We start from the raw sequence: 242,860 nt of genomic DNA, 5'->3' as shown, positions 1-242,860 counted from the left end.
GAAGGTCCTTTCATGGATTGAGAACTGGTTAAAAGACAGGGAACAAAGGGTAGGAATTAATGGTAAATTCTCAGAATGGAGAGGGGTAACTAGTGGTGTTCCCCAAGGGTCAGTCCTAGGACCAATCCTATTCAACTTATTCATAAATGATCTGGAGAAAAGGGTAAACAGTGAGGTGGCAAAGTTTGCAGATGATACTAAACTGCTCAAGATAGTTAAGACCAAAGCAGATTGTGAAGAACTTCAAAAAGATCTCACAAAACTAAGTGATTGGGCAACAAAATGGCAAATGAAATTTAATGTGGATAAATGTAAAGTAATGCACATTGGAAAAAATAACCCCAACTATACATACAATATGATGGGGGCTAATTTAGCTACAACGAGTCAGGAAAAAGATCTTGGAGTCATCATGGATAGTTCTCTGAAGATGTCCACGCAGTGTGCAGAGGCGGTCAAAAAAGCAAACAGGATGTTAGGAATCATTAAAAAGGGGATAGAGAATAAGACTGAGAATATATTATTGCCCTTATATAAATCCATGGTATGCCCACATCTCGAATACTGTGTACAGATGTGATCTCCTCACCTCAAAAAAGATATTCTAGCACTAGAAAAGGTTCAGAAAAGGGCAACTAAAATGATTAGGGGTTTGGAGAGGGTCCCATATGAGGAAAGATTAAAGAGGCTAGAACTCTTCAGCTTGGAAAAGAGAAGATTAAGGGGGGATATGATAGAGGTATATAAAATCATGAGTGATGTTGAGAAAGTGGATAAGGAAAAGTTATTTACTTATTCCCATAATACAAGAACTAGGGGTCACCAAATGAAATTAATAGGCAGCAGGTTTAAAACAAATAAAAGGAAGTTCTTCTTCACACAGCGCACAGTCAACTTGTGGAACTCCTTACCTGAGGAGGTTGTGAAGGCTAGGACTATAACAATGTTTAAAAGGGGACTGGATAAATTCATGGTGGCTAAGTCCATAAATGGCTATTAGCCAGGATGGGTAAGGAATGGTGTCCCTAGCCTCTGTTCGTCAGAGGATGGAGATGGATGGCAGGAGAGAGATCACTTGATCATTGCCTGTTAGGGTCACTCCCTCAGGGGCACCTGGCATTGGCCACTGTCGGTAGACAGATACTGGGCTAGATGGACCTTTGGTCTGACCTGGTACGGCCGTTCTTATGTTCTTATGATGCCATTTCTTATACTGACATGTGCCAACTTTTCATAAAATCAAGGTTGGATCTGTGGGAAGAACGTCTCCCTACAGAAGAGACTAACACAATAGGAACAGGGATTCTTTGTTCAATCTGCAACTCTGAATAAGACACAATTATTTAGTTCTTAGCTCCAACACCTGGCAATTTGCTGACTAGTCTTATTTTAGCAAAACAAGATGATCTGTTTCCCCCCAGCTTTCTCGTAGCTGATCACTATTTGCTAGGCCTCTGGTTTCTTGACCAAACTCTAGACTTTGGGTCTGGAAAAGAGCTGGCACAATCCATACACCAGGTTGTTATATAAAATGCACATGGATTTTACTCCTTCAGGGGGTATGCACTAGACAAAATCAAAGCCACTCTCTCTGATATAGAACACAGTAAATCACCCTCTGCAACCCATAACACTTGGAAAGATTTAGTTTCTCCTCCATACTGTTGCCAGATAAGGTCTGGAAAGCCCCGCACTTAAGAACATAAGAACAGCCATAGTGGGTCAGACCAAAGGTCCATCTTGCCCAATATCCTATCTTCCGACAGTGCCCAGTGCCAGGTGCCCCAGAGGGAATGAACAGAACAGGGATCCATCCCCTGTTGCCCATTCCCAGCTTCTGGCAAACAGAGGCTGGGGACACCATCCCTGCCCATCCTGGCTAATCGCCATTGATGGACCTGTCCTCCATGAACTTATCTAGTTCTTTTTTGAACCCAGTTATATAGTCTTGGCCTTCACAACATCCTCTGGCAACGAGTTCCACACGTTGACTGTGCGTTGTGTGAAGAAATACTGCCTTTTGTTTGTTTTAAACATGCTGCCTATTCATTTCATTTGCTGACCCCTAGTTCTTGTGTTATGAGAAGGAGTAAATAACTTTTCCTTATTTACTTTCTCCACAGCAGCCATGATTTTATAGACTTGTCCCGTTGGCCACCTGGGGGACACCGACAGGTGCAGGTAAAATGTCCTGCAGACAGTTGCAGACATGTGGGTTCGATCTCCAAACCGCCCAGTGCGGCTGAGAGGCTGGGGAAGTGGGGAAAGGCAAACCGCCTATTGTGGGACTGGTAAATAGAGGGGAGTGGCTGGAAGTAGCCACTTTCGGTGCAGAGCCAAAGTTGGTTATTCTGACTGGCCGATGTCACTGCCATTCACTGCACTGATAGGTGGAAAGATCTTACATCCCAGACACATTTGTCATAATGGAACTGAATTACAGGCTGAATTCAGATTACAGGAGGACACTTTAAAAGCACTGGGCATCCTATTCCTCAACCTGTGGAACTCCTTGCCAGAGGATGTTGTGAAGGCCAAGACTATAACAGGATTCAAAAAAGAACTAGATACGTTCATAGAGGACAGGTCCATCAATGGCTATTAGCCAGGATGGGCAGGGATGGTGTCCCTAGCCTCTGTTTGCCAGAAGCTGGGAATGAGCGACAGGGGATGGATCACTGGATGATTCCCTGTTCTGTTCATTCCCTCTGGGGCACCTGGCATTGGCCACTGTCAGCAGACAGGATACTGGGCTGGATGGACCTTTGGTCTGACCCAGTCTGGCCATTCTTATGTTCTTATTCCTCCCTTGAACTTGGCTCGTAAAAGCTTAATAGGCAGGAACAGGGAATTTAGTAGTTAACTAGCCCTTCCTGGTGGGAACAAGTGTACAAAGTGAGACTACATCCACGGTGAAGATTTCAATCAAAGCTTCAGTAGTTAGCAAGGTGATTGTGGTAAATGTTCTTCTGACTTCGTATTGTCGAGTTTATTGGTTGTACAAAATGTTGCAAAATCAAAACCAGAAGTATGTTTGAAATGCTTAATGTAATAAAGTCCGTATGGTATGTAGGGTTTTAAGGAGGGAAACGTAGGGATAATTACTTAAGGTTAGCTTAAGTTTGGTTAAGAAAATAATATCTGCTTTATGGTTTGTGGCTAGTATGGAAAAGGCCCCAATCAACACGTAAGAGAAGATCCTGAGAATAATAAGTAATATTGCTTATACTGTGGGGAAATGATTGGGCCAAAGAGGAACTGCTCAAGTGAAAAGCTGCAGTAATAAGACAAAGGAAAAAAACTATCTTAAAAGAAACAAGCGTAAACCTTCCCACGGCTCTCCTGGTAAGCACGGGGGGGTGGGGGGAGGAGATAAGAAGGGAAGGCCTTGGCAGAAGGGAAGGAGCCAGGCTGAACTGCTTCAAACCGGGATTTGCTAAAGCTAGCGAGTTAGCTGGGGTGTCTAAAGAGAGCAGTGACTGTGAAGGTGCTTTGTCAGACCCGACCTGATCACGCCGGGGCACAGCAGGCTGAGACAGTCATCCCCAGGTCTGGCCCGTTTGTAAGTGTGCTGAACACATGCTTGTGAACACTTTGTTACTGTGCTGGGTGTGGTGACTGCTGGGTTTTAGACAGTCAGACGCGTGTGGAGCAATTGTATAAATACCATTTGGCCTTTGGTTTAATCAAAGACTTTCTGGTTAAATTAGTGTTGCGGTGAGACTCTGCCTGAATAATAACAATCCCAGCCCTGCCTGTAGCACACAACAGTTTCGTTTTGTGGGGACTGAAACGCTTTAGTTTAGCTGACGTCACAGGGCTCAGCGGAGGGGGATTCGGGTGGAATGTCGCGGCCTGTGCTAGACAGACAGTCAGAAGAGCTGATCTCTTGGTCTTAGACTTTATGAAACGCGCCAGGCACTGGTTGACAGCCCTGGATCCTCCGCCCCCTGACCAGGCCCAGCCTGGGAAGCGGCAGTAAGAGCTTCCCTGACACGATGCCCCCCACCAGCATGCCTCACCTCCTTAAGGCAGTTCAGTCTCCAGAGCCCATTCACTCCTTGCTCATGGCAGCTTTGATCTGTGGGGACCCCACAGGCTGAGCGAGCCCAGGTTAAAAAAACTTGCAATCTTTAGCCTTCCTTAAATACTCCTCCTTTTGTTTTATGCCCAGTGCTCACAAGTGTGGCGTTGTTTACAGGAGTGGCAGGTTAAGGTAAAACTGGTAAACTGAGGCACAGGGCTCCTTTTAGGGCAGAGGATCTGGGATTCCTGTCAGGAGCCAGTGTCAGGCTGGAGATCTCAGGGGAACAATTCAAAGGGGCTCAGGGCCTGGGGTGCCCCTATCTTTAGCCTGCCTGGCGAGGACAGGGCTGGCATACCCAGGGGAGAGTGCATGCAGATGGGTCAAGGAGCTGACGGCCAGGCAAGACGCTCTCATGTGGGTGGCAGGAGGGTAACAAGGACACTCAAAATCCTGGTTGCCCCGAGAACCGTCACATGGGTTCCCTGCTAGAAGGCTGTTCCCGAGATAAAGGTGCCTGTTTAGGACAGTGAAAGGCATCCTAGAAATCCTGCTACTGGAGCTGGTTGAGCAACGGGAATTTTCTAGTAGGAATTAAAAAAAATAAATCCAGCAAACTGTTTCGGTTAAATAAACAAATGGGTTCTCCAAAACTGGGTTTTGGTTTAAAAAAAATAAGTTTGGCTTTAGAAAATAAAAAAAAACTGAATATTTTTATCCCAAACTAAACATTTTTACTCAAATATTTATTTATTTTTATTGGGAAAAATGGAAGAACTTTGACAAAAGTGAAAAATTTCTGCAAAAATGTTACCTTGGCCAAAACCCATTTTCCATCCGACAAGCAAAGTGCTTTAGCTCCGGCTCCTGCTGCGGGTAAGTGTGGGCCCAGTGTCTCCCCAGCACCTGGGAGGGGCTTGAGCCAGTGCCGAGCATGGGAGCTCCCTTGGACGGCTGCCACCAGAGCTGTCACTCTGAGCTGCCTGGAGCTCCCGTGATTGGGGGAGACGGAATTAATTGCACTACAGTCGGCTGACTGGGAGCTATTCAGCAGAACAAAAAGCAGACAGGAATTGGGAATATTTCCTTGTAGCCCTGCAGACCCTGGCTGCCAGCCAAACCCGAATGCTAGGGAGGCGTTGCTGGAGATACCGTAGACTTGGTCTTCAAAGGGTTGTTAATATCCAGGTGGAGAGCAGGCCATTTCCCATGTCCATGTCCTCTTTGCTTCAGGCGTTATCAGCCCTACCCTGACACCAAGGCTAGGAACGGCCACGGGCAGCACATGCACCCCCGTTTGGGGAGGCTAGCTCCCTGCCCCACCTCTTCCACCCAAGGCCCCGCCCCCACCCCTTCTGAATGAGGCCCTACCCTCACCCCACCCCTTCCAGCCAGCCATCCCACCAGCCCACGATGCCCAGAGCAGCCCAGAGCTGGCCAGAGCCAAGTCCTGAGCCTGGCAGCCCAGAGAGGAGCTCTGAGCCCCGCCTCCAACAGCCTCCCTTACCTGCCGCCCATGAGTCCAGCCAGCGAACGGGTTGTGGGGGCAGATTGGGACTTACTCTAGTTAAGGTTACTGGCCACTTCTGATGTTACGATCCGCTTTACAGCTGCTTATCACTTTGCCAAATGTAAACCTCCGGAGGCCTTGGCTTTCTAATACAGTAAGTAATAATACAACTGATTGATCTGAGGGCAAAACTCTTGGGCCAGAGCAATATCAGCAGTTGCTCCTCCGCAGTGAAACTCCACACCAGAGATCACAAATTGCCCACGCTGGGTGTCTGCCTCGGGCTGATGTGCTCTGGGAAATTTCAGCTAGAACGGCTCAGCCATTGTGAGAACGAGGTCAGGGGAAAATACCGTGTTTTTCCCATGTTTTTTTTAAAAACCCACCTTCTCTCAACCATTTTGCTGAGAAGTTTTAGTGACTCCATGCTCTGGAGACGGGGGCCTGAAATGTGCAGGGTTGTCACCTTGGCATCAGGAAGGTGCCTTTTGACATTCCCATGAAAACCCACCCAACTGGGGCCAAGTCAGGAGCCTCTGAAAAATGTCAGTTTGCACAAGCTCAGCAGAGACTTGCTAGAGTCTAGCAGTTCGAGTCACTGGAGATGCCCGATGCCCTGTGAGCATGGCCCGGTCCCGGCTCTCACACGCGTCCACACTGAGCATGTGCTGTCTCAGGGATGCAGAGCCTGAGCAGGACTTTCCTGGCAATTGCACCTCGCGGGTGCCAGGGGCCAAGAACTGGGAGCTGGGAGCCTCACGTCTCATGTGCTGCTCTGCTAGGGGCTAGGCCGGGGGAACAGTCGGAGTGAAATGCGGAGGGCTGAGGGCCCTGGCCGGGGGGGATTCTGGAGGGCAGAATGGAACATGGGAATGGGGGCGGGCGCTGGGATGAGAAGCCAGAGGAGACAGGGACTAGGAGGACTGGGTAGGGGACTGGGACGCTGAGCTGGGGGGAGGGGGAGGCTGGGACATGGAGGTGATGGGGGGTGGATAGGGACTGGGGTGAGGAGCCAAGGGTGCATGCAGGTGGGACGACTTGGGGAGGGAGCTGGGGAAGAGGCAGGGGTCCTATGGAAAACATAGGGCTCTGGCTCTGAATTCTTTGCATCCGCATACAACCTGCGAAAGGGAAGGCTGGCCTGGTGGTGAAAGCACCGCACTGGGTCTCGGGGGAGCGAGGGAGTCTCCCTGCTCTGCCACCACAGCCTGCCCATGTGACCCAGGGCCATCCCTTAATAGCGCTGTGCCTCCGTTTCCCAGCTGCGCAGTGACACTTCCTTTCTGTAGACTAAAACTTGATCCTACCCTAGGAAAAGTGGCTGGGTTTAGCGAGCTTGTGTTCACTAAGCCCAGCCTGACCCGAGTGTATGGTCAGCATCGAGCACAACCTGTCTAGTAGAGGGCTCTAGCCCGCTGCCCATCACCGGGTTATCTGGGCACCGTCTGCAATGTTGCACTCTATGGAAATATGTTAATAAGTGTGAATATAATGTAACTGGAATATGCTTCATGCAAAAGGTCTCTTGTAAGGTATCATTACAATGCTTATGATCTACTGAGTGTGGTCATCCTATATGTTTGCATGTTTTATTTCCATGTCTGAAGTTAGGAGAATAAGATATAAACTTGTATTACTAATGTAAACATGTAAACCATTAAGGGTGCTTCAGAATCAATGAACTGTGAATGGGTTTGTTTACCTGCAGGCCTTCCTGTGTACGGATCTTCCAGCTACTAAGTAATGAAGAAGGAGGTCTTACAGAGACAGGTAATCATGTCACCTGAACAGGAATCGATCTGGGGGCTTTTCCATTTAGAAGACGGGTGGGAACCCAGAGAGAGACAAAGGATTCCCGCCTTGTGCCAAAGTTATAAAAGGGAGTGGAACAGAGCAGAGGAGGCTGCCAGTCATGAGAGATCCCCTAGTTACCACCTGAGCTGGAACTAACAAGGATTGTACCGGGGGAAAGGATTGGACCCAGACTAGGGAGGAGTCTAGTCTGTGAAAGAAGCTTATTGGAACATCTCTAAGGGTGAGATTTACCTGTACTTAGTTTCTTAATGTATTAGGCTTAGACTTGCATGTTTTGTTTTATTTTGCTTGGTAACTTACTTTGTTCTGTCTGATATTACTTGAAACCACTTAAATCCTACTTTTTATACTTAATAAAATCACTTTTATTTATTAATTAACCCAGAGTAAGTGATTAATAGCTGGGGGAGCAAACAGCTGTGCATATCTCTGTATCAGTGTTATAAAGGGTGGACAATTTATGAGTTTACCCTGTATAAGCTTTATACAGGGTAAAACAGATGTATTTGGGGTTTGGATCCCATTGGAAGCTGGGTGTCTGGGTGCTGGAGACAGGAGCACTTGCTGAGCTGTTTTCAGTTAAGTCTGCAGCTTTGGGGGTGTGGGTCAGACCCTGGGTCTGTGTTGCAGCAGGCTGGCGTATCTGGCTCAACAAGGCAGGGTTCTGAAGTCCCAAACTGGCAGGGAAAATGGGCTTAGAGGTAGTCTCAGCACATCAGGTGACAGTCCCAAGTGAACCTGTCACAGCGTCCATGTAAAATCGGCAGCCAGGGCTATGGATTCCCCAGCTCGGCTGGCACCTCTGCGTGCTGCCGCAGCGTAGGGACTAACAAAATGGGTGCTGAGGACAGAGGAGCCAGATAGTCAAGGGTGGCTGGCAGCAGCTGAGGCTACGTCTACACTGTGTGCTAAGCCTGGACCTGGACTTGTAGACTCTGTGGGTACGTCTACACTGCGATGAAAGACCCGCTACCCACTTTGGCTGGCCCGGGTCAGCTGACTTGTGCTCATTGGGCTGGTCCACAGGGCTATAACATCGCAGTGTCGACACTGGGGCTTGGGCCGGAGCCTGGCTCTGCACCCCTCCCCCTTCACAGGGTCTCAGAGCCCCGGTCCAGCCTGAGCCCAAATGTCAACACTGCAGTTTTTAGCCCAGCAGCCCAAGCCCAAGTCAGCTGACCCGGGCTCTGCCAATGGGTGCAGCGGGTTTTTTATCGGCGTGTAGATATACCCTGCGTTTCCAGGCCCGTGATTCAGCGTCTACACTGTCTTGTAAACCTGGGCTCACAGTTGCTGCACCAGGTCTCGCTAATGCCGCCCTGCTGTACTACACGGCCCTTCTGACTTGGGGCTCTGTCTTGAGCTGCGTCCACACTGCAAACGACAGGGGTTGGACCCTAGTCACAGCAGGACTAGCAGCCAGAGGCACTGACTTCCCCAGTTCCCGGGGGTGCTCGACCCCCGCTCCACTCCAGGCCCCACTCCCATTCCCCCCCCACCCCTTCCCACCCCTGGCCTGTTCTGCCCCCTCCCCCCACTTCTTCCTGCCCCCCGCTCCGCCCCTCCCCCTCAAAGCGCCCCCTGAACAGCGCTGAACAGCTGAGTGCCGCAAGCAGGAGGCACTGGGAGGGAGGGGAAGAAGCTGATTGGCGGAACCACTGATGAGCAGGAGGGCTGGGGGGCAGGGGGAGGAGCTGATTGGCGGAGTCGCCGATGAGCAGGCGGGCTGGGGGAGGAGACCTGGGGGAGGAGACCTGGAGCACCCATGGAGTCAGCGCCTATGCTAGCAGGGGCCTAGGACCCGGGTCCTGAGCGCTTGCTGACCCAAGTCCGATTTGTGTGTGGATGGAAGCGGGGCTGGGTCTCAATCCAGAGTCAGACCCTGGGCTTAGTGTGCAGTGTAGACATACCCTGAGTGGACCCAGGAGCAGGAGAGCGAATAACACAATAAGACCCCTCAGTAGCTCCGTGGTGCTTTTCTTCTTCCAAGCTCTCAGCAAAGATGAATTAATCCAGGCAGGCGACTTGGAAAACGGGGCCTGCAGAAATAAAGGCAATGAGGAGCAATCACCCTCCCCCTTCGCTGGGACTGGCAGTTTCGAAGGCTGTCAGCCTCGTCTGGAAGGGTTCAGGGCCCCGCAAGCGGGAGATCTTTGATGTCTCCACGGCTTTGCTGCGGCGGGAGCGTGATTGACGGGCCCGTCTCTCCAGCCTGCGGTCTGGCCGGCGGGAACACAGCGAAAGAATTGCCAGGGGTGCATGGGGAACGGAGCCAGCCCCGGCCTAGCTCTGGGAGCTTGTCTCCTGCCAGATTAAGAGTGGAATCTGAAGGGGGGGCCGGGCGCCGTGTTCCCCACCCCCCAGAGGATTCCAGAGCAGGCGCCTGCCCATGTGATTCAGCAGCAGGCTGGGCCCTAGGACAGGGAACTGACCCTCCATGTCTCCTTGGTAGGGCTGACGGGATCGGAGAAAGACTCACTAGCCCCTTCCGGGGAGGGGGGTGTTTGGAATTGTTCCCCACGCTCTGTTCTTCAGGGTTTTGTCCCATTCGGTCCGACATGAGCAAGGGTGTGACCCAGCGCCCGCGCCGCGGACTACCCCGGTCTTCGGCTCAGACGCTGTCGTGCGGTTCTCACCGTAAATCAGCCCTGCCGTCGCCTGGCGCTTTAGTGTGGCTCTTCTCTGAAGTCCCCCCAGTTTGCCAGTATACGTCTGCGGGGGGCAGAGCCGAGTGCAGGATCCCTGGGAGGGTGGGGGGCTCCTCCCCAGAACTGGGCCGAGAGGGGCTGTCCTCTCCCTGGTCCGGGGTGGGCAGCCTCTGCAATGCCAGCTCAGACCCCACCCTCCAGGCTCTCCGCTCATCCTGTTTTGCACGGTACAGTGCCCCCACCTTGCGCCTTTAACAGCCGGGATTCCCGTGCTTGCTGGGCCGGAGCACTTACCGTCCAGCCCAGTGTATGTACGTTTGTGGTGTGAATTCCTGCTCAGTCTGGGGAGGGGGGTGGATTATATCCCCCCAGGTGGGTCCTGCCTGAATCTCACTGGGCTATCCCCTGCCCCCACCCATGTTACGCAACCCCAAAGGGCCCCCTCCCAGAATACTCCGGAAGAGGCAAGGTCTGAGGACGGCTCAGAGGGGCTGCTGGGGCATGTCAGTACACGGCGATGATCATCACTCCTCCCTTGTGGCCCTTACGCTAGTTTCCAGCCCAGGTGGCAGGACTCTGCTCCAGTTTGCATGAACTGTAGACGGGCAGTGAACCATCCTGTGCACCCAGCCCGTCTCCGTGAAATCAGGCTGGGTTGTGGGTCCCTCATTCATTCTCCCACTCCTTTGCGTCGCATCCGCCGGTTGCAACTTGTCATTCTCCTAGACCAGGGGCTCGCAACCTTTCCAGACGACTGTTCCCCTTTCAGGAGGCTGATTTGTCTTGCGTATCCTCAAACTGCACCTCACTTATAAACTACTTGCTGACAAAATCAGACATAAAAATATAAAAGTGTCCTGGCACACTACTACGGAAATATTGCTGACTTTTTACCATATAATCATAAAATAAATCAGTTGGAATGTAAATATTGTACTTACTTTTCAGTGTTTAGTAGACAGAGCAGTATAAACAAGTCATTGTCTGGATGAAATTTTAGTTGGTACTAACTTGGCTAGTGCTTTTTATGTAGCCTGCTGTAAAACTAGGCAAATCTCTAGCTGAGTTGATGTAACCCCTGGAAGAGCTCTGTGTACCCCTGGTTGAGAACCACTGACCTAGACGGTGTGCGTACTGCATGTGTTCACACCACCTCACACAGCAGGGTCTTGAGCGCTAGCTGCGGCATCCCAGCACTGCCATCGGACAAACAAATATCTCAGGAGAAACTGTCCCAAACTCGTCATTAAATTCCAGATTCAGGCCAGATTCCCATCTGGTATAAATCGTTGTGTGTCAGTTCATTCCAGCTGAAGGCCTGTTACACTTACTGGCATCTTTCCATGCACGGAGCTTGTAATTTGATTTCAAAGACGCACCCGTCACGTTGGCCAAGCAGAACTTGCTTTTTTTCTTATCTCAGCCCATTGCCGTATTATCTGAGCACCTGCCACGTACAATCGATAGCAACAGCGAAATCCCTAATGGACTTCGGGAAGTCTCTGCGCTTCACTCTGTTTGCAGTGGGCCTTGATGGGGTCTTTTTAAGCTTTAATTAATTTCTATTATTTATGTGTTGCTTGGCTGCCCGGCAGAAGAGGGCGTCACCCTTGTGAGTGACAAAAGGCATCAATTACTGCTCTTTATTTCTCATGGATCCTTTGTCCTCCAGCTGTTAAACTTTTCCTCTTACTATTGGCGGCACCTTTTTCACCGGGCAGTGGAGCTGGATTTATTGAGCAATAACCGCTAGGCTTTGCCCCACGTCTCTTTATGAACATTAGCGCAACGTTTGCCTTCTTCCAGGACTTTTCCTTGATCAGAGTCAGTCTCACAGGGTCACTGGCCCTTTACGGGTCTCTGCTTCCCGTGTGACACTAATAACTCTCCTTCTCCGGTGGGGCAAATGGAGGGGCAGTCGCCTGATTCAGTCAGGCCCCTCAGACAAATAAGGGACAGGCCTGAGTGGATGGAGAGGAACTTCCGCAAGGCCTGGGGAAGGCTCCCGGGGGCTGCAAAGTTCCCGCAGAGCCGCTGAGATGCCAGGCCAGGGCCAGGAGAGCAGCCGGGGGTTCCCTGTGGCCGTCTCTAACCCAGGGAGAGTTTTGGTTCCTTCCCTGGGGGGGAAGGAAAGACTCCAGGGAGGAAGACCTGGAAGCAGCTGCTGGATGAAGATTGGACTGGGACTGAGAGGGGCCTCAGTACCGGAAGAAGATGCCAGAGCTGAGTATAAGCTTTTGTGCTGGGGGGATAGACTCTATCTGGGGTCTCTGAGAGGTGCTTTGAACTGATTTGGTTATTAAACCTGCCCCAGGAAGGGGGATATTAGACACAAGAAAGCCTTTGTGGATTATTTCTGGGAGCCCTGGAGGGAAACTGAGGCAGGGCTGCTGCGAGCCCCTCCCCCCACCCCCGGCCACGAGGGGGTGTTCAGGAATCAGCAACCCTTTTACAGTCAGAAAATGTCGTGACTCATCATTCCCTTTATACTCCAGGGTGCCGATAAACCTGTATTCAGTGTTTCCCTATCGACTTGGCTCTGAAAGGTGCGACACATTTCGGGGTTACCTGAGGTGCCTGGGGCGAATCACCCCCTGCTTACAGCACGAGCGCCCTGCCTGTGCCCAGCCCCTTGTCTTCTGGACACCCCCGTGGGCTCCCATCCGCTGCCTCCACAGAAGCCACCCCCAGAGTAGTGGCATCACCTCCGTTGCACCAGGCCCTTAGACGTGTCACCAGTAAAACCCAGCGGCAGTGTTTTGAACAGAGCTTGAGCGAGCGATTCAAAGCCGAGCAAGGAGAAGGGTTTGGAAATAGGTCACAAATCAAAGGAAAGCGTAAGACCCCAGCTATAGCCTGCACGGCTTAACGAGGTCCTCTCCGCTGTAGCCTGGAGCAACGAAAGGGGGCTTCCCTCACTGGGATCCACCCCTGGGAGGCAGTGGTAAGTCAAGGAATAAATTCTCGCCCCAGGCGCTGGTGGGCTGACGGACACCGCACAGGGCATGGTGTTTTTCACTGTGCTATCGTTGTAGGGTAGATCAGCCCTTAGCCCCAAGCGGGTCCCCCTCTTCCAAGACTTTTCTTGGGGCTCTTTCGTCTTTGTCAAGGCTCCAGCCTGCACCTGGGCCAGCCAGTAAACACGGGACGGGCCCCACGGACGGGCCTGGGTCTCGGTGTCAATTCTCAGACTCCCCCGCCTCAGGTGAGGGGGTCTCACGTCCGGCGGTTTTAGAACCCACCACCCTGCTCGTGACATCGCGCGGGGGCTGTTTCCTGTACAAACATCTCACACTAACCGTGACGCCCAGCCTTGGGCAGAGACCCCACACGCCCCCCCCAGTGTGAAATACTGAGAAGGCGGATGGGGCGCGGGGGGAGACTAGGGCTGTGTCACAAAAGGTCTTAACAGTTTTACCCCTTTCTCCTCATTTGACCTGTCACACCCGGTTGGAAAGAAGTCCAGCTCCTCAGCCATTTCAGAGGCCTCTTGATTTCCACCCTCCTAGTTATTTATCGCTCTGTCTCCAGCGTTTTGTCTGCCCCTTGAGCAGCCGGGCTTCTCCAGCAGGGACTCCTCCCCAGGCAGCGTGGAGGTGAGACCCAGCTCCACCTGAGCTGACACATCCCAAAGCAAGAGGCTTGCTGGGTAAACCCAAGGAAGTGCTGGCTGGCTCTTCCCCCGAGGCGCACCGCTGCAGGCACACGGGATCCTTCCCTTGGCTCGACCACTCGCCCCAGCAGGACGGTAACTCGCTACCAGCACTTTCACATGCCAGCATCTGTGAGCAGCCTCAGGTGTCTGCACGCCACTGCCCTCTCCTGGCTGGAATCCATGCTGCTCCTCTGTGTGTCATTGGCCCTACACTGCTAGCAGGTCATGGCGATTCCCCTTTAATTCAGCAGCGGGAGGCTGTGCTCTTGGAGCAGATGGATCCAAGCTCTAGCCCTGCTGTTGCTGGGAGGTCTAAGTAGTCGCAGCCCAGTGACGGGGGGAAAGTTCTAGCTGGATTTGGATTTCTTACCTTGGCTACCAAAGGCGGCGCTCCCTTCCCGCTCAGTGAGGGCCCCGTCTTCGCCCTTTGCCACCATTTGTCTCCATTGGCGCCCCCCGGCCTTCTCGTGCACTGGGGCACCTTTGATACTCCCTCCCACTGCGCCTTACTCACGAGATTTCTAAAGTCCCTCCATGTTTGCTTTCCCGAGGCCTGGCCCCCTTGCACGGCTCCGTTCTGGACTCCGCGCCCCACACACGCTCCTTCCTAGGGAGCCTTCACGGCAAGATCTCCTGGCTTCCCCACTGTTTGCAGGGGCTGGTTGGCTCTTTAGCTGCCCGCTGCTCCCGTGTGCGGCTCTGTTACTTTGGATGTCTGAGCGTTGGCGTCTCTTGGGCCCGGCCCCTTCGTCCCTCCAGCGTGGCTCAAAGCAAAAGGACTAAAGACCAACACAGACTTTGGCCTGCTGCTAGACTCACCCCCACCGCGTGCCCCCTATCAACCCCCGCGGCAGGCTCACGACCATCCCTTGGCCTCCGGTGTTCACAGCCCAGGGGCTGAGTCTCTCCTGCGCAGCGCCTGGACTCATCGTGAACACCTGTGCAAAGTGAGGGTGCAACACCAGCTGGTTGGCATGGCCCCACGCTACCTTGCACCAGCGTAAATGACAAGCCAAGGTCCCGGGCCCGGCAGAATCAGGCCCAGGGACCCCCCAAGACACTTTGCACAAGTGACTGGCTCAGCCCCCCTACACTCCTTGGGATCAGGATCACGATCCTAGTACTGCTAGAGGGAAACTGAGGCAGTGCATGGCGAAGTGGGCTGCCCCAGCTCAGCAGCAAAGCCAGGAACAGAACCCAGCTACCCTCACACCCAGGCCTGGGCCTTAATCACAAAACCACCGGGCCCCCGACAAGGCTTCCAATGGGCTGTCTGTGCTCTGAGCTAGCCCGGCCTTGCCCTGCCCTGTTAGCTGAGAGCAGCTGCGGGAGCGGGTTTCTTGATCACCAGGGTGTATCGATTACCTGAGTCAATAGAGTGATGTTGGGCTGACAAACAGCGCAGAAGAGCCCCCTCCCCGAACTCCCTCCCTGCGAGCTGGGGCGTAACCTCTGCTCTGCCCATTGCCAACCTCCGCGCTTCCACCGGCCCGGCCGGAAACCGTGGCTGTTCTGTGTGAGTTGCGCCCGCCCCAGAAGGCAAATCCAGGCATGGCTGCACCCTCGTGCCGGAGAGGGAAGCGACCCTCAGCGCCTGCCACCAGAGGCTGGTCTTTGCCCCGGGTGGTCCCTCCTGTGGGCTGCTGCCCCGTGTATGAGCAGCGGCTCTGGGCCAGTGCAGCCACCCCATTGCACAAGTCCCTCTCGCTGCGCAGAGCCGCTAGCAGGGCCGAGGGGGAGGCTTGCTAGGAGTGCAGTTTTCAACCGGAACACCGGCTCGAAAAGGGACCCTGGTGGCTCCGGTCAGCACCACCGACTGGGCCGTTGAAAGTCCGGTCGGTGGCACAGCGGGGCTAAGGCAGGCTCCCTGCCTGCCCTGGCTCCGCTCAGCTCCCAGAAGCAGCAACATGTCCCTGCAGCCCCTACGTGCAGGAGCCAGGGATGCTTCACGCGCTGGCCCCGCCCCGAGCACCAGCTCCGCAGCTCCCATTGGCCATGGTTCCCGGCCAATGGGAGCTGCAGGGCAGCACCTGAAGGCGTGGGCAGCACGTGGAGCCCCCTCCCGCACCCTGAACCCCTCATTTCTGGCCCCATCCCGCAGGCCACACACCCAGCTGGAGCCCTCACCCCCTCCCGCACCCCAACCCCTTGCCCAGCCCAGTGAAAGTGAATGAGGGTGGGGGAGAGTGAGCGACGGAGGGAGGGGGGGCTGGAGGGAGGGGGCAGGGCCTCAGAGAAGGGGCGGGGTCAGATGGGGCTTCGGGGAAGGGGTGTTCGATTTTGTGCAACTAGAAAGTTGACAACCCTCCAGGGAGGTCCCATCTCAATGGGCTGCAGCCGGGCTCTGGCAGGGGTGGGCATCCGGCTGCCGAGCTCCCGGGGGCGGGGGGAGAATCGCTCATGGGCGGCGTGAGCCCCCTAGATTTGCTTCCTGTGGCCTGGGCCTCTGTGCTCACAGCCAGGGGAGTCCCCGGGGTCTGTCCTGCAGCCTCGCTCCTGCTGAGGGGAGTCCAGCAATCTCCCTCCTCCCCTGGCAGGGGCCCTGGGCAGCTCCGGCTTGGCGCACACGGGTGGGCCCAGCCAGGGCCCCCGCGCCCACACACGGTCCCTCCGTTGGGGTCCAGGGCCTCTTTCCAGGGCCCCCTGCAGCCATGGGCTTGGCTGACCTGGCTCTGCTGGGAGGGAGATCCCAGCCCTACGTCCTGCGAGGGAGGGGGGACCCCAGGGGCCGGGTGAGAAGCAAAGTACGTTCCCCGCCTGGCCCACCGCAGAGGGACCAGGGCCAGGCAGATTCCCTGGGCTGGGGGGGGGCCGAGCCGTGTGGGCCGGGAGCAGAGAGGTCGCAGGGCAGGGTGAGGTGCAGACGGCCGGAGAGAGGGGGCCATGCAGGGCTTTAACCACGGCGCTCTTGTTATGAACTCAGACCAAGTGAGTGGTGTTTCCCACCGTGTTTAATAATCAGAGCCTCACAGTTCTCTCAAGGAGCCGCTGGGCAGGTGAGCCGCCCGGCAGGGGCCAGCCGATAGCAGACAGGGCTGTGCCCTCTGCGGGGCTGCGCACGCGGGGTAGTGACGCTGCCTCTGGGCGGTTCCCTCGCCCGTAAAGTGCTTCAAACTCAACCTACTTCCAGTGCTGGCTGTGGACTGACCTGCGAGGCCCCTGACACCCCCCACCACCCTCGACACCCAGATCCCCCACCCTGGGCAGCTGCCCCCAGGCCCAGTGAAAATTGGGTGGAGGGAGGACCTATGTCCTAACTGGGCTTCTGTCGCCCAGCACCCTCTGATCCAATGTGAGAGCGATCCCACCCCTTTGCGCGTTGTCCGAGGTCGGGGAGGGGGCCTTTGCCTCCTGTCCTATACCCACGCGTGCCGTCGTTAAGCCGACCTAAGCCCCAGTGTAGACGTGGCTGGGGTGCTGGCAGAATTCTTCCGTCAACCTGGCTACCGCCTCTGCGGGGTGGATTAACTACAGAGCTGGAAAAACCTCTTCCACCACTGTAGGGTGTGTCTGCACTACGGACACTGCAGCTGCAGCCCCATGGCAGTGCCGCAGCAGCCTCTGGGGTGCAGACTAGTCATAGGCTGCCTGGCGCAGGAAATGCAGTGCTGTTATCTAGACCCCTGCTCTGGGTTCCACCTCCTCAATAATAGGGCAGAGAAGAAATGGGAAGGGTCCAGAGAAGGGCCAATGAAAGTAGGAAGAGGCACACGGGGGTTGGTCTGTGCGGGGAGAGGAGAGAGGGGCTACGGGGTTTGAAAAGGAGGAGAGAGGTGAGCAGAGCCTGATGCAGAGAAGGCTGGTCAGGCTGCCTGCCCCAGCAGGTATGAGCAACAAATGTAACATGGTAGAGAAAATGCCCGTAGCGGAGTATGAGTCACCCGTGGAACTCGCTGGTGCAGGAGATGGAGCAGATAGCACCAACAGTCGCCCCTGTGACCTGTCTACAGTGAAACCAGCTGGAGTGGAAATTCCATGGGCCCTCGGTCCACCTGGAGCTCAGGTTCTGAGCAGATCCCAGCTGGGAGCAGGAGAAATTCTGCCCGTTTGTGCCCTAGGATTGCAGACCCAAGCAGGTTGCCTGCCTTCCTCTGCAGCAGCCGTCGCTGGAGGCGGGGTAGGGGGCTCTCGCAGGGGATGCTGAGCCCAGAGACCAGCTGAGAGCACCTCCACGGGGCTCTGAGCAGCTCGCCAGGGGAGCTGTCAGTTCCAGACAGGTTCGGGGCAGCTCCCCTCAGCTCACCCAGGGCAAGGCTCCCTCCCAGGCCAGCGGGCCCAGTGAGGCTCTCAGTTGGATTTGTCTCTGGTCCCCAGCAGCCAGGAGATGCCCCATGGCAGGGTGGGCTGGCAGCTGACCCAGGGGAAGGACCCTGAAGCAAGGCAGGGCTGGGAGCGTGGAAGGGGAGTCCAGGGGAGACAGGGCCAGGGCGGGCGATGGCGTGACAGGCCGAGTGACAAAGCAAGAGGAAAAGCAAACGAAGCAGCAGCGACTAGGGGCCGTGTTGCCCGGGCCCAGCTCCCCGTGTTTGCAAAGCAATTCTGCACTGGCCTGTAATCCGTGGTGTGTCCAGGGCTAATCCCCAAGGAGAGCCCTGGCTCCCAGGAGAGGCAGCGGAGCTTTGTCCTAGGAGGACACCCGCCTGTCTCGAGTCAGCGCCATCCGTGCCCCAGAAACACCCGCCACTGCAAGGCCGGCGCCGGCGGCCCATGGCCACGGGCTGAGGGAGACTGCGTCAGGCTGCGCAATGCGGGGCACGGGGGGGAGGTGGCGCTCAGCCCCTGCCCCGGCCAGCAGCACCCACCGTCCTGCTCCAAGCGGCCTGCCCTGCTCCCCGGGGCCCCCACGCCCACTGGGGGCTGGCGGGGTTCGGGGAGACGCCTCCTGGTGCTGGGGCGCAGGGCCTGGGGTGCTGCTGGCCGCGGGAGCCGGGGAAGGGTCATTGTAAGCCTGGACGGGGGGTACCACGGGCCCTGATGCAGCGGCGCGGGGGACTGGGGACCCAGCAGGGCGGCCCCAGGTCCTTGCCCTCGCCTGTTGTGCAGGGAAGCTGCTGACTCAGAGGCTGAGCACGGGCAGGGGCTCGGCCCTGCGCTGTCTGCTCTGCTGAGCACTTGCACAAGTCCCCACTGCTGCTTCAGTCAGCAGGACGAGTCACGGCCCGGGTGCCCCTTGGACCCAGGGTCGCCGTCCTGCTCTCTGCTCGGGGGACCAGGCCCCAGCCGGTGCCACTGCCCACCAGCACTGGCCATGGACCTGCCAGGGGCACGTCCTCTCCACCCATCCCGAGCCCCCAGCCCCTTGGGGTCAGGCTGGGGCTTGGGGACCCCCCTCCCTGGATCCCCCACCCACAGCAGTGATTCCCTCCTGGGGGCTGCTGCTTATTCTGTAGCCCTAGATATGCCAGGGGCCTGGGGAACCTATGGCAGCTCTGCCCCCGGGCACCCCTTGTGCCCACGGTGGCACCCACCACGGCGCTGCACCAGGACCACAAGCCCCACCCAAGCTCCTGACTCTTAGGAGGGGTTGGGGCACCCCAGAGTTCACCCCACTGCAGGCCAGGGGCCTCTCTGGCTAGTGCTGCCCCCTGGAGGTGACTCTAGGCACCTGGCGCCAGCTGTGCCCCAGTCCTTTCCCATGGCCGCTCGTTCTCGGTCTCTCTCTGGCCTGTGGAGGAACTGGCCCAGCCCCCAGCCCCTGCTCTGCTCTGACCTGGGCTCAGGGCCTCCCCCGGGGCCTGGGAGCGGGACGCGGCAGGCGCTAGTTACCCATTAGCGGGAGGTGGCTGCGCTCTGGCAGCCAGCCTGGCCTCGTGATGGGTCCCGGCAGGCCAGTGAAGCAGGCCACACGGCGGGGGGCATCTGGCAAGGCACAGCTGGGACCCTGCCGCCTGCATTCTCCTGCCTGCCGACCCGAGGGATCCCAAAGCACTTCATGCACTGCAGGCTAAGTGCTGCCCTGGGTTACGCCACCGGGTCCACAGAGACCTCTCCACCCAGCACTGACGTGCAGCCACCTCTGAGGTGGAGCACAGCAGCTGCCTGACAGCGTCCAGCAATGCGACAGCAGAGTTTAGGAGCGGCCGTGAAGGGGGAAGCACAGATCCAATCGACAGAAGGGAATTTGGGGAGGTGGAAAGTAATTCCCAGAGCCGGCACGTGCCCAGGACGCCCGGGAGCATTGTGAAAAGGGTATCGGGGAATCTTCCTTCGCCAGGGCGTCAGGCCTTCAGCTTCACCCCGCTCCGTTTGGGAAACGTTTGGCTGTTGGGCCCTGGGAAATAGCCCACCCCAAATACCCTGCTAGCCACATAGCCTCCCCCATCCAGATTTGGGGGGGGGGGGCATATGGGCAGAGACAGCCAACATCTCCTTCCTCTCCTACATCCTCATTGCCCTTCTTCTGCTCCGCAGTGGGGCAGGGTCTGCTCCTCCCCACTGGCCCCACTGCTCCCCTCTTCCCTCAGGACTCGGCATCGCTACCCTCTTGACACCTGCCAGACCGGCTGTGCCCTGCCCCACAACCCCGTGCCCTTCCCTTAGGGCCCAGCCACCGGCATCCTCTGTGCATGTCTGGCGGGCTGGAAAGCCACTGCCCCTCCCCGCGTCTATGCACTGGGCTAGGCCACCCCTGCAGCCATGGGGGCTGCAATCAATGCTCTGGGGGGCAGCTGCCCCCTTGTGCTGGGAGCCCGAGGTCCCAGCCGGCGCTGCCTGGGACCAGAAGACACAGCAAATGGGGGGTTGGCTCTGGAAGCGCTTTAGTAACGGCTCCTACACAATGTACAGGGGGAGGTGGCCACCCCCGGCAGCACATGGGGCGAGGTCTCCGCCCGAAGCAATCCAGTCCCACGTGCTCGTGCCCCACGATTGCCCCCTCCTTCATCCGTAGCTGTGGGGGCTGTTGGGGTTCATGGGTGATGAGTCCTGGCGGCCCGACTGGCCCATCAGCTGCCAGAGGCGGTGCCCGAGGTTCTGTACCTGGCAGGTGCCCAGGACGCAGCCCACGCGCATCAGGTGGGGGTGGTGGCGGCGTGGGGCCGCGTGGCGCTTGGCACGCCAGGGGCCAGTCAGTGAGCGTTGTGCTCTGCCTTTGGGGCCGGCCAGGGGCTGCAGCAGGGAGGCTGGGGTCCCCCCGGGCTGCTCCCAGTCCAGCTGAGCTCTCGCAGTGCCAACCCAGAGCAGCTCCACCGTCCTCCTCTTCAGGGGCCGATTCCCCAGCAGCACGACGGCTCTCCTGTCCGGGGGCTCCCTGCGCCAGAAAAGCACAAAGGTCAGGATGACGGCCTGGCTCGGCCCACCTATATCCCCTCAGGTGTGCATGGGCCCCGCGCTGGCCCCTCGCTCCCTGCAGCGCCTGGCGCCTTCAGGGCTCAGCCTCCGTGTGAAACAGGCAGCATTGGCCTTCGGCAGCCCCTGGGAACCCCCCTTCCCCACCTCCCAGGCCTGCTGCCAGTCTGTGAATGTACCCCTGGGTGAGCGGGTTCCCGGCTGGTGATAACAGCCTGAAAACCCGGCCAGGGTGGAGAGGCCGAGGGAGCCCGGGAGCGGAGCCATGGCATGGAGTTAATAGGCTGAGGCCCAGGGACCGAGCCCCTGATCCGGAAGCCCCGTTGCTTGGTGCAGTTTGGATGAGACGGGACCGAACCCTGAAGACTAGACAGGAGGGGCCGTGGCTGGGACCTCGTTCTCAGCTGGGCCCAGCGGCACGGCCCGTGTCCCAGGGCTCTGCCTGTCTCGCAGTGGCTCCGGGAGACACGGCCAGCGGCGCACTGCCTGGCCATAGGGCGAATGCCCTGCCCAGCCGCAATGAGAGATGTTCTGCCTTTGCCCAGGCCGCAGATGCCGCCCAGATACTCCCTCCCGCAGCAGAACCCGACTGAGGTCTGGCAGTGGCACAACAAGCCCTTTGAGCTAGATCCCACAGTGGACAGTGGCTGCTGGAACCAGCCCCCAGCTTTCCAAGGAGCAGATGAGCCAGCCTGGCCTACAGCGCTCCCCAGCCTACGCAAGGACGTCCTTCAGGGGGGTGGGAGGGGACGGAGGTGGGATTCCAGGCAAAAGGGAGAGAAATCTGCTACATCGAGAAAATGCAGGCTGTGAAATTATAGAGCAAACTGCCAGGGCACTGCTGCAAAGAAGCTCACAGCACCAGCAACAGGCACAGAAGCGGCAGGGCACTGCTGCCAGGAAGCTCGTGGCGCTTGGACCAGAACTAGCAGGGCACTGCTGCAGAGAAGCTCCCAGCGCCGGGACCAGAACTAGCTGGGCACTGCTGCAGGGAAGCTCCCAGCGCCGGGACCAGAACTAGCTGGGCACTGCTGCCGGGAAGCTCGCGGCGCTGGGACCAGAACTAGCAGGGCACTGCTGCCGGAAAGCTCGCGGCGCTGGGACCAGAACTAGCTGGGCACTGCTGCCGGGAAGCTCGCGGCGCCGGGACCAGAACTAGCAGGGCACTGCTGCCGGGAAGCTCGCAGCACTGGGACCTGAACTAGCAGGGCACTGCTGCTGGGAAGCTCCCAGCGCCGGGACCAGAGCTAGGCACTGCTGGAAGGAAGGCAGCTGAGAGGAGGAGGAGGGGAGGGAGGGGAGGAATCCGGAGCAGGAGGGAGCGGAGCGAATGGGCTGGAGGGGTAGGCACGTGAGGCCGCAGCAGTGTGGGAGCCGGGCCGAGGAGCAGCTACCTGCTGCGGCACACGTACTCTCCGGAGTCACTTAGGGCCGGCAGGGAGGTGCACGCGCTGCATCAAAGGCCCTTATCCCACAGACATGCCAGTTCTGGCTCCTCCAAACAAGCCACGCCAGAGCCTCGCCTCCGAAGCGTCACGATCCCACCGGCGGTTGGGAGCCGCAGGGGAAAGGGCGCCCGCTCTCTGCCTCTGCAAACACCGGCCCGCAGCTGGCGACTCAGGGTGCTGCCTGCCTCTGCCAGGGCCGCCCTGCCACGTACCTGCCCGCCGGGCCCCCGCTCCCCTGAGAGCCCCATGCTACGTGCCACACGCAGCATGGAGCCGTGCAGCGCTAGCTGGGCTCGTCCCAGCCTTTACCTCCAGAAAACCTCTCCCAGGCGTCCCCCTCTCCCGGGCTCCGGGCCTCCTGAAAACCACAGGCCACAACACGGGGCTCTCCAGCTTCCCCAATGCACACGGAGCTCCTGAATGCTCCCCCAGCTCCCGCCAAACCCTAATCCCCCCCAACGGCCCTAAAACCCACCCCCTCACCCCAAATCCCCAGCCTGCCCCACACGGGAGAGTGTTCCAAAGTGGGGGGCTCCCTCCTGTATGGCCCTGGGGGCCCCAGCGACCACAGCTGCAGCAGGAGATGGCTCTTAGCTAGGGGGGTCCTCAGCCCCGATTGCTGTATTGGGCTGAACCAGCCCTGAGCCTTATGGAAAGGGTCTGGGGATCTCCAGTGCCCACCGAGGTCAGGCCCTCGCCCCGGCACTGGCTTAGCTTGGGGAAGCTACGAGTGCGGGCGTGAGCGGGCAGACCTGGGGATTCAGGGGCAGAGCTCACCCCAAACCCTATGATCACAGGCCAGGGGGACTGGAGACGGGCTCAGGGGAGACGGTGGCAGATCTGCGAACAGAGCCTGGCTCAGCTGCCTCCCAGGCCAGGGCCTTAACCCCAAGGCCAGGCTGTCTGGGCTGGGCCCTGCCCTGATGGCCCTCCTCATCCCCCCAGCACACGGCCCACAGCCAGTTTCAGGGTCACTTCTCCAGAGGAACCTCCCAGCGGGTGCTGACTCAGGGGGCCTGCCAATGGTTCTGCCTTTCCCACAAGGGTGTAGGGCTCCATGTGCATCCACACCTACATGCACACACCCACGTGCACTCACACCCACGTGCACACACCCACGTGCACTCACACCCACGTGCACCCACATCTACATGCACACACCATGTGCACCCTCTCGTGCACCCACGCTTGCATGCACATACATGCCTGCATTCACACACCCACATGCACCCACGCCTGCATGCACACACCCATGTGCACCCATCCCTGCATACACACACCTACATGCATCCACGCCTGCATGCACATACCACATGCACTCGCACCTACATGCACACACCCATGTGCACCTACACCTACATGTACACACCCATGTGCACCCACACCTACATGCACCCACGCCTGCATGCACACACCCATGTGCACCCATCCCTGCACACACACAGCCACGTGCCCCCACACCTACATGCACACACCATGTGCACCTCTCGTGCACCCACATCTGCATACACACACCTACGTGTACCCTCTCAGGCCCCCACCCATGTCTGCATGCACAATCCCTCATGCCAACCTCCCTGGGCCCACCTGCCCACCCACATACACCCACACCTACATTCACATCCCCACACTCCAACCTGCCCTGGCCTCATCTGTTCATCCCCACCACCACCACCTCCATGTGTGCCAACACACCCCATAACACATGCACACACCCGCCTGTGCACCCCCGCCCCCTCGCATATGTGCCTCTGCAGCTCCCTCTAACTCCTCTGTACGCACACTGGCGCCTCGCCTGATTCTGTGCGTCTGGGGCGGAGCATTTCGGAAGGGGGGAGATGACTCGCACCTCCGGGCGTGGTGCGGAGTTGGGCACGGCACACCCCCAGCTCCATCACAGCGTGTCGGGTCGGGGCTGTGCACACCATGCGGACAGGACCACCCGGAAGAGACCCCGCCCAGGAACTGCCATGAGCCCCCTGCCGCTGCCGCAGCCCAGAGGGCCCTTTGGCCGAGGGTAGGAGGGGTCAGTCCCGAGGCAGAGGCTGTGATATGAGGTGGGGCAGGCGGGGGAGCAGAGCCCTGGCTATGGAATGCCAGTCGCGGGACACTGACAGCGTCCAGATGAGTGTCAGACAGGCCTTCCCTGTTAGGCTTCCCCCAGCAATGGCCCCCGGGGGCAAGGAGCAACCGGACAAATTCCTACAGCCCCGGAGACAGAAACTCTCGCCCTGGGCCAGATCCTCAGCATTGCTCTTCGGCTTCTCCCAGATGCTGCCTGGGGCTTAGATGGCAGCACCTGGCCCCCGCCGATGTACGGACAACTCGGGGCACTGGACCATGTCCTCAGGCCACAGGCTCTGTCAGGCACAGCGCCCCCTGCTGGCAGCACCGTGGCTGCATATGCCACTGTCTGATTAACATAAAAATGAAAAACACCCTGGGCTGGATTTCCATAAGATTCATACTGACTGTGCGGTTCCCCTTCTGCCCCTGGGCTGGCTTCTCTTCTGCCCTCTCCACGCCTGGCTCTCCGGGCACTTTGTGAATGTCTCGCCTGGCGGATTAGCTTGATTAGACTCAAGGGCAAGGGAGCCCGCGCTGTGTGTGGCTGAGTCTCTCGTTCCTAGTGCTGTTAGGTGCGCGCCGGCTGCGTCAGCACCCACAGCCAGCCTAGGGAAAGCAGGTTTACTGCGGTCTGTCATTGCTGATGGCTTAGCAGGCTGAATGCACGCAGCACCCTAAGCCTCGGTGTGACGCTCACTGCAACCAGAGATGTTGTAACCAGGGCAGGGCCCGGTCTCCCTGCCCAGACCACCTACTCCTCTGCAAAGGGCCTGGCTTGCTTTGCCACAGAGAAAGGACTTGTACTGCAACTGCACCAGAGCGGGCACTGCCCACAGGCAGGCTGAGAACTTGTGGTGCCTCGTGTGTGTAGGCTGCAGCGCTCCTGGATCATGGCACATGCGGGAGCTGGAGCTACCAGTCCACCTGTAACCCTGAAAGTCTGCACTGCCTGGGGTTCCAGGGCAGCTTGGACCGTCCATCCCCCCTTGCAGCCCCGCCTTGCTCCTACGCTGGGCTGGGAGCAGCAGATACAGGGCAGCACCTGGCAGCAGGGCCACCTGAGGGGCTCTGGGTGAGGCGTCAGTGCGACACTTGCAGGAGAAGCTGGCGGGCAGAGGACGCTGTGCCACGGCCTGGCGCTCCCTCCCTGTGCAGGATGCACAGCGTTGTCTGCTCCACTGCAGCAGGGCAGGGCAGCCTTTCACCGTCATGCTCCAAACATTTCCACTATGTTCAGGGCCGCCTCCTCCTTGAGAAACTTCCCTAGGCCACGGCCCCTTGTCTCGTTCCTCCTCGCGTGGAGCTCCCAGACTGCGCCTGTCCCAGCACCCCCTGTGCTCACACGAGACAGCGTCACACCCCTGCTGGCCCCTTCCGTGGGTCACCTGCCCGACACACACACACACACACACACACCCCGCAGAACACACGCGGCTGGCTCAGCCTTCGCCCCCAACAGGTGCTCTGTCCCGCCCCATCAGAAACAGACACACGCTGAGCCAACTGCAGATGAATCAAGCCAAGGAGCCCAGCCAAGCCCCTCTGCACTGCAGCCCCCACCCTCTCCCAGCAGCTCCCCCAGCCCCGCTAGCCATTGTGACCCTAGTACAGGGGTGCAGCCACAGAGGAATGGGGGGGTTCACGGAGTGGGGGGAGCAAAAGTGCATTGCTGGGAGCACGTGTGCACACGCGTGTGAACACAGGGGATGGGGCTGGGGCAGTTGCTCGCCCTCGGGCTGCGTCCACTGGGGTCTGGCGAGCCGGGACAAGGGGGGACAATCTGGAGGGAGGGTTTTAGGTAGGGGGAAGCGGGGGGAGCTAGAGCAGGCCCCAGAGGCAAGGGGAGGAGGTATAAATATACCGCACCACGGGGACGGGTCACTCGATAATTGCCCTGGTCTTTTCCTCTGACGCGCCTGGCGCCGGCCACTGTCTGAGACAGGTTCTGGGGCTAAAGGGACCATTGGTCTGGCCCTTCTCATGCCCACACACAGGCTACAATGCACTCCCAGCAACCACGCCACCTTGTGGCCAGTTCCATTAATGCAAGCTGAATATTCCCCCGGGGTCCGAGAGAGGCGCCAACCCCACCTCTCCTGCCCCACAGTGGGGTCACCCAAAGGAGAGCCCTGGCGGCCCCTCCCCCAATGTCCCTCCCATGAGAGACCAATTCAAACTATTCATACAAAGCCTGGGTGGAGCAGAGCAGAGTCTGAGTGTGAAGCTAGGGGCCGGGGGGCCGCTCACCTGCTGATCTGAACGGGACAGGCCCATGCTGCCCAGGGAGCTGCACGGATCCTGGTTTGAATCCCAGAGGGCAAATATTGCAAGTGAGCCCAGCACAGATGCCCCCCCAGCACACCAGGCTGGGCTGCTGTCCTCTGTGACCAGCACACCCTGAATCTCCCAGGGGCTGGCACACACCAGCTCTTCGCCCAGCTCATCATCACTAGCAGCTTCTGTTCAGAAAGTGCTTTGAGATCTACTGATGAGCAGCACGGTCTGAGAGCTCGCTGTGCTTACATGAGCGCTCCCAGCTCCTTCATAAACATTCCTGATTTGACCTCTCAACACCTGGGGGAGTTTACTAAGCACCTTTGTCCTATGTCGTGCCTGGGAAAACTGCAGGATGGAGGCATAACAACTTGCTTCAGGTCACACAGCCAAGGTGTGGCAGAGTCCAGAATAGAACCAAGGAGTCCCAGTCCCAGGATCTAACCACTAGACCATTCTCCCTCCCTAGCCGCCCAGCAGGGCTGGGCACACTCAGAGAACCTGCCAGTCCCCATAAGCGCTGTTGCACCCAACCAGGTAATGAGAACTGCCCATCTTGTCTCTAATTTCCTGGGACTCCCACAGCTACAACCACACAGCCATGGTGTAATGGCAGCCTGCATCCAGGACACAGGCACACGCTGGTCCCCACCACCAAGCCCCCACCAGCACACTCTCTCCCCCCCCAGAACACTGACTCCGCAGCAGAGCTGCATGACAAGGCCGCAGTGTCTCTGAGACTCCCTGGCCAGGAGACCATGTAGCCAACCTGCTGTGAACACAAAGGCCCTTCTGTTCCAGGGAAGGGGAATCCCTCCTCACCCCATCCCATGCACCAGTGCTCAGGGCAATCAGGACACGCTGGCTGCAGGTTGCAGAGCATGTCCTGGGCTCGCCTGGTGACAGTGGGTTTGCTAAGTTAGCCAAGGCTCTGCTCCAAACGGGATGCCCCCCGGGCCATGCCCAGGCCTTACGAAGGGAGGTCTCCAAGGAGCCAGCCAAAGGGAGAGAGACCCCAGAATGAGCCTGATGACGTTGGTGGGCATCTTGGTAACATCTCCTTGGCTTCTCAGTAACCCCGAGGGCCCTATGCAAAGGCCCCGCTTGCTACAGCCCCCAGCTTCGTGTGGCAGCCGCCTGAGAGGGAGACAGGGCAGCAGCGCCTTGTGGCCCCACCTATGCTGCTCCTTCTCTCCTCTCCCGCCTCCCCCAACACAGGCTTGGCTAATCTAGTGTCAGAGCCAAACGAGAAGGATCTGAACCTCCCCTGATTAAATCCAGGCAGCCAGCACAGCGGCCAGAACTTTCCCGGACAAAGAGGCACCCATTTTGGGGGCCCAGCTTGGGAGCCCTGGCCCAGACTGTCACACCCACAGCTCCAAGGGGAGACAGCCCCATGGCAGCCAGGAGCGCAGCCCAGCTCAGCCTCTCTCCCCCGGGAGGCTCCCACAGAGCCTTGATCTGCAGGGCCGCTGGATTTGGAGGCTGGCCCCGGCTCCCTTGCAGCAGGTGGCGGTGGGATGGGGACGGTCGGGGCGGTGTGAGGCGTGGCCGAGGCCGGGGGAGCAGGAGACGGGCAGCAGCGGTCGGTGCTCACCTGTGTTTAGGCAGCAGCAGGGTGCGCCCCGCGGGCAGGGGCAGGGAGCCCGGCAGCTGCAGCAGACACAGCGTCAAGCTGATGCAACCCAGCGCAACCGAAGGCAGAGATTTCATGCCGGGCCGGACAGGGAGATCCTGGGAGCGGGCGGGGAACCCCGGGTGCCCGGGGACTGCAGGTGACGCGGCTCCGGAGGCTGGAAAAGGAGAGCGAGAAGCACTCAGCGCGCTGCACAGAGGGGCCCGGGGCGGGGCGGGGCGGGGGGCACCAGTGGGGAGCCAGTCCCATGGGGGTTCGCTGGATCCCCCGGGCAGCCGGCTCCCTGGAGCCAGACCCGGGAGAGCGCCCGGCTCCCGGAAACTTCCCTTCGCTCGACAGCGAGCGCGCCTGCCCGCCGCCCCTGGAGCGCTCCGAGCTCCCCTGTCCCGGAGCGCACCGGGCTCCCCGCGCCCCCCGTCCTGGAGCGCTCCGAGCTCCCCTGTCCCGGAGCGCTCCGAGCTCCCCGCGCCCCCTTCCCCTGGAGCGCGCCGGGCTCCCCGCGCCCCCCGTCCCTCGAGCGCTCCGGGCTTCCGCCCCTTGAGCGCGCCGGTCTCCCCGCGCCCCCCCGTCCTGGAGCGCGCCGGGCTCCCAGCGCCCCCTTCCCCTGGAGCGCTCCGGGCTCCCCGCGCCCCCCTCCCCTGGAGCGCTCCGGGCTCCCCGCGCCCCCCCGTCCTGGAGCGCTCCGGGCTCCCCGCGCCCCCTTCCCCTGGAGCGCTCCGGGCTCCCCGAACCCCCTGTCCTGGAGCGCTCCGGGCTCCCCGAACTCCCTTCCCCTGGAGCGCGCCGGGCTCCCCGCGCCCCCTGTCCCTCGAGCGCTCCGGGCTCCCGCCCCTTGAGCGCGCCGGTCTCCCCGCGCCCCCTGTCCTGGAGCGCTCCGGGCTCCCCGCGCCCCCTGTCCTGGAGCGCTCCGGTCTCCCCGCGCCCCCTGTCCTGGAGCGCTCCGGGCTCCCCGCGCTCCCGCGCCCCCCTGCCCCTCGAGCGCTCTGAGATCCCGTTTTCCTGGAGCGCTCCGGGCTCCTCTGCCCCGGAGCCTCTTTCCCTAACTCAGCAGAGAACCGGGCTGCCGAGAAGTTTCCGACGCCCCTGGGATCCCGGTTCTGGAGCCCCGGTCGGTCCAGCCCCGGATTCTCTGCCAGCTGGCGGATACCCGACGCCTTTCCCAATTCCAGTCCTTATTTCATGCCCGGGGCGGGCGGTTCTGTACCTGAGCTCTGGAGTCCTGGTCCCGGTCCCGGTCCCGGCAAGGTGCCTGGGGCTGGCGCCCGAGGCGGGTCGGTTCTGTGCCCGGTCAGCTGCAAGCGTTCAGCCGCCTCCCTAAGTCTGTGCGTGGCCTCGGTTCGGTTTTACCGGTGGATTCTCTCTGGTACCTGCCTGGTCCTGTCCCTGATGCCTTGTCCGGACGGTTCCGGGAGGGGCTGTGTTCCGCCCTGGGTCTCCTTCTGGAGAGATTCGGGTTTGCCCCAGTATTCGGGGTCGGGCTGGTCCTATCCCGGGTGTGGTTCGGATCTGCCCCGGCTTTCTCGTCCTGGTCCCGGTAAGGTTCGGATCTGCCCCGGCTTTCTCGTCCTGGCCCCGGTGAGGTTCTGCGCCTGGATTCTGGCCCGAACCGCTGGGGACGGGAGCGGCTGAGGACCCCTGTGGCTGGGCTCAATCTGGCTCGGTCTGTCGGAGTCTGTGTCGCTCGGCCAGGCTCCCAGGTTAAATATTCCCTTGGCGTCCTGTTAGCCGGGAGGAGCTGGGCTGGGCTTCCAGGTCCAGCCCAGCCTCTGCGCCGGGGGAGGGACAGCAGCCCAGCCGGCCCGGCCCCTGCCTGGAATTCCTGCGGCCCAGCCCCTGCCCCGGCCCGGCCTGGCCCCGGCCCAGAACACCTGCCCCGGACCAGCCACAGACCGGCACTGCAACGCCCGGCCCGGCCCGGCCCCCCCAGGAATCCCCTGCCCCAGACACAGCCCGGCTGCTCCACACCGCGAGAGCAGCCCAGAGACCCCAGCCTTCCTCCTCCGACAGCTCCTCCGCAGGGGCATTGGGGGGGTACACGGAGAGGGAGAGATGGGGTGTGTGGAGATTAGATAGATAGATAGATGGGGTGGGTAGGGATAGATAGATAGAGGGCGTGGCTGGGGGTAGATAGATAGATAGATAGATAGAGGGCGTGGCTGGGGGTAGATAGATAGATAGATAGATAGATAGATAGATAGATAGATAGATAGAGGGCGTGGCTGGGGGTAGATAGATAGATAGATAGATAGATAGATAGATAGAGGGCGTGGCTGGGGGTAGATAGATAGATAGATAGATAGATAGATAGATAGATAGAGGGCGTGGCTGGGGGTAGATAGATAGATAGATAGATAGATAGAGGGCGTGGCTGGGGGTAGATAGATAGATAGATAGATAGATAGATAGAGGGCGTGGCTGGGGGTAGATAGATAGATAGATAGATAGATAGATAGATAGATAGAGGGCGTGGCTGGGGGTAGATAGATAGATAGATAGAGGGCGTGGCTGGGGGTAGATAGATAGATAGATAGATAGATAGATGGGGTGGGTGGGGATAGATAGATAGATAGATAGAGGGGGTGGATGGGGATAGATAGATAGATGGGGTGGCTGGGGGTAGATAGATAGAGGGGGTGGCTGGGGGTAGATAGATAGATAGAGGGGGTGGATGGGGATAGATAGATAGATGTGTGGACAGAGAGAGAGAGAGAGAGAGATTCCTCTCTTCCACACTCCTCCTCCTCCTCCTCCATTCTCATACCCTTCTCTCATCTTACTGGCCTGCCTGCCTTGCAGTACCTCTACCGTCCAGGTGAGGGCAGCTCCACCCTGGGACTCTTGCCTCTGGCCTTCCTCCCTGGTCTCCTGTTCTTCCTGCACTCCCCCCCAATACCTGATCCAAGCTCATCCTCCTCCTCACTGCCTGCACGCCTCTGTCCTTCACCCCAGAGGTACCCACTCTCCTCCCTTGCCTGCCTCGGCCTGCGTGCCCTCGTCAGACAGTGCAAACGGGGGGGCTCGCGCTCGCCCCCGGGGAGCCCATGATAACGGAGCTGGAAGGGCTGGCGAATGTCACACCCGCAGCCCCAACTTTCTGCCCTCTATTGTGCCCGTTTTTTTAAAAGCTAAATCCAGGTGGTTGGGCTGGCGGGGGGCAGGGAGCTTGGTTTGTGGAGCCATTCACCTGTAGGTCACCTGTCCTTGTTCAGCCCTCGGTCTGTTACGGGGAGAGCTGTTCCCCTCCGGGTGGCTGACATACTGTGTCTTAAAATGAGCGGATGAACTAATTTTCCCCCGGCCGGGTAGGCTCAGCAGAGATGCCACTCACTGAGCGGGCCAGGGCGACTGAGCTCCCGGCCCTTCCAGTCGGGGCTGACACGTTTGTCAGAGGGCGGGCTGGCGGGGTTTGTGTAGCTGGCATCGCTGTACCAGCTGTGGGTATAAACAGACCGGTGCGTCCCAGAACCTTGTACCAGAGCTAATTTAGTTTAATGTTTTTAAACATCAGCGTCTGGCCTTTGAGAACAATTGAAAACCTAAATCCCATGAAGATCAGGTCAGGACAAAAGTTCACCCTCACCGAGTCGTCCTATTTTAGTTTCATAGTGAGGCTGCCAATAAAATTAGGTGAACAGAGGCTCAATTCATGCAAATATTGTTCCTATTTACGTATATTAAAAGACGCCTCCCTCCCCCGGGGCTGAGAACTCCAGCCACCAACTAGCACACACAGCACAGTGTGATCCCATTCATTGCTCTACAGCGTCCTTCACACCCAGGGTCACAAAACACTGCAGAGAGTGATAGGAAGAGAGTGGGACCCATCAACTAAAGAGAAAAGGAAAGGACAGATACTGGGAGCACTCCAGACAGAATGAAAACAGACCCAAAGTGTCACCTAGAACCCCGCCCTGCCCAAGCAGGAATCACCAGACCTCGAGGGTAAGGCTGCGCTCTGTTTGCAAACTCTAGAGGTCAGGGAAACGTTCAGACTTTGGGGACCTTCTTGGGGTGACCAGACAGCAAATGTGAAAAATCGGGATGGGGGAGGGGGGTAATAGGAGCCTATATAAGAAAAAGACCCAAAAATCGGGACTGTCCCTATAAAATTGGGACATCTGGTCACCCTAGACCTTCTCCAAGCCCAGCAGAGCACTGGGACCTTTGTGAGGATCGCTATCACTAGGCGACAGGTAGAGTGACTCCGTGGTCTGGAGCAGGAAGGAAGAGAGATCTCCTGAGAAGGGGATGCCCCAGAGTCAGAGCAGCTGTCAGCCCTGGAGATGCAAGAGCAGGCCAGGGCTGGAGGAGTGCGGGAGGTTGCTGGGTAGAGCAGTGCAAACAGAACTGCATTCAGATACGGCTGGGAAGCTGGTGCACGGGAGATAGGACGGGAGTGGGGAATGATTCAGAAGCAGCAGTGCTGACTTTGTACTAGGACTCACCCGGATACAGTACCCACCCGGAGCAGATCTGAGACCCCAGAGCACCAGCACAGCAACCAGAGCTGTGATGGTCAGTCTCTGGGTGCAGCCACCCTCCCTCTGCCACCTTAGCTATGGTGCCTGCATGTGGGCCGAGACCTGCTCCCCGTCTTGAGCCTCACTCACTGGGGGCTGCCTGTTTGCGCACCAGGGTCCTCTCTAACAAGGAGGTTACTGAGGGGAAAGAGCCCAGAGGGAAGGGGGCAGGCGGCCCAGACAGCGGGAGGAAGACATGGAGGACACCCCCCAACCTAGGACAGATTGGAGGGTGGGGGAAGTGGAGTGCAGCCCAACGTCCCCCTGACCTGGCGAGAGATGCAGCTAGCAGCATGGGAGCCTGAGAGGGACAATGGCCCAGGGATGGAGATAGGCAGCCCCCAAAGAGGCAGGGGAGGGTTGGGGGACAGAGGGGTGGGGCTGGCCCAAGGAGGAAAATGAAGTTCTGAGAACCTCTAGCTCTGGGGTACCTGAGTCCCCTCCTCAGAGCTCCCCTAGGCCCGGGGTACCCGAGCCCCCTCCTCAGAGCTCCCCTAGGCCTGGGGTACCCGAGCCCCCTCCTCAGAGCTCCCCTAGGCCCCGTGTACCCGAGCCCCCTCCTCAGAGCTCCCCTAGGCCCAGTGTACCCGAGCCCCCTCCTCAGAGCTCCCCTAGGCCCGGGGTACCTGAGCCCCCTCCTCAGAGCTCCCCTAGCCCTGGGGTACCCGAGCCCCTTCCTCAGAGCTCCCCTAGGCCCGGGGGTACCCGAGCCCCCTCCTCAGAGCTCCCCTAGGCCTGGGGTACCCAAGCCCCCTCCTCAGAGCTCCCCTAGGCCCAGTGTACCCGAGCCCCCTCCTCAGAGCTCCCCTAGCCCTGGGGTACCCGAGCCCCTTCCTCAGAGCTCCCCTAGGCCCGGGGGTACCCGAGCCCCCTCCTCAGAGCTCCCCTAGCCCTGGGGTACCCAAGCCCCCTCCTCAGAGCTCCCCTAGGCCCAGTGTACCCGAGCCCCCTCCTCAGAGCTCCCCTAGGCCTGGGGTACCCAAACCCCCTCCTCAGAGCTCCCCTAGCTCTGGGGTACCTGAGCCCCCTCCTCAGAGCTCCCCTAGGCCCAGTATACCCGAGCCCCCTCCTCAGAGCTCCCCTAGGCCTGGGGTACCTGAGCCCCCTCCTCAGAGCTCCCCTAGGCCCAGTGTACCCAAGCCCTCTCCTCAGAGCTCCCCTAGGCCTGGGGTACCCGAGCCCCCTCCTCAGAGTTCCCCTAGGCCCGGGGTACCCGAGCCCCCTCCTCAAAGCTCCCCTAGTCCTGGGGTACCCGAGTCCCCTCCTCAGAGCTCCCCTAGCCCTGGGGTACCCGAGCCCCCTCCTCAGAGCTCCCCTAGGCCTGGGGTACCCGAGCCCCCTCCTCAGAGCTCCCCTAGGCCCAGTGTACCTGAGCCCCCTCCTCAGAGCTCCCCTGGGCCTGGGGTACCCGAGCCCCCTCCTCAGAGTTCCCCTGGGCCTGGGGTACCCGAGCCCCCCCCCCTCAGAGCTCCCCTAGGCCCGGGGTACCCGAGCCCTCTCCTCAGAGCTCCCCTGGGCCTGGGGTACCCGAGCCCCCTCCTCAGAGCTCCCCTGGGCCTGGGGTACCCGAGCCCCCCCCTCAGAGCTCCCCTAGGCCCGGGGTACCCGAGCCCTCTCCTCAGAGCTCCCCTGGGCCTGGGTACCTGAGCCCCCTCCTCTGAGCTCCCTTGGGCCCGAGGTACCTGAGCCCCCTCCTCAGAGCTCCCCAGGGTACCTGTGCCCCCCCAGCTCTCTGAGACCCCGAGTATCTGGGGCCCCCCACCCAGCCCAAGTGCCCCCCTCGCTGTGGTTTTCCATTCTCAGGCCCCCCTTGCACGGAGAGGCCAGCGGGCTCCACATGCTCGGAATCGCTCAGATTCTTCTGCATTGTGAAGACACAAAGGCTTCAAACACTTCACATTTCCCCGCGTAGGGAGGATTTAGAGCAGCACCTGATCCTGTGTCAGCGGCAATGCCCGGGACCGGCCAGGGAGGGCTTCTGGGGCCCAGCGCCACTGGGGAAAGAGGCTTTGAAGTGGCTGCACTGGAGGAAGAGGCTGCTGGGTAAAGCATGAGGCATCTTTGCTGGGAAAGGAGGTGAGAGCGACTCAGGGTCACAGCAGAGCACCAGATCCGCGGGTCACAGTGGGTTTGTTTTCAGTCTTAACTGAAACGGAGCAGCAATCGCCCAGGGCCTCTGCCCTGCGCCCTGGTCTCTCACTGGCTCTGAATTGTCTCCCTCCGGGGGAATGTTTGTGGTATGCCACATTCTTTCATTTGTTTGTGGCTGGATTAGCTCAGGGACATTGACACAGGCAGACGGGGACTCTGAAAAACACGCACACACTTGAGAAAGTATTCGAGCGCCAGGAACCCTGCTCTGCCTTTCTGATCCTGAAGCCCGGGGGGCACTGCCAGCCCCGGCCCTGCGTTCTCTGCTACCTCCAAAGTCCCCGGGGCATCCTCCCAGGCCCGGTGCTGCATTAGAAGCAGAGGCCTGTCTAGTTTCAATGGTTTCCCACACTGAGCGAAAGGCTGAACGTCCCAGCTGCAAAGTGCATTCGTGTTCCAAACCCCATCGTGCTGGGTCCTGCCCCAGAGAGCTTCCAGGCTAGAAACCGGGACATAGGAGGTGGGAGAGGCGAGCGGGTCAGGGCGGGGCTGGGAGAGACAGGGTAACAGGAGTACTAGGGTGAGCGCAACCCTCAGCCAGCCTGCGGGAGTGATCACAACCCCCTGGAGAACCAGGAGCAAGCTGCACTCGTGCAAACAGAGGCTTTGCCTGTTTGCACTAGGGATTGTGCCAGTGCAGCTACACGAATGACCGCAATTGGGCCAAGCTTCCCATGCGGCCAAGGCCTCAGAGAGGATAAGGGGCGTCGCTCGGACTCAGCGCTCGGTGTATGATCTGATCATGTTCCTCTCTGGCCCAGGCACGCCAGCTTTCCTCTGCATCGCCGCAAGCTCCCCCTAGCGGCCACACACCAAACGCTGGGACAGATTAAAACCCCTTCATTCGCAATAGCGCAGGGCCCCGGTGTTGGACACACTGGCATCCTTCGCAGCCTCTCAGGGAGGGGAGGTTGGGCCAGAGGCAGATCAGCTGCTGCTACATCTCAGACTCTGTTTCCTGCTTCCAGCCCAGAACTAAGGTGTCTCGGAGAACCCGGAGCCAGTGCCCTATCAGAACCAGCCGCCCAGGAGAGACAGCCTCAGTTCCCCCCCATGTCCCGTGGATAAATCCAGATCACTCGGGAATTATCAGTGTTATTAGTTAGCTCTGGGAGCACAGGAGCCTGGGCTGGATTATGGAGCTTTGGTTAATTAATGTTAGGCTAATTCAGGTTGTTCTGTTAGGGAGGGGGTGACCAGTCCTAGATGGGGAGAGGGCCCTCCACTCCCCACCCCGTAGAATTGGGCTGCCACGGGGGATCAGAGACGTAGGGCGGGTGCTGGGCAGAATGGAATGCTTATAACAATACTTTACCCCTCTCATCCTAGGATCTCAAAGTGCTTTACAAATGCTTGTAAATTAGGCCTCTCAACGAACCTGTCAGAAAGCTGAGTAATTTCCCCATTTTACAGATGGGGAAATTGAGGCACAGACAGGGAAGGAACTTGCAACAGTCACATAGTGAGTCAATAGCAGAACTAGTAAGAGAACCCAGGGATCCTACTGCCCACTCCCTTGCTCTATCCACTAGACCACACTCCCCTTCCAGAGCTGGAAGAGAACCCAAGAGTCCTGACTTCCAACCACCATGTAATACCGCTTCCCTAGCTACTCTACGTGACACCTTTCACAACTAAACACAGCTGTTTCCTCAATAATCAGAGAGTGAGCAGAGTTAATTGGTCCTGTATTGTTTTATAACCTTGGGTTTAACTGCAATCATCCCTTGTGCAGGAAGGTGAGTCCTGGAGGAGATAACATGAGGTGGAGACGGTGGCTGCATTCCACTTCTGTTCCATCACTTCTGTCAGCCGCATGTCCAGGCAGGCCGGCTTTAGGCCGATTCACCCGATTCCACGGAATTGGGCCCCGCGCTTTAGGCGCCTTTTTAATATTTTTATTACTCACCCGGCGGCAGGGGGGGTCCGCTCCGGGGTCTTGGGCAGCATTGCGGCGGCGGGGGGGGTCCGCTCCGGGGTCTTCGGCAGCATTGCGGCGGCGGGGGGGGGTCCGCTCCGGGGTCTTCGGCAGCAATGCGGCGGCGGGGGGGTCCACTCCGGGGTCTTCGGCAGCATTGCGGCGGCGGGGGGGTCCACTCCGGGGTCTTCGGCAGCATTGCGGCGGCGGGGGGATCCGCTCCGGGGTCTTCGGCAGCACTGCGGCGGCGGGGGGGGTCCGCTCCGGGGTCTTCGGCAGCACTGCGGCGGCGGGGGGGTCCGCTCCGGGGTCTTAGGCAGCACTGAGGCGGCGGGGGGGGGTCTGCTCCGGGGTCTTCGGCAGCATTGCGGCGGCGGGGGGGGGTCCGCTCCGGGGTCTTCGGCAGCACTGTGGCGGCGGGGGGGGTCTGCTCCGGGGTCTTCAGGCAGCATTGTGGCGGCGGGGGGGGTCCGCTCCGGGGTCTTCGGCAGCACTGTGGCGGCGGGGGGGGTCTGCTCCGGGGTCTTCGGCAGCATTGCGGCAGCGGGGGGGGTCCGCTCCGGGGTCTTGGGCAGCATTGCGGCGGCGGGGGGGTCTGCTCCGGGGTCTTCGGCAGCATTGCGGCAGCAGGGGGGGTCCGCTCCGGGGTCTTGGGCAGCATTGCGGCGGCGGGGGGGTCCTTCGGTGCCGCGGAAGACCCGGAGCGGACCCCCGCCGCCGAAGTGCTGCCAAAGCCCCGGACTGCCACCGCGTATTCGAATTGGGCCCCGCAGTTAATAAAACCGGCCCTGTGTCCAGGGGACATGCAGCCAAACAGTGGGTGGTACACAGAGACCATTGGAGACTTCTCCAGATCTGCAGTACAAGCTGCTGCCTGCTGATCAGCAGCGTCGCTCTCTTTCCCGACCAGCATTGTGCTGCTTAAGGGGGAAAAGGCCTGGCTTGAAGCCATGAGAATTTCAATTAACTTAATTACCTCACGGCTAACCTGCGGGGGTGGGCGGGGAGCAAAGAGCTGTTCAAATACATTGGGACTCCAGGACTCAACAATATGTGCTTAAAGTCAGGCTCCTAAATCCTTCCTTAGACACCTAAATAAGTGGCCCGATTCTCAAGTGTGCGGAGCACTCAGCGGTTTATGCCAAAGTCCATGGGCACGGCTGGCCGCTCAGCACTTCTGAAATCAGTTCACTTATTTGGGTGCCTAAGTATGGGTTTAGGAGCCTGACATTAGGCCACAACTCCTGGAAATCCAGGCTCCTGCGTTTATAAAAAGCACCATCAATGTGTGTGGTGATCCCCACCTGTGGCTGATCCACGGAGGCCATGGGTCTGTTACAGAGCTCTCAGCGTACAAGCCTGGCTTGTCAGCTTGTGCTTTTAGCTCCGTTCAATCCTGGGTGTCAGCCACTTGTCACGTATGCAAAATGCCTAGAGCACCCCAAAGGGACGGTCACAAAAAAGGATTGAAATAGGCCAGGCTGGCTCCCAATAGCCAGCCCAGGACAGCCATCTGCACCCTGAACATGCACAGTCCCGGGCTTTGCTGTCTAATCTGATGAAAGAGACTGGCCCGTTAGCTGTGCCATGAAGTCTAGCTCATGTATGGAACGAGAGAACCAGCCCGTTGTGCGCTAAGCTACACCGACATCGTCTTAGGGTGACCAGACAGCAAATGTGAAAAATCAGGACAGGGGATGTGGGTAATAGGAGCCTATATAAGAAAAAGACCCCAAAAATCTAGACTGTCTCTATAAAATTGGGACATCTGGTCACCCTACCTCATCTGCTGTCCCTGAACTGAAGGAGCCTGACTGATTTACATGGAGGGAAAACCAGACACAAACCTTCAATCCTCATTCATGTCCAGTGTGGGGTTCCCTGTTCTTGGATCCAAAACCCCTTCTCTCCAGAGCCTGGCCTGCCTCCCCCTAGTGCCCTTGCCAATTTCATTGCCAATAAGCAAGAAGGCTGAGGTGCTCAGATACCATGGTGAGAAAGAAAGATTTTTCCTGTGCAACTGTCTTGCCACCTCCTAAGGGCAAATCCACTTCATGGATCCCAGTCTCAGGGGGTGAGGTTTCCTATCCTCTTTCAGAGCTGGAAGGGACCCTGAAAAGTCATTGAGTCCAGCATCCTGCCTTCACTAGCAGGACCAAGTACTGATTTTGCCCTAGATCCCTAAGTAGCCTCCTCAAGGATTGAGCTCATAACCCTGGGTTTAAGCAGGCCAATACACAAACCACTGAGCTATCCCTCCCCCCACAGAGCAACCTACCTGAGAAAGCTAGGAGCCTCTGAGACAGATAATCTGTTGTCTAATGACGTCTCAGAGAATGCATTAAAGGCAGATTCATCCCTCTGACTTGATGGCGCCAGATGATGAAAAGAGAGCAATATTTAAGGAGATGCCCAAATTGGTCTATCTGAGTGGAATCCCGTACCCAGCACACAGCCTGAGGAGCTGAGCTGGGCTGTGCACTGAGATCTGCGTGGGAACCCTCCTCCACCGGTCTGCACTGGTGATGTTCTACCCTTATGGCTCTCCCTCTGTCTCTGTGCACCCCCGTGGGAAGAGAAGGAGAAATCACTGGTGAGCCACACAGTTGTGGATCTCCTGGCCCCAGACCCACTTCTGCCCTGCCACATCTCCATCCTGCCCCAACAACCTGTCTGGGCTGCATAGGCACAGTGGGTCATCATGGAAGTGTCCTCGGCAAAGGCAGGAGATGCACAACCCAAGTGGGCTCCCCAGATCTGGCTCCCCGTGAGCAGCAGAACCACACCAATGATGCTGTATCTGCACCCACCAACCTTCCCATGCTGCTGAAGGAGCAGGATTCACCCCTAAGAGAGCAACAGCGGCTCCTGCCTGACTCACGCCTCTCTGGGAATCCCCAGGGTTTGCTCCCGAGGGTGATTTTCCTTTTGTGGATGTTGGGACAGTCCCTGGCTCTGGAGCTGATGCAGAAAGTTGGGTTATGTGTGAGTGTCTGGCTGCTCCTTGTTGTCCGTCATGGGTCATCTCCATTGCCACTCTACCTCTGTTGACTTGAGAGAAGAACAGAACCTGCCTGTACCTATCTCTGTTCCACCCAGTTAGGCAGAGGTGACCAAGGCCATCTCAGCGCTGGGCGGAGGCCTTGGTCGGTGCTCTGGGATTCATTCTTTCCTTCTAAATTAGCTCGTGCTGTTTTCTTGTTGACTTAGGCTTTGTGCCTATTGTGTGGTAACTACAGGTGTGTTTGGACTCGTTGGCTTTGACTAAGTCATGACGTAATTAAGCAAATTAACACTGTACAAGTGATCTTCTGTGGCCCTGGGCCAGATTTTTTTCCATTTAAGCAGGACAAGGTCTGCTGGGAAGAGATGGGGTCCATCTGACCAAGAAGATGCAGCACCTCTTCTCGCACCAACTCGCCGGTCTAGTGCAGAGGGCTTTACACGAGGTTCAAAGAGGGCCGGTGACAAAAGCCAGTCCATAAGCTAAATGATGACAATTGGCATCACAGAGACTTGGTGGGATAAGTCTCATGACTGAAGTACTGGTTTAGAGGGGTCTGGCTTGTTCAGGAAGGACAGGGAAGGGGGAAAAGGGAGCAGGTGTCGCATTATACACCAAGAATATATCCACTTCTTGTGAGCTCTGGAAGATGGTGAGAGCAGACCAGTTGAAAGTGTCTGGGTACAGATAAAAGGGGTAAAAAAAAGCAGTGATGTAATAGTCGGTGTCTACTGTAGACCACCGCATCCAGAAGCAGAGATAGATGAGGTATTTCTAGAACAAATAACAGAAATATCCAAAACACAAGACCTAGTTGTAAGGGGGGGACTTCGACTTCCCAGATGTCTCTTGGAAAAGTCATACAGCAAAACACAAAATGCCCAAGAAATCTTGGGCTGTACTGGGGACAACCTTTTGTTGCAGAAAGCAGAGGAAGTAACCAGGGGAACAGCCATTTTAGACTCAACCAACAGTAAGGAATTGGTGGCACGTCTGAAGATGGAAGGCAATTTGGGTGAAAAAAATCATGAAACTACAAAATGGGGACTAAATGGCTAAGTGGTGGTACTGCTGGAAAGGAGCTGGGGGTTCCAGTGGATCACAAATTCAACGTGAGTCAACAATGTGATGCAGTTGCAAAAAAGGCTGGTATCATTCTGGGGGGTGTTAACAGGAGTGTCGTATGTAAGACCCAGGAGGTAACTGTCCCACTCTGCTCAGCACTGGTGAGGCCTCCGCTGGATACTGTGTCCAGTTCTGGGTGTCGCACTTTAGGAAAGATGTGGACAAATTGGAGAGAGTCCAGAGGAGAGCAACAAAAATGATCAAAGATTTAGAAAACCTGAGCTGTGAGGAAAGGTTAAAAACACTGGGCATGTTGAGTTTTCAAATATGTTACACAGAGAACTGTGATCGATTGTTCTCTACAGATCCGATGAAGGCAGGAAAAGAACTAATGGGCTTAATCTGCAGCAGGGAGATTTAGGTTAAATATTAGGAAAAACTTTCTAACTCTAAGGATAGTTAAGCCCTGGAACGAGCGTCCAAGGCTGGCTGTGCATTCCCCACCGCGGGGGGACAAACACCTGCCAGGAAGGGTCATGCCGCCACCAGGGGCTTTTCCTGCGGCCGCGGCCTCCTGGGCTGTGATGGGGGGAGGGCAAAGTAGAACCCCCTCCCCCTCTGTGTTGCTCCTGGATGCTGGGGCCAGTAGCAGGGGTTGGGCCCTGCCCCGCTCTGGAGATACCTGGGGCACAAGGCTGGAGTAGCAGGCAGCCAGTGAGTTCCCCACCTTCCCGGGGTGGTGGGGAGGCTCAGGCTTTGGGGAGCAGGGCAGCAGGCTCTGGTCATGGGTCTTCGGGCTCCAGCCCTGGGCTCTGGCTGCACAGTGGCAGGACCCAGGCTCTGGCTCCATGGCTTCAGGCTCCATCCCTGGATCCTGGCCTCGGCGCTTCAGGCTCCAGCCCCCCACCCTCATCTCCCCTGGCCCCCACTGCCTCTCCCAACCCTCCATCCAGGGCTTAATTTGTCCCCAGGCTTGCCAGGGCTGAATAAATCTGCTGTGAAAAGTGATACTTTGTATGTTTGTTAATATCACTTTTCACAACAGACCTGCTAGCGAGCAATAAATCAGTTACAATGATTTGGCTGTGTCTATGGGCATATTTATTTGGTTTTCCTAAAGCTAATCAAGGATCTTAGGGAAAAGTGTGAGAGCAGGAGTTGGTGGCCGCACTCTGAGGCCACCAAAAAATGTGTCCCGTGAACCCCTGGTCTAGGTTTTCTTAGTCCTGCCTCAGCGCAGGGGGCTGGACCTGATGATTTCTTGAGGGCCCTTCCAGCCCAACATTTCCATGATTCTAGGCCAAGGAAGGGAAGGATCCGTTTATCTAACTACGTATTGAAATGGTTCCCGGCGACACAGGAGCTGAGCATCTGGAGCTGGCTTTGCCAAAATGGGTGCGTTCATCTTTGCTAAGATTTTGTACTGTTTATTTGGTACAGTTTACCAAGAGACATGTTGGAGTCTCCATCCCTTGAAGTCTTTCAAACAGGACTGAATATCTCATTCTAAAGACGCCCATGCTCTGGCTCAACCACAAATATGGGCTGAGGGCAGGAATTTGTGGGCAAGACTCTGGCCTGTGTTATGCAAGAGGTCAAACTAGATCATCATAATGGTCCCTTATGGCCTTAAAATCTATGACTAGATGTCTCTTTTATTGCATTAAATGTTCTGAAAACATTTCTCATGTACCGGAACCCCTCTGGGGTGGGTGAGGTTACCCAGAGTGAGACCAAGAAAAGAAATAATCAGTGACTGTGAGCTGAGAGACACCGGCCTGGGTGAATGGGAGGGGGCTGCAAGACAGAACGTCTGTCTGTCTGTCTGTCTGTCTATTACAGTGTTTCTCAATCTTTCTTTTACCAGGAACCAGCTTGCTGCCTTCCTAAACCGTGTAAGGGAGCTACCCGGGACTGGCACCAGTCCATAGACTGGTCATTGAGAAATACTGATCTATTAGATTCACAAATTCCAAGGTCAGAATCCTGTATTATACAGACCAGAGAACTTCCTCGAAACAATACCTGTTTGAACTAGAGCAGATCTTTTAGAAAAAATCCAGTTTTGATTTTAAAACATCCAGTGATGGAGACTCCCAAATGTAGCACAGCCTCAGGGTCCAGGCAAGGATCAGGGCCCCATTGTGCCAGATACCAAATAAACAAGTAACAAAAAAAGTTTCTACCCTAGATAACTTACAGGCTACTTGGAACTCCCATGCAGCCATTGTCCAGAGCTTTTCTTGAGTGTGTCGTAAGGACAACTGCTTTGCTAACCAGCGCAGACTAACGCAAATCATCCTGCCAGTGGAGGAGTCCAGCAATAGCTCTCAGGAGGGTCCACTGGCTCCACCCAGCCGCTGACACTTGTGGGTAAAGTGAGGGCTGGCCATGATGCCGGGTAGCGCACCAGCTGCTTACTGAGCAGTCCTAGCGGCTACACGGAGCATCCTGAGAAACGGACCTCCCTGAGGGATGCCGGGACAGCACATAATGGGCTCCCTGTTTTCATGATGGGGAGACGCGACTTCCCTGTGATGCGTATGAGACAGGAAAGTTCCAGGGGAGACAGCACCTATCATAGGGCCCGACTTGGAACCCAGCCAGCAGCTGGGACACACCCATGGAGGCTGGTTCGTTCACATCAGTATTACAACACTGGAACTCCACTGACTTCAGCTGAGTTGCTCCTGATCTACACCAGGATCAGTGAGAGGAGCGTGCGGCTCCGGTTGTTGACTGAGCCCCGCTCTCACCAGCTGGAGTGGAGAAATATGCGGCTGTGTTGTAAAGGGGTTGGGAAGTTGCCGGGAGGCCCCGTGGGGAAGCACTTGTCCCATTCTGTGGAAATGTCCAAATTCTGCAAAATCTTTAGAAATTCTCCAGGAAAATCAATCTGTGGAAAATGTTAAAGAGCGTCCCTCTGAGCCATGGGGGAACCAGTGATAAACTCTTCCACAATGGAATGTCTTTACTGAGTCACTTTAAACAAAATGGTGTTCTGATTTCACCCTTCCTGCTGTGCTTATATTTTCCAGGATTCCTCATAGCCCTGAGAATGCTCATCCACCCTCCTCACTGCTAAGATCTCCCCTACTTCTCCCGCCGGAAACCTTCCAGTCCCCTGCCTAGAATGATCTGTCCCTCCTTCTCTCCCAGGCCCCCGGCCCCTTTGCCAGAAAAGCTTGGACACAGCCCAACTACGATGAGCTGAACCTCAGTTATCCCAAACACTCTTCTCACTGACATCCCCTAGTGTCAGAGAGTTACACTGAAAATGCTCTGGATTATTGGAAACCTCAGTTATCTGGGTGGATCCAGTGTGCCTCCTTACACTGAGGTAACTCAGATCATTCAGTATTCCCCAGGGAAGTCCATCGCTTGCATCTTTATGGTGGACATCCCTCATCCCCGTGAAACAGGCTTCCCCAGGGAGCCAGCCACGCTGCAGAAATAAAGCCCAGGAGCTGTATGTTTCTGCTGAGACGACCAGCAGTGACAGAGTCAACAGATCTGCCATTATGGCTCAGTTATGCACATAGGAATGGAGGAATTGCTATATTGCTCATGGTCCATCTAGGCCAGTATCCTCTCTGACAGTGGCCGGCACCAGCCACTTCAGGTGCAGGAAACCTTGGAGAAGGCACTTCTAGAATAAGCTGTCCCTTGGGGAAGTTTTTTTTCCCCTAATTCCATTAGTTGGAAGTTGTGTTAAGGTCTGAAACAAGAGGGTTTATATCCCTTCCAAAGCTCTTTCTTATTTTTAATCCTCACTATTTGAACTCCAGAGATCCTTGTTAGCCATACAAATGTCTAAGTCTTTTTAGAATCCTCCTAAACTCTCATCCTCAATGATATAATGTGGCAAGGAGTTCCACAGGCTAATCGATGTGGAGAAAGCATTTCCTTTGATCTTACTTAAATTTGCCACCTTCTAATTTAATTGAATGACCCCAGTTTTTGTATTATGAGACTTCTCTATCCCTGCAATATTTTATGTCCTTTTCTCGATTCCCCCCTTTTCCGTCTCCTCTCTAAGGTAACCAGTCCCAACCTTTTCAATCTCTCTTCCCAGGAGAGTATTTCCAGGCCTGCAATCATTCTCATTGCCTGTCTCTGAACCCCCCTCCAGTTCTGCAATGTCCTTTTTGAGATGAGAGTGACCAGGATGGACCCCACTATTCCAGGCCTGGCTGTCCCATTCGTGGATATAATGGCATTAGACAATTGGCGTGGCATGGGGTCCCACTCCACAGATGGAGCCCGGTCTGCCAGGGGATGAGAAAACAGGAGAAGCCGCACACCCCCATCCCCTTCACAGAGTTCTGCTTAGCCAGAGAACTAGCAGGAAATCTCACCCCTCCATCCTGCTGCCACTCACCTCCAACTGGAGAGAGGGATGGGCGGGCAGCCAGAGAGGGCTCGTCAGAGTCTGAGCTCTGGGCTGTGGGACAAATTTAAGGACCAGCCAGAGCGTGCGGCTTCCATGAGCCAGCACCACACCCAGACTCAGCCGCTGCCCAAAAGGAAGGAGGCCCCTTGTCACAGGGTGGACTGGGCCCTTTAAGTTCCCCATAAAGAGCCAGAGGGGAACAGGCAACATGTGGCAGAGGAGGAAGGAGCAGGAGGCTCTGTCCGGCCGGAGAGCCGGCCAGGGGCTTGGAACATAGGCGGCGAGTTATATGGGCCCGTGGTGCCTGTGCTCCACCAATATTCAGGAAGGTGGGCCCGGCTCCACCAATGTTTGGGCTGATATTTTCAGAGCTGTCCCCCCCAGCCCCGTGCTTTGTGGGGCCCAGTGCTTCAGGGGGACATGGGGTCCAGGGCAGCCTGGGGGATTAGCAGGGGGCCTGGTCCCAGCCCACCCCAGTCTGACCCACCCGGTTGGCTCCCGCCCCTGCTCCACCCCTTCCCCCAAGCCCTCACCCCTGCCCCGCCACTTTCCGGCTCCCCTCCCCTGAGTGATAACGGGAGCCAGCGGGGCAGGGCAGGCTGGGGCCAGGTTGCTCCCTGCTGCCGGCGCCAGGCTCCGTGCTAACCCCCCAGGCCGCCCTGGACCCTGCGTCCCCCTGATGCATGGGGCCCCCCAAAGCACTGGCCCAGGGCGGTTGCCCTGGTCCTTCCTATGGATGGGACGGCTCTGCTTGGACCCGTTCTGGGCACCACCACAAATTATATAAACCTGGCACCCACGGCTTGGAAACCAGAGCCAGACGGCAGCTCCAGGAAGCCCTGGGAGTGTCAGCTTCGGGAGCAGCCTGAGACAGAAGAGAAGTTCCAGGCACGACGGATGCCAGCGCTGTGTCTAAGCTTTCGTGCCGTGGTGATGGACTTTATTCTGGGACCTGGGGGTTGCATCTGAACCATTTCTTCTATGGAACAAGCCCCGGCAGGGGTGAAGTTAGCCATGGGGGGGGCTGCATGGAGTTCTTAAGGGCCCTGAGAAGGGGAAAGAGAGGCAATGCCCTGCAGAGCCACCCCTAGCCAGGAGAGCGTCCTCAGGAGGCAGCTGACCTTGTTACACCCCTTATCGGTGACTGAGGGATGGAGGCTGGCGGGCACCAGGGCTGTGCGTCTGCTGATCAAGGTGACGGTGGCTGATTGTTTGTTCCTGGTAAAGGTGTTGGGGTGATTGCTGGGTGAATTCCTACCTCCCCAAAGGCTGCAGGAGGATTCACCAGCAGAAGGCAAGGAGGGCTGAACACCAGCCAGGGGAACCCTCAGTGCACATGGAAACAGTTCTCACTCACTCGTCACTGGCTTTCACTGAGGGACCTGATGCAGCTTTCGAGGCGCTTGCTGAAAAGGGCTTCAGAACAGGGAGAGTTTTCGAGTGTGGACACGTGTCATCAACAGGTTTCTCAGCGGATGCCCTGTTGAGATCCCTGGGGCCATTCTCACCTCTTTGAGCCTTTGTTGCATGACCTCTGTCTGCAGACTCGCGTCATCCCGTGAAATGGCAGCTCCCATTCTGGAGAAAATCCTGGAAATACCAGCACGCTGCAGAGGAACCTCACAGCCACCCTGCTGCATGGAATTCCCATGGGCCAGGCACAAAGGAACATGGAGCCTGCCACCCATGCAGCCAGGAATGGGACTGTAACCTGGAGAAGTGGGCGAAAGCAGCAACCTTCCTAGCCATGGAGTTATCTGAGCAAGACAAGGAACCTGCAGAACGGGGCACTCTCCCCTCTTGTGCTTGGCACCCAAGGGACTGAATGGCAGTGACAGAAGGGCCCCATGTTACATGGGATCTTGCGAGAGACTGCAGGTGCTACGTCTCTCCCAGGCCTGGATGCGGCACTGAGGAGATCACGCCAGTGCGTGGCTACGTGTACAGTACAGCCACTGCGGGCGGCAGACCAGCAACAGTGCCGCAGCTTTGCCACTGGGCACCTAGTGTCGGCACTTCCCACCTCGCCGCAAGGGGCTTTCCCATTAATGTGCCTCTCCAAGAGGTGGTAGAATTCTTCCATCGACCTCCACCGGAAGTTACGTCGACCTCGCTATACATTTTCACAGCCCTGAGCAACGTAAGTAGGTTGATCTAATTTTTAATGGCAGACTTGGCCTGTGTGTTTAACTCCCTTTTCGGCGTCAGAGTCCTGCCTTGCAGAAACGGTATTTAAGAAAGGCGCTGGCTGACGGAGGCCTCAGGCCATGTTGTGCCATTCCAAGAACCCTAGCAGTTCCAAGCGTCTTTCTCTCTCTCTCTGCATAAGGTATTTGTAGGGCGCAGATCTCTGTAGGATCTAGGCACTGTTATGGTACAGCCTGGATCTTTTAATGGGGGCCTGGTCCGCACCACAGCAATGTAGCCTCCTTCGAATTCTTATATGCCAGGGCTGGAATTTAACTCTGCAAGACCAATTCTCCTCTCAGTTACTCCAGATTTATTCTACTGAAATCAGTGACGTGACTGGATTTGCATGATTGTAACTGAGAGCAAATCTGCTTCTGTTTGCCCAAGCCTAGATAGTCCCATGGTGACAGACGCTCAGATACCAGGATGACAGGTGCTTAGATAACCACGGTGACAGGCGTTCAGCTCCATGGTGATGGGCACCTTCAAACAAAACTAAGGCAGACAGACAGGTAGATAAAGGAGGACTAACAGGTCTACCCATAGTGGATACATTATAGTATCGTGCCTTCGGCAGGGAGCCGCCAAAGGAGGTTACAGGTATAGCGGGTATTTACATTGTTCCTAAGAAGTGAGTTACACAGTGAACACGTTCCAGAGAGGCACTTACGGAGATTTACAGTCAGTCCCTTTCAGGTCTCATCTCATCTCTCCCCTCTTAACAGAAGGGGTCTGGGGGCCTCTGCAGTCCATGGGAGCAGGAGAGAACAAGGTTTTCGCTATTCAAACCTTTTGGGCTCATGCCCTCTCCGCTCAGGAGGAAATATCTGGCTGCACCTCCCATAGGTGGGGCTTAGTATTACCTCACTCATTTAGCATAGTGAGCTCCTCCCATGATGGGCAGGTGCATCTTCTTAACGAGTTCCCTCCTTTGACCCTGCACTGCCCAGTCCTGATGGTGCTTGCCTTGTAATGACTACCCACTCTCTCCTTCTGTCGGCTTGAATGTGCAGTCACCTACCTGTTGTGTCTATGGACATCCAGGACTGAACCTGAATCACAGCCTCCCTGGGTGCCCATTTCAAAGGCAGATCTGTGGGAGGGACCACGCGGAACCCAACGTCTGTTGAAACTCCATCAGTGTGATGGCAGCACTGGATCCACCCCAGGGAACGGGTTAATTGTGGCTAAGACTTTATCCGGGATCTGGGATGAGACACTCAGGGCTCATCTACACTAGAAAGTTTTAATCAGAAAAGTTTCTGCTGACAAGTGCCAGTGCCCATGCACTATTGGCGGAGTGTGTTCACAGCTGACTCTCTGCCAGGGGTGCTGCACGGTGGGTCAGCGTCCCACTGTCCTCTGTGCTGTCTTCAGACATACTTACCTGGCAGGAAATTTTCCCTGTGTAGGTACCTACACTCCTTCTCAGGGCATTATGGGAATTTGGGGTCAACAACTCCCTCTGTTCCATTCAGGCCCCAGGCTGGCAAGGAGAGGGGTTGACAAAGGCCAACGGGCCCTGCTCCGCTACTCCTGCAGCACATGTCAGGTGTGGAGCGGGGAGTTCGAAGGAGAAGGCCCAGGCCAGTTTGGGGCAGGCCAGGAAGGAAAGCAGGACCTGGTGAGGGAAGCCTGCTCTTAGCCAGGAGTCTGAGACCGCTTGCTGCCTGGACAAGACTCCTGGTGGATGGGATGAGCCGGGCCCCCGGGAAAAGGACTGGCTCCTGGAAGACAGGCCCTGAGCAGACATGCGGGGTCCTATGAACCCTGTTTTGGGTTCATGGCATTCCTTTATGTTGGGACTTGAATACTCCAGAAGGGGTTGGACCCCACCCTAGCCGGAGGGCTAAGGCACCACTGCTCAGATCCAGTGAGAGGTGTCAAACCTCCATCAGGACAGGGTGAGTAGTGCCTTGTTCGGTCAGCCGGGGGCACCCCAGCGGCCGGTCCCACCCTACACTGAAACAGGTGAGCAAACTGGAAAGAGGATTTTGCTGAGATGAAACCTCAAACATGCTCTCCAGCAGCTAACCGGCCAAAAGCCGGCCCCAATGAATATGACTGTTACACTCCCCTGCATTAACCTGCGCTCACGCCGGCTTCTACAGTTGCCAAGATCTCCAAGGCTTTGGACTCAGCTGGCACAAGCCTTTGGATGCACAGGATGGGGTGCAGCTGAACAAACCAGCGCCACAAAGGAAACCACCTGCATTGCTGGGTCATTCCACTGACTGACTCGTTATGCCCGTATAACAAAGTCCCAGCAGAACCATGAGGAACACCCCAGATATTCACTGGCAGGACTGAAGGATCCCAGAGGACTCTCACGGACCGTCTTTTTGTCCTGTGTTTGTAGAGGACCTAGCACAATGGGGTGGTGCTCCACGGCTGGGCTCCCAGGTGCTACGGGAATACAAATAATTCATAATAACATGGGGCGAGTGTGGTCTGGGCAGAGCTGCCTGTGATTTCCACTTCACCCCTCAACTGCCATCTGCCGTGCTTTGTGTCAGAATGGTCTGCGCCTGATGGAAGCTGTAAGCTCCTGGGAGCAGACAGGGAGCTCGTCTCCACTGGGGTGAAACTCAGTCCGGTGCAGAGGGCCAGCACAAGGCCTGTGCCACCTTAAATCTCATTTAAGTTGGTTAAGTAGGTCTTAGCTGGCGCTTCGGCCTTGTCTTGATGCTCTGCAGAGGGACAAATCTCCCCCTGTGTTTGTACAAAGCCAAGTACATAGTGCTCAGGCGGTGATAATGATAATGAATTTCACTGGGTGGCACAGGTCTCTGGGGTATCAGCGTGCAGACTAAAGCAACCGCCACTGAGGAGACTCCAACACATGAAGTGCAGGGCGGGATCCCTCCTGGGCTGGTTTTCCAGACAGTGTCCGTCCTGCTTCTGCGCTTGTCAGCAGCGTATTAATTCGAACAGCTGTAATTCCTAGTCGCAGTGTGATTTGCATATTACTGCTCACTCCTTTAGTAAAGGCAGCATTGTCCCAGTGGTTAATGAAGCAGCATGTGTCTGCATGTGCGTGCGCGCGCACGCGCACACACACATACATTCCTGCTTACGTGGCTATGAGCTTTTTCCATCCTGTCCATTGTGGAGATGATTCCGCAACTTCATGTATATCACAGGCAGGACACTTTTTTATTCCAGATATTCAACCAGGTATTTTCCCCTTTTTCATTTTCCTGTCATTGCTCCTGGTCACACGCCTGTGGATCATACTGTACAATTCCTCTCTTGCACCGTGTTTCAATCCTTGAAATATTGGCAGAGTGTTACTACATCTTCTCCCACTAAGGCACAGGTTAGTCAGGCTGGACAGATGTATTGTCTGTGTGTTAGGTTCTGTACAGAACAGCAGGGAATGAATGGCCCCATCCCAATAGCATTTAGCTCTTTTCATCTTTCCTCCAGAGCCCTGATGATTTGTGTTGCTCTTCTCTGAGTCCCCTCCAGTTTGTCAATATATTTCTGGATGTGAGGACAATCCCGCAGGAGCAGTCATGCCAGACCATAGCAAGCCAGAGTGTCCCCTCCCTGGTCCATGGTGTGATTCCCTTGCAGATACAGCCCCAAGTTGCATTGGCCTGTTTTCACTGCAAAAGTACATTGCCAACTCATGTCTAGTTTGCTGCCCAGTCTTCCCACTGGGTATCTTTCAGCCAGTGTGATTCCCAGATTCCTCTCCCACAGGGTTATTTGCCTTTTAGGGTGTTTTTCCCCAGGTAGATTAACTGGATTGCTCCAAACTGAATATTTGTTGCTCATGTTCCTACTCTTTGTCTGTCCCTGTGCCTGCCTGTGTGTGAAGGGAGGTGCCGAGCCGTTCTGCTGATTCACTCTGATAGCCAGACCAGGTGGGTCTTTAGCTCCAGCTCAGGGATGGAAAGGGGCAGCTGGACCCAAAGGAAGACGTCCTAGATACAGAGCCAGCTCAGGAAGGAGCTCAGTCTAAAGCAATACATGGGTAAATACAGTCCCTATTTAGGGCTTTGGTATTTAAGTGAAGACCTACAGCCAACCCCAGAAAGAAGGAGAACTTTGGCCAGCACCCTATTCTGTTTGTTTTAGACAGGGAGTGGCAGAGGGACCCACCCATTCACAATTCCTTTATCTTATTTCCCTGTCCTAACCAGTGTTTGCATCTCCTCTATCTGCACCATTGCAAATCCTAGTGTAGATGTGGGGCATTGGTGAAAATTACCCCCATGACAAGCTGCAGTGGTGCAAGTCATGGTTTTCCCCAGAGCCGCACATTTCCTCTAGAGATTTACAGCAGTGCAGCTACACCCGGGCAGACAAGGCCTTTGCACCACCCACGAATCTCATGCATGTGCCCCCATTCCCTCTCCCAGCTCCATAAGAGATTATTATTAATTAATTGTAATAGCACCTCGTCATGGACCAGGACCCTACTGTGCTAGGTCCCTATCCCAAAGAGCTTTAATCTGTGCTGCCCCCTGCCAGTATCCGTGGGGACCTCCCTCGCTGAGTCAGTATGTGCCCTTTCGCATCACGCTTTGCTAACAGCCTTTGGTCAGTTTGTAGGCCAGGCCATGTCACATCCATACTTCCCTGGATTACGTTTTCATGGAAGATTTAATGAGAAGCTTTTATCAAACGCTGCCTGCTCTGCTGAACGCCCCCCGCGCTGCTCCTGGCCCGTGTTTCCATTTTCCTCGGGATGTTTACAGATATTTTCTCCTCTTACTCGTTCCATTATGTATGAGGGGTTGTGGCAACTGCAAGGGCACAGCTTGAGTCATCCAGCCCCCGAGTCACTGTCATGCTGTCCCCGGGTTGTGTGTTACACATTGTACAACGGTGCAACGCTGCAGCAAGGAAAATATGTTTTTATTAAAACCCCCTTGGAAGGAATCTTCCGTTCTCAGTCTGGATTCTTGGATGCAGATTGTTTACTTGAAAAACATAGGGGGGGAAAATACAGGGACAGGAGAGAAGCATGTAGGCCAGTTAGTCAGGCCCCACAATTCCCGTATAGATGGGGATCTAGGTGTTCACAGAATCACAGTGCTAGACCCACCACTGATGTGTATAAAGGAAAGTCCCACTGTGGTTGGGCAGCTCTACAGAGGAGACACCCTGCAAACCACGGAGTGGCCACAAATGGACAAAACTCAGCAGGAACGACTTGATTTACTCAGATTAGTGGCTATAATGCCTCTATGAGTTTGGATTGGCACAAGGAACCACAGAAGGCCCAGTGGAAACTCTCCGGACAAGCTTGTCCAGAGGAACCCACTGGCTAGCATGTGTCTGAACTTGCAGAAGAACAAATCTACAGGCCTGACCAACTCCAAAGAGACATTGTGTGGTGGACAGGGCCGGCTCCAGACCCCAGCGCGGCAAGCACGCGCGTGGGGCGGCCCTTTCCCGGGGGGGCGGCAGGCTGGGCCGGCGGACCTGCCACAGTCATGCCTGCGGGAGGTCCACCGGAGCCCCGGGACGACCGGACCTGCCGCAGGCATGACTGCGGAGGGGGCACTCGTCCCGCGGCTCCAGTGGACCTCCCGCAGGCATGACTGCGGCAGCTCAAGCGGAGCCGCCGGACCTGCGAACCGTCTGCAGCTGCGGGAGGTCCAGCCGAGCCGCGCCACCAGCGGCCCCTCCGCAGTCATGCCCGTGGGAGGTCCGCTGCTCCTGCGGCTCCGGGGCGCCTCCCGCGCATGACTGCTTGGGGCGGCCAAAAAGATAGAGCCGCCCCTGGTGGTGGAGTCCCCCATTCTCATTGTTTTTGGAGATTGCAACAGCCGTACTATTGACTCTCTGAGACACTGGTCAGAGACCCCATCTCTCTGTCAGCTAGGGTTTTCTCCCAGAAAATAGGCCACATCTTGAATACTGCGTGCAGATCTGGTCACCCCTGTCAGGGGTCCCTCCATACTCTGAACTCTGGGGTACAGATGTGGGGACCCGCATGAAAGACCCCCTACGCTTATTTCTACCAGCTTAGGTTGAACCTTCCCCAAGGCACAAATTCCTTTCCTTGTCCTTGGACGGTACTGCTGCCACCACCAAGTGATTTAGACAAAGATTCAGGAAAAGGACCACTTGGAGTTCCTATTTCCCAAAAATATCCCCCAAGTCCCTTCACCCCCTTTCCTGGGGAGGCCTGAGAATAATATACCAACCAATTTCCTTTAATAAAAGTACAGACCAGACCCTTTCTTTAGGACACTAAAATCAATCAGGTTCTTAAAAGAAGAACTTTATTATAAAGAAAAAGTAAAAGAAGCACTTCCGTAAAATCAAGATGGAAGGTAATTTTAGGGGGTAATAAAAAGATTTAAAACACAGAGGATTCCCCTCTAGGCTCAATTTTAAAGTTACAAAAACAGAAACAAACCTCCCTGTAACAGGGTCTGACTCACCCCTGCGGCGCCTCCTGCTGGTGACTCCGGGAAGTAGCTCTGTTCCAGCATTCGGAGCGCCCTCTGCAGGCTGGTGATCCGCCTGTCCTCTGGCCCCTGTGTCCCTCCCTGGACCCGGTGCCCTTTTACATGGGGTGCTGCCCCCTAGCAGTAACCCCTTTCTCTCTGGGTCTCCCCTTCTGTCTCAGGGAACCCCCACCCTCTATCCCTACCTTGCCTCAGTATTTGGCTACTGCCAGTCATTGTCTAGCCCCACACTCTGGGGCAGGCTGCAGTATCAGCCTACTCATCACAGGCAAAGGGGTTTGGACCTGCTGCCTTGGCCTACCCCTGGGCTGCCCTCTGCAACCCCCAGTACCTGTTGGCCCACTGCTAGGTTGCAGCCTGGGGCTTTCTAGGCTGGAGCTCCCCAGCTCCTCAGCCTTCCCCAGCCCTGCTTCACTCAGGTATCCAGTCTCAAGCTCCTAAGCAGCCAGGCCCATCTCTCTCTGAAGGCAGAGAGAGATTGTCTGGCTTCTGGCTTCCCTGACCTTTTTATAAGGCCTGTGGCTCAGTTTGGGGCATGGCCTCACCTGCAGCCACTTCCCCAATCAGCCCAGGCTAAAGGCTGTCTTCTCAAGCCCTGCCAGGCCACTTTTTAAACCCCTCTGGGCCGGAGCGGGGTCCACCCCGCTACACTCCCTCTTAGCATAGGGAAAATTCAAAGCTAAAACAAAAGATAATCTAACACATTTCCTTGCTATTACTTACAATTTCTATAATTTTAGATGTATCATTTCAGTAGGAGCTGGGTTACTGGCTTGATCTCTCTCTTTGTCCCGACAGGGAACAAAACAAAGAGCACAAACAAAACCTTTCTCCCCCACCCCCGATTTGAAAGTATCTTCTTTCCCCATTGGTCCTTCTGGTCTGGTGCCAACTAGGTTAATTGAACTGATCAACCCCTTACAGGTAAAGGAGGGATTTTATGCTACCCTTAGCTGTATGTTTATGACAGCCCCATCTCAAAAAAGACATAATGGAATTGGAAAAGGTTCAGAAAAGGGCAAAAAAGATTATTAGGGGTATGGAACAACTTCCGTATGAGGAGAGATTAATAAGACTGGGACTTTTCAGCTTGGGAAAGAGATGACTAAGTGGGGATATGATAAAGGTCTATAAAATCATGACTTGTGTGGAGAAAGTAAATAAGGAAGTGTTTTTTATTCCTTCTCATAACACAGGAACCAGGAACCAAACAATTTAATAGGCATCAGGTTTAAAACAAAGAAAAGGACGTGCAGTAACTCCCCACTTAATGTCATCCCAGTTAACGTTGTTTCATTGTTACGTTGCTGACAATTGGAGAACATGCTCATTTAAAGTTGTGCAATGCTCCCTTATAATGTTGTTTGGCAGCTGCCTGCTTTGTCCACTGCTTGCAGGAAGAACAGCCTGTTGGAGCTAGCTGGTGGGGGCTTGGAACCAGGGTGGACCGGCAGCCCCCCATCAGCTCCCCGCTTCCCTAAGTTCCCTGTGCAGCAGCCATCCAGCAGGCTATCAATTGCCGGCAGTTCAGCTGTTGTCCCCACACACACACTGCCATGTGCTGCTCCTGCCCTCTGCCTTGGAGTCGCTCCTGGGAGCCTCCTGCTTGCTGTACGGGGGGGGGGAAGAGGGAGGCTAATGTCAGGGTGTCTCCCTCCCCCCTGCTCCTGCACCCCGCTTACCCCTTCTCCATAGAGCGGGGGGGACACACGACAGGGTTCAGGATGTAGGGAGCTTGCTGGCAGCAGCTCCTGTCTCAACTTCCTACTTAAAAAGGCAGTGTACTTAGAGTGGTGTCCGCATACTTAAAGGGGCAATGCACGTCTCTCTCTCTCTCTCACACACACACGATGTGTGTCTCTGTCTCTCTCTGCCATGCTGTCTCCCCTCCCTCCATTCGTGCTGCCTTGTAGAGCGTGAGGCAACATTAACAACAATGTGTTAACCCTTGAGGGCTCATCCGAGTGCTAGTTCATCATTTAGCAGTAAGGCATTCCCTGGGAAATATCCCACCCTCTGACTCCACCACCTCAGCCAAGCTTCACAATCATCATTGCTGTGTACAGTATTAAATTGTTTAAAATGTATTTTTATAGATAGATAGATAGATAGATAGATAGATAGATAGATAGATAGATAGATAGATATTTGTCTGGTGAAAAAAAATTCCTGAACCTAACCCCCACCCCATTTACATTAATTCTTATGGGGAAATTGGATTTGCTTAACATCGTTTTGCTTAAAGTCGCATTTTTCAGGAACATAACTACAATGTTAAGTGAGGAGTTACTGTATTTCTTCACACAAAATACAGTCAACCTGTGGAACTCCTTGTCAGAAGGTGTTGTGAAGGACGAGACACTACCAGTGTTCAAAAAAGAACTAGTTTGCTGGAGAACTAGATAAGCTCATGAAGGATAGGTCCATCAACGGCTATTAGCCAGGATGGGCAGGAATGGTGTTTGCCAGAAGCTGGAAATGGGTGACAGGGGATGGATCACTTGGCATTTCCCTGTTCTGTTCATTCCCTCTGAAGCACCTGGAATTGGCCACTGTCAGAAGACAGGATACTGGGCTAGATGGACCATTGGTCTGACCCACCATGGCCGTCCTTATGTTCTTATGTAATCACAGGTTCCTGCCATGCTGTGAGTCAAGGCCGCCGGGGGGGAGGGGCAAGTGGGGCAATTTGCCCCAGGCCCTGCAGGGGCCCCCACGAGAGTTTTTCAGGGGCCCTGGAGTGGGGTCCTTCACTAGCTCTGGGGGCCCCAGAAAACTCTCATGGGGCCCGGGCCCCTGGAGCTTCTTCCGCTCGGGGTCTTCGGCGGTGGGGGTCCTTCTGCTCCAGGACCCGCTGCTGAAGTGCTGCAAAGACCCGTGGCGGGGGGTCCTTCCGCCCCGGGACCCGCCACTGAAGACCCCAGGCTCCCTGAATCCTCTGGGCGGCCCAGCTGTGAGTCACTCACTGGATCTTATCTTCAGTATGGACATTGATACTGATAATGCAAGAATAACACCTGTGTCATGCTCAGATCATTGTCTTCTGTGAGTAGATACCTGCGCCCTTCCTTTCTCATGACAAGAAGGCTAGACAGAATGATCTGGGCCCGAAGATTTATGGCCCCAGCAATCCTTAGAGAAACTGATACCCAGCCACATGGTCAGTGTGTAGAAGACTTTAGGGTATGTCTCCACTGCTGTGTGTACCTGTGTCCAGGCTCAGTCATGCAGGCATGTGCTAGCCCAGCCTACTGCCTAGCATCCACCGTGCAGGGCGCACACAGCCCATCCACAGCCACGCTGGCGCTGCAGTTACATAGGTGTGGCATTAGGCTTTCTGGGGGCAAATCCCAGGGTTCTTAGTGCCTCACTAACTGGAGCAGCTCCAAGAAATGTTTCACTGTGTTTGTAGCAGAACTTGCCTGTCCTTCCCAGGCCCCTGTGGAAAATGGTCTTAGCCCCCCAATGCACTTAGCTGAGGCACTTCCAGCTCTGCACAGGCTGTGCTTCTTTCCACTCCAGCTGGGACCAAGCCATAGATCCAGCACCACTTGAGCCGTTCCTGCTTGTGGCTGCACCGTGTTTGCAGCGGAATAGATATCCTGCTAGGGGGGATGACATTTCAACAGCTGTCTGTGAGCCAGGGAAGGTGGCGGAACTTGGACGGGGAGTCCATTCGCGGCAGACCAGCGACATCCGTCTCTTGGTGCGATCACTGCAGATTGCTCATATGCAGACCGGCATTTCTGATGCAGGACAGTCAGTGTGGTGGGATCACGTCGTCAGGCAGGCCTGTGAGGAAGCAGACCTTCATGAAGCCACATGAGGCACTTTTCCTGACTCTTCAGCACCGGGACCTGCCTAAAGGACAGGCCACACTAGTGCAGAAGCGGGTTGCGATCGCTATGTGGAAGCTGGCTAATCCTGACTGCTCCACGTTTGTGGCTAATCAGTTTGGTGTTGGCAAATCAACTGGTGGTGGAGATTAATGAGACAATTAACACTGTGGCTTACCCATGGGTGGGGGGCATAACGAGTGTGCCAGGAATCATAGCTGGCTTTCAGAGAACAGGCTCCCAAACTGTCCTGGGGCTGTCAATGGCCCATATTTGCCCTCCACAAGAAGCGAGTACGCCAGCTGCAGAGGGTACGTCCTCACTTCGCGGTCGAGCACAGAGGCAGGCTCCTGGACACCGGTGTGGGATTTAATGGCAAGGGGAATGATGCCATGGTGCTGAGGGGATCTGACGCCTTCTGGTCGGACAAGCAGGAAGCTTATAACATGGTTACCCACATGGTATCTGCGTCCACTCTTATTTTAGGAAACGCTGCTTACCCTCTGCATGTCACACCCATACAGCCAGCACTGGACACATGGGCATCCCGCTGGTTCTGTGGGCAGCATCACCTTGCTTTGAGCCTGCTGAATGTGCACTCCACCACCATCCTGCCACTGCTAAATGCGCGATTAAACCTTCTTCTGCAAGGCACGCTGTCTTTCCGCTGGCTGATGGGATTGTACGAGGGTGGAGTGCACTGGGGATGTCTGCCCTGTCCAGTTCAGGGACTCGTTCGTAACCTAGTTTTCCAAGGCTGCGTTGGCTGCAGGATGTGGTAGCATGGAGGGATATCAGCAGCTGCTGGTGCTGGCCGGTTGCTCATCAGAGTTGCTCAAACAGCCCCAGGTCCTGATCCCTGTTCCTCTGGTCATGCTCAAGGACCATTCTCTCTTCCCGCTTGCTGTCCCAGTTTTCCTTCCCTTGCTGGTACCCCAGGTGCCCGTCTGCCCTGTGTCATACAACAGGTCATCTCTGTCCCTCTTCCTTTTGCCACCATCAGGGCAACAGGCTGTAGCAAAACATGCACACCCACACTCAAGTAACACATTCACCCTCTCATAGACACTCACACGAAACCACTGCTATCAACATAGAGCCGAGACAAGAGAAGCTCTAACAAATCCCACCTGCCCATGCACATGGGGAAAGAAAGGGCACAACCGGCCTCTGGGCAGGCTCTGCCCTTCCGTTATTTACATTTTAAGTGGTGCTCAGATGCCATGGCCTGAGAACCCAGACAGAACAGGTTAGATGAGAAGAGGCACCTTCCCTTGAACTGGAGATTGGCCAGGAAATCTGGACATTTGAAAGGACAGGATTCCCTTGGCACAGCTGAGGAATCCTTCAGGAGCTGGATGTGGGTGGGAGGTGTGGAGCTGGGGTAACAAAAATGAACGTCGCTCAGAACCATCCCAAACCCAACCTGAAGTCCTCCCATCGGGGCCCTGATTGAACCACCTGACCTGCAGCGGAGGAAGTGATGAGTCACCAAGCATTTTCATGACATGACAGTTCTCTAGCGCTGAGCTGCACACACACACGTGCAATGCGTTCCCCAGCTGTTTCCTGCTGAGCCCAGAAATTTAACCTCAGAGTCTGGCTGGTTGGCGGTGTTCCTCAGCCATTTCTTACCACAGATACACATCGGAAAGAGTGCTTTGGGCCTGGTCATTAGATATCCTCCCAATCTACTCTAATGAGACTGGTTGACCCTTAAGGTGACTTGTGCAGCTCAAAGCTTTCTCATTGCTATGTACAAAAATGGGTCATAAAATCCTTCAGTGGGAGGAAGTGTGTGCAGCTCATTGGGAAAGCACACACCCTCAGGCCTGCAGCCACACCTCCCGGTGCTGGATCCTGTCTGATCTCGCAGGCTAAGCAGGGCTGGGTCAGGTTAGCACCTGGATGGGCGGGGGATGAGTGCTGCACGTAGAGCATTACTACAGGGGCAATCGTATTTCTGGAAGTGCCATTGTGCCAATTCCCGGCCCTTTGTGGTCACTCCATATTCTGTGGCACTTTCACAAGGGCAGAGAGCTTTACCCAGTGCCCTGGCTAAATTCAGCTTGGTTAATTATGTCCTGCTCCCCTGTTACTTACAGTCAACACTAAACTGGTGTGCAACATTGCACACCTGTCTCATTCCACCCCAGAAGTGGTAGCATTTCTGTGTTGGGTGAAGTGAACCCTTTATAGCCCTGTTTCAGGGGGCATGAGGTTTGCTTGATTCCTGTGTGTGGAGCACTTTGAGATCCTTCGGCTCAGAGGCATGAGGGGCTGCCAAAGGGGTCCCAGGGTTGTGAATACGCTGTTATCCTGGCAGCTTGGAGTCTTTGCTGAATCAGATGCTTTCAAACTGGAGCACCCTGCACTTCAGCCATATCGTTCTCACTTCCCCCCTTCAGCCCCAGGACTGCCATGTCCCAGACACCTTTCCAGCCTGAGTCAGAACTCGCAACTGCAAAGAGAGTTTGAAAGCTGCAGCTACAGACACGTTGGGTATGGGAGCTTGCTCAGTTCTAAGGAAAGTGGAAGAGGACGTGAATCTGGATTTGCCCCACCTGCATCAACCAACCCAGAGCGGCTGGGATTAGGCATAGAGTTTAAGGCTAGAAGGGACCATCAGATCATTTAGCCTGACCTCCTGTGTACTACAGGACACTAAACTCCACCATCCCCTGAGTTCAGTACATTCATTCCTCCAGAAGTTCTGAACACCCTAAAGGAATCTCAGCCCACGACCTGTTCCCCTTCCTGGCAGGTGACAGAGAGCCGTGAGCAGCTGGAGCCACTCCAGGCCAACACAGCCCAGACTTCTTCCTACTCCTTTCTCTCAGCCCTGAGAACGACAGACAACTCTCTCTCCCTGCAGCCCCCTTTCTGCTGTCCTCTCCCTGGCTTTCTACAAACCCAGACTCTCTCAGCTTCCGGTAGGGCCATGTGTCGAGCCAACACCCCACTCAGGTGCAGCCCATCCTGGCGGGTAGCCCCCTCTGAGCCATTTTAACCCCTTCAGGGGTGAACATAAGAACATAAGAATCGCTGTCCTGGGTCAGACCAAAGATCCATCTAGCCCAGTATCCTGTCCTCTGACAGTGGCCAATGCCAGGTGCCCCAGAGGGAGTGAACCTAACAGGTACAGGTCTGTCGCATCTTACGCGCATTTAACATGCGCGATTTCAGCTTTACACGGTTGGCAAAAACAAAAAAAAGAGAGAAAAATAACAATTTAAATACTGTTTCTGTAGTGCGGGCAATTCTGCCTGCCATTCAACTCAATGTCATTTTGATTATACGCGGTTTTCCCTTTATGCGCTAACCGTGGAACGGAACCCCCGCGTAAGACGAGACAGACCTGTAATGATCAAGTGATCTCTCTCCTGCCATCCATCTCCACCCTCTGACAAACAGAGGCTAGGGACACCATTCCTTACCCAGCCTGGCTAATAGCCATTAATGGACTTAACCACCATGAATTTATCCAGTTCTCTTTTAAACCCTGTTATAGTCCTAGCCTTCACAACCTCCTCAGGCAAGGAGTTCCACAAGTTGACTGTGCGCTGTGTGAAGAACTTCCTTGTATTTGTTTTAAACCTGCTGCCCATTAATTTCATTTGGTGGCCCCTAGTTCTTATATTATGAGAACAAGTAAATAACTTTTCCTTATTCACTTTCTCCACATCACTCATGATTTCATATACCTCTATCATATCCCCCCTTAGTCTCCTCTTTTCCAAGCTGAAAAGCGGTGAACACCCCAGCACACCATGAAGCCCAGCCCAAGGGTGAGGCTCCACCCCGAGATACGATAGGCAGAGTCCCAGAGTGGCTGCTTGTGCCATTGGCCTTACTTAAGCCAGCAGCAGGACCAGGAAGCTGTCTGAACAACTGAGCTCCACTCGTGCCTTCTGCTCCCATGGCTCGATTTCCTGACATCCCGACCCGCTGTAACTCCTGGCGTCTGACTCCTGGCTCTGACCTACAGTTTGTCTCTTGCCTCTGACCTCCCAGTAACCTGACCCAGCCAACTCTTGACTCCTGTCTCATGACTGTGGACTCTGGCTCTGACTTTCTAGGTCTAGCCACCAAGAGCCAGCCGTGACAGCTTGTTAGAACTACAGTATCCCTGCAGGGCCAAGCCTGGTGCGAGAAGGATGGACCCAGCAGCACTACTGTGCCCACCGGCAGCATCGGACTCTCCCGAACAGGCCTTCCTCCCCACGAGTGGATAACCAAGCCCTGCAGGCCCAAGTTGTGCAGCTGACTTCAGACAACCAGCAGCTGCAGGAGCAAGTGAGGGAGCTCAGTGCTGAGAAGTGATCAACGGCTCCATGTCTAGTTGGCAGCCGGTATCAAGCGGAGTGCCTCGGGGTCGGTCCTGGGGCCGGTTTTGTTCAGCATCTTTGTTAATGATCTGGATGACGGGATGGATTGCACCATCAGCAAGTTCACAGATGGCACTAAGATGGGGGGGAAGAGGTAGATTCGCTGGAGGGTAGGGATAGGGTCCAGCGTGACCTAGACAAATTGGAGGATTGGGCTAAAAGAAATCTGATGAGGTTCAACAAGGACAAGTGCAGAGTCCTGCACTTAGGATGGAAGAATCCCTTGCACTGCTACAGGCTGGGGACTGACTAGCTAAGCAGCAGTTCTGCAGAAAAGGATTACAGTGGATGAGAAGCTGGATATGAGTCGACAGTGTGCTCTTGTTGCCAAGAAGGCCAACGGCATATTGGGCTGTATTAGTAGGAGCATTGCCAGCAAATCGAAGGAAGTGATCATTCCCTTCTATTCGGCAGTGGTGAGGCCACATCTGGAGTATTGTGTCCAGTTTTGGTCCCCACACTACAGAAGGGATTCTGGCGGGGGCAAGGCACAGTGGCCTCCTACACAGCACACTTCCACCGCCTCATGGCAGATACAAAGTGGAACAAAGCAGCACAACTATACCAGTTCTGATGGAAATCAAAGACGAACTAGCCCAAGCAGAGATGCCTACAGACCTAGACAACCTTGTGGACCTTGCCATAGATAATTGGCTGTGAGAACATAAGGAGGTTCCCTGCAGCCCCCCTACTTGCATACCATGACCTCAGCCTTTTGGACCTGCTATGGCCATTTGGATTGTTTAGTTATGCCATTCAGACTGACTAATGCCCCAGCGATGTTCCAGCACTTCATTAATGATGAGCTATGAGTCCTACTGGACCAGTTTGTGGAGGTGCACTTAGATGATATAGTAAATCTTCTCAGACAATCTGGACCACTACACCACTCTCATCCACATAGTCCTGGAAAGATGATGACAACACAATCCCTATGCTAAACTAGAGAAGTGCACATTCCATCAGCTCTCAAGTGAGTTCCTGGGTTTCATCCTGTCTTTGGAAGGACTCAAGATGGAGCCACACAAGTCTAAGCTGGAACAGGCCAGAGAGGCTGCGCAGACCAGCAGCCAATCAGCAAAGTCCTGTGGAGAGCCAATCAGGGCAAAGAAAGAGGCAGCCAATCAGGGCCGGGCTGGGCCCTATATAAAGGCTGCCTAACAAAGGAGAGGGCAATCTCTCCCTGACTAGCAAGGAAGGAGGACTGGCTCCTGAGGTAAGGAGGTAGCACCTTGGACAGAGCAGTGCTGGGCAGGCTCAGGGGAGCAGAGGAGAGCTCCAGCCCATTACCTGCCAGGCTGCAGCCCCTGACTAGAAGGGTTGAGACGGTGCTCGCGGGCAAAGGGGAAGAGGCCCAGGGAAGATAGGCGGACAAGAGGGGAGAGAAGGAGGGTAGAGAGAGGCTGCCGCTAGAGGTCCCTGGGTCGGGACCCAGAGTAGCAGCTGGGCCTGGATCCCCCCTTTCCCTCCTTGCACTGCACCTGGCCATGCAGGAGTGTGGCCAAGGCTGACTGCAACATGCCCCTGAGGTGAGAGGCTAGACTCTGGTGTTGTGGTTGGCCACTGAGGCAGGTGCAAGCCAAAGGACTGTTGTTACCCCCCACGCACACACCGAAAAGGGGGGTGAGAGTGGAGCAGGGGGCAGTGCTGGAGGGCAGTGTCCTGAAGGGGATACCGCCGAGCAGGGAGCAACGCGGTTCCCAAACCAGCAGAGCAGACAACAGGCGAGACACCACGCGCAGAGGGTGCTCCACAGCTGACAAGAGCTAATTCCCAGCGGGCGAGACACCGCCAGCAGGAGGAGCCAGTAGTGGTGAGTCCTGTCTCCGTTACAGTGACCTACATTTGTTAAGCTTTGCAAGTTTCTACCGGAGGTTCATTTCCAATTTTTTAAAACAAGCCAAGCCCCTCACTGCCCTCCTCCTCCTGCTCCTGCCATCCTGGCTTGACGTCCTGGCATCCCAACCAACCCTGCGTGACTCCTGGCATCTGAGCTGTGTTTTCCCACCTCCAGTTTGTCTCCAGCCTCTGACCCCCTGGTATCCTGACCTGGCCTGACTCTGCTTCCCGACGTGTGGTTCTGATCTCCAGTCTGTCTCTTGCCTCGGACCCCCTGCTATCCTGACCTGGCCTGGTTCCTCACCCGTGATTCTAATCTGTAGTTTGTTTCCTGCTCTTCTACCCCAAACCAGCCGATTCTTGACTCATGTCTCGTGACTGTGGACTCTGGCTCTGACTTCTAGGTCTGTCCGCCCACGACCTGGCTGGCATATGTTCAAGATCAACATGCCGCCAGCAATATGCAGATGACACACAGCTCTACCTATCCTTCACTACATATGACCACGCCCAGTGCTTGGATAAGATCTGCTCTTGGATGAAGAACAGCTGGCTGATGCTGAACCTGAGCAAGTGATGCTGGTAGGCGGAGGAACATATTTTGAAGAGTTTGTGGCTACAATGGTTGAAGGCACAAAGCCACGATTGGTCAATTCAGTCCATACTTTCAGAAGCTCCTGGGTTTTTCACTGTTGCTGAGCTCTCAGATAGCAGCATCTGTAAGTAAGGCTTTCTATCATCTCTGGTTGGCTTAGGAGATATCTGTACACGAAAGCTTCAGCTCTTAGGAAACTCCCACCAATACAGAATGCTGCAGCGAGTCTTCTAAACAACGCAGGCTACTGTGAACACATCCAAACTTACACTGGCTTCCCACAGAACATAGAATCAGGTGCAAGGTCTTGGTCCTTATCTTCAAGGTGCTCAATGGCCTGGGTCCAGGATAGCTAAGAGATTGGCTAAAGCTCTGGGATGAAGACCATGGATGAAGACCAGCTTTGCTCATCTGGAACTCTCCACAATAAGAGTAACACTTGTCTGTGCAGGTGACAGACCTTTCTTGGGGGCCAGTCCAAGACTGGAATGAACTTCCCCAGGAACTAAGGACCATCACACACCTCACCACCTTCTGCTCTAAAGTAAGGTGCATTTCTCTGACCTTTTATAAGAACGGCCATGCTGGGTCAGACCAATGGTCCATCTAGCCCAGTATCCTGCCTTCTGACACTGGCCAATGCCACGTGCTTCAGAGGCAATGAACAGAACAGGCAAACAGTGAGTGATCCATCCCCTGTCGTCCACTCCCAGCTTCTGGCATTCGGAGGCTAGGGATGCCCAGAGCACAGAGTTGAGTCCTTGACCATCCTAGCTAATAGCTATTGATGGACCTGTCCTCCATGGCACATCCATCCTCTTCTAACATACACATACATTGTTCTCTCTCTCTCTCTCTCTCTCTCTCTCACTCTATGTATTGTTATTGGGCTTTTTTAAATCCCAAACAAAGCACTCTGCTGCGCACACGTCTCCCCTGGGGGAGAGGATGAGAGAACAAACACATGACAGTTGTTGGTAGTCATGTTGCTTGGTGCATGACTGGAAGGGCTCAGATGATAGTGAGCCGTGGGGTCAGATCCGATGTAGAACAGAATAGAAATCCTCTTTGCCATTTAAGGAATATCATGGGTGGGCCTCCTCCACTGCAGGGCTTCAAGAGCAGTGGGCTAAGCAGGGGAGCGTCCCTCCGCAGGTAAAACAAAAGGGCTGTTGCCTCTGAGAGGACCCAGCCTCTTCTTCCTGAACGCAGGAAGCCCTCTGTCCCCTGAGTACTCAGGCTGAGGAGTACCCAGAGGTGGTCTGCAGACCGGGGAGCAGCAGGTGCTGGCCAGAGAGCTTGCAGAGCGAGATCGGCCACCTCACAGCTGTGTGGAGGAGCTTGAGTGACAGCATGCAACTCCCCCAGCACTGCGTGCAGAGCAAGTGATGCTGTGAGACTGGAGACAGGCCAGGCCACTCAGCACACTCCCCACGTCCCGTATGGGAGAGGATGATTTATCCACACTGACTCTTAGCTCTGTTCCAAAGAACACAGTCATAGTGCTGATGCATCAGCATACTGGCCCCAAGCGCCAGGGAGCGTCATTCTGGCACTGGTGCCCTATGAGGCAGGGCAGGAGCAAGGCAGAGGGGTGCTGTCCTGAGCATCATTGCCCTCTGCTGGACAGAACAGGTTAAACCTACCTATCTATTTTCAAAGGCCTGGTCTAACCTAAAAAGTTGTACACCTCTAAGGATACTAGTATGGTTAAAGCGGCACAGCACTCCCCCAGTGTGGATGCAGTAATGCTGGTGCAGTATAAAAGTGTTTTATACTGGTATAGCTATTCCCGTAGGGGAAGGGAAATAAACGGTATAGCGTAAGGCACCTTGATATCTACACTAGGGGTTGTACTGGAATAACTATATCTGTAAAAAAAAAAAATTACTCATCCCCATAGCTGACATTGTTCTTCCAGTAGAAGACCTCTGTGTAGAGCAGACCAAAGGGAGTTATCTCACTTGCTCAAGCGCACCTCAGTCCTGTCTGGATAGTGCGAGGGTGCATGAGAGTCCAGGGGCTCCATGACCCATTCTGTCCTTGGCCTCTCTGATGGGACTACCAACCAGGCGGACAATTGGTGGTACTTTTGGTTGTGTTTTGTCAGGACATGGGTCCATTAGGAATTGCACTGGGAACCCCCAGTTTAGAAAAGAACTGGACATTTATATGGATAAGGAGAAGAGTTGGAATTATAATACCCCTCAAGGGTTTTGGAAGGGCTATAAACCCTCCTGCTTCAGGGCATAAACTAGCCTCTCACTCGGGGGCACAGGAAGGATATTCCATAACAACCTACTGCAGCAGCTGGAGTCAGCAAGCCCCCATGTATGGTTCAGCACTTCTCCGTATACAGCTGTGGCCGAAGTCAGCCCTTCTGGCCTATGGGACCTTATCTTCCCACGTGTTTGTTCCACAGCGGAGCCCTGTGTGATGTTATCTGATTAAAATATGACCATGTAGATCATTGTTGCTACCACTGTTATATAATTGCAACAAATCTTGTACAAAGTGTGGCATGGAAGATGTCTACAGAAAAGTTATGATTTGCTTAATATGATTATGCCATTTGTATGCATGTATCATTTTTGTATCTGAAGTTATGAATATTAACTATGTACCTGTATTTTGCAGCAAAGAATCCTGTGGCACCTTATAGACTAACAGGCGTTTTGCAGCATGAGCTTTCGTGGGTGAATACCCACTTCTTCGGATGCAAGGATGCAATAAATACCTGTATTTTGAATGTGTTTGCTCCTGTGGTAACACCCACAAGGTATTTAGCCAGCACATCCTGAAGGGACTATTCAAGTTAAATGACCCATCAAGAAACACTTAACTCACAATGGACCATGGAAGACGCCCATCCACACCTGATGGACTTTCATGTGAACGTTCTAACTAGAGTATGGGTAGTGGCCTCTGCTATGACTAAGCAAAGCATGCATAGACATGTGACTTGCCCATGTGATTCCAAACCCCATCTTGTTACCTGTAATTTTCCACAAAGTAGAACAATGGGTTTCCCTTCACTTGGCGGAAGTTATAACAGGACCTGGAAACATCTCCATTTTGCCTCTTTCCTGCTCAAACATCTGGACTATGGACTTACACTAATGGGAGCGTTCTAACCAAGGGACTGAGGACCTTCCAATGATTTGGAAACAACCAGAGATTTAACAATCCAGCAGTTTATTCCATCACTGCTTCAAGCCTGATCCAAGAACCTTGCAATTGTTGAATGTATTTGATTCCTTTAACCAATTTTAACTCTCACCTTCCTTCTTTTCTTTCTTATACATAAACCTTTAGATATTAGATACTATAGGATTGGTAACAGTGTGATTATTGGGTAAGATCTGAGTTGTATATTACCTGGTATGTGGCTGGTCCTCTGGGATTAGAATAATAGAATATCAGGGTTGGAAGGGACCTAAGGAGGTCATCTAGTCTAACCCCCTGGTCAAAGCAGGACCAATCCAGAAGAACCATTTAGTTTGATTAAATTGGTTTTAAATAACCACTCATCATTAAGTCTAGTGTCTGGGTGTTGAATTCAGTACTGGAATACCTAAGGAGGCTGCATTTCTGACTTCTTGTTAACCAGTGTGGTGAGACAGAAGTTTACTTTTGTTGCTGGTTTGGCATATCTCATGGAAGAATAACCACCAGTTTTGGGGTGTGTCCCTTTTTCCCAGCAGCTTGTCCTGAATTTGGTATTCTCGGTTGTGACCCACTGAGGCACGGTGACACCCTGATCCTGACTGAGGCCTCTGGCCACTACCATGAAACAGATATTCATCACGGCATGTGTACAGCCAGCCCCAAATACATCCGCTCTGTCATCGCAAAGAGGAGGAGGGGCTCCTGGTGCCGTTTCACCTACCTCATAGGAGTTGTGAGTCCTCCCCAGTGCCCTCAGCCTGTCTCCTCCTGTGAGTCACCCTTGCTGACTTCAGGCAGTAGCGGAGCAGCCTGTAGCACATGAATGGAAACAACCCAGCCCCTTGAAGCTGTGCTGGGGTCCTGGGCCCCCTGGACAGCCCATCTGGAGGTGGCAACACCAGGGCCGGTGCAACCTCTAGGCGAACTAGGCGGCCACCTTGGGTGCCTAGTGGTTGGGGGCGCCTAAAAGCCTGCTCAGGGGAGGAGGTGGAGTGGAGGTGAGCTGGGGCAGGGGGGGAGCGGGGAGGGGTGCCTGCAGTAACGTGGGGGGGGGCACACAAGGGAACCGCTCCCCGCCCAGATCACCTCCACTCTGCCTCCTCCGCTGAGCACACAGCCCAGCTCTCAGTCTCCTCCAATCGGCGCCGCGAGCCTGGGCGTGGAGGAGAATTAGAGCAACGCCAGCGTGCTCAGCGGAGGAGGTGGAGCCGAGGTGAGCTGGGGTGGGCTCCCCGGGCGGGGTTAGCTGCAGGGGGGCGGGTAGCTGCTGCGGGGAGGGGCCAGGCAGGGGGGGGCAGTGGGCTCCCCGGGTGGGGGGCAGGGTTAGCTGCCGTGGGGGGGCTCCTCTCGTGGGGGGCGGGGGGGCGTGGTTAGCTGCTGGTGGGGGGGTTAGCTGGGTGGCGAAGTGGCGCAAGGTGGAAGTTTCGCCTAGGGCGCGAAACTTCCTTGCACCGGCCCTGGGCAACACAGGAGGAAGGCCAATGGAATGGCAATGGGACGTGCCCGGCTGCTGGCCCCCTGGCCGTGCTGGACTCAGTACAGCAGGGGCAAGAGGGGAAAGGGGGGGGGTGTCTCTCTCTACCTAGAGGGGATGTCTGTGGAGAACCAGCAACTGGGACGGAAATGACTTCCCTGGCTCAGAAACCCTGCTGCCTCCTGGGGAAGCGGCTTGGACTTGTCAACCGGCCTTTGGGGCAGCAATGAATCAAGAGTAGAAGCGGTCAGACCAGATGGGTGGGGATGAGCTTGGCAGGTCACATGCTCCCACACTCACCACCTTGAACCTGACACTATAACAGCAACCTGGCAGTGACTAGGGAGCTGGAAGGTGGGGGGAACCTCTGACCTCAGGCACTGGCTGCGCGGTGCCTCTTTGCTTCCCCATGCTGCTAGCTAGCAGTGCGGGGGCCCAGGCCAGAGAAATGGGTGTGGGTAAAGCTGAAGACTCTGCGCCACCTCGGGTGACCAGGTGTCCGGTTTTGGACTGGAACAATTGGTCAAAAAGGGATCCTGGTGGCTCCAGTCTGGTTGGCAGCGCCACCACGCTGCGCAGCTCCCGGGCCGGCATGTCCAGCTCCTAGCGTTAGGGGTGGCCAGTGGGGTCCTGCCCCCCGCCAGCGCAGCTCCCATTGGCTGGGTCAGGGCAGGGGAGTGCTCAGCAGGCGGCTGTTGAGGGGTCACGTGGTGCGTCTCTCCCGCTGCTGCCCAGCCTCTTCTCCTCGCGCTCCTCGTGTGGCTGGGCTCAAGCTGCGGCGCGTGCCGTGGGGCGAACCACGGTCTGTCTGTCGCCCCATCGAAGGCACCAGGAGTTCGAGGGGTGTGTATCCCCATCTCCGAGTGCAGGGAACGGGGCTGCACCCCATCCCCCATACTGCATCCCCCCCCGTCCCAACCCCACAGCACCCTCATCCCTTGTCACTGCATCCCCCCCATCCCAACCCCCCCGCACCCCCATCCCCCATCACTACATCCCTCCCCGTCCCAACCCCCCTGCACCCTCATCCCCCATCACTGCATCCCCCCCGTCCCAACCCCACAGCACCCTCATCCCCCATACTGCATCCCCCCGTCCCAACCCCACAGCACCCTCATCCCCCATCACTGCATCCCCCCCGTCCCAACCCCACAGCACCCTCATCCCCCATACTGCATCCCACCGTCCCAACCCCACTGCACCCTCATCCCTTTTCACTGAATCCCCCCCATCCAAACCCCCCCGCTCCCCCATCCCCCATCTCTACATCCCTCCCCGTCCCAACCCCCCTGCACCCTCATCCCCCATCACTGCATCCCCCCCGTCCCAACCCCACAGCACCCTCATCCCCCATACTGCATCCCCCCGTCCCAACCCCACAGCACCCTCATCCCCCATCACTGCATCCCCCCCGTCCCAACCCCACAGCACCCTCATCCCCCATACTGCATCCCCCCGTCCCAACCCCACAGCACCCTCATCCCTTGTCACTGCATCCCCCCCCATCCCAACCCCACAGCACCCTCATCCCCCATCACTGCATCCCTCCCCGTCCAACCCCCCCGCACCCCCATCCCCCATCACTACATCCCTCCCCATCCAACCCCCCTGCACCCTCATCCCCCATCACTGCATCCCCCCCGTCCCAACCCCCCTGCACCCTCATCCCCCATCACTGCATCCCCCCCATCCCAACCCCACAGCACCCTCATCCCTTGTCACTGCATCCCCCCCATCCCTACCCCACAGCACCCTCATCCCCCTTCACTGCATCACTCCCCGTCCATGCCCCCCGCTCCCACAGCCCCCATCACTTCATCCCTCCCCTTCCAACCCCCCTGCACCCTCATCCCCCATCACTGCATCCCTCCCCGTCCAACCCCCCCGCACCCCCATCCCCCATCACTACATCCCTCCCCGTCCAACCCCCCTGCACCCTCATCCCCCATCACTGCATCCCTCCCCGTCCAACCCCCCTGCACCCTCATCCCCCATACTGCATCCCCCCGTCCCAACCCCACAGCACCCTCATCCCTTGTCACTGCATCCCCCCCATCCCAACCCCACAGCACCCTCATCCCCCATCACTGCATCCCTCCCCGTCCAACCCCCCCGCACCCCCATCCCCCATCACTTCATCCCTCCCCGTCCAACCCCCCTGCACCCTCATCCCCCATCACTGCATCCCTCCCCGTCCCAACCCCCCTGCACCCTCATCCCCCATCACTGCATCCCCCCCGTCCCAACCCCCCTGCACCCTCATCCCTTGTCACTGCATCCCTCCCCGTCCCAACCCCACAGCACCCTCATCCCCCATCACTGCATCCCCCCCGTCCCAACCCCCCCACACCCCCATCCCCCATCACTACATCCCTCCCCGTCCCAACCCCCCTGCACCCTCATCCCCCATCACTGCATCCCCCCGTCCCCACCCCACAGCACCCTCATCCCCCATACTGCATCCCCCCGTCCCAACCCACAGCACCCTCATCCCCCATACTGCATCCCCCGTCCCACCCCCACCGCACCCTCATCCCCCATCACTGCATCCCCCCCGTCCCAACCCCACAGCACCCTCATCCCCCATCACTGCATCCCCCCCGTCCCAACCCCACAGCACCCACATCCCCCATCACTGCATCCCCCCCGTCCCAACCCCACCGCACCCTCTTCCCCCTTCACTGCATCCCCCCGTCCCAACCCCACAGCACCCTCATCCCCCATCACTGCATCCCCCCCGTCCCAACCCCACAGCACCCTCATCCCCCATCACTACATCCCTCCCCGTCCCAACCCCCCTGCACCCTCATCCCCCATCACTGCATCCCTCACTGTACCACCGCCATGCACCCTCATCCCCCATACTGCATCCCCCCCGTCCCAACCCCACAGCACCCTCATCCCCCATCACTGCATCCCCCCCCGTCCCAACCCCACAGCACCCTCATCCCCCATCACTGCATCCCCCCCGTCCCAACCCCACAGCACCCTCATCCCCAATACTGAATCCCCCCGTCCCAACCCCACAGCACCCTCATCCCCCATCACTGCATCCCCCCGTCCCAACCCCACAGCACCCTCATCCCCCATACTGCATCCCCCCGTCCCAACCCCACAGCACCCTCATCCCTTGTCACTGCATCCCCCCCATCCCAACCCCACAGCACCCTCATCCCCCATCACTGCATCCCACCCCGACCACCCCCCCCGCCACCCCAGCCCACAACAGTTCTTCCCTCCCCTCCCAACCCCCCTGCACCCTCATCCCCCATCACTGCATCCCCCCCGTCCCAACCCCCCTGCACCCTCATCCCCCATCACTGCATCCCCCCCATCCCAACCCCACAGCACCCTCATCCCTTGTCACTGCATCCCCCCCATCCCAACCCCACAGCACCCTCATCCCCCATCACTGCATCCCTCCCCGTCCAACCCCCCCCGCACCCCCATCCCCCATCACTACATCCCTCCCCGTCCAACCCCCCTGCACCCTCATCCCGCATCACTGCATCCCTCCCCGTCCAACCCCCCCGCACCCCCATCCCCCATCACTACATCCCTCCCCGTCCAACCCCCCTGCACCCTCATCCCCCATCACTGCATCCCTCCCCGTCCAACCCCCATGCACCCTCATCCCCCATACTGCATCCCCCCGTCCCAACCCCACAGCACCCTCATCCCTTGTCACTGCATCCCCCCCATCCCAACCCCACAGCACCCTCATCCCCCATCACTGCATCCCTCCCCGTCCAACCCCCCCGCACCCCCATCCCCCATCACTACATCCCTCCCCGTCCAACCCCCCTGCACCCTCATCCCCCATCACTGCATCCCTCCCCGTCCAACCCCCCCGCACCCCCATCCCCCATCACTGCATCCCTCCCCGTCCAACCCCCCCGCACCCCCATCCCCCATCACGCCATCCCTCCCCGTCCAACCCCCATGCACCCTCATCCCCCATACTGCATCCCCCCGTCCCAACCCCACAGCACCCTCATCCCTTGTCACTGCATCCCCCCATCCCAACCCCACAGCACCCTCATCCCGCATCACTGCATCCCTCCCCGTCCAACCCCCCGCTCCCCCATCACCCCTCACTTCATCCCTCCCCGTCCAACCCCCCTGCACCCTCATCCCCCATCACTGCATCCCTCACTGTACCACCCCCATGCACCCTCATCCCCCATACTACATCCCCCGCCGTCCCAACCCCACAGCACCCTCATCCCTTGTCACTGCATCCCCCCGTCCCAACCCCACAGCACCCTCATCCCCCATCACTGCATCCCTCCCCGTCCAACCCCCCTGCACCCTCATCCCCCATACTGCATCCCCCCGTCCCAACCCCACAGCACCCTCATCCCTTGTCACTGCATCCCCCCCATCCCAACCCCACAGCACCCTCATCCCCCATCACTGCATCCCTCCCCGTCCAACCCCACAGCACCCTCATCCCCCATACTGCATCCCCCCGTCCCAACCCCACAGCACCCTCATCCCCCATCACTGCATCCCTCCCCGTCCAACCCCCCTGCACCCTCATCCCCCATACTGCATCCCCCCGTCCAACCCCACAGCACCCTCATCCCCCATCACTGCATCCCTCCCCGTCCAACCCCACAGCACCCTCATCCCTTGTCACTGCATCCCCCCCATCCCAACCCCACAGCACCCTCATCCCCCATCACTGCATCCCTCCCCGTCCAACCCCACAGCACCCTCATCCCCCATACTGCATCCCCCCGTCCCAACCCCACAGCACCCTCATCCCTTGTCACTGCATCCCCCCCATCCCAACCCCACAGCACCCTCATCCCCCATCACTGCATCCCTCCCCGTCCAACCCCACAGCACCCTCATCCCCCATCACTGCATCCCTCCCCGTCCAACCCCACAGCAGCCTCATCCCTTGTCACTGCATCCCCCCATCCCAACCCCACAGCACCCTCATCCCCCATCACTGCATCCCTCCCTGTCCAACCCCCCCGCACCCCCATCCCCCATCACTACATCCCTCCCCGTCCAACCCCCCTGCACCCTCATCCCCCATCACTGTATCCCTCCCTGTCCAACCCCCCCGCACCCCCATCCCCCATCACTACATCCCTCCCCGTCCAACCCCCCTGCACCCTCATCCCCCATCACTGCATCCCTCACTGTACCATCCCCATGCACCCCATCCCCCATCACTGCATCCCCCCCGTCCCAACCCCACAGCACCCTCATCCCCCATCACTGCATCCCCCCGTCCCAACCCCACAGCACCCTCATCCCTTGTCACTGCATCCCCCCATCCCAACCCTCCCGCACCCCCATCCCCCATCACTACATCCCTCCCCGTCCAACCCCCCTGCACCCTCATCCCCCATCACTGCATCCCTCCCTGTACCACCCCCATGCACCCCATCCCCCATCACTGCATCCCCCCCGTCCCAACCCCACAGCACCCTCATCCCCCATCACTGCATCCCCCCCGTCCCAACCCCACAGCACCCTCATCCCCCATCACTGCATCCCTCACTGTACCACCCCCATGCACCCCATCCCCCATCACTGCATCCCCCCCGTCCCAACCCCACAGCACCCTCATCCCCCATCACTGCATCCCCCCTGTCCCAACCCCACAGCACCCTCATCCCCCATCACTGCATCCCCCCCGTCCCAACCCCCCATGCACCCTCATCCCTTGTCACTGCATCCCTCCCTGTACCAACCCCCCCATGCACCCTCATCCCCCATCACTGCATCCCCCCGTCCCAACCCCCCTATGCACCCCATCTCCCATCACTGCATTTCTCCCCCCAACACCCCCGCACCCCCATCCCCCATCACTGCATCCCTCCCCGTCCCAACCCCCCCATCCCCCATCACTGCATCCCTCCCTGTACCAACCCCCCCATGCACCCTTATCCCCCATCACTGCATACCTCCCCGTCCCAACCCCCCCGCACCTCCATCCCCTCTCACTGCATCTCTCCCCGTCCCAACGCCCCCATCCCTCATCACTGCATCCCTTCCCATCCAAAGCACCCCGCACCCTCATCCCCCACACTGATTCCCTCCCCGTCTGAACCACCCCACACCCCATCCCCTGTCACTGCATACCTCTCCGTCCCAACCCCCCTGTACCCTCATCCCCCCATCATTGCATCCCTCCCTGTACCACCCCCCCATGCACCCCATCCCCCATCACTGCATTCCTCCCCCCAACACCCCCACACCCCCATCTCCCATCACTGCATCCCTCCCTGTACCAACCCCCCCGCACCTCCATCCCCTCTCGCTGCATCTCTCCCCGTCCCAAACCCCCCATCCCCCATCACTGCATCCCTTCCCATCCAAAGCACCCCGCACCCTCATCCCCCACACTGATTCCCTCCCCGTCTGAACCACCCCGCACCCCATCCCCTGTCACTGCATACCTCTCCGTCCCAACCCCCCGTACCCTCATCCCCCCATCATTGCATCCCTCCCTGTACCACCCCCCATGCACCCCATCCCCCATCACTGCATTCCTCCCCCCAACACCCCCACACCCCATCTCCCATCACTGCATTCCTCCCCCAACCCGCCCCCCCACACCCCTATCCCCCATCACTGCATCTCTCCCCGTTGCAACCCCCCACCCGATCCCTGCATCCCTCCCCATCTGAACCACCCCGCACCCCATCCCCTGTCACTGCATACCTCCCCATCCCAACCACCCTGTACCCTCATCCCCCCATCCCTGCATCCCTCCCTGTCCGATCCTGTCCTGCCCCCTACACCTACCCATCCCAGGCCTGTACTCCTTACAGCGCTCTCCCACCCATCCTCTCCACCTGCCAGAGCCGCCACCCCCCTGTCCCTCATCCCTGCACCCCATTCACCTCCATACCCCGCTGCACTCCCATTATGTCCCGATACACCCCTGTGCCCCCCACATCCTCATGCACCTGTAGCCTTCTGCCTCCCCCTGCATCCTCATCCACCCCACATACCCCCCACATCCTCTCCTCTGTCCTTCACTGCCCCCTTTCACTCCCACCCTGCTCTCCTCCTTTCCCTCCCCCCCTCCCCATCCTCTCTCCTCCGCCCCACCATCTTTTCCCCTCCAGTCCACCCTCCTCCTCCCTTCCTGGCTGGGTGATTTAGGCAGCCCCTGGAAAAGTGTCTGAAAAAGTATCTCTGTGCAGGCAAGTGTGTGCATGCAGCCATTGTATGTGTGTAAGAGACTGTGGCTTTGGCTACACTTGCATTTCAAAGCGCTGCCGCGGCAGCGCTGCCGCGGCAGCGCTTTGAAGCGCTAAGTGTAATCAAAGCACCAGCGCTGGGAGAAAACTCTCAGCGCTGTCCGTACTTCCCTGTGGGGAATAACGGACAGCGCTGGGAGCGCGGCTCCCAGCGCTGGGGCTTTGACTACACTGGCGCTTTGTAGCGCCGCAATTTGCAGCGCTGCAGAGGGTGTGTTTTCACACCCTGCTGCAGCGCTGCAAATTTGTAAGTGTAGCCAAGCCCTTAGTGTCTTCGTGTAGGGAGGTGTGTGTATTGCCGCAGGTGTATATACCTGTGTGAATAAAATTTGCAGCCTAACTCTTTGACTTTTATTCCTTTTGTTGGCTTGCACACTGTGACGTTGTGCAGTCTATATGGTTTTATAAAAATTTAATAATAAGTGAATATAATGTAACTGGAATATGCTTCATGCAAAAGGTCTCTTGTAAGGTATCATTACAAAGCTTATAATCTACTGAGTGTGATCATCCTGTTTGTATAAATGTACCACTCTTGTATCTGAAACTAGAAGTATGAAATATAACTCTGAGGGCCTATTGTAATTATGTAAAGTGTGGGCCATTAATGGTTGTTTGGAATCTTGATGACTCCCATTAACTAGGACCATTGTCTGCAGATGGGTGTGTTTTACCTGTAAGTCTTCCTGTATAGGTGTGTGTTGGCAAGTGGGCAATGAAGTCTTGCAGTGACATGTGATCATGTCACCTGAACTGGAATCCATCTTTAACCTGGTGCTTTTCCATTGAGAAGGAGGGGTGGGAACCCAGAGAGGGACAAAGGATTCCCGCCTTATGCAAAAGATGTATAAAGGGGTGGAAGAGAACAAAGGGGGAGAGGAGCCATCATGAAGAATCCCCTAGCGACCACCTGAGCTGGAACAAGAGCTGTTCCAGGGGAAAGAATTGTGCCCAGGCCTGGAAGGTCTCCAGTCCGAGGAAAAAAATTACTAAAGCATCTCTGAGGGTGCGATTATCTGTATTCAGTTTGATTAGACAGAGATTTGCGCATTTTATTTTATTTTGCTTGGTGACTTACTTTGTTCTGTCTGTTACTACTTGGAACCACTTAAATCCTACTTTCTGTATTTAATAAAATCACTTTTTACTTATTAATTAACCCAGAGTATGTATTAATGCCTGGGGGAGCAAACAACTGTGTATATCTCTCTATCAGTGTTATAGAGGGCGAACAATTTATGAGTTTACCCTGCATAAGCTTTATACAGGGTCAAACGGATTTATTTGAGTTTAAACCCCATTGGGAGTTGGGCATCTGAGTGATAAAGACAAGCACACTTCTGTGAGCTGCTTTCAGGTAAACCTGCAGCTTTGGGGCAAGTAATTCAGACCCTGGGTCTTTGTAGAAGCAGACGGGAGTGTCTGGCTCAGCAAGACAGGGTGCTGGAGTCCTGAGCTGGCAGGGAAAACAGGAGCAGAGGTAGTTTTGGCACATCAGTTGGCAGCTCCCAAGGGAGTTTCTGTGATCCAACCTATCACACACACACACAAAAATGGATGACATAAAATATGTGTGTATTCCTTTCATAATAAGTTTTTAAAAGAGAAAGGAACTCTAAAAGCAATGTATTATTTCTTAAAAAGTGAATGTTGTTGACTAGTAATTGCAGAAGAGCCGACGGATCGTACATTTCTCCCCACCTTTGTCTAGCTACGTTATAAACTCTTTATTGCAGACTCTCTCTTTTTATGTGTATGTCCAGCACCTACCACCCTGGAGCCCTGATCTTAGTTGGGGTCTCTAGGCACTAAACAACAATTGTAATATTAAATAATGTGGAAGTCTATGTGTTAGTGCATGCTAGGTGTGTACACATGAATACACATGCGTATCTGCATGTAGGGGTGGGAGTCAGTTTCTACAGATTTCAGAGTAGCAGCCGTGTTAGTCTGTATCCGCAAAAAGAACAGGAGTACTTGTGGCACCTTAAAGACTAACAAATTTATTTTAGCATGAGCTTTCGAGCTGCAGCTCACGAAAGCTCATGCTAAAATAAATTTGTTAGTCTTTAAGGTGCCACAAGAACTCCTGTTCTAGTTTCTACAGATTTATTTATATAGGTTTCTGGACAGGTGCATTTCTGTGGTTGTGCTCTATGGATTCGTATTTGGGGTTTGGGAGTGGGCCTTTAATGGACCCATTGCAGCTGTGATAATGTGTGATCCTAATTCCACACATAAAATTACAATAACTTTAGTGAACAAAAAACACGGAGCTGGTTACAAAAAATGAGAAGAGGGGAGGGAAAGAATTATGAAAACCTTTATGTAATTTAATTTTTTTTAATTACCCTTTTTGACTATTTTGTGGCCAGCTTTAGCGTCTTGTAACAAATAAAACCTGAACTCAGAGGTGAAAGTAAGCTAGTGTGGTCCGGTACCGCGGTATGGACTGTACCGGCTTCTCCGGTGGTGACTGACAGGGCCCAGGGCTCCAGCCGCTGCAGGGAGCCCCGGACGTGATTTAAAGGGACCGGGGTTCCCTACAGTGGCCCCATCGGGCCCTTTAAATCCCCGCCTCTTCCTCTTCCAGTTGAGGCCACGCCCTGCTCAGGACTCCGGCATACTGGTAAATCCTTTAAGTTACTTTCACCCCTGCCTGAACTTAGCATAATACATCTGTCAAAACAATAAAGATGCGTGTTTGGGCCTTGCAGTCACAGGCGCCGACTCCTCCTCCCTGCCCCACCTCCTCCTCCCCCCTGAGCGTGCCGCATCCCCACTTTCTGCCTATCTCCCAGCGTTTCCTGCCCGGCCGCTGCCAAACAGCTGGGGAGGAGCGGGAACGTGGTGCACTCAGGGGAGGCGGCAGGGCTGGGGCAGGGATTTGGGGAAGGAGTTGGAATATTGGCAGGGAGGGGGCAGATTTGGGGCGGGGACTTTGGTGAAGGGGTTGGAATGGGGGTGGGAAGAGGCGGGGCAGGGGTGAGGCCTCATGGAAGGGGTGGAGTAGGGGCGGGGCCAGGGGCAGAGGCGGGGTCAAGCACCCAGGGGAAAGAGGGGAAGTCGGCACCTATGCTTGCAGTGAAAGTGAGCAAGAGAGTGTGGGGGAGAGCAAGCGAGAGAGGGAGGGGCAATGGAGTAAGCAGGGGGCAGGGCCTCTGGAAGGGGCGTGGCAGGGCCTCAGGGAAGGGGCAGGGCAAGCGCATTCCATTTTCTGGAATTAGAAAGTTGCCAACCCTATCGCCACCTGGGCCTCTAGTACCCATAGGAGACGGAGGGCAAAAGTTTATCTTGTTTGATGAGAGGCAGGGGTTTAAGTTTCATGGGGCTAAGGACAGGAGTAGGAACCTGGAGGGTTTCTGTGTATGATCTTGGCAAGTCCCTTCTCTTCTCTCTGCAGTGAGGAGAATGACACTTTGCTGGCCCCCAGGAGCATCAGCAGGCACCCTTTTCAGGACAGAAATGCTTGGTCTTTTTCTCGTGATCGCTGGGATCCCAGGCGGAAAGGTCAATCAAAGTGCAGAGTAAAACACCAGCGCATTTCGGAACTGCAAGATGTGCCCAGCGAAGGGAGCTAAAGGCTTTGGGATGTCTCAGCTGAATCCCAGCCACAGCCAGCATCGCTGGGGCTGCTGTTCCTTCATATCAACCTCCACTTGATGTGAGGCCTCTGCTCCTGACCCTCACCTGTCTTTCACCGCCTCACCCACCCTGCAGAGGGCAGGTCTAGTCCCCCTCCACGAGAGCAGAAAAGGTGAGGAAAGGCCTAGAACTAAATCTGAAGCAGCACAGACCTTACTTGTTTCCCGGCAGTGTCTACTGGGTAGACGATTCCCTTCCTGCCTTGCACCCTATACTGCATTGCTGTGTCCCATTAAAACAGCTGCCACACGCCACCACAGAGCCAGCTGCATTTCAGTGGTGAAGCGATTCATGTACACAACCTGGAAAGAGTTCTGAGATATTACACACACACGGGCAATGCAATATCATTGTTGTTCTCCATAGTTTGTTCCTGGCTTGAGAGCAGAACTTTCTCTAGTAGAGATGCTTCATCCGGGGAAGAGAGACTCCAGTGCAAAAGAACCCTGAACCTGCTGCTCTACTGAGACCATGGGCTTTGGGATGGAGCATTAGCTCTCATCCCTTGGGCTCTCTTGAAGATATTCATCCCTCTTGCCCTCCCCGATCCCTGGAGATCTCTGGGGCTGGGCGAATCAGTCCATGGGGATGTGGCTTTGCACATGGTCTCTTAGGAAGCTGAAGAATTTCTACTGTGGTCCTAGCTGGGGAGTGGGGGAAATGGGAATCGGGTAAAAACTCCTCCCCAGAGCAGAGCCTGGCTGGGGGGGAGAGCGGGGATGTATGGGGTAATATCCTCCTCCCTTTGGCACTGCTTGTCTAGCTCTGGGGCATCTATGGTGACAACATGCCCCTCCTCTGCTTGGCTGTAGGGGTGGGGCTCTACCCAGGCAGGGATATGGCGCAATACCCCCTCCCAGGGGCACAGCCTGGCTGAGGGAGGGTCTATGGGGTGATACCCCCACCCTGTAGCACAGCCTGGCTAGGGGGATATATGGGGTAACACCACCACCCTATGGCACAGCCTGGCTGGGGGGGTGTATGTGGGGGGGTAACACCCCCTCCCTGTGGCACAGCCTGGTCGAGGGGGGATCTATGGGGTAAAACCCTGGCTTCGCCCCATGGCATAGCCTGGCTGGGGGGATCTGTGGGGTAAGGCCCCGCCCCTTGGCACAGCCGCCCGGGAGGTCTCTGTGGGGTAAGGCCCCGCCCCTTGGCACAGCCTGACGGGGGGTCTCTGTGGGGTAAGGCCCCGGCCCCGCCCCTTGGCACAGCCCGCCCGGGAGGTCTCTGTGGGGTAAGGCCCCGCCCCTTGGCACAGCCTGAGCGGGGGGGGGTCTCTGTGGGGTAAGGCCCCGCCTGAGCGGGGGGGGTCTCTGTGGGGTAAGGTCCCGCCCCTTGGCACAGCCTGAGCGGGGGGGGGGTCTCTGTGGGGTAAGGCCCCGCCTGAGCGGGGGGGGTCTCTGTGGGATAAGGCCCCGCCCCTTGGCACAGCCTGAGCGGGGGGGGTCTCTGTGGGGTAAGGCCCCGCCCCTTGGCACAGCCTGACTGGGGGGGGTCTCTGTGGGGTAAGACCCTGGCCCCGCCCCGGCCACGGGGACCTGTGGGGTAAGGCCCCGCCCCTTGGCACAGCCTGAGCGGGGGGGGTCTCTGTGGGGTAAGGCTCCGCCCCTTGGCACAGCCTGAGCGGGGGGGGTCTCTGTGGGGTAAGGCCCCGCCCCTTGGCACAGCCCGCCCGGGAGGTCTCTGTGGGATAAGGCCCCGCCCCTTGGCACAGCCTGAGCGGAGGGGGTCTCTGTGGGGTAAGGTCCCGCCCCTTGGCACAGCCTGAGCGGGGGGGGTCTCTGTGCGGTAAGATCCCGACCCCGCCCGGGAGGTCTCTGTGGGGTAAGACCCTGGCCCCGCCCCGGCCACGGGGACCTGTGGGGTAAGGCCCCGCCCCTTGGCACAGCCCGCCCGGGAGGTCTCTGTGGGTGGGGCAATAGTCCCCCCCCTTCCTGCAGCCCGCGGCCCGCATGGCCCCGCCCCCCGCCGCGTGGCGGCCAATGGCCATGTTGTCCACTCGAAACCCCGCCCCCGGAGTCTTCCCCGCGCATGCGCCCGGCGCCTTGCCCGGGCTGGGTCTGGCTGAGGGAAGATGGCGGCGGCTGGGGCTCGGCGCCGCCGGGTTGAGTCGGACGTGGGGGCGGCCGCTCTGGCCGGGGTATGAGCCGCCCGGCTCCGCCCCAGCGCCCGCGTCTCGCTGCTCCCGGCTCGGCCAGGCCTCGCCATGGCCCGGCTGGCGGATTACTTCGTGCTGGTGGGCTACGAGCTGGACAAGCGCGGTGAGTGCCGGGCGGGGGGGATGTGAGTGCCGGGCCGAGTGGGGGGAGCGCGGGGGGCGTGAGTGCCGGGCCGACGGGGGGGAGACCGGGGGGCGTGAGTGCCGGGCCGAGGGGGGGGGAGCGCGGGGGGGATGTGTGTGCCGGGCCGGGGGGAGCATGGGGGGGTGAGTGCCGGGCCGGGGGGGGAGCGCGGGGGGAGTGAGTGCCGGGCCGGGGGGGGATTTGAGGGCCGTGGAGGGGGGGTGAGCGCCGGCAAGGGGGGGAGGGGGGTGAGTGCCGGGCGGGGGGGGGGTAGCGCCGGCACGGGGGGGAGGGGGGTGAGTGCCGGGCCGGGGGGGTAGCGCTGGGGAGGGGGTGAGTGCCGGGCTGGGGGTAGCGCCGGCAAGGAGGAGAGGGGGGGGGTAGCGCCGGGCCGGGGGGGGAGCGCTGGGGAGGGGAGTGAGTGCCGTGCTGGGGGTAGCGCCGGCAAGGAGGAGAGGGGGGGGGTAGCGCCGGGCCGGGGGGGTAGCGCCGGCAAGCGGGGGAGGGGGGTGAGTGCCGGGCCGGGGGGGGGGAGCCCCGGCAAGCGGGGGAGGGGGGGTGAGTGCCGGGCCGGGGGGGGGAGCGCCGGCAAGGGGGGGAGGGTGTGAGTGCCGGGGGGGAGCGCCGGCAAGGGGGGGAGGGTGTGAGTGCCGGGCCGGGGGGCTCGCAGCACGAGGGGGGTGTGAGTGCCGGGCCGGGGGAGGGCAGCACGAGGGGGGTGTGAGGGCCGGGCCGGAGGGGGGGGCAGCACGAGGGGGGTGTGAGTGCCAGGCGGGGGTGGGGTGTGAGTGCTGGGCCGGGGAGGGGGAGCGCCGGCAAGGGGGGAGGAGGTGAGTGCTGGGCCGGGGGGGGGAGCGCCGGGCCGGGGGGGGGTAGCGCTGGTAAGGGGGGGGAGGGGGTAAGCGCTGGGCCGGGGGGGAGCGCCGGGCCGGGTGGGTAGCGCTGGTGATGGGGGGGAGTGCCGGGCCGGGGGGGGGAGCGCCGGCAAGGGGGGGAGGGGGTGAGTGCCGGGCCGGGAGGTAGCGCTGGGGAGGGGGGTGAGTGCCGGGCCGGGGGGTAGTGTTGGGGAGGGGGGTGAGTGCTGGGCCGAGCGCTGGCGCGGGGGGAGCGCCGGGGGAGGCATGAATACGGGGCGGGACGGGGGAACGCGAGGGGCCCGGGGGGGATGAGGGGGGGGACAGCGACGGGAGCTGGCGGTTTGGTTCAGTCCGTTGGCGTAGCCGGGTTTGGGAGGCAGCCCCGGCTGAGGTGGGGCTTGGTGAGCAGGTCTGGGTGAGTGCGGAGGGCGTTTTGGGGGGGGGGTGTTGGCCGGCTTGGGGGGTGGTCTGCCCGGGGGTTGGTGGGGGCTGGCTGTGGTGTGGGTGGCTGAGTGCTGGGGAGCAAGGCTCCTCACAGTTGGGCAGTGGATGCAGATAGGCCCAGGCCCTCAGGGGCCGGGTGGGGAAGAGGATTATCCTGTGGTTGAGCAGGGCCTGGTGGGAAGGGGTGGGCACTAGTGTTGGCATTCTAGGGAAGGAGAGAGGAGGCAATGGAGGGTGTGTGGTAACTATTGCAGGATTAGACAGTGGCAAAAGGAATCAAGTAAGTTTTGGACAAATTCAGAGGAATGTGCGGGTGTGGTGTTGAAGCAGAGGGTTGGGGACAAGGTCTGGAGAGGTCCAGATGGATGGAGAGAGAAATCAAAATAGTGTATTGCATGGCAGTTCTTCTACTGGAATGGTGGAAGGAGGGCATTGCCCTTGCTGACTTCTGCCCCCACTTGTCCCTATGAGTGGACTGGATCAGCTAGGAAAAGGAACATGTTAGGTTTGCTGGAAAGGTACTAGGGGCCATGTCCTGTGTGTCAGGTTACACAATTGCATGACTTTACTCTGGTTGACTCAATGATTTCTCTTTGTGCAGATGCACATAAAGGTCTTCCCACTGGCATTATGTCTCTAGGGCTTGGTCAAGACCAAATAGTCCTGTAGGGAAAGCCTTTCATCTGATTGTCTGGGGATGTTCTGGAAAGTTCTGCCTGGAGATAAGGAGCTCCAGGCCATGTTTGTGGTAGGTTGGCAAGAGACCATGAACTTTGAAGAGTGCTGCTGTACAGTGAATCCTGACAGTGCTTGGGACTGGTTTCCATTCTGAAATGCCAATATCCTGCTGGATGCTGACAGAATATTTATATCTGGGGCATCTCAGCAGGAGGTGGATTGAGTTAAATTGGGTATGATGGGAGTCTGGAGGCTCTTACTGTAAATTGACTTCCAATGTCTGCTCGTCCAGTACTAGTCTGCGCTCACTTTTTCTCATTGTTTGCTCTTCTGACTTTTCCTTTGTCTATCTAGCTACTGCAGAAGTCTTAGTTTTTTGACTGAAGGAAGTGGGCAGTAGGCAGGACCCGATGACTCCATTCTGGAGGAAGTGAAGTGTATCTATAAATCTGGCAATATATTTAGTGTAATCTTTGAAACTCATTATAGTATGTCCATGTCTGGCCAGCTCTGGTGTTTAGAGCTGAAAATTGTCTCATCAGCTTGTGCTACTGACAGCTTTGTTTGCGTTTGAGCTGGTCACTGAATTTACTTCTCAGACTGGCTCATTGAAGCCACCGTCTTCTATGAGGAGGAGAACTGGGAGCAGTTTTTTCAACAGACATGCTTAGAGTTTGACACTGCTCCTGGCTCTGCAGGGGCCATAGGAGGGGCTTTCTAAGAATTGGCCTGTATGTCACTATTATAAATTGGCTGACAGATAATATGTTCAGAAAACAGACTCCCGTCAAAGGGGTTATAGCACTTCCGGTAGTAGTACACAGATGTGCATCTGGGCAGACTCTGACTTGGGGCCCTGAATCCTCTGGTCTCTAAATACTGTATGGATAGACCTGGTTCTTAGTCTTGCTCTGAATGCTTAATTGTATTTTGTTGTCCTGTATTTTTACCTGCTCTGGAGGCCTGATGATGGCTATGTCTCCGTTACTCATTATGGTATCAGTGGCTTATGCTTCACTGGTTAGTGCCATTTTTGTGGCTTACCTAGGTAATAGGTAATAATTGGAGATATACCAATCTCCTAGAACTGGAAGGGACCTTGAAAGGTCATTGAGTCCAGCCCCCTGCCTTCACTAGCAGGACCAATTTTTGCCCCAGATCCCTAAGTTGCCCCCTCAAGGATTGAACTCACAACCCTGGGTTTAGCAGGCCAATGCTCAAACCACTGAGCTATCCCTCCCCCCTGTTTGGAAATTGAGTTTTATAACTGATTCTGAAATTGTGATCTGTGCTTCTGTTCTTTTTTTAAGTAGATGTAGGTTGTTTGGAGACAGGGTGGGGTTCTTTCATCAGAGAAAAGAGGGTTGGGTGTGGGTGGAGAGGTGGAAGGAGAATAAATAGCAGGTAATCAGCAGCTAGCTTTATAAGTGCTCATGAGGTTGACACTGAGGACCTGTCAGTGCTGACTAGTTGGATGCAATCCTGCAATTCCTGCTGCAGCCTCTCTTTGAAAACAGATGGGATTCTCAGTGTTAACTAGTCAGTGTGGGAGTCTGTATTTGCCTTGCCTGTGCTGAATGCCTAGGCCCTCAGCTGAGAGTTGATATGATGCATTCTGTTCTCCCTTAGGCTGCACCAGTTTGTGTTAATCTTGCCTAATTCCCTTCATGGCAGAATTCCTCTCCTCACCCCTACAGTCAGTAAGAAAACAGTGTCACAAGCTGCTTTTTCCTAAATAGCAGCAACCAGAGGGAAGGGAGAATCTGACCTGAGGTGGAAGGGAGAATCTGAAATCCCTGACCACTGCAGGCCTAACACATTCACATGTTCCACCATAGGGAGAAAGCGGCCTCTGTTCAATTACAGGGACAGTTTAAGCACTCATTGAAGACCTGCATTGTATCAATTTCTAGCTCATTCTGAAATTTAACAGGCCTCCAAGTTTGTATTGGCTCTTCCAAGTAGTGTCAGGGATAATAGGATTTAATTATGCAGAGTCTTTTGTGACATCACTGAAGAAGAGATAATGCGATCACAGGTAGATGCCTTCATGTGGGACTAAAGAGATGGAGCTGACAAGCTCAAAGGGACCGAGATTCTATTTTTGTGCAAGCTTCTCTAAAAGAAAATGAGAAGAAAAATCCAGAACCTAGGAGATATATGGGAAATGTTTTGTGAGATTCTCAGAAGGGAATCCAGGTATGCTGGTAAGGGGCTTGTAGACACAATGTTAAGAAACCTCACGGTTGGGAAAACACTGCAAAAAATTCTGGAACTGGAGCAGGTGTGAAGGGGTTACGTTAGGGACTTTACTGAGTTCTCCCATCCCTCCTCTCACTACCACTGTTTAGAAAAGAAGATGTAGTGACACTGTGTCCTATGTGAAGTGTGGGGGCAAGATGATGAGCTCTATCATCTAGACAATGAGGTGGGATTAACTTGAGATGGATCCATCAAACTGAGTGAGGAACAGTTTTTACAAAGTCCAAACTACCCATGGCTGAATCTCAGCAGGTGAAAAAGTGAGTAGTGCTGGCGCATTATTTTTATTTAATTCTTGCCAAATTAATTTGATTTTTATTTAAGTGGCTTCCTGGTAGGTAAGCCACTATATGTATGTAATATTTCCAAAGGGTTTTGTGCCTCTCTCATCGCATTGCTTTGCAATGGATCCATTCTGGGCCTGTGTATGTGTATGTTGCCATCCCTAGTTATGCCTTATGGAGCTGTCTTCACATGCTGCTTCCACCCACTCTCCTGAGTTTAATTGTTCCAGGTGGAATGAGCTTTATTTACCATAGAAAGGAGATGAATAAGCAGGGACAGGATAAAAGTATATCAAATAAATGGTTCAGAGAAGGTAGGTCAACAGTTTCTGTTCTCCCTGTATTATAAAAAACAAGGGGATGTTCAAAGAAATTGTGACAGGTGGCAAATTTCAACTGATAAAAGGAAATACTTTTTGACACAATGGAAAAAAGAACTAGATAAGTTAATGGAGGATAGGTCCATCAATGGCTATTAGCTAGGATGGGCAAGGATGGTGTCCCTAGCCGCTGTTTTCCAGATGCTGGGAATGGGCGACAGGATGGATCACTTGTTGATTATCTCTTCTGTTCATTCCCTCTGGGGCGCCCGCCATTGGCCACTGTCAGAAGACAGGATTCTGGGCTAGATGGACCTTTGGTCTGACCCAGTATGGCTGTTATGCTTAATGCACAGTTAAACTCTGGAGTTCATTGTCACAGAAAATTGAGAGCTAACATCATTTTGGAAGTGATATTAATCCTCATGATTCAGGAATTAGTAATCCAATTTCTAAGTAATAAATAGCATCATGAGATAGGATCTGGTGATAGATTATTCCACATCTGCCTAATGTGGGGTACTCATACCTTCTTCTGAACCATGTGGGGGCTGGTCAGTGTTGGAGACAGGATACTGCAGTAGGTGGACCTTAGCTCTAATCAACTATGACAATTCCTATGCATCTTCCTCCCCTCACCTCCACCCCCCTGCCCCAAAAAAAAGTCATCTGTAGGCCGGGATTCCAAGATAAGGAATAAGAGCCTTAAGGTTGCACCTGACCTGTGTCGTATAGTTTATTTTCTTGTAGCACCCAGCACTGTAGTATGTGTGTGCATGCTCTGGTCTCCTGTTCTGTCATGTTTGTCCTTTTGCTGCTGCAAAACCACCACATTTAATTCTGAACAGTGGTACAGTGATGGAGGCGGTGGTGCAGCAGCAGCATCTCATGTAAAAAACCTGTTGGGATCAAGTCCATTTCACATCTCCCATATTGTTGAATCCCATTGCACTGATTAGACTTGAATGTTGGTTATTGATCTTGGGTTTTTAGAATCTGTTGTTCTGGAAGTAAACTGTGTGCAGGGGTCACCTGAAATGCAGCCGCTTTCTGGTGAGGAAGATGGCAGCTATTGACTAGCATGAAGTGACACTACGCAATAGTCTAGGGGGGAAAAGTAAAGGAGAATCTCAGTTCCAGTTGCAACTGCAGGGGGTAAATTTAGGGAGGCAGAATATAATTACCTGATTTGGAATTTGGTCTGGAGAGCAGCCCTGACAGTTCTGAAAAGTACCATGAACTCTTTAGTGATCGCATGTAATTGTCATTTTTGTATCTTACCTAAAATACACACATCTAGCAGCACAGCATCCCGTAGTGCCAGGTTCAGAAGGAAAAGCTCCACCAACCTTATTCCCAAACCAACTCCAGGCAGCATACATGTGTTCCTTGCATGGTCTCCCATCCAATTACAAGCCAGTTCAGCCTTGCTTAACTTTACGTCAAACAGGATCACAGTACAAGCAAGCCTCTTCGGCGGTTAATAAAAAGTGAAGGAAATGGAGGAAGTGATTCTGCTGTCATCGACACACTGCTGGATGTTGGATTTCATGGGACTTGTTCATTGGGCTTCCAGATGGTTCCCCCCAAATCCTTTGTAACTGCTGTAGAGCTGTACAGTGGCACTTGAGGTGCTGTAGCTGGTTCTGATATATACACCATATGAAGCTGATACTGAGTGGAGATGTTTCCATGATAGCTGGTAAGGTGATCATACCGTGGGGTTGCGAGCCATATAAGTGCATAGACAAAACTGCAGTTTAATCATATTTTCCTTGTCTTGTTGTTTGGAAAGCTGGATATGGGAAGGGGAGGGAAGATGGGGTGTAAATGTCATGCAGATTTGTGGTGACCTTTGATATATCTTGTGTTCTGGGAAGTTAAACAGTAGACAATGCTGTGGTGTGAAGTATATAGTTTTGGGTAGTGCAGTGGGAAGGAAAGAACTTGCAATATGTGGCTTAGGGATCTTAAAATTTGCTCTAATGGCACAGCACTAATGATGAAATATAGAGATTGATGTTTAAATTAAATGCCTGAGGCTTTGGCAATTCACCCCCTCCCTCCATTACTCCTGGTACTGCCCAGTAAATTAATCAGCTAATGAAGACTGCTCAACTCAAGATAGGGCATTAGGTGCTAGGACTTGTAGTCTTCACAGGTCGCACTGTGTACCAAGACCGTGTAATTTTTGAGGGATGCACATCTGTTAAAGATAAGAGTGGCTGCAATTTGATACCAGTTAGGTATAGTTTGCCTCCAGCTTCTGATAAGCTCTCAGTGCAGCAATTGAGTGAAGTTTGGGCATGTCTACCTTGAACTATTCATATCTTCTTCTCACCAAGCTGTACTAGCATTAGACTTCAGCAGCATTTCTAGTCTCACACTGAATTATGCTAGTGAGACCCAAGGAGGGTTCATACCATATGCTATGAGAAGCAGACACAGAGGCAGGAATTTGGTTTTCTGTTGCTGGGGGATCACTCTGAGGGAGAGAGAAGTCAATCAGTAGAGAGAAGCAAGAATCTTGTCAGTTGCATCTCCTTCTCAGAAAATGGTGAACAAGAGTGAACCGGCCAGTTCTTTGTAAAGTTCAGTCTTGCCCTAACCTCCTTCCTGCCTGGCACTGGCCAGAAAGCTTCCCCTCTCCTCAGCCAACAAGTGGTTACATGTGTGCAGAATGCTCTGTGGGGTGGGGGTGGGGCTGAAGTGACACTTCTTGTTTTGGACAACATAATCCATCTTTGTAAGAACCCTTTGGGACCAATTCCCAAAGTATAGAAGGTGTTTGATTTCCAGGCAACTGGTTAGTGATTTTTTTTTTTGGGTGAGTTTGGCATTAATATCCACTCCCCATGTCCAGCTCTGAAGGACCTCGGATGGTGGCTGAATTTGGAGAATATTTATTTCATCATCTGAAAGTGACTAATTGCCTTACTGATTGGATTAGTCCTGACACGGCCATAACCTGTGTGACTGGCTGCTACCATGGAGGATGCAGCCACCTCCCTTCTTACGAACAAAGTGTGTATGTAGTGCAGCTTGGAGCGAGGCTGCATTGGCTGCCATGGACACATGCAGACTCTTGGGGTATGGCTACACTTGCAAGTTGCAGCGCTGGTGGAGGCTTTCCAGTGCTGCAATTAGTAAGTGTCCACACCTGCAGGGCACATCCAGCGCTGCAACTCCCTGGCTGCAGCATGGGGAATAAAGATTGCAGCGCTGCGTGGCCACACACCAGCGCTGTTATTGGCCTCCAGGGTATAAGGATGTATCCCAGAATGCTTTTAACTAAATTACTCCCTTTGTTTTGTTGTGCAGCCTCTCTTTGTTTTGTTGTGAACTCCCGTTGCTACTGGAGCTGCTTATGCTGTGATCAATCTGTATCCTCCTCCCTGCGTGATTCACAGGGGTTGAGTGTTTGCTTTTTGCTTGACCAGCAGCGAGAAAGCGAGTCGGCAGCTGTTTATCTGGTCTGCAGGCTTTTGCAGTTAAAGAATAAGGGGTTGGGTTTTGTTGTCAACTCTGTGCACCGGGTGGCTCCGTGCACCCGGAGCTGCTTCAAACACAGCTCCTGTTTGCTGTCATCAATCTGTAACTACTGTCAACAATGAAATGAGATAACCCCCTGCCTGTCTCATTCACAGGGGTTGAGTGTTTGCTTTGCTTGAGAGAAAGGGGGGAGGGGGCAGAGGGGGGAAAGGGAGTATGTTGGATGCAGGCTGTTTGCAGTTAACAGTAAGGGGGTGAGAAAATTTTCTGATTTTGCACAGTGTCGGTTCCAAAAATCCACTCTCTCTCTCCCCCCCGGTCCCTGTCACACTGCCCCACACCCCCCTCTTTTGAAAAGCAAGTTGCTGCCACTTGAATGCTGGGATAGCTGCCCATAATTCATCACTCCCAACAGCGCTGCAAATGTGGCCACACTGCAGCGCTGGTAGCTGTGAGTGTGGCCACACACCAGCGCTGGCCCTGCACAGCTGGACGACCAGCGCTGCAACTACCAGCGCTACAGGTTTGTAAGTGTAGCCATACCCTTGGACTTCGGGAGAGCTACTGAGATAATAGATTGTTTAGGAGGAGGGAAAAGGGTTTGTTGTTTTGGGTGGATTCCAAATATACTTGTCTTTAACTGGGCCATATGAAATGAAAGCCTTAGGTCTTATTTTGCTGCCCCTGACCTTTCCAATCCATAGAATATCCCCAAGGAAAATTTGTGGGTATAGCTTGACTATTGTAGCTCTCCAGGGACCTGTGGGTACCAGGTGGGTTTCTCAGATGCTGCTGGTATCCCATTTTCATTCTAGTTTGTCTGGTGAGATGTTCCAACTGCTGGAAATGTAGTGAACTGATGGGTTAATATCCAAGGGTGGAAGGGACTGTGATGGGGGTCAGTGAAAGGGAAACTTGCCTAGTTCATAAGAAATATGTTTGAAAGGATGGAGGCTGGAATAGTTCAGCAAACTCTCCAGCAAGTCTGTTTCTCTCCAGCTCTGCACCAGCAGCTTCATGGGAGCAGAAATGAAAGTTAAAGATAAACCAGTTCAGACTACTTCAGAGAGAGACAGGAAATGGGGTTTGGCAGCTACAGCTCTAGGCTCATTAGCGAAGTTGGATACTGCTGCCATGGAGTCCAGCACATTCAGAATGTTTATTTAGGTTTATAGTTGGTGGACAACATGAGCTTTCTAAGGGAGTCTAGTCTTGTACTTAACACATACCCTTATGATGCAGAACCATTCTGATCTCTGTAGGAACACTTTGCTGTGACATAAGGTAAAATGAGCACTGACTCTTGCATGGAAGCATGTTGTCTTACTGACTAATTGTACCATGAAGTGCTCAGAAGCCAATATGGGATGCTCTGAAATCAGACAATGTGGTGATGTCCTAGGCCAGCAAGCAAAGATTCAGTTGCTTTACCTCCTGGTCAGTGAAATCTCTACTTCTGCATTTTGCACTATTAATGTTAATGTGCCCAGACACTGGATTTCTGCCCCTTTGTCAGGCTGGGGATTGTGGTCAGTGAAGCAGAAAGCTGAAACATTACAGCAAACCCAAAATCCCCCTATAAACTGTGGCTGCATGACGCTCTCTTCTAATCTGTCTGTCCAGTCACTTGCACCTTGTGATTACAGGGCCTTGCCACAGCCTGTTTGTGTGCTGAGCCAATGCCTGTGCATCTCTGTAGTGGTGTGTTGTGCAAATCTTCAGATGTTTTATCAGAGGGTTGTATGTTTCAGAGCCTCCAGATCAGTGTTTCTCAAAATGGGGTCGCCGCTTGTGTAGGGAAAGCCCCTGGCGGGCCAGGCCGGTTTGTTTACCTGCCCCATCTGCAGGTCCAGCCGATCGTGGATCCCACTCACGGTTCGCCGCTGCAGGCCAATGGGAGCTGCTGGAAATGGCAGCCAGTACATCCCTCGGCCCACGCTGCTTTCAGCAGCCCCCATTGGCCTGGAGCAGTGAACCACGGCCAGTGGGAGCTGCGATCGGCCGGACCTGCGGATGGCGCAGGTAAACAAACCGGCCTGGCCTGCCAGGGGCTTTCCCTACACAAGCGGCGACCCCAGTTTGAGAAACACTGCTCCAGATAAAAGTACTCATGAGAGCAAGAATACTCCAGCAGAAGGAAACTGGTCTCATCGTATGTGAGTGTTTGTGTCACTGTGCCATTGTTTGTGCCATTCTCAGTGAAAGGATGTTTTCAAATCTCTTGAGCTGTTTGCACTTAGGGTATGTCTTCTCTAGCAATGTTAAAGCGCTGCCATGGCTGTGTAGTCACGGCACCAGAGCTGGAAGAGAGCTCTCCCAGTGCTGTGTAAAACCCACCCCCACGAGGGGAGTAGCTCCCAGCGTGGCTCTTAGCCCTGGTGCACTGTCTGCACTGCCACTTTACAGCACTGAAACTTGCAGCGCTCAGAGGGGTGTTTTTTTCACATCCCACCTGACAAAGTTTCAGTGCTGTAACGTGTCTGTGTAGACAAGGCCTTAGAGTGGTTCTACTAATGTTGATAAATGGCCACATTTGCAAAGCCCTGGACTCTTTGCTTTCCTTGAAGTCTTATAGCTGAAAGGTTAACTGCAAAGCTGTTGTGTGTGTCTGACAGTCTGTTTGAGAGCCAGATCTTTAAAGGACTAGAGCAGCTTGGTTCCAAATACTTATTTAACACTAAGTGAGGGCACAGTGTGCTTGACTGTACAAAACGTTGAGAAAGACATGGCCTCCTGCCCCAAGGAGCTCACAGTCTAAGATACATTTCTGAATTAAACCACTGAGAAATCGGCTCCTCCTTCTAGCCCTGTCCTCAGTTTACAATTTCCCCATGAAACTGTGCCCCCTCACTAACCCTTAAACCCAGCATTTTCTGACAGCTTCCTGCCCAGGGTTTAATTGTTAGTGAGATCTTCAGCTGTTGCAGTCGGAATGCAGAATCTGAACTTGGGGCTTGGCAGTTGAATGGAGGATGATCAGTTTTTTCAAAGGATTAGTTCTAAACTTTTAATGTGGTGTAAGCATATATTCTCTTACTAATTTGTCTTCACCACGCTATTTATAAATACTTTTACAGGCTTTGTGGATTGGCCTTTAAATTGTCTGGGTTCATATCCGTTTTTGTTCAGGTGTGAAATGCTTGGTCTTGCCCTAGTTCCTGTTCACAAAAACCACTACATGGAACAACTAGCAGTCTTTGTGCAGGGAAGATTTAGGATTAGAATAATACTGCAGTTTGGGATTGTGGAGTAGTAGCAGAGCTGTGTGCATGAGGAGCCTAGAACACAGGCTAGGGAGTACTGCAGATCAGGGTTGGGGTGCAATTGTCAGGCTTGGTGGGAGCTCAGGACTGGAACTGCAGAGGGCATGTGGGCTGGGATTGAGGGTATCGGTATAGCTGTGTGTCTGGGGAGCCCAGGACTGGAATATCAGGGGGTGCTGCACATCGGGACTGAGAGCTGTGTCAGAGAAGCTTGCATGCCATATACCTACTTTAGTCAGTGCTCTCTGTTCCTCATTTTCATGAGCATTGAAACTGTTTCAGATTCTGACAAATCCTTTCACTGCTGACTGCAGTTAGCAGCCACTGCAAATCCTTTCACATTCTGTACCAGATGACTGGAGGATAGCTAATGTGACACCAATTTTTAAAAAAGGCCAGTAATTACAGGCTGGTAAGCCTACCTTAAGTATCAGGCAAATTAGTTGGATCACTTGATGATAACCTGTCTGTTCATTTCCTTTGGGGCACCTCCAATTGGCCCCTGTCAGAGGACAGGATACTGGGCTTGATGGACCTTTGGTCTGACCCAGTATGACCATTCTTATGTTCTTTAACTATAGTAAAGAACAGAACTATCAGACATACAGATGAACATGATTTATTGGGGAAGAGTCAAGATGGTTTTTGTAAAGGGAAATCATGCCTCACCAATTTATTAGAGTTCTTTTAGGGGGTGAACAAACATGTGGACAGGGGTGATCTACTTACTTTCAGAAGGCCTTAGACAAGGTCCTTCACCAAAGACTCTTAAGCAAAGTAAACAGTCATGGAGTAAGAGGAAAGGTCCTCTCATGGACCAGTAACTGGTTTAAAGATAGGAAACAAAGGGTAGGAATAAATGGTCAGTTTTCAGAATGGAGAAAGGTAAATAGTTGTGTCCCTCAGGGGTCTGTACTGGGGCTAGTACTGTTCAACATATTCATAAATGATATGGAAAAAGGGGTAAACACTGAGGTGGCGCAATTTGCAGATACAAAATTACCTGAGATAGTTAAGTCCAAAGCAGACTACAAAGAGTTACAAAGGGATTTCACAAAACTGGGTGACTGGGCAACAAAATGGCACATGAAATTCAGTGTTGATAAATGCAAAGTAATGCACATTGGAAAACATAACCCCAAATCTACATAGCAAATGAGGGATCTAAATTAGCTGTTACGCATCAAGAAAGAGATCTCGGAGTCATTGTGGATAGTTCTCTGAAACCATCTGCTCAATGTGCAGTGGCAGTCAAAAACGGTAACAATGTTAGGAAGGGAATAGATAACAAGACAGAAAATATCATAATGCCTCTATATAAATCCATGGTATGTCCATATCTTGAATACTGTGTGGAAATCTGGATGCTCCATATCAAAAAAGATATATTGGAATAGGAAAAGGTACAGAGAGGGGCAACTAAAATGATTAGAGGGTATGGAACAGCTTCTGTATGAGGAGAGATTAAAAGGGCTGGGACTGTTCAATTTGAAAAAGAGATGAATAAGTGAGGAGGGGGGCGGGATATGATAGAGGTCTATAAAATCTTGACTGGTGTGGAGAAAGTGAATAAGGAAATGTTTACCCCTTCACATAACACAAGAACTAGCGGTCGCCTAATGAAATTAATAGGCAGCAGGTTTAAAACAAACAAAGGGAAGTACGTCTTCAAACAACACACAGTCAACATGTGGAACCGTTTGCCAGGGGGTGTTCTGAAGGCCAAAACTATGATAGGGTTAAAAAAAAAGGACTAGATAAGTTCAGTAGCTATTAGCCAGGATGGTCAGGGATGCAACACCATGCTCTGAGTGTCCCTATTCCTTTTCGCCAGAAGCTGGGAGTGGACAGGAGATGGATCACTGGATTGCCTGCAGTTCTTTCCTTCTGAAGCACCTTGCATTGGCCACCGTCAGAAGACGGGATACTGGGCTAGACGGACCATTGGTCTGACCCATTATGACCATTCTTATATTCTAACTTTTCAGAGTAAAATAAAATGAGGAACTGTCAGCTGGGGGGAAAATACCAGTCAGACCGAAGGTGGAGGTGATCAGGGCCTGAAGCCCTCTCTCTGAGATCACTTGATTTTACAGAGAGATTCAATGGAGGATTTGTGACGCAGTAGGGAGTGGGGTGGATTGACCTGGGAATGTCGTTTAGTTTTACTGGGACTGTCTGCATGGGGGATGGGAGAGCAGGGGATGACTTTAGGTGACCTGAGCCAGGAAGTGGGGTAGGGAGAGTCGACACCTTTGCCTGGGAAACTGGACAAAGAGGGAGGGGGAGAGAGCCTGCTGGAGGGGTTTTTGGTTTCAGTTTTGGGCTGACTGGGAAGAGGCAGGGAACCCCAAGTCTGGGGTCTAAGATCCTTGCCCCCAAGAGGGACCTTGCTGAGGGGTTCTGGTTGTACCTACAAGCCCTGCTTGGGACTGTATTCCTGTCGTCTAATAAACCTTCTGTTCTATTTTCTGGCTGAGAATCATGGTGACTCGCGGGAAGTGGAGCGGTGCAGGGCCCTGACTTCCCCACACTCCATGACAATCTGCACTTAAGTCTTGAGTCAGTTGCTTGGTGAGAAGAATGTATCAGTGTGGTTGAGGGAAACACCTCTCAGTAATGGTCTAAGAGCCCTTCCAGGCTGGATTGTTGTTTCAGTGGCTTACATGGGACTGTAAATAAGAGCTTTGCTGACTTTTTAAGCAGTGTTCTCCAGGACACTCTGCTGTATTTCTGACTGCATTGACCTGCTGGACATAAATTGTTGTTTTACTCCAGCTGTACCTAATGTTAGAAATTAGTTCCTTCCCATAGGGGCTGTTCAAATGCCATCTTCTGGTCTGAACTTCTTAATGTGCCGCAGCTAAATAAGAAAACTTCGTGGTCCTTTCTGGTTGCTGTTAGAGGAGCCTGCGTTACTAAAAACTGGTGTGGGGATGAAGTGTTTGAGTGAGCATATCTTTAACTTCTGCCTCCCTCCTTCACTTCTGAGGCTCTGTGGGAGCTATGGGCAGATGCCATGACAGATGCTTTTGCTGGGAGAGAAGCTGCCCCACAAGGCTCAATCCTGTCTATTTTATTCAGTGTAGCCACTGGAGGGGCTGATGAGGCAACAATATTGAAGTGCCAGCAATACATTGACACCCAGTTCTACATCTCCTTTATGTGAGATGTAAATGGCGCCATCTTTGAGCTCAGTGCCTGGCCAAAACCAAAGTCTGGATAAAGAACAGTTGGCTAAAGCTGATCCAAGGCAAGACTGAGTTGAATCTGAAAGGGAGAGGGAATCCCTTAGGATTTGCCTCTTCCATAATATCCCCCTCTGAGACCATCTATATGTGAAGTTACTTTGCAGTCTTGGGGTCCTGGTGGACTGTCTTCCAATGGATGTCCTTAGTCATAGCTTTGAAAAACATCCATTTCCATCTGAGTGTGGCCACAAGATTGTGCTCCATCCTGTTGAACGCAGACATGGCTGAGGTGACCCATGTGTTTGAGCAAGAGGCTTGGTTATTGCAGATCATATCTAGGGATGAAACCACACATCCCAGAAAAGTTCAGACTGATACAAATGGCAGTTTCCTATTCACTTAGCAACGCATCCTATTCACTATTCACCCCAGAACTCCACTGGGCACTTGCTCTCCACTGAATACAGAGTCCAATTCAGTGCCTCTCACTTGATAGTCCCATGGAGGGCTCTGAATATCTGAAAAATCATCTCGTCCTCTGTTGTCATGACTTTGAAGGACTGTTATGTTCCACTGGAAATAAGAAACTTGATTAGTGGGGAGAGACTCATGAGCATGGGAGATTAAACTGTCTCAGATGCTGTGTCTAGGTTATGGAACTCATTGCCACAACGGATAAAAGACCACAAGTCTCTCAGTGCTCAAAACTCAGCAGTGAGACTTAGTTATCCTGCAGCTGGTTCCACATACACTTATGCAAACTTAAACCATTCAGGTTTACTTTGACAAGTGGGGAAGGAAATCTAGTTGGTACATTTAATACTTGAGTGGTGTCCTAATACTGTGCTAATAGGTGCCTGTCACGGGGCCTGCACACCCTGTCCCATTTTGGGATGGGGTAAGAGTTGCTATAGTCCTGAGGCTAAGTCTGCATGACCACTCTGAGTCTCAGGGTAGTGTGGCCTAATGGCCAAAGTACTCTGCCCTTCTACCAGGAAGGGAGGCCTTAGGGCCAGAGTTGATGCCGCTGCCTCCCCTATTGGGGCAGGGTGGCCTTACTAGGGATATAAAAATATGAAACAGTTAACCGGTAAATATAAATCTTACCTGTTAACACACCCTAACCGTTAACCCCCAGCCTTGGCCCGGCTGGCCAGAGCAACCCGGGGGTGGCTGGCCAGAGCAGCCCCAGCCTCACTCCCTTATATTGGTTAACCGATTGAACAATATAATTTTAATAGTTTAAAATATTAACTTTTTAAACAATATTTACAGCCCTAGGCCTAACAGCCAAAGTCAATATAGCCGCTCTCTTTATGAGGGCAGATTGGCCTAACACTCAGAGTCAATAGAGTTGCCTTTTCTGTCAGGGCAGGGTGGCTTAGCGGCCCGAGTCAATAGGATTGGTGAGGTGAGCTACCACTCTGGGCTTGGGGGTGGCTGGGATGGGGGGGCCTGGGCCCTCCCTTTCCACCAGGTCCAAACCCAGGGCCCTGACGCAGTGCCGGGTTCCTACTGAAACACGCCAAGATAGTCTGTGGTTCTATAACCAATTCCCCGCAAAGTTTCCCTGGGTCACTTCCTACCCATTTTTCCACAGTGTGCCGTCTTGGCGTTCCCACGGTCACTCCTTCTGGGATGCCCAGACTTGGGGGGTTTGTGGGTCATCACCATTTGGCTGTCCTCTGTGTCCTGAAGTGCTGGCAGTCCTTCCGCAGGAGCCTTCAGTGTATCTGCTTCCTCTCTGGCAGTCGGCCCTGAATGAGCTGAGCTGCTCCCTTTTATGTCTGATGTCCAGCCAGAGCATGCCCAGCAGAGCCGAGGGGGCCTGGCCTCCTCGTTTAGAGAGAGGCGTTAACCCCTGCAGTCCCAGTGCAGGGCATGCGTGTCCCGTCACAGTGCCATATAAGTACCTGGAGAGAGAATGTGACCTCAGTAAAGGAAGGGCGCAGGTTGTAGTCTGTGCATCTGCCACTGACAGGGCAGCATTTCACATGTCTATTGCCGTGCTTCTTGAAGTACTTAGGAGCCCCGGTCTTGGTTCACAACCCCCATTGTGCTAGGTGCTGTACATACATGGAACAAAGAGACCTTGCTCTTTGAAATATCCATAATCCTGTTATGTTGAGATGGACATGTGAATGAGTCTTTCCGCTGTTATAACAGTTATACATTAGAAATCCCAAAGCTCCACTATCTTGATGGTTTAGTGCAGTACTGGAAAATCTTCTTTACCCCCTTACCTTGGGTAAGCAACTTTCTTTTGGTAGGGCAAATAAAATACATTTTTTTATCATTGTGGTGAAGATGAGTAATTTTTGAGCCTGGGCTAACACATTTACAGAGTAATGGCGTGGCTGGCTTAACGGCCCAGACTACTCTTTTCTCCCCTTTCATGAGAGAGAGGATTTCCTATGGAGTTCACTGCCAAAAATTCCTCTCAGCACAACAGTATGATTGGGAATAAATTACTAGTATTTATATAGTTGTGTTCCGTGTATGTTCGTTTCAGAGCACTGCAGGAGCATTGAGGAACTGTCAACTTAAAATGTTCGCTGTAAACAAAATTCTTTAACTGTATTGCTAATATCTTCATTTATTGCTAGTGAGAATTCTGCAAATCTAATATGTCTGATGCTTTTTGTTTACTTTTTGTATTTTTCTGTTTGGACAATGAAAATCAGTGAAGTTAGCCACTTTGTTTCCAATCAGTTTAGTTTTCAGGTTCTTATTGCAGCAATGTCTGAAATTGAAATTCTGTTTGGGAAGATATAATTGTATAAACATTCCAGTGAAATCAGTTTTGAGACTGTGGAAGGGCTTCTGTTTTGTAAGTTTTTCACCACATTTAAACTTTGGGCCAAATTTAAATTGACTCTCAAACCTCCCAATCTCAGTTCAATAAGCCTCCTCATTTAGATCCCTGCTTAAACTCCTTTTGTGACATGTTAGTTAACCATACAAAACACTTTAATAGAGCCACCAAAATGTGCTTGAACCTTACCAGAGTAACAACATGAAAGTATTTTTCTAACCTTTGAGCTGCTTCATCCCATCTTCCCTCATTGTAACTCTTTGTGTTTTGTAGAAAATTAGGTTATAAGCTCTTTGACAAAGGGATTATATCCATGTACTTTCTCTCTAGTGGCTGTCTCTTTTGGACACTGTAAATAACCTTATACAACAAATTACAGTAATTTATAACTTGGGAGTCTTTAGCTTCCAGACTTGTGCTCAGACTCCTTTTCCATGCTCATTATGACTAGATGGGGTTGCAGAGCCGTCAGAACTAGGGGGTTGTATTCTTGCACTGATTAAAATCAGATTTTTATTTACAGTATGGCCCCAAAGCAGCCACGTGTCAGTTTGTGGGGAGCCGCCTGCATATTTGGCAGCTGCTTGGCTGCCTTGTTACTGTGATTTGGACAATGCTGCATGGCTTTTTTCTGAATGAATTTTTCTAATGAAATCTATACAGCATTGAATGTTCAAGAAAACAAACTGCTTGGGTGTCCCTTCTGCTTGCTGGAAAGCTGGATTTTTACGTTGAAGGTAGCTGCAGGAAGTAGAGCAGAGTCCCAGTTAGGCTGCTTCGCCTCTTTTCTGTGCATCCTCTTCCTCTTTTGCTCTGAGGCCTTAGCTCTCTGAAACTTGCTTGTTACCCAGATGTGAGTGCTGTGCTGTCTGGCTGAGTCATGCCTTTTCTGGAACAGAGTGAAATGCACTGCTGCTTTCATAGTGGTGCTGTTCATTCTGCCTCAGGCTCTGACAGTTCCTAATTTGAGGGATTTATAACTAAAATATACCAACCTGTCTCAGACTGTAGCTTGCAGCCCATACCTCAGAGCAGGAGGGGAGTGGCTTCTTTTTCAGAATCTCACTTTGCTCATCATGATGCTGGTGCTGAATGGATTTTGTGCTCTAAGAACGTGCAAAGATGTCTTCTGGCCATTGCTCTTTAAAGTGGTTAAACTCCTTCAACCTTCTGTTTTAGGTACTTCTAGGACACCTGTTCCCATAATATATGTGACATTTGTAATCCCCAAATATTCAAAGAGGTTATTTTGTTTATATTATCAGCTGTCACACACTAAACTCTTTGAGAGTCCTTAAATGTATCCCCACTACTTGGTGTCTGTAACGATCCATAATAAATGACATATAATAGTGCTTTACTACCAGGCAATCCCAAGTGCCTTACACCCTGACTTTAAAAACTTGGAGATAGGGGATTGCTTCACTGACCACTGAGATGGGGCAAGGCAGGTGTTTACCAGTGCGGCTTCCTGGTGCCGAGATATCTCAGTGATTAGTGCAATATAAATATGCAATACTATACAGTAGTTCAAGACAGGTGATAAAAATTCTATAACAATTGAAACTGCGGGGGAATTTATGGAAGCAGGACATAGATACCCAAGTTAGAATGTTGCCAGGACACCGGCTACTGTGTATAAAATCATATACAAAAGGACTTGTATAGAGTCAAAGAGCAATGGCAGACAAGACATTTTTATTTCTCATTGGATAATGCAGTGGATCCTCTACATCCCAATTATGTTCTGAGATCTGCTTATAAGAGGTTGCTTTTTTAAGGTTAAAAATGAAGAAAAGCAGATGACTGCACGTGTCAATAACATAAGATGGTTACCATAAGCAAGAACATCCTAAATTTAGGGCAACATCCACTCCTCTGCTAATCTCCTTTTGGCTGGGGATCTGTAGTACCAGGCTAAACATTTTTACTTAACTTCCTACTGATACAGCTCCATGAGTGGCTGGCTTTTTCCTATAGACCTGCTCTGAGCCAGGTCAGATGACAGTGGCTAAAACACTATACATCCAGTGTCCTGTCTGTACTAGTGCTTCTGGTGTTACTACTTTTGGTAGAGCTGCAGCAGAGGTAGCAGCTGTGGAAAATTAGGGGACACACCCTTGATGAGCAGTGAGAACATGGAAGCCCCTGAGTAATCAAACATGAGTTGGGCCTTGTCTATACTAAAAAATGCACTAGTTAACTAAATCATTTAAAAATTGATCTAGTTAAACCAATGCAACCTCGTAATGTAGATTCACTTAAACCAGTTTAACCCTTGCTTAGATTGATTTAGCTTGTCAATAACTTTACTGAGGCAAGCAAAACTGATTTAAGAAAGTGTTAAACCAGTTGAAGTGCATATGCATTAGGCATTTGCATCATTAGGCATTTGCACCAATTTAACTAGATCATTTTTTAAGACGAGTACATTTTTTGTAGTGAAGAGAAGACCTTAGATCCTGTGCACACTGGTAGGAGTGAGCTAACTGTGTAGTTGTATGTAGCATGGTTCCAATCCCAGTTTACACAAAGCCCCAGTTTCTGAAGAAACTGTTTGTGTTCTTAGTAGGTTTGATAGTGCGGTTATCTTGCTCTTGATCACTCTGTCCTCTCATCAGCTGTAGCATTCCAGAAAGTGAACTAGATGGAAAGGCTGTCCCTCATGCACAGTAGTTGCAGGGCTTGCAGCACCCTAGAAGGCCTGGAAAAATAAAACTGCCTAAAGTGTAGGTTTTTCCTTTCCCCCCATCTCTGTATAAATGCACTCATGCCTTGTCCCACTGCTTCCTCAAGCCCAGCATATCTATTGGGAGTAGCTACCCAGTGCTGCTCGATCCTGCATCGCTACTGGTGTAAGTGATTGCTTCGGACAGGCTGAAGTAGTATAAGGGAGGGAGGGTGGGCTTGTGCAGCTGCACGCAGTGCTCTGGTGGTGGGGAGCAGAGAGTGAGTGCATTGTCTTTCTCTCTTCTCTGGACACAACAGCTTTGTTCATTAGAGTGAAGCAGAGAAGACAATTACTCACTTCAGATCTGGGGCTGTTCTGGACTGGTGGTGGTGGAGGCAGCAAAGGGATGCTGTCATGGGCTTTATTTAGAAATGATCCCTAGTGGTTTTCCTGGGTTCTTGGATGATAATTTGTGTGAAACACTTAAGATAATTATTTAGATGGAGAGGAAATGGCATCTGTTCTGGTGGGGAACTCTGGGCTTATCCAGCCTGAGAAAAGTCAAAGGCTGGTATAGAAAAGATTCAAGTAAGGGTGATGAAAATGATTAGAGGCCTAGGAAGACATCCATATGAGGTAGGTCGGAAAAGATTCCTGGGGGAATTTGGTGCCAAAAAAAATAAAAATGCGGGGCACAATATTTAAAAATTCTGCATATTTTATTTGTCAAAATAACACCATATAATCATGCCAGTTTCAATTATTTTGGTAATTTATTTCAAAATACCTGTCAGCAAGTGTCTGTAACGATGCAGACAACAAAAAAGATTCAGGAAATGTTTTTTGACAAATAGATTCCTTACTAGATATATTAAAGCAGAACTTTGAGTAATTCATTTAAACTAAAATACAGAAAATTATTTCCCACACCCCTCACATGTAGCTAGAATGTCTACAGTGACATTAGGATAGCTCCTTTAAAATAGGAGGTGTAAATCTTCAGCTTCAGTCATATGTCAACCACTAACAGAAGTTAGGAAGAAACTTTCTTTGAGCAGGTAGTTTCATAATTGCTTCTGGTCACTGTTAGAGAAGATATTGGATGGACTGCTGGTTTTAACCAGTGTGGCAGTTCCTGTTTTTATAGACCTTTTTAGATATGGTAGGTTGGATGATGAAAATTTGGCTTCTTTCCTGAGGGAATTGCACTGGACATGAAAATAGAGGGCTCAAATCAAGATCATAGAATTGTTTGGGCTATAGTGATTGTGATCCAGTGAGGTGCTTGTGACCTGTGGAAAGGAAAGTGGTTCTGAATTTAACTAAAGGAAAGAGGAGTATGACAATTACTAAGTCTAACTTAAATCCCTAGTAAAGTAATGGAATAATGAGTGCTAGTGAGAAGTGCTGAACAGTTAGAGGGTAATAGAACCACGAACAGCCTGCAGTTTTAAGGGTTATGAAGAACAGATCTTGACAGAGAAACTTTGTGCTTTTTAGTAGTATTACAAAATTGGATGAAGGGAAAGGAGAATCTGTATTTTAGTAAAGGATTTTGCTGTCACACAATCATATGTGGAAAAAGAGTTCTGACTGGATTGGATATGACATTGATGTGGATTGAAAAACTGACTGTAGGACTGTAAATAATGAGTAATGATAAACCATATGTGCTGGGAGGAGTTGTCTAGTAGGGTGCAGCAAGGATCTGTTCTAGAACAGATTTTAATTGTAGTCTTCATTAATTAGTTGGAAGAGGAAGTAAAGAGGACATTCCAAAATTTGCATTTGATACTAAATTAAGAGGGAGGTGTTGCAAATACCAGCAAGTACAGAAATAATCCCAAGAGACCTAGAGAATTGAAACATGGACTGAACAGAACAAAATAAGGTTCCAGGGAGGAAAATGCACCCAGTCCACACTGGGGGAAAACAATCCGAAACCCAGGAAGCAGCAAAGCCTGAGAGAGACCTGGGGTGAATAGGCAGCAGTTTAGATTCAAGTTTTCTTGTATTATAAGCAAGAGAGGCAGTTGTAGTCTTGGGTGGTGTTCACAGAACTCATGAGCAGGGAAGTAAGACCCTCTCTTTGCTGCTGTGATGTGACCGTATCTGGAATATTCATTCAGCTTCCAGCCTCTCATTTCCAGAAAATTATTTATCTATCAGATAGAGTTTAGAGTGGCGACAAAATGATCAGACATCTGGAGATCTTGATTTATGAGGGAAGATTAACAGAACTAAATATAATTGACGAGACCTGGGCGTGACTAGACTTTTTTTGTGCTTTGCCTCATCTGTTTGTGTTGTGTGCCGACTGAATGAAGGGACAGGTGGTCCCTTCACATCCAATCTATAGATGGATAACTTCCTGTATCAAGACAGCATATGAGGTAGCTCTGACTACACCCCTTCAAAGGGTGTAAGCTCATTCTAGAAGAGTGTAGGCCATGTTGATAATGTTTCTAAGTGACATTCCAATATTGGACATTTGCAGGGCTGCCACTTGGTCAAGTTGAACATATGTTTATGAACCTAAATATGGAGATATACCTATCTCATAGAACTGGAAGGGACCCTGAAAGGTCATTGAGTCCAGCCCCCTGCCTTCACTAGCAGGACCAAATACTGATTTTTCCCCAGATCCCTAAGTGGCCCCCTCAAGGATTGAACTCACAACCCTGGGTTTAGCAGGCCAATGCTCAAACCACTGAGCTCCCCCCCAATCCTTTGGGAAGGCAGTCCTGCAATCTTCGGTTAAACAGACTCAAAGTCCCACCTCTTGTGAGTACCACTTGTGAATCACCTACTTTGAATACATAGCTGCATCTACTGGAAGAAGGAAAAACAGGTACTTACCTGTGGTGTAACTGTTCTTCGAGATGTGGTGCAGATGTGTGTTCCACAATGCACCCTGCATCCCTTCTGCAATTGAGTCTGTTCTTGACACTCAATGTGAAGTAACTGAGGTGGGGTCAGGGCAGCACTGCCCCATAGAGCCAGGGGAGGGGCTTCGAGCCACGAGTGTCACCCCTTTAGGTACTGTTAGGAAAATTCTCCAGCTCCTGCTGGGTGCACATACACTATGTGGAATACATGTCTGCATCACATCCCAAAGAACAACAGTTATAACACAGGCAGGGTAACCACTTTTTATTGAAGTGCATCCTGAACCTAAATAAAACTGTCCCACATTGGGCCTCTTGTATCCAGCTGCTAACTGCCAGTCTGCATTCTACAGGCTTCTCTCCGGGCCTGACACATAAGGAAAAGATGGTCCCAGTGTTGTGTGTGTTGCTGAAGTGCTCACAGCAGTGATCCTGGAATCTGTTCTTGGACTTTCCCTGTAGTGCTGTGCAGTTTCTCCACCTCTCTCCCCACCCCGTATGTCTCAGGCCCTTGTTCCAGGTCAGGTCCCAATTGTGAATTGTGTGTCCTGCCGGGGGACAGTCTTCTGCCATGAATGCAGCAGGCTGCTGCTGATCGTTCATGAAATGAATCAATGCCAAAAGATTTTCTTGAAAGATGTTCAGACATGTCAGATAATTTGGACAGACCTTGCATGTAAGTATGTGCAGCTTGCTTTCATATGCATAGACATATGCATGAGATCTGTATTTTAGGGTGGGCTACTTCTATAATGGTACAGGGTTATCTGGGGCAATGCCTCATCTATGCTCAAATCCTGTGCCATTAAAGTCGATGGGAGTTTTGCCATTGACTTAATAAGTTCATGTCCCAAAAGCCACCCCTTTCCCAAGGAAAGGAGAAAGTTCCTGGGGATTTGGTGGGAGTCGTTTGTCTAAGAAAAATAGCATTTACATGTTCAGGATACTGCCTTGTATATACATGTCTCTTTACATGGAATTGCCATGTGTGGCTCACAAAGAGAATAGTATAACCTCATCGTATAAACCACCTGAAATAGGGTCTTCAGTTCTGGTCCACCTATCTTCTCCCCCCCCACCCAAAAAAAAAAAAAGAAGAAGAAATAGAAGGGGACTACAGACAGGCAACAAAGTGGTTTTGAGGAATGGAGAGTTTTTAATAAATGTGACTTTTTTTAGTTCAGCCATTTCACACCCAAGTTCCTTCAGTTCTTGGATGGATACCCTACAGTCTTAGTTACTTTCTATGCTTTAGTCTTCTGGTGTGTTCCAGTACCTCCTCTTCTGACACCTCAATCTCTGACATATTTATTGCCTGAGAAGAGCAACCTTCTGTGGGGAAGACCCATGCAGATAAATCATTTAGTTTCTTTTCTATGCCCATAGTCTCCTTAATTGAGCCCTTTACTTCACCAATTCTCTTGTGCATTTTCTGATTCTGATGCACTTGCATAATTTTTGTTTTGTGTCTGTCTATTTGCTCTTCAAATTTCTTTACTGTCCTGTTTTCCATTGTATCTGCAATATTTTGCTTCTTTCTATTGGTTTCATTTGTCTGAATGTCCATATTCTGAAGAATACTTTCTTTGGCTCAAAAAACCTCTTTAACCTTGCCATTTAACCATATTGGTTTTTTTCCTTGCCATCTTGATCCCCTTTTTGTTTGAGGGTGTCTGACTTCTGTGATTCCGGAACAAGTATTGAATAACCTCCATGCTGACTGTAAGGATATTAATTATCTCATTTTTGATTTGAGGTTCTTTTTGATTAGTTTCTTCATTTTGTGTAATTCCCCTTTGTAAAATTTGTATCACATGCTTGTTCTTAATACCTCCACTATGATTTCAGTTATATTGTGCTGTCTTATGGAGTGACCTACTTAGTACTTGAACTGACTTGTGTTACTTTAGAATTAAGACAAGGATAGGTATTTTATGCTTTAGAGTTAGTTATTCCAAGAAGCAGTTCTGTAGGGTGTCAAGAAATTGCTTCTTTAAACTCTATCCCATTGTGATATTTGATCAGCCCAAAGGCAGGTGGTTGAAGTCACCCATCGTTATTGTTTTATTAGACTCTGTTACCTTGTGGATTTCTCAGTATTGTTTTCCTGATCTAGAGACTGGAGCTATAACCTTTCTGGTGTATTTGTATTCTTGTGACTTGAGATTTGTCATCATACAGATTCTACTGTATGGTCACCTTCTCTCAGAAATGTCAATCTCATTAGATTCTATGGGCTATTTGTTATAATGCTACTCCCCCATTTCTTTGGGCTAACCTGTCCTTCCTGTATACTGTATGCATTATATGTTGGGCAGCATTCCAAGGTCTGTTACCTTATTTGTATTCTGATAGTACTCACAAAGTGGCAGGGGTTGTCCAAACATTGCAAGAACATGCAGTCCCTGTCCTGACAAGCTCCTAGTTTAAGAGGACAGGCCGCTGATGGAGAGTGGAGGAGAGGGGTAAATGCAACCAAAGGGAAATAAGTATGAACACTCACTAAGAGCTGCTGTCCCCGACAGTTACTGCAGTAGAACCTCAGTTACGAACATCAGAGTTAGGAACTGACCAGTCAGCCCCTCACACCTCATTTGGAACCGGAAGCACACAATCAGGAAGCAGCAGACACCAAAAAAAAAGGCAAATATATGTTAAACATAAATTACTAAAAAAATAAAGGGGAAAGCAACATTTTTCTTCTGGATTGTAAAGTTTCAAAGCTGTATGAAGTCAATGTTCAGTTGTAAACTTTGAAAGAACAACCGTAGCGTTTTATTCAGAGTAATGAATGTATCCGAGGCCTAGCATTGCAACCACTATCTTCCAGGCCACAGTTCCTGGACAAGAATCACTTGCTCCAATTAGTACATGTCGCTGTTCAGTGAAGTGAATTATGCTTTATTCTCTGCTAAGATCCACAGATCTGGGTACTTTGGCCTGCTTCAGCCTGGGTCAGAACCAGATTTGTCAGTCACTGCAGTAGGGGAAAGCTCTGCCTTCTGAAGTTCCCACCAGTTTTCACTGCCTTCCAGCAGCCAGTGGCTCCCCTGGCCCCCCTTGCTGCTGAGCTTTGCAGAGGAAAATTCCAAACTTGATCCCATATGTTAAAACTAGTATTTTGGTTCAGTGTGTCTGTCTGACTCCCAGCCATGGTCCCAGGGCTGCGTTTGTCTTTTGGGGAGATCAGCCCTTCAGCACCACTTCCCTTCCTGAGGTGTTTGCAGCAGACAGCACTCAAGGGAGCAAGCTAGACCAAGAAAAGACCAAGGCAAAAGGACGGGGTTTGTCTCCTGATTCCCTCCTCTTCCCCCCCAAAAATCAAGTGTCTTTGTTGGGGAGCTCGGCCAGCTATGTAGGCAGGATGCAATTTCCCCCTCAGAGCCCAGTCCAGTGTGGCCCCCAGCCCCTTCACTAGGCAGGAATGGAGCCCAGGAGGATTGGAGAGGCCCATTCTGGGCAAGATGCAGTCTAGGCCAGGCAGGGTTGCATCTTTTCCCTTCCTCTCTGCAGGAAAGGAGGCGGGCAGGGCTGGTGGGAAAAGAACTGGCTCCAGGACAAGCAGCTTCCCTCTCCCATCTGCATGAAGGGAGTGAAGCCAGCAGGGCAGTGTGCCAGATGGAAGATCATGCTGGAATCCCTATAGCCCACATCAGCAGCCATGCCACTGACTGCAGAGCTCAGCTGTCTCCTCGTCGTGCTCCACTTCCCTCCAGGTTGCGGATGGAGGGCACAGCACAGACACTGCCAATGCCAGAGAATATAGTAAGGGACCTTCAGGCCCAGCTCCCTCCCATTGCTGCCATCTCTAACTGCCCCTTCCTTCCCCTGCTCCCAACATGGGAGAACACTTACCCATATCCCGGGCTGAGGCTTCCTGGGGAAACAGCCCTGCCTGGCCCATGTGGATCCCAGGCACAGAGAGGGGGAGTACTGCTGGGGAGCCCATCCTTGAGCCCAGAGCCAGTATGAGGCCCTGCTTTCCTTGACAAACCCAGAAGTGACCCATGTTGAGGAGGAGAGACAAATAAGCCCAGCTTCTCTGAGGACAGGAAGATCACTAGCCACTTGAAAATCCCTGTAGGTACCTAACTGCATTTTTCGTTATCTGAATGTCTTTGGAAATCTGGCCCATGGTAACCAGAAACAATTTGTCAGTTTGCTTAACTACAGTTAAAACTTGCTTTGTTTAATCAAGCAGTTTCATATGCAAAACATGGTTTTGGTTAAAATAAATAAATAAATTGTTTGTACCCAATATGTTAAGATAGCTCTATTTAATAAAAATAAAATAAAATGCTGTTTTGTAAATGTTCATTGAATTTCAATTTCCATACAAATGTCTCTTGATGTGAATCCAAGGTGTTAAAAAACAAACAAACAAACAAAAAAAAACTCAACAAGCTGAACAACCCTGTCATCTAGTAAATAAATGCATGGTTCACCATTTTCTAAAAAAATAAAAATTAAGAAGCTGATTAAGTGTGTGGTAAATGATGTAATACACTGTATCCTCCTTGTTAGCAAAAAGAAATATCAAATGTAGTGTAAAGGCTATTCGGTTGCTAATCAACATGTTTTAATGTTTATACCAGCCAATAAGAAGAGAGAGAGGGGAAGCCTTTTTTTAAGAAGATAACGAAAGTACAAATGCAAAACAGGATTAAAATCACTGATGTAAATCGAAGTTTTCAGCATGCTCATTTCAACCATAGGCTTGCAGGCCTTCACCTTCTAGAGCTGATTGTCTTGCCTGCGGCCTTCCCGGCCTTCTCAGTTCAGAGTGGGAGCTGGACCACAGAACACTGAATGAACAATCGGCTGTGGATTCTCAGTTGAGAGAAGGCAGTTGTTGACATGGTGAATTGAAAGGCCTGGGGGTGAGGGAGCAGGGCACTCGGAGAGGCTGAGGGCAGGAAATGGGCTCTAGGTTTCTTTCCAAAAAGTGGTTATTGCCTGTTGTTCCACTCCAATAATGTGTGAGGGGTGGGGACGCACAGCATGCTAATTACTGCTGCAAACTCTGTTCCGCCCTGTTATTTCTCTGGTGCTGGGCCTGCCAAGTCCGTTGGGCTGCATGGGCCCCATTCCTTTATGAAGCTCAGTGCAGATCAGCATTCACTTTGCATGAGAATTAGTGGGATGGGAAATGCCCTTGTTAGCATGGGAATGAAAATGAAGCTGGGACTGCTGCCTTCGCTTTTACATAAAGAGTGTTGGATCAATGAGCCTACCCTGTGTACAGTGTGTTGGAGAAGCCCTATTCTAACAGAATTGTTCATCCTTGCTGTGACACCTACGTACAGGGAGTATCCTGTGTCATCACTCACATTCCATAATACTTGGTAACTACTCCTTACAAGCCCTTTAGGAGGAAAATATTTCACAGAAGGGGGAGCCTGCAATGGAGGTTAAATGCGTTACTATAGGGTGGACTGCAACTCCATTGGCAGGGCCAAGAATAAAATTGGGACGCTTAATCCACTTGACTATGTTGCCTTTCATGGTTACTTGCATTAGCAATAGCTGAGGGTCAGTTGGTGTGTCCCTAGCTCTTTTGTCGCTTTTGAATTCGTGGTTAGTTGAGAAACACCTGCTGAGAATTTTGGAGGCTGCCTTGTCTGGCCAGCCCTGTGCAGACTGTCGAATAGGGAGGGGAGGGAAAGTTCTGAAGGGCAACACTTGTTTCATATGGAGAGGCAGCTAAGGGGTTAAGTGTTTTCTAACAGTGAAACATAGTTCAGGGCTGGGCTGTTCCACTTGCCAGCTGAGACTAATGTGCTGTGTGGATGTGTATTTACAGCACAGGATGTGTGGGAGGGTACATTAACATATGCTCTGTGCCACCACATATGCTGGAAATTACCAGCAGAGGAGCAGTCCTTAGCTTCAGGAATGTGGCCTTTGGGAAGAGTTTTAATGGGATGCTGTCAGGTGAGCTAGGCCCCAGCAGTAAGAGTATGGTAGGGCCTTACTAGAAATTCCCGCTGAAAAACTTAAAAATAGATCTTACACAAAATGGACCCACTTTTAGCAGCTGTGAGCTAGCAAAGTCAGTTCTCAGAGCTGGGCTGGCATTACTAGTGTAGGGAAATTAGGATGGAGTTTGAGTTTGTGTGGAAACAAGCTATCTTGGGAAAAGGGGAGGTTACAATTGCGTGGGAGGGGAATGGTCTCCCAACTTCTGCAAGGGTATTCCCCACTGAGGAGAGTCTTTGCAAAGCCCTCTGGATTTCCAGCAGACTTGGGCTGTGGCTACACTAGAACTCTTGTCGGTATAACTTACGTTGCTCAGGGATGTGAAAAAACACCACCCTGAGTAACATAAGTTACACCGACATAAGCGCCATGTGGACAGTGCTAGGTTGGTGGGAGACACTCTTCCGCTGACATAGCTACCACTGCTCGGTTGGGGGTTGTTTAATTATGTCGACTGGGAGAGCTCTCTCCCATCAGCATAGGGCGGCTACACAGGAGACCTTACAGCGGCGCAGCTGCATTGGTACAGCTGTGCTGCTGTAAGGTCTCTAGTGTAGACATGGCCTTGCTCTCCAGAACCTTTGCCCAGTCTGCGGAGTAAAGAGCTCTTGACTGGCTGTCATGTAAATCCTGATCAGTTTAGATGAATCATGTTCTCTCTCATTGTGTAATGGGAACCTGTGACAGGTGCTTGCTGAGGATTAAACAATGATTGTCCTTAAAGGCTGGTTTAGGCAGAGAATCAGTCCATAGTGTTGTGAAGGGAATGCATGTTCCCTGGAGCACCTGGGACTCCTTTGTGTAAGTGGGGTTGTCAGTAAGATGTGCATACCATTAAACACAGTTGCTCTTGACTGTCCTATAGGGTTCTGTGGGAGGGAGCAGGAACTAAATTGAAGGTGATTCTTCCTAGCAATTTTGCTGTCTCCTGATTCCCAGGCAGTGGTCTCTGATAGCTCTGTGCAGAAAGAACCTTTCTCTCCTTTAGCTCAGCACATTCTTGTAGGTGCCCCCCCGACTTCATCTGTTCCTGAACAAGAGCTGATAGGGTTCCAGCCAAGCCACTTGGGTTTGCATACCTGTGTACCTTTCCACTGGTTGCAGTGCAATATGCTGTGAAATATTTGCTCCTACTGCAGGAATAAAGCTTCCTGGATTCTCTTGCTCTGTCCACAGGATAGTCTACATCTCTCCCCAGAGGATGGCTGATTCAGCCTGTGTTATGAACTCCTGCATTTCAGAAAAGCCAGGCAATCCTTGCTTGCTCTTTCTTAGACATGTATTAATCTTCCCATGTAAAGTTTTGTTCCACCATGCTGTGTGCTAGCCTTTGCTGAGTCCCAATGTAATCGTATTGCGGTAACCCTTCTGCTATCTATTTCTTACCAGTTTGTTACTGCTTTTGTTGTATCAAGTCTGAAATTAGAGTGAGTGTGTTTCAGGTTAGGGATCATTTAGTCCTATAGACTTTAAGGTCAGAAGGGACCATTATGATCATCCAGTCTGACCTCCTGCACAATGCAGGCCACAGAATCCCACCCATCCACTTCTATAACAAACCCCTAGCCTATGTCTGAGTTATCGAAGTCCCCAAATTGCGGTTTGAAGACCTCAAGCTGCAGAGAATCCTCCAGAAAGTGACCCGTGCCCCATGCTGCAGAGGAAGGCGAAAAACCTCCAGGGCCTCTGCCAATCTGCCCTGGAGGAAAATTCCTTCCCGACCCCAAATATGGCGATCAGCTAAACCCTGAGCATGTGGGCAAGACTCACCAGCCAGCACCCAGGAAAGAATTCTCTGTAGTAACTCAGATCCCAACCCATCTAACATCCCATCACAGACCACTGGGCATACTTACCTGCTGATAATCAAAGATCAATTGCCAAATTAATTGCCAAAATTAGGCTATCCCATCATACCATCCCCTCCATAAATTTATCAAGCTTAGTCTTAAAGCCAGATATGTCTCTTGCCCCCACTACTCCCCTTGGAAGGCTGTTCCAGAACTTCACTCCTCTGATGGTTAGAAACCTTCGTCTAATTTCAAGTCTAAACTTCCTAGTGTCCAGTTTATATCCACATATATATCTGTCTCTATTGTGAAGCACCTAGCATGCTTCATGGTGCTGTAAAATAAATGGTGATCACTTAATGGAGCCATTTAGAAGATTAGAGGGGCAATGTACAGACATCTCTGCCTAGGACTTCATACGAAATGGTAGGCAGCATATTGACTTTGCATAGCCTAGTCTTTGCAGCCTGCACTCCTCCCTTGATGCTGCACATATGATGTGTGTTCCCTCAAGTTGAGCATATGGCTTCCTATTGCTAACAGAAATCTCACTTCCATTCTTATTGTTACATTGTCACCTTCTGAAAAGCACTGTTGAGGGTAGGAGGAGACAGAGCAGGAAGTTGAGGTTTTCAGAGACGTGCACAGTATAGCAGTTGTCTTCCCACATTCCCTTATATAGACACAGCATCATTACCTACCCGATTGGGGTGAGATGAGTGTGGTTTGCAAGGGATTTGTGTTCAGTCAGTGGAGAGGGATGAGAGCAGCTTGGGACTGTGGTGAATTGCCCTTACTTTTCTTGGCCTGATCCAGTAATTCTGCCAGCATTTAGTTTACTTTCTTAGGCCTGGGCTACACTAGCCGGGGGTTTCAAACTAAGATACGCACCTCAGCTACGCTATTCGCGTAGCTGAAGTTGAAATATCTTAGTTCGACTTACCTGGCCATCCTCACGGTGAGTCGATTGCTGTGGCGCCCCCGTTGACTGTGCTTACTTCTCCTGCTGAGGTGGAGTATGGGCGTCGATTAGCAGATTGATTTATTGCATCCAGATGAGATGTGATAAATCGATCCCTGATACATCAAACGCTACCCGCTTATCCGGCGGGTAGTATAGACGTACCCTAAGTCTGAAGCAATAAATGATTCCTACTGAAACAGAAGATTGATTTTAGTCAGCTGTGATGTCAGTGACTATAGCTGAATCCACCTCAGAGCAGACCCAGAGATTTAATCATACTTTGCATTTCTGTAGTCCCTTTATCTGAAGATCTCAAAGTGCTTTACAAACATTAAGCCTCCCAAATGCCCAGGGCGATAGGTCAGTACCATATCCTCGTTTTATAGGTAGGTGGTCTGAGGCATAGAAGAGAAAGCACCTGCCAGAGCTCTGTGGATGAGAATGCCAAGGCTGAGGAGGACTTGTGTTGTATTTGGGAGTATAAGAAGAGGAAATAGGATGGAATTCAGCACAGGAGAACTTGGGCTGAATACTAGGGCGAGCTTTCTGACAATGAGATACAAGATTGGGGAAGTGGTGGAAGTCCCCTTGCTTGAGCTACTTAAAACCAGAGGGGGAAAAGGTAGAGAATTACCATAGAGAAAAATCCTATTTTGCCTGAAATGATTGGCCAGCAGGGCCCTAAGAACTTTTCCATCTAACTTCCTTGTCTTTCCGCTTTCCCAGTTTTTCCAGGCACACTAGTCGTGATATATAAGGAATTTGTAGCCCTGGTTTTGTTGTTTGATGTTCATCGCTGGCTGTGACCATCCCTGCATGGTATTTTTCCAGACTGTGGCTCCTGTTCACTTGGGGCATTTGGGGGTTGAGGTCCAACTGCTGCATCTGTTGATTTTAGGAATGGGTTGTGCATGTGCTGGAGAATCCCTGTCCAGGCTCAGTCTGTTGGCCTAGCAGTGAGACCAAGTGCTACTGCGTTGGGAGTTCTCAGACCCTTCACTTAGTCCTTTGTTCCTTACCTGGTCGAGGATGGCCATGTTGAGCCCCCTGGAAGAGAGGAACTGCTCTATAGCAACCGCTGATGACCATCTTGAAGGAACATTTACAAGCACAAGAGGGAGCTGCATCCAGGCCCCCTTGGACAGGATTATTGTGCCAGCATTTTGGGGAGGACAGTACTGGGGAAGAAAGGACCCAAGGGAGGAGGATGAAAAGCTGTTCCATCTGAATCACCTAAGTATTGGAAAGTAGCTTGTGACCTTCCCTTGCTTCCTGCACTTCCTGTGTAAGCTGCCGGAGAGGATCGTAGCTGTGCCGAGGTGATGGAGCTGCATAGCTTCTCATGAGCTCTCCAGACAGCAATTTCAGTTTGTGGTGGGGTGGGTGGGTAACCTGTGTGGTGAGGCCATGTGACAAGGTTATTTACTTCCCTGGCTAACAGAAGTGTGCATCTGTCCCCCTTCTGCCCATTGACGGGTTGTTAGGAAGATTACCTCTTTGGTAATCTACTTCTCCTTCCCATTTCTCAGCTAACAGGAGTTTCCCTGACTGGCCCTGCAAATGCTTGTGAGGCAGCAGGGTCTATGAACTTGAACAGTTGTGCCACGCACAGATGCCTCCTGCTTGCCCTTCCTGCAGCCTGGGTTTGCATCTGTTGCTGCACAGAGCAGAGGTAGAGAAGTGCCAGCCAACATTGTACCCTCCTGAAATAGAAGTGGTGCCAGGGATGGGTCACTGACATTCCTGTGACTTGTGCTGTTGCATGTGCCAAGTAGGGCTCTTCCCTCCGTGCTCACTGCCACTTCCTGCTCTCCTGGGCTCTTGGCCCTCTGCACAGTGCTGTTCTTGTCAAATCATTGATCTGAAATCTGCCTAGAGGTCAACTTCCCTAGCTTCAGTGGCTGGAGCAAATCCCTTGTGTTGAAAAACACACAGCTTTGTGGGACCCCATTAATGAGTCTCCCTCTTTTGCCTTGGATGAAATCGCCTCCCGTGGCAGCAATTAAATAATTGCTATTAACATGGATTGGAAGGCATGAGAAGAAGTGGGTACTGTGCCTGCTTTGCCTGCTGGAGCACAAGGCAGTGTGATTCTGGAGCAGCTGTGTTGCCTCTTGCTTCCCACATTCCAGCCCTCTGAATTTCAGAATGGAAGCAGGAATTTGTTCCTGTGGAATGGAAATAGACAGCTGTGGACTTGCTAACCTAGCTGGCTTCAGCTCTCTGCTAAGACTGCTGTATATAGGAAGTGGGTTTGTGAGAACTTAAACACACACAAACGCCTTCTGGGTTTTGTATTGATGTTCAGTATTGAGAATGTTGCCCTGCTTCCCACCAGTGTCTGGTTTGTGCCTTGATTTCCTCAGAGTTGCTTGTAAGTGTTTCCATCTACCAGCCTTACAGGGCTCTTCATGAGCTCTCTTTTTGAAGGGCCAGTTATAACATTACAGTTTTCATAGCATTTGTTTCTATTAGTCACATTCTATTAGCTGGAAAATAACTCTTGTCCTCATTCCTTTCTTCCTGTTACTAAAGCTGTAGGAACCAGTCTGGCTGCATTTAGCTCAGTTTCCTCTCTGCACCCACATCATTGGCGTTGGCAGGAGGGTGCCTCGCTTCAGGAATGATTGCAGCCACGTGGTGGAAGACTGATGTGTTTGGACTGGTGCATAGAGGAATTAGTGCCATCAGGGTTGCAGGCATGGAAGCTTTGTTTTCCTAGTGTAGAGCAGTGTTTCCCAAACTTGGGACACTGCTTGTGTAGGGAAAGCCCCTGGCGGGCCAGGCCGGTTTGTTTACCTGCCCTGTCTGCAGGTCTGGCCGATCGTGGCTCCCAGTGGCCGCGGTTCATCACTCCAGGCCAATGGGAGCTGCTGGAAGTGGCGTGGGCTGAGGGACGTACTGGCCGCCGCTTCCCGCAGCTCCCATTGGCCTGGAGAAGCGAACCGCGGCCAGTGGGAGCTGCGATCAGCTGGACCTGTGGACGGGGCAGGTAAACAAATTGGCCCAGCTCGCCAGTCCCAAGTTTGGGAAACACTGCTGTACAGGCTTGAAGTGGAAGGAGCAGTGAGAATAGACTTTGTTTTGAGGGATGTAAGCATCTTCTGGGGAGGTGATACCAATCCTTGGAATAGGCTAGTCTTCACTGCATTGTTAGCTTGAGCTGTAACTCGAGTTTGCCTCTAACCTGAATCCACACACAAATCTCTAGTTTGAGTTAAGTGGTGCTTTAAGCTAAGTTAGTTGGCCTGTGTGGGGTGGGAGCTGGGGTGCTGCTGATGCTTGAGTTACTATTGCAGAGGGGAATGCAGAAGTTTGAATTACACCTCATTCAGTTGTTAATCCAGTTATTCCAGTGTTCTTTCACGGTGTGGTAACTGTCACTCGAGCTAGGCTAGATTGCCATCACTGGCCATTTTTAAATCAAGATAGGGTGCTTTTGTAAGAGATGTGCTCTAGGCATTATTTTGGGGAAGTTCTCAGGAGGCGGTCAGACTGGAGGATTACTATGGTCCCTGCTGCCCTTGGAACCTATGAACTCAAGTGTATTAAGTCGTACTAACTGTGGCAGTGAAGACAAGCTCATAGGTTGCATTGCAGGGAAAGGAAGGCATGCTGCCTGAGCCATCCTACTCAGCAGCTCTCTCTGGGTCTGTCTACACAGCAAAGAAAAACCCGTGGCTGGCCCTTGGGGCTGTGGGGCTGTTTCATTGCTGGGCAGACTTCCAGGCTTGGGCCGGAGCCTTGGCTCTACGACTCTGTGGGGTGGGAGGGTGCCAGAGCTCAGGCTCCAGTATGAGCCCGGAAGCCTGCACAGCAATGAAACAGCCCTGCAGCCCGAGCCCCATGAGCCCAGTCTGCTGTGTACACCGACCCTGTGGTTACCGGAGGAGGAGGAGGAAGCTGCATAAGTGACTGATTTCAGGCACCAATTGTTTGAAGAGATACCAGACTACCTTGAGTTTGCATTTCCTTGCTTAGCTCTTATGCCACTTCTGTGAAACCTTGACACTTAAACTTCTTTTTTCCCCACTATGACAATGTGATCAGTAAAACAGCTTCTTTATGTCGGGAGTCTGCCTGTGCTTGACTGGGATGGGCATAGAGTGAGCTCTTCCTTCCCTGCTGCTCTGCCTCTGATGTGTGGTTGACCATATCTGCTCTCTTGTTCCTCTGATTCATTGCTGAATAATTGTCAAACTGCATGCCAAATTCCTAGCACTGAGCCCTTGAGTCATGCATCCATCTGGGGGAATCTCAGAGAGGTCTGTGATACTGTGCGTACGTTCATCTGACGAAGTGGGTATTCACCCACCAAAGCTCATACTCCAATACATCTGTTAGTCTATAAGGTGCCACAGGACTCTTTGCTGCTTTTTACAGATCCAGACTAACACGGCTCCCCCTCTGATACTGTGATACTATGGAATCATCTCCCAACTGAAGGGGTGGAAGCCCCAATACTTACCAGAGCAGTTGAGAATAGACTACAGGGAAGAATTTGATGTGTGGGGGATGGTCTAAGTGGGGCCCAGTTAGACCTGGTCCATCAGACTTTTAGATTTCTATGACTGAGCAATTCCAACACCATCCTGGAAAGTGTGTGTTCTGGGGCGTGGGGAGACATCTGCAATTTCATGTTACTGTGAGAACTGCTTCCTGGGATTACCTGGCCTTCTTCCCTTCCCCCCACCCCCCCTTTTCTGGGCCTGGGGAGGTGCTGGCAGCCTCTGCAGACATGTGCATTCCTTGTTGGTGTGGCTGTTGGGTGGCTTCTTTTCCTGGAGGGCATGCCCCAGGCTTGTTTTCTCCCTCCCCATATCCAGTAGCTGGGCCAAGGGAGATGTTTCCTCTGTCGTCTTCTGTTTGTTGTTCTGTTTTCAAAAATCATTTGCAAATTGCTTATTTCCTTTGGCTCTCCTGCTGCATTTCAGCCCATTAGAGCTTTGGGGTTAGTGGAATTTTCCAAGTGCTGGGGCGGCTTAAAGGAGTATGGTGGCTTCCGCTGAAGGAAATTCCAGCTTGTAACTATGGGGGAGAATCAAGAAAGTCACTAAGATCAGAACTCCCAACCTACACCACCTCCCATCAACAAAATTGAGCTCCTGACCTAGGCACTGGGCCTAGTCTCTGGCACCAGGAAGGTGGCAGGGGTGAGGGAGGGAGCAGGGACCTTGTGTGAGTGGGGGAGTGGGAAGATTGATAACTTGTCTTGGATCACTCCCCAGAAATACTTGCTGGAGAATGTGGATTCCCCTCTCTGGGTATTGGGCGGGGGGAGGGCAAACTCATAGGGTTGTGCAAGCTGATGTTCCATGCTGTGGACATGTCCTACAGAGGCTGGATGGGTCTGCTCACGCCGTCACATTAGACTGCAGCTAGTCCACATGTGCTGCAGTTATTATTACAGCAGCATCAAAATGCTCTACGCACTGAAAAAATGTAAATGAAGATACAGTCCTGGTCCCAAGCTGCTTACAGTCTAAGCTGGCAGACTCAGGGCGTAGAAAAGGTTACAACACAAGCAAAGCGAGTTCCATGCTATGTTTATAAAATGTCCCCTGCTGGGCCAGTCCTTAGCCATTGTTACACAAATAGCTGGTTTTAGGGGACTGTCACGGAGTCACTGGGTCTCCGCCAGAGTGTGTCACCCTTATCCCACCACCTAGGCATTGGTGCAATGCACAGGGAAACTGAGGCACACAGTATTCATGCAAAACAGTAAGACTCACATACAACATATCAAGGGAAAATCCCTACTTTGTCACAAGGGCAACACAGAATGATGTGAAATGGAATGAGCTAGACAGCATTGTGGCTAGTGAAGCCCTCTGATCCCTGAACCTGGGTATTGAGACTGCTCCATACATCAGTGGGGGAAAAAGGGGGTCCGAGTCTAAGTGGGCTGGCTGTGATGACCCATGGGGGTGGAACCCTGCTGGCAGGAGTCAAATGCAGTGTATTTTTGGTTGTTTGGGTCAGGTTTGCCCACTAATATTATAGTTGTGCTTGTGAGCTTTGACCTGTGAGTTGAACCTCTGCCCCTTGGTAGGTAAAGTCAAACAGGAGGAAGTTTTGGTTGTTTTGGAGATTGCCATTGTCCCCTAGGGAGGGGCAGTCTCTCCAGCTTCTCTGAAACTAGGGCCTTTAGGGTTCTGTTCCAGAAACAATCTCTTGATGCTGACAGGGAAGCCAGTTATCTTGTTACTAACTTTCCTTTTTAGATAGTAGAGAAGGATGTGATTTGTTCATGGTATCATCTAGAGTTGTCAGATTTCCTTTACCCCTTTCAGCCTGGGTATGGAACCTAGACTGTGCTTTTGCCAAATTGGGGTGATAAAGTATAGAGGGGATGGAGATTTGGAGGATTATGTGATCCATGTAGTTGCCTGTTTTAGTCTCTGTACATGTACTTCAGTTTCTGTTTACAGAATGTTCCCATTTAACAAATGAAGGCAACAGCTTGGCCCTAGAAAGTATTGAATAACAGAGCTGGGATGGGTTCAGTTTGGAAATGCAGATTACCAACCCCAGGGTGAAGCATGTAAGAATTGCAAACAAAGCATTTCTGGTAGAGGGGTCTGGCTATGGAATGGTCTTCCAGTAGAAATGAGGCAAATCCAGAGCTTGACTTTAGGAAATGTTGCAAAACTTATCCTCTTTGAGAGAGCCCTTCCACCACAAGTGATGCTCACAATACGAACATTCCTTCAGGTTCCAAACCTTTACCAGCCCCCTAAAATGAAAAACTTACCCCAAGCAGAATTTTGACCCTCAAAAGGGAGATGTGCTGGAGATTCCATGAAGTCAGCTAGAAAATCATTGCTTTGATGCTATAGGAAAGGCACTCATACTACGGTGATGGACAGCAGGTAAACACCTTAAGATGTGCTGGGGGGCTATGGCAGGAGGGGACCTTGCATGGGGAGGAGCAGTCCATTTTGTGTGATGATTCCATTTGCACTCATCTCCTTGGTGCCATTTTCCTTCCCTTTGTTTTTGGCAGTAAGATCCCGTTGTGCTTTTGATTTTGGCCTTCATTTCTGTCTCCGCAGCTAGTCGCTTCAGGTTTCTTGGAATATTCTGTGTAATTGGAGGACAGTTTACCCTTTCAGACTTGGCCACTTTGTGAGGGTGACCATATTTCCAGTGTGAAAAAGTAGCCTTTGTAGGTGTTTGGACATCCTTCTTCACTCCTGAGGGGCCAAACCCATCCTTAGAGTAACCTCATTGACTTCACTGGAGTCGTACCAGAGATGATGTCCATCTGTTTGCATTTGGAAAGGAAGATGATGTCTGTATCTGCACAAGTTTTTCTTGAAGTTGATGGATTTCCACTTCTTACTGCTAAATTCAGTGCCGGGTTAATACGGCTACCATTCTGAAACCTGTCACCACGCAAGACACTGAATTTAGCCATATGAAGTTGAAATTTATCCACCTCATGAAAAAACTCTTGCAGATACAGACAGACATCATCTTCCTTTCCAAATGCAAACAGATGGACATCATACCAAAAGGACTGAAGGTAAAATAACATGGCTACCACTCTGAAACCTGATAGCAGAGATGATATTCTCCCAGGTCTCTTGGATAAATCTGAATTGTGAAATCTGATTTAGGGGAGCAGTATTTGTGAGGAAGAGCAGTACAACTCCTTGTCACTGGTCCAGGGCTTGTGAACCCATCTCGGATTCAGAGGGCTTGGCTGCACCGGAGAGTTGCAGCGCTGCAACTTACTCACTGTCCACACTTGCAAGGCACATACAGCGCTGCATCTCCCTGGCTACAGCGCTGGCTGTACTCCTGCTCTGCCTCGGGTATAACTATTGCAGCGCTGCTCCGCCAGTGTGGCCACAAAAAGCGCTGTAATTGGCCTCCAGAATTTTCCCATAATGCTTTTAACTAAAGAACTCTTTGTTTTGTTATGATGCCTCTCTTTGTTTTGTTGTGAACTCGGGGCTCCCAGAACTGCTTATCTAAAAAACAAACACAGCTCCTGTTTGCTGTGAATGAGGCAGGCAGGGGGATGAATGTCTACAGCTAGTGTTTGCTTGAGGAGAGAAACAGCACGGGGGGGCTGGGGGAAGGGAGTCAGTCGGAGCAGCTGCTTATCTGGTCTGCAGACTATTTGCATTTAAGAGTGAATGAGGGGTCAGGGAAATGGTCAGAATTTGCAAGGCAGGGAGCTGACACAGTGGGAGCATGAATGAGGAGGTGAGAGGAGCCGAGGGTTGCACTGATATTGCCTTGGGCAAACCAAACAAAAGAAAGGAAGGGATCGGAACTTTTTTTTTTCCTTTGGTGCGATCGTGTTTATTTACAGAGAATGAACACAAAGGATATGGACATGTAGGAATTGTAAGTCTGGGCTCAGGCTCAAGCCTTAACTCCTTCTCTGTCTAAATGCAACTTTCAGACTTAGCCCCAGGTCCTCGGACCTCCCAGGGACAGAGGGTCTGAGCTCTAGTTGAGTCAGTTCTCAGGGTTCAAGCCTGGTGGTTTTGCCATGTGGACACAGAATCGCTGGTCTTGCAAGGCAGGGAGCTGACACACCGTGTCAGCTCCAAAAATCCACTCTCTCTCCCCCACCCCCCCTGTCACACTCCACCCCACCCCCCTCTTTTGAAAAGCACGTTGCAGCCACTTGAACGCTGGGATAGCTGCCCATAATGCACCACTCCCAACACCGCTGCAAATGTGGCCACACTGCAGCACTCGTAGCTGTCAGTGTGGCCACACTCCAGTGCTTTCCCTACACAGCTGTACGAAGACAGCTGTACCTCCCAGCGCTGCACACCTGCAAGTGTAGCCAAGCCCTAAGTTTATTGCTCAGTTGCTGTTGCTGGTGTTTACTGCACTGCACCATTTTCTTGCTGCTAATGACCTTATGTCTCCCTTGTGTGTGCAGTGGTGTCCCAAATGATACGTTCTCCACTCCTCTAACAGGAGGATGAGCTCAGTTACATGGTAATTTGGAGGGGGAAAAAACGGTGAGATTTCAACAATCTGAAAGGGTAAGCAACACTCACCTGTGCAGCAGGACTAATGCAGTCCAGCCACATCCTCGTGTGCTGCAGTGGGCAGTTACCAGCAGCTCTGCTTGTGTCCCAGGTCTCTGGGACAGTGATGACTTGATTGTATATGGAGTGGACTGAACCACCAAGTTTCTGCCAGTTAAACTGTTCCCTCAGTTCATTCCTCCAGCTGATAAATTTTAGGAAAGTGTTATCTGTGTGTTAGAGATTTTCCCCTCACACAGATTAACCGACTTCCTTTAATCTGTGTGTAATGTCTTGGATACTAGTAAATGTAGCCTAATGTGTCTCGAAGGTTTATGGTGGGATGGGGCTCAGACTAACTCCTGAGATGACAGTACAATAGAATTTAGCATTCAAGTAATATTTTGCATCTACATATTGCTGTATATACATGAACTCTCACAGCCACCCTGGAAGTGCAGGTAAATGGTTCTCTGCTTCACAGGTAGAGAACCAAGACATGCCTGAAGTGTCTTGCCCAAGGCCACTCAACAAGTCAGCATTAAAGTTGTGTTGAGAACCCATCATTTCCTGACTCTTAGTCCTGCCTCTCACTGCAAGAGAGGGTACAACAGGTACTGGAACCGTGACTGTTACATTGGCAGAACATTGCAGCTTTATCTCAGTGCTCTAGCAATTAACAGTCAAAAATGTTGATTGTGGTCTGAGATGGTGTTTCATTGCAGGTGTTTTACACCTAAGATAAGTAATTATGGAAAAGTTAGAAATACTAAATTTGGACTGGCAGGCCACTTGGATCAAGAGAGAGCATTGCATGTTGGGACCTTTAGGCTCAGAGACCATACATCTTCCCTGAAGATAATGGTGCTGCCATCTGCTTCATTTTATGCAAAATGCAGGGAGGGGTGGCCTTTGACTCCTTTGGAGTTGATAACATGACCCTCAGGCATAGCTGGGGAGTCCTGAGCCTGCGCTAATTAGTGTCTGATAGTTACTGGGATGTAGATGGCAAGTGGAGGGAATCAATACAGTACAGTTTCCTGGAAGCCTTTCAGGACCTCCACCTGTCAACTGCAATAACAGTAATAGCAGGTACGTAGTGACTGAAAGTCACTGTTGGCTGATGTGAGGTATCAGAAACTAATTAGCATTGTAGCACTAGTAGAAGGGACATTGAGAGATAATTTAGCCTCTGTGTATGAAATTAGCATTATTTATAAAACCTATTAAGCAAATGTCTTCCATAAACATTTTAAATAACTTTAGTTTGGATTTAGATGTTCCCTGGACTACATGCAACCCAGATATTACAACGTTGTGCTAGTGAAGTGAAGCCAGACAAATGGGAAATGTAAAGGCCACACATGTTGGGATACCACACCAGTGAACCTACAGAAAGCCCGAACAAAGGAGTCATTTGGGCAGCCCCTGAGACCATTCTATGATGTGTAACAAATTCAGATTGGATTCCCACAGTTAGAGAAATTAGTATGTTAGTGCTCAACCTTACAAAAGTATTTTGGACTATAAATACAAAGGAATCACTTTGTCCACAACTGAATTTCAGCCATCTCCATCTTTAGACTAGACTAAGACAGTTGTATAACACAGTGTAACGCTACACAAGCTTAGGACAGACTTAAAGAATGTGTCAAATTGAAACTGCAGGGGGAATTTAGAAACGCAGAATTTACTTGGTAAAATTTGACTAGGATGTTAAATCTGGCTCAGATGCTTAATCTAACAACCCTATTGTTGGGGAGAAAATACCATGAGATTTTAACAATCAGTTAATTAGGCACTTTGATTTCATCTTCCAGATGAGATGTATAACAAAGCTGACAGCACTGTGATGATTTTGTCTCCAGTGTAGAGTTTGATTACCTTTCTTTTCAAATGTAACTTCAACCTGCCAGACTCTGGGGACACTAAATAGAATTTAAAAAAATCCTTAACTAGAGACTACTTTATTCATAGTAATGATGTCAGTGTACTTGGTGCTGGACAAGACGCAGGGTGAAGTCATTTCCTGTCCTGAAGAGTTCACATGCTAAGAAAAAAATCTTTCTGAAGACAGGGTGCACTGGAAAACCCAGCGTGGAAGGAGAACTCAGAGTGGAAGGAGAACCCTTGGTTTGGTTCACTTTTTGTGGGCCTTGTGGAAACAGTCTTTAAAAGTAACTTGAATTGGGGGTGGAGTGACGAGGGGAGGAGGTCATTCTATGGTAGGGGGTGGCATGGATAAACACTAAGGCTGGAGTATGGGGAGATAGCAAACGAGATCAAGGCTGGCATCCATGGGACAGAATGATGAGATCACAGATGTAGGTTGGGAAGAGGTTCATAGGCCTTGAAGATGAGGATTGCTCACAAAGCCACCTGTGCACAAGTGGAGCTTTCAAGCTCAGCAGTGTCTCCTGTCCAGCTGTAACCTGTCTGGTTTCTTAAGTCCATATTCAGAGCTAACAGCGGTAATACTTTATTGTAGATGGTACCTTACGTTCAAGATGCAAATTGCAATTCTTGTTCAGAATGCAGATTTTTCACTGAGAAGGCCCCGTGTTTCATTTCTGAGTAATCTTTGCTGCAATATGAAATAAAATTAAACAAGTCCCAAAACAATGTGTGCTGTCTGCTTGCATCCAGAGTGGTTCACATGTTCAACTACTGGAGTGCCATGTGCACACATTGCCTACAGCACATTATGTGGCAAACTAGTATTTACATTAAGCGCCCCCAGCAAAGATGGAAATGAAAGGCTTTGAGATGATGTGTCTGTGAGATCTGCTGTGGGTAGGAGGAAGGTTTCAAGCCTAACCTCACTGGCAGTATTAATTTACATGGCAACTTCGGTTTCCTCTTAAGTCTGAGTAGCTGTCAGGTATTAATTGCAGGCTGGAACCAGTGCATTTTTCCCCTTTGCTTGTAAGCAGAGTTCAGACCCATTCTTTTCTTATTTTGGAGGCCTATCCTCTGGATTTCTCCTCTCTGACTTTATTGGGTTTCATGCAGGGGCCTGGAAGATACAATGAGTTCTCAATCCCTCAATATTTGTAGATGTTTAGAGCAGTATTTTCCTTTTTCTGTCCTTAAACTGACTAGAAACTAGTTCCCATCTGTATCCTGCTTGAAAATGCAGCTTCTGGCCCTTGTATTTGGATTGCATTAATTCATGTCCACCCCTTACAGTACCCTGCATAGTTTGAGCCAGGCTTTTCCTGCAGCTGGCTGTGGAGCAGAGCCCCTGCTGTGCTGTTGTTTCCTGAGCTTCCCCAGCACTCTTTTTGTCTGTGGTGGAACTAGTCCACTGTTCCCATCCCTTCCTCAGCTCCACACAAGCACTCTGTCACATGGCCAGCTCTGCTGCTGAAGACTTGAAGTATGAAACTGCATGATAACCAAGCCCCGCTCCAGCCTGTGTGTACGGGATATGGTTGTGTGTGCCAGGAGCTCCTGGCATTCAGTCAGTGCTGGGATTTCTCTTGGAAAAGACCAGGTTATCCTGCTGAAGTTAACTTTGCTATTCAGTAAGAGAACCAAGAAATATGCCCAATCCAACCCCTACTGTAGCTTTGAATGGTCTATAAAGGCAGCATGCAGTTTCCTACATTCATTTTACCTTGTTTTCTGACCAATGGATTTTGGTTCACTGCTCTCTTCATAATGATTTGTTCTTGTGATCGTACCCTAGACTTCTAAGTTAAGTGATTTCGGCTGCTCAGCAGGTAGTGTTTACTGTTAAAATCCCTCTTTGCCTAAGTTGAACCTCCTTGCTCTTGGAATCCATTTCATGCCATCCTACTGTTTCATTTGGACCCTTTCAGAAGATGAAGACATTTTTGCTTGTCAGTGGGGAGAGCTTTTTGTTCAAGCCATGTGAAATAAAAGGATCATGTCTTGGCTTCCAGGATAACCTCACCTCTGGGGACTGCACTCGTACAGAACAGAGCCTGGCTTTTCAAAGAGAGTCTTGGCAGACAAACGGGGACACAGAATTTTCTTCCTTGTCCTCTGCCCTGGCACTCGGGTGTGATAATTCATGTTTTCCATTGGCAAAAGATACCATATTGACAGACATGGAGGTCCAACATCGGCAGTGCAAATTGTCCCTGTGAACTGGGCCCCAGCAGTGTGCCTCAACCCTCATCTGAAGGGACCCACCCGTTCCAAGGCTGAGAACGAAGTTGTCTCATTGGTCATTGTCTTCTGCTCCACAAATGAGCCTGCCAAGAAAGGAGGCTATTAATGATGATGGTTTTGTGATTGGTTTTCAGTCTGTGAGGAAAGGAGACCCATCAACTAATTCCACAAAAGTTAGTAAAGACTGTTGGTCCCAGGTGGCGCATAGTTAAAATTCTGTATTCAGTCCCTATTCCTACGGCAGTCAGGCACCAAACATAAGGTGTTTCATACCAGCTGCGAGTAGAAATTTGGGTACAGTTTTGAGGTAGAGAACTGAGTGGAGTTTGTAGGGCAGTGTGCAGCTGTGGTGGTTAGGTCAGGTTGCTGGTGGTGATGGGAACAATCCACAAGTGCTGAGATTCCAGCAGGGTGCATTGTGTGTGTCTAGCTTTGTGTGATTCTCTGTGTCCTCCCGCAGGGCTTCAATGACTGGAGTGACACCCACAGCTCCTAGAGGCCCTCTAGGTAACCTGTATGCTCTATTTTTGCTTGTGGTGTGGACATTGCCTGCACCAATAGGTTTGGTAGATTTTAGGAGGAGCCTGGATCAGCCCTACTTCCAGATTGGTGGCATCCATACCTGAGCAGGTGCTGTGGCTGCCAGAGACAGTGTAATCCTGCTAATCTCCCTGGGGCCAGTCCTGTGCTAGCTGGTGCACTAAGATGTTTGTGTTTCAGTAACTTGCTGCTGGAGTGGCAGCATTTACAAGGGCTCTGTCCTCTAATTACAAAGGGATTAACAGTGGAGAGCTGCCTGTTGCTCGGCCCTGGCCCTACAGTATTACACTTTGAGGGCACAGCAGGAAGGTCTGTAGGAGTGGTTCAAGGCACATGTTCATTCTCACCACCATTGGAGGGTAGGGAGGGCTTGAGCAGCATGCTGAAATAGAGGCATGGCTATAACTTTCCAGAAGGCCGCATTGGGGTGGTGGTTCTGGGTGGGCAAGGCAAACCCAGGCCTCTTGAGGCGAATGTTAACCTACTTAAATTGACCTGGTTAGCACACAGACTAGTGCATAAGAGGGAAATGCCTGGAGTAAGAGCTGGTCTAAGTAATTCTGTCCGTTTTCTGGCCCCTACCATCTAAGCTCTGTACAAACACTAGTTCTCAGTCCTCTTGAGCAGTGGTCAGTATCATCTTAGGAAACTAAGAAATTAAGTGGCTTGGCCCATACTGTTCAGCGAATAAGTGGCAGAGCTGGGAATAAAGCTCTGATGTGTGGCATTTCTGTGCTCTGCTAACCTACAGAGCAGCAGTGACTGTGGCTTGTTCATAGCTAGAGGAGCCCCCGGGATAGGAGTTTAGTAAGGTGTGTTTCTAAATGCCTCATAGAGACTTTCACAGGAAAGTCCCCGTTAGTAGGGACACGGGGCAAGTCTACACTACAAAATTAAGTCAGCCTAAGCTACAGTGACATACAGCCACCGCAGTAATTGAATCGCTTTTACATGTCCACAGTATGCTCCTTGTGTTGGCAGCGTGCATTCTCACCCAGAGTGCTTACACCAATTTAACTGCCGGTGTGGGTTATTGTGGGATGGTTTCTGAAAGGCAGCAACCTTTGTTGATTAAGTCGATGTTAGTAATGCAGTGTCTACACTGACACTGTGTTGACCTAACTACGTTGACTTAAGAGTCGCATCGACTTAAGCAGCCACCTCATGGGGTGGAGTTAAGTCGGTATAGTGGGCGAATTACATCGGTGGAAGCTACATTTTAATGGAGATGCTTACAGAGCGCATAACTCTGTAGCATAGACCAGACTACAGTAGGATTTGTTCAGATTACTTTTTTTAAGGCCAGAAGGGACTGTTGTGATCTAGTCTGATCTGTGTAACATGGGCCATAGAATGTCACCCAGTTACTTCTGCATTGAGCCTGACTTGTGTTGAGGTGGAACATATGAATTTAAAGACTTCAAGTGATGGAGAATCCGTCAGATCCCTTGGGAAGTTGTTCCAATGGTTTATTTACCCTCACTAATAAAACTTTGTGCCTTATTTCTTTTTTGACACTGAGCAACTGATGAATTCGAGTAGTGCTCTGGTAAACTGGAAAAGCAGCAAAGAATCCTGTGGCACCTTATAGACTAACAGACGTTTTGCAGCATGAGCTTTCGTGGGTGAATACCCACTTTGTCGGATGCAAGTCAGTAGAGTAGTGCTCTGGTAAACTGGTATTGTTAGGGTCTGAGACAGTCTCTAAGACCCTAAAAGTTCTAGACTAACTTCCGCTTTGGGATCATTTGCCATATTTGTGGATTTGATAGATCCTTAACATTCTTACCAGGATGAATTTGATTTAAATCAAAGGAAGACTCGATTTAATCATGGATTTCTACATAAAAATGCATTCTTGTTGGTTGTTATAACCTTAATACATATTATTCACAACTCAGAGATAGATGTAGGTTTCATTTTTAGAAGGTACACACTATACATTTTTAAAGTGATTTATTTTGAAAACTTTTCAGATTAGTTTTACAGCTATATCAGAAAATGAATGATTGGTTATTTCATTTACCAAAGGTAATTGAAGCAGATATTTATGAAGTCATTGGGAGGTGAACTATCTCCAATTCAACAGGTTAATCATTAATATTAGGAGGATTTTCTTGCCATGCTGTATTAGGAGGAGAACATCACCAGACAGACATTTAAATTGTTTTATTTAACTAAAACAACAACGTTATGTATTCTGGATTTTTATCTTCAACAGCAAACATATATTTTAACAAAACAAGCATGACTTTTTGAATTTAAACATTCTAGTTTTTTTAAATCAGGTTTGTTTTTGTTAAAAATTGTTTAACTAAAATAGTCAAATGAAATTATATATATATTTTAATCGACTATGCCAGCCAGGTCAACATGAGAAATTTAAAATATTGGCTTCTGCAGTTAACTCAGTCATCTTCATCTTAATTTTTCTGTTTGTTCATAATCTGGAAAACAAAAACAAGCTTTTCTGCTTTTTCAGGTCCCAAACAATTTCTCAATTTGGAATGAATTAGTCCAAAGGAAGAAAATATTCGTTCTACACTGGCAGAAGAAGCTACTACTGTTAAAAGTGAGATTATCACTTCAACAGTCTCTGAATCCAAGTGCTTAAGTGACTTCCACCAGTTTACTGGTGTGACTTTCTTTAAAACATCAGCAAGCATATTTCTTGAATGGTTCTTATTCTCAAATTGGGTCTCTTTTACAGCCTCTGGCCACTATACGTTTTCCCTCCTAGTGAGAGAATGGTATGGTAGATCTCAAATCAATGAAGGCTACACTCAGAAAGACCTCAAGACTTCTGGAATATGCTGCTCAAAGAGTTTCACTTTTGATTCTACTGCCTGTCCCTCCCTTCTCACATTTATCTCCAGACTTCTTCCCCTTGTCCAGATCTAGTCCACCCCCAACAGTCTTCTAGTTGTAGAACTTTTTGAAACTTTGCACTTTTAGAGAGAGGTAAGGGATTGACTCTGTGTACACAAATTTGCAGAGACACAATAGGGTTTAGGTCTGTTATTTCTCACCTCTTTATATTAGATTTATTTATTTAAACGCACTTTTTGCTGTTAACAAGCATGTTATCTCTGGAGACACAAATCCACAGTGATGGTATCTTCTAGACTGAGCACTGAGTCCCACTAGCTAGATAGAAAGATTAACTTAAATAATCTATACAGAAGACCCTGGAACCCCATAAGATTGGGTCCCTAATCCATGAACTATTGGAACTCATTTACAAAATTTTTTTTAAATGTTACATGAATATATTCTCATACTATAGAATTAGAATTTATAACCCTATTCCATGATGAGAGATCTTTGAGCTATAATGTATCTTAATTATAACTATCTTTAGGTTTTTTCCTCAAAAAGCATTTTATAAAAAAAAATCCAATTTAAAAAAAATCAGATTTATTTATTTATTTTAATTTTTTTTAATCCACCCTGATTCTTACTATATGGCGCTGTGATGCTGGCAGACCAGGTGCCAGCTCATGCCAGGGCCCCTAGGTCTCACTGTAAAAGCAGCAGAGAGTCTTGTGGCACCTTATAGACTAACAGACGTTTTGGAGCATGAGCTTTCGTGGGTGAATACCCACTTCGTCGGATGCATGAACACTGATAAATGCAGTGTTCAGACTTGATGAAATGGCTTGTAGGATACTGCATGTATTGATTTTACTTATAGCATCTGTAGCATGGTATAAAGTTACACTGAGTGTTAGCATTGTAAATCTCTAATTGTGTAACTCACCAAACAGGGAAGAAGCGTTAATCAGTGTAAAGTGCTGGTCCTGCGTACAAGAAGGCCCCTTGAAGCCAAATGAGTCATTGTGAAACATCAAAGGACAAAGACTTTGATTGCTCCCCTCCCCCACCCCCAATCCTGTGAGCAGGGGACCTGCCCATGAACTCATCCTATCAGCTTGAACTCTGGGCAAAGGGACTAAAAATGCCTGACAAGAAGGAAATGTATCACTATGCTGCTTGGAATTATTTCTACTCTCTTCAGTAGGATTTGACTTCCAAAGATGTCTTTTGTCTGTAACTGCCTCTTTTTACTCTGGTTAGCCATGGTGGCAGTTTTTGGTCCTCTTACTGGTTTTTTTTTTTAATTTATTTTAAATTTTGGGTATACATATAGTTTGAGCCTCTGCTATGGTGTTTTTAAAAAGTTGTAGTGCAGCTTGCAGGCATTTCACTCTTGTGGCTGTTCCTTTTCATTTCTGTTTAACTAGCTTCCTCATTTTTGAGTAATTCCCCCTTTGAAGTTAAATGCTTCTGTGATGGGTTTCCTTAGTATTTTCCTCTCTACAAGGATGCTAAATTTAATTACATTATGGTCACTATTACCAAGTGATTCAGCTATATTCACTTCTTGGACCAGAACCTGTGCTCCACTTAGGACTAAATCAGAAATTGCTTCTCCCTTCACAGGACTAGCTGCTCCAAGAAGCATTCATTAAGATGCCTAGACATTTTATTTCTGCAGCCCACCCTGAGTTCCCAGTCAATATGGGGATTGTTGAAATCACCTGTTGTTATTGGCTTTGCTGTTTTTGTAGCATCTCTAATCCCCATGAGCATTTCATAGTCGTCATCACCATCTGGTCAGGTAGATGGTAGTATATTCCTACTGCTGTACTCTTATTCTTCAAGTATGGATTTTCTATCTATAGAGATTCTATGGTACTGTTTGATTCATTTAAGATTTTTACTATATTGGACTATGATTTCTTTCACATATAGAGCTACACTCCCACCAGCACATCCTACTCTCATTCCTGTATATTTTTATCCTGGTATTATTGTGTCCCACTGATTATCGTTGTTCCGCCACGTTTCTGTGATGCCTGTTATATCAATATCCTCATGTAATACCAGGCACCCAAATTCACCCTTCTTAGTATTTAGATTTTTAGCATCTGTCACGGAGTGTGGGGGAGTCAGGCCCTGCACCCCTCTTCCTGGTCGCACAGTGACTCTCAGCCAGCGAGTAAAACAGAAGGTTTATTGAACAACAGGAACACAGGATACAGCCCAGCTTGGGTTCAGAGCCAGGACCCCTCAATCTGGCCTTTCTGGGGGGTTCAGGGTGCTTGGATCCCAGCCTAGGATCCCCTGAAACCCACCTCCCAGCTCCCAACCGAAGACTGATTCCACTTCCCCCCTCCCTTTGTCTAGCTACAGCCAGAGGTGAGACCTCCCCTCCCCCAGCCAGGCTCATGTTACAGCTGCAGACCTGTCTCTGCCTACCAAGCACACAGACAGTCCCTGCTCTCACCTATCAACCACACAGACAGTCCCTATTCCATCACAGCATCTGTGTACAGGCACTTATAAAATTTATCAATATTTAGATGTCTACCTTGCTGTGATGTAATTGAATGGGACTCTTTTTTTTCATTTGACTGTTTCTCTTTGGCTCCTGTCTGTCCATCAGTTTCTATCCTCTTGTCTTTACTAGGATATAGATTATCTCCCTTAATAAATCCTCCCCTGATGGATGTGTCTGTCCAAGCTGTGTGCTCCTCTGCACTTGTCAGCTTTCCCCAAGCTCTTAGTTTAAAAAAACTTCAGCGACCTTCTTAATTTTACATGCCAGCAATCTGGTTCCATTTTGGTTGAGGTGGAGCCCATCCTTTCTGTATAGGCTCCTCATTTCCCCAAAGGTTCCCCAGTTCCTAATGAGCCTGAATTCTTCCTCCGAACACCATAGTCTCATCCACGCATTGAGTCCCTGCAGTTCTGCCTGTCTAACCGGCCCTGTGCTTGGAACTGGAAGCTTTTAGAAAATGCTACCATGGAGCTCCTGGACTTTAATCTCTTACCTAGCAGCCTAATTTTGGCCTCAACCTCTCTCCTACCTTTCCGTGCACCATTAATACCCACGTGTACTATGACCACCAGCTCCTCCCTAGCACTGCGCACAAGCCTATATAGATATCTCAGGAGGTTTGCAGCCTTTGCACTGGGCAGGGAGTTCACCATGTGCTTCTCCCAGTCATTATAAACCCAACTGTCTGTATTTCTAATAAATGAATCCTCCATTACCATGACCTGTTTCTTAATAACAGTGGTCTCCTCCCCTGGAGAGGTATCCTCATTGTAAGAGGATACCATAACATCCTCTGGAAGGAGGATCCCAACTATAGGATCATTTTCGTCTGCTCCAGCTTGATGCTCTACTGCCCTGAGACTTTCATCCTCCAACAGCAGAGAGGCTGTCAGGCTGGGAGTGGGATTGCTCTACTGTGTTCCGGAAGGTCTCATCAGGGTACCTTTCTGTCTCCCTTAGCTCCTCCAGGTCAGCCACTCTGGCCGAAAGAGGCTGTACTTGGCCTCCTAGGGCCATAAGCTGCTTGCAGCGAATGCACACACATGCTACCTGCCCATAAGGCAGCTAATCATAGAATCATAGAACTGGAAGGGACTTTGAGAGGTCATCTAGTCCAGTCCCCTGCACTCATGGCACGTGAGCCGATTTTGAGCGGCACGCAGCCGCCTGCTGCGGTCCCGGCCCCCAGCTCCACTCAGCCCCCACCGCTCTCCCCTGCGGGGGCAGGAGGCAGAAGCTTGGCTCTGTGGCAGCCAAGCTTCTCCCTCCCCCGCTTCTTCCCCCAGCGTGGTGCTTTCCTGCCCCGCCCCCTCTCTTCCCTGTGCCAATCAGCTGATGGCCCTAACGAGGGGGAGAGGGAGGGGGAAGAGCGGCAGTGTGTACACAGCTCCGTAGAGGAGACAGAGAGAAGTAGGGACGGAGCCTTGGGGAAAGGGGTGGAACAGGGCACATCCCTTCCAGCCCCCTGCCATGAGCCAAGCACCCCTACGAGCAGAGCACACCAGCCCTCTGCCCTGATGCCCCCTCACACTCAGCATTCTGCCCTGATGCCCCCTCACACTCAGCATTCTGCCCTGCAGCCCCCACACCCCCAGCCCTCTGCCCTGACCCTTGAACCCCCCCACACCCCGAGCCTTCTGCCCTTCACCCCCCCACCCTCAGCCTTCTGCCCTGAACCCCCTCCCCCAGCCCTCTGCCCTGACCCCTGAACCCCCCCCAGGTCTGGGGTCCCAGCCGCAGGCCCTGCTCAGCCCGCTGCCGGCCTAGGTGAACAGAACCCCAGGCTGGCAGCGAGCTGAGCAGGCTGGCGGCGTAAAATCAGCATTTTAATTTAATTTTAGATGACGCTTCTTAAACATTTTGAAAATCTTGTTTACTCTACATAACAATAGTTTAGTTATATAATATAGACTTATAGAAAGAGACCTTATAAAAACGTTAACATGTATTACCGGCACGTGAAACCTTAAATTAGAGTGAATAAATGAAAACTCGGCACACCGCTTCTGAAAGGCTGCCGACCCCTGATCTAGACCATCCTTGACAGGTGTTTGTCTAATCTGCTCTTAAAAAAATCTCCAATGATGGAGATTCCAGTGCTTAACACCCTGACAGTGAGGAAGTTTTTCCTCATGTCCAACCTAAACCACCCTTGCTGCAATTTAAGCTCATTGCTTCTTGTCCTATCTTCAAAGGTTAAGAACAATTTTTCTCCCTCCTCCTTGTAACAACCTTTTATGTACTTGAAAACTGCTATCATGTCCTCTCTGTCTTCTCTTTTCCAGACTAAACAAACCCAATTTTTTCAATCTTTCCTCATAGGTCATGTTTTCTAGATCTTTAATCATTTTTGTTGCTCTTCTCTGGATTTTCTCCAATTTGTGCACATCTTTCCTGAAATATGCCACCCAGAACGGGACACAACACTCCAGCTGAGGCCTAATCAGCACGGAGTAGAGCAGAAGAATTACTACTTGTCTCTTGCTTACAACACTCCTGCTAATACAGCCCAGAATGATATTTGCTTTTTTTGCAACAGTGTAGCACTGTTGACTCATATTTAGCTTGTGGTCCACTATGACCCCCAGCTCCCTTTCGGCAGTGCTCCTTCCTAGGCAGTCATTGCCCATTGTGTATGTGTGCAACTAATTGTTCCTTCCTAAGTGGTGGTGTTTGCATTTGTTCTTATTGAATTTCATCCTATTTACTTTAGACCATTTCTCCAGTTGTCCAGATCATTTTGAATTATAACCCTATCCTCCAAAGCACTTGGTATCATCCACAGACTTTGTATTCTCTATGCCATAATCTGAATAATTGATGAAGATATTGAACATACCCAGAACTGATCCCTGCGGGATCCCACTCGTTATGCCCTTCCAGCATGACTGTGAACCACTGGTAAGTACTCTCTGGGAATAGTTTTCCAACCAGATTTGCACCCACCTTATAGTAGCTCCATCTAGGTTGCATTTCCCTAGTTTGTTTATGAGGTCATGCAAGACAGTATCAAAAGCTTTACTAAAGTCATATACCACTTTACTGTAGTCAAGATATACCACATCTACTGCTTCCCCCCATCCACAAGGCTTGTTACCCTGTCAAAGAATCATTCATGCTGCATTCAGCGCAATAAACTGGTGTGATGGAGCAGGGGCTGTCTGTGTGGGAGATGGGAGAGCCAGAGAGCAGTTTAGGTGAGAGACAGGTAGTCAGCCTGTAACATGAGCTAGGAGGGGGGAGGGGAGCTAGACAAAGGATAGGAGCTGAGTGGAGAGGGTGAGGTCAGTTTTCGGTTTGGGGCTTGGGGGGAGAGTTCAGGGAATCCCACGCTGGGAACCAAGCTCCCTGAACCACAGAAGGACTCGATTGAGGGGTCCTGGTTGTGCTGTAGCCTGTGTTCCTGTTGTCCAATAAACCTTCTGCTTTACTGGCTGGCTGAGAGTCACTGTGAGTCCCAGGAAGAGGGGTGCAGGGCCGGACTCCCCCACACTCCGTGACAACTGGATAATGCCACTCTGCTGCTGGACTTGTGTTTTTTTTGTTCTTTGTGATTTTTTTTGGACTGGGCAGGTGGCAGGGTATTGGTCTAAATGTAGCAAATGTTTGAGGTGTACATGGCTTTCCCTTTCTGAACTCCCTTGCAGAACTCCTCTTTGCTGCTCCTGTTCACTTGTGGCTTGTGGTCTAAGCAAAGGGCTAGGAGCCAGGAGCTGCATAAGTTCTGACCTTGGCTCTGACACTGCCTCCCTGTGTGGCCTCAGACAAATTGTTTAACCTCATTTCCTGTCCTTGTGCTTACACGCACTCTCTCCTCACCCCACAATGGTGGGAGTTCTGAGGATTAGTCTGTAGAGTAGGCACTTACTGACTCCTGGCCCAGAGAAGGTGCTTTGAGGCAGGTTATTGCTGCCGCCGTCTGGAAGTAAATTAGTGTTCTGGGTCTGGCTGGCTCCCTAGATCCCCCAACTCTGGGAATAGTAAAGCTGATGCCAAGTACTATATATGAGCTAGATATTATAATACTGAAGCAGCTTTGGCTTCTTGCTTTGCTGATAACATGGTATTTGATAGTGGGATTCAGTTTTAGCTTCCTGCCATTTCTATTTGCCAGAGGCACCTGTTAGTTTTCAACTCTGAGTTTGTGAGAAAGAGATGGATGGCAAGAGGGGGAGGAATTTCCATCACCTGGCCAAGTCCAGTGTTCATGAGAGGAGACAAAGTAGTGATGGAAGAGGGTTAATCTGAAAAGTGACCTTGATTTACTGTCCAGAGCATGCTCTCTGGGAAGAGAACCGTCTGCTCATTTTCCTCCTGCTGCCTGCCAGACCCGAGTGGCTGGCAATCAGTTAAGAATGGGGGTGCTTCCTGCATCTCACCATTAGCCTCTCTGTACCCTGATAGACACTACTGGGCAGTGATCTTACCTGTGGTTCAGCGTTGGTGGCCATCCATCATTCCCAAGCCTCCTCACCAGCTTTGGGGCTGAGCATGCAGTCTGCAGAGTTCCCTGTCTCCACAGGCCTTGGATCCTGCAGTTGGAACATGAATCACTGCTAGTAGCATGGTGTCTCTGCCTTTCAATTGTCCTGTTTACATGGAATCTTGAAACCCTGGTATGAAATCTCTGCCAAGGGCCTGGTTTAAACTGGGAGGTGAAAACATGCTTTCAAAGCTCAGAGCAGCCAGGGCCAAAACAGCCCCTGGGGGAACTTCACAACCACATGCCTCCTAATCATTTGCAAGGACTTCTTGACTGTGTAAATAAGATGCTGCCTACTTGTGGGCATGTATGAAAGATTCTTCCTGACATAGGCTTGTGCATCTGACCTCCAGAGCTGAATCCTGGGGGCCTGGAGTTCTATCTTCTACAATCCTACCATGTGCTTAAGATTCCTTTCCAGACTGCAGGTTGTTTTCCTTGCCACTGGGCCGCCATCTGGGCTAGAAAAACCCATAGATGGTGGTGTTTGACAAGGCCCCAAACACATGGCAGTTTGCAGGATTGCCAGCCCCAAATATTCAAAAATCATGAGATTGGCCTTAAAATTGTGAGATAAGGTAAAAATAATAGATTTTTATTCGCGTTCTTCCTGTTGAGTCTTTAGGGTACACTGTGCTCACATTTTGAAGCTTTCTCCACTACCACGAGGTCTAGAAACTATTTTTCTTTAAGAATGAAGGCTGAAATCATCACTTGACTCCAGGAGCTGGGACTTTAAGGAAAACAATAATTATCATGAGACTTATCTCTGCATAGAATCATGGACTATCAGGGTTGGAAGGGACCTCTGGAGGTATCTAGTCCAACCCCCTGCTCAAAGCAGGACCAATCCCCAGACAGATTTTTGCCCCAGATCCCTAAATGGTCCCCTCAAGGATTGAACTCATAACCCTGGGTTTAGCAGGCCAGTGCGCAAACCACTGAACTATCCCTGCCCTCCTCTGCAGCATAGGTATGTGAGGGTACGTCTACACTACGGGATTATTCCGAATTTACATAAACCGGTTTTGCAAAACAGATTGTATAAAATTGAGTGTGCGCGGCCACACTAAACACATTAAATCGGTGGTGTGCGTCCATGGTCCGAGGCTAGCGTCGATTTCTGGAGCGTTGCACTGTGGGTAGCTATCCCGTAGCTATCCCATAGTTCCCGCAGCCTCCCCCGCCCCTTGGCATTTCCGGGTTGAGATCCCAGTGCCTGATGGGGCAAAAATCATTGTCGCGGGTGGTTCTGGGTACAGCCTCACCCCTCCCTCCCTGAGCAGCAGACAACCGTTTCGCGCCTTTTTTGCTTGGTGAACTGTGCAGACGCCATAGCACAGCAAGCATGGACCCTGCTCAGCTCAATACCGCAATCGTGAATGTTTTAAACACCTCGCGCACTCTCGTGCAGTCTATGGTGAACCAGGACCTTCAAACCGAGGCGAGGAGGAGGCGGATACGGCAGCGCGGCGATGACAGTGATGAGGACGTAGATACAGAATTCTCTCAAACCGCGGGCCCCTGCGCTTTGGAGATCCTGATGGTAATGGGGCAGATTCTATCCATTGAACGCCGATTTTGGGCCCGGGAAACAAGCACTGACTGGTGGGACCGCATTGTGTTGCAGGTGTGGGACGATTCCCAGTGGCTGCGAAACTTTCGCATGCGTAAGGGCACTTTCATGGAAATTTGTGACTTGCTTGCCCCTGCCCTGAAACGCCAGAATACCAAGATGAGAGCAGCCCTCACAGTAGAGAAGCGAGTGGCGATAGCCCTGTGGAAGCTTGCAACGCCAGACAGCTACCAGTCAGTCGGGAATCAATTTGGAGTTGGAAAATCTACTGTGGGGGCTGCTGTGATGCAAGTAGCCAAAGCAATCACTAAGCTGCTGCTACGAAAGGTTGTGACTCTGGGAAACGTGCAGGCCATAGTGGATGGCTTTGCTGCACTGGGATTCCCTAACTGTGGGGGGGCGATAGATGGAATCCATATCCCTATCTTGGCACCGCAGCGCCAGGGCACCCAGTACGTAAACCGGAAGGGGTACTTTTCAATGGTGCTGCAAGCACTGGTAGATCACAAGGGACGTTTCACAAACATCCACGTGGGATGGCCAGGGAGGGTTCATGACGCTCGCGTCTTCAGAAGCACTACTCTGTTTAAACAGCTGCAGCAAGGGAATTACTTCCCAGACCAGAAAATAACAGTTGGGGATGTTGAAATGCCTGTCGTTATCCTGGGGGACCCAGCCTACCCCTTGATGCCATGGCTCATGAAGCCATACACAGGCAGCCTGGACAGTGGTCAGGATCTGTTCAATTACAGGCTGAGCAAGTGCAGAATGGTGGTGGAATGTGCATTTGGCCGTTTAAAGGCGCGCTGGCGGACATTACTGACTCGCTCAGACCTCAGCCAAACCAATGTCCCCTATGTTATTGCTGCTTGCTGTATTCTCCACAATCTCTGTGAGAGGAAGGGGGAGACCTTTATGGCGGGGTGGGAGGCTGAGGCAAATCACCTGGCCGCTGATTACGCGCAGCCAGACACCAGGGAGATTAGAAGAGCACACCAGGAAGCGGTGCGCATCAGAGAAGCTTTGAAAACGAGCTTCATCAATGGCCAGGGTACAGTGTGACTGCTATGTTTGTTGATGAACACCCAACCCCCTTGATTGACTCAGTCCCTGTAAGCAACTCCCCCTCCCCCTTCGAGTACAGCTTACTTATGCAAATAAAGTCACTCTCATTTAAAAAGCATGAATTCTTTATTAATTCATTATAAAAAGAGGGAGAGAAGTAAGGGTGTGGTTTGGGAGGAGGATAGGAGGGATGGAGAAGGCCATTAAAAAAAATTCACAGTAACGACAGCCTTCTGGTTGGGCTGTCCACGGGGGTGGAGTGGGCGGGTGCACGGATCCTCCCCCCACGCTTTCTTACATGTCTGGGTGAGGAGGATGTGGAACATAGTGAGGGTTGAGGGTGGTTATACAGGGGCTGCAGTGGCACTCTGTGATCCTGCTGCCGTTCCTGAAGCTCCACCAGACGCCGGAGCATGTCATTTTGATCACGCAGCAGCCCCAGAGTTGCATCCCGCCACCGCTGATCTTCCTGCCGCCACCGCTGATTTTCCTGCCGGTCTTCCTGCCGCCACCTCTCATCTCGGTTGTCCCTCCTGTCCTCACGTTCATCCCTCCTGTCCTCACGTTCACTGGCCTCTTTCCTGTAATTTGATACCACGTCCTTCCACTCATTCAGATGAGCTCTTTCATTGCGTGTAACTTCCATAATATCCGAGAACATCTCATCTCACGTCGTCTTTTTCCTCCGCCTTATCTGTGCTAGCCTTTGGGATGGAGGAGGGATGGTTGAAAAATTTGCAGCTGCATGAGGGAGATAAATATTTAGAAAGATACATTTTACAGAACAATGGTTATACTCTTTCACAGTGAACAGCACTATTCACCTAGCACATGTGATTTCCCTACAAGGTCGCATTTTTCATCTTAATAGTGAGTGCTTGCAGCTCTGGAGTTACAGATCTCACAGACACAGGTCCAGGCATCAGAATTCAGCTTGCATGCGGCCATGGTAAGCCACTGTCTTTCGGCTTCTGTAGTGATTTACCCCTCCCCCCCCTCCCCCCCAACGCATGGCTAATACCACGCTAGCTCCCTGCTAATCAACAACCTTCCCACCCCCCCACCCACTGCGTGGCTGGTAGCTTGGGGAAGATCGCCGGTGACCAAACACAAAAAAGATCATCGGCATTTCACTCCTCCCCTCCCCCCACTTCGCTACGTGCAGGAAAGGTTTTTTTTAAGCTGCTGCAGTCCACGAACCCAGTAGAAAAATGGCCACCCCCCTTACTTAAATTCCTGATTTTTAACCAGGTTATCCTGAACGATATCACTTTGCTGAGGATAACACAACAAGATAAAGAGCGGATGCTTCTTGAATGCCAGCAGTCACCGGGACCATACGCTGCTATGCTTTGCCACGCAATGATACCTGATTACTTGCTACATGCATGGCGTGGTAAAGTGTCCTACCATGGTGGGCGGAACAAGGCTGCCTTGCCCAGAAACCTTCTGCAAAGGCTTCTGGAGTACCTACAGGAGCGCTTCATCGAGATGTCCCTGGAGGATTTCCTCTCAATCCCCGGACATGTTAACAAACTTTTCTAAGTAACTATACTGTCTGTGAATGCATCCCAAGTCCTCAGGGCAAATCAATCATTAAAAAAGGCTTGCTTAAAAAACAGTGTTTGCTATTTGCAAAGGTACACTCACCAGAGCTCCCTTCCATGGCATCATTGTCTGGGATAGTGGCTTGTGAGGGCTGGGAGGACGGTAATTCCGTCAGGGTGATAAAAAGCTCCTGGCTGCTGGGGCTCACGGAGTGCTGTGTGCTCTCTGCTAGGTCTTCCTCCTCTTCTTCATCTTCATCTTCCCCGTCTGCATAATCCTCAGCCATGGCAGAGATTACAACCCCCACCTCGGAATCCATGATCAGGGGTGGGGTACTTGTGGCGCAGCCCCCTAAAATTGCATGCAGCTCAGCATAGAAGCGGCATGTTTTTCGACCTGCCCCAGACCTTCCGTTTGCTTCTTTGGTTTTCTGGTAGCCTTGTCTGAGCTCCTTAACTTTCACTCTGCACTGCACTGAGTCCCTGCTGTGGCCTTTATCCGTCATAGCCTTAGAAATTCTTTCAAATACTTTTTCATTTCGTCTTTTGGAACGCAGTTCTGTTAGCACTGAATCCTCTCCCCATATAGCGATCAGATCCAGTACCTCCCGTGCAGTCCATGCTGGGGCTCTTTTTCGATTCTCAGGAGACTGCATTGTTACCTGTGCTGATGAGCTGTGCGTGGTCACCTGTGCTGGTGAGCGCTTCACGCTGGGGAAGCAGGAAATGAATTTCAAAACTTCGTGGGGCTTTTCCTGTCTACCTGGCCAGTGCATCCGAGTTCAGAATGCTGTCCAGAGCGGTCACTGGTGCACTGTGGGATACCGCCCGGAGGCCAATACCGTCGATTTGCGGCCACACTAACCCTATTCCGATATGTTAATCCCGATATTAGCGCTACTCCTCTCGTCGGGGAGGAGTACAGAAACCGATTTAAAGAGCCATTAAAATCGATATAAGGTGCCTCCTAGTGTGGACGGTTGTGGCGTTAAATCGGTTTTACGCTCCTAAAACCGATTTAAACGCCTAGTGTAGACCAGGCTTGAGAGGGAGATATGGTCAGTGTACTAATGTTGATGCCTTCCAAGAGAATTAGTATAAACACATTTGAGACTTCCTCCCAGGGCACTGCTTAAAACAAACAGCCCCCTTTAGTATCAGCACTGTCCCCCTCTGCAGCTCATCACTCCTTGTAGGGTAGAGTTTTTCTGGAGTCAGGGCAAATCTTAATATTCCAGATTAAACTTTCCTGACATACTGAGCGTTTACCTTTTCTGGGCATCTCAGACTCTCCAGTCTGACAAGCTGGTCTGATTCTTTTGTCTCCCTCTGCAGCAGCCTTCTGCACAGAGGGTCACGGAATAAAAGCTCCATTTGCAATCCTTGGAGATGCTGATTCTGGCCAATCCTGTAACATAAGTGGTGTCCCAGGAGGTTGGAGACAAATTGAGCTAGTGCTTAGATCACCCCTCTGCTCTGGCTCAGGAGGTGAGGGACTCTCGAGTTCTCCTCCTGCCTTGCTTGTGAACCAGGTAGGAGCTGGCTTCTCTTGCCCTTTCCTCTCTGTCCTTGTTTATTTGTACAGAGTGCTTTCTGCTTTGAGGAGAACTCCACTGGAAATGGTGGAGGGAGGCTGGTGTTAACCACTCCATCAAGAGACTTTACCCAGGTCCCACTATTTGCTGTGAGACCTTTGCTCCCCCAAAGTCCCTCACTTCCACTTAGTATCCAGCAATTCTAGGGAAAGTGCTTTGCTTCCAGCAGCAAGACCTGCACAGGTCCCATTTGGGGAGCAGTGTTGTCTAGTGGGTAGAGCACTGGATGATGATTTGGAGGCCTGCTTACTGTGATCATGGGCATTTCACTTTCTGCTGAGCCTCAGTTTCCTAAATCTGTAAAATGGGGATAAAAGCAGCATGGAGGGTTAAGGCTCATTTGTAACATACACTGGGCTCCTTGGATGAAAGGAGGAGCTTAAAAAAAGGGGCCTTATTGCTTCCAGTTCCATGTCTGATAAGTTCCTTCCCTCTGTATTGCAGCCTGTGCTGTCAACTTCCATCCCAACTAAGACTGCAGCTGGGCTCCCTGCACTTCAGTGCTTAGATCAGAGGGCTTCAAAACAGTACCTTGACCTTTCCCAGCTTGGTTTCTTGTTCCTTTGTCTGTTTTGTGGCCTTTTGGCCTTTCTTGTCCCTTTCAATCTGTTTCAGTGCTCTGTTCTTGGGAACGGGCTGAGATTTGCCCACCTGCTGACATGGAGCTAGTTGAACTTGGGCTGGGATTTTCCATGCATTCTGACTTTATTTGTTCTCTAAATACAAAGCCTTGGTGACTGGCCATCAGGGTTATGAAAACCCAGGTTTTTCCAAAATGGGGGGGACGGACAATTCAGAGGGTTTTTTTGTGAGTTTTATAATTTTGTGAACTTTTGTCTCTGAAGTCCTTACACAGAGATAACCCTTTAAATATGTTAATAGAAACTGGCTCTTATTTCAATTTGTGAATGAAACCTTTATTCTAACATTAAGGAAAGTGATGAGAACATCCAGGTTTTTCGTATACCTTTTAAAAAGCAATAAGGAAACTATTGAACTCTCTAGAAGCTTGGAGGGGAAAGGGAATAGGTAGAGTCATTGGTGACTGTAGAAAGGACAGTTACTAGTGGGTGGCATCACCTGTCATTGATGCTGAAGAGTGGGAAGTGAGTTGAGGTGCAATTTTCAAGGGGACTCAGTTTCTGGGACCTAGGAACTAAAACTGGCAAGGTTCTTACTTTTCAGGCTTCAGGGTGTTGAATTCAGTAGGTGGTGCTGATTCCAGTAAAATATGAAAGCTGCCAATCAACATAGCAAACAGGTGATTATTTAGTGATTGTGTGAATTTTTGACTCAGTATGTTGAAAGTTGAAGGAAGTATTAGGAAGGCAGTGACAGAATGGAATAAAATAGTGAAAACATTCTTCTAAAGCAAAGTGTAAACATTGTCAAGAATTAAGGAGCAAGGTAGAAGGGTCTGTGCTTATCTCCAAGTGCAGAAAATTGGATTCTTCACAGTCAAATGTGGCATTGAATGAAATTTTGCCTTTTTGAAGTGAAAAAACAGAACACAAATGAAGCGTTTCATTGGTGTGAAAGCAGAGCCGTAACATAAATTCCCCCATTCAGTGCCTCCCAGCAGCTCCACAACACCAGGCTCATCTACATTTGCAAAATGGCAGAGATCAATTGGAGATTATGCAACAATAGCTGAAAGGCAGGAGACTTGAACTGGATAATTGCCGGTGTTTTGTTCTGGTCAATATGTGCCTTTATGAATTGCATAGTGCTTCATTTCATAAAACCTTGGTGGTTTTTCCTAAATGGGATTTTTGGTGTAGGGAAAATTGAAATATCCTTAATTGGCTGGAGGGCGATGAGTTCCATTTTAATGTGCTCCCAGATTCTGTAGTCTGTGCAGATCTGTAACTTCTCGGCCATGTGGAATGTATTGATTTCTGTGGGTGCTTGTCATTCTGTGATCCCCAGCTCAAAGAGCTTGTCTATATGAACCACCCCTAAAATGAATAGGTGAGGGATGAAATCCAGGGCAAGCCTTTCTGCTAAACAGGAGTCATTTCACTTCACTAGGCACTAAGCTGAACTGGAACAAGGTCTTCTTTTTACTGAAAGTGTCCACATAGGGAGCTATTCAGGAACATCTCTGTGTAGATGAGTCCTTAGCTTTCGGGGGGCAGGGGGATTATATGGAGGTGCAAAAGGGGCAGGGAAGAGGAGTAGTGCACAGCTGCTGTCCTCGCCTTCCCTTCTTTTTGCCAATCGACCAAGAGAAGTTAGGTGGTGGTATTTCACAGGCTCCCTCACCCAGACTGCTGGGAAGATGGAGGAGGAGGAATTGACCGCTCCCTTCAAGCAACCACTAGAAGTGAGGTTGGTGGCTCCACATAGATGAGACCTTAAAAGCTGAGATTGATATGAAAAAAAACACAGGTCTCTATTAGGGTCTGGGGCAGTAGTCTGGTGACTGCCTTCCAGGTATCCACAAATGAAGGGTGAAGAATGCATCTACTTTAGGGCTTGTCTACATGGCAGGTTAGTGTGTGGCAAGTCAGGGTGTGTATCTGCAGCACACTAACTTGCCAAGCAGGAGTGTCCTGTGTGGACACTGCTAGAGTGCAGTGAATGCTCTATCATGGGCTGTGACATACTCTCTTTTGAAATGGGGGTACGTCACAGTGCACTATAAAATTGTCACTGATGTAGCAGTATCCACATGGGATGTTACTGCATGGCAAGCTAGTGCATACTGTTGATTCACACCCTGGCTTGCTGCGCACTAATGTCGTGTGTAGACAAGCCCTTAATCTTGCCAGGATGCTGATACTGAACTCTGATTTCCTAAACTCTTGCATTCTGAGTCAGTCTTGGAACCATTAGCAATTATCTTTGAGAACTCCTGGAGGATGGGTGAGGTCTTAGAAGACTGGAGAAGTGCAAACATAGTTCCAGCTTTTAAAAAGGGGAAGAGACCCCAGTGAACTATAGGCCTGGTAGTTTAACTTTGATACCTGGAAAGATACTGGAACAAATGACTAAACAATCAATTTGTAAGCACCTGGAGAATAAGAGGATTAGTCTTGAGAAAAGAATACTGAGGGTGGTACCTGATAACAGCTTTTAACATAGCTGAAAACTGTTTTAAAGAGGATGGGGATCAACTGTTCTCCATATCCACTGATGGTAGGACTAGAAGTAATGGTCTTAATCTGCAGCAAAGGAGATTTAGGTTTGATATTAGGAAAAACTTTCTAATTCTCAGGGTAGTTAAATTCTGGAATAGGCTTCCAAGGTTGAACAAACACCTGTCAGGGAGGGTCTAGGTTTACATGGTCCTGCCACAGCATGAAGGGCTGGACTTGACTTCTCGAGCTCCCATCCGGCCCTACATTCCTATGAATCTATGATTTGAGTGCATCCAAGCTGTCTTAGAGAGTCAAGGTGGGTAAGATCACATCTTTTATTGGACCAACTTCTCTTGGTGAAAGTGACAAGCTTTCGAGGTACACAGAGCTGCTCTTCTGGGTATCTTATCAGCGAGTAGGTGTTTGGGATGCTTAAGCCCTCTCTATGTTGCTTCATCTGCCACAAATAAATGTTGCCACCTCTTGTACGGAACATGGCAGCTGCTTAATAGCACACAGGAAAGCTACACATTAATGTAAGGCAGAAAGGGAAATCCTGTATCCCATTGAAACTGCAAGTGGGGAGTTAAGAGAACCAGGAGGAAATCAACCATTGGAATCTGACCAGGACATAGAGTTTAATGCCCTATTCCAGAGGTCCCCAAACTGAGGGATGCGCCACATGAGGGGGGCATGGAGAAACATTGGGGAGAAGGGGGCGGGGCGGCAGAACCCGGGCCAGCCCTCAGGGTGGGTTGGGAGGGAGTGCCTTCCTGCTCCCAGCTCTGCTCCGGTCCCACCCCCAACTGCATTCCTAGCTCCCAGACCTGCATGGTTCCTCTCCCAGCCCCATGTCAGCCCCCAGTCTCAGCCGCTGGCTGTGGCTCTATTCTCGGCCTGGGGGCGAGGCTAGGAGTGGAGCTACACTTGATTGCGAGCTTGGCTGTCAGCCCCCACAGAAGCCCAGCTGTGGCTCCGCTCCCAGCCTCAGACCCTGGCCGTGGTCCCCCTTCTGGCCCCAGACCCACCCCCAGCCTTGGCCCCCTTACCCCTGTCCGTGTCACACACCCCAGGTCCAGGAGTGGGGGGGGGCATGACTCTCAAAGTTGGGGGTCCACTGATGCAGAATACCACAGGAGCGGTCAGGAACTTAGGCCATGTCTACACATACAGCTGCAGAGGTGAAGAGGTTCTATGCTGATGGGAAAGAGTTCTCCTGTCAGCATAACAGCTACCCCTATGAGCGGCATAAGCTCTGTCGGCAGGAGAAGCTCATCTCATCTGACAGATTCCTTAATCCAGGTGTCCCCGATGGGGTGCCCACCGGGATGTCTAAGTGCGCCCGCGTACTGGCCAGCGGACAAGCATCCGCCGAAATGCCGCCGACAAGCAGTGTCATCCAGCTGCGTCGCTGCCGAAATGCCACCGATTTTCGGCGGCGATGCTGCTGGATGCTGCTGCTTGTTGCTGGCATTTTGGCGGCGACGCCTATTAACGGTGCCGCTTGTCGGTGGCATTTCGGTGGATGCTTATCCGCCGACATGGTCCTCCGTGGCTCAGATGAAAAATGTTGGGGACCACTGCCCATATCTCTTCTAAGGGCAGCACAGTCATCCTCCCTCTCCTCCCCCCACTCAGTTTTTGCCCTTGGGAATCCTGCTATGTTTTCACAGCATGATTTAGCAGAGCTTGTGGACTGAGCTCATTTTCCATCCTTTGTTCTCATTAGCTTTAGCTCTTCTGCTGCCTCATTCTGAGGGTCTATCTTCCTAGGATCTTTCCATGTAGAGGAGGTTGGCACGTGCCATACTCAGCCTTGAATCTGTTAGCACAGAGTTGCTGAGAAGCAAAGGCAGCATTACGTAGCAGATTTTGCTGTGCTGGGAGCGCGGAGCTGATTCAAACAGCATTACAGCTGGTTTGTAGAACAGAGCTGCTAGCTTGAATGTCTTCTAATTCTGTCTTGTAGTGTCATGTACACAAACAATATCATACAGTGCATGGTCGCCAAGTCCCTGCACTGTAGTGTGTCAAATGAGACCTGGTCCTAAAATACTGCTGATTCTTTACAATTGCTTCCCTTGGGTTCTCTATGTGTGGATATGTGTGTGGGGGGGGGAAGAGCTCCACCGTCTCTCCATTCTCTGTGTGTGAACTTGGCTCTGGCTCAGACTTTTCTCCAGTAAGAATGGCACCAAGATGTCTCTAATTGTTAGCATCTGCAGGCTGCATAAGTGGGACAGGAGTGCCTCCTCAGCCTGGGCAGGCATTGGAGTTGCAGCAGCACACTATTGATTTAGCGTCTGCCAGCATGGCTTGGATTATTTGGCTGGGAAACCTTCCTCTGCAGATGGAGCTATAGTACTTGGTTTTGTCAGCCCTCCAGAGCTCCCTCTGCTGGAAGGGTGGTGGAAGATGCCAAACAGAGCTGGGCAGAGAGTGTAGCCTGTGTAGCCAGGCCCTGAATGGAGGTTAATTGACAGATGAATCAAATTTCATCCTGATTTGTGCTGGCAGGAAGTACCAGTTTAACAAAAGCCAAACTAATGGAGAGCTGTAAATATTTGCTCTGTTGTTGCTGCTTTTGTGGGATTAGTGGATTCTCTTTCCTCTGTCCTTAGCAGTCCCAGCTCTCCCAGCTGCTGGTGTGCTGGGATGCAGAGATGACTCATTTCCTCCCCAGCACACCCCAAACATGCCCCTGCCTCACTGGCCATCAGAGCGCTGCTGAGAAATCTTCCCTGATGGCTTTGTTCTGTTCCAGAGCTGTTTCTTGGGAGGTGGAGGGGTAGCTTGGCTATTAACTTCTGTCTTGCCTCAAGATTTAAGTAAGAAGAGGAGAAACACTCACTTGTAGTATAGTAGGCAGCTGACTGTCTCGCTGCAAGTGGAAGGCATGGTGGGGTTGCCACCCGTCAGGGCTTTGGGGGAAATGCAGTCATACGTTCAACTACCCTCTGGGATCTCCTGCTCCTGTGATACCCAGGGTATGGCTTTGACTGTGGAGCACCTGTCAGGCTCCAGGGCCTGGTGGTTTGTTCTCACACACCTGGCACTGTCGCAGAGTCGCCAGAGATAGGCCCTTGGGGTTTTGGTTAAGATTTCAGTGTATGAATGAGCCCTTAGGAATGTTCTGTCCTTGCCTAATCTTGATGGTCAGAACCCTGTACTGACTGCGTGTGTTACCTGTCATTGCTGTTTCCCCTCTACGCCCTCAGCCCGTTACCTTCAGTGGTGAGCTGCTGGTGATTTCTCTCACACGAGCACAGTATGAATGTCACTTTCACTTCCTCCTTACTGCCAGTGTTTCTCATGCTAAGGATCTGTGCTTTCAGTGCTGGCCTGAACAGGATGTGCTCACCCTGTCTGGAACAGTTCTTTAGAGGTGTTTCATGTTGTGTTTGCAAGTGAGGGTGACTGTTCTGCTGCATTGGGGTGTGGGTGTGAAAAGCCAGAAAAATATCTTTGGGGTCTGTATGCTGGCCTGGGAAGGTTTTCCTCCTTCCAGGGAGTGCTGATGTGAAGAGCGCAACATGTCTTTTTGAAGGTGTTTGAGAAGATGCTGCTGTGATGTGGGTCTGTATAAGAGGCTGGGGGCAGCGTGGGAGAGTGACTGGGAAGCAAGTGATATATGTGGAGCTGGGAAGGCCTTGTGCAGGCAAAACTTAAGAGTAGAGCTGGCTGGAAACCAGACTTTGTTACACAGGAAATTGACGTTTCAGTGTTTGGTTTTGTCCCACGTTTGGATTAAAAGTTAAATATAGAAATTGTTCATTGACCAGTGCCTCAGGGGAGTTGAAGTGCAGGTGCTTCACACCCTCATTTTTCCTTAGAGGCTGGGCTCTGTGGCCAGACTACATGTCCCATGATGCACCACAGGGCTCAGTCAGAGGGGGAATGTAGTGTGGCCAACTCCCATGAGATGCCACAGGAAATGGTCAAATGTTGAACCAACCTGCAATGAAATACTTCATTTAGATTTTCCCGATGAAAAATTTGTGAAAAATTGCAGTTTTTTCAGGGAAATATTTGATGTTGCAGAAACCGTATTTTCCGTCTAATGTATTTTTGACAGAAAATCTACTTAAGTCTAATATGACTTCTGTCAGCAAGGCTTTAAAGTATTAAAGGTTATTACTAGAGGGATGTGGGAAGAGATGGCAGAATATCTCAACAGCTATTTTTCTGGACTTGTCTGTCGCAGGCAAACCCCATGCTTTTACCTGCATAGGCTGCTCGTTTACAGACAGCCTCCGTGGGTCCTCTGTGGCTGTTGCTCATGCTGTCTGCCCTGTGTGTCGCATGGCAAGGAGGGAACGGCTAGTGCAGCAGGTGCTGTTTTTAGTCCTTGGGTAAATGTCAGTGGGGGTGGCTCTGTAATTATCGGCGCAGAATGGTACTGGGAGCTGGCTAATAGCTCCCCTGGTAGGCGGCTGGCATTTGACACTGGGTAAAAATAGTGCAACTTCCTTCCCCAAATGCTTTTAGTAGCTCCCCCAGCCCCTGGTGCCTGTGGAGCCTAGCGTGGGCAGCACTGTTTGGGTTGCATAGAGTATTTACTCTGGTGTGTGGCCAGCTGGGATTCCTGTGGTGCCGCTCTTCGGTGTGCTGTGGTTGGGCCTCGTCCCTGCCTCCAGGACTGGCAGCAGGGAAGGAAGTTAGAATGAATAATGCTGGGAAAATCTTGGAGTCCATTGCTGAGCCTTGAGCTCTCAAAACATGCTGTAATCACTGGCTGTCCCGCCCCTGGTGGCAGGGCCGGCTCCAGGATTGTTGCCGCCCCAAGCGGTGAAGGAAAAAAAAAAAGCTGTGATCGGCGGCAGCTCCACCGTGCCTCTTTCTTCTTCGTTGGTAATTCGGCGGCCGGTCCTTCCCTCCGAGAGGGACTGAGGGAACCGCCGCTGAATTGCTGCCAAAGAGCCCGACTTGCCGCCCCTTCCCCTTGGCCGCACCAAGCACCTGCTTGCTGAGCTCGTGCCTGGAGCCGGCCCTGCCTGGTGGGCTGGCACCTGACAAATTGCGCTAGTGTACGATGCCCCAGGAAGGGGCTTCTCCACCGTATCCTTTCTTGGTCCCATATGCAGCAGTAGCAATTCCTTTTAAGGGCTCCTAGGCCTCATGACAGAGGGTTCTGCTGCCTCGAGTTTCCATCCATACAGCTGGGAAAGAGTAGGTCTGGACTTGGGCAGGGTGGGAAGAGGGGACAACAATTATTCCACCAATTGGTAGCATGAAATGCTCCCAGATTGCTCGTGAGTTCCTATTTCCAGTGATGGGCATAATCAAAAATCATTCATGTAGACATTCGGTGACAGACCAGCCTCCTCCCTTGGCTTGTGAACTTAGTGGGTGAATGGAAACCGAGGACATCACAATGTCATCTGGGAGAGCAGGCCTGGGGTATAGTCTGTTTGTCTGGGTGGGAGGCTAGTTAGTGTAGAATCTTTCCATGATGCACAGGCTCACAGCAGTGTAATTTATCAGCTTGGGGTAGAGTTAGGAGGCAGATGTTGCGCCTTCGCTTCGCTGCAGGAGCCCTGTGGCTGCCTCGGGGTCCCCAAGCCATGGCTAATGCTGCTTTCAAGTTGAGCTAGTGCAGTGGTGCTCAGCCTTTCCAGACTACTATACCCCTCTCAGGAGCCTGACTTGCCTTGTGTACCCCCAAGTTTTACATCACTTAAAAACTACTTGCTTACAAAATCAGACAAAAATATGAAAGTGTCACAAAACACTATTACTGAAAAATTGCTGACTTCTCATTTTTACCATAATTATAAACAACTCAATTGGACTATAAATACTGTACTTACCTTTCAGTGTGTATATGTAGAGCCAAAGGAAGCTGTAGCAGAGACTGCGGAAAAGCTTCACTGAACAGGAGGCTCTTGCAGGAGACCCTTGACTAGGGGGAAGGATTTGGCCCTGGAAGCCAGAGGGTGGAGGGTCAGAGAGAAGAGGCTCTATGAGAATAGAAAAAGACTCCAGCCAGGTAGGGTTGAGAGAGCAGCCTGCCAAGGTGGGAAAATCTGGAGAAACCAGACTTGGGGAGTATAGAAGCCCCAAGGCTGAGTTTTTTGTTTTCTTATATCAATAAATTAAACCCCAGGGGAAGGGGCATTATTGGACAATAAAGCCTGTGTGGAGATTATATAAGAAGTTCCTTGCAGAGAGAAACTGAGGTACTCTGCCTGGGAAGGGCCGTCAGCCCATGCGGGGATGCTCAGGAGGTGATTTACCCTATGATACCTGTTCAGGTGAGCTGCACTGAACACTTGCCATATGCTCAAATATTGAAAACCCCACACTACGCATTTTACAGCCCCTTCCCTCTAACACAATACTTGCACTTACCCATCGCAATACCCACACACCACTCTCCTATCCCACTTCACTGCTCACTGGCCAGATGGGTGTCACTATTGACACACAGTGCCTCACTCAGTGCTGAAATGAGGCAAGCTGAACCCCTCGGCATGCACACATTCCTGTTTCCTTTCATCACACACAGCGGGTGAGGGGCACGCTTTGCTTTTGACAGAACAGATGGATTCTCCAGTGGTTCTGGCCTCCACTAAAGCAAAGTCAATTGGCAGTGTTTGCTCAGAGTTGATTTCCACTGTTGGCCTGTATGTCCCAAGCACCTTTCTCTTTCTCATGGAGACACTTGGTGGAGGAACCAGAGGCTTGAATGCCCCCTCACTCCAGTGAAGGATGCTCCTTATCTTATCCTTCATACTAGGGATGGGAAAATCTCTAACCTGTCACTCGCTAGTTCACCCCTGCAATGTGCAGGGCTGTCAGTTCTCTGCCTTTAAGGGGGGAAGTACACTGGTGGAGCCATGGGGAAGAGCCCAGGATTCAGTCCAATTCAAACTCCCCCCCCTTGTCTTCAAAGAAAGGAGGTCAGAGTTAGTTCGCTTGGTGCCAGTTCTCATGTACCTGTATGGGCTCGGTGATGCCTCCAGTAGTAGGTGCCAGTAACTGGCCTGGCTCCCCTCTCCAGGTGCATGAATAAACATGGAGCCTGAATTCCCCTCTTGCCCTGAGAGGGCACTGCCTTGGTACGGTGGTTAACTTCTTAAAAGCCAGACATCCTAGTGGCTATTGAGGCAGCTTCCATAGGAGGACTACTCCCAAAATGGGCAGTGTGTGTGCGGGGCCATTCTGCTGGCTAGTATACTAGCTTCGAGTCACTGCTTTTGAGGAAGGTTTAGTTAATTATTCTGCTAAGCCGGAGGTATTTGGTAAGGACTTCCTGCTACATAATGGCCATTTCCAGAAACAGAGATATGGGTGAACAAGTGACAGGCAGCTGTAAAAAGCTTATCTCTCCCTCTGCCAGTAACTCCCCAGGCCTTGAGCAGCACTTTCTGGGACAAACTCTCTCGGAAACAGACGGATATTTTAAATTACTTCCTCTTGGACCTTAATGTTTCTAAAGATAAATACAACTTTCCTCTTGGCAAGTGCTCAAGTATGGAGCTGCTCCTCTGCGTAGGGCGTCATATCAACATGTGTCATGTTCCTGAGTCCACGGCTCTACTTTTTTTTTCCACTGGCTCATAGTAAAGCTGTGTTAGGTTGTTGTGTCCTTTCCCCAACCCCCTGCAAGTGCAGGATTATTCCACTGGACTCAGGCGTTCTTAGAGAGAGACTGGGTGAGGGAGTGTTGGTGTTACTGATTTGTATGATCCCTGGCTCGGAGAGGCGGTGGAGGGAATTCACTCTACAACCCATTGAGTCCTTTGTTTCTCTTGACTGAAGGGACGATCGCTCTTGTTATGAAGGCACTGGTCCATTTGGAACAGCCCTGAGGGCACGCGCCCCCCCCTTTTTTTGAGGTGCTGGTTAATGAGCCTTTCCAAACGGAGAAGGGAGGAGGGAAGCAGCTTAGCATTCAGTCTGGAAATAAGGGAGAGTAATTAACCACTGGAATAGTTTACCAAGGGTTATGGTAAATTCTCATTCTCACTGACGATTTTAAAATCAAGATTGGATGTTTTTGTAAAAGATCCACTTTAGGGATTTTTTTGGGGCAGTTCTCTGGCCAGTTATACAGGCGGTCATACTAGTGGTTCCTTCTGGCCTTGGGAATCTGAGTCTGTGAATTTCTTCAAGCTTTAAAAGGCTCCATGGCCAGCCCTGAATTTGGTAGCACTCATCGCGGCTCTGGCCCAGAGAGGCAGGGTTTTCTGGCTATGGCTCTTTGTCTTTCAGGAGCAGGCCCTAACCTTGCAAGGACTAGATGCCTGAAGCCTGAGGCAGCAGCCAAAGGCTATTGGGGTGCCCATAACTTCGGAACAATTTAAGTTTGGGGACCTCCCTGGCTTTGCTGTATTGTCTAATCCATCTGATGTAGTGGCTGGGACTCACTCTATCCAAGGTTCCTGTTTCACATGACATCTCTGAAGCTGCTTATTTTCTTTCAGCAGCCGCCTCTGAACTGTTTCCCCAGCAGGGTGGGTGGCAATGCACAGAGCAGCAGGGATCATAACTTGCCAGGCTTCAGGCAGCCCGGTGCTCTGATATCCATGTGACTAGAATGTCCTACTGACACCTCCAGACCTTAATTTGAGAGTGCAATGGTGGGTTTACGTAAGGTAATGACAGCTTTGAGGTGAGAGCTGGAGTCCAAAGAGGGGATGATGTGAAAATAGAGACAGACTTATAAAAAGATCTCTTACGGAGAAAACACCTTCCAGTTCTGTGGAGACATTTAATTTTAGCTTATCTATAAAAATCTCATTACTAGGCAGCTCTTTAGTCTTGTGACAGGGGCTCATGTAAAGCTTTGTTGTGACTTGTAAATGGAATTGCCCTGGTGCCATAGACTGAGGATTAGCACCGCATCAGATGCTGGAGATGGGAAAGCACGACTTGGTCCCTCTTATGCCCAGGACAGGATTGTTCCCTTCAGCATTGTTGGGGGTTTGTCCAGTCTAGGTGTAAGTGACCCAAATGATAGACTCTCTCGTCCTTCCCCCTCCTCCCTGGAAAAATTCCACAGTCCACTTGAACTCTCTGCTGAGTAGTTTTCTTGATACTCAGGTTAGAATGAAATGAACAGTGTATTTGTCCTAGCTATATCTCCTTGCCCCATCCTGAACAATTCTTCTCCCTCGGTGATCGTACCCTTCACACACTTGCAGTTATTGTCTACTCCAGTTATCGTCATTTAGCCAAGCTCTACAAATTTAACCCTTCTAATCTTTCCTCATAAATCAAACCCTGCAGCCCCCTAGTTATTTGTCTTGCTGTCAGAACTTCTTCCAGTTTCCGAGGTGCCCAGAACTGAATGTAGTATTGCAGGTATTACCAATGCTTTCCTTTTCTCCACACTGACCTTAGCATTCAGTACCTGCCGGGATGGTGGTGTTGGCAGGATCTCCCAATGTCACTGCACATCATCATGCCATGTATCTTTTGCAGGCTTCATATCTAATATAAAGGCTGCATGTTCTGCATCTCTAGAGTTGAATCTGAAACATACATGAGTGAGCAGAGAGGCTGGCCCCCATTGGCACACATCCAGCCAGTTTTGTTGTAGGGCTGAGTGAGGGGTCATGTTCTGTTCTGCCATGGGCCTTTCAGGGAGTTCCTCCTTTGGAGTTGAATTAGACTGAGATGTGAAGCCTAGAAAAGACTGACTTTAGGGGGACAAGGTGGATGAGATGAAAAAAAAAAATTATTGGACCAACTTCAATTCTGAGTTATTTAATATTTATGTTACTGTGGAATTGCAGGGCCCCAGAATGCTGGGAAACACACAGGAGACAGTCCCTGTCTTGAAGAATTCATACTCTAAGAAAAGTGATATACAAAAACTTGTGGGGAAGAGCACGGTCGAACAGGCACAACTTTTATAGACGGGTGCCAACAATAAACAAATAAAGTGTCAGCTCTTGCCCTCTTCCCTCAATCCAGCCATTCTCAGTTGCTGAATTTTCCCAGATATCAAGTCAGAGATGGGAAGTGAAGAGCCCACGGGGTCCTAGAGCCGTGGATGAAGCCTGAGCCCAGAAGTCTACACTGCAGTTAAACAGCCTGGCAGCTGGAACCCCACGAGTCCAAGTCAGCTGGCACGGGCCAGTAACAAGTTTCTTTAACTCGTGTAGACGTACCCCTAGAGTCTCCAGCCATGACAGGGAGGAGCAGGATACATGCAGTCCTCAGCAGCTCTGTAACAGTCCTTTTTTTCTGTCATAGAAAAGCCATTCATGCTTGCTTCATAAATATGTAATGAGGAGCCAGTGCTCTCATTTTTTCCTCTGAGTCATTCGTCATCTTGTGCTGCTGTGGCACTGAAACATCCTTGCTGCCATCCTCTCCCGTGTCTGTTGTGAAGTTGGGGAAGGACTGTGGTGTACCCTCCCTGCCAGATTATCATAAGCAATAAAGCTGGAGCCCTGAAGAGCAGAGCAGACACTCGTTCAATACTTTTCTGGGAGGTAGGTTGGAGCAAAAGCTAGGATGTAGAGGGTCAGGATGCTGCCCTGAAGCCAAGTTCACCTTCTGAAGAACACGGGGAAAGGTGCTCAGGTTTGTTCATGCTATTCCATATGTCATCCATGACCTTTGAAGGGTCTATGGTGACTAAGGGATTTAGAGTCAATGAGATTTAAGTGGCAGCAGTTGTTCTGATGGCTATAGAGTGGCACCATGTGGGGGCCTGTGCTTTTCAATTTGTGTCCTGTTTCTGGACGTGGCCCTTCAGTCTCCATGAAACAGAACCTTGATCTCCTGCAGAGTCTGCTGAGTTTAACCCTCTTAACAGGCAAACTACCAAATGATTATTGGCGCCTCCTTGATTCCAGGAACTGACCCTTTCTCAAATCCAAGCCAGCAATGTTAGCCAGCTGAGCACAGTGGCCTTGGATTTGGAGGCTTTCCTCTGGAGGATGGAAGAGGTTGAGATTGAGGTGCCTTCTGTAATGTTGATCACCATACGTACGTCAGAGCTGATTGGCCCAAGGGAGTTTTGTCCCAGAACAAGTGGACACCCAATCAGTATAAGTAACAAACTTGTAGAGGTTTATGGGATAGGAGATCCCACTGGGGAGCGCTGCATTGTTGGCAACAATGCCATGGGGTGCCCCCCAGAGTCAGCATGGGTATAAAGAGTGGTGAGGCCTAGCTTTCAGCATGGCTGGAAACAGCAGAGAGAGATGAATGAAGTAATCCAGAGTCTTGATGGTAAAAGTCGGGGGACTTTTGCCTGCTCTACCCAGCACAATTAGTTGTTGATACAATTTGGAAACTCTGCCCTCCCCAAGTAAAGGTCTTTTTCAGCCATAGTGGAATTCCCTTTGTGCTGTCAGTCCAGCATGGTGGCCAGGGATGGGTGGCTTACAAAGTAAATCCATGGAATCAGGGAAGAGTCAAGAAGGCCTCTCCATTCTTGATACAGGAGGGAAGAAAGGGGGAAGATGAGATTCCCACAGCAGCTGGGCTCAAAATGCTTCCTCTGAAATTCCTTATTTTTGAGAGAGGACAGAACAGTGCTTAGTGCTTTAACAGAGTATCCTGTAGAGCCCAGCCACTTGTCAGTATGAATAAGAATGTCTAACTCCGTGGTTTGCATATTTGAAATGAAAAATGGCTATATTTTCCTCACAGCCCTAAAGGAGGGTTTGGGGTGTAGGCGGGCATCACACTTCCCGCAATAAGCTCCTCCCTGAATCTCCCCTTCCAACCTTTTATAACTCAGCCTCAGACTACACCAAAATCCTGCCATCCAGTGTGTCCTCCTGAAGCTGCTTGATGGGGTCAGATCCTTAGCTTCACTTGGAGGAACCCTGAAACTGTTCTTTGAAATTATACAGTCCCATTTTTTACTGTAGTTGCACCTTCTCCTTTGCCCTGAGAAAAGTCAGCCTCATACCAGGGTTATTGGGTGCTCCCCATTGTTACTAGCTTGTGGCATTCAAAATGGTTTGGGAGCCATTTGGTAGCTGATAAGGTCTATCTAGCACATGAGGGACTCCAAAAGAGCAGTATGCTGGCCAGAGGTGGCCAGTGGCATACTGCCAGGCCCCCTACAATGGCCATTGGTTCCAACTTACAGTTCTCTGACTTGAAGCAAGTGACCTGCCTGCTCCGATCCAGGTGGGACACTGCTTGTGGGGAGGGAGGCATTGCACTCCATTTTCAGTTCAGCCCTTAACTGGCAAGTGTGACTGTCCCTGTGATGTGCTAATGGTGCTTCTCAAAGTTCTGAATAGGGTGTAGCTGCTTTTTCCACACCGTTGGGCAGCATTTCATGTCGGAAGGCAAACATGACCTGGGGACTTCCTGTCTTTACTCTTTATTTGGTCACGGGACTCCCACAGCCTGGCTTTGGCTACAGCCTTGATTGGCTGCCGCATGAACACATTTCCTGGATGTGCTATAGAGTGCAGCATAGGACTTGCCAGTACCTGATGGATATCAAGTTCCACTTAACGTTGCTCCTTACCCAGTCTTACGGCATTTTGCCACCAGAGTGTAATACCTTGGGATTTTTTCTTCCAGCAGTTCTGGTTAGCCAGGTGCTGGACTCTGCTCAGGACAGAGATCAAGTTTTATAGAGGAAATTGGAGTCTCCCTACAATCCCTTTTTTAAAGTTCTTTTAGTTAGTACTTTGGTAGTGATCAATGGCTCCATGTCTGATTGGCAGCTGGTATCAAGCAGAGTGCCCCAGGGGTCCTGGGGCCGGTTTTGTTCAATATCTTCATTAATGATCTGGAGGACGGCATGAATTGCACCCTCAGCAAGTTTGCAGATGACACTAAACTGGGAGGAGTGGTAGAAACGCTGGAGGGTAGGGACAGGATATAGAGGGACCTAGACAAATTAGAGGATTGGGCCAAAAGAAACCTGATGAGGTTCAACAAGGACAAGTGCAGAGTCCTGCACTTAGGACGGAAGAATCCCACACACTGCTACAGACTAGGGACCGAGTGGCTAGGAAGCAGTTCTGCAGAAAAGGACCTAGAGGTTCTAGTGGACAAGAAGCTGGATATGAGTCGACAATGTGCCCTTGTTGCCAAGAAGGCTAACGGCATTTTGGGCTGTATAAGTAGGAGCATAACCAGCAGATTGAGGGACGGGATCATTCCCCTCTATTCGACATTGGTGAGGCCTCATCTGGAGTACTGTGTCCAGTTTTGGACACTGCACTACAAGAAGGATGTGGAAAAATTGGAGAGAGTCCAGCGGAGGGGAACAAAAATGATTAGAGGGCTGGAGCACATGACTTACGAGGAGAGGCTGAGAGAACTGGGCATATTTACTCTGCAGAAGAGAAGAACGAGCGGGGATTTGACAGCTGCTTTCAGCTATCTGAAAGGGGGTTCCACAGAGGATGGATCTAGACCAGGGATTGGCAACCTTTGGCACGCGGCTCGCCAGGGTAAGTACCCTGGTGGGCCAGGCTGGTTTGTTTACCTGCCACGTCCGGCCAATTGCAGCTCTTGCTGGCTGCGGTTTGCCACTCCAGACCAGAGAGGGTGGCGGGAAGCGGCGGCCAACACATCCATTGGCCCGTGCGGGGAGCTGCGATTGGCCGAACCTCCGGACGCGGCAGGTAAACAAACCAACCCAGCCTGCCAGGGTGCTTACCCTGGCGAGCCGCGTGCCAGAGGTTGCCAATCCCTGATCTATACTGTTCTCAGTGGTAGCAGATGACAGAACAAGGAGTAATGGTCTCAAGTTGCAGTGGGGGAGGTTTAGGTTGATTATTAGGAAAAACTTTTTCACTAGGAGGGTGGTGAAGCGCTGGAATGGGTTACCTAGGGAGGTGGTGGAATCTCCTTCCTTAGAGGTTTTTAAGGTCAGGCTTGACAAAGCCCTGGCTGAGATGATTTAGTTGGGGATTGGTCCTGATTGAGCAGGGGGTTGGACTAGATACCTCCTGAGGTCCCTTCCAACCCTGATATTCTATGACTTTCTCCAGGGTACCATGGAACTGCTCCAGTTCATATGGGTGGGTATTTGATGGCCACATTTTTGCTTGTGCTAAGAGGCGCTGCTTTACTCTGGGGCAGACATGAGCATTGCAGATGGCTGTGCTGTAAGTAGTTTCCTGGCAGACTGATCTGTCCATGGCATTAGTTATCACAGAATATCAGGATTGGAAGGGATCTCAGGTCATCTAGTCCAACCCCCTGCTCAAAGCAGGACCAATCCCCAGACAGAATTTTGCCCCAGATCCCTAAATGGCCCCCTCAAGGTTTGAACTCACAACCCTGGGTTTAGCAGGCCAATGCTCAAATCACTGAGCTATCCCATCCCCCTGTGAAGCAGCAGGTGGTTTTTTGCAATGCAGCTGCCCCACCCACATTTTATGGGTAGCTCTGCTGTAGAAGAGGGATGTCCAAACTTTGCCTAATCCAGGGGCTGCAATGGCTAGTTTGTCAGTAGCCCAAGGGCTATGCCTGACTTGCATATAATAGAGCAGATTGCATCCTCTTCTTTCTGAAGGCTACTCCTTTCAGACTACAGTTCCCAGTATGCAGTGCTCCAACTCAACCACAGCTAAACAGGCCTCATTGCAAGCTGATGTCTGTGGCCTTTGTGTACAAGTGCAGTGGGCTCCAACCTTTTTTGATCGCGCATCCCTATCAGTAAAAATTTTTTGAGCACGCACCCCCTGCCACACCGGCTCTACCATTTTTGCCAAAGCGGTGGGGGAGCCGCTCGGACTCCCACCTGAACTAACAAAGCACACAAAAAAAAATGCTTCTCCTGCCGTGCACCCCCAAGGATCCTCTTGTGCACCCCACTTTGGAGACCACTGTGCTAGTGTATTAATGCTGGTAGCCTCACTAGAATTCTGAGGGGTGCATTTTACTCTCCTGCAGCGTAAGGTGTTTAATGAAGCTTTAGGATTTTACAACTTTTGAAATGGCTTCAGTTTTATGGTCTTGGGCAGTTTCTGGAATCCTCTCCACTGAGACTTCCCTGGAACTGAGCTCCGGCTTTGTTTTGATCTACAGAATTCATTCTTAACCTGTAGTTTAAAATGAGTTGTCAGTTTTACTCTAGTGGTATTTGTATGTGAAGTGTCCCACATCACCACCTCTGCCAGGTGGAGCTAGTCCATCTCCGGTCTCATAAGGGGCTTACAAACATTGTGCTCTGCCTGGTTTCACTTTCCTTGTGCCACATAATACCAAGCAATGGGTATGATCAGTGACATCCGTGGAATCATGTCTGAGACTGTGGAAACACTAATTGCTGGGACAGACTTGGCACGTCGTGCAGACTGTCATTGGAAAGCTCCTGGTGACATTACTGAAGGACTAAAAGGCTTTGTCTACACTAGGAGTCTCAAACACGCGGCTCGCAGCCCCCCCTCCCTCAGCATTTACCTAGAGCGGCTCTGCCCCGGCGCACACCAGGGGGCAGGGCAAGCTTCCTGCCTGTGTGCCCCACCCCCACACCGCTCCAGGAAGTGGAAAGAACGTGGGGGAAGAGAGATGCAGGGGTGTGTGTTAATGTTGCTTCAGGCACCGCCCCCAGCAGCTCCCATTGGCCACGGTTCCCCGTTCCCGGCCAATGGGAGATGCTGGGGGCGGTGCCTGAAGCAACATCAACACACGCCCCAGTGCCACTCATTCCCCATGTTGTAGCCGCTTCCCAGAGCGGCACAGAGGCAGGGTGGACTGGCAGGGAGCCTGTTTTGCCCCGGGTGTGTGCCGGGCTAGAGCCTGACCCCCGAACCTCTCCTGCAGTCGAACCCCCTGCCCTGAGCCCCTTGCCACACCCCGACCCCTGCCGCACCCCTCCTGCACCCCGACCCCCTTCCCTGAGCCACCGGCTGCACCCTGCACCAGACCCCCGACGCACCCCTCACCCCTCCTGTACTCCACATCCCAACCCACTGCCCTGAGCCCCCGGTGCACCCTGCACCCTGCCCTGAGCCCCCTGCTGCACCCCGATCCCCTGCCCTGAGCCCCCTGCTGCACCCCGATCCCCTGCCCTGAGCCCCCTGCTGCACCCCGATCCCCTGCCCTGAGCCCCCTGCTGCACCCTTCCTGCACCCCAACCCCCTTCCCTGAGCCACCAGCTGCACCCTGCACCAGACCCCCCTGCCGCACCCCTCCTGTACTCCACATCCCAACCCACTGCCCTGAGCCCCCTGCCGCACCCTTCCTGCACCCCGACCCCCTTCCCTGAGCCACCGGCTGCACCCTGCACCAGACCCCCTGCCGCACCCCTCACCCCTCCTGTACTCCACACCCCAACCCACTGCCCTGAGACCCCGGTGCACCCTGCACCCTGCCCTGAGCCCCCTGCTGCACCCTGACCCCCTGCCCTGAGCCCCCTGCTGCACCCCAATCCCCTGCCCTGAGCCCTTGCCGCACCCCTCCTGCACCCCAACCCACCGCCCTGAGCCCCCTGCCGCACCCTTCCTGCACCCCGACCCCCTTCCCTGAGCCACCTGCTGCACCCTGCACCAGACCCCCTGCCGCACCCCTCACCCCTCCTGTATTCCACACCCCAACCCACTGCCCTGAGCCCCCTGGTGCACCCCTCCTGCACCCCGATCCCCTGCCCTGAGCCCTTGCCGCACCCCTCCTGCACCCCAACTCACCGCCCTGAGCCCCCGCCGCACCCTGCACCCCAACCCCCTTCCCTGAGCCACCTGCTGCACCCTGCACCCGACCCCCTGCCGCACCCCTCACCCCTCCTGTACTCCGCACCCCAACCCACTGCCCTGAGCCCCCTGGTGCACCCCTCCTGCACCCCGATCCCCTGCCCTGACCCCTTGCCTTACTCCTCCTGCACCCCAACCCACCACCCTGAGCCCCCGCTGCACCCTGCACCCCAACCCCCTTTCGTGAGCCACCTGCTGCACCCTGCACCTGACCCCCTGCCCTAAATCCCCTGCCGCCCCCCAACCCACTGCCCTGAGCCCTCTGCTGCACCCCGATCCCGTGCCCTGAGCCCCTGCCACACCTCACACACCCTTCCTGCACCCCCTGGCGGACAGAGTTGTGGTGGGGATTTTGGGGAAGGGGTTGGAATGGGGGCAGGACAGGGCAGGGCCTCATGGAAGGGGTGGAGTGGGGCTGAGAGCAGCCAGGGGGTGTCAGTAATACGGTCCTCAGGCCAATGTACTAGTCCTCATGTGCCCTCGTGGTCATTTGAGTTTGTGACCCCTGGTCTACACTGCCAATTGAATGACAAAACTGTCATTCACAGGTGCTCACCCCCCCCCCAAACAAAAGTTTTGTCATGGCAAAAGGCAGTGTAAACGGCTCCTTGTCAGCAGGAGCGCTGTTCTGACCCTGGCTGGAGGGACTGCTGCAGGGTGAAACAAGACCCTGTTTTCCCCGACGGCCAGAATGTATTGCTGCCCCTCTAGTCAGTCAGAGCCTTTACCAGCCTGCGAAGCAAACCCAACTCTTTTCTGAGCATTTACGCCTGGTCTAGAGTTGGTGCAGCAGGGGTAGATCAACCTATGATGGGAGGAAGGAGGTAGGGGCTGAGTAGGATAGCAGGTGTGGATACAGGAAGAGTTGAGATTAAGTGGAAGTTCAGCTGTGTCCATGGCTGAGAGAGACTTTGAAGAGGAGTCACTTTATTGTGGGTTTCTGATATGGGGTTATGCATGTCTGTCTGCATAGGTGAGACGTGTACTGAACAGATTGGTGTCTGGAGATAGGTGGTATGGGTGAGGATACAGAGGACAGAGTTTTGGTTTAGCTCCCCTCCAAATGTTCAGTGGTAAAGTCCACTCTTCGTTTGCTGGGTAGTTTCTGTGTGATAACCTATCGAGAGTTTGTTCCACGGGGCTCTCCAGTTGGCTGCAGACCCTGGCTTGTTTGTAACCCACATTATGCTGCATGTCTGTGCTGTTGTGAGAGCCATCCATTCCCCGGGAAGGATCCTTTAACCCCATGGCCAGCCTAGCCAAGACTTACACTTTCTTGGGTTGTTGAGTCAGCTGAGTGCTTCAATTTTTAAACACATCTAAACGTTTCAGTATCGTGATAAAGTAGCATCAAACTCCAAATATGGCGCATTGTTAATGCAGATAATACTAAGCTATCCAGAGAGCCGTGACCAAGAGTTACCTTAAATCCACTTGGCCTCTGTGCAATCTAGCTCTGGGAGCACACAGGAAGGAAAAAGCAAAAGCAGCTTCCGCAACACAAACATACAGACGCATGTGTTCCCAGACCGGCAGGTTAGAAACAGCAGAGGCAGCAGCAGCTGTCCTGGGTCAGCTCATCAAAGCAGGAAAAGAGCACTCCAATGTGAACACATTGACAGGGAAAGAGCCTTTTAAATGCTGGTTGCATTGCATATTGTGAAGCAGAGAGGCAGGGCTAGGCTACTGAAAAGTAACTAAGGAGAGGCCAGGAAAGTGTCTTACAACAGGGCATTCTAGATATTATGGGTACACAATGGGGCTGATTTAATAAAGACAAAAGTAGCTCAAGGGTAGGACAGATGCAGTCCATGCACTTGTACAATGTGGCCATCCTTATCTTTGCCAAGTGCGGTGTCTGTGTCACAAGTCCCAGTGTGTAAAGCTTCATCACGATCCAGCGTGGCCTGGCTGCATTCTGGAACCAGTCATTTCTGTGGCCTGCACGTCAGTATTAAGATAGAATTTGCAGTAGGCTCCATTACATGCAAATGAAATGCAGGCTAGAGACTTGTTCAAGTCAGAAACATTGGAACGAACCATGGAAGGAAAAAAAATGCAGCATATCATTAACAGGTGCAAATATATATTCCATATGTAGCATGAACCGTTATGCAGCTGCTCCAGGGAGCTTGCCAGAGTGTGAGGTGAGCGCCAGTATTTTGTAGCAGAATCTAAGCTTTCATTGCAAATAAATAAATAAATAAATCACATTTCTTAGTCTTTATGGTTTGTCCCCCAAATGTAACTCGATCCCATATTGTCTTCCTGTAATTATATCTTTAACCTCCCCTTGAAACAACCCAAAGTTGTGAGCTACCCTATTAATTTCAGCCCTTAAATACTAAGATGTAGGCACCATATAGTTGCTAACATGACAACTTCAGTGTTGCTCTGAGCTTTCACTTCCAATTGTTTTAGTTGAAATGTCATGCTAATGTAACCCATTGGTTTTTGGATGCAGTGCTTGACATTGTGGTGAGGTGTGGGGGAAATAGAGGGTCACCTCCTTTTTGTCAAGGGTTACTATCCTTTCAAAACAACTTGGTGTGAGGGTTTTTGAGATTACAAGTTTGGTTGATAAAGGTAATAGTGGTGCAGTAATATACTTGATTTCTGTAGGCATTTGACTTGGCACCGCATGACATTTCGATTTAAAAAAACAAACAAACTAGAACAGGGGTCGGCAACCTTTCAGAAGTGGTGTGCCGAATCTTCATTTATTCACTCTAATTTAAGGTTTCACGTGCCAGTCATACATTTTAACATTTTTAGAAGGTCTCTTTCTACAGGTCTATAATATGTAACTAAACTATTGTTGTATGTAAAGTAAATAAGACTTTTAAAATGTTTAAGAAGTTTCATTTAAAATTAAATTAAAATGCAGAGCCCCCCGGACCAGTGGCCAGGACCCGGGCAGTGTGAGTGCCACTGAAAATCAGCTCACGTGCCGCCTTCGGCACCCATGCCATAGGTTGCCTACCCCTGAACCAGAATGATACAAAATCAATGTGGCATACTTCTCTACTCCTACATGAGACTGCCCTATTTATACATCCCAGGACTGTATTAGTCCTATTGGCCAGTGTCACGCTGGGAGCTCACGATCATCTGATTATCAACCATGACCCCCAAGTGTTTTTCAGAGTCACTGCTTCCCAGGATAGAGCCCCCTGTCCTGTCAGTATGGCCTAGGTTCTTTGTTCCTAGATATGGTTTTACATTTGGTAGTATTAAGAACTAGATAAGTTCATGGAGGATAGGTCCATCAATGGCTATTAGCCAAGATGGACAGGGATGGTGTCCCTAGCCTCTGTTTGCCAGAAGCTGGGAATGGGCAACAGAGGATGGATCACTTTATCATTACCTGTTCTGTTCATTCCCTCTGGGGCACCTGGCGTCGGCCACTGTCGGAAGACAGGATGCTGGGCTAGATGAACCATTGGTCTGATCCAGTATGGCCGTTCTTATGTTCTTATAACAGTCACTTGAGTTCAGTAGAATCAAGGACCTCAATCTGTTTAGCTTAACGAAGAGACGGTTACTGAATGACTTCATCAGTCTATAAGTACCTACATAGGAAAGAGAAATTTGATAATAGAGGGCTCTTCAATCTAGTGAACCAAGTTGTAAAGATTCAGTGGCTGAGTGTTGAAGCTAGACAGACTGGAAACAACGCATCCATTTTTAACAGCGAGAATAAATAACCAGAGGAACGACTTATCAAAATTTGTGATGGATTCTGCATCACTGGCAATGTTTAAATCAAGAATGGATGTTTTTCTATAAGATCTGCTCTAGTTCAAAAGGGAATGAATTTGGGGAAGTCCTGTGGCACGTGAGAGGTCAGGCTAGATGATCAGAGTGGTCCCTTCTGGCCCTAGGATCTGAATCTATGAAAAGCGGAGTAATGAATGGAAATGCGCTGATTGGATCATCCCTGTTTGGATTTACTTGGAACAGCGTAAAATGTCCAATTGCCGTAGAAACTTAGCACTTGGGTGCTACAAAATCCAGGAGGCTTTGAGCAAGATTCACACCCAACTTGACACAAGTGCCTTACGTGAATCTGCCTTTGTTTCTTTTTGGCCAGGCTCTGAGAAGGGTAGGTATTAAATTTCTAATCAAAGCTGTTGGGTCAGGTAGGTCTTGAAGTGAGTGTTGCTGTCTGAGAGGAGGCACATGAGACAGTAGTGGGTGGAGAGAGGTCGTGTCTGAGGGCAGGGAAAGGGAGCACACACTAGCACCACACTGGACACTCTTTATGTACATAACTCGGCGCTGACCTTTCCTTTTTGGTCCTTGGACTATAATTGGCATGTGTTCTGTTGTCTGTGTTTTTAAATACAGCTGTGGGTGGCTGTTGGTAAGTGGAGTGGTTGAAACTGTTCTAGCTCCCCAAAATAGTCCTGCAGTGGTCCATGCATTTTGGAGTGAGGCTTTTCCTGTTACACGGCCCAGAGGTATGCCAGGGTCAGCCGGCCCCTGTGGCTGGAAAGCAGTCTGCAAGTGAGGTTAGAGAGGTTGAAGGAGTGGGGAGCGTGGTGTCCTCTGCAGCTGGAGTTGTGTTCTGTAAATGGTGAGAACCACTGGCAGTGGACCCTGTTTTGACAGAACATAGTACACCTGGACCTGGTAGAGGAGACTGTGCAAAGCCGTGAAGGGAGTTCAGGATGAAGGATTAGGGCAGACGCTTTGGTATCTGAAGGCTTGGCAAGGGATTAACCCCTCTCTAAACAAAGAGCCAGAAGGTATTTTACCAGATAAAATTCATTAGGCACTTCCCCGAGAAAGGTTCATGATGCAGCAAGCATCTATTTACATGTCTCCTAGTGTTTCTGTGGACTGCTGCTCACTGGTTTTTGTCTCAGGATTAGGGATGGTATTTATTCTGTGGAAGCACAGGGCTCTGTACATATATCTCAGCTGGTTAATACCTTTGAGTCCTCTTTCAAAAGCAGAAGTATTGAAGTTTATACAGACTGAGCACTAGAATGATATTGTGCAAACCTTGATCCCCACCATACTCCTGTGAGAAAGGTCAGTGTTATCCCCAGACTTGTCCATGACTACACTGTATAGATGGTAGAAGTGAAATCCATCTTGGGAGTCCTGACTCCCCACTGCATGCCTCGTCCCACTAGAATACATGTGCGATTTTCTGCTAATGATTTGGCATCTTTCTACAGACCTAAATAGCATTGTATTAGTCACGCATTTAGGATTATACATTTCCTTGCAGTGTTTGCAACTAGAACGTTGCAGCCTTATGCTGGGGTTTAGGAACCAAAATGTTAAACTGACCTACGTATTTCTGTGGTCCAAGCTGAGTGCAATGCAAAATACAAACTGTAGATGGTGAAAAAGAGAATTACTGTTCAAATCTTTCAGCGTCTATATTATTTTAGTAACACAAGGTAAGAAATTTGAGATTTAACCTAACCAGTGATGTTACACAGCTTCTCACATTTTGGTTCACCTTTAAGAAGTGCTGAATCCCTGAGCAGTTTGATAGCTCAGGACATGTGGTTCTCTGTAGCCTAATCTCTTTGAGCTCTAGGAAGGTGCTAAATTGGGTCAGTTTGAATTCACTCTCCATTGTTGCTTTGCTATATTTGGGGTAAGGGTCCTGCTGTATGTACCTGGGGCATATGTAGGGTGGCTGTTGGCTTAGGAATCAAAGTTCTGACTTCTAATGTAGCTCGACTACTTACTTGCTGTCTGACCTGGGGAAAAAATAACTTTCCCTCCGTCTTGTTCCCCACATGTACCATGGAGAGAATTCTTTCCTTCCAGGGTGGGTGTAAGGGTTAGTTCATGTTTGTGCTGTACCTACACAGGGTAACCGCAAGGCGCTGCTTGTGTGCAGTTCTGGAGTTTGCCATTGTTGCTCACCGCCTGGCTCTGGCAGGAGGTCGAAATGGCAGCTGGCCACAGCAGCAGGGCTGCCTGCATTCTTCTAATACTTTCCTTCTGCTTATTTTTGTAGGGAGCAGGGATGGCCAGGGGCAGATACTCCAGCGCTTCCCGGAGAAGGACTGGGAGGATAACCCCTTCCCACAGGGCATTGAACTGGTGAGTATTTTGGCTGTTGAGACTGGGACCTCCTAGTATTGTGTGCATGCGTGCATGTGCAAAGCAGGTTGTAGCTCTGTGTTAGTACAGTGGGCTGTGGTACTGTGAATGCAGGCTTCGGGGATTTGTCATCTTTGCATGTCAGCAGGACTTTGGCCAGGAGTTTTTGGGCCAAACCCTTGTGTGGAGAACAGTCACTGCTCCTCTCAGCAGGGACCTAGGTCTCCACAAGCCTTGCATTGCTCTTCTATGACACCTGCTGGTCTACAGCTCCTTGCTGTTTTCTGGATGGAGAAGAGGATTAGGTAGTGCATATTTTAGAAGGGGTGTGTGATGGGTCCCCCCCACCTGGAACTGAGGTACAGCTGAGCCCTCTGTGTCACTAATGAGTTCACTCTTGCACTGCTGTCACCGTGCCTCCGTGGGTCACATCTGAGAATACCAAATTCAGGACAAGTTACTGGGGAAAAGGGCAGACACACCTCTTCCATGAGATATACCAAACCAGCAACAAAAGTAAACTTCTTTCTCACCACACTGGCTAAGAAGTCAGAAAAGCAGCCTCCTTAGGAATTCCAGTCCTGAATTCAACACCCAGACACTAGACTTAATGATGAGTGGTTATTTAAAACCAATTTAATCAAACAAAAGGGTTCTTATCGCAAAGGGCCAGCCACGTACCCAGGTCAATATACAACTCAGATCTTACCCAATAATCATGCTGTAACTAATCTTTTAGTATCTAATATCTAAATATTTATAAAAAGAAAGGGGAAAAAAAAGGTGAGAGTTAAAATTGGTTAAAGGAATCAAATACATACAACAATTGCAAGGTTCTTGGATCAGGCTTGAAGCAGTGATGGAATAAACTGCTGGATTGTTAAGTCTCTGGTTGCTTCCAAATCATTGGAAAGTCCTCAGTCCCTTGGTTAGAACGCTCCCATTAGTGTAAGTCCATAGTCCAGATGTTTGAGCGGGAAAGAGGCAAAATGGAGGTGTTTCCAGGTCCTGTTATAACTTCCGCCAAGTGAAGGGAAACCCATTGTTCTACTTTGTGGAAAATTATAGGTAACAAGATGGGGTTTGGAATCACATGGGCAAGTCACATGTCTATGCATGCTTTGCTTAGTCATAGCAGAGGCCATTACCCATACTCTAGTTAGAACGTTCACATGAAAGTCCATCGGGTGTGGATGGGCATCTTACATGGTCCATTGTGAGTTAAGTGTTCCTTGATCAGCCATTTAACTTGAATAGTTCCTTCAAGATGTGCAGACTAAATACCTTGTGGATGTTACCACAGGCGCAAACATTTGAAATACATGTACATAGTTAATATTCATAACTTCAGTTACAAAAATGATTCATGCATACAAATGGTATAATCATGTTCAGCAAATCATAATCTTTTCATAGATGCCTTACTTGATATACTTTGTATAGGATTTGTTGCAATTATATAACAGTGGTAGCAACAGTGATCTATATGGTCAGATTTTAATCAGATAACAACACAACTCCAGAGGCCCTGGAGATTTTTCGCCTTCCTCTGCAGCATGGGGCACGGGTCACTTGCTGGAGGATTCTCTGCACCTTGTCTTTAAACCATGATTTGAGGACTTCAGTAACTCAGACATAGGTTAGGGGTTTGTTACAGGAGTGGATAGGTGAGATTCTGTGGCCTGCATTGTGCAGGAGGTCAAACTAGATGACCATAGTGGTTCCTTCTGACCTTAAGTCTATGAATCTATGTGAGGGACCTTGTCAAAGGCTCTCTGAAAATCTAAATGCGCTATATCCACTGGATCTCCTTTTTCCACATGCTTGTTGACCCCCTCAAAGAATTCTAGTCAATTGCTGAGGCATGATTTCCCTTTACAAAAAACATGTTGACTATTTCCCAACAAATTATCATAGAATATCAGGGTTGGAAGGGACCTCAGGAAGTCATCTAGTCAAACCCCCCTGCTCAAAGCAGGACCAATTCCCAACTAAATCATCCCAGCCAGGACTTTGTCAAGCCTGAGCTTAAAAACCTCTAAGGAAGGAGATTCCACCACCTCCCTATTTAACCCATTCCAGTGCTTCAGCACCCTCCTAGTGAAACAGTTTTTCCTAATATCCAACCTAAACCTCCCCCACTGCAACTTGAGACCATTACTCCTTGTTCTGTCATCTGGTACCACTGAGAACAGTCTAGATCCATCCTCTTTGGAACCCCCTTTCAGGTAGTTGAAAGCAGCTATCAAATCCCCCCTCATTCTTCTCTTCTGCAGACTAAACAATCCCAGTTCCCTCAGCCTCTCCTCATAAGTCATGTGCTCTAGCCCCTTAATCATTTTTGTTGCCCTCCGCTGTTCTCTTTCCAATTTTTCCACATCCTTCTTGTAGTATGGGGCCCAAAACTGGACACAGTATCCAGATGAGGCCTCACCGATGTCGAATAGAGAGGAATGATCATGTCCCTCGATCTGCTGACAATGCCCCTACTTATACAGCCCAAAATGCCGTTAGCCTTCTTGGCAACAGGGGCACACTTGTGAAATTATGTTCATCTATGTGTCTGACAATTTTGTTCTTTGATAGTTTCAACCAAAGTTAACTGAACTGAAGTCAGGTTTACTGACCTGTAGTTGCCAGGGTCACCTCTGGAGCCCTTTTTAAAAATTGGCGTTGTGTTAGCTATCCTCCAGTCATTTGGTATGGAAGCTGATTTAAATGCTAGGTTACAGTCAGATGACAGTTAGTAGTCCTGCGATTTCACATTTGAGTTCCTTCAGAACTCTTGGGTGATACCATCAGGTCCTGGAGATTTATTACTTTTTAGTTTATCTATTTGTTCCAAAACCTCCTCTAATGACACCTCAATTTGAGACAGTTCCTCAGATTTGTCACCCAAAAAGAATGGCTCAGGTTTGGGAATCTCCCTCACATCCTCAACAGTGAAGACCAATGCAAGGAATTCATTTAGTTTCTCCGCAGTGGCCTTATTGTCTCTGAGTGCTCCTTCAGCATCTCAATCGTCCAGTGGCCCCACTTGTTGTTTAGCAGGCTTTCTGCTTCTGATGTATTTAAAAATGTTTTTGCTATTACTTTTGGAGTCTTTGGCTAGCTGTTCAAATTCTTTTTTGGACTTTCTAATTAGATTTTTACACTTTGCCAGAGTTTATGCTCTTTTCTGTTTTCCTCATTAGGATTTATCTTCCACTTTTTAAAGGATGCCTTTTTGCCTCTCACTGCTTTTTACTTTGTTGTTTAACTACGGTGGCTCTTTTTTGGTTCTCTTACTACGTTTTTTAAATTGGGGTATACATTTAAGTTGAGCCTCTATTATGGTGTCTTTAAAAAGTTTCCACGCATCTTGCAGGGATTTTACTTTTGGTGCTGAACCTTTTAATTTCTGTTTCACTAACCTCATTTTTGTGTACTTCTCCTTTCTGAAATTAAATGCTACAGTGTTGGGCTGCTGTGGAATTTTCCCCACCACAGGGATGTTAAATTTAATTATATTATGGTCACTATTACCAAGCGGTCCAGCTATATTCACCTCCTGGACCTGATCCTGTGCTCCACTTAGGACTAAATCAAGAATTGCCTCTCCCCTTGTGGGTTCCAGGACTAGCAGCTCCAAGAAGCAGCCATTTAAGGTGTCAGGAAACTTTATCTCAGCACCCCTTCCTGAGGTGATAGGTACCCAGTCAATATGGGGATAGTTGAAATCCCCCATTATTATTATTATTATTGAGTTTATTTTAATAGCCTCTCTAATCTCCCTGAGCATTTCAGAGTCACTAACACCATCCTGGTCAAGTGGTCTGTAATATAGCCCTAGTGCTATATTCTGATTTTCCAAGCATGGAATTACTATCCATAGATATTCTATAGTACAATTTAGTTCATTTAAGATTTTTACTTCATCTGATTCTACACTTTCTTTCACATATAGTGCTACTCCCCCACCAGCCCGACCTGTTCTGTCCTTCCGATATATTTTGTATTCTGATATTATTGTGTCCCATTGATTATCCTCATTCCACCAGGTTTCCATGATGCCTATTATATCAATATCCTCATTTAATACTAGGCACTCTAGTTCACCCATCTTATTATTTAGACTTCTAGCATTGGAATATAAGCATTTTAAAACTTGTCATTTTTTTGGCTGTCCCCTATTACATGGTGTAATTGAATGGGACTTTGTTTCATTTGACTGTTTCTCATCAGATCCTCCCTGTATTTTATCATTTTCCATCCTCTCCTCCTTATTAGGACATAGGGAATCTCCAGTTATAGATCCTCCCCAAGGGCTGTCCGAACTACATGCTCCTCTGCACCTGTCAGCTTTCCCCCAGCCCTTAGTTTAAAAACTGTTCTACGACCTTTTTAATTTTAAGCGCCAGCGATCTGGTTCCATTTTGGTTTAGGTGGAGTCCATCCTTCCTGTATACGCTCCCCCTCTCCCAAAAGCTTCCCCAGTTCCTAATAAATCTAAACCCCTCCTCCCTACACCATCGTCTCATCCATGCATTGAGACCCTGCAGTTCTGCCTGTCTAACTGGCCCTGTGCGTGGAACTGGAAGCATTTCAGAGAATGCTACCATGGAGGTCCTGGACTTCAATCTCTTACCTAGTAGCCTAAATTTGGCCTCCAGGACCTCTTTTCTATCCTTCCCCATGTCATTGGTACCTATATGTACCATGACCACCGGCTCCTCCCCAGCACTACACATAAGCCTGTCTAGATGTCTTGAGATATCTGCAACCTTCACACCAGACAGGCAAGTCACCATGCGGTTTTCCCGATCATCGCAAACCCAGCTATCTGTTTCTAATGATTGAATCGCCCATTACTAATACCTGTGTCTTCCTAATAACTGGAGTTCCCTCCCCCGGAGAAGTATTCTCAGTGCGAGAGGATACCACATCATCATCTGGGAGGAGGGTCCCAACTATGAGATCGTTTCCCTCTGCTCCCGTTGATGTTCTCCTTCCCTGTGGCTTTCATCCTCCTCAACAGCACAGAGGCTGTCAGACCAGGGGTGGGACCATTCTACTGTGTCCCAGAAAGTCTCATCTATGTACCTCTCTGTCTCCTTTACCTCCATACGGTCTCTGAGGGCCAGGAGCTTCTTGCATCGAATGCTCACATACGCCACCAGCCATACATGCTGCATTGGGTGCAATAAACTGGGTAGCTCCCACTCTGTTGCTTGACTTCTGCCTGCATTCTCTTTTTACTCCCGAAGCTTGTTCCCTTGTTGGTGCTTTGTTTTTACCAAGCACTGTTTTGACTTTTAAGTGCAAAGAATGTTAGGTGTATTTGGCCCCTACTCACACTCCCCCTGTAAACTCCCTCGCCAAACTCCCCTGTTAGCCGCTCCTGTTCACGAGCTCCTCTGGTCATTTAGGAGCGGGCTTTTTAAAGCCCTGCTCTGCCTGAGTAGCCCGCCCCTGGTTATGTCCTCCTTTTATATCTTCTTCCAACTTGCTGGAAGGCTTCTTTGCTGTGACCTGGGTCAAACAGTTCCTACTCTGTACTGCTGTCTCTGAGAGGTTTCTGTTGCACACAGTTCCTGGGGTAACCCTTATGCTCGTGTGCATTTCCTCAATAAGTCACTAACATTGTTTGGCCTTTCTATTGTTGTGCCTGAAAGGTGGCTAGTGGATATTCTCAACCTCACAACATGTTTCAGTAGCACATACAGTAACCCCTCACTTAAAGTCGTCCCGGTTAACATTGTTTCGTTGTTACGTTGCTGATCAGTTAGAGAACATACTCATTTAAAGTTGCCCAATGCTCCCTTCTAACGTTGTTTGGCAGCCGCCTGCTTTGTCCACTGCTTGCAGAACAAGCAGCCCGTTGCAGCTAGCTGGTGGGGGCTTGGAACCAGGGTGGACCAGCAGCCCCCCATCAGCTCCCTGCTCCCCTAAGTTCCCTGTGCGGCAGCCTCCCAGCAGGCTATCAGTTGCCGGCAGTTCCGCTGTCCCACCCCCACTGCCGCGCTGCTCCTGCCCTCTGCCTTGGATCTTCTCCCAGGAGCCTCCTGCTTGCTGGGGGGGGGGAGAGGTGGGCTAATATCAGGGTGTCCTCCTCCCCCCTGCTCCTGCCCCCTGCTTATCCCATCTTCATATAGAGCAGGGTGGGGACATCACAGGGCTCAGGACGGAGAGAGTGTGCTGGCCGCAGCTGCTGTCTCAACTTCCTGGCCTACTTAAAAAGGCAATTTACTTAGAGTAGTTCAGCATACTTAAAGGGGCAATGTCTCTCTCACACACACACAGAGGGTGTGTCTCTCTGTCTGCCATGCTGTCTCCCCTCCTTTCATTCGTGCTGCCTTGTAGAGTATGAGGCTACATTAACAATAATGTGTTAACCCTTGAGGGCTCAGCCGAGTTCTAGTTCATCATTTAGCAGTAAGGCATTCCCTGGGAAATATCCCACCCTCTGACTCCACCACCTCAACCGAGCTTCACAATCTCATTGCTGTGTACAGTATTCAATTGTTTAAAACTTATACCTTGTATACATATATATAATATAGTCTTTTTTCTGGTGAAAAAAATTTCCCTGGAACCTAACCCCCCCATTTACATTAATTTTTATGGGGAAATTGGATTCTCTTAAAATAGTTTCATGTAAAGTTGCATTTTTCAGGAATATAACTACAACATTAAGTGAGGAGTTACTGTATGTAGCCAAACTTCAGAATGTCACATACGATGATAGCACATACATTCCAATGAGATATTAATGTCTAGCAAATCAAGACTTTTAGAATGATGCCCCAGAAGGCAGACTTTGTACAAAACACATCCTGATTATATGACAGTGGTGAATAAGGGGTTTCCGGAGTGTCAGAGGGTGTGAGAGAGAAGGATGCTGGCTTTTTGTTTCATGGCTGAGCAGATCCCCTCTCCTGGCAGGGCCCCAGTGAGTATTACGCTTCTCTGTTCTTGTTAGAGAGGGGGAATAATAGAGTCCTCATCTGCTTTCCAAGAACCTGTTAATTGCCTGTCTGCAGCATCAGGGGTCATTCATTCCTTGAGTCCTGAAGGGCATAAAAGGATTCCCTGAATCCCAGCAGAACTCAGAGGAGGGGCCCTTGTATCAGAGCCCATCCATTTCCTGTTTTTTGGAGAGGATGCAGGGTCTGGTGGCCTTGTCTCGCACTGATGGATTTAGAAGGGACAAGGGGTCTCCTGGCTGAAGTAAAATCTCCATTGTCAGTCTCCTAGAAAGCTTCTCCTTCTCTGAGTCCAGTCTCATAGGAGACCTTCATCCTGGCCTTTAGATTTCTTTCCCTAGTTCATCTCTGCTGCTGGGAGGACAACCTTGGTGTACTAGCGGGATCCAGATTGGCTAGCCTCAGTTGCACTCAGGTGCTGTTACAAGCCCACAGAGCCCTTAGCTTATTGTTTCACTGGGTGCGCAGGAGTGTGGCATCGCAGCCTGGCTCTGATAAGGGATGGAGCAGGCAGTTTCTGTAGGTGTGAGCTTTCTAGGCTGCCATTGTCCCCCATGTAGCAGACATTTCTGCCCAGCTGTCTTCACTGCATACTAATGCAGGCATTTGAAGAGCTTGGCCTTTGCTAGTGTCCCCATATGTAAAAGGTAAACAGGATGACCCGGGTTGTGAGCCGTCGATCCCAGGCAGACTCATGGCAATGCTGGTACAGGATGCAGTCAGTAAATAATTACAGGGTAGGTACATAATTAATGTCAGACGACATGGCTTTATGGAAAATAGGATTTGTCAGTCAAACTTGATACTGTTTTTTGATGAGATGATGAATTTAGTTGATAGATTCATAGAGTTCAAGGCCAGAATGGAGCATTAGATCATCTAGTGTGACCACCTGTGTCACAGGCCATTGAATGTTACCGCTGTACTGAAGCCCAATAACTTGTTTGACTAAAGCATATCTTCCAGAAAGGCAGCCAGTGTGGATTGGAAGACATGAAGAGATGGACAATCCATCACTTCCCTGGTTAACTTCCAGTGGTTAATCACCCCCACAGTTAAAAAATGAGGCTTTATTTCCAATTTGAATTTGTCTGGCTTCAGCTACCAGCCACTGGTTCTTGTTCTGCCTGTCTCCTCTAGATCCAAGAGCCCTCTGGTACCTGGTATTGTCTCCCTGTGAAGGTACTTCTCCACTGTAATCAAGTCACCTCTGAAAGCTGGCTCCTGGGGTTGTAGTCAGGCTCTTTGCAGCCCAGCTCTCGGCCCCACCTCCCCATGGACATAGAAACCAGAAGTCTTTCCCCCTAGGTGTAGCAGAAGTGACTTTTGGGGGGAGAGGCTGCTGCGGAGAGGTGCAGTCTGTGCAGAGCTCGGGTCTTGGCAGCCCCAAGAGAGACGAGGATTAGGGCTATGTAGAGGACTCTTATCTACAGGAAACTCCATTCCTCTTATCTGGCTCTCCCCAGAGCTGAGATTACTCATTCTCTGCTAGCTCATCTCTTGCCCTCTCCCTCACTTGGCAGCCAGCAGCAGTGAGTTGGGTTACAAGGAGAGAAGGTAATGACTTTTCATGCAGAGCAATGCTAGCACACCTAACAAACCAAGCTAGGGTGACCAGATGTCCTGATTTTATAGGGACAGTCCCGATATTTGGGATTTTTTTCTTACATAGGCTCCTATTAACCCCCACCCCCGTCTCGATTTTTCACACTTGCTGTCTGGTTACCCTAAACCAAACTGATCTCCCGACTCCTATATAAGATCACTGCTCAGCCATCTCTGGGTTGGAACATGACCTGCATTTGACAGCTCACAGCAACTCTACGCAGCACATCCGGACAAGATATGGAGAATGCCATATCTGCTTAAACTGCAGTGTAATTCCACCCTGACTTGAATATGGCTAGGGCACTCCGCCTAATGCCTGGCTCTTCAGGATTCCTGGAGGATTTGTTGTAACCCTGAGTGGTGAAGGCTTCTGCTTTGGTGGGTCACCATAGATACAGCCCCTCTAACATTAATGGGCTCTTTGGTGCTCATACGGGGCAGCAATTGACATCTTTACTCACAGGGTCGCTAGTAGGTAAATTGCCATTTGCAGCATGTAGGGCCAGTGTTCTTTGGAGATGTCCCATGCATGGATTGACCTTGCCTGACCCTGCTTAGCTTGTGGGCACCAGCAGAGGGTAGAGAGTCTTGATGTTACATCTTCCGTGAACAAGGGGTTTTATAAACACATGGCTACTTTGTCAAGTATCAGAGGGGTAGCCGTGTTAGTCTGGATCTGTAAAAAGCAACAGAGTCCTGTGGGACCTTTAAGACTAACAGATGTTCCAGTACATCTGTTAGTCTTAATGGTGCCACAGGACACTCTGTTGCTGATGGCTACTTTGTGTTGCCTTGTGTATGGGTTAGTAAGCTGGGTAGCCTCACTTATGTTGGGCTTCCAGTGACACTGCATAGTCTCCCAACTCCAGGCCTGAAGGGTGGGAGCGTATCTGCTGCTCGTTTGAGGCAGAGACTTGTGTGCAGACCAGATGCTATATCCAGGAATCTAGCTTCTCTCCTCCTAGTGGTTTCAGGAGGAGCTCCCAGCTGGAAGCTGGCCTGTCATGCCCTTGATGCGTCTCAGTTGGCCTGTCATGCCCTTGGTGTGTGTCATGCATTGGGGACTGAATTCTGAAGGCATTCTGCTGCCGTGAGGTTGACCTAAGCCTAAGAGGAGATAGCTCAGTGGTTTGAGCATTGGCCTGCTAAACCCAGGGTAATGAGTTCAATCCTTGAGGGGGCCATTTAGGGATCTGGGGCAAAAGCAAAACAAGAAAAACCACTGTCAGGGACAGTAATTGATCCTGCTAGTGACGGAGGCAGGGGACTGAACTTGATGAGCTTTCAAGGTCCCTTCCAGTTCTGTGAAATAGGTACATCTCCAAAGAGAGATTGCACCTGCTGACCTCCAGCTCCTGGAGAGAGAACTGGGTTTACATAACCTGGCTGCCTTACCTTGGCTGGAGCATGACTTAACATCATGGAAATAGCCTGGGGTGAATTTACATAGAGGACTCCTTTTGATGCGGTTGTTCCCCTAATCCCTTTTAACGATGTTTGCACACTGCAGGCCATTGCAGGCGATAGTGCTTGTCTTTGAAATAGGTCAAAGATCCCTTGGTACAGAGGGTAGGTGTTGGGGAGACAGCAGGGTTTCTGTCCCTCGTGCCCTCATCACTGTAATATCTGGACACCTGGAAGTGTGTTTGATGCCCATTGTGGTCGTCGACTATGTACCACTGTGATGGGTGCTTTAAAAATACCTGGGGGGAAGAGGTGGATAAACAAGGCTGGTAGCTTTGGAGAGGGTGTAGACTAGAGCAGTGGTCCCCAGCGCGGTGCCCGCGGGCACCATGGTGCCCGCCTACTGACAAGGGAGTGCCCCGCCACTGAGGAGTGCGGCCGCCGAACAAACAGCCGCCGAAATGCCGCCGAGAAGCGGCAACGTCAAGAAGCGTCACCGCCAAAATGCTGCTGCTATTCGGCGGCATTTCGGCGGCAACACTTCTTCGTGTTGCCGCTTCTTGGCAGCATTTCAGCGACTGCTTGTCCGGCAGCCGTGCTCCTCGGCGGCCAGTCGTCAGACACCCGCCACACTGAAAAGGTTGGGGACCACTGGACTAGAGTGCTTCAGGGCTGACCAAATCTCTCTAGCCCTAATGATCCAGTAGCCTCCTGATTGAACCTCCCTGTGATCAGGTCAGCAGGCTTTGGTCTGGAACAGGAATCCACATCGCTTTGCGGGGAGCCTGCCATCTCTCAGCATCAGCCTGTTACTTTCCCCGGCCTCTGGCAGAAGGGGTGATGGTGGCTGGAAGGAGTGGGTGGTGCTAAGCTGCTCTGTTCCACATTCAGAGGAACATAGTTTTTAAAAAGTCCCCACGAGCTGTGGTAACTGGGTAGCACACAGCAACACTACACAGTTGTTTAGGGGAGGAAGTGAGGAAAAGCCCTATATCAGTGAAAACCTCTTGGGGAATTCTCGGCCAGAAGGCTGGAATTCCCCCCCCGCACTTGCAGTTGGGCTGGGACCCCAGGGGTAACTCTTGTGGCCAGTCCCCTGGGATCTCTGAGCTCAACCTCATCTGAAATGCGGCATTTCAAGCAGCACCAGGCTGGGATGCTGATTCAGAGGGAGGAGGACCCTCTATTGCGGGGGTTGGCAACCCTTCAGAAGTGGTGTGCCGAGTCTTCACTCTAATTTAAGGTTTTGCGTGACAGTAATAGATTTTAATGTTTTAAGAAGGTCTTGTTCTATAAGTCTATAATATATAACGAAACGATTGTTGTATGTAAAGTAAATAAGGTTAATGTTTAAGAAACTTCATTTAGAATTAAATTAAAATGCAGAGGCCCCAGAGCAGTGGCCAGGACCCAGGTGTGAGTGCCACTGAAAATCAACTCGTGTGCCGCCTTCGGCATGTGTGCCATAGGTTGCCTACCCCTGCTCTATTGGATCCACTATTCATTTATCAGTGTATTATGCAGCCTGTACGGTATAATGCCAAATAGGTACTACCCCTATGGAATTTACCGTGCAGCGATGCCTTCTTGGAGTGCCTCTTCCCTGTCAGCTGCCTGGGCCTCGTCCGCATGCAGCTGCCCAGGACACTGATTAAATGGCTCCAACTGACTCTCCTAGATGAGGGAGAGTGACAGCTCTAGTTTAGACTCCACTGCCAGGTTCAGCTCAGGGCAGACCTGTGTGCCTGTGAACGGCAGCCCTGCCTCCTGGATGTCACTCTCGGCACAGCTCTCTTCTGCCAGTCTGGCCAAGCGAGATCTTGCAGCTCTTCTGAGACAGTAGGGGAGGCCCCTTGGCCTGAATGGGAACAGGTGCTTCTGCTCAGCTTGTTATCCTGGACGTCCTGCATTCTAACAGTTGCCCTCAGGGCTTCTCTAGGGTGGGTTTCTTCACGTCTTTTGGAAGATGGTTATGCTGCTTGGTGCTCTGTGTGTATATAGAAAGGGGCTCCGTCATGAATGCTGGCCACTGCTCCCTGCTGGCAACTCTAACTGAGCCATGCTCGTCTGTCTGAACCCACCAAGTACACGGCATGTTAGATAGGTAAGAAGCCAAACTGCCTGCCCTGAGGAGCTGACAGTCCAGTGGCTTTGTTCCTTCATGTACAGCCCCTCCAGGAGCTCTCGACATGCTGCATAAGTGGTGTGTGTGTGGTGGGGAGAGGAGCTGGGGGGAGAGGAAATGGGTCAGCCTGCATCCACCTGCCCCCGAGCGGGCTGTACAAGTCGGCTCCAGCTGACCATTGTGTTCTCACCTTCGCCTCTTGCAGTTTTGTCAGCCGAGCGGTTGGCAGCTCTTCACCGAGCGGAATCCCCCCACCTTCTTCGTCGCTGTGCTGACGGACATCAGCTCCGAGCGGCATTACTGCGCCTGCTTCACTTTCTGGGAGGCTGTCGAGAGTGCCCAGGTAATGTCCCCTCGGGGGGCGGGGGGGGGGAAGGCTGCCTGTGAAAGTGTTGGGGGGGTGTTGCTGAGCAGGCAGCTGTGAGCAAAAGCCCCTTATGAGAATTGTGGTTTCCCATTGCCCAGGTTGGTTGTACCCAGCACTCCTTTGTCAGAGAAGGGCCGTGATCTCCTGTAGTACTTGCCTCACATGGTGGTGTAGCTGTCTGAGGTGGTGGTGGGGCGGGGGGTGTCTATCCCCTCTCAAGTCCCTGCAGTGGGTCTGATCTGTCTCTCTCCCCAGTCTCAGAGCCACTCAAGGAATGGTGAGGAGGAGGAAGAGGAGTCGTCATCCCTCGTCCAGCCTGCGCAGCTCTTTGCTCCTAAGAGTTTGGTGCTAGTGTCACGACTGGACCATACTGAGGTTTTCCGGGTAAGTGCTGCATTTGGGGAGTAGAGGGTGGTGTCTGGATTCTCTGGGGACTTCCCCTTGCATTGATTCCTTGGCCCTCGGAACCACTGTCAGCCAACTCTTCTGCTTCTGAGAATTGGGGCATATAAGAGAGAGCACCAGTAGCAGCAGCGGCCTGTGGGATTTACTGCTATGGTGCCTGCTCTGACCTTCTGCTCATGTCCAGCAGTTACTCAGGGCCATGTGTGTGGCTTATTCTGATCCTTCCCCAAGCTGTCAGGCTGTGGAGCGGCAAGGTGAGGACTTGCCTGGGCTGGGCAGCTGGCAGCCTTGCCCTGCCTCTCAGTAAAATTCTAAGCACAAAATGTTCCTGGTGGAGCCGTATCTCCCATCTTTATATTCTTCATGCTTGCTCTGTTATGAGGCTGTAAAAGGCTTGGAAAGGTGCAAGTTACAGCCTGGCTTGTTCCCAAAACACAGCTTGAGTGGGTATGATCGAAGAAGGGCCGTGATCTCCTGTAGTACTTGCCTCACATGGTGGTGTACTTGCCAAGGCAGGCGTGTGATCCTTGCGGCTGGATGGACTGGCTGACCCCTCTTGCCATTCTCTCCTTCAGCTCTTGGGCCAAATGCACAGAGCCTTGCCCTTGTACTGTGGGCGTGCTGGCCGGGAAGCAGGGCTCACATGCCCGCTCCAGACACATCGGTAAATGGCCGAGAGACTAGTGACTCTTCTCATCTTCAGTGGGAAGGTGCATCTGTGGAGACTGCCAGCCCTGGTACCTGGTGTAGCCAGGTGCTTAGACTGAAATAGAGCATTGTATACTGGGACATGCGGTCTCCTCAAACCAGAGACCTGCATTGAAGGAGGCCACACTTCGGTCATCCTGGAGTGATGCCTTAGCATGGTGGCTGTGTGCTTGGATTGGCTGTTGGCATTCCCCAGGTCAGTGGGTCTGTCCCTCCTGATAGCAGTAAGACCTACTGTGGCTTTTTTTTTCTTTTTTTGGATGTGGGTGGGGGGGTTATAACATTTCTGGGGTTGGTCTGATTAGCCCTTCCTCTGACCTGCTGTCTTGGTGCTGCACCTGTCCAGAAATGCATTCCCTATTTTGGGGTACTGGTCGGGCCCTCCCTTGGTGATGTCCAGGGTTCCTGAGTGGCACAGCAGCTTGGAGTTTTCTGAACAGTAAGAATGTTGTGCTGTGCTGCATGTCCCAAAGGGGGAAGCACCTTGGGGGCTTAGCTGGCAGAACTGTCTGAACAGCTGCCAGGATGAGAACCTGGCAGACCTGAGCAAGAAGCCACAGAGACTTCTCCAGAGTAGATGTTCTCTAAGTGTGAAGTTCTCCAAGGCTCTTTGTTTTTCCTGATTCCTCTAGATGGGAGGCTGAGATCACCATTAGCCAGTCAGGGAACCTCAGGCTACAATGGCCCTGTCCCTCTGCAGGTATTGGTCCCAGGGACGAGAGCTTGCCATGCTGGGAGAGTTCTTTGTGGGGCTGTGGGACAGGGCATTGTAACCTTCCTGTGAACAAGACATCTGGGTAATCAGGTAACCTGGCGAGCCCAACATAAAAGCTAGGCAGAGATCGATGCAGGAGATGGTACCTCGAGTCTATCTCCCCATGCAGGAAACTTGTCAACCGCATCTGTTCCAGTGCTTTGTCCCCTTATGCTGGGCTTTCCAGGGGTGTTGTGTGACAGACCTTCTCCTTAGAGTGTGAAAGGACGCAGAAGAAGCTATTTGAGGATGTAGGCACTGCTCACGTGACCAGCTGGGACTCGAGTTAATGCTTTATCCAGCTGGTGGAGACTCTGGGCTGGTGCCTCTTAGGACTTGCATAGTGTTTCGTGGGATCATTCAGATTTTGGCAAGGTGAATCCCTATTGAAGGGCCCTGAAAAAATGCAGGGGACATGAAATGTCATTCTCTTGCAGTGCACAAGACCTGCTGGTAGACGTGTGGAACAGAGACTTCACCCTACAGTAGCCGTGATAGGCTGGGGGGTCAGGAGGCAGCTTGGGCTGGAGATGGGAATTTGAGGTTCGCCCCCTGACCCAGCAGGGATGGGAAGGGCTGTGGAAAGGAAGCTCCCAGTCCCAGGTGGGTGGGGGGAGGGTCCTGTGGTGCCCATCTTCGGGTGGTAAATAACCAAATGGAATTGAAGAGCAGCACAGGCCATACAGTGCCCTTGCCTGTGCAGCGTGTGGAGCGAATTCTGGGGGCAGTGTGTCCTGGCTCTCATGGGAGGCTGCACTGAGGCAGCTTGCAGCACTTCTCAGCCGCAGCACACCTGAGTGCCCTGCAGTCTGGCCAGGGCTTCCCTCCACGCACCTGGGTGGTTTTTGTTGGGAACATGAGCAGTGTTTGCACGGTTCATTTGGCTATGTGATTATATTGCTCAGTCACTTGAGCTCTCTAGCTTGTTAATTCCTGGGAGCAGATAAGCAGCAAGAGTGCCTGACTCCTGCCCTGTTGGGGCTTGGGGTTACATCAGTTTCCTCCTTTGGTTAGGGTCTGATGACCAAGGAAATGCACCTAGGATGGTGTAAGTGTCCCGTGGAGCCTATTGCTTTCACAGCACAAGCCGGTTCCCTCACGCTGCCCTTGCTCGCTCTCCACTTTGGTTAGATAGTACTTGCGAGGTCTTATCACAGCATAGAGTCTAGATCTGTCCATCCCAGTGAGTTAGCCTAATGCTGGGCTGGGACATTCCCTTCTGTCCCGAGTGGGTCAGGCTGCTTATGCACTAAACCAGGAGTCTTAGCTGAAGATAGATGTGCGTTGGGTCCCAGATGCATCTCCTGAAAGTTATAACTGCTCGCAGTGCTGACCACTGGACAGTGCTGTCTTTTCATGAGACTTTTGATGTAAACCTGCAGAGTTGTCAGGCTAGGTGCAGGGGCTCTGGAACTCTGACACTAGGGCTGTCCTCCTCCTGGACGACTCTTGGATTTTCTCCTCCCCCGGTGCTGACTGAAGCAAAGCCACAGATTGAAGTGCACTGTTGGTGGTGCTGGAGGTCAGCCTGGTGCCATGGGGAAACCAGTAGCATCAAGCTGGGGCCTGTCCTGCTGTCTGTGCCTGAGATTGCACCCCTTGGACAGGGACTGTCTCACTGATTTGTAAAGAACTGTGTGCAATAAATACACAATTCCTTGTTGGCGACGAGGGTTGCGAATGTCACTCTGAAGTGTTTGCAGCAGACAGGCTCCAAGCCCTGGCTGGGCCTGAACACACACTCCGCATGAGCAAGTGCTGGGCGTGCAATGGTGTGATTTGCTTGGCGCCCCAGCCAGTACCTGTGTTTCAAAAGAGCGGCCTCCCATGCTGTGCTCAAGTGGCTTGTCTGCTGCTTGCTGTGGACACACCTCGGTGCTCTGTTTGCTCCTCCAGAACAGCCTGGGTTTGATTTACACCATCTACGTGGACGGGCTGAGCGCATCGCTGGAGAACGTCGTTGGCAACCTCTTGACATGTACCATCCCCATTACAGGGGGAGCTCAGGTTGGTACCTGCTCATTTCTGTGCCCTCTTGAACTTGCCTTTCTCTCCCAGTGTGTGAAATGGCAGCAGCTCATCCAAGGCTGGAGATATGGGTGGGGAATGTTTCTATCCCTGCTCTGCTCCAGGGTGCTATGGGAATCGTGGGCGGTATCACTGGCCGCTGGTTTCCCGGGATCAGCTGTGAAGCAGGTTGTGGGACAGTGCACTCAGGAGAGGCAGGAGGAGGCTACAGTTGCACTGCAGGCGGTTGAGTGGCTAGTGCAGGCAGTGGCTTCCCATGTACCAGGGATGGAACTGCAGCAAACCACCGTGAGCTGCCTCTGGCTCCTCCCAGTGTCTTAGGGCAGCTTGGCTAATGGGTTAGGTAGGTGTCTAACTGTAGTATTGCTTAGCAAGGGGTGGAAATTGGCCATGGTTGGAGAGTCCCATCTCAACTCCCTCCTTGGGGTACCCTCTTCTGGAGTGTCACCTGAAAGCACAGCTTGGCTTGGCCATCAGTTAACCTGACCTCCCACACGGACGAATCTGTCTGTGAGAACAGTTGCCATGCCCTGGGCATGCATGCAGCCAGCAGAGACTCTGTTTCTCCATTAAGCCCCATCTGTCATACAGAGCTGCTCAGAGCCTAGCAGCCACAGTCCGTTGGTCAGAGCTGAGACCACCCAGCTGCGCTGGATAGGCTGAACGGGACTAACGTTTGCTGTGGGGAAGGCCTGGAATCCCCTCTTCAAACAGTCTGACGTGGGAATCTGGTCTCATGCTTGTTCCCCAGCAGTCTGGCTTATGCTCAGAAATAGGGCTGTAAAAATGGCCCCTCCTTGTCATGCTCGCTGGTCATCCCAGTCACTGACCAGAACAAATGTTCTTGCAGTGCCCCTCCTGCTCCAGGAGAGCCAGCTGGGCTGCACTCTGCCTGGAGCTGGCAGCAGAAGGGACGCCCAAGGGGTGATGACAGAGCTTCTCAGCGGGTGTGGACATGGCCCAGCTGGCTTTGGAATCCTGGCAGGGAGGGTTAGGAGCTGGCAGTTTTAGCCCTGGGTTCTCATGAGGTGGGGTGTCTGCACGCTTAAGGTTCTTGACTACGATCCTAGAGGTCGTGGGTTTGAGTCTCGCTCAGTGTCTCACAGAAAGGCCACCTCCTGTTCACCCAGCTGATCCGTCAGGTGAGGGCAATCAAAGGTGGTTGGACATGATGCTGGGCACATCACTCCCTTGTCTACTGCTGACTAGGAAATGGATGCGCCTTAACTTCCTCAACTTGATAAGCCACTGACTCAAGGGAACTTAGACTCCCATGCTGCACTGACACCTGGCAGCTCAGCCTGGACGCAGCGCTTCACTCCTGCAGGGGTTGAGTTACGTGCTGCGAGCTGCTTTTCTGAGCTCCAGTGTGCTCAGCATGAAATCGCCAAGCCTCCTCCCCAGGATCCCTCTGGGCTGGCTGCAGCCTCTTGCCCTGCAGCCCCAGAGGCCATGGGGATCCTCGAGTTGCAGTGTGCCCTAGTCCCAACAGGGTCTCTGATCTGCTCAGAGGCAGTCAAGTCAAGGGACCTTGGTGCCTAGAAGCACCAGATGGGGCCCCCACCTTGGGCGCTGTGGCACTGTCTGAAGAAGGGGGTGCAGCCTTCTCTGTAGGCATCCCCAGGATGCCTGTAATGCAGAAGTGCCACCTTCATAGTCTCCAAGCCACTGGGCTTGGGGCTTCCTCCCCGGTTAGCCTAGAAGCATGCACAGGGCATGGAGGGGCCTTCCTGGGGGAGGCTGGAGGTTGTATATCAGCCATGCTTAGGCCCCCCAAAAGGAGAAAGGGGACGTTCGGTTTGTGAGCCACACGAGGAGGAGGCTGCATACCACGTGCCCGGGGCTCCTCCCCAGCCTAGGGGTGAGAGGGGTCGCCCTCCTGCAGGTGTGCTGGGTGCAGCTGACCTCGGCCAGGTCCCTCGTGGGCAAGCTGTGCAAGCAAGTGGATAAGGATTGTCGAGTATCAGAGGCTCAGGGAGTGACATGTCTCAGTGGCGCCTAGAGTGCTCCTGAGAATGGGCTGTGGCCTTAGCAGTTGGTGCATCTCGGTGCGCACAGACCCTGGGGTGCTGGCGTTAGGGCAGTTTGAAGGTGGCAGCACCCCTTCTTGCACTTTGCTTCCCCCCCTGCTATATCTGGAAGGGCTCTTTCTAAACGTTGTGATGTGGCTTTTGCTGTGTCTGTCTGCACATTCCCTCCGTTGTGGGTTCAGGGCCCAGTTCACTGTCAGCTTTGGTGTGATGTGTGCATGTCTCTCCTTATTGTCTGGCTGTGCTGCAGTGTTGTGCGTTTCTAACTGACTGTGCGATCTCTGTCTGTCTCTATCTCAGCCTGACGTGGAGGACGAAAGAGCGGTATGCACACCTTTTCTTTCATGGGTCTGTCTCCTCTGTAACACTCCTCCCCTGGGTGTTCAAAAGCTGCACATGTCCGGCCCCTGCAGCTGCTGGGTCAGCATCCCCCACAGAGAGTGGGAGGAGAGACTTGGGCACCGTGCATCTCCCCAGCCCAGGCAGTGCACCCCTGGTTGTGCACATGGCTGTGTGTGAGGGATGCAGGTGACCATGCACATGGGCCACAGAAGAAGGGGTTACATGTCCTGGGACCCAGGTGGGTGACACCAGAGTTAGTATGCTCTGTTCTCACCTCCTGTTGAATGCACAAGATCCCAAGTGTTTTCTGGGAGAAGTCCTGTTGGGTTCTCTGAGGGCCAAGGCTGTTCCTTCCCCTGTGTGCGCCAGTGAAGGTTTTAAGGGGCGTCTGAGGTGGGGCAGTGGCCAGGAGGGAGCGTGCCAGCTAAATGTGGTGACGCTAGTGTGCGTGAGCATTGCTGTAGAAAGCTGAGCAGGGAGATGGAGAGGAGTCTCTTGGGGGAAGCTGCTTGCTTAGGGGAATGTGATCAATAGACCTGAAGTCCTGAGATCGTGCAGGCTCTGAACCAAGGCCAGGAGCCCACGGGTGGGTGGGAGTCCAGGCTCTGGGGCAGGGGAAGAGCTCAATACAGGCTTAAAATCAATGGTTGCAAAAAGGGGAGACTATGCTGATCCATCCAGCCTTCGTCCCTCAGACCAGTCCGGAGCAGCTGGGGCTCCCTCTTCCTTGCGCAAGGCTCTGTACCGGCAATGAGAGCTCGTGTGTTTCTGGTGACAGGGCCGGGCGGTGCTCTACTGGCTACTCCAGTTGCCGCGACACTGACACTGCGTGTGCTTCTGGGCGTGCCCAGGATATCCCAGTGAACTCCATCCCATAAGCTGAGTGCTAAGTACAGCTGTAGCTGTCTTGGGGGTGGTTCCCCTCTGCAGCTGGCCAGTGGCTCTCCCTCACTGAGGCAGCACTGAGTCAGGCAGTACCTACATATCTGCCCCACCGCAGGGTGCAGTCACACTCACACCGCAGCTGGGAAAAACGCAGTAGCCTATGGTGGGCGGCCCTGTGCCACCCCACAGGGTATAAAGCCGGACGATGTCCCTTTGGCCCCTGCCTCCTGTCCTGTCTGTCACTGGGTGAGCCCAGCTGCTTCTGGAGTTTGGCCTTCACCTCTGAGGTGGTAGGTGGGAGCTGGCTCCCTGTGATGCCTGTGCTCGTCTGTTACTCGGCCCGAATCCCAGTGACTGGTGTATGTCTGTTTCTTGCAGAGGACGATCTCTCTAGGGGCTGGCGACAGGCAGGTGATCCAGACGCCCATCAATGACTCTCTCCCCGTCAGCAGCTGCAGCGTAGCACTGCTCTTCCGGCAGCTCGGTGAGACTCCACCCCGGCCTCACCTGCTCATAGGGACAGGTGCTGAATACCGTCAGCCAGTGCCCTTGTGCTGCCCCCAATGCCATGCTCCTGACCTCGGCTTATCAGCTCCATGCTCCATCCCCTCCACCCCCACATCCGACCGAATCTCTCCGTCTCACGCTGCCTTCCTTCTCTCAGGAAGTGAGGGGGAGCCTGGCAGTTGTGCTCTGGTTGTGGCCCCAAACTGTGGATCCGTTCAGATGCCGTGTTAATGGGCACTGACTGAGCACCTAGGCAGGGGCAGCCTGAGAAGGCAGGGCTGGGTCTGAGAAGCCGCAGGCCTTTCTGTGCAGGGATTTGTGCTCCAGCTGCTCTCACTGCATCAGCTGCCAAAGATGCCAGACATGAGGGGGGGTGCACAGCTCCAGGGGGGTCCCCAAGGGACTTTCAGAGCAGTCTGGCTGGCCCTAAGCTCAGAAACGGTCCGTGAGTTAGCAGGTCCTAGCACTGATCCAGAGGTGACAGGAGGTTTCTAGTAGACGACTGACACACTCGCTGTCCAGTGAATGGAAGAGGAAGTCCCGTCCCCATGCAGCAGGAGGAAGGGGCAACAAGGAGTGAGGATGTGGGGGAGACTCTTGGCAGCCTGTTTGGTGGGGTGAGAGAGCAGGCGCTCGTGGGACTCTAGCAGGACTCTGGTGCTGTACCTGGGAAGAATCCACCTGCAAGCGCTGAATGCTCTGCCCCTTCTCTCCCCAGGGATCACCAACGTGTTGTGTCTCTTCTGTGCTGCACTCACCGAACACAAGATCCTGTTTCTCTCCAGCAGTTATCAGAGACTCACAGACGGCTGCCGGGCCCTGCTTGCGCTCATGTTCCCCCTCAAGTACAGGTGAGGGAGTGCCGAGTCCACCTGACACGTGGCTGGAGTCAAGCTACGTGCCGAAAAGGGGCTCGACATCCCGTGCAAAGCAGGTTGCCCTGCCTCCATCTGGCTCCGTGCACTAGTGGTGTCCGAGTCCCATGGCTAGTGTGGGCTGATTACTGTCGGGGATGGCCAGGTGAAATGAAATCAGAGACGTGTTCTCTGGCTTCAGTGAAAGCTCCTGTCCATGGCTTTAGAGGCGTCTATAATAATTAAATTCCTCAACAGCAAAATAACACGAATAACCCCAGCTCCGCACCCCCTGAGCAAAATTTGGGCTCTAGACTATCAGAGAGGGAGCGAGTTTCAGCGCTGCAGGCCCCTGCCAGCTGCTTCCTCCGAGCCCAAGGAGCTGTGAGCATGAACTGATTGCAGCTGCTGCACGGCCTCATGGTGAGAGCGGGGGATGTCTCAGGTAGCCAGGCGCAGTTCAGCAAGGTGCTGCAGATGCTGAGTGTGATCAGCTCTCCCTGAGCTCAGTAGAGGCGTTGCACTTACAGGATTGGGCCCTTAGAGGTTCCCCTGTGATACACGCCATGCCAAAGTCACTCTGCAGGCAGTGCAAACCTCCAGAGACCTGACTGAATGGGGTAGAGGAAATCAGCAGGACTCCAGGAGCTCCCAGAGCTGCCCTCCCCAGAAAGGGTGATTGCATACAGGGCACTCGTTAGTGAGGCGGCGGGCGCCCTGCTCACCCCACCCTGAAGGGGAGATGTTGACTGGCTCAAACAGTGACCTGACTTCCCTTCCCGGCCCAGGACAGGGTTCCATCTCCTACGCTGCTCGCTGTTTGCACCTCTCCCAGCTAGGGCAGTGAAGATAGATGTGTCATTGTCGCTGCTAGCTGCCTGCTCTGGTTCCAGGCTGGAGAAGGTTCTTTATATATATTCCTTTGGCATTTACACTCCCCTCCCCTCGAGCTGGAAGCACTGGACATGGGCTCAGGCTGACTGTAACTTTAGAGCCAGATAACGTGACTGCGGGTCCCTTTCCAAACCTAGAAGCCGCCCTAGCTGTGAGGGGCACGCACGGTTCAGAGTGCCTGCCGTGGCAGAAGGGCCTTGACACCACTACTCACTATCCACTGGCCATTAGCGTGGGTCCCAGCGTGGGCCAGGGTTGTTCCTGGTGCTATCTTCCCCAGGACTTTCGCCAGGCCAGTTTGAAATGACTGTTGTGATGTGGGTGCCATCATTTCCCTGGGGGACTATTGCACCGTCCGGGTGACTCTGGAGCCTGGCATGGCCAGGGTGCAGCGGGGTCTTGCAGCCAGGCGCTGGGCCCAGCGTAGCTCCTGACTGGCTGTAGTGACGATCTGCTTTGGTTACAGTTTCACGTACGTGCCCATCTTACCTGCACAGCTCCTTGAGGTGCTCAGCACTCCCACGCCCTTCATCATTGGCGTCAGCTCCATCTTCCAGTCGGAGACGCAGGAACTGGTGAGGCGCTGCGTAACCCCGTCTGTGCAGTAACTCTTCCCCTCCCCCCACATTGCTCCAGTCCTCCTGGGTCCGAGCTCTTGAGGGAGGGGCAAGAGGTCCTGTGCCAGTGGGCATGGGAGTGCGGGGATGAACAAACCCTGCTGGAACAGGCTGCACTTGTTCAGTCAGACCAGCCGGGGCTGAGATCCAGGCATGTCTCACAAGTCAAGCAGGGCTGGACTTGCCTGAGACTTGGTCTACACGATGGTGACTGAAGATGCGATAAGTTTGGCAATTGAGAAGGCTGCGTAGCACTTACTGTGCTTCGAGCGCCTGCTTTGGGTTTAGGACTAGTCTACACTGGCAGCGCTAAAGCACTAAAAAAAAAAAAAGCTGTATGCAGCTCCTTTGCTGGGTCACTCAGCTGGGTGGGGAGCACTCCAGAAAGCCTGTCCTGTCTGTATGCTCATGCCTGCCGTGCTGCTTTCAGTTGGATGTCGTCATAGCAGATCTGGATGGTGGGACGGTGACCATCCCAGAGTGCATTCACATCTCCCTGCTGCCTGAGCCACTGCTCCATCAGACACGAGAAGCCCTCTCCATGGTAAGTGTGGGACCCCAGGACTGGCTCGGCTCCACACCCTGGTCCCCTTCCTGTCTCAAGAGGTTCCTGATATGGGGGTGAACATAGCACTCGAGGCATGTGGCCAGGACCCTGTGGGCAGCTGTTGGAAGTGAGATCAGGCACAGCAGCAGAGCCTGAACAGGGAGTCTCCCACGTCTTGCGAGGTTGTGATCATATCACTTGAGGCTTGTCGTGCTTCCTTCCTCCCCACAGGGCACACTGGAGTGCTGGGGGTTGGCACATGCAGTTGCTTCAGCTTTCTGGGAGTCTTGTGAATGGTCCTCACTCTCCAAACAGGAAACCGCTCCAGCCCTGGAGCTCCTTGCATGGGTGCTAGCTGGTCCCAGAGGGTCTGTGACCCTGGGCACGTGTGTGCAGAACAACATGGCCTTAGCAGCTCTCGCTGATGCTGATAGCAGAATGTGGCTCAGGAAAGCTGATGGTTTCCAGGCAGTCCCCTGCATTGGTGCCTTTCTGGGGTCTGTCAATTCAGTCAGGATAGAAGAATCTGTCTGCACCGAGGAGCCAGGCCTCTGATCAGCAGCTGCTGCTCTAAAGTTATAGTGCACCTGGTTACGAGAGAGCACAGCACCTCAGCAACGTTGGTCAGAAATGAAGCAGCAAAGAATCCTGTGGCACCTTATAGACTAACAGACGTTTTGCAGCATGAGCTTTCGTGGGTGAATACCCACTTCTTCGGATGCAAGACATGAAATGGAAACTATTCTTCTTATGGGCAGCCTACTGATGGAACAGGGCTCGAAGCCAAAGCAGAGAGGCGATAGTGGGCAGAGTCATGGGAACTTCCCGAAGCTCCCATCCCCTCTCCCAAGCCAGGTGACATGTCTGAGGAGTCTTCTCCGGGGACACAACCCTTGGCAGTGCCCTGTGAAGCTGCAGGGAGCTATCTGCCAGATCTGTAGGGCAGGACAGACCCTCACCTTCATCTAGTAGGACTTGTGTGATGCAGGCTATAGAATTCCATCCTGCAATTCCTGCCCCAGTCTAAAGGCACTGTGGCCTGCAGCCCTCTTCAGGTCTGGTCCCCAAGGCTGGCAGGACTGTGTCTCTTTCTGGAGAGTGCCCCTTCCCAGGGCTCACTGCAGGGCAGGGCCCAGTGCCGGCTGCTCCGTGGTCCATTGAGGAAGGCCTGGCCTCTTCCAGCTGTGGTGGTAAACTCCCAGGGGGCTCGGGCCCCCTCTCTGAGCATGCTCTCTGCTTGTCTCTGCAGATCTTGGACCCTGAGCTGGAGGTAGCAGACTTAGCATTCCCCCCATCAACCGTCTCTGCCTCCTCCCTCAAAATGCAGGTGAGTAGGGGAGCTGGGAGGGGCCTGGGAAGAAGCATTTGTACTCAGGTCTGTCCATTCTTTGGGCGTGGGATTGCAGAGGAGCTGCTTTCCCTGCTGGGGTTGGGAGGGGCTGCTCTTTATTTCCATGGCCAGGAGCAAGGTGGGGCTGAAGCTTCCATCTAGGTGCTGGTTAAGGAGCCGACTAGGGTGACCAGATGTCTCGATTTTATAGGGACAGTCCTGATTTTTGGGTCTTTTTCTTCTAAAGGCTCCCATTACCCCCCACCCCCGTCCTGATTTTTCACATTTGCTGTCTGGTCACCCTAGAGCCGACAGTGGTGTTGCAAATAGCTGGGCTGGAGATGGTGTTTACAGGGCTAGAGAGGAGGGTTCCCTGTTGGCCTCCATGCATATGGAGCTCCCTAGCTCTTGACAGGGGCTGGAAATCACCCTCATCTGGTGCACTGGGGACAGCTGCTTCAGCAGACGCTAGCGTTACAGCCGCACTGAACTATGAAGGGCCTGTTTCACTGTGAGCAATGTAAGGACTTCCCTCTGCTTCTGCTCAGTGCAGAGGGAGGGGACATGGGTTTCCTTCCTCCTCCCCATTCCATCCCATCCCCTGCTTTCCTCCAGTTGTCCCTTCGTGTTTCCTGGTTGGCAGGTGCTGGGTTAGAGCCCATCTCTTCCTGAGGAGGCATCTCTGCTGCCAAGCTTCTGGCTCCATCCTCTCAGGCTGCTTCCTCTGCTGTCCTCTCAGTGCCTGACTATTCTGTCCTTCTCTTGCTGCAGGACAAGGAGATCCGAGCTGTCTTCCTCCGTTTGTTTGCACAGCTGCTGCAGGGCTACCGCTGGTGCCTGCACATCATCCGAATCCACCCAGAGCCAGTCATCCGCTTCCACAAGGTAAGGCCGCTGGTACATGGGTGGGTGGGTGGAGGGGATTTCAGACGCACCCTTGGAGCCAGAGCACAAAAGATCACAGGGTAAGTGGGCTTAAACCTTAATCAGTACTTGGATGGGCAGAGCAACCAAAAACCCAGGTACTGCAGGGGGCAGTGTGAGTAATGTGGTATGGGAAACACCTACCTCTGAGAGCTTGTCTGCATGGGGTGGATTTCACATTGCCTTTTGGGTTAAAATGCCTTGTGCCCACAAGACACAATTCTTTTTTCCAGTTATCTGGCCTTTTGCGAAATGGATAATTCAGTGTGGAAGTGGATTAAGTTCATTTTGAGAGGAGTTAGTCTGGAAAAAGGTTTTGTGTGGATGCAGCTCTATTTCGGATGATCTTTCCTGCCACTGGCAGTCCTCCCACTGCATCTCACATTGATTGCTTCACATCTGGATCGACCTGTCTCCTTACTTGTGTTCTCTCTACTTGTCTGGGATCATGTTGACTGGATGTCACCTCCCCCATTTAAATGCTGGTGCACAGCCACGTGCACCCCAATTACACACTCCTGGAGTTGCATACTCTTCTCCTGTGTGGACCTGTGCAGAGATCATGTGTTGCCCTGAGGGCTGGGAAGAGGAGACAGTCCAGTCTTGCCTTAGCAGCAGCTACCAGACAGCCAATATTGTGAGCCTACGTTGAAGCAAATCCTGGAGATGGATCACTCCTGGGACAAGGTCCCATGTTAGAACAAAGGAAAAGAGGGCCAGTAGAGTTACAGAAACCCTAGGATAGCCGCAAGACCTTCAGGAATGCTCCCAGCACTTGCCCTCTACTGTGAGCTACACCACATTTTTGCCCAGGAGGCCACCACTGAATACCGGTATGTTGTGGACGGCACCCAGGAGTGCAGACCCCGATCAGGACTCCAGTGAGGAGGAAATTTCCCAGCAAACCCAGGATCGATTTCTCACACAAAAGTCTGAGGAAGTGATGTCTCCCAACACCCAAATGGACTCCCACCAAGATAGTGCTGGGAAAGGATCACTGCCAGTGAGTGGTACGTGCTATCATAGAAGATTAGGGTTGGAAGAGACCTCAGGAGGTCAACTAGTCCCACCCCCTGCTCAAAGCAGGACCAATCCCCAACTAAATCATCCCAGCAGGGCTTTGTCCAGCCGGGCCTTAAAAACCTCTAAGGATGGACTAAATAAACCCAGTTCCCTCAGCCTCTCCTCATAAGTCATGTGTCCCAGCCTCCTAATCATTTTCGTTGCCCTCGGCTGGACTCTCCGATTTGTCCATATCCTTTCTGTAGTGTGGGGCCCAAAACTGGACGCAATACTCCAGATGTGGCCTCACCAGTGCTGAATAAGAGGAGAATAATCACTTCCCTCAATATGCTGGCAACGCTCCTATTAATGCAGCCCAATATGCCATTTGCCTTCTTGGCAACAAGGGCACACTGCTGACTCATATCCAGCTTCTCGTCCACTGTAATTCCCAGTTCCTTTTCTGCAGAAATGCTGCTTAGCCAGTCAGTCCCTAGCCTGTAGCAGTGTGTGGGATTCTTCTGTCCTAAGTGCAGGACTCTGCACTTGTCATTGTTGAACCTCATCAGGTTTCTTTTAACCCAGTCCTCCAATTTGTCTAGGTTACTCTGGACTCTATCCCTGCCCTCCAGCATATCTACCTCTCTCCCCAGCTTAGTGTCATCCGCGAATTTGCTGAGGGTGCAATTCATCCCTTCATCTAGATCATTAATGAAGATATTGAACAAAACTGGCCCCAGGACCGACCCTTGGGGCACTCCACTTGATACCGGCTGCCAACTAGACATCAAGCCGTTGATCACTACCCGTTGAGCCTGACGATTTAGCCAGCTTTCTACCCACCTTATAGTCCGTTCATCCAATCCATACTTTTTAAACTTGCTGGCAAAAATAATGTGGGAGACCGTATCAAAAGCTTTGCTGAAGTCAAGATATATCACAACATATTTTATATATATTACAACATAATTGTATAAGGGAGTTTAACAAATTTCATCCCTCCTTTCCCACCACTGTGCTCAAAATGGCATCTGCACCAGATTTAAGCTCTACAGCTGCTATTTTTCTGAACTATTCATACCCACAGTCATCAGCCTCACTGAAAACTGCCTAACCATCTCCAAGCTCACCCCAGACTGGAGAGGTCCTACAGGAATGATATAGAGATCTGCTTCGGCCTCATTTTAAAGTCCAACCTGGACCCGGACCCAACCCAAGAAAGTCATTTTCAAAACCGACCCAGTTCAAACCTGACACTTCCTCCCTCACACCTGTGCCACAGCTGCTGCTGCCTCATCCTTGGGGCTCAGCCTGGTAAGGGATTCCTATGCCCATGATCTATCTATCAGTGTTGCCGCAGCTGTTTTCCCCGCTCCAGCCGACTGCCACTGCCTTACTGTGCTGTGCGCACTACGGAGTGAGAGGATCAGAGCCGGTCAGACCTGACCGAGAGGGTTGGGTTGTTTTATAGACCTGTCCAGACTCTTGCAGTTGGGTCCAGGTCAGGTTGCAGGGCTCCAGGAGTGGTATCCAAAATTGAGGAAAGCATCATATATCGTTGCTCGGGAGACTGGAATTAGGACAACTACTACTTGTTTCACAGCTCCTGCAGCTCTGGCACCCGCTGCCTCCCGTCGAACAGGACATTATCAATTTCAGAACACGTGGCAAATCTCTGGGTCAAGAAAAGGAAGACGAGAGAGGAAACGTCTGGGGACTTTGTCTGCATCCCAGAAGAGGGTTAAGAACACAAGATGGAGGAAGGCCTCCTTGTGGAGAGAGGAGAGAGACTTGGCAAGGGACGACACTGAGAAAGATAGGCACGTGCAGAGGCAGCTGCTGGAGTTGATGCACAATCAGACAGTCGTGCTGGAGAACATTTTGGTACTATGGTCCCACCTGTTTCCTGTCAGCTGTGGAGAGCCCGGCGTGCTGAGTAGCGGTACCCTTCTCCAAGCTCCGGCTACAGGCAATTGCCTCCATATTCCAACACACAGAGAACAGTGGCTCCTGGGACCCAACTTCACTCCTGCAACTACAAGTGATAGTTTCTCCCCTCGCCATTCTACACCCCCAGGCGAGAACAACAGGCAGAAGCCCTGCACCTGTGCATGTCTGGGACCGTCAGCTACTTTGGCACTGTTATGGTCCATAAAGCTGCATTGTTTGTTGTGATTTACATTCCACTGGTTTCACATGGGCACAGTAAAGTGTTTTATTTGCCCTGTTTGATGTTCGATAAAGGTTATTTCTGGCTAAGGTTCTGTGGTTTAGAATTACACGCAGGCCATCAACACAATAAAATGCCCTTTCATAAATCATTGTACACAGCATGGAAAAGTCCATTTCATACAATCCTGCCAGTGACTATCGCAATCTGTGCCCGGTGCATTTCAACATCTGAGCTAGCCTTGAAGGAGGCACACTGGGCAACCTGCCCCCGTGGCACTGATGATTTGCTGGTTTGCAGAAGCAGCCTCTCAGGCTGTAACTTTCCAGAGGTCTCTGCCCCTTTGCCTCCCACCCATCAGTGAGGTGCTTTCTCTTACCCTCTCAGATGGTGGCAAAATACAGCAAGCAGCTCTCACAGAAGGTAGATATTGCTCATCAGTCTGCAGCCTCATCACCAGGCTCCTGCACTGCCCTTAGCCTTCCAAACACATGCTCCGTTGTCCCTCTGCAGCTGAGTCTCCCAGGATGATGTTGGAAATCATAGCACCATTAATGTCCATAGTGGTCCTGGGAGCAAAGGTACCCTTTGTCATTGAAGAAAGGATCCTGGCACCACAGACCTTTCCAGACTCGCCCCCCGTGTATTAATACTGGTGAACCTCCCCCAGTGAACAGCCGTGGAGAAATACCCCTTTCTATTGATGAACTCTGAGGTCTGATGTGGGGGGCAAAGAACAGGCACATGGGTCCTGCCGGTGGCCCCAATACAATTGGGGAACCCCAACAGTGCAAATCCACTAGTAACTTCCTGTGTGCTTGATCCTGGGCATCAGTGCTCTCTCTCGCAATGCATCCATCCCTGACAACCGCCCTAGCAGTTGGTCTGCCAGCACCCAGCTGCTCAGCTACAGACAGGAAGCTGGAGGCGGTGAGCAAATGGTCACATGCTTCTCCAGGTCGGCGTGCTGTGGCTCCAGGGTGAGCTCTGCACAGATCTCTAGGAAAGTGGCCTTTCTCGTCCTGAAATCCTGCTGCCACTCCACATTGCTGCCCTTTCCCAGCTGTCGGGGCTCGTTTCCCGAGCCCAGAAACGACACCCTGAGAGAAGCTGGTCCAGGAAATGGTCATCCACAAGCAGCTGTTTGATTTCATCCTCCACCACTCCTCTCCCGAGATTGGCTCAGCGGCATGGTGGTGACTCCTAAAGTCATCCAGCTGCGTGACTGCAAATGCAAGTGGGACGACTTATGTGTATTAACGGCTGTCAGGATGGCTGCAGGCAGCAGTATTCCCTCCATGCCAGCTGACAACAGTTTGAAAACGGCGCTGGCTCAAAAGGGACAGATGAATCGTGGGATGCCAAAAGAGGAACCATGGGAATTTGCCCCTTTGCTCCCAAGTTCCAGAATTCCAGTGGCTTCACAATGGCCTGCAAAAAAATTCCAGACTAAGCAGCTGCGCAATGCACCATGAGACACCTGCCCAGAATGTTGTATGCTTGTTTAAAAAGCAAAACAAAAAATGCAGTGCCATGTGACTGCACTGATTCCGAAGGAATTCGGATACAGCCGGCTCTGTGGACACACTTATTCAGATTAGTTATTCCACAAAAACCTCCCTGGCTGGACAAGCCCTGAGTCAGTGTGCTCCTCCGTGCAACGTAAAGGGAGGGATCGGCGGGGGAGTGGTGCTGTGCTGTTGGGGAGGCTGTCTACTGCATGAGATGTGAAACTGACCACTCCAGCCTTGGTATCCTGGGTGTATTCCATTCTGTCCCCTGCGCTCCCTCTGGAGTACATCAGATACAGCATTGCTCCAGTCTCAAACCACACTGCTGTCCTGTGTTCCATCACCAAGGCAGCCGGATTTGAACTGGTGCCTGTACGTGGATGGCTGTAAAGGCCGTGGAGAGCTGTTGGGTTGAGGAGTGCAGCATTCGGAGTAGGGGCCTTGGGACCAGGAACTCCTGAGCTCTGGCTCTGCCATGCGCTGCTGTGACCCCAGGTTCTAATCCATACATCTCTCTCCCTGGGCTTCCCTGTCTGTAAATGAATCCCGTATTGTCCCGAGTATAGGCCGCACTTTTTTCCCCTAATTTAAGTCTTTAAACTAGGGGTGCGGCCTATAAGCGGGATCTTGTCAAAAAAAACCCAATAAAAATACTTTAAATCCCAGCCGCGGCGGGGAATCAGAGCGCTCTGGGCTGCCCGCCGCGGCTGGGATTTAAAGAGCTCTGGGCTCCCCGCCGCAGCGGGCAGCCTAGAGCCCTCTGAGTCCCGGCCGCGGCTGGGATTGAAAGGGCTCTGGGCTCCCCGCCGCTGCGGGCAGCCCAGAGCGCTCTGATTCCCCGCCGCGGCTGGGATTTAAAGAGCTCTGGGCTCCCCGCCGCAGCGGGCAGCCTAGAGCGCTCTGATTCCCCGCCGCGGCTGGGATTTAAAGGGCTCTGGGCTCCCCGCCCCGGCGGGCAGCCCGGAGCCCTCTGATTCCCCGCCGCGGCTGGGATTGAAAGAGCTCTGGGCTCCCCGCCCCGGCGGGCAGCCCGGAGCCCTCTGATTCCCCGCCGCGGCTGGGATTTTCTTTAAGTTAAAAAAAGTTAAAAATTTAATTTTTTTAAAATAGCACCAAACTTTAAGGGTGCGGCTTATAATCAGGAGCGGCCTATACTCGGAACAATACGGTAATTCTGACCCACTCCGCAGGGCCGTGAAGAGGGGGAAGTGTTCAGGGGGCCATTTATAGAGCACCATCTGGTCCGTTAAGGGCAAATGAAGCCCTGGGTCTGGGTCTGAACTAGACACCGCATCACAAGCAGGCTTGGGGAAAGGAAGGCTCATGGCTGTGCACACATCCTGCTAGTTCCCCCGGCATGGGGCTGCTGTCTGGAAGGTTGCGGGCTGCCACCATTGGCTCCCGCGCTTTTCCACCTCGTGGCCTGAGAGCCCGTGATCCGTTATGGTGATAGCGTGGTGCCGCGTCTGGCTGGCTCTGAGACTCGGTCCGCTAATGGCTGCCTCCTGTTCCTTGTTGTAGGCAGCCTTCCTCGGTCAGAGGGGGCTGGTGGAGGATGACTTCCTCACCAAGGTCCTGGAGGGCATGGCGTTCGCTGGCTTCGTGACCGAGAGGGGCGCCCCATACCGAGCAATTGACCTGTTTGATGAGGTAAGAGGTGATTCGGGGGCAACTCCGTCCTTCCCTGGCTGGCAGCCCTGCACGTCTCCCTCTCTGGCACCGACAGCCCTCAGTAAATAACCAGGGGCTGCAGAGCATGTCTGAGCTCTTGTTTTCCCCTCCGAGGGACTGAGGTGTGAGCCAAAGATGTCAGGGGAGAACCCTCGGCCTGCTGGCTGCAGCGCTCTGCATGGGCCGGGAGCAGCTGGGGCAGCCCTGGCACGAAGGAGCATAGCCAACACGGCACCCGTGCTCCCACACAGGAGGCTGCCCCTCATGCCTCTCCTCCACCCTCAGCTGGTCGCCTATGAAGTGAAGCGGATGCGTGCCGAGGAGGGGAGCAAGCAGAAAATACTGCGGCACATCAAGGAGCTGGCAGAGCAGCTCTATAAAAATGTAAGTGCCGAGGGCTGGGCTGTGGGGTGGGCAGGGCACAGTGGGGCGTCTGGGGGTGGGAATAAGGTGGAGGTGGGAGCCTGGCACGGGGGCAAAGCCTCCCTCTGAGTAGGGTCAGGGGCCCCCACTGAAGGAGGTGCCATTCTTCCTTCACCTCTGGTGCTGCATGCCCAGTGCTGGAGCCTCTTCTCCTTGGGGGTACGTTCCAGCCCTGTGCCTCAACCCTCGTCTGCTGGCCACAGCTAGAGGTGGCCCAGGGGGAGATCGGTGACCGTTCTTGGAGCTGGCCCAGGTGGTTTGAATTGTCAACCCATTGCCTGCCTGGTTCTCTCTGGTTTGGAGGGACCCTGCATGCATGGGTCGGGTTGGGGGGTATTCAGAGTAATTCCTCCCCCATGTGTCCCAACTGGTCTGGAGGGTCTGGCCAGCCACCCCTTCAGACTGAGGGCGCCCTGCTGAGCCGGCCTCTGGAGCACGACAGCACTGCCCTCTCTGGCCTAGGGTCACCGCTGGACTTGCGAGGGCACTGCCCTGCTGCAGAGGGCTGAGTTCCCTACCTGCCCAGCACGTCCAGGCTCTCCCGGCCCCATTGCGTGGGTGGCTCCGGAGAGCATAGTGCAGCTGGGCCTGAGCCAGGCAGTCTGCGCCTGGTGCTGGAGGGCTCCTGGTTTGTAACCTGTGGGAAGGGCTGGGCCTTGGTGCCGGGTACAGTTCCCCAGGGTCTGTCCTGGAGAGTAACCGGCTCCCCTTGCTGGAATAGGAGAACCCGTACCCCGCAGTGACAATGCACAAGGTGCAGAAGCCCACAGATGGCTGCCACCTGCGCCTACACCAGAGGCCTTTTCCCCGCTTGGACGAGGGGACAGTCCAGTGGATCATCGACCAGGCCACTGCCAAGCTGCAGACAGCCCCGCCGGCGGTGAAGGCGGAGAAGAAGTGTATGGTGCCATCGGGACCTCCCATTGGTATGTCTCCCAGGAGCGGCACAGCCTCACGGGAAAGGGCCACGCGAGGGTGGAGCTTTGCCTCAGCACTGCCAGGCTCACCGCTCAGTATGGGCTCCACTGGCAGCTTGGTTGGATTTCAAAGCCTGGGGCGGAGAAGGCTACAGGGTCTGTCAGCGAGGGAAGGCTGGAGAGATGGTTCTTACGTTTGGCTGGGATTCCCCGCAGCCTCGAGCTGAGGTGGAAGTTGGGGTGTGGCCCCATTGTCAGCCCAGAGGCTTAGCCGAGAACTGGGGGGTGGTTAACCATGTGCTGGATCTGCTCGTGCCCACAGGGAGCCTTTCAGGCGAGATTGGGAGCTAGGCCTGAATTTGGGAGAGGCTGCTCCCTTTGTGTGCCCAGCTGGAGATGCTCCCACAGCTCCCAGTGCAGCCCCCTCAGACAGTCCAGCCCAGAGTGCCTCGAATTGGGCACCCAGAGTCAGTGGACTCTTCTGAAAGGGTGATCCTAGATCTGCAGGGCCAGCATTGCTTGGAGAGGCGAGCAGCTCGCTCTGCGTCTCTACTTGTGGTTGCTCAGCTCTGCCACCACGGAATACCATTCACTTCCAAAACAATGTGCTTAGTGTGTTAGAGTGGGAGCGGGGAGCCAGGACCGGCTGGGCCCCTGACTCGTCATGCCCTGTGACAAGCCACTGTACCTCTTTGTGCCTCAGTTTGCCTAGCTGTGAAATTGGGCTGCTGCCCAGCACTGCAGGGTTTATTGAATTGCTGGCTGTGAAGTCCTGGGCACCCCAGGGACGGAAGGCACGGGAGAGCCAGTGTTCCCATTTCCTGTATCCCCCTTGCCCTTTACCGCTAGGCCGAGTCCATGGAATCAGGAACCATGTCCCCTGGGGATCTGTGCCACTGAGGCTGCTCATCTCCACCATAGCCAGTTGGGCCATGCTGTCTGCTGGAGAGGGAGCAGGGGAGACCCACGCGGGAGTCAGAAACCCAGAGCAGGACAAAGAGATGGGCTGGCAGTGCGGCTTGCCTCCCTCAGAGGGGGACAGGCCAGCCTCCCTCACCCGCTCCTGCAGTGTAGTGACTGGTGGCTATTCTGGGGGAGGGATAGCTCAGTGGTTTGAGCACTGGCCTGCTAAACCCAGGGTTGTGAGTTCAATCCTTGAGGGGGCCACCTAGGGATCTGGGGCAAAAATCAGTACTTGGTCCTGCTAGTGAAGGCAGGGGGCTGGACTCGATGACCTCTCAAGGTCCCTTCCAGTTCTAGGAGATTGGTATATCTCCAATTATTTTTTTTTTCTTTTTTTTCTCCCCAGCTGCCATCATGGAGCGCAATGGCAGTGCCCTGGCCAACAGCGCCCGCCGCCTGGAGGTGGTCAGGAACTGCATCTCCTACGTCTTCGAGAACAAGATGCTAGAAGCCAAAAAGGTGAGGCCCAGGGAGCTGGTGGTAAAGGGGCGGGTGTGCGGAGAGACAGGACGCCCAGCCCCTGGCTGCTGTACATCTCTGCCATCCCATCACACAGAGGCTTAGAGGGGAGAGCTTCCTGCCTGTGTCCGGTCCTCCATCTGCCTAGGCTGCCCCCACCGCCTCACACGCTCTTCGTCAGCACGCCTCTTGCCCATCGTGCCACAGAGCCTGGCTAACTGCCGCATTTAACCAGTGTGGGCTGCCAAATCTGGGATGCTGTGGCCACTGTCTGGTTCTGCCCCCACCTGGGACTGTCCTGTGGAGATGGCTAAGACGGGCTGGGCTCCAGTGAGTGTTCTGTGCGGCTGCACTTTACTTTCCAGGGTGTGGGTTTGCAGTGTGGGTCATTGCGGCTCAGTGTGTCACCTCTGGCTGTGCTGACTACCCCGGGGTGAGTGGGTGGGTTGTCTGTGAGTTTCCAAAGCATCAGGCCTTGCAGCGGGCACTCTACATCCTACGTCCATCTCCAGTTGCTACCAGCTGCCCTCCAGCCTGTAATCCTCAGCAGGGCCTGCACTGGAAGCTTGGTCCCATCGGTCTACCCTCTGCTCTTCCCCCTGCAGCTGCTTCCAGCTGTGCTAAGGGCCATGAAGGGCCGAGCAGCCAGACACTGCCTGACTCAGGAGTTGAACCTGCATGTGCAGCAGAACAGAGCCGTACTGGACCACCAACAATTCGACTTCATTGTCCGCGTGATGAACTGCTGTTTACAGGTACCGTGCAAAGGGGCTGGCTGGAGCTGCGGCGGGACGAGGGCTCACCAGGGCTGCTGCCATCACACCCTTGGATTCCTTCGGGGGGCTGATGCCTTGTGAACGGGGTCCTCTCCGGGATGCTGGAGAAGCCGGCACAGCTCTGTCCTGGAGGGTACTTGAGGCGGAGTGTGGGTGGAAGTCTACAGTTCTGGGGGCCCTGCGGTGAATGCCAGTTCACCCCTCTCCAGAGCTGCGGGGATGAGGTTTGGGGGCAGTGTTGGGGGTCTGTAGTTCTGCGGGTCTTACAGTGAATGCCCCTTTCTCCAGGGCTCTGTGCTAATCTCTTCTCTCTCTCCCCGCCCCAGGACTGCACTGCCATGGATGAGCATGGGATTGCAGCAGCACTTTTGCCACTAGTCACTGCTTTCTGCCGAGTACGTATCCAGTGCAGCCTGGTGCATGCTGCAGATCCTGGCAGAAGGGCCTTGTGTCTGCCTGGTTGGAACTACGGAATGACTGCAGAGAGCGCCATTGAGCTGTGCCAGTGCAGGGGCTGGTCTCTCGGCGGGGTGCGGGTCACCCCACAGGGCCGTAGCTCAGGCAGGCGTGGAGGCTCCACTCTGCCTCCTGCCTCGGTCCTGTTGGGCCCAAAACCCTTTTGACTCCAACAGGTCTGAGAGGCCTTGCACTAAGGTGGCCTTGAAAGGCTGTGGTGTGAGAAGAGATGTCAGCTCTGCATCTGCTGGCCTAGCTCCTCCCAGCCCAGGGGTGGCCACTCTGGGTATAGTTACAATGCAGTCAAAAACCCGCAGCTGGCCCGTGCCAGCTGGGCTCACAGGGCTTGGGATGAGGGGCTGTTTTATTGCTGTGTAGACGTCTGGCTTGTGCTGGAGTGCAGGCTCTAGGACCCAGAACTCAGAAGTCCACCCCACAAGCCCGAGTCGTGGATTTTTCATCGCAGTGTAGCGAGACCTTCTGTGGCAGCAGGGGCTCCCTGTTGGGGAGACAGCAGCAGTGGCTGGGCCTCTCTCAGGCGCTGCTCATCTCTGGGCTTGAGACCAGCTTAGGTGTGGCACCCAGCTGCAGGGTGCTCAGGCAGCTGGGTCACAGGCCAGGGAGTGTTGACCTTGATTCCCTCAGTCTCTCAGGAGCAAAGCTCAGTCTTTGCTCCCCAGCAGTAGAGGCAGTTTGCAGTGGCATTAAGTGGGCATGCGGAAGGGGCAGTCAGTGCAGTGTTACTTTGTGCAGGGAGGGGGCTCAGTGTATATGGTGCCACTGGCTGGCCAAGGGCACTGCCTTTCCCAGCTGGAGCACAGCATGGGTTAGCTGGGGGAGGGGCTAGCATACAGGAGGCATCTGCACTGAGACCCTCTCTTCTCTCTGCCCCCCAGAAACTGAGCCCGGGCATCACGCAGTTTGCCTACAGCTGTGTGCAGGAACACGTCGTGTGGACCAACATCCAGTTCTGGGAGGCCATGTTCTACTGCGACGTGCAGAACCACATCCGAGCCCTGTACCTGGAGAGCAATGAGGAGAACCACTTGGATGAGGTGATGGGGTGGCAGGAATACCAGCCCCAGGCCGTCCTGGCCCAGCCTTCCTCGTAGCTAGTGAGGAGGCAAGAATTGGCCTGAAGGCATGGGGTCTAGGATGTGACCTGGCGTGGGGCTCCTGGGGAGAGATGGGGGTAGGAGGCCCTGAGGAGAGCAGGTGCTTTGCTGCAGACACTGTGGGGTGGAAGCTGGCACACGGGTTTCCTGCTCGGGCAAAGGGCTGATCTGTCCCCCTGCTCCATTAGGACGGCAAGGAGGGGCCTCAGGAAGAGAAATCTGCCCTGGAGATTGCGTCGGAGCAGCGGAGGCTGTGGCCTACCATGAGCCGAGAGAAGCAGCAGGAGCTGATCCAGAAGGAGGAGAGCACGGTCTTCAGCCAGGCCATCCACTACGCCAACCGCATGAGCTACCTGCTGCTGCCCCTCGACACCAGCAAGAACCGGCTGCTGCGCAGCTCGGGGCTGGGCGACGTGGAGAGCGTCAGCAACAGCTTTGTCACCAACAGGTACTGGCTGGTGGGCTGCGCTGGCACTCGGGAGGTGTGGGAGCTACCGCTGAAGGGTCTGGGTGGGGAGTGGCGAACTGAAGCTGGCATGTGCTGCCAGGTCCTGGAGGAGGCAGGCTGTCCAGGTCTGGGGTGGAGCTGGTGTTTCTCAGTCTCGGCCTGGTGCCCGGGAGAGCAAGGCGGTCGGGGGTGTGGGAGAGAGCCTGCGTGTGCACCATGGGCAGGCTCACTCCCAGCCGCGTCTCCCTGTGTTAGCATTGCCGGCAGCGTGGCCGAAAGCTACGACACGGAAAGTGGGTTTGAGGATGCCGAGAGCTCCGACGTGGCCAACTACGTGGTACGCTTCATCAACCGCTTCGTGGACAAGGTGTGCACGGAGAGCGGCGTCACCAACGAGCACCTGAAGGGGCTGCACATCATGATCCCTGGTAAACAGCTTGTCCAGTATGGGGGGGGGGGGTGTCTCTCTGGGTTTGTAGCCAGCACTTGGCTGCTGTGAGTCCCCTCCAGAGCAGGGGAGGGGTGTGCTCAGGCACTGGCCACCGAGGGCTGTGCTCCCCCAGGAGGAAGTGGGGAGGCTGCAATAGGCCCGTGTTTTCCGTCTCCTGTCTGGGGCCTGCAGCCGGGACGGGACGCTCCTGCCCCGAGGGGTTAACTCTGTGTCTCCCTTCCTCTTCAGACATCGTGCAGATGCACATAGAGACACTGGATGCTGTGCACAGGGAGAGCAAGAGGCTCCCTCCTATTCAGAAGGTCTGTACTACCTAGCTGCACAGGGGCATCCCCTCCCTTCTGGGTTGCACCCCCTACGTCCTGCACCATGGCTGAGGGAGCCTGTGGGGTGCAAAGGGGTCCCTCTGCCTGCATGGGCCTCCCTTCTGAGGCGGCTGGGCTGAGTCGGGAATAACCTTGTCTGCCCTGGCAGGGCGGGGGCCCAGTGGGTCTCCAGCAAGAGCTGAAGCAGCTCCATTGTGGGGCCCAGCTGTGAATTCTCCCCACTCCCCAGCCATCGTGGCTCTGTGCGGGGGGGGGCTGGCCTGTCTCCCCTGGCTTTCAATCCTCCTCCTGTCTGTCCCTGCAGCCCAAGCTGCTACGCCCCAGCCTGCTGGTGGGCGAGGAGTGTGTCATGGAAGGGCTCCGCGTGTACCTCATGCCTGACGGACGTGAAGAAGCTTCCGGAGGCAATATTGGGGGCCCCCCACTGCTTCCTGCCGAAGGAGCCATCTTCCTCACCACTTACCGCATCGTTTTCAAGGGCACCCCCACAGACCCGCTGGGTGAGGACCCTCCCTCTGCACCATGTGGCCTGGTGGGCCGGTTCCCGCACTGCTCCTCGGGGGCCTCTAGCAGATCAGCTGGGGGAGGTGGGGAATTTGCCAGGACAGGGGGAATCCATCCTGGGTGGGGTTTCTGGGGTCCTGCCCTGCTGCCGACTGGACTTGGGAGGGAGGATTCTGCTGTCGGGGGCTTTTCACCTTCGCTTAACCAGAGCCCAGCGCCATTTAGAGCCAGCAGGAGTCCGGGCTGGTGAGTGGTTTTTCCCTTGCTGGGGATCAGAGAATGGGCTGTGGCCAGAGGGGGCGCTCACTCAGAGTACTGTAATGGAATTACCTTTTACAGGGGAGGGGCTGATTGCCCTTGGGCTTGGGGAGAGGCATTTGCTGAGCAGGTCCCAGTTTTATTCACCAGTTCCCTTATGTAGCTCCCACTCCTCCACTGCCTTGGGCTATAGGCTGATTCTGCCCTGGAGCAGGGAGCGCAGTCCCAGAGCTACTGAGGAGCAGCTGAGGGCAGCATGTCCCAGCCCATCGGTGGCCTGAGCCAGGCCGAGACCCTGCATGTGACTAACGTGTCCCCTGTTCTCTCGTGGCCCTAGTGGGGGAGCAGGTTGTGGTCCGGTCCTTCCCCATTGCCTCGTTGACCAAAGAGAAGAAGATCAGCGTCCAGCCCCAGGTGGATCAGCTCATCCAGAAAGAGAAGAAGATCAGCGTCCCAGCCCAGGTGGATCAGCTCATCCAGGAGGTGCTGCAGCTGCGCTCGTGCACATTCCAGGTGAGGCGAGCCCCCCAGCACTCCTGCCGGAGACACTCTCCAGACAGACAGCTGGGCTGCATTCCCGGCGGCTGCTGCTGGTCCTGTGGGGCGACCTCGCCGAACTGCTGTGTTGTGCCCCAGCTGGGAGATGGGTCCTGCAGGCAGTTTCCCCGGAGTAGAGGGGTTACTGACCTCCTGGGCTTGTGTGGCTTTTGGGCTGCTGCATGCCTGACTGGCCAAAGGCAGCCATCAAGCCAGGGCCTGCTGGTCCCAGAGTGTACTGTCCCCTGGCTGAGCATTGCCTGCTGGGGTCTGTGGGCTCCACTGCAGAGAAGGGGGATAGAATTTGCTGTCCTGTTCTGGACCAATGGTAGTGCTAGGGTGTGATGTCCCACAAGCCCCATGTGCCCCTCAGACCTACAGAATGCTGCGTTCTGAGGGGCATAGGAGCTGAGCTTAGACCCAAGCCAATGAGCTGTTCCAGGCAGTGCTGCAGCCATGGAACAAGGAGTGGGGTGTCTGCAACGTGTACCCCCGGCTGATTCCTTTCCTATTGCTTATTGCACCTGTGCAGGGCTGAAAGACAGCATCCCTTCCTCCAAGGGCTCGGGGGGAGGGATTCTCACAGACCAGTCGGGTTTTCAGAAATGTTAACTGCAAGAGGCATTTGTTAAAAGCTGGTAACAAGTCTTCATAGGAGAATTCGAGGGTGGTGCATCCAAACATGGCTGTTACCATGGGGTACAGTAACACACGGAAATCACTGAAATGTAAATCTTTATTTCCTTTTCACGTAGGATTAACCTACTTCAGGTGGCTCTTCCTGTAACAGAAGTGACCAAATAATATGCACCACCTTTTCATAGAGCTCTTGGATTTCAGTATCTTGTTTATACGAGTTCCTAGAAATATTTTAATGTAACGCAGACGTGAAAGAGCTTGTGCACATGGATCTTAGAACTTTAGCATTGGCACCTTGAAACAAAAGTATACAAGCTGATTTAACTATCAGAAACACAACACACAATGATTTCTAAAACAAATGAAAATATTTTCCTGACTAAACAGTCTAATGCAAACAAGTTAAGCACATGTTAATGTTGTGCTATTTCGAGGAACTGTGGCATACCCTGGCATCTTGAATCAATTTAGGATTAGGTCACTTATGACACATGAACTTAGCATGTAAGGCCAGTATAATCAAGTAAGTGTCAGGTTCACTGATGCAGCCTTGTTCCAGTTCACTGCCTGTGCATGCTCCTATACAAAGGAGATGTGCTGTTCTGCACTGCATCGCTGCCTGCTGCATGCTGTTGTGCAGCCACACAATATTGCCTGCTGCTACTAGTGGCAGTGATATGAGCTGTGGCACCAGACCTGTCCTCCTGTGAGTGACCCAGTGTGTTTGGAGGAAGACATGTCAAATTTGGGCAGCGGGCCTTTCTCCAAACTCCTGCTCCCTGTATATGTGTATAGTGAGCTCCCTGTATATGGAAATAAAAAGCATCATTTCTTAGGGATAGAGCTTCTGATGGCCACAAGCGTGTGAACAAACCGGCACTTGCTTTGTCAGTGCTGTGGGCCTTTGACAAGCCATACATCTTGGAAATAAACTCTTCTGTGGTTTTCACCTTCTGAGAGTCCAGGTCTCCCAGTTCAAGGTGTGTTAGAACCTGATGTTGTCCCTGAAAAACTTCCCATGCAACCTTCTTGCTGTGTCCAGCAATAAAAGTAGTAGCATCCGAGTCAGGGCATGAAATGGGAGTGGTTTTTCCAGAGCAGTGGGTCCATATTGTAGCTTCTCACAACTGGCAAGGCTAGAAAAGTACTTCGGTTCCTTTGGGCCAGCTTTCATCCAAAGCTGCCTACGTGTCTTTGTGCTATAGTGAGCAGCCAAAGAATAAGCATATCAGTGTCCCTGACTGCACAGTGTAGAATCATTCTTCTCTGTTTCTTGTTGACGACCACACATCTGATTGGTGGTGGTGTGGAAGATAGATTCATGTGTTGTGTTTGGATCAGATCAGCCTGAGGCTCCTTTATTGATTACAAGTGCAGGGGGGGTAACAGCTCACAGTAGCGGCCCCCCGATTCAAGGAACACACAAGCCTTTTAAAGCTTAAAACCACAGACAAATTACACATACTTCTGTATTAATTACCTTATTTGGAATACATTGCAAAATGTAATGCAGGTCAAAAGCGAAAAGAGACGATCATCTCCCTTACTTGGCTTTTCCTGTTGTTGTTATTCCCAATCTAGTTCTTTTGTGGTATGACATTTCTAATGCTTCCGTTGCAGTTATATTTAACAAGCTTGGCTATGGCTAATTGTGTCTGGGGACTTTTCACTTCGCCTCCTTGTGCCCCCGATACACAGAAAGCCATTGTCTGTTTTGGGGACCTTGCCTTCTCATGCCCCTTACACACCAGAAACAAGCTCAGCGAATACTTCAGGCCTACTAACTTGACCACAGATTTAAAGGCCCTCTGTAAATTTTCCTCTACGGTGTCGACTGTGGCTGTCAAGCACCATAGTTCAGCCTCAGTCTGAAAGCCACCAGCCGGAATGATGATTTTGTCAGGTGGTGCTTGTGTCGTTAGTTGCTCAGATGAAAGTACTGCAAAGTCCTCCATATCTTCTGGAAGCCTAGTGAAATGCATCCAGACAGTTGGAAGACACACGTATCTGCCTTTCACCGCTCTTCGGATGGGCCTTGTACTTCTTGAGTGTGTTTGCCTTCACCACTGTTACTAGATCCTCGTGGTACCTGCACAGGTCTGCTCCAGTCTGAAGTACTGTTTTTACAAATGTGTCTGCAAAGTCTCCAAATGTTTTGGCTCTGGATGATTTTCCCTTGCCAGAACTCCTTGAGCACTTCAGCTGGTAGTTGATGTATTACTGTGATGCAGATGGCACCCCATCCTGCATAGTTTGCATGGTTGTGACACTGGTAAATCAGGTGTCCGCTCTTGGCAAGACTGTAGGTGTCAGATGAGCACTGACAAGCTCATAGCTTGAAACCGGAGCAGCTCACCTGCATGTTAATATTGTTGAAGATAGGCATTGACTTTATAAAATGCTTGTAAGTTGCTGCATACATCTTATATCTGTATCCCATGCTATAAGGTTATGTGTAAGTTTTGATTTATAATTGTCAAAAAGTCTGCTCTGAACTTGGTTCCCCAGCCCATCGAGAAGGACTATCAAGACTAAATGGGCCATTGTGGGACAAGAACTTCGTTTGCCCCATTCACTATAAAATCATGACTAGTGTGGAGACAGTGAACAGGGAAGTGTTATTTACCCCTTGAGAGCCAGGGGTCACCCAATGAAATAAATAGGCAGCAGGTTTAAAACAAACATAACACGCAGTCAGCCTGTGGAACTCATTGCCAGAAGTATAACTGGGTTCCAAAAAAGAACTAGATAAGCTTGTGGAGGTGAATCAATGGCGATTAGCCAAGATGGTCAGGGATGCCCCATGCTCTGGATTTCCCTAAACCTCCGACTGCCAGAAGCTGGGACTGGGCAATAGGGAATTATCACTTGATAATTGCCCTGTTCTGTTCATTCCCTCTGAAGTGTCTCGCACTAGCTACTGTCAGTAGACAGGATACTGGGCCTGATGGACCATTGGTCTGACGCAGTGTGGCCACTCTCATGTTCTTGTAAACCGCTGCCTTATCTAACCATTGTAGCTCTTTTTTTATTTAACAAATAAAAAAAAGCCGTCACCTTGATTTCTGTGGCAGTTGTACTCTAACTACAAAGCATTACGTACTGTAAAACAAATACTAAGCACGCAAATAATAAGCAAACGATTTCACATATTAAAGGAAAAACGACCTTCTGTGTAACGATTAACTTATCTCTAACATTACAATATAAGGTGACTAAATGCTATAAACAGTTCAGTATTAGGGTGCAATGGGTATCAGAACCATGTGTCTTTTCTTTTTAGTTCTTAATAGACAGAAAAGGAATTAGGCCCAACTTTGATTTTGCTGACAAGTTCATGCCGATGGTGCTGGTATTTCAAACGTTTCTGGTGAACTTTGGCAGCCATATTTGCAAGTTGGAGGGTCTAAACTTCAAAATTCAGCTTGCTAACAACCATTTTTGAAACCAGGAGGTTCAAATTGTATTAGAAAAAGTCAGGCAGGGCATGGCAGACAGGCTGTTTCTGCAGCTATGTGGGTTTTGCTTTTGTACAGATTTGTTAGTCTCCCTGTGGTGCATTATGGAGGGGAGCGCATGTGTGTAGAGTTCTTAGACACAGTTGTTTTACAACTCTGAGTGACAGTCAAGCAACGGGGCAGGGATGGGGGTGGAGCAGGGTGGTCCTGTTGGTGTTGGGGGGCAGATGGTGGTATCACCCCAGCCCATTTGCCTTCTCCCAGACTTCCATTCCTGCTGAATTACATGAGAGCCGTTGACACGGGAGCCAGCCTGGCTACACGGAGCCCTGGGCTATTGGGTTGGAAGTGCGGGTGCAGGGTGGAGGTCAGGTTGAGGGGGAAGAGCGGCTGCAGAATGCCCAAGCGTGAGGCCTGGGGGGACTCTAACGTGACCACCTCACGTTTGCAGTGTCCATGCAGCTCTCCTCTCCTGTGTGTCTCTGGAGTGAGGGCGGAGTGCCACGGACGAGTAGCCCTGTCGCGCCAGCCCTGCTCCAGAGGGCGCGCTAGCTATTGAGTGACGTCTGCTCCCTGGCTGCCCCATGGGAAACCAGCTCTTTCCCTGGCACTGGGGATTAGCCCATGATGCAGTTCTAACTCCTTTCTCAGAGCAAGGCAGGGAACCCGTCTGTGCTGCAGTTCCCCCTCCCGTCCAGCCTGAGGGGCTGCTGGAACCCCAGGCAGTGGCTGACTGCAAAAACATGGCCGGTTTCTATGCTTAAGGGGTAGGAGGCATGTTATTGTGGACAGAGCACTGGGCTGGGGCCTGGGATCTCCTGAGCTCCAACAGAGGAGGCATGTTCCTGTGGACAGAGCACTGGGCTGGGGCCTGGGATCTCCTGAGCTCCAACTTTGACTTATTAGACCTATAGAATGGGGTCACTGTGCGTCCCCCAGCTCCCAGGGGTGTTGTGCGCTTTCAGTGCTGCAGGAAATGGACCTGCCTTCATTCTAGGGCTGAAACGTCCACCTGGCTATACTGCTGCTTAGGTGTGGAGCTGGGCAGCTGGGGCCATGAGCAGATCTCAGCCTGCCCTGGGAGCAGGGATGGCAGCACAGGGACACCCAGTAACCCTCCAGTAGGGTCTGTGAAGCCACTGTGGGTGCTGGACGGAGTGAGCAGCAAAGGAGTGAGCTGCCCTGGTGGGCTGCTCCCAGGCACATTGCTGTTGGCTCTGCCCCAGGCTGTGCTCTAAATGTGCTTCCCTTGGGGTCCTGGCCCCGACGTGGGTGGGGTGAAGGCCCTCCCGCAGCGGCAGGCTGAGCCCACTCTGCTGTCCCCGCAGCTGCTGCGGATCGCCTTTGACGAGGAGGTGGCTTCAGAGAGCGCCGAGGTCTTCAGGAAGCACCTGCACAAGCTGCGCTATCCCCAGCATGTACGTGGCACCTTCGCCTTCACCGTGGGCCAGTCACCCAAGCAAGCCATGCAGCCCAAGGCCAAGGAGAAAAACCCCTCACTCAGGTATTGGAGGATCTCTGCCCCCTTGCTGGGGAGTGAGGACCGAGGCCCCCCCATGCTGTGGTGTGACTGGGCTGCCAGGGAGCGTGGGACACAGGACATTCTTTGGGTCCCTGTTTGAAACCCCAAGGAGTCTCCTCTGCCCCATCCCAAATCCAGCTGGCAGAGAGCCGCTGAGCAGACTCCCTTCAGAGCCTGAGGGCTTGCTATCGAGCAAAGCAACGGCATTCTTGGTAGCTGAGCTTGCCTCTCCAGGACTGGGGTCTGCGCTCACTGGCTCCAAAGCTTTCCCAGCCCAGGGATAAGAGGCCAGGAACTGGTTGCAGTCACGTGCTTCGACTCCTGGCCTGGGCTCTCCGAGGCAGCAGGTCCAGCCCCGAGCAGAAGGGATGGGGGTGGCGCAGGGACCCCTTCTCAGATCTGTGAAGCAGCAGCTCTTCCTGTCGGGAATCCCCTTGCTGGTCTAATCCCAGCCCTGCAGGAGGGTGGCAGGTGGGATGATGAGACGATCCTGTGCATGATGAGGCCCTGTGTGGTGCCACCCGCGTTCTGGACTAGCAAGTGCTGTAGCTGCTGGTGGTCTGGTTGCTGCTGCGTTGGGCTTGGTGCTGTGTGACGTCTAAGCGTCTCTCCTGTGTGTTTGTGACCCAGCTCCCAGCAGGTGACCGATATGTTCCAGGGCCTGGCAGTGGGTGTCATATCCCTCGGGCACCTTGGCCATTCATCCACGTAAGACACACTCACACTGGACAGGGGCTTGCAAGGTGGCACTGGCTCAGGCTGTAGCCTTCACTGCTCCCAGTGGTTCTTCCTTTCACCCACTCTGCATGCTAAGGGCTTTGGGACTTCCCCTGTGGCAGGCTCCCTCTCCCAGGCTTCGGACTGGGCTGCCGGTTTAACCCCACCTTGGCCATCATGGTACAGGCTGGACTGCGAACTTGATGCCTCTCTCCACCATTATGGTACAGGCTGGATTAGGGCCCAACCCCATTGCGGCCGAATGGGCTAGTTGGAGGGTTTAGCTCCCCATATGGTCCCAAGGGGACTGTGCCCGCCCCAGTTTGCAGCTGCTCTGGAGGGTGAATCCTGGAAGTGTGTGTCCATCGGCACCATGCCCTGTGCTGGGTGCCAGTTGTGTTCCTTTGTCTCCGAGCCCCAGCACAGCCTGACTTGGTGGCCACTGCAGTAGGGTTAGGCAGGCGTAGCACTGGCATTTCTTTGGACCCACAGAGCCTGTCCTGTGCCCTCCTCCCAAAGGATATGGGAGACCCAGGTTTAATTCCCTGCTTTACCCCAGACCTCCTGTGTGAGCTTGGGCAAGTCTGGACATCTGCCTCGGCTCCTCATCTGGCCTGTGGGGGTCAGAGTGGTGCCCGGCCTCGGGGGGGGAGCAGAGAGTTAGTCGGTGTTCAGCTATGAGGGTGACGGGGCCAGACCAGCACCTGAGATAGCCAGTTCTCTGCCCCCATTGACGCTCCTGTCAGAGCTGTTCCAGGATCTCCACGAGGCCCTGAGGCTGGGGTCAGCTGGTGTCATTCAGCTCTGACTGATTCCCTACCCAGTTGGACTCTAAGGGGTCCAGGCACCTCTGGGTTCCCCGCTTCATCTTACTGTGGTCTGGGGAGTGGTCTCTTAGCCCCCATCTCTGACATGGCCCATGGTAACTGCCTGGCCGTCCTGTCCTCCCGGGTGGGAGCCTCGTCTTGGTGGGCCCCAGTCTGCTGGAGCTGGGGAGGGTTGTTTCCCCTGCCCTTCAGTGGCAGGGTTAGTGCAAGTATGTCTGTGGGTGGCACCAAGGGATGCTCCTGCCTCTGCTTTGCTCATGGTCTGAGTGTTGGGGTCTCTCCCTCTCATGCTGGGCTGGGCGAGGTCTGTGGAGCCCCCCTCTGGGGGCAGGGTCCCTGTGGCCACACCGTGGCGTGTCGGGCCTGGGGTTGGTACCAGGTTGGCCTCACGCCCCCCTGCTCTCATTCCAGGACACTTTCCAAGAACCTGATGAAGAATGCCAAGAAGACCATTGGCCGACCGTACGTGACCCGCAAGAAGTACACGCCGCCTACCTGGGAGCAGCGCAGCAGTCAGCACTTCCAGGAGGATGACGAGGATGAAATCTCAGGTTGGGAGCTTCCCTGGCAAACAGGTTGCCTCCTGCGCGGGAAGCCTGGGGGGGACCTCCTTGGAGCAACACATCGTGGGTGAGCAGTGGGGTCTCAGCCTGTGAGTGCCCAGGAGCTGGGGTCTGCTGTGCAGTGGCTTGGCTTGGTCACCTGCTGTCACTTGCAGGAACGCAGCCTGGCTCCGTCCCCCTCTGGTGCCAAGCCACAGAGCTGCTGCAGCCTGGGAGCTCAGAACCCGGCCAGGTGTTTAGCTCAGCCAGTAGAGGCTCGTGCTTTTCGATCCAGAGGCTCCTGGGTTCAGTCCCCACAGTGCCTGGCCCGTTCCTGGGTATCCCGTGACACTGGCACCCCAGGGCGGGGCAGCTGCGCCCTCATCTTCTGTCGCTGCTGCAGCAAGGCCAGGCCTGGGGTGCATCAGACTGTGCCCTGGCCCCAGAGTTCCAGTCTCCCTCTCCCCCTGCTGGGGCTGTGGCCTCCAGAGCGGCCTGACCCTGCCTCTTCCCTCTGCCTGTGCAGTGTCTGAAGAGATAGACAGGAGCACCCTGACCCCCTCCACTATCATCAAACCTTCAGACAAGATGACCATGAGCCACCTAGTAGAGCGAGCCTGCTGCCGTGACTACCAGAGGATGGGGCTGGGCACGCTGAGTAACAGCCTCACCCGCTCCAAGAACGAGCCCTTCCGCATCTCCACGGTGAACCGCATGTACGCCATCTGCCGGAGGTGGGTACCCAGTGTGGGGGGCCATCTGCCAGAGGCGGGTATCTAGCGTGGGGGGCACCCAGTGTGGGGGGCCATCTAGCATGGGGGGCACCCAGGGTGGGGGGCCATCTGCCGGAGGCGGGTACCCAGTTTGGGGGGCACCCAGGGTGGGGGGCCATCTGCTGGAGGCGGGTATCTAGCATGGGGGGCACCCGCCGGAGGTGGGTATCTAGCATGGGGGGCACCCAGGGTGGGGGGCCATCTGCCGGAGGCAGGTACCTGGCGCATGGGCCACGGGCGGTTCTGGGGGGCGGCCCAGCTGCGCCATTCCCTTCCTCCCTGCTGCGCCATTCCCCTAGTGTGGCATAAGGGTGGCATATGGCCTGTGCTGTCTCCCGCAGTTACCCGGGGCTGCTGATCGTCCCGCAGAGCATCCAGGACAACACCATCCAGAGGATCTCACGCTGCTACCGCCAGAGCCGCTTCCCCGTCGTCTGCTGGAGGAACTCCCGCACCAAGGCCGTGCTGCTGAGGTCGGGGGGGCTGCACGGCAAGGGTGTCGTGGGCCTTTTCAAGTCGCAGAACGCCCCTACCGCAGGTACCTGCCTCTGGGAGCAGGGGGCGCTACATGTGCCTCTGGGGCATGCTCCGTCTCCCATCGCAACGTGCCGGCAGCGCCCTGGCCAGTAGCTGCTCCCCCAGCGCGGTGGTTGTGCGCGCGCCTACTGAGTGTGGCTGACGCCCCGGCTCTCCTTGCAGGCCAGTCGCAAACGGACTCCACCAGCCTGGAGCAGGAGAAGTACCTGCAGGCAGTGATCAACTCCATGCCGCACTATGCTGACGCCAGCGGGCGCAATACGCTCAGCGGCTTCACCTCTGCGCACATGAGCAGCGCAGGTAAGGGGGCATGGGTTAGTCCGCAGCCATGGGGCCACAGCACAGTGGGGAGAGGAGGGAGCAGGCCGGGCCTGCCTACTTCCTGGGCTGGTGCTTTCAACAGGCCTCTGGCTGGGGATCCTTCCAGCTCAGCCAGGGAGCCTGGGCAGGGCTGTGCTGTTGCAGTGGGAAGTCGGGTTCTGCCCTCCCCAAGGTGCCCCCTTAGTGCACCTCTGTGGGCTCAGCTCCTGCACCCTCCTTTCCCCATGCGGCTGTGGAGCCCAGGCACCGTCAGAGTGGGGCAGGTTTCAGAAGGCCCTAAGCCCTGGGGTCCCTTACAAGTGCTGGCTGACTGGAGTCCCTGCACCAGGCCCGCCCGCCCTGGGGGCTCGGTGGGGCTGGTAGGTACAGATTCTGTGAGCAGCGAGATGTCCTAGCACCTCCTGGCCACACTGTGCCCGACTGGCAGGGCCGAGAGCGCCCAACGGCTGGGGCTTTGAGCAGCGCATTCAGGTGAGTCTCATGCCCCTTGTTCCTTGTCCTGCCTCTGTCTCCCTCCTCCTGCTGCTGGGAGAGCAGGGCTGACCCAGCGCCCTGCATCCTGCGCCAAGCTCCATCCCCATTCATCGTCCGTCTGCACCATCCCATGCCCAGCGCGGGCCAGGCTATGGCATGGGACCAGTGAGCTGGGCGAGCCATTGGCCAGGCTCCACCACAGCTCCCAGTCTGCCTTGGAATGAGAGAGGCGGCTGCAGGCCTCTCCCTAGGACCAGCTGTAGCTGGGAGCCCCTCCAGCCCTGCTCCCAGCCCGCGCCTGGTGGAGGGGCGGTGGGCGGAAGTTAGCCTGGAGCCGCGTGGGGAGAGGCTCCCCGACAGTGGTGGGTGTATCTGCTTTGGGAGAGGGTTGGGACAGCTGGGTGGCACCCCAGGGAGAGCGCGTGCGATGGAGTGTCTGGCAGCAGGTGACCAGAGCCCACTGCTAGAGCTGCCTTGCAGCGTGGGACCCTGCTGTGAGGTCTTGCCCCATGCTCTGGCCTCTGGCTCATCCTTGCTGTGGATTCCAGCCCCGGGCGCCGCCTCCTCTGCCTGCTTTCTCTCCCCCTGCCCCCCGTGGGGTGTGTTGCGGGGGGGAGGGAGGGGGGGAGATGCTGTGGGGACAAACAGCAAAGCCAAAAGCTGGTGTTTTGTTGGTGCTACAGATTCTTCCGACAAGAGGCAGCCCAAGCTGGGATCGCTCATGAAGCAGGTGATGGGAGGGAAGGACGATGGGCCAGGCACTATTAGCCGAGGAGGTGAGGAACGCCGGGCCCTCGCCCGAGAGGCCGCTGGGCCAAGGCAGCTGGCTGTAGAGTAGATGCTTCACCATTGCTTCCCCAGGGCTGGCAGAGCGTACGGGGCAGCCCCATGAGGAGATGGGCTTGTCCTCGCTGTTGGGGGTGGGAGCCCAGTGTCTGGCACTCGGATCACCTGGGAGCACAGCCGGCTGGGGTCACCTCATTCATACCATTCATTGCTCCATCTCGCCCCTGGGGCACCACTCCTCTCACTCCCCCCACCCCTCCCAGCTCAGCAGCCCGTCCCCAGGGAGTGCGGCTCAGGGTGAAGCGCATGGTCTGCCGCCCTTGCTGAGACTCCTTTCGTCCTGTACTTTCTCAGCGCTAGGTCCCAGAGCTAGGGTGGTCACTCTGTCCACCCCCAAGGGTGCATCGGTGAAGGGCCGTGAAAGTCCCCGAGGTACTGTACTGTCATCCGCCTAACCCACCGGGCGCTAACCCTGGTCATGTGACTGATTGCCCCATGTAACACCACGCCCCCTTCACATGACTAACCCACATGTCCCAGTAACACCCCCCCACCCAATCACAAGGGTGAGCTAATGAGCTGCTGCGTGCTAATGACCCCCGTGTCACTGAATGGCTTGCCTTGCGCAGTTCCCGGCACTGCAGGTAAGTGCGCCCCCAGCTGATTCTGGAATGGGCTCTCAGGTTTGCTTTAGGCACCTCACACATCTGCCAGTGCTTGGATGCCGGGGAGGGGGGTGCAGTGCACAGGGACAAGGAGCAGCCGCCAAGGGCCCCATAGTGCCAGGGGCAGATTGGTGCCGCTTGCGGAGCCAGGGCGGGCTGGGCAGGGCATCTCTCCAGAGGGGGTAATCTCAGCCGTGCCTGCAGGAAGGACAAAGGCTCCAGAGCCTCTGACCCCGGCGGGCCCCAGCTGCCCAATCCACTGGCGAGTGGGGGGAGTGAGAAGCAAACCTGATCCCCCGAGTGCACCAGGAATCTGGGCTGGGGCCGGAGCAGCTCAGTGAGGAGAGCTGCTCGCCCCCCGAGCTGGACGTCCGGGAGAAAGCGGCAGGTGACAGGGCAGGCCGGAGGCCACGCGGCCTGGGAGCCAGCTGAGCGGGCCGTGGCAATGACCCTGCCCTCCCTTGCAGGCAAGTGGGGCAGCATCCGGGCCAGCGGGCGCATGAGCAACTACGTCTTGAACATGGAGATCGGGTCCCGCCTGGCAGGGAAGGACCTGCTGAGCGCTCAGCACAATGGGGCCCCCTCTGAGGCCAGCTTCCTGCGCCAGCACCGGGCCTCCCTCTACATCATTGGGGACAAGTCGCAGCTGAAGGTAATGGCCCGGGGACCAGGCAGCATGTAGGGCAGGGAGCTGTCTGAGCCAGCAGCAGCAGGAGCAGTGTGGAGAATGGGCGGACTGTCAGGGAGGAGGGGTAGCTTCATGGGAGGTGCCCCCCCTGCAGCCAGGACGGCTGTGGGGAAAGGGACCCACTCCAGGGACCGACCTGCTCTGGGCAGTCAGACTCCCCCTGCACAGTGCCCCAGAGCGACCAGTGCAGCTGCAGCTGTTCCTAGGTAAAAGAGCCCAGGAGTGGCGTGGGGAACCCGGGCTCCGGGAAGGGAAGGGTGGGCAGGCGGGAATGGGCCTGGTGCGGCCCAGCCTGTGCTCACCTGGGCTGCCGCTCTCGCCCTCTGCTCAGGGAGTGAAGCCAGACCCGCTGCAGCACTGGGAGGTGGTGCCCATCGAGGTGTTTGACGTGCGGCAGGTGAAGGCCAGTTTCAAAAAGCTGATGAAGGCCTGCGTGCCCGGCAGCCCCTCCACAGACCCCAGCCTCGCCTATCTGCGGACCCTGGAGGAGTCCGAATGGCTGTCCCAGGTCAGTGGGCTGGGTCTTGGGCTGGGCAGTGTCAGACAGGGGCTGTCGCCGGGGCAGGACCTGCCTCCACACCTGGGATCCTACAGTGTGAGGGGAGCTGGTGTGTGTCACAGGAACCCCAAGGCAAGGGGTGGGGGTTCGTTGCTGGGTCACTGGGACAGGACCCAAGCATCATGCCAGCTTCGAGTCAGTCGTAGGGTTTAGGGCCAGAAGGGACCAAATCATCTCGTCTGACCTCCAGACACCAGCAACCACACGGTAAACCCGCCAGCCGAAATTTGACCAAGGTATTTCAGGAGACTAGCCTATGGTGTGCCACGGGCAGAGAGACTAGGTGGGACCAAGGCCCACCACTGCCTGAGGCCCCCACAATGGCGAGGTGTTATCTGAGATACCCCTCGATGATCCTGGCAAGTGACCCACACCCTAGGCTGCAGGGGAAGGAGGAAACCCCCAAGGTCTCTGCAGTTGGACATGGGGCAACATTTCTTCCCAAGCCCACGGATGGCGATCGGTTAGATCCTGAGCAGGTGAGTGCCAGAGAGAATGTGCTCGGTGCCACCTCAGCAGGGGCGGCTCTAGAAATTCCGCTGCCCAAAGCAGGGCGGCGCACCGCGCCGCTCGCACCGCCCTTCCCCGGTCCCGCGGCCGGGGCAGAAGTGCCTGCGGACGGTCCCGCGGCTCCGGTGGAGCATCCGCAGGCATGCCTGCGGGAGCTCCGTCCGAGCCGCGGGACCAGCGCACCCGCCGCAGTCATCATGCCTGCGGCAGGTCCGCTCCTCCCGGGGCTCCGGTGGACCTCCCGCAGGCATGACTGCGGAAGGTCCGCCAGAGCCAAATGCCGCCCTGCCGGGACAATGCCGTCCCACGCGCCTGCTTGGCGCGCTGGGGTCTGGAGCCGGCCCTGCACCTCAGGGCTGTCAATGGGAACTGTCATGGAATGTGGCGTTTCCAGTGCGGCCTGGCAGGGATCGATCCTAAGCTGATGCTACTCAACCTCTCGCCAGTGATCTGGTGAAATTGGTAGGTGACACCAAGCGGTAGAGTGCTGTGTCACAATGAGATGAGCGCCATCTTATAGGGTGATCTGGATCGCTCGGTGAGCTGGGCCCATGCAAAATGTGTTTAAATACAGGTAATGGCAGAGTTGCACAGCTAGGAGCGAGGACTGCAGGCCTCCCGCGCAGAATGGGGCCCGGCTTCTGGGAGGGAGCTGGGCTCCTAGTGGACAGGGAGTGCAACGTGAACTCCCAGTGCGATGCTGGGAGCAGTGACTCAGAGCAGGGAGGTGATTTTACTTCTGTACATGGCCCTGATGAGACCGCTCCTGGGAGACTAGGTCCAGTTCTGGGAGCCACATTTTAAAAAGGTTGCTGGAAAATTGCAGAGGGTGTAGAGAAGAGCCACAAAAATGATTGCAGGGCTGGAGAAAATGCCCGACAGAGACTTACGGAGCTCAGTCTGTTCAGCTTGTCAAAAAAGAACAAGAGGTGAAATGATGATGCTGATTAGACCCTTTGGGGAGAAGATGCCAGGTTCTAACGGGGTCTTTGGTCTAGTGGGAAAGGCAGAACAAGAAGCTACGGGAGCCAGACAGCCTCCAAGTAGAAATAAGGCACCATTTTGAACAGCGAGTGAGGGCTGCTGTGGGAAGTGCTGGGTTCTCCATCCGCTGGTGTCCTCAGATCCAGACTGGATGTCTCTGGAAGGAGCTTTCCCCAAACACAGGCTCTCGGAGTCAGTACACAGGGGTAGCTGGGTGAGATTTAACACCCTGGGCTATACGGGAGCTCAGAGTAGATGATCCAGTGGTCCCTTCTAGTCAGTGGATGCACTGGCGAGTATGGGATTCCTGCCGACTCCAGTCTGGCTAGGAACACACCTTCCAGTCCAGGAAGGGACCTGGTGATGGGAGCTCTCCCAAGAGCAAAGCTGCTGGGATTGGCTGGCTGCAGAGGCCTCTGTCCCAGATCTGGTCAAGCTTCCACTGCTAGATGCTCTCTGGGCCGCTGTGCAGGGATCCAAGTGCTGACTGCCGTGTGCGTGCTGGGACTGGATGGAGGCTAAGCACTGTCCCTGCTCTGGGCCGCTAGGCGCACACACGGCCTCAGATCTTGTGTCTGACTCTCCTCTTGGCAGTAGGGACCGCGTGGCCCAATCGCCTGGGCCCTGAACAAGTGCTGTCTGCCCGAGGTGAGGCCAGCCCAGGTTCTTGGTGAGTTTGGGCAGGGACCCATATGTCTGAGTGGAGCCATTCCCTCTCCCCCTGTGCTCTGGATGTCCTGTGCCAGTCAGCATCTGCCCATCTACCTGGGGGAGAGGGGTTCTACAGGGACTTCCAAATAGCCTGAGTCTGTGCCCTTGATGGCCCCACGCTGCTCCTCAGTAGGTTGGGCAGGGGAGTGTTGCTGAGTGGAGGGGTGTGGCGTGTGAGTTTCATTCACACACGGGTCTCTGGGTTTGGGGTCCTTCTGTTCCCATCACACCCTCGGGTCCAGGGGATTGGCAGGTCTGAGCCTGGCAGACACTTCACTGTTGTGTGCGACGTTAGGGTCTGGACTGTCCCCATATGTACTTCAGAGGCTCTGGCCTGCTAAGCTCACCAGCCTTCTGGGAAAGGCTGTTGTCCCCGGCTCGGGGCCAGCCCCGAATCCCCCCCGATGTCTTGTTAACCTCTTGTGCTGTGTCCACAGATCCACAAGATCCTGCAGATCTCGGTGCTGGTGGTGGAGCTGCTGGATACGGGTTCCTCTGTGCTGGTCAGTTTGGAGGATGGCTGGGATATCACCACGCAGGTAGGAGTCAGAGCCCTGCAGCAACTGGCTGGCACGGCTGGCCTCTCTCCCAGCTGCTGGCTTGAGGTCCCAGCCCCTTGTGGGCCGTGACTTTGGCCTCCTCCCTCCTGCAGGTGGTGTCCCTGGTGCAGCTGCTGTCAGACCCCTACTACCGGACGATGGAGGGCTTCCGGCTCCTCGTCGAGAAGGAGTGGCTGTCCTTCGGGCACCGCTTCAGTCACCGCGGAGCCCAGACCCTCGCTGGTCAGGGCAGCGGCTTCGCTCCTGTCTTCCTGCAGTTCCTGGACTGTGTCCATCAGGTGAGCTCTGAGCAGCCTGGGCCGTCAGATTTCAGCACAGGGTTAACCTGCGTCCTGGGCCTCGTCTCTGGCCAGGGGAATCCAGGTGTAGAGCCAGCCCACCCCTTGCATGGAGCTGCAGATCCAGTGGGGGCTGCCTGACCAGTGGTCTGCTGGGTGGAGGCTGGTGTCCATTTGGCTGTGTGCTCGTCTCTCTGCAGATCCACCTCCAGTTCCCCATGGAGTTTGAGTTCACCCAGTACTACCTGAAGTTCCTCAGCTACCACTACGTCTCCAATCGGTTCCGCACCTTCCTGCTGGACTCGGACTACGAGCGGATCGAGCTGGGTAAGGGCTCTGGGCCCCTGACCCCGTCACCGATGGGCAGCGCTGTCAGCTAAGCAGCCTCTTTCTCTCTCCCCACAGGCCTCCTGTATGAAGAGAAGGGCGAGCGGAAGAGCCAGCAGGTCTACAAGTCCATCTGGGAGTACATCGACCGGCTGAACAAGAAAACCCCCGTCTTCTTCAACTACATGTACGCCCCCGAGGATGGGGAGGTGAGCCTGCTCGGCTGGCCGGAGACGCCGGGCCAGACGGGACCTTTGCCTCCCACAGCCCAATGCACGATCCAGGGAGACCTCCCTCCACCCCACTGCTTGCAGCGAGCCAGGGCCGGCTCCAGCTTTTGTGTCGCCCCAAGCGGTGAAGCGGGGGTGGGGGGGGGAGAGAGAGAGAAAGACGCGATCGGTGGTACTTCGGCAGCAGCTCCACCGTGCCGCTTTCACTTTTCGGCGGTGGGTCCTTCGCTCCGAGAGGGACTGAGGGACCCGCTGCTGCTGAAGACCCGGATGTGCCGCCCCTTTCCATTGGCCACCCCAAGCACCAGCTTCCTTCGCTGGTGCCTGGAGCCGGCCCTGGAGGGAGCGAGGCAGCCAGCTCTGGGAGTGACACAGGATGGAGGAACCTCACCTTTGTGAGGGAGGCCTCAGTCCGCCTGAAATGGAGGAATAGCAGTGCCCTTCCTCTCGAGCACGGAGACCAGGGATCGCAGCATCCAGTGCAGCCTGATCCAGCTGCATTGCTGCCTCCCGAGCGAAAAGCAAACCCTCCTGGGCCCATGTGGGAGGGGACTTGGGAAGCAGCGAAGTCAGCGGGTTTAACCAGCGGGGGTTGCAGGATTGCCCGGCTGGGGACGGCTGTACGAGCACCCCTGAGTGCTAGGAATGGAGTCAAGCCCTCTAAAATCAGGAGCTGTCGGAATCTATGAACCGGAATGGAACATTTTCGTTGGCTCCTGCTGGTGGAAGCCTGGCCTGGCCAGCCTGCTGCCTTGGTTTCCCTCCAGAGTTTGAACAGAATCGACACGTTCCAGTGGAATGATTGGACTCAGTGTAACCAGCGTTTTCTGAGGGATGGGCTCCACCTCTTGCGTCTCAGCCTCTGCCAAGGGCCTGATTCTTGCACCGGTGCGATGGCCAGAAAGCACTTGTGCTTGCTCCCTGGCCCGGCCCTGCGTGCACAGCTGCAAAGTGCCCCGTTGTTCTCACTGTGGGGCCTGGTTTTCACGTGGTGGGACACGCAGGAAGTCAGTCACCTGCTCACTGGGTGCCCCTTACCCCAGGACACCGTAACAAGCTGCCATTACAGCTGTGCTCTGGGCACTGAGGACAGAGGGGCCCAGGGCGGCCAGCCAGGTTGAGAGCCTGCTCTGCCGTTCTGCCTCTGGCCCGTGCACCGCAATGCGATCTTGGGTGCGGGGGTGGATGCAGCAGCACGGGGAGCAGGTGCCTAACTTGCTGGCCTGGAGCCAGTCTGTCCCAGCTCTCCAGGGTTCGGCTTGACTTGCCATGGGGATGACTTGCCCGTGGGGACCCCCCTCCTGCTGCTGGATCCCCAGCCCAGCAGCAGAGTTCACTGCCTTTCTGGCCATTGTGGCCTCAGTGGGGCCAGGCACTGCGGGACGGCTGCAAGGCCCTGCTTGAGCACTTCCCTGTTCCTTAGGTGCTGAGGCCGTACAGTAACATCTCCAACCTGAAGGTGTGGGACTACTACACCCAGGAGGTCCTGTCCGAGGGCCCCTCCTACGACTGGGAGCTGGTGCAGGGGCAGCCGGAGCACGTGGAGGAGGTGGATCGGCAGGACTCCAGTGCTCCGCAGACCAAGCGCAAAATCATCTGGCCGTGCTACGACAACCGCAGCCGAGTGGAGCCCGACGCCATCTCCAAGCTGCTGGAGGTGTGTGGGGCACGGGGGAGGGACCCTCCCCAACTGAGAACATAAGGCCCAAAATGGGTCAGACCAATGGTCCATTTAGCCGTGTCCTGTCTTCAGAGGGAATGATCAGAACAGGGAAATTTATCAAGTGATCCACCCCCCATTCTCCAGTCCCAGCTTCTGGTAGTCAGAGGTTTAGGGACACCCAGACCATGGGGTTGTGTCCCTGACCATCTTGGCTAATCGCCACTGATGGCCCTGTCCTCCAGGAACTGATCTAAATCTTTTTTGGACCCAGTTATACTTCTGGCCTTCACAACATCCCCTGGCAACAAGTGTTGTGTGAAGAAATACTTCCTTGTGTTTGTTTTAAACCTGCTGCCTGTTAATGTCAGGGTGACCCCTGGTTCGTGTGTTACGTGAAGGGGTAAATAACACTTCCTGGTTCACTTTCTCCACATCCTTCATGATTTTATAGACCTCTATCGTATCCCCCCTTCATCATCCTTTTTCTAAGTTGAACAGTCCCCGTCCTGTTACTCTCTCCTCACGTGGGAGCTGGTCCCCTAACCATTTTTGTTGCTGTCTCTGTTTTCCGATTCTAATAAATCTTTTCTGAGCTGGTGCGACCAGATCTGCATGACGTGTTCACGGGGTGGGTGTGCCAGGCAGAAATCCACACCCCTGGGCTGGATCAGGCACTGCTCCCCCAGCAGGCCCCTTGCAGAGCCCCCCCGCACTCCCATCTCCACTGAGGCTGGCACTCAGACACTGCTCATGCCACCCCCTCCCCACCCCCATCTCTGATCGTGCCTGGCAGGGATCGTCTGTGCGCAGTGTGTGTGGTTGCAGCTCCTGAATTCCTGGGGCAGGGCCCATCTCAGGGCGGGGGAGGGGTGTCTTGTCTTTCCCCCTCTTCAGAATAACCTCCGACTCCTCCCACAGGAGCTGCACAACCTGGAGGCGGAGCTGGGCCAGGTGCCGGAGCGCTGGAAGGACACGTGGGACAAGGTCAAAGCCTCCCAGCGCACAGAGGCCCGGCAGGAGGCCAGCAGGGTAGGTCTCTGAGCTGTCCATGCGAGAGGGTCCTGTGAGCCAGGGGCTGGGCTGGGCTGGGAGGAGCAGCGTGCCGGGAGCCTGCTCCGGTGCGTGGCCGTGGAGGGGCTCACAGTGCCTTGTGCCCAGGCCCAGTGGGTCTCATGTGATGATGAGACAGCGCCAGTGGGGGGTGGCTGGTGGGTGGGACCCGTGCCCTCACTTCCCTGCTCTGTGCTCTGCAGATGGCGTCCAGTTCCCTTCTGATGTCCTCCAGCCTGTTGCCCCACCGGCGCTCGCTGGGGGTCTACCTGCAGGAGAGCAGCGTGGGCTCCACCCTGAACCTCAGCCTGGACAGCGACACCAGCAGCACCTCCACCCCGTCCAGCGGGAAGCAGGGGGGCCGCAAGAGCACCAGCAACCTCTACAGCCAGTTCCAGATGTCGGAGAGCGAGAACAGGTGAAGGGAACTCTGGCTGCCCCGGGGGAGATGGCCAGGCCAGGCCGTGGGGGCCCTGTGGTCAGCAATGAGCCCTATTGCTTGGGATGGGGTGTGGGTCCCATGGGGCTCAGCTGGTTCAGTCTCTGGCTGCTGGGAGCCGAGCTCTTTGGTCCATCCCCACTGGGCTCTCGCCCCCCGGTGCGCGGCAGCAAGGCACTAACCTGCTGTCTGGCTGCCGCAGGTCCTACGAGGGGACTCTCTACAAGAAAGGAGCCTTCATGAAGCCCTGGAAGCCCCGCTGGTTCGTGCTGGATAAAACCAAACATCAGGTACTGGACGGGCTGGGAAGTGGGCCGGGGTGGCAAGGAGCTGGACGAGGGGATAGCTCAGCTGGCCTGGTGTTGACGTGAGCTCGGGACTCGGGGGCACCGGCTGACGCGCGGCACCTTTCCTTGCAGCTGCGGTACTATGACAACCGGATGGACACGGAGTGCAAAGGGATCATTGACCTGGCAGAAGTGGAGTCCATCACCCCCGGCACCCCCACCATGGGGGCCCCCAAGACAGTGGAGGAGAAGGCCTTCTTTGACGTGAGTCCCCAGTGCCAGGGGGTGGGCCGGGGGCTGATAGTGGCTGGACCAAGGCAGCTGAGCACCAGCTCTGCATTGGCCAGCAAGGCCGGGACTCGGGCTCCTGAGTTGAGCTGTGGTCTCTGCAGAGGACGCCAGTGGTACAGACTGTGCCAGGCACTCGCCACCTCCGGCTGGAGCCAAGTTATGTGTCCAGGAAGGTGCCGGCCCCTAGCCAGTCCTGCCTGCCCATCTCCCCAGGTGGGGACCGGGGGCCCATCGCTAGCGATGCCCTGCCTGGCAGCCTGGGCTGCTTCTCCTGCCCCCGGTGGATGCCCTGCCTCAGCTCTCGTCTTTTCTCCCCATAGCTGAAGACGACGAAACGAGTTTACAATTTCTGTGCCCAGGACGTGCAGCTGGCCCAGCAGTGGATCGACCGCATCCAGAGCTGCTTGTCGGACGCGTGAGACTGGCTCAGCAGCAGCCCCCGTTCCAGGCACGGAGTCCCCCGGGCCCCGGTGCATGAAGCAGAGGCAATGCCCAGGGTTAGCACCTGAGCTGGCCCAGGTCTGACTGACTGAGGAGGAGGAGGCCAGAGGCCTTACTCTCCCGCACTGCCAGGGGCACGTCGTACTGGAAGCCCCAGGCCCCCTGCGTGCTCAAGGACAGTAGCAGGGGTCAGGGCAGGATCAGTCTGTTACACTATGGTAGGAACTGTCCAGCGCAGGAACTAATTGCATTGAAATGTCAGGCTAGGGGCAGTGGGGATCTATTCTTACAACCCCACTAAGCCTGTCTGAGCCACATCATTACCGGCTCCCACCCCCAGCAGGACACGGGCCTGGGGTCCCGGCTCCCACCCCCGGCAGGACACGGGCCTGGGGTCCCGGCTCCCACCCCCGGCAGGACACGGGCCTGGGGTCCCGGGTCCCACCCCCAGCAGGACACGGGCCTGGGGTCCTGGCTCCCACCCCTGGCAGGACACGGGCCTGGGGTCCCGGGTCCCACCCCCAGCAGGACACGGGCCTGGGGTCCTGGCTCCCACCCCTGGCAGGACACGGGCCTGGGGTCCCTGGCTGGGCACGGCGTTTGTCTGAGCAGTGCTCTGGTTCTCTTGCGAATGCTGCTGTGGGGTTTTACTGGCCCTTTGCTGGGAGAGGCTCCAGGAGGTGCTGTGCATTGATCAACCCCCTCGCTCCCCCCCACCATTGGGGAGCAGCCTGAGCTTTCCCTGGTTACCCCTCTGCACCCCCAGGAGCTTCCTGTGAACTTGCACGTCCAGCCTGTAAATCCAAGTGGACCTGCCGCCAGCCCCTTGGGGCACTTGGCCCAGGCCCTCTGGGCTCTGGCCCAGCCCTTCTGAGTGGCACTAGGCCGGGGTCCTGAGCTCAGGGTTCGCCTGGACAGCAAGGCCAGAGGAGAGCTCCATGGACATTGGGCCAAGAGGACTGGGACCATCCTGCTCACCCCATGTCCAGCAACTGGGCCATGTTCCTCCCTGGGGCTGGCTCAGTGTCTGCCCAAGAGTATTGCCCCGATGAGCTGCTCGGGGGTGGGGGGGAGAGGGGCCTGCTCCGGTGGGACGGGTGGTGTCTCATTAGCAGTATTGTAGCTTTAGAGTCAGCTCCTCTTTTGGTCTGCCCGTGGCAGGGGAGGGGGAGACTGAGGACTGGGACCTGCTTATATTCTTGGTCCCACCCCCTGGGAAACCTGTGCTCACTCAGGCTGCGGGGAGCAGGTTCCCCTGACGTGGCACCAGGGCATCCGGCCGTGTAGCTGCCCCGCTGCAGGCTGGATTGCTCTGGCACAGCCCTGGAGCCCCCATCCCTCTCCCTGCAGTGGCTGGGGCGTGGGGCTGGGCTCCTGCTCCCAGAGAGGTTCCCTGGGGTGAGTTGTAGAACAGGATAACAAGGCCAGTCACAGGAGCAGTGTGGATGAGCCCCTCACCTACCAGCCATGCTGCCCCAGGGAGTGAAGTGGCCAGAGCTTGGAGATCACAGCACAGAACTGCAGCCTTTTCTCTGTCAGCTCTCTCGGGGCTCTCCCCAGCTTATGCTTGGATGCCCAGCCCCTGGGCTCGCAGCGGCAAGTCTCCATGCAGCCACTGTCCGCCAGCCGCAGAGTAAGGCCTCTGCTTTGAGCTGGGACGGCAGGGAGCTCTTCACTGCCATTGTGCTGTGGGGGCAACCTCAGCTCCTTGAGATCCCCACTGTGCTGGGGTGTTCAGGGCTCAGCTCCTGACCCCCTGAATTGTGTACCAGGGACAAACGTGTACTTTAGCCCCCGCTCTAGCACTTCCACTGAGCCCAGACCTGCTGCCCTCCCCAGCCTGCTTATTGCTGTAACTTATTGTCAGTGCAAAGGTGGAATCATGAGACTGAGGCGATGGCATCTCTGGTACAGAAACAAATCCCCTGTATGCTCCCCCCGGTTTGCACCTTGGCAAGCTTAGCCCCCAGCAGCTCACAGGCTAGAGCCGTGTGCTCGTCCCAAAACCCAGCGGGCACCTGTGTGTGGTCCCTTGGGGCCAAGGAGCTGCCTGTTGACATGAGACCGTTCCTGGCCTCGGTAGCACTCCAACACCCCCCCCCCCCTTTCGCTTAGAGTTCACCAGCTTCCTGCTGTTGCCCCTTGGGCCTGGGACCTGCCCTTTCCCGCCCGCTGCGCAGAGCCAAGGTGGCTGACGGTTCTACCTGTCTTGTTTTTAAAGGAGTACAATGTTTTATTTCAGTGCAGAGCTCTTTGTACAGTCTTAACCCCCAGGGTCCCCTCTTCCTTTTCCTGTATGATAATGGCGGTGGCAGGTAGCTGGTGCAACAGGGAGGTTTTTGTAACTTCCCGGAGCAGTTGTAGATTATTGAAGTTTCTGTACATTGTGTCAAACATACAGAGTCCTTGTATTGTATTGTGCCTAGAGGGAAAATGTTATATAAAGAGAAAACTAACTGAATTTAATAAAAAATTAATATGCACATTCTCTTGGGCTGCATGGCACACAGGCCTTCCCCGTGCTGGGTTGGGTTCCAGAAGCGATTCTCTCTCACAGCCCTCCCCATTGTTCACACATGAGTCCCAGGGAGGGGGGGAGGGGGGGGGAGAGACCTGCAGTGGTTAGGGCTCGAGAGGGCGCAGAGTGCTTGCTGCTTGTCGTGTTGGGCAGGTTTGTATTCATCATTTAAAACAGTCCCTCTGGCTCTGCTGGGTTGGCAGTAACCAGAGCATCACCCTGCTCCTCTCCTGTGCTCTCCCTCATGACGTTGCATTTGTATGTGCCGCACTCCGAAGTCACAAGCCGCAGAACTGGGGGTAGGAACAGGCCTGTTAAGGGTGTTCCTGTAACCACCATGAATCCAATACAGAACAGTGCATCCCAGTATTATCCTAAATTCCTCATTTCGCCTCAGCTGCCAGCAAACATCTCCCACCCAGGATCTGTGTTCATCTTGCCGATCCAAGAGAGATTTCTTGGTATTGTCAGGTTCTCTGTTTGGACAATGGATGCACCAGTAGAGGGGCTCTATAGTGTGTACTTCCCCCTCAATTGGCAGAGGTGTCAGCACCCAAGAGCTGCAATCTTTGCAGCTGGCCATGGCATCTAAATATCACCTGGATAATTCAGTCCCACGAGGCCTAGTCTTGTTCTCCATCCCTAAAAGGAAGAAGCTGAAGGAAGCATTTTGAGATATTTGACCCCATTAGAGTTGTTCTAACTCCAAGAGGTCAGATGCTGGACCATAGCATCACCACAGAGCTTCCTCTGTTACCATGGCATCTTAGTCCTCCAGATTCATCTGGGGATGCCCAAGAACTTATCACCTAGTTAGATTCATGTTCATAATATTTCAATGCAGAATGAGCAGTCCTGAGTCAGTTTCTTCCATCCAGGTCTCTGAACCCTGTGTGCTTAGAGAACTCTATTGAGGTTTCCCTCCAGGTCCAGCTTTTTTCTACTCTTACTGTCAGCTCCTGGGTGGAGCCATTCTTCTTTGGATTAGCTTTGTAGCCTTCTGAAGACTTCTGCTACAAAAGTCTCTTGGCTCAGCTGTATTTCCTTCTGCTAATGGGTCTCTTGGGCTTTCTATCCATATGGCTTGTGGATTATACACTGAAAGGGAGGATCGTGATACCATATTAAGATGATGGGAGGGTTGTCCTCTGAGTCCAAGAGGGATAATGGTGGTGGATTTTTGAGTTTCAGGGCAATTAATTGGATTTTATTCCTGGTGTTTTCTCATCCTGAAGAAACTGCTTCAGTCTATACACAAGCTGAACATAATATAACATTGCTCTTAGGAAACATAATTGCTCCAGGTTGGAGCTCTCAATCTCAGATGCCTATTTTTGCATCTTTAAAGTTACAGGAATATTCAGGATGAAAAGTGACCATTTCTAGTACAAGATGCTCCCATGTGTGCTGTCAAGATTTCCAAGGAGATGTTCACCAACTGAGTGAATATCTTTCTTAGCTGACTAGCTACTAAAGACTAATTAATTTTGAAATCCAAAAGAAGTAATGCTCTACCTCAGTGGGCTGGAGGTGTGAACTCTGTAACATTTCCTTCCATTCAGCAGAGCGTGTGCTCTCCAGAATCAGAGTCCCACAGCTATGGTTTATTTAAACTGTCTGGAAGCATTTAACTCCCCAAGTACTGGATTCAGTAATTCGTTAAGCAGGAATAGAGCACTGGGTGGCAGGCAAACCTGGTGCCTGTGTCACTTTCTCATGATGAGGAAACTGAAAAAGTAAAGGCCAACCACAAATCTACTTGGTTTTGCCCAAGTCCAGCTATGTGAGGTTTTGCTTCAGGGCAGTAAAGGAACCAGATGCAAAATGGGATGCTTGCTTCCATAGGCAGGGAAAGGCCTCTTCCTGCAAAGTTGAGAAGTACATTAAGATGAAATCAGAGCAATGCCAGAGCGTGTGGTGGATGTGAGGGGACTCTGCGGCTCCCTCTAATTCTGGAGATTCAATCTCTTTGGCAAGAGGCTTGGTTGCTGAGTGCCCAGCAGAAAGATGCCAAACTCATACATGAGCTGAATTTTATTTTTAAGTCTGGTCTAGGGGCCCAGGTATTAATTTAGGACTTTACTTCCCCGTAGCACACCCACTGCTGTCAATGGGAGAGTATGTGCAAAGAATGAGCTTGGCCTGTATGTGATTCATAGCTTCCAAGGCCAGGAGGAACCATTGTGATCATCTCCTCTGACCCACTGTGTAACACACAGGCCAGAGACCTGCCACACAATGATTCCTAGAGCAGATCTTTTAGAAAAACATCTAAGCTTGATTTTTAGAATTGCCAGGAATGGAGAATCCACCAGAACCCTTGGTACATTGTTCCAATGGTTAATTAACCTCACTATTACAAATTAACACTTATGTCCAGCTTCCAGCCATTGGATGGGGTTAGAGCTTTCTCTGCTAGACTGAAGAGCCCACTGTTATGTTGGTACATGCAGATTAATCAAATCAACCTTCTCTTTGTTAAGCTAAATTGACTGAGCTCTTTGAGTCTCATAACTTGATTTGCTCAGTCCCTTTGCTCACTTGTAAGACCACTGGTTCTGCCCCTTCTCTCTGCTGCCACTTCAGTTCCTTCTTGCTGATTTTGTTCTGACAGAGGGGAGGCGGCTGGGTCTTGGAAGGGATTTGAGCAACACATCTCAAAGAACAAGTTATGAGAGGTAGGCAACTGTTTTTTTTTCTTTAAGTGCTTGCTCATGTCAATGCCAATTAGGTGACTCCCAAGCCAATACCAGAGTTCATGGACTCGCTGATTGAAGCACCACTGTGCTGAATGCTGCACCGTCCGTGGCCTGCTGAGTGATGGCATAATGAGGTGAACGTGGGGATTGATGACCAAGTCACAGCCACACACAGCTCATGGATCAGAACCTGAGCCAGGAACCCCACCTGCCCCCTCAGGGAGTGCACTGTCAGCCCAGGGGCAGGTAGCTTACCCAAATCATAGCATGCCTGGATACAGGACCTGATCCAGGATAAACTTTTTTGGGGAGGCCCTTCATCCTGTCTGCTACTGCGACAAGCAATTGTGTAGACTTCTGAAACACCTTGGTCCGTTCGATATAAAAGGCCAATGCCCACTGAATGGCCTGAGAATGGAATTTCTACTCCTGGGTGTTAGCAGGTGATTTGGCGTAAAAAAAATGGGAGGAAAATGTCCTGATTGGTATGAAACTGAGCCCTGACCTTCAGGAGCAAGGCTGGGTGCAGCCAATGCTCAACCATGTCCTTCTAGAAGATGATGGTGTAAGGAGATCCGGCTGTTAGGGCCTTGAGCTCAAACACCCTCCCAGCAGAGCGTATTGCTGCCAGAAATGCCACCTTCCCTATGAGTGAGAGCAGTGAGCACATTGCTGAAGGGTCAAAGGGGGCCCCATTAGTCTGGAAAGAAGATGATGAAGGGCCCAAGCTGGCACTGGTTGTCATACTTGAGGTATAGCCTGTCCAGTCCTTTAAGAAAATGGCCAATTGTTGGGTTAGCAAAGACTGATCAGCTGGCCCCACCTGAGTGAAATGCCAAGGATTCCAGCTAACCAGCACAGGCCCAATATACAGCACCATGGAGGTGACACTCCAGGAGGCACCCACACCCACCTGCTGGATACCACTAGAGAAGAAACCAGCAGCCATGCATGCAGTGTGCACACACATCTGCTTGGAAGCACTCAAAGAACACTGAGTTCTGTTATGTAAATCAAAGGGCTTGTGCTTACCTGGAACAGCATCAGTTCTCCTCCCCCTATCAGTCACCCTTAACTAAGCAAGAAGAAAGGGGGCTGGTTTAGAGAACAAAAGGGAGCTGGACAGAGGTACATGCAATAGCACGTGCTCCTGTTTACACACACCGTATAAGACCAAAAGACATTTAATGTGTGGAACTCACTGAGGTTAAGCATCTGGCAGGGTCAGTGAGAACAGCACTTTGGGGCAGGAGCCAACCTTGAACTCAAGCCATGAGAGCTAGGAAAAGTACCCTATGCATAAGTCACCGTGTGTTCAACCACAGCACTACCGGCTCCTGGTGGAATATAAGGTGAGTTGAGCTCAACCTGACCCTCCCCCTGCTGCCTATGACACTGTCATCCTCTTAGAAAGCTGCAGGGCAGGAAAAAAATATTCACGCTGGTGGTTAAAATGTGACAGCCTCACTCACTGGCAGAGAGCTGCACAGAGACTTTTGCAAAATGTTTGACTGGCCTGAGGCACCTTTGCCTGTCACGCACTGCCCTAGGGAGACCTCAAACCCAAGCATTTGGCATGACTCAAAAAGGGACTGGACAGTTCAGCCTTACACAAATTTTAGGAGGACCATGATGCCAATCTCCATTAGAGCAGTTCAGACCTAGTGTGGGAGGGAGGGAGATCACAGCCCAGCTGGCAGTTCTTTCACCATCCTCTGGGGCAGCGGCTGCTGATGGTATCAACCCGAGCAGCACTGAGCAGCACCTCACCTGTAACCATTTCCAGGTATGAACTCCAAGCTATTAGGCCAAACACCCCAAAGGCAGTGCTGTACCGGCTCCTGGGCTATTGCATTCTGTGGCCGGTGCAAGAACCTGGACCATGGAACAGCGAGGAGTAACCTGCTCCTTGGCGAGGGAATCAAATCACCACAAGGGCTGCATCACTGAAACCTTCCATCAGTCCCCATTCCAACCTCCTTCCCCCTCCCTCCTGGAAAGTCCTAAGCGTTGCCCAACAACTGTTTGGTGGCAGGAAAGCGCTGGGCCATAGGTGCAGGAGCTTGGTGGGCCCGAGACCCTCTCCTAGGAGAAGTTTCTTGTCATCCAACCACTAAAGCTGAGTAGTTATAAAAACATGTGATTGTAAGTTCTCATCCCGAAGTATCTAATGCTTTAAAACAATTCTAAGCACCTGCTGCTACCAGCTCTCCCAAGGCTGGGTATGCTGGTGTTCAAAACAATTCCCATCACCTTTACCTGCTCTAGGCCATTCATTCCACACAAACTAAAAAAAGTATTAAAAAAACCCAACCTGGAACCTGTCAAAAATTTTCAAATGGGGGTGTGGAAAAGCTTAAAGGGTCCACAGCTGAAAAAAGGTTGAAAGTCCTTGTGTGTGTGAGACCAAACCACTGCAATTTCCTTCAGGACCCAGCAGGTGGTGCTGCCCTGGAAACCTACATGCTGATCTATGTACACTTGCTGCCTTAGAGGGATTTCTAAACTGTCTAAGCAGAGGACTCAGACCCTGACTGGTGCCTGGAGGCAAACCCTGATTCCTACTCTGATAAGAACCAGGGGGCTCTGAGGTGTCTGGTATGGGGGGAAGGGAAACAGGCGTTTAACAATGCACCAAACCACGTTGCTCATTGTTGTCTGTCTCACCTATTGAGACTGGGAACTCTAGGGAGCAGTGTCACAGATTTTACAGCTTTGAGCACTTCTGCAATAACTAATACCAGGCAGCTCTTAATGCACAGGAAGGTGGCGATTGGGAATGCGGCCGATTTGTTCACAGCCAGTGATGTCAGTTGATCACAGGAGACCCCTAGGATAAAAACACCACACACAGAAACAGGCTAGTGCCACTGCCTGAACGCACTCTCTTCTGCACCATTTCCAAAGCCATCAGTTTACACTAATAAACAACCGGATGCCAGGACTGGGGAGGTTACCGATAAGTCTGGGTGCGAAATGTGCAATGGGAGATGGTTGAGAGGGCAGAGATAGGGCCTGGGGCTTGAGAAATCCACCGCTCTCAATGAGAATTTTGAGTTTTTATTGATAGTTGGAATTTACAGCCTAAAACTGACAATGGATAGAGAGATGCAGACTTGGTTTTTTCTTTTCTTTTTTTTACAAAAAACAAAAACCAAACAAAATAACCAAAACCCACCAGCATCAGTTTTACAATATAAAAGTTTTGACAGTAGAGAGACTAAAGTACATCCGGAATTACTCAGAAAAATAACAGGGAGAAAAAGGCAGTAATTTTAAAACTTTGTACCTCAGATATACACATAAATACACAAACATTGCTTACAAAGACCCAGTTTCAACATTTAAGGGCAGTAGGCATCATGAGAAACAAAAAGGCTCCCCTATGACATTGCACTAAATTAATCCACCCACTTCAGACCCCTCCCTTTGCCGCCCCCTCCCCCAGACAGAGGAACGGCCACTTGACATTAAACATGTGCTTGGTATCCTCAGTAATTGAGCCATCCCTCTGAGTCACTTCGTTACCCAGCCTGTACCCAGTTACCTCAGCCCGCTATTCTCCCAACACCTCTTCTCTGCGGGCAGGTGTTTTATTGCTAACTGGAGTGCGTCTCAGACAGAACCGCCACATTTTATGGTGGGTCTATTTTTTTGCAGACTCATCCTCCTAGTCCTGATTTCTAGTCCATCTGCATGAGGTGGTGAAATCTCACAAACAAGCTCTGGCACCAATGCATGAGGGAGCAGGGGTTTCAGAAGTGCTCAGCACCCAGAGGCAGATTTCAGCTCCTCTTCAGACCCCTACGTAAGTGACATGGTTTTCCGAAGAGCTGTGCATGTTGGTTGCTGAGCTGCTTTGAAAATCTGGCCCTAAATCAATACATCAAAGCCCTGCCCACACTGTTTCCATGGCAGTAGCTAGTGGAGTTCTCCCAGTGTGGACTGGGTATTTAAAGGGTATTTTTCACATACTGTTATAGAGACACAAACAGTTCAATGCCCACACGTTACGAACACAGAACTCGAGCGTTGTCAGCTGCCAACTGTGATAACAAGGACTGGAAAGGAGGCTGTCTCAGTTTCCCTTTTAAAATCAGGGACTGCCCACCAAAGACCCGTCTACACTAGCAAAAGGAGCCGTTTCACGGTGAAATGGTGCAGCTCAGCTCAGCACAGCCAGAACCTGCTGTGCAGAACCAATGCAGCCGCCTTAACACACTGGGTCCTCTAGAACAGCCCAGCACATCCACACACAGCACAGCTGTACCAGGCTGCAGGGGCACTTAGCGCCTTGGTCCCAGCACAGTTCTCTCAGTGACTGATGTTTCTGTGAAATTACTACAGAACTTCAATGGCATTTTAGCAAGGATTCCACCTTTCCAGTTATATCTGAAATCAAACAGTTTCCTTCAGGAAAACGATGGTTTTTACAAGCATTGCAATGACACTGGATTCCCTAGTGTAGCCAAATCTCTGATAGACAGTGTGCTATCAGCCTGCAAAGCCAAGCACTTCCAATAGCCTAATGTCTAAACTGTTACCTAGTTGCAACAATGGGAACTATGAGGTTACGAAGAAGTGCCCACAGAAGTAACTCAGACGTTCCGCGGCATGAGGCAGACACTGTTCAAAACTTAAGCAGCTAGGAGAGATCAGCTGTTCAAATTGCTTTAATTATGCCAGCTGTGAGCTAACTGATTTGTCATAAAGAACTAAGTGTCTCTTCACGAGTAATATCATGGCCTGAAGGAGGAAGCGCCTCTGTGTGCCTGAGCAGATACCCATGATTCTAATGAATTTTCCCCTATACTAGGGTGTATTTTCTTCCTCAACGTATGGATGCCATCCACTGCCAACATTTATAAAAAGGAACGTGTCCTGTCAAGTTGATTTTGCTCCAACATTTGGGATGTGTTAGAACAGTTTTACAAAACTTCAGCTCAAGAGAAATGTTTCTGCAGCTTTTTATATTTCAGTGGAAACAGCTCGTTTGGATTTCAATACCGGCAACCCCCAAACTGCAGCCTTGAGTTAGAAGATGAACATCAAGCCACAAAACTGACCAGAAACAAAAATGAAACCGAAAAGCTTTTTCATCAACCAAGCCAAGAAATGCCAAAAGGAAACACACAGCATCGATGAGAAAAGTGAGCCGGATTTAAAAATATACATATATCAGTAACAACGATCTAAGGTGTTAATACTGCTGGGTACATTTATTTTTTCAACCTGATAATACCCCTTTAATACAACTTTACCTTTCTAGAGAAGGTGGTTAAAAGAGGTGTAATGTGGTAGGAAAACAGGGATGTTGCCTCTTGGATTGACTAATCCCACCCCAACTCTACTGGAGTTTGTTTAGACACCTGGTATTCTGCTGGGTCAAAAAAAAATTTCCGTCCCTTCACAGCTGTGTGTGTTAGTACCTCTGCATTTCTTTCTGTACCTATGATTGTGTGTTTTAGACAAAAAACAAGTAGGAACTGTCATGAAAATCTGGCAGTTCGTTTAAGTTTAGGTTGTAGAACCAAGTTTAAAAAATATAAATAATCCCTTTATACAATAACAACTGATACTTAAGAGCTCCACCTGAAACTAACATCTCTAGCACGCCACAGAAAACCACAAACAACTCATCTAGGTCAGCATTTCCTTAAAACATGTAATTCTTTCCTCTGTGTAAGCTATTGCATAGATCCCCCATCTCATCCCTTAGCCAGAGCCGCCACCACCAAGCCTATTAACATACCTGACAGAATTATACAGCCTGATCTCACCAGCTAGCCAGTTAAACTGCACTTTTCTTTCCTTTCTTGGGCCTGTCTGCAAGAGGAGATAGGAGAATGGATCATTTGGAGGAGTTGTGAAGATGTATTCAAATATCTAAGACACTGAAGAAATTAAACCATTTTCTTTCCTCTAGATCTGTATTTTCATTGCCAGAATTGCTGGGTACAGAAAAGAGTTTCCTTCTTAAAACCCCAACAATTTCGTTTTATTAGAATGTCCATTTTCTTTGATATTCTACTCCTATGTTAAAAAAATACTAAAAATGGGGAAACTTGATTAAATATTATTTACAAATTTGTCATTAGATTCTTCTCTCTCTCTCTCTCACACACACACACACACACACAAAATGCAGCGCTCTGCCACCATCACTCCAGTGCCACTGAGGATGTAATTTTCAGAGTCTGGTTTCCCCATACAATAAATTCTTTGGAATTAAACTACAACAATCACATTTAGATCTCAGCCTATTCCAGTGAAAATGTACTTCCCCCACTGGCTCTGGAGGCCCAATTTTAAGAGCTGATCATATATTTATTATTTGAAACATCAAATGCAATTAAGAGAGAGTTGAAATAGACGTGCACACTCTACAGGCCGTCAGTTCTAGCCCCTGGTGTCAGCCTTGCAAGGATGCAGCCGGTTCACTGGCCTTCTGCATTCAGTGTGGGACTGTGCATGGAGGTACCCTACAGTCGTCTTAGCGAGCACCTTCCTTCTCACATAACCAAGAGGCAGGCTGCACATATTGCAGAGGGACTGCAGATGTGTTCATTCAAGGTTGGTGGCCACAGGAGGTGGGGTGGGAAGGTGTGTGACACAAAGGGAGGGGCTGGAGTGACTATTTTCTGCAAATGATGTCTAATTCTGAATCTATGGTAATGGTTTGTTAATTATCAAAGACCAGATCCTAGCACTTAGAACTACCGCAGGGACAGGACTGGGTGACATATTTCAGTGCCCTCAGTAATGTTTATTTTGTATTATATTCAATGTGCACATGTCTGTATGTGGCATATGTTGACAAGGTAATTTTTTCAGCAGCGCTGGAATTGGGCAAAGACATCTTTTAAAATGTGTTTATATAGTGCACAGGTCAATGCTGCCTCTGGGCGCTACTGTGACACAAATCATGAATGAAGTAATTTTATACATAATGCTAATATCATGTGCGAAAATAACTTAAATAAAGATTCTGGTTAGAATTGTTTAGTTAATATATTACATGTTTACATCTTTTATATTTGTATTAGAACAAGCAGGAACATTCAATGATCGAAAACAATCCTATTTCATGGTAACCCCCATCTAGAAATCTGATTTGTGCGTCTGTCAGGAGCCTTCATGCTATAAATGGCATTTCTCATGGGAAGACAGATCCATAGACGACAGATCCAATTGCAGGGTCGGGCCTTGTGACTTATGTCAGATTTGCTTTGAGTGTAAAGTTCATAGTAATTTAAACAGGATCTTTGTACTTTTCCATGAATTTTCAATAATGTGTTCTGCTGCAGTTAAAGACAGACGAAAATGTTAGGAAATACAATAGCTGCACAGGAGGCCTTTCGAATGGATCTGATTCTCACATCCCTGAAGCAAGATGCAGAAGAGGAATATTTGATAAGTGGAAAAATATTTAATTCCATACTGTCAATTGAATGTTATTTTAATTTAAATGTTAAATTAATCATCATTAAAGATTTAAATAATATAGCTAAAGGCAAAGCTATGATTAATCATTTTCTTAGGCAAGAGTTTTAAATCACCTTTCATCAGTTTTAAGTGTTGAAACGAGCACTATTTAATTTTCAGTTTAGAGTATACAGGTAAAGGATTCTGCAGATTAGACAGTTAAGCAGGATTTACAGTAATTACAGTATGCAGGTGAAATGTACCTTTCATTATATGTATTTTTAAAGCTCTTCTGGCTATGGCATCTAAGCACATGACATAATTTTTTAACCTTTCAGAAGGACTTGTTTCTCCCTACCTTATCACTTGTACTTACAAGTACCAGGAGCTATCCATCACCCTTTTACGTACAGAGAGTCAGTCATCAATGTCCAGATATGCAGAAACAGTGTTCTGGGTTCTGTGTATGTTACTACTTCTCATTTTCATTGTAAAGGTGTTTAGAATCCCTCACAAAGAATTGTGAGCAGCAATGAGTGACTCAGACCTTTCGAAATGTCTCCCTGTTCCCTAATTCTCCATGTATTGATGAGGTCCACTGAAAGAAGGAAAGCATTCCTTTCCTTTGATGTCCTGGAGCGTTATCCTGCAATGCATGAACACTGCATCTTCTCCTTGAAGAAGCCAAGATGCTACACAACGGGTAGGGCGGCTATCCAGACCACTCAGGTTTTTCCAAAAAATCAACAGGAGATTTCAAGAAACATCTGAGTAGAAAAATACTTTCTGAATTAGGTGAACAGTTTTGCAGGTGGATTTTTGTTAATGTTTAGATACAAGAAACACTTAATATTTACTCTCATGTAGCAGGTGGCTTAACCCCCCCTCTTTTCCCCCCACACCCCTCCTGTCTCAGACTAGATCTCTCTTTGGGGAGAAAGGAATTATTTAGCATGGTCTAAAAGGAAATAAGTAGGAGTGATGGGACGAAATAAATGGAAAATTAATGTATTAGAAAACGGAAATCTGTTACATGTGGAACAGTCCACTGCCTGGAACATTTTAAAATTGATTGGCCAAAGCAATACTGGGGAAATATACTCTAGAGAACAGCCTTGCTGGATAGACAAGAAGGGACTTTCCATGTCTAATGTCTAATCTAGAAAAGT

General features: G+C 52.4%; 2 protein-coding genes across 6 annotated transcripts; one reads left to right on the top strand and one right to left on the bottom strand.

Moving 5' to 3' along the window:
- Nucleotides 1-20,401: 20,401 nt before the first annotated feature.
- On the bottom strand, nucleotides 20,402-30,056 carry ADM2 (adrenomedullin 2). Its single transcript, XM_044989635.1, has 3 exons — nucleotides 29,569-30,056; nucleotides 28,326-28,521; nucleotides 20,402-20,901 (listed from the first exon to the last, which is right to left on the bottom strand). The coding sequence occupies exons 2-3, from the start codon at nucleotides 28,439-28,441 to the stop codon at nucleotides 20,532-20,534; spliced, it is 486 nt and encodes a 161-aa protein (XP_044845570.1). The 5' UTR covers nucleotides 28,442-28,521; nucleotides 29,569-30,056; the 3' UTR covers nucleotides 20,402-20,531.
- A 52,227-nt stretch (nucleotides 30,057-82,283) lies between these two features.
- Nucleotides 82,284-231,537, top strand: SBF1 (SET binding factor 1). Of its 5 annotated transcripts, none has more exons than XM_045027395.1 (43): nucleotides 82,284-82,480; nucleotides 169,404-169,489; nucleotides 181,797-181,934; nucleotides 182,214-182,342; nucleotides 185,722-185,832; nucleotides 189,489-189,594; nucleotides 190,336-190,468; nucleotides 191,832-191,940; nucleotides 192,413-192,526; nucleotides 193,779-193,856; nucleotides 194,631-194,744; nucleotides 200,988-201,116; nucleotides 201,423-201,521; nucleotides 202,282-202,486; nucleotides 203,787-203,899; nucleotides 204,505-204,654; nucleotides 205,002-205,070; nucleotides 206,028-206,186; nucleotides 206,435-206,694; nucleotides 206,950-207,122; nucleotides 207,374-207,447; nucleotides 207,776-207,971; nucleotides 208,571-208,746; nucleotides 214,196-214,371; nucleotides 215,020-215,097; nucleotides 216,345-216,484; nucleotides 217,059-217,209; nucleotides 217,590-217,786; nucleotides 217,948-218,085; nucleotides 219,264-219,356; nucleotides 219,721-219,798; nucleotides 220,499-220,683; nucleotides 221,051-221,227; nucleotides 223,921-224,022; nucleotides 224,136-224,321; nucleotides 224,522-224,648; nucleotides 224,727-224,857; nucleotides 226,302-226,535; nucleotides 227,460-227,570; nucleotides 227,795-228,009; nucleotides 228,233-228,320; nucleotides 228,450-228,581; nucleotides 228,929-231,537. In XM_045027395.1, exons 1-43 carry the CDS (start codon nucleotides 82,426-82,428, stop codon nucleotides 229,025-229,027), a joined length of 5,814 nt encoding a protein of 1,937 aa, XP_044883330.1. In that variant the 5' UTR covers nucleotides 82,284-82,425; the 3' UTR covers nucleotides 229,028-231,537. The 5 variants fall into 5 exon arrangements, with proteins under 5 accessions (XP_044883330.1, XP_044883320.1, XP_044883345.1 ...); XM_045027385.1 differs by having other exon boundaries at nucleotides 217,002-217,209; XM_045027410.1 differs by lacking the exon at nucleotides 215,020-215,097 and having other exon boundaries at nucleotides 217,002-217,209.
- Nucleotides 231,538-242,860: the final 11,323 nt, after the last annotated feature.

Source organism: Mauremys mutica, chromosome 1, assembly GCF_020497125.1.
Source record: "Mauremys mutica isolate MM-2020 ecotype Southern chromosome 1, ASM2049712v1, whole genome shotgun sequence".
NCBI classification, from domain to species: domain Eukaryota; kingdom Metazoa; phylum Chordata; order Testudines; family Geoemydidae; genus Mauremys; species Mauremys mutica.
This window is presented reverse-complemented; position numbering and strand designations above follow the sequence as displayed.

Bases quoted from the DNA above. Each gene is read 5' to 3' on its own strand.
- ADM2 (XM_044989635.1), bottom strand. From the start codon at position 28,441: ATGAAATCTCTGCCTTCGGTTGCGCTGGGTTGCATCAGCTTGACGCTG. The intron at 20,902-28,325 runs GTGAGCACCGAC...TTTCTGGCGCAG, and splicing joins CTGCTGCTGCCTAAACACAG to GGAGCCCCCGGACAGGAGAG.
- SBF1 (XM_045027385.1), top strand. From the start codon at position 82,426: ATGGCCCGGCTGGCGGATTACTTCGTGCTGGTGGGCTACGAGCTGGAC. The intron at 82,481-169,403 runs GTGAGTGCCGGG...TTATTTTTGTAG, and splicing joins CTACGAGCTGGACAAGCGCG to GGAGCAGGGATGGCCAGGGG. The intron at 208,747-214,195 runs GTGAGGCGAGCC...CTGTCCCCGCAG, and splicing joins TGCGCTCGTGCACATTCCAG to CTGCTGCGGATCGCCTTTGA.